The sequence below is a fragment of the Triturus cristatus genome, chromosome 2_1, assembly GCF_964204655.1.
Source record: "Triturus cristatus chromosome 2_1, aTriCri1.1, whole genome shotgun sequence".
Taxonomy (NCBI): domain Eukaryota; kingdom Metazoa; phylum Chordata; class Amphibia; order Caudata; family Salamandridae; genus Triturus; species Triturus cristatus.
This window is the reverse complement of record NC_140581.1, coordinates 240,389,881-240,678,238: the sequence shown is the minus strand read 5'-3', so window position 1 is coordinate 240,678,238 and position 288,358 is coordinate 240,389,881. Positions and strand designations below refer to the sequence as shown.

General features: G+C 45.3%; 1 protein-coding gene and 1 pseudogene across 2 annotated transcripts; one reads left to right on the top strand and one right to left on the bottom strand.

The window, feature by feature from the left end:
- Positions 1-139,192: 139,192 nt before the first annotated feature.
- On the bottom strand, positions 139,193-272,275 carry LOC146864031 (activated RNA polymerase II transcriptional coactivator p15-like). 2 transcript variants are annotated; one of them, XM_085630739.1, is made up of 5 exons: positions 272,140-272,275; positions 241,322-241,394; positions 223,346-223,468; positions 210,071-210,179; positions 139,193-142,847 (listed from the first exon to the last, which is right to left on the bottom strand). In XM_085630739.1, the coding sequence occupies exons 2-5, from the start codon at positions 241,391-241,393 to the stop codon at positions 142,768-142,770; spliced, it is 384 nt and encodes a 127-aa protein (XP_085486865.1). In that variant the 5' UTR covers position 241,394; positions 272,140-272,275; the 3' UTR covers positions 139,193-142,767. The 2 variants fall into 2 exon arrangements, with proteins under 2 accessions (XP_085486865.1, XP_085486874.1); XM_085630748.1 differs by lacking the exon at positions 272,140-272,275 and adding an exon at positions 269,161-269,283.
- On the top strand, positions 160,073-162,523 carry LOC146864032 (nucleolar RNA helicase 2 pseudogene; annotated as a pseudogene).
- Positions 272,276-288,358: the final 16,083 nt, after the last annotated feature.

The following is a 288,358-nucleotide window of genomic DNA, read 5'->3' as shown; positions in this document are numbered from 1 at the left end:
TGCCGTTCTTTGTAGCGCGTTTTAACATTTTTAAAAAATACCTGAAGTTGCACTTTGCTGTCCTTTGCACATTTATTGTTTCTCTGTTTCCCGCCTCCGTCCTCGCAGCTGCTTGCTGTTTGTGTGGAGGGTGTGGCTTACAGTAATCTGACCACTTGCAGTTCACGTCCGGTCAAAGAGGGGGCGGAGTAGTCCTTCCACCTGCCCCTCTCCATAGACCGATGTGTCAGCGGACGCGTGCAGTGGGCGCACCAAAGGCAAGCCCGCCTGCGCCCGTCCGCGCACGACTGGGCCCAGGGGTCACGGAACCTGGCCAATCGTTGTCATACTCAGCAAAAGAACTACAGTTTCTAGCCTCAGGTAATTATGCTTTAAGTAGCAATATTATATCTAAACTAAGAGAGGAAAAAATACTAAAAGGGAAATGGAGGGGATAGATATTTAACCCCAACCCCCAGTACTCCCTGTACCCCACATAAACACAACAGCCAAAAGTCAGACAAAGCTGAAGGTGACAACTCTCAAACACACGCTCCCTACAAAAACACCACCTTGAAGTCTTTTCACTTCATCAGGATGGGGACATAGACCTTCTGGCACTTACAGAAACCTGGTTAGGGGACACTTCAGTCCCTGACATTATTGCAGCCCTACCAGGAGAGTTCGATGTCCTGTGGCATAACCGTGGTGATAAAACAAGAGGAGGGGGTGTGGCCATTTTCTTTAAAAAGCAGCTAATAGTTACCAAAATAGTGGCAGAAAATATAGATTATGCAGACATACTTGGGGTGAAAATCTCCTTTCAAAACTCTTGCCTTCTTCTTATGGCAGTATATCGCCCCCTGCGGTCAACCCCATGTTTTAACTACCTCCTCTCAGAAATTATCTCCGACCTCTGCACACGGTTCCAAAGATTGCTGGTAGTTGGGGACTTCAACTATCACGGGGACAAAACACCAAAAGAGCCTTTGGCCTACCAGCTTGAGACATTGATGAACACGATGGGCCTCCAACAACTGGTTGATGGCCCCACCCACATCAAAGGTCACATCTTGGACCTTATCTGGACCTCTCAACCATGGGCTAGTCTTAAAGACATTAGCCCGTGTGCCTGGTCCGACCACTCATTAATTAATTGCTGGTTCCCGATGGACAGCCAACTGTCCAAACCTCCTCAAGAATGGAAAAAGGTGCGAAAATGGAAAAAAATTGCGCCTGCAATTTTAGTGGACACCCTACTCAGGTCCCCCCCACCCCCCGAAATTTGAAAATGGAATCCTGGATCAGGAAAGTGTAACTCTCACAGGTAGTCAGCATGCAGCTATAGACCAAGTGGCACCTGAACGAAGGGAGAGGGTCAGAGATAAGGGCAAAGGGGCACCCTGGTTAAATCAGCTGCTGAGAGAAAGGAAGCAAAAGCTCCGCCAAGCAGAGAGACGATGGCGGAAAACTAATGACGCAGCTGAGCAAGAAATCTACAAGACCCTACTCACCTCATACAAAAAAAACATCCTGACTATTAAAGCCAAGTACTATGAGACAAGAATCTCCATAGCAGCAAACAAACAGAAAGAGACCTTCAGAATTTTGAAGGAACTCAGCCAAAAGTCAGAGCGGAATTTGGCTGTTGATTCTATTGTCTGCAACACCTTCCAATCCTTCTTCTTGCAGAAGGTCAGGGACATCCTCTTGGAGATAGACAACACTCCTGTCAATCATAGCTCCCCACCCCTGGCCTAAGACCCTTCCCCATGTCAGCTGCTTACCACTTTTCCCAAATTGGACTCTGCTTCCCTAGCATTACTGATAAGTCGGATCAAATCAGGTTCCCCGCAGATCCCTGTCCCCCTAGGTTATTTCAAATGCTCTTCCTGGCTTGGAAAGACAGATCATCACCATGCTAAACCACTCTCTGGAGACCGGGTACCTGCTTACTAACCTAAAGGAGGCTAGAGTCATACCTCTAGTAAAAAGCCTAGGGCAGAAGCAGCCAACCCTAAAAACTATAGGCCTATTTCCCAGGTACCATTCCTGGTGAAAGTTTTGGAACAACATGTCCTTAAAACACTGTCATCTTTCCTGGAGGACCACCAGCTACTCCAGGGGCGCTAGGCAGGCTTTGGGGCCCATCATAGTACCGAGTTGGTAATGTTGTCAGTACTTGATGAGCTCAGAGTTTTGGCTGACAGTAAAAAACCCAGTGCCCTGATTTTATTAGATCTATCAGCAGCATTCGATACTGTCAGTCATGCACAACTACTGGCCAGACTGACTGCTCTGGGCATCCGTGGATTGGCATACCAATGGCTCGAATCCTTTCTATCAGGTCGGTCCCAAAGAATTCCGCTGGGTGAGTTGGTATCGGACAAGGGTATGCTTAGCTGTGGCATGCCTCAAGGCTCGGCCCTGTCCCCACTTCTCTTTAATATATATTTGCAGCCGCTGGTAGCAGCTTTAGCCAACTTGGATTGTAGAATCTTTAACTACGCGGATGATACCCAACTCATCTTCAGTATCGATAACTCCTCTCATGCACAGGACCTAGCACAAAACATTCTCAGATTTACAGTGAGCTGGATGACAGCAAACTCACTGAAAATCAACCCAGACAAGACAGAAGTCCTTGTTATCCCCACCAAAAGCTCTCCCTGGAACAATCATTTTTGGCCCCAAGAGCTAGGTTCCACCCCCCTACCTGTGCCGGTCGTGAAGAGCCTTGGAATAAAAGTAGATTCCGAGCTCTCCATGGCCAATCAGGTCACCTCTGTGGTTGGCACTTGCACAGGCCTGATACGGCAACTGCGGAAACTTGTCTCCCTCCTTTCCACGACCTCACTTTAGGTGATAGTGTCAGCCACTATAGTCTCGAGGCTGGACTATGGTAATGCCTTATATATTGGCCTCCCGCAGAAACTGGCTAACAGACTGCAGGTGGTGCTGAATGATGCAGCCAGGCTGATTTTCAGGCTCCCAAGAAAGTCTCAAGCCACCCTATTGCTGTGCAAGTTGAACTGGCTTCCTATTAGGCAAAGAGCAAAATTCAAGGGCCTCTGTATTGCCCATAAAGAACGCCTTGTGACCTATGTCCCCGGCCGTACACTGCAGTCCTCTGAGGCCTGCCGTCTGTCCTGTCCACAGTACAATACTGCATCAAAAGGGGGCAGAGCCTTCTCCGTCCTGGTCCCACAGCTTTGGAACCAGTTTCATTCATTCATTTAAATCTTTATTTCGACGCATTTGTGTCATAAAAGAGCAATAGAAACATTTGTTATCTTACATTCTGACATTTGCTAGCACAACAAAAAAAAAAAAAAAATAAGAAAAGCAGTAAATAAAAGGTCAAATAAGCTAACCTATTCGTGTATATCCATAGCATCCGTGTACAATATCTAGTTTCATAATCTTTGTCAAACACATTTTACCCGGGCGGAAAATTTACAAAGTTAAAAATACAATTTAACAATAAATATAATTTAAAAACTATTAAAATAGTATTAAATCAATAACCGCTAGGATATTTTTTATATAAAAAGAATTCTTAAAAATTCGTATGAAATTCATAAAAAGCAACAACCACATATACCTAGTTGGAAAATAAAGCAGCAATTACATGTTTTAATATCATGGTCTTTTTGAGAATATCGAATAATGTATCGCCTCGATTTATCTTTTTCTTTAAAAATGTAGACCCAACTTTATTCTAATAAAATTAGCAGCGAGAAGAAACCTACTAACTCCAAAAACTATCACCTGGCTGGTGTCAGTTTTTAAAATTCTGCCAGCCTCCTTGTATGATCTAGAGCCTATTTTATGGCAGAGTGGTGCTATCCACTTTTTCCTTGGTATTACATAGCTGGAGCAGAATAGAAGTATGTGTAAATCATCTTCCTTAGTACCATGAGTACATGAGATACAGAGATCACTTCCTGATTTCGCCCAGCTTTTTTCAAAGGCCTTAGTTCTAAGGGTACCATATCTAAATTTTAGGTACAAGGTTTTTGATAAAGGCGGATGGATCTCGTCTAAAAATGGTTCAAAAGATGCGACATCCTTAAACAATAGGAACTTTTCAGTTAGCGGTCCATGAATTCTTGCATATACTAATTCGTTGCTCACGTATGACCAGAAAGATGATTTAACAATTTTCTTGGAGCACGAATTCATAGCCTCAGGATCATTCCAAAAATGGGCCAATCCAATTGTACCTAACCAAATTCTTACATGCTTGAACCAATAAACTTTGTTACAATTGTCAAGATCCATGACTTCTTTCAGGCCGTTCTTGTAATTGAGTAGTTCTGGGGTCGTCCACAATCTAACCCACAGCAATAATGGTCTCAATATTGCGTGTTGATCTGTTCGTTTCAGGTTTAGATCCAAGAGAAGTGGTGTTAAAGGGGTATTTGTAGGTATTTTTATCAGCCCCCTAAGAAACTTGTTCTCAAGGTTTTCAAATGTATGTCTACATACAGGACCCCATAATTCCGCCCCATATAATACTGCTGATTGGACTTTATACTTGAAAATCTCTATCGCAGGGGTCACTGCCTTATTCAAGCATTCTTTGTGTCTCTTAAGAATTGGTAAACAGTTTTGTTTGAAGATGATCTTATTCTTTTCTAGCTGCGGTCTCCAAGCTAAGGAAGAGTCTATAGAGACACCTAAATATATAAAATTCTGGACATAATCAAGCTTCTGGCCATTTAACATTAAATTTTTCTTGAAGTTCCTATGTGGGCTCAGTGCCATGTATTTCGTTTTTTTTGTGTTAATTTCTAGGCCCTTCAAGGAACAATACGACTGGAATCTATTTAACAAATTTTGAAGGCCCCGTGGTGTTTGGGAAATGAGAATGGTGTCATCTGCAAACAAAAGGGAAGAAACCCGTTCACCCCCTAGTCTTGGAGCGTCGTTATCACTACACTCCATATAAGATGGTATATCGTTAACAAACAGGGAGAATAGGGTTGGCGCCAGTACACACCCCTGGCGTACTCCTCTTTTTATGGGGATAGCTTTTGTGAGTTCCCCAGTAGGACCCCACCTCACCTTTGCATAGTTGTCCATATGTAGTCCAATAACCAATTTTAGTAGACCTAGCGGGATCCCCTGGGATTTCAAAGATTCCCATAAAAGGTCTCGCGGTATAAGGTCAAATGCGGCCCGTAAATCTACGAATGCCACATACAAATGACCTTTACGAATAACGACGTATTTCCAATACAAACAACAGAGCCTTAGGACTTGGTCAATGGTTCCTGTTTTTACTCTGAAACCTGCCTGATATTTCGTTAAAATTTGTTCTTCTTCCAACCAGGTATTTATGCGGTTTAGTATATGCCTAGCATAAATTTTTTGGGTAATATCTAAAAGACTTATGGGACGATAGTTAGCAGGATTGCTTCTATCGCCCTTTTTAAAAATAGTAATAATTTCCGCCCCGTTCCATGTGTCCGGAATTGTCTCCCCAGCAGCAACAATGTTGCACAGATGATTAAGGTAGGGAACCCAGACATCTAGTTCATGCTTGAACAGATCACCTGGTACTTTGTCCAGCCCAGGAGCTTTCCCATATTTGACAGAGTTGATAGCTATTTTTGTTTCCACCAAATCAAAAACTATATGTGTAGATTCAACCTCTGTAAGCAACACAGCATGATCTTCCTGCACTGCATTAGCAGTCCCTTGGGCGGCGTACAGGTTCGTAAAATGGTCTATCCAGGTTGCTTCATTAAGATAAACTTCTCTCGAACCTTTCTCTCTTTGATTACCCTTAGCCACTGTTTCCCAAAATAGCTTTTGGTCCTTCATTTTAGCTGCCATCAGCAAACCGGACCATAATTCCTCATCCCATGAACGCTTTGCATTGGTCAGCACCTTATTATATAATTTCCTATTTTCTTTAATTACCATAGTATTTTTACTTTTGACCGAATCTATCAAAGCTGATTTTGCTGTTCGGCATTCTTTGTTGAACCATGGTTTACCTGTAGGCTGCAGCTTCACAGCACCCATTCTTTTTTTTGGTCTTCTAGTCATGAGTTCTAATAGTTCATTAAAGAACTCTTTATGTAATTTAAGAAATAAACCGGGTTCGCTTTCGGAGGGATTATAGATGTCAAATACATCAGTAAGGCAATTATAAATATTTGCCACTAAATCTTCTTGTCCCAGTATGTATGCCCATTTAACGGACCGACGATTATTACTTAATATAACATTATCTGGGACAGGTTGGTGTCCTCCCTCATCTACTTCCTGACCCAGTATTAAGCTCTTTGCAAAGCTGACTTCCAAGGAATGGTGATCACTATCAAATCTATCTTTGACCATCAAGTCTTTTGTATATGGCCACAAGTCCATGGAAATAATAACATAATCAATTAAACTTTGGCAATTGCGTCTCGTGAAAGTGGGTACCTTGGGACTGTCAGAAGGAAAACGCCCGTTACATGCCCTCAGTCCATGGCTTACCAGTACCCTTGTAATTTGAAAAGCTAGGGTAGAACCTGCAACTGTCGCATTACTAGATAAGGATGGTATGCCATTAGCACCATCTTCATCCTCATACAATTTATTCATTCCGGCAATGGGTTCAAAGTTGCAGTTCATATCCCCACATATTATCGTGCTTGCTTCCGGGTCCAACGTATCCAGTATTGATTCTAATTTGTCAATACATGGTGACTCCTTATATGATGGGCATGGTTGATTATATATATTAAAAAGATGGATCATCCGATTATCAATGGTAACCATTTTTAGACCGAGTATATCTAAGGAATCGGTTCTTAATTGCTGTATGGCTATATTAATGGACACACTAACCCATATTATTAGCCCTCCTGATGGACGCCCTCTTACTGATGGAACTGCTTCCAACTGATACGTTCTATATCCAACCCTATGCCTAGCTGTCGTAGCCCATGTTTCTTGTAGAACGCATATTTCAAAGGAGTTTATATAAAGGTTCCATTCGGGGTCACTTGTTTTTGAACCCACTCCTGCAACGTTCCATGAAACAATCCTGGCCATAGAAGGGCCTTGATTTGAGCTGCAGCTAGCAGCCGATGAAGATTTACCTAATCTTCTCGGTATGTCTGATCTACTGCTATTAGGATCGTTTGCCTCTTGATGCTTTGTTTGTTCCACTTTGAGTGTGGATTCAGGAGCTTCCAAGGGTTTTTTTTTAGATATAGTGTTTCCCCCCTGTATACCAGTTGATAGTAATTGAAATGAACCATTTGAATAATCAGGCGTCCTAAGGGGACTTATTAAAGCCACGGGTGAATTTACGGGTAAAACAAATGTACAGAGTGTGGATTTGTGTCCTTCCCCATGTACTTGGAGTCAATCAATGCCCTCCAGTCCACTAAACCTATTGTAACAAGAAATTAAAGGTTGAGTGTACTGTGGGCCCATCCATTCTCTGTGATACTGAGAGTTGGCATGTTGTGGCCTCCCTGCCCTACGTTGTATTAAAGTCCAGCCATCATCCCCCTCCCTTCCCCATCTTTTAGGATATGTGTTCCCGAAAGATTCACACCCAATTCCACCCCTATCTGGATTTGAGTCCCTTAACCAGCTCCATGCATTATCTTGGTGTTCCATTGGTGGATAAAAATAAGCCATGGGTCTTGCTACAATCAGTGAACCATTATTCCTTGGGACTCCCGAACAGATATGTCCTACTGACCGAGGGTCCTCAAATGATACAATCACACAGTCCCCTTGTATTTTTTTCCTATTATGGCCTACCCAGGGGACCCTCTCTACCATTAAGATATTGCTTCTTATTGTTGGTGGTAGTGGATGATTGTTATTCAGCCAATGTGACACTTTGTTTTTGAGCGCCACATAAGGTTCTAAGACTGATGAGCCTAATTCCGGAACCCCAGTTAGAATAACTACATAATCACATGCTTCAGGAGGTAAATTAATATTCCTGCGCTTTTCTGTGTGCGTGATGACGTTATTGTTTGTAGAGATACTACAAGGAGTCAACTTTTTAGCTGTTTCACATGACGTTATGGACTTTGCACTATTTTCATCTACGTCAATAATGATAGGATTGTTGATAGAGACCTTTAGGGCTGTATTCCTTTCCTTTTCTATGTCATTGTCAAGTATTTTTGGTACCTGTGCATTGATAATAGGGGCTGGAACCTGAGTTACTTTTTTGTGATTGCTAGTATATTCATCTTTTTTCTCTTTCCTCAGTTCTATAAGTTGTTTTTCTATCCCGATTAGTCTTTCTTCTATAGGAATGAGCAAGGTCTTGAATATTTTTGACAAGGTCAATATAAGGGAATCTTCGTTCCCTATGTTTATGCCTATACTTTCAGCTGATAGATTAACAGATAAAATGTCAGCTAAGGAGTTATCTAAAAAGCTGTCATCTACAATATTCATGGGTAGTGTCTTAGGGGCAACTCCTCCTTTCCCCGGTTCTTGGCCCTTGCCTTCCCTTGACCCTCTTGCATTAGATATATTATTTTCTTTGCACTTTCCTGACTTAGAAGCCTTAATAGATTTAGTAGCGGGATATTTTTTATTTAATCGTCTACTTGTTATTTTTTTGGGAATTGCTCCCTCCCTTATCCCTTTTCTTGAGATATTATTGTTTGCTGTCTGGTTTTCTGTCTGAGGGGCTAGCGAGATGCTTTCTATAATAGCCAAACCCTGTGGATCAGGAGTATTACAATCTTGAGTATCGGAGAGTGCCATTGTAATACCGTGAACCTCTGCATTAATATGCCGTGTGTTAGAATTGGTAGTAATATTCTCAAGGGTTCGCGTTGGGGTGCGAGCTGTAGCAATATGGCCCATTGATGACCTTTTTGCTTGGGCAAGATCTTGGGAGACCCTCCTTTCCATAAGGACAATACCCTGATCTATCAGTGTATTTGTACGAACTATAAAATCATCTAAGGTTCCAGTTAATTTGGAACTACCTGACATAGCTTTACTACTTCTGGTTTCACGTGACATTTTATCAATATGGTCTAGGTAGCTACGCACAAATGGATAATGACGAATTTTTTTATACTTGTTTAACTAATTACCATAGCATTTATAATAGTTAGTCAATAAAATTCCTATTACGGCAATGGATGGGGGATAATAACATCTATTGTGTATGTAAAATTAACCCACATATACATATAACACTATTGCCTAACTGTCCGAATAATAATAATAAGTATTAACAATGGTGTGCTTACAATGTCCTGAAGTTTATCCGACGAAACGACCAACGTCCCTAGCCCAGTCCAGTCTCCTCAGGCCTCTGAGGGCCTAAGAGGGCCCGCCCTTTGCCCGGGCTTAGCCCGGCGCCGCCCGCGCGCGTCCCGCGGTGCGGAGGGCAGAGTCAGTTTCGTAGCGCCTTCTGGCGCGAAAAAGCGGCACTTCCGGGATGGCAGGGATCTTGGGATATGTAGTTTTCACTACTCTCCCCCCACACGGCGGTCGCGTTTGTCCGGCGACGGCGGGAGGGAGACTCGCAATCCACAGGCTCAGCTCCTCGGGATGTAAGGGCAGGTAAAAGCACACCAAGGCACCCTCTAACTCGCTGCAACAGCCCCCCTGAACACCTCCAAAAGGAATCCACTCTCCTCCTGTTCAGAAAGCAGCTCAAAACGCTCCTGTTCAGAGAAGCTCTAAATATGGTTTAAATTCCCGTTTCACGCATTGTTCCTGACTCCGTCTAGTAGCTCTGCCCACTCTCCCCTGAGCGCTAAGAGACCTTCAGGTGATTTGGCGCTATATAAATACCAATTAACAATAACATTAACATATATTGTTGCCTCTACCCAAACTTACCAATCTTTCGGAAGGAATGTCCAATCAAGAAACTCCAGGTTCCAATATTGCATGGTGATTTGATTAGCCTATTGTGCTCGTTCAGAGTTATCACAAGTCATATACAACTTATATTTGACTGACATTGCTCCAGCCTACACTGGCCTGATGTGAAATATGGTGTGGTGTGGTTAGATAATGTATCTTGTCTACAGATAGTTATTTTGTTTTCAGGAGGCAGATAGTTTGGTAGGTTAATGTGCCTGCTGCAGAGGGATGCAATACCGTAACTAACAGTAGTGTGAATCTGAAATGACCCAATATAGCCTGCTGTGTCACATAGGGTTGTTATAACAGCCTATCTTTAAAAAATGATTTAATATCTGGATAATCCTGCCGGGGTAAAAAAAACTGAGATTCTTCTCCTTGAACCAAATATTGTGAAAACCATAATCAGGGCATCTGAGGATGAAATAACTTGTATTATAATTGACCTCTCTAGAAATGTCCTCAGAACAGCGAATAACATTTTCTGATGCTTGTTTATTGTAAATTAAAATGTGTAGTATGAGTCAGCTTTTTTTAAATGTATTGACTCCTTTGAAATTCTGCTTTATCTTTATCTAATGTATGATCATAGCAGATAAGTGGCTATAATGAGGTTTCTGTAGTTAATGTACTAAATGCATAATATTTGGGGTAGTGTTTATATTGAGAGATGTGTGAGAACACTGGGTGATAGGAATTTTATGGATCCTCACAGATTCCGGAATTTCCTTTCTCACAAATATGAGGAAAATCTGTGATTTCCAAACTCTTGTGTATGCAGGACATTCTCTGTAAGAAAAAGTATTGAGATCCACACTTCTGGGATATAAATGCCACATTACATTAACATCTTTGTTCCATGATTGTTGAAGACTTCTCCAAATCCAGGAGACCCCCAGGATGGTAGGCTTCTGGGAAAGGGGAACAGCTAAATGCACTGAGGTCAAGGAAAGGTGGCAGGTGCTGCTAATGGCCAAGTAAACCCAAGAGATATTTTTTTTTGCCATACATGATGTATTGAGAGGGGGCCTAGAAAGAGAACAAAAATTTTCAGAAGTTCAGAAGTACAAAAGGGTTAGAGAAAAGAGATTCTGTAAAAGGAAAGAAGATTAAGAGAAAGAAAGAAGAGTGCGAATAAAACGCAAGACAGAGAAGGACACACAGGAAGGGCTCTGAGCTGATGCCAGCTTATAAAGAAAAAAAAAGCACAAGAAAAACTTGACAAGCTTTGCATTACACAAAGCTTGAACAGTTTAGAAAACATACAAAGCTGCAAGTGAGCCTACAGCACAAGTTTACATCCTTCTATTACGAATCCCATCTAATGGATAGGATTTAAAGTTGGATTGTGAAAGCTTGATTGAGTGGTTTAATATGTACCTTAAACAATACACATATTCCATCATATAAAATCACATTGAGAGCACCCTGAATATCGAGACCAGAATATCGATGACACTGAATATCGAGGACAGAATATCAAATTCAAAATATCAACAGGTAAGTATAGCTTTTCTATACCCTAATCCACATATATGTACCAATGCAATATATAACTTAAAGGTATGTAGATGGGCAGTTAGGAATAGTAAATCTATACATGCCCATACCATTCAATATTCTGTCCTCAATATTTTTGTATCACAATATTCTGGGGGTTGTTATTTTAGTAGTACAGCCAGTATTTGGGGATTTTGTACTCAATGCAGATAAGACATCCTCATTGTTTTCACCAAAGCAGAAACAACCTCTCTCCCTTTGAGACCTCTTTTCACATCTGGACATCATTTTAATGTTTAGGTGTGTCTATCTCCCATATATCTATAGGAAAGCAAGACCCATACTCTCTTTGTGTAATCATGTCATAGCATTGTCCATGCAATGTATCCAGCCTTTTGTGCTTGGTAATGCCACCCATGAAAGCTTTCCCAAGCTTAGCTCCAACTAGAGCAGTCCCAAAGGTAGCAGTAGTTACCGGGATTAAGCACACAGTTGGGTCTTCCTGGATTACGACAAAGGAAAGGTCACTATAATTAACTCTCCAACACCCCATAGAAACAGCACCAATGGGCATGATGTAACACTGTGGGAGGCAGAGTCTGTATAGGTTAACTGCCCACCTTGACAGATTTTGCATTCTTAAAACATTTCTATGGCTGAATTATATTTTAATGATGCTCACACATACTTTCTGTTTTCACCTGTTCCCACTCTTCTTTGGTCAATAATATTTCAGATTCAATCGTTTTTATTGCATTTTCTTGAAACGAGGCAGAGAAAAGATAAACCAACATAACTGTTGGTGAACGCAGACACCACTTAACAAACCCTGCATATCTCCCCAAAATGCCCACTCCCTGGTATTGGGCCACCCACATAATTACTCTCAGTCTTCTGAGGGCACTGAGGGGCTAAATTCTGGGTGCAATGAAGGATCAAGGACCGGGAGCTTGCAGCATTTGTGGGCTATCTCAGGATATCTCAGCGAGGTAGTGGGCCAGCTTCTCATACCACAAGAGATGTTAAACCATATGGAGCCAAAGATCATAAGTTGGCCTAATGAATTGCCCCTATAAAGGAAGGATGGTGTGTTTAGCCACCAACAGAAGGTTAGAGATGCGCTTACTAGCTGTCGTGTGGGATAGGTAGAAACCCTCCGATGGCGTTCCAACCATAGCAAGCCAAGGAAGTTTATCAGTCTCTTGACCTTGGATCTGATAGATGGCATGAAATACTTTATCCCCGACACCCGCCAAAAAAGGGCAAGACCACATGAGATGTAGGAGCGTGCCCAAATCCCTGCCAATCCGCCAGCATGCATCATAGCAAGTGGGATCAATGACATAAAGCCAGGTGGGGGGAAGGTGCCAGTTTACACAGGATTTCCCTGCCTTGCGCGTGGCATGCACAGTTATTGGCGTGGAGTAAAATCTTGTGCCATTATTTGGGATCAAGTGAGATGCTGAGATCTTTTTCCCATTGTGTTTGAAAAGACTCTTTACATTTGGGTGTTGGGTAATTGAGGATGTTATAGATTTGGGAGACCAGGCGCTTGGTCATTGTAAAGTGTTGAAGTAATTTTTCAAAGCATCCTAGTGGCGCCAGACTTTTTGGAGGTTGCGCAACCCAATGCCCAATTTGGAAGCAATGGAAGCGTTCAGACTTAGGGATCCTATAGTCATGCTTGATATCCTCGAAGGACTTCAGAGCACCATTTGCGTAGAAATCTCAAAGCAGGAAACAGCCCGTAGTTCTTCAGATTTGAAATTCACGAGTAGACATGCCAGGAGTTAAGTTTGTATTATCTACAATGGGAATGAGTGGGGAGGGAAAGAAGTCAGACTTTTCTGTCCGCAACGAAGCCCCACACAGCAAGCGTAGCTTGTTAATGGGGGAGATGTACAATAGCTGACCTTGCACACTTTTGGAGACCTATGGTATTGACAGATAGATTCAGAAGCTAGATTTTGATCAATAACACACCACTGCTTATCTGTTTTTCCTTGCAATCGTACAATCAAGTAGTGTAATTGTGAGGCCTGATAGTAGAGAGTGAGATTTGGGGCCCAGCAGCCCACCTTCCCTGCTATGATGCATGCATAACTTTGCAGGCAGCAAGTCCTGATCAGCCACGTGCCCACACATAATTCATAGAAATCGCTTCTAGGTGGGGGATATCTTATCTCCTTGGAGGAAGGGGCATGACTTGGAATAAATACGTAATGTGAAGTATCAAGGTCATTTTGAGTGTAGATATGCAACCTATACAGGAAAGAAAACGAGTTACTTACCTGTAACTTTAGTTATCCAGTATTGGCAAAAAGAGTAGTAGATGAAGACACTGCCCTTGTGGAATGAGCCTTGGGTCTCGCAGATAAAGTATGTCCAGCTTTATTATGGCAGAATTGAATAGTAGATGCAATCCACCTTGCAATAGTGGATTTTGTAACTGCTGTTCCAGGCTTTTGACCACCATAAGAAATAAACAATTGATCCGACTTTCTGATGGACACAGAACGTGAAATATACAATTTCAGACATCTTTTAACATCCAAGGTATGCAAAGTCTTTTCAGCAGAGGAAGAAGGATTGGGAAAGAAGGAACGCAGTATAACAGGCTCATTGAGATGGAATATAGAGGGAACCTTCGGAATAAACGTTGGATTAGTTCTGAGGAGGACATAATCGTTGGTGGATTTCAAATAAGGTGTTTGATAGTGAAAGCCTGGATTTCGATGACCCTCCTAGCAGAGGTGAGTGCCACTAAAAGTGCTGTCTTCCAAGACAGGTATTTGAGATCAGCCTTGTGAACAGGCTCAAAAGAATGCTTCATGAGTTGTTGTAACACCAGATTAAGCCTCCATTCTGGAGGAGGGGCTTTGACGGGTGGAAAAGTTCTGAACAGCCCTTTTAGAAATTGTTTGATCAAGCGATTAACCAAAGGAATGCAGCTCCTGCAGAACGTCTGTAGGTCGAGATGGCTGCTAAATGCAACTTGACAGAAGTAAACATAAGACCAGACTTAGATAATGAAAGGAGATAAGGCAGAACTTTATCTGGAGAACATCGTACAGGATGTAAATCTCTGTCAGCACACCAGGCACAGAATCGTTTCCATTTCAAAGCATAAGCCTTTAAGGTAGAAGGAGCTCTTGCCCTAGCAAGAATATCTCTAAAATCTTGAGGTAGATCTATCTCCTTGAATTCTGTGAATCCAGAAACCATGCATGAAGATGCAATTGGACTGGACGAGGATGAAGTATCTGGCCCTTGCTCATTGATAACAAGGTCGGAACTGTAGGAAGGCGGTATGGTCTGCGTTTGGACAGTAGGAGAAGCTCCATAAACCAATGCTGACGCGGCCACTGCGGAGCAATGAGAATTATGCAACATGGTTCCATCTTGAGCTGGCGTAGAAGTCTTGGGATCAACGGAAAGAGGGGAAATGCGTACGCAAAGATCCCTGTCCATCTCATCAGGAAGGCGTTGCCCCACGAGCCCTTCTCCGGTTCCCAACTGGCAAAGAAGGGGCACTTCCGATTGTTCTTGGAGGCAAAGAGATCCAGATTTGATTTGCCCCACATCTGAAATATGTGTTCCACGACTGATTGATCCAACTCCCATTCGTGACAGAACTTCGAGGTCCTGCTCAGAGTGTCCGCTAAAGTGTTGTGAATCCCCGGCAAATGCTCCACTTTGATCGTGATATTGTGAGAAAGCAGCCATTCCCAAATGCTTTGAGCTTCTTGAGACAGAATGTGAGAACGGGTACCTCCTTGCTCGTTTAAGTAGTGCATGCAAGTGGTGTTGTCGGTTCTGATCAGAACTGTTGACCCTTGAAGCCTTGGGAGAAAGGACTGCAACGCCAGGAAAATGGCTTGAAGTTCTAGGAAATTGATATGCATCTTTGTCATCGCAGCGGACCACCTTCCTCGTATACAAAGATCCTGAAGGTGTGTACCCCACCCTTCTAGGGAGGCATCTATAGTGAGGATTAAGTCCGGTACGGAAGGCAGAAAAGTGAGCCCGATTGAGACATTCTTGGAGCACAGGCACCAGAAAAGCGCTTCTCACATAACTGAAATAATTTCCACTAGGTCATCGAACGACCCCGAGATCTGCAGGCACTGACTGTCTAGTTCTGTGAATCGGCCGCGTCCTTAGACGGGTGTGAGGTACTAACAGAATTGCTGATGATAGTATTCCCAGGAATGATTTGATGATTCTCACAGAAGCGAACCTTCTTTTTAGGAGTTCTGATGCAAGAGAAATGAGATGTGATTGCCTTTCTTTAGACAAGAATGCCTTGTCCCGGGTAGTATCCAGCACTGCCCCTAGAAATTGAATTCTTTAGGAAGGGCAAATAACTGAATTTTGAATGTTCAGGGACAGCCCCAGGGATTGAAATAGCTGAAGACATGAGGACGTTGTTCGAGAAGCCTGCCGAAAGGAAGGAGCCTTTTTTAGCCAATCATCCAGATAAGAGAATAATTGTATGTCTTGAAGTCTGAGGTGAGCCGCCACCGGAGCCAGGAATTTCGTGAAAACTCTCGGGGTTGAGCGCAGGCCGAAGGGGAGGACTTTGAATTGGAAATGGGCACCTGCCACAGTGAAACGAAGCAATTTCCGATGCTTGAGGTGAATGGGGATGTGGAAGTATGCATCCTGGAGATCCAAAGTTGTCACGAAATCTGCACGGTCCAGAAGCTGAAGGATTTCTTGAAGGGTGACCATGCGAAAGGATTTCTTTTGATGATATTTGTTTAGCTTTCTTAAATCCAGGCTAGGTTTCCATTCCCTTGACTTTTGCTTTATTAGAAAAAAGCGGAAATAAAACCCTTTCCCCACTTGAGAGCGAGGCACTCTCTCAATCGCTCCTTTCGAGAGCATGGTTTTTGCTTCCTTCCTGAGAAGAGCAATATGTGGAGGATGTTTCTTTAAAGGTGAATGAGGAGGGGGGGTATTGACAAATTCCAGGGTATGCCCAAATTTGAGAATATCCAAGACCCACTTGTCTGTGGTTAATCTTTTCCAATTGTTGAGATGTCGGGATACATTCAGAATTCTTTAAATAAGGTTTTGCAGATCTGCTGCAGGTGCTAATAAGTCGTCACTGTTTTCTAGCAAAGTCCCTGCCCTTAGGTTGACGTCTTCTATTCTGCTGTCTATAAGTGGCAGCTGGAGGGTTTCTGTAGGACTGCTGCTGTTGATAATGATATCTTCCCTGATTGCCTTGGTTTTGGCATCTTTGATAGCCACCACAAAAGGAATACGATCCTCTGCCCCTAGATCCCCGAAAAGGAGTCTTCCTATATTGTAAGGTGCCAAGGGCTCTGGCAGTGTCAGTATCTTTTTTGATGTAGTGCAGAGCCTCATCTATGTGTTTTCCAAATAACATATCACCATCGAATGGCATGTCCAAAAATCTTCGTTTGGACCTCAGGGTGAAAGGTGGTAGATTTCAACCATCCCTGACGTCTAAGGACTGCTGCTCCGGCAAGTTGACGAAAGCCCAAGGAGGCTAAGTCCATAGAAATATCAATAATTTCCGATGCAGCTCTTTCTCCTTCAAGAAGAATTTTCTTTGCCCCCTGCTTCTTGTCATCAGGTAGGAAATCAAGGTATGGAGAAATGACCTATTATAGATGGCGGTCATATTCCCCTAGAATCGCCAAAGAGTTTGTAGCATGAACTGAAGCACCCTCTATGGTGGTGAAACGCTTACCAATGTTATCAAGGCGCCTCCCATCCTTATCCGGCGGTGCTGTCACAGGAATGGATGGATTCCGAGCCTTATGCTGAGCCGCCTGTGAAATAACGGAATCTGGTCTAGGATGTCCGGACAGGCAAGCAGGAGCATTATCCGGTGCTTTGTACTTTTTATCGATTCTAGGGAGAATCGCAGGCACTGAAAATTGAGTTTTCATTATTTTAGTCCCTTCTTCCCAGATATGATCTATTATAGGGATAGAACGCACAGACTTCCTACTTCGGTCCTTAAAATCGTAAAGGAAACAATCTGTTTGCTTCACAGATAAAGGAAGATGAAACCTGGTTGCTGCCCTTTCCATAATTGCGTGAAAACCTCCAACATCTTCAGGAGGGGAATCTACTGCCTGAGGAACTGGTGAGGATGGCGTAGGAATCAAATATTCATCCCATTCATCCACAGTTGCGGGTGAGTTTGGTAATTCCCCATCTTCAGCCACAGTATCGCCATCATCATCTTGGACTAAATGTTGCGCAGATACAACCTCTGAGGTACATTGATAGGGGCGGAAGGACTTGCAATCTGCAAAACCGTAGACGTAGTAGGTTGTGTTGGTACAGGTGCTGTTGGTGGAAAGTGTGTATGATAATCCCTCAACATAGCAGTCAGATCCTGCATCAAGGCTATAGGCATCTGCACCATAGGTTCCTGCTGAAATGAAGCCTCTTGAGTACCCCGCAGAGACTCACAAGACTCATAGCACTCTTCCTCATCGTCATCATCCTGATACTTGATCCGGAGTTGAGAAGGGTTACGTGCTGGGCTAAAAAGTCCATCATCATCTGACTCCTCCAGATAGTGACAAGGAGGCAAGGGTGAAATATGAGAAACGTCCTGGTAATAGTTTCTTGAAGATGAGAATGACGACGATAATTTTGATGTCAAAACTGGTGTAATCTGTAAAGATGTAGGTCTTTTACGCTTCAGCTTTGACAAGATATACACAGGCGGTGAATCAGTATTAGCCAAGATAGCCATAACAGAAGCTACCGTCGACGTTGTAATAGTCAACGTCGTTGATGGAAAAACCATCGTCGAAGCCGCTGCCGTCGTCGATGGTGGACTCGTCGACGGGAGTAGTATCGTCGTCGACGGTGGACCCGTTGACTGGAGTAGTATCGTCGTCGACGGTGGACCCATCGACAAGATTGTATCGTCGTCGACATCCAAAGTGTCAACGGCATGTGTCCCCTCGATGACGAAGTAGGCGTCGACGAGATTGGTATCGTCGACGGCGATGATATAATCTTCGACGGTGCTGTCGTCGACGAAGCGATCGTCGACGACGGGATTTTCTTCGTCGACGTTGAGGAATCACTTACCATCTGAGGAGAATTCATCGTCGACAGTGCTTTTTTCGACGTCGACGGCATCCTGACAGTCTCAGAATGAGTTTTCTGCTGTTTTGAGGCAGTTTTTACTGAAATCCTATTTTTTTCTGTAGATTTCATCTCTTAAGAGAATGAATGCTTCTCTTTTTTAGAGGAATAGTGACCAGTCTCAGAGTGAGGCTTCTTCAAGGTCCTACTCTGTCGCTCAGGAGGATCGCTAGATCTATCCCTCTTTTTGGCCAGAGGGGTGGACGCCTGAGGACTCTGCCATCATCTCCTGAAACAACATCAGATGTAGCCTTCAACTTCTCCAGCCAAACCAGCAATCTTCCCTCTCTGTCCTTCAAAGTCTTGGCAGGGAAGGTTCTACAAATCCTACAGTCTTTAACCTTGTGTGCTGGGTAAAGACAATAAATACATTCCTTGTGGGGATCCTCAAAATTTTGTCTCTTCCTCCCACATGAGGAATAAGGCAAAAACAAGCTTTTCTTTGATGAATCAGACATAGCTACTCACAAAGTTCAGCCAAAGGTGAAGAAAAACTGAGCAGAGCTCAGGGAGACTCCCTGTCACACGACGTGCGGTAGAAAATCTGAGGGTTTACCTCTCTGCGGAGGGTTCTAAGAGGGTGCTGCAGCCTGATTGGCTGTGTTCCAAATTTGGTTCTTTTTACAAAAGGACTCAGATAGGCTAATTTAGTGACTTTACTGTCCATAGTAGCCTATTGTATAATGTTTTTTATTACTATTATGTATATGTTTTATTGTACCGCGAGACTCCCACTTCGTCGGCGGGGATGATTCTAAGCATGTGAATCTATGAAAGATACCCCAATACTGGATAAGGGAAGGATTCCTCTGTGCTGTAAACGAGGTTCTTGGGCAGTATTACCGAAGTTCCATGGGGGCACAATCGGTGTTCGCACCAGCTTTGTGCACCACCAGGTCACTTTGGTGTTACAGAAGGAGACCCCGACGCTTGTACGTCCCCTTCTGAAATAACGTTAGCGCTGGCACACATAAAGCGCCAGCACTATCTTCAGAGGGCGTTCCCTTATTTGCATGGGGTCGTGGCCCCATACAAATGAGGGAATTTCTTTGCCTCTGCGCATTCGCCGAATTACAGATGTGGGCGCAGTGGCCCAGCGAAATGGTGTGACAGAGTTTTTATCAGCTAACGCACGGCCTCCGACTAGGACTAGACCTTCCGATTCAGTCATATTTACCTGGAGGCCTGACACTCCTCGAAACTCCTTCAACAGAGAGGCCAGGTCCTGAAGTAATTTTCAAGGCTTGATGAGGATAAGGAGGTCATCTGCAAAAGTAAACACTTTAAAGGTTTGGTGGCAGAATGGGATACCATGCATTTGTGCGTGGTCTCTAATCTGAAGGAGGGGCACTAAGATAAGGTCAAAAAGGAGTGGGGACAGGGGACAATCTTGCCGGTTGTCCCAATGTATAGATATGGGGTCTAACACCATTAACTCTGATCCTAGCTGTGGAGGTGAGCACCCAGGCTTAACTTCTGCAAGACATGAAAGACATACATCAATCTACGTTATCAAATGCTTTTACAGCATCAAGGGATAAGAGGATTGTCCCTCTACACTTTTTCCATGCTATAGTAATCAAGTGCAAGACATGTTTGGTTTTCTCACTGGTAGCTCTGGAGAAGACATAACCATCATGGTCGAGATGGATCAAGTCAGGAAGAAGCCCATCAAATCTATCGGCTAGCAGCTTAGCTAGAAGCTCGAGATCCAAATTACGCAAGGCGATTGGGTAATAGAAAGGGAAAAGTGCCGGATCCTTGCCCGTTTTAAGGACCAATACAATAAAAGCCTTAGTCGGGCTACTGGTGGCACCCCGGAGGCAATTAAGTTTAATAAAAAGAGCTGTTAGGATGCGATATGAAGAAGTTTAAGAGCAACTTTTGTAGAATAGTGCAGTAATTCTACCCGGTCCCAGGCCGTTAGTGGGTTTAAGTGGGTTAATGACCCCCATTACCTTGGTAGCAGCAATAGGTTCATCCAGTTCTGCTGCAGACGTAGTGGAGAGGTGAGGGAGAGGGATGGAATCTAAATAGGTGCGTCTTGAGGCTCTGGGAGTGTGACATGTCGCATACAGGGACTGGTATAAGGAATGGAACGCCTGGGGTTTACCTTCAGTTGCAGTATATGTGGTGCCATTGCTGGCTTTGATGTCCTCAAGTCTCTGAGTCTGTTATGCCTGTTGCATTTGCACTATCATGGTGCTTGGTGTGTTCGAAAGGATCCCCGAGTCTGGTGAGGATGTAATTGTCCTTATCCTATTACAATGTGTGGAGTTGACCTCTCACCACAAGCACCTTCCGCTACAGTTTATTGGAGGGAGTGCATGTAAGAAAGTGGCTCTGTATATACTGTTCCCAAATAGGTACAGTGTGCACAGAGTCCACAGTCCCCAGAGGTTTGGCAGAGGCTAAAGTTAAATATAACCTTACTCTCTAAAGTGGTAGCTTGGTCGAGCAGTAAGGCAGTATCAGAGGACAGTGCAAAGCATTTGTTGTACACACTCAGTCAGCAAATGGTCTCACACAATCAAGAACTGAACTCTAGGCCAATGGTTTTGTATAAAAATATATAGTTGCTTTATTTTAGAACCAACATTAGGTATCAAAATATAATTTCTCAGAATGAGATGCTTTAGATAAATACTTTCAATATGCACTAGACTTTTGAATGCAATAGACACAGTAGTTGCAATAGGCAACACAATTTCAAACACAATATAACATTGAGCTCAACGGGAATTTCTAGTTAAATGCAATTGATTACTTTTCTTACCACAGGACTGGATCCTAGATTCAGTCCTGGGACATCTCCTGTAAACAGTTAAGTAAAAACGTTTTGGTTAGAGTTGTGATTTTTAAGGAATATTATTGTATTTTAAAAGTTGACACTTGGAAACTTTTGCACATAGAATCACCAATGTTATCCTATGGGAGGAAATTCACTTAGCAGGTAAGTGGGGTTATTGTTACTTTTTCTAACTCAGTGTTGGATCCTGGATCCAGCACTGGGACATCTCCTGTAAACAGTTGAAAGAATGTGTTTTTGTTATACAGGCGATTTTTAACGAATATTTGTAAGTTTGCAAAATCAACACTTAGAAGAATTTCTTGTGAAAACCAGGCAATGTTATCCTATGGAAGGAAAATCAAGCTATAGGTAAGTACGGTTGTAATTACTTTTCAGGGTCAGTGCTGGGCACCAAGATCCAGCACTGGGATCTCTCCTGATAACAGGTGAGTAAATTCGTTTTCGTAATTCGGCTGATTTTAGATGAATATTTTAAAGTTTCAAAATTCGACACTTAGAAGAATTTCCAAGTGAAACCAGTCAATGTTAGAAGAATTTCCAAGTGAAACCAGTCAATGTTACCCTATGGAAGAAAAGTGAGTTATCGACTTTTGGGTAAGTACTCGACTGGCAGAGTTAAGGTTCTGGGCATAGACTCAGGGGTCTCCCAGGGTCAGGTAAGTACAGTTGTTACAGCCTCAGCGGCACAGGGGCAGCCGGGTGCAGAGTGAGTTGGGCCCAATGTTATCCTATGGGAGGCAGGGGGCCTTTGGTTGGTGGCTGCTGGCTAGCAGGCCACGCGGCTGTGGGAGCTGGGCTCCTTGTCACTTGCTGAGAGCAAACGGGGAAGTAGATTAGAGTAGAAGCTGCACTGCCTGGGGCACTCGGGCGACTGGGTGCAGGGTGCTTTTGAGCCGTCGGGCGCTCAATGGATTTCAATGGAGAAGCTCAAGGACGAACAAAGGCTGCAAGCTCGGGACGAAGATTCTTCAGGTGCGACCACCACTATGAGAGGTAAGTTGGGTAGTTAGAGGATAGGTAGGTACCCAGGAGTTGGGCACAGGGGGCCGCAGGGCGTCGGGTGCAGGGGTGCCTTTTGGTGTCGGGAAATCTCACCCTCTGCTGGTCGCGATTGGAGGGGTCCCTGGTTCTGAGGCTGCAGGCATCATCAGGAGCGTCGAGGTGGGTCCTTGGGTGCTGGATTCGAGGTCACAGTCGCCGGGGGGACGTCCTCGTGGTCTTTGTTCACTCCAGCACAGGCCAGGTTTGGCGGGTGCAGAGGGTGCAGGGTTCGCGGTTCCTGGCTGATGCCAGGGGTCAGTTACTTGCTTTGAGCAGTACCACTGCTCGTGGGAGTCCCAGGTAGTTAGAGTCACAAGATAGTCAGATCCTCCGGGGTTTTTGAGGTTGCTGACCACTGGAGATGCCGGGGTTTAGCAGGAGCAGGTACGAGGGTCGGCAGGCCGGTAGGGCTGGGGCCAAATCAGTTGGTGTCTTCCTCTTGTTAGCAGCTGCACAGCAGGTCTTCTTGTTCCTTGTTCTTCTTTCTTGTTTTGGAATCTGGATCTGAGGAAGGAAGGTTCAGGGTGCCCCTAAATACTAAATTGAGGGGCGTTTACAGGTAGGTAAGGGGCAGGGACCAATGGGTCCCTTCCCTGGGGTGGGTACACCCCCTATCCTGCCACTCTCCTGTGGGAGGGGGGCAGTAGCCTAGTCCTGATTGGGCAGGGTTTCCCATCTTCAAGATGGCAAAAGCCCGGAGTTGTGCTTCACCTCGCCTCCCCCACCTGAGGGGTGGGGTTGGCAGAGGCTGGCACACCCCCTTTCCTCACTTAGCTTTTCCCGCTGATCTTCCCGCCAGAGAGGGGGTCAGAACCGGTGGGGGCCAGTTGCTGAGTACAGCAAGTGGCCTGGAGAAGCTCACAAAGGCGGCATGCCTTTGAAGCTTCCCCTGCCCATCCTGGGGGAGGAGACCTAGCACCTCGCCCAGGATGAGCATTGTTGCAGGCCCAGGAGAGCGGATGGCTCTCTACCCAGGGGTCCAGCAATATGTCTGCTGTGTGGCAGCCTAGGCAGCCCCTCAGACAAGATGTGGATTGTAGGTTAGGTTGAGGGGGCAACTCTAAGTTGCCCTCTGTCGTGCATCTTACAGTAAATCCCACACTGGCATCAGTGTGGGTTTACTGTGCCGAGAAGTTTGATACCAAACTTCTCAGTCTTCAGTGTAGCCATCATGGTGCTGTGGAGTTTGTGTTTACGACCTTCCAGCACCATATACTCTTAATGGTAGCACTGCACTTACAGTGCCCAGGAATAGACCTGGGTACTGTAGGGGCCCAGGGCTCATGCACCTGTGCCCACACCACTATCATAGCGCACCCAGCTAGAGGGGTGACTGAGGTATGTCAGGGCAGTGTGTCTTGTGGGCATGGCACACAGGGATGTGTGCCACGTCGACTCTGTGTTTTGTTCTGCACCAAGACACTCAGCCTGCAAAGGCAGTGTGTGTGTTTCAGGGTACAGGGCCTCTAAGGGTGGCACAATAAGTGCTGCTGCCCTTAGGGGCCTTCTCTGGTCACAAGGCCCTGGGTACCTAGGGTGCCATTTACCAGGGGCTGACATGTGACTAGAGATGCCAATTGGTTTTTGGCTGTTAGGCAGTTTTTAGGGAAGGAACACAGGCCCTGGGCACGTGATTGGCAGGAGCCCAGGGCACACCAAGGAAAAGTGCATCAGATATCAGGCAAAAAGTGGGGGGGTTACTGCAACAGAAACCCACTTCCTTACAGTGCATTTGTGCTGCTGTTCAAGGTTCACCAACTTCTTAGCCAGGTGGCTTCCAGTAAGCTTGTGCTTGAGTTTGAAGCCTTTAGATCCTCCCATACCACCTGTATGTTCATTTCTCTCATATCACTGAGGTTAGATATTCCGCAAGTCTTTCCTGAACTTCAGCCAGGACCACCAGTTACAGGAGGAGGGAGTCAATCAACCTCCAGGAGCTCCTGGAGCGCCTAGCTGGGGGTCCCAATGAACGGCGATATCTACAGGGCCACGATTTGAAAGAGTCTGGGGAAGTTGGTCAGCCTCCAAGACAGAGTGCTTGAATCTTGTGTCTAAAAAGAGGAAACCAATTAGGCATATGGTTGGATTGTGAGAGGGTGTTGTGTGTGTTGTGCATCTATTAGTCCTAGTTCAGCAAGCCAAAGTTGTCGCTCAGGAGATAAAGTAGGGGTCCCACCATGATGCTGCTGTGATTTATATTGTGTTGCACTAGGGCCCATATAAAAGCCTCCTCCAATTATCAAAGGGCCCTTTGCGAGGGCCATAATGGTCCATAATGAACCCTCAATAATTATTAGTGGCCGGAGTTGGTGCATAGACAGAAGATATGTAGTTTGGCTGGGTGTCCCAAAAACCATTGACTGTCACCCACCTGCTATTTTTATCCCCTTTATGATTATGTTCAGTGAAGCCTGTGAGATTGGGAATAAGAACTGCCACTCACATTTTTGGGAGCACGAATTTATGTAAATGAAGTTGACGGGCCCGATTCACAGAACAAACTTAAGACTAAATCCTAAACTTAGTACCAATCTGGTATTCACAGAATGCACCTAGTACTTCTGGTATTCACAGAATGAACTTACTACTTTTGCTATTCACAAAATGAACTTAGGACTTTTGCTATTCACAGAATCCATTTACGACCACTAAACTTACGTCCGCACTCGGGCCGGAATTTCCGCACCCGGAGCGGAATTTCCGGGCCCGGAGCGGAAAGTCCGCACGCGGGCCGGAAAGTCCGCTCCGGACGCGGAATATCCGCTCCCGGGCCGGAAACTCCGGCCTCGGGCCGGAAATCCCACTCCCGGGCCGGAACATCAGAATTGGGACCAGACTACATTAACTGTTGCCATTGATCATTTGAGCCAAGGGGAAATACCTGTTCAAGTCCCTACCATCCCCCACCATGCATCAGCTGACGCACTCCAGCCAATCCCAGCCAACAGCTCCAGTTAGCCATCATGTTGCTAGTGCCTACCATCCCCCACCATGATCCAGCTGAAGCCAATTAACACTCATTGACCAGCAGCAAAAAACATTTAAAAGCAGCACACAGTGAAGGAACAGGTTTGGCCACACACAGTTTGTATTTGCAAGCAGAGACCGGCTAAGAAAAATGGAGCTCCTGAAGAGAAAGAGGAACTATACAGCAGAGGAGACCACCATGCTTGTGGAGTTCATTGTCAGGCACCACAAACGCCTCTATGGACTCCCACCCTACTGCACCAGTGGGACCCAGAAGGCAGCCCTGTGGCAGCAATTAGCCACTGCTGTCACAGCATTGGGGGAGGAGAGGCGCACTGTCCAGGACCTTAAAAAAAAATGGCAGGATGAGCGGCTGAGGGTAAAGGAGAAATACTCCAGGATGGAATTACAACGGATCCTCCCAGCCGCACACTCTGGACCACGCATCCGCCTCACCACACAGGAGGAGGACATCCTGACAACCATACACCCCCACTTGGTCCATGGGCTGCCTGTCAGTGACGTCCGCTACGTGGTACCAGGTAAGTGGGTTGAAAAGATAAAGTGCATGAATAGAATGTCTGTGTTGCACTGTCAGTGTGAATAAGGAAGTAGTCCAAAGTGTATAAATTAATCCGTCAGTCAGAGACTCCTGTGTCACCCTCTGTATGTAGCACTACAAGTCCCACAATCCTTAGCGATGGAAATGGCAAATCCCTCCCCCACTTCTGAAAACATGGCCACTGTCCAGTTGCATTAATACACCAGCCCGCTAAGTAGCAATTGACAAATAACGAAAGAGATGCGCCAGTAACAATGCCACACCCAATCCAACTCTTGTGCAACCGCGGATGCGTCACATTTACAATGCGGTGCACTGTGGCGCTGGGATAGACAGATGGGTGTCGCAACTGATGGCATTAGGGGGATGCTCTGCTGGAGTAGTGTTGCAAGTGTGACGCAACTCCAACTATGTCCATGGACCGCCTACACCTAACGTTCAGGGCAACTCATTACAGGTGCTTCAAGCTGGTTTAAGTTTGCATGGCAACACCCTATGAAAAGTGACTACGTGAAATGCCGTCAATTACAATGCATCACTTGTACGAGGCATAACCAAATAAACACACACCCTGCCTACATCACAGCTGATGCATGTTTAATGTTGCGCAGGACCGCACACCGTGAGGCATCCCCATAGATGCATAACATTGTGAATAAGTCTAAATGTGTCACCTGTATTACCCCACCGCTGTGTCACAGAAGTGACGCAACTGCGGTGTAAATGTATTACAAGGGGCGTGGAAACATGCCACTAAATCTCTAAGAAGTAAATCACCCCGTGCAAGCTTAAAGCACAAAGCAGAAGGTGAGAGAACCATCTGGTCCAAAAGTCAAACACCTATTCTGTTGTACATTTCCCACCCTGCCACGCCACTACGACCCCAATGCACCACTGCTCCTACCTGCCCAGTCAGCAGCAGTACTGCATAACACTGTTAGCATGCAGAAGAAATGGGGAAATCACAGAAATGTTCCACAAGCACATATTCCAGATGTTTAGTTTTCTCTCTTCTCACCCATTGACACATTCAGCCAGAGCACAGACAACTGCCGCAGCAGAGGTCCCTGCATCGACTGGGAGGCATCGCCACCGTACACCCTCACCGACTGGTAAGTCAAAGTGGCCAGGAGATGGTCAAAATGCATACATTGCCAGGAGTGACCGAGGGACATGTAGTGCCCACATATGAAAGTCAACCAGAGATGTACAAATAGCTGCATTACTATTGGAGTAGTCAATGGACATCCACCTTTAGCTAATTATAATTGTGAACAGCTGAAGACAATATATTACATGTCTTGGCTCATCAAACCTTCGAAATTGCGGAACATGACATGTTTTACAGCAACAGGCCCAGACCTGGGAATCCAATCCTGTTATCGAGTGCCACAACTACTCAAAAGGGTGCCCTCACTATGCTGTAATGGTGTCTGTAGACGTAATCAATCAAAGTAATTGACTGAAATATGGCAATGATGAACAAGTGAGATCCCAGGGTCATTAGTATTGACAATGCATACACTGTCCAACTTTGAATGTTTCCAATATAGATCAAATTCCCAGTCCACACAGCTGGTCATGTACCACTTACATTGTCTGGCTTTTGTGTTGCCCATCAACAAAACACGATAGTGAACCTCACATCAGGATCCGTAGACATGTCATTGTGATATAGGTTGCATCCAGGTAGTGGGCCCATTCGAAGTTATGTGGGAGCAATCATGATATTACGTATAACACACTAATGCAACGCTGGTGCCCACAACTGCTTGTGCTCATCCTTTGTGCCAGAAATCTAGTGCATCACATGTGGCTGCCGGAATGTTAAGTAGCAAAACACACTTATCATTGTAGGTACAACGAGGTCCTCCCAGAATCAAAGACACACACTGACTTCTGCTACAAGGTTGGCTGTGACATCTGTTCAGGGCCCACACACTGTTCCCGTGCTGGGCCAAGGGAGGGGAACCCAAGAATATATCAGGCTGACTGCTCATGAAATGTGCCTTTCACGTCCGCCGTATGTTGCATGTGTATTACAACACTGTTGTTCTGCATCACAATATGCTCACATATGGCATTTGAACCCATGCAAGATCAGACCCTGGTGGCTAATGAAAGGATGACACAAAATGTATGCCAAGTGAGTGCAGAATGGACATTTAATAGTACCATGAGTCATATGAAGTGACCAAAACACAACCGGCTTGCAATTCAATGATAGGAAACACCATGATGAAAATAGCATGGCTGAGGCCAACACTGATGCCAGTAGTGTACCTTTGAGATTAATGTAGGAGCTGCTAAGGTGAATCTTCATGCAGTTACACCTGCTAAATGACTAGGCAGAAGTGCAACACGCTAATCCAGTGCAGGCAGAAGGCATCAAAGCCTCTCAGCCTATCCGCAATGTGCTTGCCTCCTCTCCTACTGTATTCACATGTATAGGTGAGTGTTTGACAAAAGAGGTTTGGATGTCTGCTGTACAAGACACCAATCGTCGTCAGCTAAGTAGTATCATGATCTGGGAAATAGAGTACGCAAAGAGAGGACACTCAAAGGATGGACATAAGACATCTGTGTTCTCTCATACAAATATGTGTGACTTCATGCGTGGGGAAGCACAAATGAGCAACATCATGTCCCTGACTATTGTAAATCTCACACATGAAACCCTTTCTGACTTGACAACAAACAACATGAGACTCTGGAAATATGTAAGTCTGAATGGCAAAGGTGATAGCAGTGTAATGGGGAGGAATCCGGGTCATTTATCCCTTCCTATCAGTAATCTTCTCATACATGTGTGTCTGTTGATGTGTCATCTGATTGATGTCACTGCTGTGTGGAGGGAACGGCTGGCAACTGCTGCATGTGAGCAGGTGCCCAAATGTAAAGTTCAGGAGCTAAACATGCTGCACATAGTTCTGGATTACCCACAAATGGTCATTGAGAATGACATGTTGGCTCAGAGCTACCATCTGTGCTTGCAAAATATAGACCTGTATGTCTTATCACAGCTGCTGACCGGATTACACCCCAGCAGCAGGCACCATCCCGGGGACTGAATGACATCCAACCCTCGCGCAGCCGTCCTTCAGGTAATTCTAGCATGAGGTGTCTGTTGATGTGTCATCTTATTGATGTCACTGCTGTGTGGAGGGAACGGCTGGCAACTACTGCATGTGAGCAGGTGCCCAAATATAAAGTTCAGGAGCTAAACATGCTGTACATAGTTCTGGATTACCCACAAATGGTCATTGAGAATGACATGTTGGCTCAGAGCTACCATCTGTTGTTGCAAAATATAGACCTGTATGTCTTATCACAGCTGCTGACCGGATTACACCCCAGCAGCGTGCACCATCCCGGGCACTGAATGACATCCTGGCTGCAACTGTTCAACCCTCGCGCAGCCGTCCCAGGTTATTCTAGCATGAGGTGTCTGTTGATGTGTCATCTGATTGATGTCACTGCTGTGTGGAGGGAACGGCTGGCAACTGCTGCATGTGAGCAGGTGCCCAAATGTAAAGTTCAGGAGCTAAACATGCTGCACATAGTTCTGGATTACCCACAAATGGTCATTGAGAATGACATGTTGGCTCAGAGCTACCATCTGTTGTTGCAAAATATAGACCTGTATGTCTTATCACAGCTGCTGACCGGATTACACCCCAGCAGCATGCACCATCCCGGGGACTGAATGACATCCAACCCTCGCGCAGCCGTCCTTCAGGTAATTCTAGCATGAGGTGTCTGTTGATGTGTCATCTTATTGATGTCACTGCTGTGTGGAGGGAACGGCTGGCAACTGCTGCATGTGAGCAGGTGCCCAAATGTAATGTGCAGGAGCTAAACATGCTGCACATAGTTCTGGATTACCCACAAATAGTCATTGTGAATGACATGTTGGCTCAGAGCTACCATCTGTGCTTGCAAAATATAGACCTGTATGTCTTATCACAGCTGCTGACCGGATTACACCCCAGCAGCATGCACCATCCCGGGGACTGAATGACATCCAACCCTCGCGCAGCCGTCCTTCAGGTAATTCTAGCATGAGGTGTGTCACTGGCTTCGACTCCAAAGCCATGACAGAGATCCTGATTCCCCTCTGCATGTAATCAGCAGTTGTTGTGTACAAAGTGAAATACTAATCAGGAGTGTCATGTGCCTGTCTGACAATTGGTGATGCAGATAATTGAGAATGTTGTCACTTCCCTCTACAGCTGCTGGTTCAGGGACAGCTAGGCCCGTGAGGAGACAGGTCCAGCAGGTGACACTAGGGGGGAACACCAAGGGACAGAGAGTTGTGGCTGGAGCTGGTGAGTTTGCCTGTATCTGTGTAACACCTCAGTGCTATGGTGTGAGCTGTCATTTGTGGTGGTACCCTACACAGGTCACATGATCCTCATCTGTTGATGCAAAGTACAGTTGATACAAACCCTTGTGTTGCACCACATGTCATACCAGGTCAATCCCTAATACGGTTGCAACCTCTGTTCCAGGGGATGCTGATGACGAGGGTGACAGGCCTATGACCAGTGCGGGCCGACGTGGAATCAGAGGGGAGAATCCCCTGATCCTCCAAGCTGTGATGTCGGCTGCAAGCACTGCTCAGGCGGAGGAGGAAGAAATTCCTGAGGACCTCTACTTGGTGGATGATGAGGACTACATGTCTGACGATGAAGATGCCAATGCGCGATATCGTGCCAGATTGGCTAAATCGGTCAGGGCATCAACTCCTCTGCCAAGCAACGTCCCTCCGCCTCCTCCCAGGCATACCATGGCCTGTCCCCAGACTCGAGCAAACCAGCCACAGCACACACGCATCACAACACAGACATCACTCCCTCACAGTCCTCACGTCCAGGAGCAACATGGTGGTTCCCCTACCCACTCTTCCCTAGACAGTGTATCCCTGCCATCCTCTCCACCATCTGGGGGTAGTACCAGCCCTGTTGTGCTGCTGGAATCCCCTGGGCACCATTCACCTGCCCACAGGCTCCCACCTCCCACCCCACCCCCTGCCGTAGGACCTGCACATCCCATCCATGGCAGACAGCTGCAGAGAGGGCCTGCACCTGGCTGTGATGACCAGTGGGAGCAGGACTTCTTCCAACAGCAGAGCGATGTGAGGCAGGACATTAGTGCCATAGGGGCTACCCTGTCCGCCATGTCGGACTCCCTGCAGGACATGGTCCACTTCCCTCAGGCGGTGGAGAGGCTGAGCCAAGTGTTGGATAGGACTTGGCAGGACATGTCCAGAAATATGCGAGACATGCTATCCATCCAGAGGGAAGAGAGTGCAAGACACCATGCCTTGGCCATGAAGATGATGGAGGGCATATTGAGAGTGAGCCAACCTTTCCCTTCACGGTCAACGCAGGGAGGGGAGCCATCATATCTGCCCACAGGACAGCACATCCCCACACCTGTACCAACTGCACACCAACACAGCAAAGGGAGACATCCACACCAGCGGCCTGAACTGGCACTCCCAACACCACCCCCTGTACAGGCACACCCACCACCTGCACAACCACCACCACCACCTGTACAGTCACTCCCGCCACCTGCACAACCACCACCACCACCTGTACAGTCACTCCCGCCACCTGCACAACCACCACCACCTGTACAGTCACTCCCGCCACCTGCACAACCACCACCACCTGTACAGTCACTCCCGCCACCTGCACAACCACCACCACCTGTACAGTCACTCCCGCCACCTGCACAACCACCACCACCACCACCTGTACAGTCACTCCCGCCACCTGCACAACCACCACCACCACCTGTACAGTCACTCCCGCCACCTGCACAACCACCACCACCACCTGTACAGGCACTCCCACCACGTGCACAACCTGCCCTTGTCCAGGCACAACCATCAAGTGTGCATACACCATCTGCCCCAGCACATGTGGATGACCCTGGACAGTCCCTAGGACAGTACCCACCTCCACGTAGGCGGCGAGCCAGACCTGAGCACTCGGAGCGGTCATCCCCCCCCAAATTGCGGATTCGCACTCACCAGTGACAGGAACCCAGGACAATGTGATCACGTGATTGTGTGTGCACCAAATAAACACCTACCAAAAATAAAAATCTGTTGTGTATCATGTCCTGTGTAACGTTGCAGGTGGCCTCGAGATGTGAGAAGGTATGTGTGTGTGTGACACAGTAACAAGTGTCACCCATCATTGCAACCAGCCATTATGTGCATAGCAGATGACTCACCAAATATGTGTCCATATTCAGAACCAGACATTCAGAATGAAGTCAAACAAGTGGAAGTTATTAGTATTCCGAATTGTATTTTAAGAAGGTACAAAAGAACAACCGTCCGTTTGGAAGGGAGAAAGGAAAACAAATGATGATCTTAATGCAGAGGGAGATGGGAACCAGAATTGGGGTGGGGCAAAAAAAATATAACACGTCAGGGAGCGTCAGGGAAAACAGTCTATTTACAAGGGGAAAATGAAATAATTGTTCACGTCAAAAGTCCAGTGTCCTTCTGGTCATCCTCTAGGACCACAATGTCCAGATCCTCAGAGTCCGATGCAGGCACACGTCTGGTGGGTGCAGGAACAGGCACCACTTGGGTTCGTGCCACACGAGGAGTACGGGGGGAAACAGTGTGGGCCAACGGACAGGGGGAGACATTGACAGTGGTATGGGAAGGGATTGGGGAGACAACGGACGAGATGGCTGCGGTCAGTGAATTGATGCTGGTGGTGAGGGTGGCCATTGTTCGGAGCATGTCCTCTCGCATCATGCGTACCTCCATACACACTTGTAGCTGGATGCGAGCGGACATGTCTGGCTGACCCTCACACATCCACATCAAGTCCACTGGCACAGCCACAGGAGGAACAACACCGGGAGGGGCCTAGGGGGAAAAGGAGGGATGTGGTGCCTGAGGTCCGGAGCCAATGATGTTGGGGAGCTGGCGGCTACGATGAGGGGGACTGGTTGCAGGGAATGCAGCTGGGTCCCCCGATGGAATGGGGAACTCTAGAGGTAGGGAGGGGCTGATGGCAGGCCCAGATTGTTTGTTGGCCTGCCCCGAGGACACCTTTTCAGGGACCACAGGTGAAGAGTCCTGAGGAGAGTAGCTCTCCAACACCTCATAGTCCGAGGTGTCGTGTTCACCCCCCCCCCCCCGATTCAATGTCTGCAGCCTCCACCCGGGATGTGGCACCAGCATCAGGGTGTTCCTTGTCAGTCCGGGTGGGCGCAATCTCCTTGCCTCTTGATGTTGAGGGTCCCTCCTCATCCTCCTCTTCCTCGCTGGTGGAAAGAGGGTGTAGCCGCCGCCGCACTGGTGGCCTCTTGCTCCGGACCTGGTCCTGCTGCCCTTCTGTTTCGCCAGCTGTGCCTGCTGAAATGTAAGCAAAATCTGAATGTTATGTTTGTGTCATGCAGGACGAGACACATTCATAGGAGCCAAGGTCAGACTTATTTTCCTCTGATCACACTCAATAGTTGTCAGTGTCTATGAGCTGACATTACGTGTATGTTCACCGTCATTTACTGGATTGAGTCTGACATGGCCATCTCACGTGGATGTGTGTGGCTTACACAACTGTATTGGCCAACCCTCAACCTGGCATTCTGGTGATCTGTGTGTCCTGCCACAGCTACATGTGCAGGTTCCAAAAGCAGTCCACCAATGGAGAACATGAAGTCCCGAATCTCAGATTATGGCCATTCATAGGGAGTCGCAGCTATTGAAGGTCTGGACAAGTGTCATCTGCTTTGTAGCATTGTATGGGACACGACAAGTGGCGAATGTGGGTCACACATGCACTGAGGCTCTGGCCTATTTCTGTAGCTAAATTGTGAGTCTAGCCTTTGGCTGTCCCCACACATGTACTGACAATCCAGTGGCACATATTGGCTTTGGTGACTGATATGGTAATGCAGTACACCGCTGAACACTGGGGGAATTTAGTGACAGCTACCTGTACATGTGAAATGTGAAACAGGCCACTGAGGCTGAGACGTCTGTCAGTGGACACCCCTTGCAAATTTAGAAGCGCTTAAGAGTGATGCAAGGATGTCAAAGTCTGTCTTGACTCCATGGCACATGATGTTTTGTCACAATTGGAACCCAAACTCTAAAAATGCAATGCAAGTCATAGCATCCAATACCCTTTGGCCTGCCATGCGCACACTGGACAGTGTCTGTACCATTGCTCATCCAATGCACACATGATTTCCTAGTGCCAATTGTAGTGGTGCGGGAAGAGCTGATTTCAGTACAAATGAACAATTATGGCTCATTTAGCCAGTTGTCATGACGAGACTCCAACTCCCAAAATGCACTCTGCCCTGTACAGTCCATATGCCACAGTGTGCCTTTTTAAGCTTGGTGACTGCTGCATGGACACGGAATCTGTGAATGGAGGCATCGGACACACAATGGTACAGCACTGTTTCACTCACATCATACTCCCAGACACATTTAGCATATGATGCACTTACCATGTCCCTGCTGCTCATGCTCCTCCAGCTGAGCATGGAGGGTCGGCCAAGCTGATCGCAGGACCCTCCTGTACAGTGGGGATAGGCGAGGACAATGCACATGGTGCTGGGAAGACTGGCCCACCAGCTCCTCAGCCTTGTGCCAGGCCCACCGTTTTAGGTCCTCCCAGCGCTTGCGGCATGCCCTCGCACTCCTGGTGTGGACTCCCACTGCACTGCAGCGCTCGGCGATGTTGGCCCACAGCCTGGCCCGGGCTGCATTGCTCAGCTGGTGTTCAGGGTCCCCATATAGCTGAGAAAATTTGGCCAGCACCCCCTCAGCCAAGATGTCCAACTCACTTTCAGTGAAAGGGGGTGCCTTCTCTTCGTAACCCTCAGCCATTATGGGGATAATAAGAAGGATGAGAGCAGCAGGATGTCAGAGGATCTGTCTGTGATAGAGGATGACTCAGAATGAACACAAAATGGCTGCCAACTATTTCCTGTGATGTATTTCCTGCCTCCCACTTCCTGTAAAACATTTCCTGAATGAAATTATGTGTTCCGGGTCATTTTCGGAGTTTACGGCCCGTGAGCGCAGTTTCCAGTTCCGGAGCGGGGGGTCCGCACACGGGCCGTACGCTCCGTAATCGGAGCGTCCGCACACGGGCCGTACGCTCCGTAATCGGAGCTTCCGCTTTTTGGCCGCAAACTCCGAAAATGACCCGGAACATATAATTCCATACAGGAAATGTTTGACAGGGAGTGGGAGGCAGCAAATACATCACAGGAAATAGTTGCCTGCCATTTTGTATTCATCCAGATCCATCCACAATCTGGAATCACATCTACTGCCATCCTGCTGTTCTGTTGTGGATAAAAAAGAAAAGACAGTGCATGTGAGAATTATTTAAATGTGACAAGAGGGTGAAGAGACCATTTCAAGACATTTCTGCAGTTTCTGTTTCAGTTTCTCATGCTTTGCATTATGGTACATGTAGTCCATATTAGGTGCTCATTTGCAGAGTTGTGTGATGTGTTCCGGAACATTGTGTTTGAGAAGTGTGGATATATCACAGACACATGGGGGCAGATTTACGGCTTCTGGCGCATCTCTGCTAATCAGCAGAGATGCGTCAGAAGAGTTGCGATGCATCTGCCCACCCGTGCGCCAACACAGATGCGCCGCATTGACAATTCGGTGCACCGTGCTGCTCGGATGTGCAGATGCATGACGCATCCCCCGTTGGAAAGGCGGCGCATTGCTGGAGTTGCGTCGCATGCACAACGCAGCTCCAGCAAGGCTCGGGGGTGCCCTATCCCTATGATGCTGCGTCAATCCTTACGCCTGCTTCAAGCAGGCGCAGGGTTTTGACGCAGCATGGCCTTAAAAGTGACTGAGTGAAATATTGTAGATTTCAGCCAGCCACTTTTATGAGGCGTTCCTGCGCCGGAAGCCCCCCCCTGCGCCAGAACGCCTACATGTGGCGCAGGCCTTTACAACGTGACGCATCTCCCAGATGCGTCATATAGTACATACCCCGCAGCATGGCGCTGGCTTTGCACCGCCGCTGCGTCATAAAAGTGACGCAACGGCAGCGTGAAAGGGCCGCAAGTCCCACATTAATCTGCCCCATGGTGTCTGATTGACCCATTGCATCACTCACGTCGTGGGCGCATCATTTGTGGGGGAGTCACATCTGTTGATGGCACAGGGCCGACAATGCTATGGTTATGGCCCATGTATCATCTTGCATCTGCGGCTATAGATTCTTTCGGGACATCCACTACACTGATTGCTGACATGGGCACATGTGCTGATGCAGGCTCAACCTTTTGACTACTGTCAAGAGCTGTGATTAACATGCAGTTAGTGTGGCTTGCAAAGTTGCCTCAGGAAGGAATTTATTGACACAGTCGTGTATATCCAAGTTTCATCATTGGCAACAGACAGCAATCCACATTTAGTCCATTCCACTACAGGTTGCTCATGTGAAAAATGTGGCAACAAGCTGCTCACGGACTTGCATGCCCTGACCTCGGTTATGTGCCATGGCCCGGTTTCCCAGATTCATAGGTAGCCGAGGTTCCAGCGGTATCTGTAAGCCATGCGTTAAGGCAATGTTGTGCAAGACACAACAGGCTAAAATGATCTTGCACACTACTTCTGGGGAGTACTGCAGCACCCCCCCTGTACGGTCGAGACATCTGAATCGCGACTTCAACAGACCAAAAGTGCGCTCTATGATGGCTCGAGTCCGTATGTGTGCCCTATTGTACCTACGCTGTGGTACAGTGTCTGCACGCCTGTAAGGGGTGAGGAGATGTGGGGTGAGTGCATACCCAGCGTCACCTGAGTAGAGGGGAAAGGGCAGTTGGTTAGATTTCCCTCTTTGACTTGCACAGGACATGATCTATACTGTATTACATGCATTGTCAGGTGGGCCCTGTATCTAGCTTTATGATTCTTATAGTACAATGGTTAATTTTGGGGGGCATTCAGACATTTCAAAAACACATATTCCTCCTTTCTAACGCTTGGTACTTACCCAGTAGCCACATGTTGCCAAATTCTTCCGCAGCCATCCGCCAGGCAAGAGGTGACATGCGGAATATGAAGCTGTCATGGGTACTGCCGGGGAACACCGCATGCACATCAATGAACCTCCCTCTGGCATCACAGACAGCTTGCACGTTGATGGAATGCCATCGGTGTCTGTTGCAGAAGATGTGTGCAATGTGGCAGGGTGGCTGAAGGGCCACATGGGTACAGTCAATTGCACCCAGCACACGTGGAAATTGTGCAATGCCAAAGAAATCTCGTGCTGCCCTTTGTCTCAGGGCCAGTGTCGGTGGCATATGTATGTGGTGGTGGGATCTTGCAGTGATGCATCGCAGTACCTGATGCAGGCACCGCGACTGGCTCGCCTGGGATATGCCCACATGGTCACTGGAGACCCTTTGGAATGAGCCAGTGGCGAAGAAATGGAGCGCTGATAGGATCTTTAGGTATGCTGGTATTGCATGTGAGCAGCAGGTCACGGAGTCAAGTTCCTGCTCCCACTCACATACCATATCCAAGATGATTTCTGGAGGGAAACGGTACCTGGCCCTTATATCTTGACTGGACATTCCAAATAAGTTGATCCTCTGTCTGAAGACCCTCTCTGCTCTGGCTCTCCTCCTCCTCCTCCTCCTCAAGTGGTTTTGCTGCATGGCAAGGGGCAGTGCAACAAACACATTCAGTGACATGTTGAAAGGGTTTGTGTGTGTCTGCTCTGCAGTTATACGTGCTGCCGAGCTAGGATTGGCTGGAGTGTGTCAGCTGATGCATGGTGGGGGATGGTAGGGACTTGGACAGGTTCACCCTTGGCTCACATGATCAATGGCCACCAAACCGGATTTTCCGGCCCGTTATCGGAACTTCCGGCCCGGAGCCGGACTTTCCGCCCGTAGCCGGACTTTCCGGCCCGTAAGCGGACTTTCCGGCCCGTAAGCGGACTTTCCGCTCCGGGCCCGGAAATTCCGCTACGGGTGCGGAAATTCCGGCCCGAGTGCGGACGTAAGTTTAGTGGTCGTAAATGGATTCTGTGAATAGCAAAAGTCCTGAGTTCATTTTGTGAATAGCAAAAGTAGTAAGTTCATTCTGTGAATACCAGAAGTACTAGGTGCATTCTGTGAATACCAGATTGGTACTAAGTTTAGGATTTAGTCTTAAGTTTGTTCTGTGAATCGGGCCCGACGTGTATGCACCCTCAAGAGATAGGTCTCCTGCAGTAGGTAGATGGCAGCACCAATTAAATGATGTTCCCCAAGATATCCAGTCACTCGGAGGGGTTGAGACCTCAAACATTATATGTCACAACCTTTATCAATGGAGGATCAGTGATCATTCAAGAGCGATAGGGTGGGAAGATTTGCTGTTCTCTCCCCAGGCCCGGACCTGACATGCAGCTGCAGTGGAGAATGGTCTCCTGTGCTGAACCTCCCACTGCCATTCCTACTCCAAAATGTGTAGAACAAGAAGATGTAAACAAAAACTTTAAAAAGAAGAATGAAACAAAACATTAAACAGTGGAGTCCACCCTCATTGTGGGCCGATATCATCCTCTACACTGGGAAGGGTCGGAGAGGGGTTATTAGGTATGTAAACGTCGGTCTAATCCCTAGTCCCCTACCCGGTCCTGAAGAGATAGAAAAAAGGTGATGCAGGACCATCCGCGCAGCAGGGCAGGCTAACATGGATTAAAAAAGGGAAAATTCACTGAGAAGATCCATCACTTAGTCATTGTCCTGGGAATAAATGAAGTAGGTGTTGCAAGAGCTGAACCTTGCTGGTTTTGATTTCTGTGAGGCTGGGCCTGTTCTGTCTTGATTGCTCAGGCACTGTGCGCCACTCAGACTCTTGGGATCTCCGTGTTCCTCGCACCCTGGGAGCCACATCCTCCGCAGTCTCTACAGGCAGACCCAGGATCTACTTTGATCGAAGTGTGTACGTCCCTTCCATAGGAAGATGATGCCAATGGGTTTTATGGGTGACAAAAAGTCTGTAAATTTTGCTCAGCTCAGACAATTTACATGCAGGTAGTGTAGAGTGGTTCTCCCTTTACTAGGATCAATATCAAAGCCAAGTTCATGGAAGAAAGGATGGTCTTATTTGTGTAAAACTTGGACAGAATGCATTTGCTTGAGGGGGCACGTGGGCACAGGTGGAAACACTGCTTGGCTCAGGCTAAATCCTGAAGGACCGTGGAGTGGGATGTGGTGTATTTGAAAAACAACATACATGTTTGTGGCACAATGTGTTTTTCATATAAGCGAACTAAAATTACTTATTCAGATGTAACTCCTTAGGAATGCATTACAGTGATGGCAACCAACTTGGTGCCACCTGTTGTGACAAAGTTTGCTTGACTCGGCAATTTACATACAAGTAGTGTAAAAGGATAATCTCTATATTAGGATCGATATGAAAATTGGTGAGCAATGTTGATTTTCATGGAAAAAAGGATGGTTACTTAGTCTCTGTGCATTTAGATCCATAGGGATTAATTGGCTGGTGGGTGGCCCAGTGGCCCACGTTTTGATGGAAACATTGCTTGGCTCAGGCTAAATCCTTATGAACTTGTATGGGGTTGTGGTGCATTTAAAAAAAATACATATTTGTGAGTCAAAGTGATTTTTCTATAAGAGACCTGCAATTACTTATTCAAACACAATTGCTTAAGCATACATTGAGGTGAGGGTACCTCGTTTGATGCCAGCTTTTGTGACAAATTTTGCCAGTTCAGGCAATCTACATAGAAGTACTATAGAGAGATTCGCCCTTTATTAGAATCACTATGAAAATTGGTGACCCAAGTTGATCTTGATGGGAGAAAGGATGGTCACTTATTCATCTATAACTCCATTGGAATGCATTGACTTGGGGGTGGCACATGGGGCACAGGTGGAAGCATTGCTTGGCTCAGGCTAAATCCTTATGGACCTTGTTAGGGGATGTGGTGTGTTTAAAAAACATCCTACATATTTGTGAGCCAATTTGTTTTTCTTTTAAGAGAACTACAATTAGTTATTCTGATGTAACTCCATAGGAATGAATTGAGGCGAGGGCAACCAGATGGTGCTCGGCTCAGACAATTTATATACAGTTAGTGTAGATGGGTGCTCTCTTTATTAGGATCAATATGAAAATTGGTGAGCCAATTTGATCTTCATAGGAGATAGGACAGTTACTTATTCGCCTATAACTCAGTAGGAATGCACAGGCTGGTAGATGGCTGAGTGGGTGCCTGCTTTGGTGGAAATGTTGCTTGACTCTGGCTAAATCCTTATGGTCTTGTGGGAGGATGTGGTGTGTTTAAAAACATCTTACAAATTTGTGAGCCAATGTGATTTTCATACACAAGAACTATGATTGCTTATTCAGATGTAACTGAATAGGATTGCATTGAGGTGAGGCCAGCAGTTTGGTGCCACCTGTTGGGACACATTTTGCTTGGCTCAGACAATTTACATCCATGTAGTGTAGAGGGGTGCTCCCCTTACTAGTACCAATATGAAAATTGGTGAGCCACGTTGATCTTCATGATAGAATGGATGGTTACGTATTCATGTATAAATGCATTGACTTGAGGGTGGCACAGGCATAGGTGGACACATTGCTTGGCTCAGGTTAAATCCTTATGGAGCTTATAGGGAGAGGTAGTATGTATGAAAAATATCATACATATTTGTGAGCCAATGTATTTTCCTATAAAAGAACTACACTTACCTATTCAGATATAACTCCATAGGAATACATTGAAGTGAGGGCAACCAGTTTGGTGCCACTTGTTGTGACAAATGTTGCTTGACTCAGGAAATGTACATATAGGTAGTGCAGAGGGGTACTTTTTTATTAGGATCAATATGAAAATTGGTGAGCAAAGTTGATCTTGATGGAAGAAAGGATGGTTACATATTCGCCTATAGATCCAAGGAATGTATTGGCTGGTGGGTGGCATAGTGGGCCCATGTTTTGTGGCAACGTACCTTGGCTCAGGCTAAATCCTCATGGACTTTGTAGGGGGATGTGGTGTGATAGAAAAAAAATACATATCTGTGATTTTTCTAGAAGAGAACTGCAATTACTTATTCAACCATACTTGCATAGGAATACATTGAGGTGAGGGCACCCCTTTTGGTGCCATCTGTTGGGACTAAATTTTCTCAGCTCAGACAATTTACACACAAGTACTATAGAGAGATGCTCCCTTTATTAAAATCAATATGAAAATTGGTGAGCCAAGATGATCTTGATGTGAGAAAGGATAGTTACTTATTCATAACTGACTAACATATTCACCACAAATTACTTTCGTTTTTCACTATACTAATTCACCATTATTCCTTTAAGGGTTCCAGTGTAGCGTGCTACTCACCGAAAAATCACTTCCACACCTCGTCAGGGTCAGTAAGCGCTAAATAAATGCAATTACAATACAATACAATATAATCTATAACTCCATAGGAATGCATTGGCTTGATGGTGGCACAGTGGGCACAGGTGGAAACATTATTTAGCTTGTAGGGGGATGTGGTGTGATTGAAAAACATCATACAGATTTGTGAGCCAATGTGTTTTCCTATTTGAGAACTACAGTTACATATTCTGATGAAATGCCCTAGGGATGCATTGAGGTGAGGGCAACCCGTTCGGTGCCACTTGTGACAAATTTTGCTTGGCTCAAGCAATTTACATGCAGGTGGAGAAAAGTCCCTAGGTTCCGTATCCATGTTACATAGGCCCAACTTCATCATGGCTCATGGAGGTGGTCATCTGCCCACTTTCAAACAATGGGAGTCGCCATCTTTCCCGATTTATGCAGAATCATTGTCATGTCTGCCTCAGATGCAGCCTTTGACCGTAAGTACTGTGAAAGCGTCAAGTCATTCGATTAATTACATAGTTGCAATACGACATTCATATGGGTCAAATCTAGTCTTCACCATGTCAAGCTTTAATAAGAACACATAAATGTGTTGATGGAAACATTCCTTGACTCAGGCTAAATCCTTATAGACCTTGTAGGAGGGAAATCAAAATACATATTTGTGAGCAATTGGGATTTTCCTATGATATAACTGTAATTACATTGAGATGAGGGGCCCCTTTTTTGTGCCATCTGTTGTTATAGATGTTGCTTGGCTAAGTCAATTTACATACAAGTACTATAGAGGGATGCTCCTTCTATTAGATTCAATATGAAAACTGGTGAGCCAACTTGATCTTCTTAGCAGAAAGGATTGTAGGAAAGTGGGTTTATGTTGCAGTGCCCCCCACTGTTTGTCTGGCTTTTGATGCAACTTTGGCTAGAGAGTACTGAGCCCCTGCTAACCAGGTTCCCAGTACCAGTCGTCTTTGACTAAAAACTATACCACAATTGGCACAACTTCTGTAACCCCTATAAGTCCCTAGTAAATGGTACCCCTGATGCCTGGGTCATGGGTACTGAAGAGGGTCCTCAGGGGCTGCAGCACTAGTTGTGCCATCCCCGGGATCCCTCACCAAGGCTATATACTCTGCCATTGCAGGCCTCATGCCTTGGTGCAAAGAAAACCAAATAGTCGACATGCACATGATCCTGTGTGCCATGCCACCCTTACACTGCATACAATAGGTAATTCCTCCCTAATGAAGCCCTAAGGCAGGATGCACTATATCCTATGTGAGGTAATATCAGCATGAGCCGATGTGACCCTACAATATTCAGTCAATTCTTGGTGCTGAAAGTAAACCGGGAAGCCATAAAGAGTACATGGGCTGGATACTCGTCAACATGATTTTCCTGGCTCAATGATGGCTTCACTGATTTCTAGGATGTTTGGTACCAATCATCTTGTCTTAATAAATCTTTTCTGATGCCAGTATTCGATTAAAAATACATTCACACAGGAGACCCTGCTAGATGGTCCTCTGAAACCTACCAAAAACTGGTGGTGTCCCTGTCTAGTTTCAGCCATCCTGCCATCACCGGATATGTTTCTGGAACTCTGGATAGAGAGCCAGTGCTCTCTGGATCCAGAGACAATGCCTGCACTGGGTAGAGGTGGTCACACCTTTCCCCCCTGCAGTATCTGCCTAGCAGAAGCGGGAACTTCAAAGGACATGCCACCTTTGAACCCTGCCCCAGCCTCTGCTGTTAGAAGCAGATGTTGACCCTCCCCACCCCCCACCAGTCCTGCTGTACTTTTGGCAGGAGGCCTGGTGGGAAAATTAGGTAAAGTAGGAGGTGGGTCTACCTTCACCCTGCACCACCCCTCAGGTGGGGCAGGCAAGTTAGACACCACTTTTCAGTATCCGCCATCTTGGGAATGGGGATTGTAGCCTATTATTAGTCAGGGATATGCCACACCCCACGTGGGATTGGCATAGAGATGGTGTTGGTAGCCTATAGGTCAGCAGCCCATTGGCTACTTCTTGACCTCCCCTCTAACGCCCCCTAAATTCAGTATTTAGGGGGATCCATGTGAACCTGATTTTAGATTCGACAGACGCAAGAAGATAACGGAAGAAGACTGCTGCAGTTCAAGAGCTGAGATCTGACACCGAAGAAAATGGCACAAACCCCCACCACTGCCAAGGACTTGACCTTTGCAACCTGCTGTCTCTCCTGAAACCTGCAAGGCCTCCAAAACACCCCAGAGCCCTCCAGTCTTCTGCAAATTGCCAAGAACATCCCTTGGAGCTTGAGGCTCTAATCCCCGGCAAAGAAACCACTGTGGTTGAGGACCGTCACACTCCGTGTTGACCTGACTCACCACTTAAGAACGAACTTTGCAGCAACAAAGGCTTGTTGGTTCACCAGTCCGGTGGAATTGACTCCCGCACGCCTCCATGAACTCGTGGGATCGTCTCAGCATAATGACCAATGCTGGAAACAGCCTTGTTTCTGAGAGCCCGTACCCTCTTGCCAGTGGCGTCGACAGCGTAAAGCAGCAGCGTTGGCACGGCCCCTTCCTCCTTGATAGTTTGCCCTGCATCTCACCTGTGGCCTGACCGCCGCCGGTGACCTCCGAAAGCAGCATCCATGAACTCCGGTATTCCCGACCCAGGTACGACCAGCCTGCCTGCTGTACTCAAGTCCTGGGCCCCCAAAGACCTTCATCCCTCCGGTAAAGACAACCCCTGGCCTTCCACGGGACCAGGGTCATCCACAACTCTGCGGAAGAGTCCTCCTTCCAGCGACCGCAAGGGTAACCAAGCCGGCGGTCCTCTGCCATCTGAACCTACACCACCTTCCAGCGCCCGCTGGGTTGACGCTGTTCGGATTCCATTGGCTTCCAGTGACCTGCTGCCGGCGACCACGACGGTAACTGTGCTGGCAGTCGACTGAACTCCATTAGAAACTATAAGCTCCACTGCTTCACCACCAACTGGAATTGTAAATATTTGATGGTATCGACCGCTGAGTCCATACTTTGAACTGCATAACATTTCCTTCAATATTTCAAGCATCTTCCAACCATTTATTAGAATATTGAGAGTGTACTAAGTATATTTCCGATTTGAAGTCTTGCTTTTCAAATATATAAATATATGTAAAGAATCTTGTTCTTTTTATACAACATTGGTCTCTGATTTATTCTTGAGTGTGTGCCTCATTTATTATCTCTGTGTGTACCACAAGCGCTTAACACTGTCCTCTGATAAGCCTCACTGCTCACCCACAATACCACAAAAAGAGAGTTAGTATTATCCCACTTGTTGCCTCAAGCTTCCTCTGGGGATTTCTCGCCTCTCTACATAGTGTACTTTATTTTAGTACACTGTACAGATAGATGGTATTTTACAAGGATGGTTACTTATTTGTCTATAACTCCATAGGAATTCATTGGCATGAGGGTGGCACAGGTGGAAACATTCTTTGGCTCAGGCTAAGTCCTATTGGAGCTTGTAGGGGGATGTGGTGTGTTTGAAAGATTTGTGACCCAATGTGAATTTCCTATAGTAAACATATGATTACTTATTCAGAGATAACTGCTTAGGTATGCACTGGTCAGAACTCATATAGTGCCACAAATTATAATTGGTTCAGACAACTTACATACAGATACTGTAAAGGTGTGGTTTATTTCTAAAGATGAATATGAATTTTGAGGGTGGCAAAGTTGCCTCATGTTGTGGTGGAAAGGTTGCTTGTGTCAAACTAAATCCTAATAAACGTAATAGTAGTATGTGTTGTGTTTGAAAAACAAGATATTCATAATATGACAAAGCAAAGTCCGATAAAATGGATTTAGCTGATGTGTTTAAGGTTGTATTTTACATAAAATGTAATCTGGTAATAAAATGATGGCCGAATAAGATGCTAACTTCCACTAGTGAATACAATTCTGGCTGAATAAGAGGCTAACTCCAGCCTGCTGATAAGATGTTGGTCGAAATAGAATCTAATCTCAGCCTCATTCCCTTTACTGAAAAAATCAAATTACGAAAAATAAATGGTTTTGTTGATATTTCCCTGTTGGATAACACTTTAAGTACGGATGTTTGTCCCTCGGTTTTTGCCTGGGTTTTCGTGGGTTCCTCCCCAATTCACCCCGGGCGCCTATATTTTTTGCTGCTCTTACGTTTTCTTGTACAAAGAGCAACTGGCAACTTTTTTTTCCCTGGCAGACCATAACCCGAATGTTGATTTGCCTTTTTTTGTGTTTACAAGGTGTGTCTCCGTTATCTTCATTCACTCATGCCTCCCCAAAATGTCAGTTAGCTAAATGGACGGAACACGAAAATAGCATACCAAAATAATGTTTGATGATTGACACAATATCGAACTTGCCCAAAATCAAATGCTCAATGTTCCCACAGCCTTTCTGGAGATGCCGTCGGAACAAGTGGCCCACAATGACACTGAAATAACTTGTCTCACATATGCTTTAGAAGCCACAGGGTACTCAAGCGTTAATATTTAACCCGAAGGATAATGGGGCGAGCAATTAAAAGGCTTACTCAGGGAGTTGCTGTGCTGTTAGTGTCTTAGAACTCAGAAACCATCTTTAACTTAGTTAGATAAACTACTTTATCCTACACACAACGGGCAAAATATACTGCACAAATCAATAGAGTTTATTATTTTGGGGGGAAATATTAATACTATGTGAACTAGACAGATCAGGCGTCACAGTATATAAAGTGGTACAGCTGCAGCCCTTTCCTTGACCCTGAGGATCAGTTCATATGTTTTATGCCACTGTTATCAATTGCTATGTCAGGCCAACCACAGATTAAAATATGTAATTGGAAGTCTACTCTAGCAAGGCCATCAGCAGGGCTGTTTACCTCATGATGCAGTGCAGGGGAACCTTTTCGCGATCGCATTGGTCTTCTGAGGCTGTTTGGTCAGTCTCTTATCCTCTACTTCTGCTGGCTTACAGATCTTTCACAGCTGAGCTGGGTGAAATCACAGATGACACACCACGGTCATACACACAAACAAAATCTTCTGCCCAGACATGAAGAATCCCACCAATATATCCGCTAAGTAAGGGAGGTGTCCACTGGCCAATGAATTGTGAGTTCATAGGGGGGCTAAAGTTGTCCCCGTGGTCAATGGGGCTGCACTGTATTCAGTTATTTTGGCCATAGAAAACCCCCAGCCATGGTTGCAGTCAAACAAGTCTTCAGCAATTTGGGGGGTGGGTGGTGCTCCATTACAGGAAGCCCTGGACCATGCAGAACTCTTTACTTGGTTAATAATTAGTTTCAGTTAAACGCACCGTTCCCATAAAACTCTCATGGCCAGGACGGAGGGCCGAGATGCTCTCAAGGTCTGATTGGATGTGGCTTCAACAGGCACTTCAGCAGCCAGGAGCACAGGGGTCACCATGGATCATTCCATGATATTATCTCCCTGTTGTAGGAAAGTGCCCCTTTTTGCATGGTTACCCCCCACTTTTTGCCTAACATCTGATGCAATCTGACTTGAGGTGCCCTGGGTCCCTGCCAATTATGTTCCCAGGGCCTGTGTTTTTTCCCAAAACTCTACATTTGTACCCACAATTGGCACATCTCTGGCCACATGTAAGCCCATTCTAAAAGGTACCATGGGTACCAAGGGCACTGTGACAAGGAAATGCTTCTAAGGGCAGCAGCAGTTATTATGCTACCCTTAGAAACCCTTTACCTTAACTCACACACTTCCATTGCAGGCTGCATGTTTTGGTGCAGAGAAAAGTGAAGAGTTGACATGGCACACATCCATGTGAGCCATGCCTGCAACCCACAGCCTGAGGCCTAGGTAAGCCACCCCTCTAGCAGGGTCCACTAGCCCTTAGGTGAGGGTGCAGTGGCATGAGCCCTGTATCCCTACAGTCTCTAAGTCCATACTTAGACTTTGTAAGTGTGGTAAAGTCATAAAGAATATATGGTCTGGGAGTTGGCCATTATGAACTCACCGCTCCATAACGACTTTTCTAAAAACTGGGAAGTTTGGTAGCAAACTTCTCAGCACATTAAACCCACACTGATGCCAGTGTGGAATTTAATGTAAAATGCACTCAGAGGGCATCTAAGAGATGCCCCCTGAAAAAAGACCAGCCCTGGTGTGGTTCCCGAATGGCTGCCCACCATTTGCCACCACCAGACAGGTTTCTTGACCCCTGGATTGAGAGCCTCCGCTCTCCGGGTCCAGAAACAAAGCTCATCCGGGGTCATGCCTCCTTCCCCAGTATGGGCTGGGTCCATGAAAGGGAAGCTTCAATGGCCTGCCACCTTCTGGAAGCTGTCTCTGCCTTTTGCTGCCCCCAGTAAATGTCTCCCACTGGTTCTGCCCCCCCACTTTGGGCGGGAGAATCTGCGGGAAAACCAGGCTAGGAAGAGAGGTGAGCCCACCTTTGCCAACCCCACCCTTCAGGTGGGGGAGGTGAGGTGAAGCCCACATCTCAGTCCCCTCCATCTTGAAGATGAGAGGCCAATTAAGGAAATGCTCATGCCCCCACCCACTGGCGGGTGGAATAATAGGGGGTGTGCCCACCCATTGGTCCCGGCCTGCACACCCCTTTAACAACTCTAAATTTACTGTTTAGGGGCAACCCTTAACCTTGCTTCCTCAGATTTGAAGAAGAAAGAAGAGTAACGGAAGAGCTGTGCTGACCCAGGAAGAAAATGACACCAACTGCATTGGCCCTAGCCTTACCGGCCTGTCCCGTCTACAACTTGCCTACAGCAAGAACCCCGGCAAGCCCTGCATTTGCCAGAGTCCGTAGGAGCTGCCTGCATTCAACTAACTGACTCTGTCTCATTTGAGCACCGGATTTGATCAAGCCAAGACTCACCCACAGAATCCAGATCCAGGCGGCTCCGCGATTCTGCACCACTCTGCACCCGATGCCCGTGGCCCGAGTTAAAGTGGCCAAACACCACGAGGAGGTCTCCCCAGTGATCCTGACCTGGGAGTTGGTGATCCCCAACCTCCCTTAAGCTTCAAGACGATGCCAGCAGCTTCAACCTGAAGGGTCCCCCTGACCGCTACCGGAGCTGGTAAAGAAACCAGACGCCAAAAGACACCCCTGCACCCGACGCCCCACAGCCTTGGGTAGCCCAACCAATGGTGTCCAGGCATCTCCAAGAACCCAACATACCTCTCCAGCAATTGGTTTCCTTCAGGAAGTCTCCCTGTGCGTACCTGCAGCAATTTGCCAAACCGAAGGTCTCCATTGGAAATCACAGGGTCCCCAATGTCTTTTTGCCACCCTGCACCCAGCTGCCCCTGTGCCACTGGTGGTGCAGCTCCTATGCTGATTGTTGGCCCCTGCAGTGGAGACCTTAACCCTAGGAGCTTTGCTCCCAAACCCCTGTGGCCTGCTCACAAGCAGCCCCTAACCGAAGGCCACCTTAGCACCATTGGCTAACCTTGGGCCCCCCCTGCACTCTGCACCCGTCCGACCCAGTGCCGCTGGTGGTGCAACTTGAGTGCCTACCTAGACCATGGGGAATCTTGTTGTTAACTTCCAAAACTCCCACTCGTAAGTCGAATAGCTCTCTGTGAAACCGATAACCATTTTCTCCCATAGGGATCAATGTTATGTGTTTTTGCCCCTAAAAATGTTCTGTGTTGAACTGATGTTTGTCTCTTCCTCTCACACCTGTCTGTACCTAGCTCTCCAATGTATATCGCTACATCTTTCCATCTCTCTCTTTACTTTTCTTTCTCTCTATAGCTATCTCTCTCTCACACTCACACACAATAAACACACTAACCTTTTCCTCTGTGCCTCACCTATCTGTTGTGTCATCTTTCCCTTTTCTGGTCTCTGCTGCTCCTGTGTCCTCTCTTAACATTTCTTTTTTCTGTCCTCGCTGCTGTAATTTCCTTCTCCCTGACATGCCCTGAGCCAGGAGACATCAAGACACCTTTTTACCGGACCCAACCAGCAACAACAAATTATGTTGCAAGTTTGCTCTTTTTATTTTAAAGGCACCGGTTAAAAAAGATTTTGTCTACGTGCAGTTCCGTTTCACTGCTGAATTTATTTCTGGCAGTCACTTGTTAGTGTTAAATGCAGGTCAAACATAATTTTACAAAAAGCACCTGAAACCTTGTTTTAACGCTTCTCTCAGTGGCTGTGTGATCTCTTATGATAGTGGTCTCAAGGACAGTGCTGGGGATTGCAAAGAACATACCAGGGGTCGCAAATGTGACTGCTAAATGACAGTCATGCATATTTTCCCTGTCCCTGTTCTGAGATGCAAAACTTAAATACAATGGATTGTGGAGGAAAAATGTGCACCCCTTCTAATCCATATTCAGACACTACCTCCTGTTTCCACCCAATATGAAACTAGAACAGACGATCCAGAGATCGCAGAAAAGCTCCAAGGGAATTGTTGGTCAGAAACGTAAAAGTGAATATGTTGCTCAATGGCAACTAGTTTACCATGAAGCCCTTTCTATTTGCAATTTTTTCAGAGAGATGATAAATTCATGATTAATGGACCATTGTGAAACTGTCCTCGCCATGTACTTGTGGGAAAGAGAGGGGAATGTTTTAATAAACATGTTGACAGCCTTCTTCATTTCATGCAGCAGCAAGGAAACTCCTTTGAAATGACTGAGTCTGTGTGAATATACAACTTTGTGACCAAACAATACGTGGATAATGATATAAAGACATGTCTACTAGATGTCCTGGAACATGGATCGAAACTATACGCAGAACTGAAGCAGGAGAAAATTGTATTGAAAGAGAAAAAGCTGTTTGACATAATCACTAAAACTAAACTTCCACACTTTAATTGCTATATTAAGAGTTTAGTCCAATCAGCCACCACAAAACAGGTTACAAAAAAACAAGTTTCGCACGTGCACAGAGAGATGGATGTAGCAAAAGCAAGAGGTGAATTTATCAAGGACATTCTGTCACATGAACTTCTTCCAACAAATGCATTATTTGATGGAGATGCTGCAACCAAACCAGTGAAGCACAAACTCACAAAAGAGCTCGACAAAAATCTTTCACCTGAAGAATTTCAATTGGAAAAGGTGTCCTCATTGAAAACTGCTGTTGCTGTGAACTATGTATCACAATCGGGAATGGCCAAGATTTTGTCCATGCAAAACTTCGGAGAGGTCATTCAGACAGTCCTACAGATATCAAAGTCAGTGTGCACCTTGCAGGAACTGCACATCGTCTTTGACAGTTATCTTGAACTCTCTGTCAAAGAATGTGAGAGAATCAGATGAACGTCTACAAGTGGAACAATTGACCTTGCCTGCATCAAACATTTTACACCTGTGTCAAGGGGAACTTGGTGCCTGCAGAGATATATTCAAAAGCTATAGGCCATATTGTTCAAGAATTCAACAGCAAATTGGAGGAAGCTGACCTTCGTGTTGTGCCACATGTTAACTCGTCTGCTCGAAATGTTTCGAATCGAGTCATTGTACTGTTAAATGACACAGATGCTATTATTGTGCCACTTAGATTTGTTGCAATGTTTTTTTGGGGTTTTTTTGTCCTCATAAATGCCACCAGTATATACTCTAGATGGGAACCCCGTGTGCCTTTCACATTGTCAAGTTGATACCACCCTGGACTCAATGTGTAACAGTCAGGGGTCACCCAGAGGTAGGCTGTTTCCTTGTCCCACTCCCCTGTCCTATGATGGAATACCTCGGACCTGGGGAGGACAGGACCGACACAAACCTCTGGCATAATCATCGGACCATTATATCGACAACCAGGCCACCATTCCGACCACACATTGTCTGTATTCTCTACTTGGCACGCCATGTCCATCTTACTGACTTCTATGATGTTTCGTAAACAATCAGTAAACCTGGGGGGGGGCGCTGACTTCCATTCTTTACAGATCTCTCTCCTTGCTATAACCATCACATAGAATATGAATTGTGAGGAATAGTTATTAACGTTGTAGCCAGGTGGTAAGCCAAAAAAAACTAACCTTGGAGAGCATGTAATAGTGGTTGTTAAAACCTTCCCCAGGAAGTCCACGATCTCCTTCCAGTATTCAAGAATCTTTGGACATTCTAAGAATATATGTATATCGTCGGCTGCCAGGAGTTTACAGCGTGGGCAACAATAACTCTCAAGTGTGACCCCGGACAGTTTAGCAGGGGTCCAGTACACCCGATAGACCGTGTACAGATGGTTTCTCCTTAGATTGGCTGGTTTTATTAGGCTCTGGGACAAAGAGAAAGAATCTGTCCAGATCTTACTAATTGCTTCGGGACTATCTGATATCAAATTACCCCAAAGACTCGCCAGCTCACAGTTTAACATTTCTGTTGCCCCCATTAAAGCCCTATACCAAAATGAAACCTCTCGTTTCCACCCTCCTCCCCTGCAGACAGACTCAAGGATCTCAAGGTTCCTCTCTCGCTGTAACATCTGTCTTGACCACCAGGCGGAGAGTTGGTAAAACTTAAATCTCGTTAAAGATCCATTTGTCAGTGACACTAAGGAATCCCAATCCATGAGACCCGAATTGCCCCAGAGATCTCCCCATCTCCTCACGCCAGCTGTTTTTAGAGGCTGGGACAGCTGGTCCTGAAGGTACTCCGGAGTGCCCGGGGAGTCCCAAACTGGGGCATTAGTATGGTAATATCGGATTCCCAGAGCTCTCCGGACATATACCCAGTTCCTAAGGGCAGCCTGCAGGATCTTCAAGCGGACTTTTTTATAAAATTTCTGGTCGCCGAATTTGAATAAAAAAAACTCCTGTCCCTGTGGTAAATCGTGGAGCAATGCCTGGAATAGGCGGACCTGTGAAGTTGAGTCCAATTTATTGGTCAATAATCTAAAATTTTTAAAATGAAAGGCATGACAATACATGCGTAGGTCAGGTAAGGCTAGACCCCCGATTTTTAACCCCCTCCTTAGCTTTTTCCAGGCTATCCTGGGAGATTTACATGCCCAGATAAAGGACCCGATCTTACCTTGAAGGCTCTTAATCTCTTTCTGTGGAAATGATAGGGGGATGGAGTTATACAGAAACGTTAATTTGGGGAGTATAGACATTTTAATGAGGTTAACTCGTCCGTAGATATTTAATGGCAGACTACCCCATCTTGTTAATGTTTTTGTAATTTCTTTTGCTACTGTCTGCCAACTAATTTTCGATATATTTTTCAGTTCATGGGTTAAATTAATTCCCAAGTACCTCATTTTATATTTTACATTTTGTATAGGCATAGTATTATTCCAACCCATTATTTCGGTCTTCACCCTACTTATTTGATATCCGAAAGCCTTCCAAATTCCTCAGCTAGATGAAACAGCCTAGGTATGGCGTCCGCGTGATTGTAGGTATATAAAAGAAGGTCGTCTGCATACAGAGCGGCCTTAAGCTCTAGGTCTGCTATTTTAAAAGGTTGAATTACATGATCAGCCCTAATACAACAAACAAAAGGCTCAATATAAATGTCAAACAAAAGGGAGGATAGGGGGCAGCCCTGTCTCGTGCCGCGAGATATTTGGAACCAATCGGACAGGCCGTTATTAACCAAGACTTTGGCTCTAGGACCCTGATATAAAGATTTCATTCCCTCTATAACCCAAACCCAGCCATAGTGGCCCACAGATATTTCCAGTTTACCTGGTCAAAGGCCTTGGCCGCGTCTATTGCAATTAAAGCTAATGGCAGCCCTCTGTCTTCAGCATAATCTATGGCTCCAATCGCCTGGAAGGTCAGCTCATTCAGCTGCCTCCCCGGGATGAACCCTCTTTGATCCGGGTGGATTATAGATTTTATAATTTTGGCAAGCCTAGTTGCCAGGATCCCAGAGTAAAGTTTCAGATCTGAATTCAAAAGAGAGATGGGCCTATAGGACTCGATTTTTTGGGGGTCCGTATTGGGTTTTGCGATAAGAGTAATCGTAGCTTCAGCCCAGGTAGGGGGGATGCTGTGGCCGTGAATCAATAAATGGTTAAAAAGTAAAGTAAGCACAGGTACCAATTGCTCTGAATAATCAGTATATACTTCGCTTGGTAACCCGTCTGGGCCCGCCGCTTTCCCCCGCTTTATTCTCTTAAGTTGAGCTATTACTTCCCCTTCCATGATCTCACTCTCTAAATACTTCCTGTCTATTTCTGAGATTTGGGGTCAATTTCTCTGACTTAACCAAGACTGAGCTTCCTCTATCTCAACACTCTCATCTCCCGTATATAGGCCTTGCATGAACCCTCTCGCTTCCTCCCTAATGTCCCCATCCTCCATAATTGATATACCTGTCTCCCTTTGTGTTAAAACTTTAATATTGTTCCTATATCTTTCCTCTCTAGCTTTCCAAGCGAGAAGGCCCCCACATTTCTCCCCATACTCAAAATTCTTCAGCTTACTGATTTCCCATTTTTTCCTAATGTTCTTATCGTCACTGACTTTAAGAGATAGTTGTAGTTCGAAAAGCTCCTTTTCCAATTCAGAAATCTTCTCTCTATCTGAGACAATGGCCACTAGTAATTCAAAGTCTTTTTCAATAATTGCTTTCAAATCATCCTGCTTTATTTTTTTTAATAATCTTTCTATTGTGAGCCATTAAAGAACTCAACACGCCTCTTAAAAAAGCCTTATACGATTCCCACACAGTCTGAATGGTGGAGGAGCCAATGTTGATATTTAGGAATTCGATTGTTTTTTCCCTCACTTCTACCTTTACTCGATCCTCTAAAAGCAGTGTCCTCTCTAGTGTCCATCTAGTAACCGGAAGTCTAGAACTTAATGAAAAAACCATTTCAACAACCGCATGATCTGATATCCCTACTGGGATATGGGAAAGAGAGGTTATGTCTGTGAGCAAATGTTAGTCTACCAGGAAGTAATCTATTCTAGAGTAGTGTTTATATTTCTTACTATAAAATGTGAACCCCCTAGTAGGACCAAATTTAGCCCTCCAAACATCCAACAAATTAAAGTCTTTCATCATAGATCCCAGGACAGAAAGTGATTTAGTAGGGGCATGGTATTTAGCCTTTGAGGTCCTATCCAAATTAAAATCCAAAATAAGATTAAAATCCCCCTCCAAGATCACGGGACCTGGGGTCACTAGTAGACCTGCTATCAATTTCAATAGAGGACCAGGATTGTCATCATTTGGGCCGTAATATACTGCACATATGTAGTGGATGCTATAAATGGAAAGGGCTGCCACAATCCATCTACCAGTTTGATCTGTTTCAGTCTTTATCAGCCTTATCCCCCTATTTGCCCTAACAATTATCGCAACCCCCCTAGTCGCCCCCTTCTGTCTGGAACACACTATCTCCTGCACCCACCCCAGTTTCTCAAAGAGTGGCTTACATTCATTCAACTCAAGGTGTGTCTCTTGTATTAACATAAGGTGGGCATCGGTGTTTCTTAAAAATTCACAGACCCTAGATTGTTTCCTCTTTTCACCCATTCCATTCACATTCCAGGAGAGGGTTTTAATACTTATTGACCTACTCATGACCATACTCTGCGTTTTCTCTCATCCTGGGCTTGTGATTTTTCCTATATATGAGGACTATTATTTTTGCTTTTTCACCCACTACCCAACACCCCACCCCTATCCCTCCCCTAAGGAACCCCCCCCGACATACCGGACGATGAAAACCGCCTTTAGGACTCCGGGAGAGCTGCCTTTGAGTCTACATACATCAGCGGGATATTTTATTATTGCTCCAACTATAAGAAAATTTAGTGAATAAGTGTAAAAGTGCTACGTGACAAATTAGGGTTTAAGTTTTTATTTTAGAGTTATTTTTTTTTATTTTTTTTTGCTTTTACTGTTCCTTTCTTTTCCCCCCTTTTCCTATTAGTTACATAGGCTCCATGTCCCACGTACCCCTATGTGTCCCAGTATGGCCTGTATTACCTCCAATATTGTATACCTTCTTTAATCCATGCCTCACCCCCCTCTAATTCCTTGTTTACCGGGTTTAATTTCCCCCTACCCTGTCACTTCTGTCTCATCAAAATTAAAAGATCGTCCACATCCGTGATCTGGGTACAGATGTACATTTTATTGTTCCACATGATCTTTAGAAGAGCTGGGAATTTCATTTGTACTTGGGCTCCAAATGATCTTAATTCTGGCATTCTGGTACCTAGCTCCCACTGCCTCTGGGCTGTTCTTCCTCCTATATCAGATCTAATGAGATATGGGATTGCTCGATAGTGAAGGTCCGATTTAGAGAGACTTCTCCCCAAGATTAATTCTTTGATATTAAAAGTCTGAAAATTCAGCAAAATTTTCCTTGGCGCCTTTCTGTCTGTGTGTAACTTGAAGGGGTCTCTATGTACCCGTTGAATTTCGGCCTCCAAGTCAATATCTGGACGGTCTTTTAAAACACCGTCTCTTAACAGATTACAGACAAACCTCTTAATGTCCTCCAGCTCCGCTCTCTCTGGTATTTTTAAAATTCTCAAGTTGTTTCTTCGAGCTTGGGTTTCCAGCCTCTCCACGTCCGAAGCCAAAGATCTATTCTGTATTTTCAGAGTTTCAATATCTTTTGAGTTCCCCTGGACAGATTTAGTTAAGGCTACCACTTCCAGTTCCAGTTCACTGGTCCGGGAGATAACATCATCTAATTTAGATTCCAATAGGTCGAACCTGTCATGAATCGCCCTTTGGTTGCCCTCCGAGATCTCAAATTTAGTCATCAGATCTCCCCTTAGGGACTGAAAGAGGGAACCCAGCCTGTCCACGTCCAAACTCTCCAATTCCCTTTGTTTCAATGTTCATAAATCAAGGATTGTCAGAGTAATGGATATGTTATGGAATGGGTGAGAAAAGACCCTTAATCCCACTTCCTAATCTGTACAAGAAACTTGATCCAGAGATGCCCAGTGCTGTTATCAAGGCACATATTCTTACGGGTGATGACACTATGAGCAAAATTGGAACAAAATTTGGAGATTTAACTGCTGAACCTGTGAAGTTTCTAAAAGGATTTGCTGAGACAAAAGAAGAATGTGACTAAAAAAACATAGAAAAATACATTGTGCGTGTGTGGAAAATGAGTTCTGACTGTCACACGTTTGACAATCTTTGATACAGTGAGTTCAAGAGATCAGTCCGGCTAAGTGACCTTCCACAGACGTCATATTCTATGTCTGGACACATTAAAAGAGCGTTCTATTTGATCAGAGGATGTGTAAATGTTTTGGATCATGCATATGTAGAGAAAGATCCGTGTGAATGTAGTTGGGAAGATACTGATGGGGTGCTAAAACCTAAGAAATTTCTAAAGCTCTACCCATAGAACTTACATGTACTTGCAAAACCTGTGCTACAAAAAGATGTCCCTGTCGATATGCTCTTCTCAAATGTTCAACATTCTGCAAATGTACCACGGGCGGCTGCTGGAACAAATAAAAGTGAACTATGAAAATGTGTATAAAACAGGAGTGATAAACATTATTTTTTTTTCATATTCAGATCATAAACATTGTTTGGTGTATACCTAAAAGGATTAAAACCATTATTATTTGTTTCATTTCTGTATATGTCGCTTCTTCCTCTATTATAGCCACCATTTTGGAAAATGGCGGCAGGGTTGCTCTGAGGAGTTAATTTGTGTCTCTATAAAACTACTTGACTCCCAAAACCTAGGTTTTGACACCAAAATAAAGTATATAGGTCTCATGGTTCCTGAAATATTACATCACCACAGCAACACATTCACAATTTTTTTTAATTTGACCTGGATCAGCAATGTCTACCCAAGCTACATTACTTCTCAGATGATCCAAAAACACAAATCAAAAATGAAAATCTCTGGACAACAATTTTTTCAAAGAGGTATATCAGGGAGCCAAGATTATGAATTCAGCAGGGTCTTTCTATTTAGCCCAAGCTAGGGGGTGCTCTGTTGATGTTGCCATGGTGTCATGTTCCTTAATTTGCCGGGTCAAGCTATGAAAGCAATATATCGAAGTGTCCAGTAGACTCTTCTGGTCACAGAGATTTACCTAACCTAGTTTGTCGAAAAACAACTGCACTACAGGACCAACAACTGAGCCATGAATATGTGGGAACCCTTATGCGTTCTTCCATTTTCCACTTCAAGGGAAGTGTCTTCAAATACTCATCTTCTTCAAGGTTAACCTTTTTGCTTTATTCGGTCAAATATAAATGCAATACTGTGATTAATCTCTATAAAATGAGTTCAAACTATTCCTTTTTTTAGAACTTATCAATATTTGTCGCCCAATACATGTATACTAATATAAGTTAGGACAAACAAGTTATAGAAATATAAATTAGTACACGTTAATAAAATAGCAGCCATAACCAATATATTCAAAACAAATCAGCTACTTTTACAATCATAAAACTGTGCATGTTTTACTGTTCATACTATTATTGGGGTAATGGGCTTTATTATTGAAATTAAAATCGATCTTAGTCACCATCAGTCCTGAATATTCTTAAATTTAATAATAATAATATTTAATCCATTCAAGTCAAATTAGTATCGGTTTGTTCAAGCCAACTTGTAAACATGCCCAAATAACTAGCTAATGGAGCAAAGGTACTATTTGTAAAACCACCACCATAAAAATCAACAACAGCTCTGACTGATCCCAATCAAAAGGTACATTCTAGGCAGTTCATCCATACCAGCACAAATGTGTAATATGAGTATTAAACCTTTTCGTTATCCCATAGTCTGCAATTGATTATAGAGTGACTAGTTCTTTTCCAATAAGTTTTAATTTTGTTGAATATTTAAATGCCTGAACCATCAAAATCCAAAATGTATTCTATCTCTAGACTTTTCTTTATGAGTAGAGGTTTTCCAGACCCTTGTAGAGTGTTAATCAAAATAAAGATAAAGCTGGTGTTTGCTAAAGATCAGCGATTAATAATCACAACAATAAAGAGCTCCCCATAATGGACGGGACAATTGTTTTATGCTACTTTTCAGCTTCTGTCGGGGGGGGAGGGGTCTTGATACGAGAAACTCCAGTGGTCCCCTGTCTATTAGAAACACAAAAGATCGACATGGAGGAAGGATTGTGTAAGTGTCAGATTTGCTTAATGGTAGCAAAGTGCTTCTACTACTCCAACTCATGTCCAGTCGCACACTTGAACACACAATCTATGATGACTGCCAAGGCTCTCCACAAACCATTCTTGATAGGAGGGGATTTGAACTTAATGACTGATACTGCAATACACAGATCCCTCCCACAGTACCTGGAGCACCTGTGCAGAAAACTGCAGATAAGTTGGGCGCATAATTTGGGTTTGTCAACTGCCAGTACTATCTTGAGCACCTTTAGTGTGAACACTTCCTAAATCTTCTAACAGTTTATCTATTTGCTCCTTAGCCTCAGGTTTCAGGATCATGCCAAACAGGCTATGATGATAGCATCAAAGAATGTCCATTCCCCTTTCTATTGTTTTCCCAAGATGACATTGATATTCAATACTATTCTGTGTTGAAAAACAAAGCAGTTACACTTTCTGGCAGTCATAAGCAAAACGCACACTATGAAGAGCCTGAAGCTCTCTGGTGCCCTATTCTGGGTGTGGGCCTTATTACAAATGAATTACATCCTAATGTACTTGTGATGAGAGGACGGAATATCCATCACATTTGTGCTGAAGTACCCATCTACCAAACTCTAACTCAGGCCCTTATCCTGACGTAATCATAGTTATTCTGGTTCCTGAATCCATAAGTAAACGCAATGCATGCTTATCTACATTTCTAACTGCTTCAGGATCAAACAATTCATTTGTGTCTTCAGAATCATTTCTTCAGAATCAAAAAGCACAAGATCCTTGGCCATTGCACTCATAGTTCCAACCTCTCCATTACTTACGTCTCATTCTTATTTTGTTTTTGACTTTCAGAACCTTTAGCAAAATGCCCTGTTATTCCACATGATTTACACTGAGCATTGTTTGAAGTAAACCCCCTGCCCTGAGATTTTGCGGAGGATAACCTCAATGGAAACATATATTCTTCTGTTTAAAGAAAATGCTCTTATTGTTAGTCTGATATTATGTTCTTACCATCCTACCATTTAGTGATAATTTTACTTCAGTTATTAACATTCTGGCCCTAATTAGGATGAGACTCTGCGTTTTTGCCATAGGGATTACGATGTCAGTTTCCGACAGGCTTTCCATGTCGGGCTTTCCCACATGGAAAGTCTGTTAGAAAGTGACATTGGGGGCCCCTAGCAGGGCACCATTCACCCTGCTTCCTCCGGTTGGGGGCAAGAGGGAACCTATGGTGGCCCCTTGTTAATCCCTGCACCGTGTGGCAGGCACCTTGAGATGCAGAGATGAACAGATTCTCCCATTTCTCTATGGGACCTTGTGTTGCGGCCAGTTTACAGCCGCAGCACAAGCTCCCATAGAGGAATTGGAGTATGCGACCACACCATGTGCGGTCGCATTGTAATGCTGCAGTCGGGACCGTCGACTGGAGGTCGGCTGCCGACTCCGCAATGACATCACATCCGCCCGACATCGTAATTAGGGCGACTGTGCTACACAAAGACTCATAGATGGATTCTACATAAACAATAATTTGTTGTACTTTTTTTAAATTAAACTATCTAATAATATCTGGTCTCTTATTGGCTGTGATGTGAGTCTTTCAAACCTGCAGTCAGATGCAAGAATGCAGAGAGAAGTTGACAACTCCTGCAGTGGGGACTATATGATATTCATGTGGCACATCACCACCAATCTGGGTTTGATATCAAATTGAGACCCAAGTCTTTTTACAGTTTCTATATACTCTTCAAATTCTTCCTTATTACTTTATTCAGTCTACAATAACTGATCTAAAAGAGCCTACCTGTGAAATCCCATGTTATGTATGAACAAAAATGTTTTTCTCTTTCTACTACACCTGATTCCTCTCTTGTATGCAAATAACGTTAACCGTTTTGAACTCAAGTTTTAATTGTATGCTTGGATTATCAGCTAGAAGTAAATGAGGTGGATTGATGATCTGCATGATGTATTTCTACCCCACAAGTCAAAATTATCTTCAAGTGGAGGCATAACTAGGCCTGGGCGAAGCACTACGCTACGCTCGCGTAGTTTGCGAAGTTCGCGCTACTTCGCGCTACGCGAACTGCACGAAGCACAGTGCGAACACGCGTAGCGTAGTGTTGCGTAGTGCTGCGGTCATTTTTTGCTTGCTCGCGGTCCTCAACGTCAAGTTGGCGACCGCGAGCAAGCAAAATGACATCCTGGCGAGAGTTTTTCCTTGTTCGCGATCGCGAGCATGGAAAATAAACCTCCCGGCGAGATTCCCAACGCGAGAAGGTCAGGTTTCTCATTGCGAGGGGTCGCGTATGCTCGCGACCGCTCGCGATGAGAAACTACCAGTTCGCGTTGAGAAAGCTGCAGCTCGAGTAAAAATCTACTCGAGCAGCAGAAAACTACAGCTCGCACTGTGCAAGATGCCATTTTCAATGATTGCACAGTGCCGGTTGCTTGTCCGCACTGTGCAATCATTGAAAACAACATCTTGCACAGTGCGAACATGTTACTTCGCAGTTCGCGAAGTGCTACGCGTAGCTCGCGTAGTGCGAACTTCACTTTGCGTAGCTTCGCGAAGTGCTACTTCGCGAACTACGCCCACCCTTAGGCATAACCAATAGTACACGCAAAATATGGGACTCATAAATAGAACTTTAATTAGGAACTTCACACACTTTGAATTGAAATCCCTGAAATATGGTGACTCTTGAGGTTCTGTAATTCTCAAGACTGACTCCATTTTATATTGTGCCACCATTTTTTGTTGCCCTCACGTAGGCCTGTGAAGGTAGCCTGGCGAACAAAGTGGCCTGGCCTTCTTAGTCTTTGTATACATTAACTAGGTTTCTTTCTGACTCTGGAATGAACTGTAAGAAACTGACCTCTTCACCTGAAACTGACCTTGCAAAGCCAATTTCCCTGATCGATCTTTGGGCATCTTTTAACTTCACATTATTATTATTTTTTTCACCTATCACACACGAGAATTCCGTCTGTTTGATATTTGCGCTCCGCTGTAACGAACGCGTCGAAGCACACCAGAGGTGCAGTCGGCACCCCTGGTGGAACCCTATGATGAAGCATGTCACCGACTAGGTCGGTGAGTGAGGGTTCTACGCATATATCTGATTGATCTTTCGGCAGCATTTCATAATTTACATATGCATGTATATGTGTATATATATCCGTATATGTATGTATATATGTGTATGTATGCATAATTTTACTACTGGTATTTTTCTGCTTTTTCTGTACACACTCTTTTGTTGTTTAAAGATGTACATCTTTGAGCAACAATTGGTTGAACTTGCTCTGATACTAAATTTCACAGATATGATATTTTCATACTGTGAACAAGACAGACAACACTTCACCAGTGCATCATGTCTATTTGGCTATAATAGTATTGAAGAAAAATAAAAGAGATATACAGGATCAAAGTGTGTCACCTGCAGTTAGTCACATTACTGCTCTTTCCCCAAGGAACAGGCAGCCCTAGATTTATGTTTCCTTGATTGGACCAAAGGATGAAATTATAGATCTGTGACTCTTGTACAAGGTGACCTAATTTCTATATTGCATTAGTTAATCATGTTCTGCTTCCTAAGTACCAGGTTTCATTTTCCCCGGGGAAGGAACTGGAACAGTAGCCGAGATTACCGTATATGGTTAGCGGCCAGCGGTAGAGTTAAAATTTGTGTAACTTTGGCCTTTTGTGTATCACCCGTACTCTTGGTGTTGTGTCACATGCCTGAATATCACCCAAGTAATTTCTTGTCCTTCCTATAGATTTTTCTTTTGCCGCTTCTCCCCTGATCCATGTCACATTGTGCCTTCTCCCCTGATCCATGTCACATTGTGCCTAGTTATTGGGAATTTTAGTTGTGTCCTAGTCCCATTTCCCTTTTCCGTATTCTTTTCACCAGTCAGCCCATTTATTATTGTTGGTGTATTATTCAGGTTCACACTTCCAGACTGCAGTGATGTACCAGGGAACCCCATATTATGTATCATTCCCTTTCGTATGACCAGATGGGTTTTTAAGGGAGGTATCTACATGTCCCTGATAATCTGTATCATGTGCTTTCTCTTTTGAAGGGTTCTAGATAAGGAATTTAGGAACACCTAGACTTAATTATTGAGGAAAATATGTGTTTACCCCATTAGACAATGCCACTATGTGTGAGGACATCCATTCAGATAGAATTCCCATGTAACTATCTACCCCTAGATGGTAGAGGATATGCTCTCACATTGAAGCCACTCCTTTGAAAATTGCAGGCCACCTGCTTGCAGTCCCCTTGTTAAATACAATGAACTGTTTTTGTACTGAATTTGAAGGAAACTAACAACTGTGTCACATTTCCTACGTCACTAGGTTCTGCGGTATCAAGTCATAATAACCTGCAGAACGCTGATTTAAGCCTAATTCCCATCAGTGACAGCTACAAGATGAGGGCCGGAGGTCTTGGCCCTACAGTCCCAGCACCCAGAAAAGTAGCAATGCTGGACAGTGATCGCCAGCGCGCCATAAATGGTATCTCCAAAGCATCGTGCTTGCTTCATCAGAAGGCGTTGAACATCAGAAAAGAAGGAGGAGCTGTTGATGGCAGGGTTGATTTGAGCCTTGAGTTTTCTACCTGTCATGTGCTGGTAGCCTCTGACAGTGTGCAGTCCCTTGAACCCCTTGGCCTGAGTTTTGGCCACACCCCCCCCCCTTTTTCTTTGCTCCAATGGAAGGGCAGTGCACCGGAGGATCTAAGATTGACAAAAGGCACTACATTATGGTGCCCATGAAAGAGCAGCCTGAGCGTCCTTTGACACTGAATATTGAGTGTTGGAGCCTGAGAATGTAGACCCGGGTCTGCACAAGATGATCTGTGCCCATGACCAATGAAGAGCACATTATTTGTAGTGTCTGCCGCAGAGGAGAGACACTGGTGCACTGCCTTGAGACATTGGACTTTCGAGTGAGCTGTGAGTGTTTGCCAGGAGGGCACTCCAACTAAGCAGTACTATTTTCATGAAGAGGCCTGAATCGAGAGGCCCAATGGGGAAGAAGACAATGGAAGCAGATTTGATGGACGATAGAAGCCTGCCAGAGAGGCTTGGAACGGACTTTGGGCACAGTTGCACAAGCGATTCCAGTGCAATTGTATAAAGTAAATGTTAATTAAGTTCTCATTTGACTGAATTGCCATGGAAGAGGAAGTGGCTCCGCCTCTAGCATCCAAAAATGGTCCACCAGAAGTGAGTCTTTGTGCTAATATGTGTGTTTGGAGACCTGTCCAGAGAGAAGTAGAGAATAATAAGATGATGTTACAGCAACACCTTGACGACCTAATGAATATCGATATAGACCTAGATTCAGAATAACATGAGTCTTAGGTTATTGCCTACGTAATGGCAAAAGGAGGGTCTGAGGTTCTGTAATTCTCGAGACTGACTCCATTTTATATTGTGCCACCATTTTGTGTTGCCTTCACGTAGGCCTGTGAAGGTAGCCTGGCGAACAAACTTAGTCTATGTATACATTAACTAGGTTTCTTTCTGACTCTGGAATGAACTGTAAGAAACTGACCTCTTCACCTGAAACTGACCTTGCAAAGCCAATTTCCCTGATCGATCTTTGGCTGAGATTGCCAATCAGTGTTCAGGACATCGTTCACTTTTAGTTTCCTTGCACATGCCTTATCTTGTTCATCATCTGTTACTGTTTCTTTTTTTATGTTTCTTCATTACATGGGTTATGCTTTCAATTATAGGTTTGTCCGGCTTTTGGAGATTGAATTTGGGACATTCCTAATGATTAACTTTTGGGTTGGGATACTGTACATGTAATCATGCCATGCCCTGCAGTGCCATCTAAATCAGATTAACCTTTGTGAACTATGTAATTATAATGTTTTGCCCATATCCCGTTAAAACCCCAAAGGCTACTCACCTGCTGACCCTTAAGATTTTCCATTTGTTTAGAAATGTAATTGGTACAACTCCCTTACATGCCTGGGGCAGGATAAAGAGTATATAAGACGTGAAGTAAGACCATTCTATGGACTACCTCATTCAGTTGCTACGGCTTCTGTGTGACGTAGTCACACTCATTTGAGTTTAATAAAAATGTTCTTTTATATTTCAGCTTCTGTGCCAAATTCTTTATTATTGGTTTGAATGGACTAAATATCAGTGAGACCTCTGAGAAGGAGTTTATATTTCTTCACTCTCATTAATGTATGGTGGGTGTTTGGACAAAATATTGAGTTGCAAATATCAGGAGACAGAAATATCGAGAAAATAAATATTGTGATGCAAAAATATCATAATGCAGCAAAAATGTTATCAAGAATATTGATTTTTTCAGTTCAAGTAATATTAAGAACACAGTTGTTAATAGTGTGCTATTAATTATTTAGTTGATTATTAATTATGTACAATTGTGTAATAGTCATATATTTTAGTTATATTTTAGGTGCAGGCTGCTGGGTTTACAGGTGTAAAGGTAAAATCAATGAATTATTAATTTATTAATTATTGAGTTGATTATTAATTATGTACATTATGTAATACTAATTTATTTTAGTTACAGATTAGTTGCAGGTTGCAAGGTTTGTATGGGTATAAGGTGGGAAGTTGAGGAATAATTATGTAATAATAATTATCAATGTATAACTAAATATTTAATGAATTAATAATTATGTACAATTGTGTAATAATTATATAATTTAGTGATATTTTAGGCATGGACTGCTAGGTTTGTAGGGTTATGGAGTGGGAAGTTAAGTAATGATTAATTAACACTTAATTATTAATTGTTAATTCATTTTGTAAAAGATTATTAATTATGTAAATTGTGTTATACTTATTTAATGTAGTTATATTTTAGTTGCGGGTTCTACATCATAGGGATAAAGAATGGCAAGTAAAGTAATAATTACATTTAAAACATTTAATTGAAAAATAAGTATAACATTGTTTATGAATTTTGTATATTGTTAAATTGTTTTTTTAAAAGAATATATATATTATGTTAAGTAATAATGTTTATATTAAGAATATTATATGTTTTATAAATTAATAGGGTTATTCAAATATATAATGTGTTTGAAGTGAAGTAGTTTACCTACAGTTGCTTAGACTGGAGTTGGAATAATAAATCTTACCCCTCTGAAGTCCAACACTTCTCCTACGATTGAACAGACTGGAGTGGGAATAGTAAAGCCTAACCCTCCGAAGTCCAATGCTTTCCCTACTGTTGCACAGACTGGACTGGGAATAGTAAATTCAACCTCTCTGAAATCCAATGCTTTCCCTACTGTTGCAGACTGGAGTGGGAATAGTAAATCTTACCCCTCTGAAGAACAACGCTTTTTCACCTGTTGCACAGACTGGAGGGGAGTAGTAAATGTGACCCCTCCAAAATCCAACGCTTTTCCTACTGTTGCACAGACTGGAGTGGGAATAGAAAATCTTACCCTCCGAAGTCTAACACTTTTACTAATATTGTGTTGTCTGGAGTTGGAATAGTAAATCTAACCACTGTGAAGTGCAACACTTTACCTACTGTTGTGCTTTTTGGAGTGGGAATGGTAAATCTAACCCCTCCGAAGTTCAACCCTTTCCCGAGTGTTGAATAGACTCGAGTGCGAATAGTAAATCTTACCCCTCCGAAGTCCAACACTTTCCCTACTGTTGCACAGACTGGAGTAGGAATAGTAAATTTTACCCCTCTGAAGTCCAACGCTTTCCCTACTGTTGCAGACTGGAGTAGGAATACTAAATCTTACCCCTCCGAAGTCCAATGCTTTACCAACTGTTGCACAGACTGGAGTGGGTATAGTAAATCTTATTTCTCCAAAGTCCAAGCTTTCCCCTTTGTCATATAGACTGGGGTGGGATTAGAAATCTTACCCCTCCAAAGCCCAATGTTTTCACTGCTATTGAGTGGAAATTGTAAATGTAACCCCCTCCAAAGTTCATCCCTTTCCCATTGGAGTGGGAATAGTAAATTTAAACTTCTCTGAAGTGCAACACTTCCTCTACTGTTGCCCTGGTTGCAGTGGGAATAGTAATTCTAATTTTAAGTAAAATTGAGGAAGGGGGTGAGCCTGAAATTTTCCAACACTCATGGTGGCATACCAAACTAAGGTCCCGAATGACTATTATTTAGCATGGGAGCTCATATGACAGCAGTGTTCATCAAAATATATTTTGTCCCGGAAACCTGAAATGAGCACAACACAAAATGTCTTTTCGTCACAAAGCATCAATCTGCACTATTATCTATGCGAAGGGGGTGTAAGATGATGGGAATAAAGCAACGACCCATAGATTTTCACACAAAGCCAGGTCTACTAAAATAGCATGATCTGGTTTTGCATGCAAGCCTAATTCCAAATAAAATAAGTCACAAAAAGGGGACAAGTGGAATATTTATCGATATCTGCAAAATTGCACCTTTTGTGCAGCATATCCATTGAACCACTGTGTATAAATTTGGACTGGAGGTTGTACCTCGAGTACAAATTTCACTCAAGAGCCAAAGCTCAATGCTTAGCATTGATCAAAAACTTGTATTTTAGCATAGCCTCTTTGTAAATATGGCACTGCACACTATTTCACGTCAGAGCTTTTTGTGTAAATTTGAGGAAATCTAGCCTCAAGAGATGATGCAATGAGCAGGAAAAGGTTGTCTTAAGGAATTGAGAAGGTTGAAGGTTGTTTACTGGTGGGGCGAGAAAGTGATATTATGAAAAGATAGGCCCAGTCAATCTTTTTATGTATCGAGTTCTCGCCGTGACTGCAGAGTCTCTTAAACTTACTATTAACTCGTTCTTCGTAAATAGCAAGAAAAAGACCAAACTCACACAAAAGCCTAAGTTTACCATTGGGAATCAGGCCCTACGTGGCTTAGATGTTATAATATACCTTGGAATGATGTGGTATCAGAATACTGTAGTCATAATTTCATGAGACAAAAATATTGGGGCTGATTCATAAAAGCATTTATTAGTATTGGAAGCAGTACTAAAGGAGTACTCTTTTACCTACGTTTACATGCCTTTGTGAATTGACCCAGAAACATCTCAAGGTACAATGGGAACTCAGTTCTTTCTATTTGCACAAATGTTATATGAATAATCCCTGAATAATCCTATTTTCAAAGTTTTGAGGCAAAGAGTATGTAAAAGAGTACTGCAGGAGCACTTCTTAACCCTTTGCGTGCGTCGTCAGATGGCCAGGAGCCCTCTGACGTCACAGTGGGCGTGTGCGGTAGACGGCTCCCGGCTGTCCTAGCACCCACCCACGGGGTAAGCGTTGGCGCTCCCCCCTTGGGTCGCCCACTAAGGTGCCCCCACCAGGGGATGGCAGGGGAAGCCCTTCCCCTGCCTTCCCCCGCCCCACCTCCACATCTTCTAACGACTTCAGTGTGCGAGCCGAGCTGACGTCATTAGAGAATTCCAAACGCGCTGGAAGCCATTTGCTTCCAGCGCATCGGTAATAGAAAAGGTAAGTTTCTCCTCGGGGAAGGGGGGTATTTAAACAAAAGAGGCATCAGGGGAAAGGAAAGGGTTTTCCTTTCCCCTGATGCCTCTTTTGAGCATTCCTGCTGCACGATCGTGCGATCATGCAGCAGGAATGGCCACTAGACACCAGGGATTTTTTATTAAAAATGTGTTTAACTGTTTGCGGGGAGCGGCCCCTTAGGCAAGGGTCGCTCCGCTTCTGGGGGCAATATGTTTTGGCTGTGTCTGCCCCCAAGGGGGCAGCTCTCGCCTTTTTTTTTTTTAAATGGCTCACTAGACCACCAGGGATTAATTTGTGGGGAGTGGTCCCTTGGGCAAGGGTTGCTCCCCCTTGGGGGCAATGTTTTTGCCTGTCAGCCCCCCTGCGGGGGGCAGATCTCGCCATTTTTTTTATTTAGTGGCCCACTAAACCACCAGGGATTAATTTGTGGGAAGTGGCCCCTTGGGCAAAGGTCGCTCCCCATTGGGGGCAATGTTTTTGGCTGTTTGCCCCCCTGTGGGGGGCAGATCTTGCTATTTTATTTTTGTAAGTGGCCCATTAGACCACCAGGGATTCATTAGTGGGGAGTGACCCCTACAAGGGTCGCTCCCCTTTGGGGGCAATGTTTTTGGCTGTCTGCCCCCCGGGGGGGCAGAACTTGCTATTTATTTTTTGTAAGTGGCCCACTAGACCACCAGGGATTCATTTGTGGGGAGTGGCCCCTTGGGCAAGGGTCACTCCTCTTTGGGGGAAATGTTTTGGGCTGTCTGCCCGCCTGGGGGGCAGATCTCGCCATTTGTTTCGTAAGTGGCCCACTAGACCACCAGGGATTCATTTGTGGGGAGAGCCCCTTAGGCAAGGGTCGCTCCCCTTTGGGGGCAATGTTTTTGGCTGTCTGCCCCCCTGGGGGGCAGATCTTGCCATTTAAAAAAATCGGCCCACTAGACCACCAGGGATTTATTTGTGGGGAGTGGCCCATTGGGCAAGGGTCGCTCCCCTTTGGAGAGCATTAATTTGGCTATTTCTGCCCCCCTGGAGGGCAGATTGGCTGATTTTTATTTATATGGCCACTAGGCCACCCGGAATATTTTTTTTATGTTGGGGAGCAGCCCCTTGGACAAGGGTCGTCCACCCCCCCTTATGGGAGGATGATTGTGGCCATTTCTGCCCTCTTTGGGTGGCAGATCAGCAGTGTGTTTTTAGGCCCATCTACGCCACTAGACACCAGGGTTTTTAAAATGGTGTTGAGGAGTGGCCTTTTTGACAAGGGTTGCTCCCCTTTTACAGGGGTGAATATTTTATTTATACTCTTAGGCCCACCTACCCCTGGTGGATTGTGTGTGGACTGGTGCATTATTTGCATATGTGATTGTAATGTTTTTCTCTCCTTTTTATTCTAGTGTAATGCTTTTGATTCTTGTTTGCGGTTTCGGCAGTGGTTGTTCTGCAGTTTTGCGTAATTGCATTTATTTGGTAAGACATTTTTTTTGTTGTGTTTACTCCAAATGAGTATTATTGTCATGCATGAATGAATTTTTTGTAAGTGGTGTCATAATTGTGGTGCTTATAGAAATCTTTTAAAAATCGAGTTGCACTTTACTTTCCTCTGACTGGGAATTTTGATGTGTGGTGGGTGGGGGGAATCGAACCCTGAGAAGGAGGAATCGGGGGGAAATCGGAACGACCCGCCGTTTTAGTCAAGGCGTGGTCTAGTTGTTCACCCTGGGGCCTTTAAAATGGGACGCTGCGCGAGCGCGCTCGAACCCGTGGTAGTGCAGACTGCTGCACCTCCTCGCTGCTGCTGAATTATTTGCTTTTTGCACATAGTTTTGAACTCTGTGACGCTGCTGTTTTAATTTTCTCTGGTGCTTTTAGAAATCTTTTAAAAATCAAGTTGCACGTTACTTTCCTCTGACTGGGAATTTTGATGGGTGGTGGGAATCGAACCCTGAGAAGGAGGAATCGGGGGGAAATAGGAACGACCCGCCATTTTAGTCAAGGCGCGGTCTAGTTGTTCACCCTGGGGCCTTTAAAACGGGACGCTGCGCAAGCGCGCAGCGGACGCGCGCAACTGGCGCGCAGCTGGCACGCCTAAGGCAAGCCCATCTGCGCCCGTCAGCATCCCAGAGGCGTCCGGCCCCAGAAACGCTGTTTCTTTCACAAAAAGGAACTTGTATCCAAGGGACAGTCGCTTATGCTACAGTAGGAAATGTCTGTTGGCAATTGGAAAGTGTGTGAGCTGCCGCCCCCACTTATCTTCTGTTGCCGACATGAAGGATCTTAAATGTAGCGTCTGTAATTGGGTAGCATCTTCCCCCCAGACGCAGGAAGATTAGCGAGCCCAGGAACTCTTGGCACACGTCCCCCTTTGCTGCAGAATTCCATGGCCAATAACGACTTAAAAGTTATGCTCCTAAACACACGCTCTATGAAACAGCACGAGTTCCAAATCTTTTACGCTCTTACTGAGCTTCAACCTGATGTTATTTTTCTGACTGAGACACTATGTCAAATAAAGAAGACCCCCTTGGGTATCTTAGATAGCATGCATCCACTCATCCACATTCATTCACAAGAGTCAGGTATTAGCACCAATAGGAGTCCAAAAATAGGTAGTGTATGTAGAATAATCAGTATATTTATTTATAATCATTAAAATCGTTAAAAAACATTAAAAACACTTGATCACAAAAAATCAATAAGGGAGGCAAAAAAACTGAAAGGGAAGTACACAAGCAGCCAAATCTTGTAATGTAAACCTATCAGGCACTTGGGGAAACAACAATCAAAAACTGACAAGATCAAGGGTACATATTTCATCAATGTGTCACGTTTTTCTTGTATGATTATATCCCAAGGTATTAATCTTTGTGCCTTAGTGGACCTAGTTCTTTATCGGTGTCCAAAAGCGTTGTGTGGATCCTTCCCATACAGTCTGTACAACAAAGCGGCGCGTTTCGGTGGTGTCTAGTAATTCCCCACCTTCTTCAGGCTAGCACAAATGCTTGTAACACAACTCCCTCAACAGATAAATTCTGGAAGATTAAAAAGATATATATAAAAAAACATGTACTTTATGTCTATATATACATACACATTTATCAAGTAGATTGTTTAACATGGTAATGACAATTCTTGATTGGATTTACATGTTTATATGTCGGGGCAACATACAACCTAACTTAAATGTAGCCGGAGCAAAAATATCATCTATTTTCTTAAATGTCCGTGTGGCCACGCATACATCGGTGAAACAAGCCGAGAATTACGTGTTCGCCTCCTAGAGCATAGATCTGCTATTAGGACTAAAAAAATGAATGCCCCTCTAGTCTCACATTTTCTAGAAATGGGACATCGTGAAAATGACCTGTCCTGGTTTATCTTAGAAAAAATCACACTCAACAAAAGAGGAGGCAACATGGATGACAAAAGAAAGGCCAGAGAACAGTGGAACATCTGCATATTTAACACGATAAGGCAGGGCCTCAACTCACGTGAGGAATGGGAAAAACTCATAAGATAAAGATGCTCCATAAATTAAATAGGGCCCACCTAATTCATGTGTCTCTCGCCAGGTTCAGCTTGATGGATTAGCCACCATAGCATTACCTTGTACAATAGTAATCTGTCCTGCTAGTACTCATATTTACATGCAGGATATCACGGACTCTCATACCATAAACATAGGTAGACAGGTTGCTTTGTTATACTTCACGGGAGTTCCTAACTCCATATGAGATATGGTTTAGGCTCTTTTGTGACAGCACCAGGCTATAATAACTCAATTCTAGGACATTGGATTTCATTATTGTCTTTCCTTTTTATGTTAACTACTTGGCGGCAATCCCAGGCAACACACTCATAGATGAGCCTGTTTGAATCCTAAATATTGAGTGTTGGAGAAGCTTTTTCCTTGCTAGACTACTTAGGACCACAAGTGATCAAAGAGATGTCGCCTGGATAAACATGGCACACTTATGTTAATACAAACCTCCAGGCTATATAGATAATCGATATTATTTCCAGTGGAATTATAGACATTATTCTACTTATTTACATGTACCGGTCAGTGGATACATGATTTATCCATGTGCAGTATGTGGTTCGCTAACTAGCGCTGATCGCTTTTTGATGGCGTCGCCATACGCCAACATGGGGAGATCCATGGCATCGTTACTTATATTTAACCTGGACCCATTCCAAGATGGCGGCCAGTTTTCAATGGATGAACTCGATCCTTTCACGAGCAGTCCTATGTTTGTTGCCACGATATAAATCTTAATTGGAACCAATTACGGCTTTAAATAACGGTTCCGCAGTGAATCCGGCACCACGGAACAATCGCATGGAGAACAGAGGCAAGTCGTGAGACTTTTTCAGTCCCGGTAAGTTTGCTTCGCTACTCTGCTCGCTTAATACTGCAGGCGTAGGACATGGTCGCACACGGATGCCTTCGAGCGGGACGGATTGTTCAGTCAATTTCTTTTCGTCCCCACCTCTCGCCTGTTTTTTGCGTTAGTCTCATTAGCAAACTGGCCTTGGTTTGTGAGCATTGGGCTTCGCCAAGTTTGTAATGATGTTAGAGCATTTAATATCCCCGTAGGATCTTATGTATAGTTGAGCCAGCATGGGCAGACTCGGTCAGCTCTGGCGGTACCCCGCATTTTTTAATGCATTAAATTAACATTGACCGCGATAGCGCGAATGAATTCAGACTTAGGTGTGTATCTAAATTCCAAACAGGAACGGAGGTGAACGCGTACACTAATGGATTGGTCGTTACATTATAAAAACATTTAAAGCGGGTTTTAATCATATATCTAGCACGGTAACCGATTGGGTACGTCCCGTTTCCCTGTAGATAACCAGCACTGCTAGAAGATAAACAATTAGATGCGGTGTTCCTCCAGACGACAGCTGGGCATTTAAGGAGCCCATAGCCTCTGTGGGCCTCACATCCTGAAAACAACATATAAGGTACTTCCCTCATTTTTATTAGAGGGGTGGTTCTATTTCTATTCTATTCTATTTTATCTTAACGTAATCAAATACAGATAATTAATTAGGGTTCTTTGCCTTTTTTCTCTTGGTCTGCCAGAAAATTCACGGCGGACGGCACGCCTTGACAATTTTATCCTGTACATAATACTGGTGCCATTTCGAAAGAATATACAAGGTATTGAATTAAATTAGGACCAGTTGGGTCCCGATAGATAAAATCGCATGAATAAATATCTCTAATGCACATTTATTATATATTTCCTTAGGGAGGAGATTACCCCCCCTTTTCTATTGAGAACTGAATGCCACAATAGACTCGGCGGCTGATAGATGTCACTAATGAAGTAGTGACAATCTTAATTCACGAGTACATCCCTTATTAGGTGGGTACTTCTCTCTAAAACTTGTGATGTTTGAGATTTGTATGAATGAATTTAGTGGAACCATGGAATTGGATGAATGTTGCAGAGTGCTAGGTATGACACCACAATGGAGGACGAGAGTTGGGTTTTGACAATCATTGGTTTCAATGACGAGGTCTCTACATTTAAGTTAGGTTGTATGTTGCCCCGACATATAAACATGTAAATCCAATCAAGAATTGTCATTACCATGTTAAACAATCTACTTGATAAATGTGTATGTATATATAGACATAAAGTACATGTTTTTTTATATATATCTTTTTAATCTTCCAGAATTTATCTGTTGAGGGAGTTGTGTTACAAGCATTTGTGCTAGCCTGAAGAAGGTGGGGAATTACTAGACACCACCGAAACGCGTCGCTTTGTTGTACGGACTGTATGGGAAGGATCCACACAACGCTTTTGGACACCGATAAAGAACTAGGTCCACTAAGGCACAAAGATTAATACCTTAGGATATAATCATACAAGAAAAACGTGACACATTGATGAAATATGTACCCTTGATCTTGTCAGTTTTTGATTGTTGTTTCCCCAAGTGCCTGATAGGTTTACATTACAAGATTTGGCTGCTTGTGTACTTCCCTTTCAGTTTTTTTGCCTCCCTTATTGATTTTTTGTGATCAAGTGTTTTTAATGTTTTTTAACGATTTTAATGATTATAAATAAATATACTGATTATTCTACATACACTACCTATTTTTGGACTCCTATTGGTGCTAATACCTGACTCTTGTGAATGAATGTGGATGAGTGGATGCATGCTATCTAAGATACCCAAGGGGGTCTTCTTTATTTGACATAGTGTCTTTGTCTGGTGTCCTGTTCCCCTTGGTGTAGTGGGACCCCTCTCTTTTGTTTTTCAACTACTTAGCACAGTCCGTGTGACTGGAGAGCCAGGGACTCCGTCCCTTTCCCATTATTCTTTTATACACTGTTGTGTAGTTTGGATCCTAATTAACTTTGATAAATGGATCCTTTTAAAACCTTTGGGTTTAGCGAGGATCAATACAATAGAATCATCAATAGTAATAAGAGTAATAAAATCACAGTGGTGACTGGGAATGGTGAAAAATGGGGTTCGCTTCTTAATTTAAAAAAGAAGTTGATAAGAACAGAAGCCCACGCAGAATTTTTAATTGAATACGTCAAATCTGGTGTAATACCGATTGGTCTCCAGATTCGCAATGAACCGGGTTTATTCATTGAGAATAAAACATTTTTAGAAACTTGGACTCAAATATCAAATCGCTGCAGTCGCGATTGGATGCTTCTCATTATCGAGACTGCCCAGGAAATTATCATAATAGAAAGAGAAGCTATTGCCAAACTAGAACAGGAATTGTCAGAAAAAACAGCGCTGGGGGATGCTAAATTAAAATTGGAGGAGATTAACAAGGATGTGGATGGGTACAGAGATTACCTTACCAACAAAAAGACCAATAAATTGAAAAAAGATATAAATAGATTTAGTCAGGAACTTGCATACCCTTTCCTCAAAGATAACTATTATGACCAGAAAATTGAACCCGGATGGGACAGAAATTACTCTAGAAGACCGAGATACACACGTAACAACAGAAAACAAATTACATTTTCAGACACCACTGGATCTAGCAGTGATGAGGAATATACACATAGGGAAGATAGCGCACGAGGACCCATGGAACAACAGGGGACTTTTTTAGAACAACGACACAGAAGAGGCAGATTCAATGGGAACCAAGCAGGGGGTCAACCAGTTCGGAACCAACCCCAACAGGAGTATATGCAAACCAGACGCCAGAGATACTGGCGGTAGATAAAATGCCTATCATCAATCTATCCAACAGAACACTAAACAAGAATGAAATCGAAATATTGAGCAAGGGGTTTAGTTTTGTCCCCACTCCAACCACTAATAGATTTCAACTGGAAAGGGATTTACGATCCTTTTTTAGAAAGATTAGGTTAAGGAGGTTTTTTGAAGGCAAACCAATGAGTGAGTCGAATAACGTGACAGGACTAAAACCTAAATCTACATTTACGCCCTCTTTAGGTTCAGTGGGACACAACATAGAAACCTTCGAGAGAGTTGTGGAGATTGAGGTCCAAAATATCCTTAAAAATGAATTTACTCAAACACACAATTTAAATAGGGCTCAACGAATAGCTATTAGTACTCTTAAAGAGGATCATTCCATCACGATCAAACCCGCGGACAAAGGGGGTGGGGTCGTGGTATTTGATACACAAGACTATGACGAAAGAATGTTAAGCCTACTGAATATTGAGGAACATTATGAAAGAATTCACCAAAAGGAGATTATCGATCTCTCCAAAAAATGCAGCGACCTTTTAAAGGTAGCTAGAGAAGAAAACTGCATATGTGAACAGGAATACAAGTTCCTACACAACACCAACCCTAAAATCCCGGCCATATACGGTCTTCCGAAGATCCACAAGGACCCCCAAGATCCCCCCATGAGACCTATTGTCAGCTGTTTGGGTTCTATTCTAGAACCCTTCAGCAAATATATTGACTTTTTTCTAAAGCCCATGGTCAGCCAATTAAAATCCTATGTCAAAGACACTACCCACATTATAGGCCTGGTTGAGAATAAATTGTTCTGTGAAGAAACTCAATGTCTTGTTACTCTCGACATTGAGGCTCTTTACACGAACATACCGCAACAATCTACTGTTCAGGTCATTGAAGAGATCCTCAATAACACAACCATTGAGGGAGTCAACAAAGAGTTCATTATTGAATGCACCAATTTAGTATTGAAAAACAACATCTTTCTATTCAAGGACCAACTATTTCGCCAGAAGAAGGGGACCAGCATGGGCGCAACCTGTGCGCCCAGTCTGGCATGTCTTTATGTGGGACATTTTGAAGACAGACACATTTACAATCAAATGGCACCATTTTATGAGAACATCAGCGAATGGCATCGTTTTATCGACGATGTATTCTTTATTTGGACTGGCCCAATTGAACAATTAGAAGAGTTCCTGAGTTGGTTGAACCTAGGGGACACAAACTTAAAGTTTACTGGACATTTTAGCAAGACCAGTGTTGATTATCTAGATATCACGATTGCTGCAAGGGGTGGCATATTGGAAGTAGAATTATACACCAAACCTATGGACAAAAACACTCTTCTTCATTACTCCAGCTACCACCCCCTATCTCAGAAGAACAATATTACGTTTAGTCAGTTTCTCAGGCTAAGGAGAAACTGTACTGAGTTGGATGATTTCTATAAACACTCACAGGTCCTTAAAAAGAAATTAGGTGATAGGGGCTACCCCAAGAAGCTGATATCCCACTCCTTTAAAAGAGCGCGTTTCTATAACAGAGAGGCTATGTTTGAACAAACCAAAAAGAAAGAAGACGAGATGACCAAAATTGTCTTTGTGAGTCAGTTTTATGGAATCAGCAATAAGATCAAAAATGTCATCAATAGACATTGGACCATTTTGAATAATGAGGAGACCGTGATACTAGAGAGACCAATCTTTGCTTACAAACGTAATACTAACTTACGCAATCAATTGGTCCATACGTATAGAGAGGCCAGTAACCAAAAACAGAGAACGATTGACAACTCCAAACCCACAGGCAATGTAAGATGTGGTAATTGCTCTGTGTGTGCAGAATGCATCGTGGCCAAAGAGATTAAGCACAATGGCAGAACGATTGTGACACACACTCTCAACAACTGCCGGAGCAAAAATATCATCTATTTTCTTAAATGTCCGTGTGGCCACGCATACATCGGTGAAACAAGCCGAGAATTACGTGTTCGCCTCCTAGAGCATAGATCTGCTATTAGGACTAAGAAAATGAATGCCCCTCTAGTCTCACATTTTCTAGAAATGGGACATCGTGAAAATGACCTGTCCTGGTTTATCTTAGAAAAAATCACACTCAACAAAAGAGGAGGCAACATGGATGACAAAAGAAAGGCCAGAGAACAGTGGTACATCTGCATATTTAACACGATAAGGCAGGGCCTCAACTCACGTGAGGAATGGGAAAAACTCATAAGATAAAGATGCTCCATAAATTAAATAGGGCCCACCTAATTCATGTGTCTCTCGCCAGGTTCAGCTTGATGGATTAGCCACCATAGCATTACCTTGTACAATAGTAATCTGTCCTGCTAGTACTCATATTTACATGCAGGATATCACGGACTCTCATACCATAAACATAGGTAGACAGGTTGCTTTGTTATACTTCACGGGAGTTCCTAACTCCATATGAGATATGGTTTAGGCTCTTTTGTGACAGCACCAGGCTATAATAACTCAATTCTAGGACATTGGATTTCATTATTGTCTTTCCTTTTTATGTTAACTACTTGGCGGCAATCCCAGGCAACACACTCATAGATGAGCCTGTTTGAATCCTAAATATTGAGTGTTGGAGAAGCTTTTTCCTTGCTAGACTACTTAGGACCACAAGTGATCAAAGAGATGTCGCCTGGATAAACATGGCACACTTATGTTAATACAAACCTCCAGGCTATATAGATAATCGATATTATTTCCAGTGGAATTATAGACATTATTCTACTTATTTACATGTACCGGTCAGTGGATACATGATTTATCCATGTGCAGTATGTGGTTCGCTAACTAGCGCTGATCGCTTTTTGATGGCGTCGCCATACGCCAACATGGGGAGATCCATGGCATCGTTACTTATATTTAACCTGGACCCATTCCAAGATGGCGGCCAGTTTTCAATGGATGAACTCGATCCTTTCACGAGCAGTCCTATGTTTGTTGCCACGATATAAATCTTAATTGGAACCAATTACGGCTTTAAATAACGGTTCCGCAGTGAATCCGGCACCACGGAACAATCGCATGGAGAACAGAGGCAAGTCGTGAGACTTTTTCAGTCCCGGTAAGTTTGCTTCGCTACTCTGCTCGCTTAATACTGCAGGCGTAGGACATGGTCGCACACGGATGCCTTCGAGCGGGACGGATTGTTCAGTCAATTTCTTTTCGTCCCCACCTCTCGCCTGTTTTTTGCGTTAGTCTCATTAGCAAACTGGCCTTGGTTTGTGAGCATTGGGCTTCGCCAAGTTTGTAATGATGTTAGAGCATTTAATATCCCCGTAGGATCTTATGTATAGTTGAGCCAGCATGGGCAGACTCGGTCAGCTCTGGCGGTACCCCGCATTTTTTAATGCATTAAATTAACATTGACCGCGATAGCGCGAATGAATTCAGACTTAGGTGTGTATCTAAATTCCAAACAGGAACGGAGGTGAACGCGTACACTAATGGATTGGTCGTTACATTATAAAAACATTTAAAGCGGGTTTTAATCATATATCTAGCACGGTAACCGATTGGGTACGTCCCGTTTCCCTGTAGATAACCAGCACTGCTAGAAGATAAACAATTAGATGCGGTGTTCCTCCAGACGACAGCTGGGCATTTAAGGAGCCCCATAGCCTCTGTGGGCCTCACATCCTGAAAACAACATATAAGGTACTTCCCTCATTTTTATTAGAGGGGTGGTTCTATTTCTATTCTATTCTATTTTATCTTAACGTAATCAAATACAGATAATTAATTAGGGTTCTTTGCCTTTTTTCTCTTGGTCTGCCAGAAAATTCACGGCGGACGGCACGCCTTGACAATTTTATCCTGTACATAATACTGGTGCCATTTCGAAAGAATATACAAGGTATTGAATTAAATTAGGACCAGTTGGGTCCCGATAGATAAAATCACATGAATAAATATCTCTAATGCACATTTATTATATATTTCCTTAGGGAGGAGATTACCCCCCCTTTTCTATTGAGAACTGAATGCCACAATAGACTCGGCGGCTGATAGATGTCACTAATGAAGTAGTGACAATCTTAATTCACGAGTACATCCCTTATTAGGTGGGTACTTCTCTCTAAAACTTGTGATGTATGAGATTTGTATGAATGAATTTAGTGGAACCATGGAATTGGATGAATGTTGCAGAGTGCTAGGTATGACACCACAATGGAGGACGAGAGTTGGGTTTTGACAATCATTGGTTTCAATGACGAGGTCTCTACATTTAAGTTAGGTTGTATGTTGCCCCGACATATAAACATGTAAATCCAATCAAGAATTGTCATTACCATGTTAAACAATCTACTTGATAAATGTGTATGTATATATAGACATAAAGTACATGTTTTTTTATATATATCTTTTTAATCTTCCAGAATTTATCTGTTGAGGGAGTTGTGTTACAAGCATTTGTGCTAGCCTGAAGAAGGTGGGGAATTACTAGACACCACCGAAACGCGTCGCTTTGTTGTACAGACTGTATGGGAAGGATCCACACAACGCTTTTGGACACCGATAAAGAACTAGGTCCACTAAGGCACAAAGATTAATACCTTGGGATATAATCATACAAGAAAAACGTGACACATTGATGAAATATGTAACCTTGATCTTGTCAGTTTTTGATTGTTGTTTCCCCAAGTGCCTGATAGGTTTACATTACAAGATTTGGCTGCTTGTGTACTTCCCTTTCAGTTTTTTTGCCTCCCTTATTGATTTTTTGTGATCAAGTGTTTTTAATGTTTTTTAACGATTTTAATGATTATAAATAAATATACTGATTATTCTACATACACTACCTATTTTTGGACTCCTATTGGTGCTAATACCTGACTCTTGTGAATGAATGTGGATGAGTGGATGCATTCTTTATTTGACATAGTGTCTTTGTCTGGTGTCCTGTTCCCCTTGGTGTAGTGGGACCCCTCTCTTTTGTTTTTCAACTACTTAGCACAGTCCGTGTGACTGGAGAGCCAGGGACTCCGTCCCTTTCCCATTATTCTTTTATACACTGTTGTGTAGTTTGGATCCTAATTAACTTTGATAAATGGATCCTTTTAAAACCTTTGGGTTTAGCGAGGATCAATACAATAGAATCATCAATAGTAATAAGAGTAATAAAATCACAGTGGTGACTGGGAATGGTGAAAAATGGGGTTTGCTTCTTAATTTAAAAAAGAAGTTGATAAGAACAGAAGCCCACGCAGAATTTTTAATTGAATACGTCAAATCTGGTGTAATACCGATTGGTCTCCAGATTCGCAATGAACCGGGTTTATTCATTGAGAATAAAAAAAATTTAGAAACTTGGACTCAAATATCAAATCGCTGCAGTCACGATTGGATGCTTCTCATTATCGAGACTGCCCAGGAAATTATCATAATAGAAAGAGAAGCTATTGCCAAACTAGAACAGGAATTGTCAGAAAAAACAGCGCTGGGGGATGCTAAATTAAAATTGGAGGAGATTAACAAGGATGTGGATGGGTACAGAGATTACCTTACCAACAAAAAGACCAATAAATTGAAAAAAGATATAAATAGATTTAGTCAGGAACTTGCATACCCTTTCCTCAAAGATAACTATTATGACCAGAAAATTGAACCCGGATGGGACAGAAATTACTCTAGAAGACCGAGATACACACGTAACAACAGAAAACAAATTACATTTTCAGACACCACTGGATCTAGCAGTGATGAGGAATATACACATAGGGAAGATAGCGCACGAGGACCCATGGAACAACAGGGGACTTTTTTAGAACAACGACACAGAAGAGGCAGATTCAATGGGAACCAAGCAGGGGGTCAACCAGTTCGGAACCAACCCCAACAGGAGTATATGCAAACCAGACGCCAGAGATACTGGCGGTAGATAAAATGCCTATCATCAATCTATCCAACAGAACACTAAACAAGAATGAAATCGAAATATTGAGCAAGGGGTTTAGTTTTGTCCCCACTCCAACCACTAATAGATTTCAACTGGAAAGGGATTTACGATCCTTTTTTAGAAAGATTAGGTTAAGGAGGTTTTTTGAAGGCAAACCAATGAGTGAGTCGAATAACGTGACAGGACTAAAACCTAAATCTACATTTACGCCCTCTTTAGGTTCAGTGGGACACAACATAGAAACCTTCGAGAGAGTTGTGGAGATTGAGGTCCAAAATATCCTTAAAAATGAATTTACTCAAACACACAATTTAAATAGGGCTCAACGAATAGCTATTAGTACTCTTAAAGAGGATCATTCCATCACGATCAAACCCGCGGACAAAGGGGGTGGGGTCGTGGTATTTGATACACAAGACTATGACGAAAGAATGTTAAGCCTACTGAATATTGAGGAACATTATGAAAGAATTCACCAAAAGGAGATTATCGATCTCTCCAAAAAATGCAGCGACCTTTTAAAGGTAGCTAGAGAAGAAAACTGCATATGTGAACAGGAATACAAGTTCCTACACAACACCAACCCTAAAATCCCGGCCATATACGGTCTTCCGAAGATCCACAAGGACCCCCAAGATCCCCCCATGAGACCTATTGTCAGCTGTTTGGGTTCTATTCTAGAACCCTTCAGCAAATATATTGACTTTTTTCTAAAGCCCATGGTCAGCCAATTAAAATCCTATGTCAAAGACACTACCCACATTATAGGCCTGGTTGAGAATAAATTGTTCTGTGAAGAAACTCAATGTCTTGTTACTCTCGACATTGAGGCTCTTTACACGAACATACCGCAACAATCTACTGTTCAGGTCATTGAAGAGATCCTCAATAACACAACCATTGAGGGAGTCAACAAAGAGTTCATTATTGAATGCACCAATTTAGTATTGAAAAACAACATCTTTCTATTCAAGGACCAACTATTTCGCCAGAAGAAGGGGACCAGCATGGGCGCAACCTGTGCGCCCAGTCTGGCATGTCTTTATGTGGGACATTTTGAAGACAGACACATTTACAATCAAATGGCACCATTTTATGAGAACATCAGCGAATGGCATCGTTTTATCGACGATGTATTCTTTATTTGGACTGGCCCAATTGAACAATTAGAAGAGTTCCTGAGTTGGTTGAACCTAGGGGACACAAACTTAAAGTTTACTGGACATTTTAGCAAGACCAGTGTTGATTATCTAGATATCACGATTGCTGCAAGGGGTGGCATATTGGAAGTAGAATTATACACCAAACCTATGGACAAAAACACTCTTCTTCATTACTCCAGCTACCACCCCCTATCTCAGAAGAACAATATTACGTTTAGTCAGTTTCTCAGGCTAAGGAGAAACTGTACTGAGTTGGATGATTTCTATAAACACTCACAGGTCCTTAAAAAGAAATTAGGTGATAGGGGCTACCCCAAGAAGCTGATATCCCACTCCTTTAAAAGAGCGCGTTTCTATAACAGAGAGGCTATGTTTGAACAAACCAAAAAGAAAGAAGACGAGATGACCAAAATTGTCTTTGTGAGTCAGTTTTATGGAATCAGCAATAAGATCAAAAATGTCATCAATAGACATTGGACCATTTTGAATAATGAGGAGACCGTGATACTAGAGAGACCAATCTTTGCTTACAAACGTAATACTAACTTACGCAATCAATTGGTCCATACGTATAGAGAGGCCAGTAACCAAAAACAGAGAACGATTGACAACTCCAAACCCACAGGCAATGTAAGATGTGGTAATTGCTCTGTGTGTGCAGAATGCATCGTGGCCAAAGAGATTAAGCACAATGGCAGAACGATTGTGACACACACTCTCAACAACTGCCGGAGCAAAAATATCATCTATTTTCTTAAATGTCCGTGTGGCCACGCATACATCGGTGAAACAAGCCGAGAATTACGTGTTCGCCTCCTAGAGCATAGATCTGCTATTAGGACTAAGAAAATGAATGCCCCTCTAGTCTCACATTTTCTAGAAATGGGACATCGTGAAAATGACCTGTCCTGGTTTATCTTAGAAAAAATCACACTCAACAAAAGAGGAGGCAACATGGATGACAAAAGAAAGGCCAGAGAACAGTGGTACATCTGCATATTTAACACGATAAGGCAGGGCCTCAACTCACGTGAGGAATGGGAAAAACTCATAAGATAAAGATGCTCCATAAATTAAATAGGGCCCACCTAATTCATGTGTCTCTCGCCAGGTTCAGCTTGATGGATTAGCCACCATAGCATTACCTTGTACAATAGTAATCTGTCCTGCTAGTACTCATATTTACATGCAGGATATCACGGACTCTCATACCATAAACATAGGTAGACAGGTTGCTTTGTTATACTTCACGGGAGTTCCTAACTCCATATGAGATATGGTTTAGGCTCTTTTGTGACAGCACCAGGCTATAATAACTCAATTCTAGGACATTGGATTTCATTATTGTCTTTCCTTTTTATGTTAACTACTTGGCGGCAATCCCAGGCAACACACTCATAGATGAGCCTGTTTGAATCCTAAATATTGAGTGTTGGAGAAGCTTTTTCCTTGCTAGACTACTTAGGACCACAAGTGATCAAAGAGATGTCGCCTGGATAAACATGGCACACTTATGTTAATACAAACCTCCAGGCTATATAGATAATCGATATTATTTCCAGTGGAATTATAGACATTATTCTACTTATTTACATGTACCGGTCAGTGGATACATGATTTATCCATGTGCAGTATGTGGTTCGCTAACTAGCGCTGATCGCTTTTTGATGGCGTCGCCATACGCCAACATGGGGAGATCCATGGCATCGTTACTTATATTTAACCTGGACCCATTCCAAGATGGCGGCCAGTTTTCAATGGATGAACTCGATCCTTTCACGAGCAGTCCTATGTTTGTTGCCACGATATAAATCTTAATTGGAACCAATTACGGCTTTAAATAACGGTTCCGCAGTGAATCCGGCACCACGGAACAATCGCATGGAGAACAGAGGCAAGTCGTGAGACTTTTTCAGTCCCGGTAAGTTTGCTTCGCTACTCTGCTCGCTTAATACTGCAGGCGTAGGACATGGTCGCACACGGATGCCTTCGAGCGGGACGGATTGTTCAGTCAATTTCTTTTCGTCCCCACCTCTCGCCTGTTTTTTGCGTTAGTCTCATTAGCAAACTGGCCTTGGTTTGTGAGCATTGGGCTTCGCCAAGTTTGTAATGATGTTAGAGCATTTAATATCCCCGTAGGATCTTATGTATAGTTGAGCCAGCATGGGCAGACTCGGTCAGCTCTGGCGGTACCCCGCATTTTTTAATGCATTAAATTAACATTGACCGCGATAGCGCGAATGAATTCAGACTTAGGTGTGTATCTAAATTCCAAACAGGAACGGAGGTGAACGCGTACACTAATGGATTGGTCGTTACATTATAAAAACATTTAAAGCGGGTTTTAATCATATATCTAGCACGGTAACCGATTGGGTACGTCCCGTTTCCCTGTAGATAACCAGCACTGCTAGAAGATAAACAATTAGATGCGGTGTTCCTCCAGACGACAGCTGGGCATTTAAGGAGCCCCATAGCCTCTGTGGGCCTCACATCCTGAAAACAACATATAAGGTACTTCCCTCATTTTTATTAGAGGGGTGGTTCTATTTCTATTCTATTCTATTTTATCTTAACGTAATCAAATACAGATAATTAATTAGGGTTCTTTGCCTTTTTTCTCTTGGTCTGCCAGAAAATTCACGGCGGACGGCACGCCTTGACAATTTTATCCTGTACATAATACTGGTGCCATTTCGAAAGAATATACAAGGTATTGAATTAAATTAGGACCAGTTGGGTCCCGATAGATAAAATCACATGAATAAATATCTCTAATGCACATTTATTATATATTTCCTTAGGGAGGAGATTACCCCCCCTTTTCTATTGAGAACTGAATGCCACAATAGACTCGGCGGCTGATAGATGTCACTAATGAAGTAGTGACAATCTTAATTCACGAGTACATCCCTTATTAGGTGGGTACTTCTCTCTAAAACTTGTGATGTATGAGATTTGTATGAATGAATTTAGTGGAACCATGGAATTGGATGAATGTTGCAGAGTGCTAGGTATGACACCACAATGGAGGACGAGAGTTGGGTTTTGACAATCATTGGTTTCAATGACGAGGTCTCTACATTTAAGTTACGTTGTATGTTGCCCCGACATATAAACATGTAAATCCAATCAAGAATTGTCATTACCATGTTAAACAATCTACTTGATAAATGTGTATGTATATATAGACATAAAGTACATGTTTTTTTATATATATCTTTTTAATCTTCCAGAATTTATCTGTTGAGGGAGTTGTGTTACAAGCATTTGTGCTAGCCTGAAGAAGGTGGGGAATTACTAGACACCACCGAAACGCGTCGCTTTGTTGTACAGACTGTATGGGAAGGATCCACACAACGCTTTTGGACACCGATAAAGAACTAGGTCCACTAAGGCACAAAGATTAATACCTTGGGATATAATCATACAAGAAAAACGTGACACATTGATGAAATATGTACCCTTGATCTTGTCAGTTTTTGATTGTTGTTTCCCCAAGTGCCTGATAGGTTTACATTACAAGATTTGGCTGCTTGTGTACTTCCCTTTCAGTTTTTTTGCCTCCCTTATTGATTTTTTGTGATCAAGTGTTTTTAATGTTTTTTAACGATTTTAATGATTATAAATAAATATACTGATTATTCTACATACACTACCTATTTTTGGACTCCTATTGGTGCTAATACCTGACTCTTGTGAATGAATGTGGATGAGTGGATGCATGCTATCTAAGATACCCAAGGGGGTCTTCTTTATTTGACATAGTGTCTTTGTCTGGTGTCCTGTTCCCCTTGGTGTAGTGGGACCCCTCTCTTTTGTTTTTCAATTTTTCTGACTGAGACATGGCTAAACGAAGGCTCCAATCCTACTATTGCGAAAGCCATTCCCACCGGCTATCTGTTACTAAGAAAGGATAGGCCGGGTGGTCGGGGTGAGGGAGTAGCCATTATTTATAAAAATGCGTTCTCTTGCACAGTTCTACCCACTCTAGAGGTGGAAGGTGCAGAGAGTCTCGGCTTCCTGCTACTGGTATCTGCCCACCAGTCAATTGCAGGCACTGTAATTTATCGGCCACCAGGGCCGGCGACCCGTTTCCTGGAGTCATTAGGCAACGTTATTGCACCTATTGTTGCAAAATATAAACAATGTCTGGTACTTGGGGATTTTAATATCCATATGGATCAATGCACTGACCCTGAGCCTTTGAAACTGTATGAATCTCTCAGTATGCTAAACCTGACCCCTTATGTTCTCTCCCCCATGCATGAAAGGGGCCACATCCTTGACCAGGTTTTTTCAATGGACAAGATTGAAATGGACCGCCCTGCCCTATTGTTTGGTCAGACCATTGCCTACTTACTTTCAGATTAAGCAAAAAATCCCCTCAGCCTCAAACGCAATGTACGCCACCCAACAGGAGTTTTAGACCTTTTAATCAGATGATTGCAGCTGCACTAGTTAGTGCAGCTAAAACTCATCCTATCTGTTCTAGTGGCAACTTAAGGAACGATGTATGTTCACTAGAAAGTTGGCTGGAATCTCGTGCGAATGAGCTTGCCCCTCCTAAGTCCCGTGCAGCTAATGGTGCCAGAGCCTTAGCCCCATGGTTCACTGAGACTCTCAGGAAAAGCAGAAGTATCTGCAACCGTCTGGAGAGAGTCTGGAGGAAGAATTTTAGCTCCGGGGATAAATTAGCGTATAAAGTGGCATTAAAAGCCCACTACGCTAAAGTCCACTTGGAAAAAAAGAACTTCCTGTCCTTAAAAATAGAGAAAGCAGGTAACAGAAGTAAGGAACTGTTCAAAATTGTTAAAGATTTCTCCTGACCGTGCGCTACAAACAGTCTTTTTACCCCCACAAATGAATAGACGATTCGTATTGCACAATATTTTTATGCAAATATTACTACCATTCAAGCTTAGGGAAGCACCCACTGCGAAGGCAGCCACTACTAGTAAGCTGCCCCTTACTTTACCCAACGCTGGTGGAATCCTATTGCACTTTCCTCCAATCACGTTGGATGACTCATTGAAGATAATGAAGTCACTAAAATCAAGCTCCCCCTCGGACCCCTGCCCTGCGAAAATATTGGCATCTGTTGCAGAGGTGATAAACCCGGCTGTCAACAGGGTTCTGAACCTCTCTCTGGCAGAAGGAGTGATGCCGGATAGCTGGAAGCATGGGAAAATCCTCCCGCTTCTAAAAAAATCTTTCGCCAACGCTTCTGTAGCCAGCAATTACAGGCCAATTTCGTTGCTGGTTTTCTTCTCCAAGGTCCTGGAGAAATACGTAAATAAGGTTGTCGCGGATTTTGTCGAGACCAATTGTATATTACATCCTAGCCAATCAGGATACCGAGCTAATTTCAGTACTGAAACAGCCCTTCTGGAAATCTCTGAATCTATTAAAACCACACTTGATAAAGGAGGGAAGGCTGTTTTAATACTGTTGGACCTCTCTGCAGCTCTCGATACCGTGCCCCATGCCCTCCTTTTGGGCAGACTCCAAGGATGTGGTATAGAGTGCACGGCTCTGCAGTGGTTCACATCTTACCTGGAAAATCGTCAGCAAACAGTCTGCTCTCCCACTTTTGCGGCCGCTATCCTGCCACTTAATGTAGATGTTCCACAGGGATCTATCTTAAGCCCCACTCTGTTTAATGTGTTTATGGCCCCCTTGGCGCCGTTGACAGAACAATACGGCACCAAAGTCATATCTTACGCCGATGACACTCAATTGTTCACGTGCGGTAAGGATGAGGCCCTGAATGGGAATGAGATAAACACCTGCCTGTCAGCAGTATTTGAGTGGTTTAAACAGAATCAACTACTGAGCAATTCTGAAAAATCAGAAATTATCTTTTTTGGTCACAATCCGGGGGATGAGTGGCGTGAATGGTGGCCACAGAATATGTCCCCTCCTGCTAACTTAGCCACAACCGTTAAGAATTTTGAGGTGAAAATGGACGCGGACATGTCCATGAAATCCCAGGTCCAGGCTGTGGCAGGCACATGCTTTGGCCTCCTGAAAATGTTGAGAAACTTCCTCCCACTACTCCCGGTTTCCCACAGGAAAACAGTAGTACAAGCACTGATTCTGTCCCGCCTTGATTATGTAAATGTTATTTATGTCGGCCTTCCTGACTATCTTCTTAGCCGTCTACAGGTGGTGCAAAATGCCGCGGCAAAAGCCATACTTATGGTGGACCTCAGGACACACATGACTCCTCACCTGAAGTCCTTGCACTGGCTTTCAGTACGAAAGAGGACACATTTCAAAGCCTTGGTGCTGACGTATAAGGCCTTTCACAATATTAGGGCCTTATATCTGAGAAACAGATGCCAGCATTATGTTCCATCCAGAAGTCTGAGGTCTTCAAATCAGCTTCTCTAGCTGATCCCAAGGTTCTCCCGCTCTCGTCTGGGCGGGCGTTCCTTCCAGGTGGTAGCTTCTCGGCTCTGGAACAACCTGCCACCAGCCTTACGTCAGGTGCAGGACCTCCTCAGCTTTAGACAGGGATTAAAAACGTGGCTTTTTTCTCAATAGGTCAGCAGCCCTGGGGCTGCCTGCACGGCTCTGTCACTGGTTTCTCTTTTCCTAGCGCCGGGACACTCCAGGGGGTAGCCGTGCGCTTTATAAGTGCCCAGTAACATTAAAATTAACATAATGGCAGCATATTTAGTTAGTGTTTTGAGCATGAAATTCTTTGCGATGTGTTTTGCATTGTCTTATGTGTCATTTTCTTTTTCTTTTTTAGTGGGATATTGTTGATCCTTACTGAGTCTGTGCTTCTGGCAAGTGAGTGGTATAGTTTTGGAGTATATAGGTCTTTGTGATAAAGACACATTTTGTTTATTGCTTATTTTACAAAGTGTTTGTTGTTGTTGACTTGTTTGACAAGTTACCTTAATTAGTAAGGATTATGGCTAGCCGTAGAATTACTGCTCATTAGGTGGTTGGAATCTTCCTCTGAGCAGGATTATGAGACTGACAGTGTGTCTGAGGAAGAGGAGGGAGTGCAAGATTCTGGCAGTGAGTTTTCTGTCCACGAGGAATCATATGATGATGAAGCTACTCTCAGTGCAGATGAAGCTACTCTCAGTGCGGATGAAGTGCCTGTTTTTGAGGAAGACACTGATGTGTCGATGGTGCAGCAAGAGACATCGGTATTGCAGCCTGGGCTGCAAGGCTTCCTACTGGAAGTACTGGACTCTGGGGTGATCCAAACATGGGCCAGCCAGTGTTGCCTGCCTTTAGTGGTGATGCAGGGTGTAGAGTGGATTGTGAAAATGTTTTGCCTATACAGTTTTTTCAGTTGTTCATGGATGATGTATTTTTGGCTGAGATTGTTGAGCAGACTAATTTTTATGCTGAACAGTTTTTGAGGGACAACAGTGCCAGACTTAGGGCCCCACTCTAGATCTACCCAGTGGACTCCCATAAACTGGATGAGATGAAGAAGTTTTTGGGTTTGATTTTTTTGATGGGCTTGATAAGGAAGCCATCCATGGCTTCATATTGGTCTACCAGCCCCTTGATGGCAACTGCCATATTTCCTGCAATTATGAGTCCTGATCCGTATTTACTTTTGCTTCGGATGCTGCATTTTGTTGATAATGATTTGGCGTTGCCATGAGATCACCCTGGCTGTGACCGTCTTTTTAAGATTTGGCCTGTTCTTGATCACTTTGTGGATCGATTTTCAGAGATCTATACTCCAGGGAAAGAAATAGCTGTTGATGAGTCTTTGGTCCTGTTCAAAAGCTGTTTGGTTTTTAGGCAGTACATTCCTAGCAAGAGGGCATGTTATGGAACTAAGATGTATATGTTGTCTGAGTGTAGGACAGGATACGTCTATAATTTCCAGGTGTACACTGGTAGGGATTCCACTATTGACCCCCTCTGGTTGTCCATCCACTTTTGGAGTTTCTGAGAAAATTGTGTGTGATCTTGCTAGAGGACTGTTTAACAGAGGCCACCATTTGTACCTTGATAACTTCTACACTGCTGTGCAATTGTTTAAGGAATTGTTTAAAGTGGACACTTTTGCTTGTGGTATAATCCGCTCTAACCGTAAAGGTTAACCAAAAGAGCTTGTTTGCAAAATGATTCAGAGGGGACAGTGCAGTGCCTTGTGTAGTGGGGAACTGCTAGCTGTTAAATTTGTGGACAGGAGGGATGTGTACATGCTAACTACCATTCATGATGAGAGTACTTCACCTGTGACTGTTTGGGGTCAGGTTGCCTATGTGCATTGTAGACTACAATAAGCACATGCGTGGTGTCGATAGAGTAGATCAGAGGTTGGAACCTTACACTGCTGTTCGTAAGGCTTACATTTGGTATAAGAAGTTGGCCATCCATCTCTTCAATTTAGCAACTTTCAATGGTTTTGTTGTGTTCAATGAGTGTTCTGCGTCAAAGATGATTTTTGTTCAGTTTCAGGAGTCTGTGATAGGCAGCCTTGTTGTTGTGGAACAGGCAAGTGTTCCTAGAGTTGGAGTGGTGGAGGATGTGGCTAGATTGAAAGAGCGCCACTTTCCTGATTGAATTTCTCCCACGCCCAAAACAAACAATCCCTGTAAGAGATGCAGAGTCTGCTTGCGAAGAGGTATGCGGAAGGAGAGTCGAATGTACTGTGCTGATTTTCCTTCTAATCCTGGGCTCTGTGTGCCCACATGTTTCTGATTGTATCACACTCAAAAGAGTTTTTGGGAGCAACCGTGAGTCTAATAGTGTACTGCCTGGTCTGTAATGTTTTATATAGTTGTTGTTCAGTTTCATGTTTGGCAATAGAATGATGTCTTTAGTTACTGGTGTTGTTTTTGTAGTTATAGTTTTGTATCTAGTTGCAATTGGTTTGTGTTTTCTTGTTAAAAAAAAGTTTAATGACGGTGTGCGTTGACTGGCGCTTGGCTGGCAGTGTGTGTGGATTGGAGCATGGATGGTGGTGTGCGCGGATTGGCGCTTGGCTGGTGGTGTGAGTGGACTGGCGCTTGGCTGGCGGTGTGCGTGGACTGGCCCTTGGCTGGCAGTGTGCGTGGACTGGCGCTTGGCTGGCAGTGGGGGTGGGATGGTGCTTGAATGGCGGTGTGCGTGGGCTGGCATTTGGCTGGCAGTGTGTGAGTAGTGACTTGCAGCTGGTCATTACACACTCTGCTAGTCAAACGCCACTGCAGACACTGTGTCAACCACCAGCCGGTGTGATTGCTGTGTCAGTCATGTGGGCGTATGAAAGTGATGGGCCCTTGAATGGCACTGTCTGTTGATGTGAATGTTGTAATGTGCTGGGCCCGCGGCTGGCAGTTTGAATGGTCTTGTATGTCATGTATGAAAGGTGTGTGAATGGCCTCTAAAGAGGTTGGAGCCTTGCCGTGGCTTTACAGCTCACGAGCTGCGAGTCATTGGTTCAGGTTTTTAACCTTTTAAATATTAACAGTGCATTTCCTTTTTGTGAAATCTCTTGTTAATAGAATTTTACACTCTAAACCTTCACTCACCCTCGTGCCAAATCCAACCAGTATGTGTGAGTACTTAAGGAATTGTTCATTTTGAAGGAATATTAGTTTTTCCTGTCTCTCTCTGCCAGGGTGTACATTGTCTCCACATTGTCTGTGGATGTGAGTTTTGTAATGTGTTGGGGCCGCAGCTGGTAGTGAGAAAGTGTGTGTCAAGTATGAAAGGTGTGTGAATGGCCTGTAAAGAGGTTGGTGCCTTGTCGTGGCTTTACAGCTCTCAAGCTGTGTCATTGGTTCAGGTTTTTAACCTTTTAAATATTAACAGTGCATTTCCTTTTTGTGAAATCTCTTAATAGAATTTTACGCTCTGAACCTTCACTCACCCTCGTGCCAAATCCAACCAGTATGTGTGAGTACTTAAGGAATTGTTTTTGTCTCTCTCTGCCAGGGTGTACATTGTCTCCACATTGTCTGTGGATGTGAGTTTTGTAATGTGCTGGGGCCGCAGCTGGTGGTGTGAAAGTGTGTGTCAAGTATGAAAGGTGTGTGAATGGCCTGTAAAGAGGTTGGTACCTTGTCGTTGCTTTACTGCTCCCGAGCTGTGAATCACTGGTTCAGGTTTTTAACCTTTTAATAATTAACAGTGCATTTCTTTTGTGTGAAATCTCTTGTTAATAAAATATACATTTTGAACCTTTCACTCACCCTCGTGCCAAATCCAACCAGTATATGTGTGTACTTGAGGAACAGGTAGATAGGCAGTCATATTTGTCTCATTTGTCTTTCTGTCTCTAGGGAAAATTTACCAACTTTAGATATTTCTGTAAATGTTTAAATAAAATGGGGAGTGCTGGGTGGTGTGCCTCTCATGGATCCCAACAAGTTTTTTTACTCACAATACCATGCAAACCTCAAAATGTGACTACAGTCACGAATTTTCCTTGCATTACTGTGTCATAATATTCTGTTGTCAGAAAATCCAGTTTTCCTACCACCCAGTATTCCCCCCAGGTCTCCCGATAAAAATAGTACCTCACTCGTGTGGGTGGGTCAAGTACCCGCGACATGCAAGGGCCCAAAACCTATTGAGGCGACATCAAAATGACCTACCGCTAAACAACCTGGTTTTGCAAGGGGGGTCCACTGGCGTTTTGGCCCCGGGCTCTGCGGCCATCTTGGGAAACTACCAAACCCACACATTTTTTAAAACCAATCACCCGGGGGAGTCCAGCGAGGTATGGCTTGCGTGGGTCCCCCAACATTTTCCTACCCAGAATCCCCTGCAAACCTTTAATTTAGCTGAAAAAAATCACTTTTTCTCAAATTTCTGTGCGGGAAAGTGCTGGAATCTGCGTGGATCTACAAAGTTCCTCCCACCCAGCGTTTCACCAGGTCTCCCGGTGTCCGATTTCCAAGAGCTTGCTGTGACTCACTCTTGTACTCCTGGCTTACTCCTGAATTACAGGATTAAAACAAGAGTAATCTCGAATACTCCTGGCTTCCCTTTGGAATTCAGGAGTAAGGCCTAGGTGCTGCAAGAATAAGTCATACATATTTGTTGCAAAATCCTTGTGAATCTCGTCCGCTAAAGGCAAGTGCCAAACAAGAAAAAGAGAACTGGTGGACAATAATCAAATCGAATCGAATCTTGCAATGCTCATGGTGTCACAGGAAGGGATGTAATATTAAATGGCATCACATCCTCATAGTATCCATGAGTTTAGTGGGGTAGCCTTCCTTCCAATCTCAGATATTATTTTGTGTATACATCCAGGGAGCATTCCTTCCAGTCACCTATATAAGAATATCTTTGTACCACTCGGGGATTGTTATTGACTTTAATCCTTCATTTTATATTTTACTATTATTAAACATAGGCCTATAAAATTGAATTAGGTTTAGTTGGTTGAGCACTCGCTACTCGGATCTGACACTGACTTGGAGGTCACCAGTTCCCGATCCCTACGTGGCCAGACTACACTAAGTACAGCCACGAGTGCTCTTTTACACAGAATAACAATAAGCACATAGATAAACGCTTCCTAAAGTGGAATATGTTAAAGTTCTAAATCCATAATTAGTTATCATTATAAGAGTTCTAGTTTTTCTCTTCGCTGTGAAAAGTATAACACTTTTGTGTCTGCAGGCAATTTTATGTTTTCAGTTCTGATTACTGTTTGCATCACTCATATTCTCAAGCATAAAATTGGAATTAGTTGGTGGCTTTCTTACAGGTTGGGCTGCCAGCGACGTGCGTCTGCACAATATCAGTTCTATTGCAAGGGATGGTGTACTGGTGCACCATTAGAACAAGCATTTTCAATGCAGTAGGTCTCGCATTTACGAGCATTTAAGCTTTTATTTATGTATTTTTAAAAGCAACACATATATAAAAGTGATTATTATTTTTAATGCCAACAGCGCAAACTCTCACAAATGCGCGACCACTTTAATGGTGGGAGCGCCCCTCCCTTTGGACTCTGGTCGCTGTATTCAGGTTACAGTGAGCAGCGTCTAAAGAAAGGGGCGCGGCCAACATTAAAGTTAAAGCGCGTATGGGCCGCTTTCACCCAAAGTTTTAAAAATTCCTTCATTTAGAAAAGTTCTGTTGCACACCCACTAAAGTGAAAGTGTCCTGAGCTGTTAATTAAATAAATAAGCGAGGCCACTAACGTGAAAGAGGCCCGTGCAGTAAATTAAATACGTGTGGCCGCTATAGTTAAAGTGGACCGTGCTGTAATTTAATTAAATACATTACTAAAGGCGTGTGGTGTGCTGCGATGTTGTGGGTGAAACAGGAATCATTAAAGAAAATAGTGCTCACTGTCTTATAAAGCAGACCGTGTAATGACACAAGTAAAAAGTCCAGAATTTATGGGAGGTTATAAATGCAGACAAGGCAGTACCAAGAAGGGACTATTAAGCCTATTTTCAAATGAAAAGCAACGATTTCGCAAGGACAGTAACAGGAGCCAATTGAAAAGATGGGCATGAAATGGCCAGAGCTTCTATGCCTAACCTCAATACAGCATGCCTCGCAGAGCAGCGCATGCGCTGCCCAAGCTTGACCTAAAAAAACACCAATCTTTATTGAAACCTTTAGAGCAGGGTAGTCCATTGAATGTAATTAATTTTTGCACGACTCATAACAATGATTTATGCAGTGGGATGCTTCGGCCCCAAGTTCATAGTTAACACGTATTATGAAAACATTTAGTGGTAAATTAAATTAACAAACTAAGGACGCGTTTTAACTACCTACGAAGCAGCAGTAAATAGTTTTAGTTAGCAAACCAAAAACAAGTCAAATTGTCATAACTAAAATGAGGAAATACAGCTATTTTTTACTTCAGCATAAATGCTAAGTGACCTAAGTTATGTGCGATACCACCATCACCCCGTTGAGGCTTTCCATTCACAGAATATTACATTTTCTGACTTGTAGTCTTGCTTTTACCATCATAAGTAAAGGGTGAAAATTGTCAGTACATCGAATGCTGCTGGTTGAAAACCTAGGACTTAGTAAAACTGTCACAGAGCTTTACATTTTTAACTGCCCCGTATTCTGCTGTGTTCAACCTATTAGGGTGACTTGTCGCGCTTAATAACAAACAATAACATAACAGAAGTGCCTGATTAGTGGTTATATTTGTCTGTATGTGTATCTATTTGCAGTGCCTGTCTGTGTACATGGAGACCTGTTGAAACGTCATCAGTTCACAAATTGTTACCTGTGTTCCAAACAAATACCTCGGACACATTTAAAAGAGAAAAAGGCTGAAAACATCTTCATTGTTTTACAAAATGTCAAGTGCCCGTAGCTTATCCTGTCCCCATGGTTTTAGGTCGAGCCTGGGTAGCGCATGCGCTGCTGCGAGGCATGAGGTACTCAGGTAGGACGTGAAGCTCCGCCCACTCTCTGCCCATCTTTCCAATTGGCTCCTGTTGCTGTTGTTTCTAAATGGTTGCTTCTGATTTGTTAACAGGCTTGTTAGTCCCTCCTTAGTAACGCCTTGTCTGCATCTGTAACGGCCCATCAGGACTGGACCTTTTACGGTGTACTTACTGATTAGCTTATATTAGACCTTCTGAGAACTCTTTGCTCACTTTATCTAAAGAGCACTGGTGGGACACCAGCTTTAGTAATGGCGGACGCTTTTTTAGGTCTCGCCTAGCTATTGCGTAGCAATCGCTATGCAAGACTCTAGTAAGGGGCTCCCAAAAGTGCTCCCAAAAGTGGATTGCATGGCGAGCACGCGCACAATCACGTGCATCGTGCCGCCATGCAATCCACTTTTGGGGAAGCGTTTCAGCCCACTGGCGCGTGCACTGGCGATGGGCGTGCGGTGAAGCGCACAATGACGAGCAGAGGCGCCATATGGCTTTCCTCTCTCGTCATGGTGCGCGCACATCGCACACCACTCGCCAGCCAGCCTGCTTTCGCTTTTGCGCCTCAGACTTGTTTATTTCACTAATACGGAGTTTGAGCCACCCATGGAAACAGGTTGCTTTTTTTGACAAGTCACTCTGCCTGCGTAATTATCCTTCCGATGATTATAGCTGAGCTAAACTTTGAACAAAATGGAAAAATAAATTATCTTCAATTTGTAAATTGTAGTCATGACATTTTGTTCTTTATTCTTCAGATTATCAAGGAAATATTACAAGAGGGTTTGCTGCCAATTTTATTCGGTGTATCTAACTTTAAAGAACCACAGCTTCTAATAGCGCTGCTCTGGCACGGGCTCTGTGCACGTGGAAACGGCCGCTGACAGTAATTGTAAGGGTAGATTTATTTATAAGACGTCAACGTGATTTTATCTCGGATCAGGAACATGTGTTCCGGCATCAGCGTTTCCCTTTTAATGGAATGTTCAGGATTGTTCCACACAATTTATTCTCCATGAGGCAGCGGCATTTCCAAACCCAATGAAACCCTGGCCTCACCTGCGCAAGGCATTCACACTACCCATATACGTGTTCATATACAGTACTCACACCCCTACTTACTTACTGCACTCAGAGTCGTCCGCACACCATAAACTCACAGTCCTGCTCACACTCTATACTCACAGTCCCCGCCAAGCGCGCGCGCCTTGCTCCGCCGGGCTTGTCTTGTTGTTTTGTGCAGGTCTACAAAATAAAAACCTGTAAGAATATGCAACTAGCAAAATGGAAGCTAAATACACATTAGAGAATAAATGAAGGTTATTTATCTCAGGAGTTTTGTGCTGTGTGAACCGGTCACATTCTGGCCACCTCATGCCATAAAAACACCAAACAGCACTAACTAGTCAGTTTCTTTGGACACAAAATCAAGAGCCTCAAAAAATCCAAGGAATTATAGTTCATCAAACGAGCGGCACAACACTAAATATCCATACTACCCAATTAGCTCACGTCTGTAAATGTATTCAGATTTTAAAATAAATTATTTTTCAATGAACAGTCGGGTCCAGAGCAGATATTGCTTCGATACTTCCTGAAAAATCCATCACATTTACAGACCTTCCGACCGCCAGGAGAAGTGGGCTCGTTAGCAGAACATCTTTTCAAAGGGCAGCCCAATATTTTCGGCATAATGAATGACATTGAGAGTGTTGGCCTGTAAAGTGATTAGTTAAACAAGCATTTGCAATGCAACAGGTCTCGCATTTACGTGAGTTTGAGCTGTTGGCATTGTAAATGACAATGCCTTTTATTTATGTTTTGGTTTTGGAACATAAATAAAACACATTGTCATTTATAATGCCAATAGCTTAAACTCGAGTAAATGCGAGACCTATTGCATTGCAAATGCTTGTTTACAGTGTGTATATAAAGCGCTCTGATACTTTCGGGTCAAGCTAGCGCTACATAAAACTTTTAAAATAAAACTAAAATAAATAAATGGTGAAAAGGAAAGTGGTGGTGAAACCTGGGGATTTGCAGTGTTTAAAGGCAGCCACTGATGCACTCAATATGTACAGCTGTGTCAAAAACTAACGCTCGCTGCGGGAGTCAGAGGGCTCAGCCAAGCGCGAAAAGCACTGAGGACACGGGAGGGTGGAGGGGCAGAGGGAGGGAGCCTGGCAGAGAGGGCGAGCAGACTGGGAGTGGGAGAGAGATGACAGTGTCCATAGGGGACGGACGAAAGTCATTAAGGATTTAGGTGAGGTCTGGAGACAAGAGAGGCCTGGAGAGAGAGAGAGGGTGGGGAGAGAACATGCTGGCAGGGGGAAGAGGCGGATATAAAGGCACTAGTAAGGAAGGGGAGGCGTCGGCAGGGGAAGCAGATGCTCAGAGAGGCATACAGGGCATAGTAGAGGCAGCGGTCACAGCAAGAGGTACAAGAGGCCCGAAAAGCAAGGTGACGTAACGTCCAGGACTGCCGACTGTGGCGCTGGAGAACCAGATTCGAGTCTGGGCGTCCTCTGCTCAACATCCTGTGATTCCAAGCAAATTACTTAATCTCCCCCTTTCTACCAAAGAATGAATGTGTCCTTGTGTAACATAACTGATGATCATGTGCAAAAACAAGAAAAGAAAGGAGGCGGAAACATCATCAGGCGGTAGAACGGAAATGCTGAATCAGAAGAAAAGTTGGAAGCAGTGTACCGAGAAAGGAAACAACCAGGTGTAGTGGATAAGGAGTAGTTTCTTTTCTGTAACTCCAGTTCTGTAGTAGGGGTTTCTCTGTTATAGTCATAATCTAGTGAATAGTCCCGCCCATGTGCGTGGACCCCGGAGCAATAAAAAATAATCTCTAAAAGGTGACAAATCATGCAGACCTGCATACACCTTTAAGAGAGAATTTAATTTAAAGACAGATAATGCAGCCTATACCCACAGGCTACACTGTCCAGTACTTCAACTAGAATTCCACCAACATCCACAAACAGCACTGCCTGTCTAGTTTTTCTCCACATAGGAAAAAACCCTGCCTCTACCAGCAAAAGCCTCTGGAATGATAGAGAGGAAGGAGTGGACAGACAAGCCCCATAGGCTGCCATTATGTGGCTTAGAACAGGATACTGTGCCTTTAAGAAAACTTTCCAGATTTCCAGAACTTTCCCCAGTATCCCAGAATGCCCAGCAGGTCCCATTTACTTTCAGTTCTTTTTGAAGGCGTAGCACGCCAGACCTGTAGCATTCTTCATATGAATAAATATCTCTCCACCGGGGAGGAGGGCGGGCGCTTATGACTATAACAGAGATACCCCTACTACAGAACTGGAGTTACAGAAAAGAAACTACTCCTTCTGTAGTAGGGGATCTCTGTGTATAGTCATAATCTAGTGAATAGAATGGCAAGCCCATCACTACACAACAGCAGCGGTGGAGAACAAACAAGACAACCCACTACTGTGCGAACAAATTTCGCAGTGAAGCCTGCCCAACCTGAGCATCTGCCCTGGCATCCGAGTCCAGACAGTAATGCGCAGCAAAGGAATGGACCGACTTCCAAGTGGCCGCCTTGCAGATTTCCGCAATCGGAACATTACGTAGCAAAGCCGTCGTGGCAGCTTTGCCCCTGGTGGAATGAGCCTTAGGTTTACCCCCTAAGGTCTTATTAGCCTTTTGATAACACAATTGTATGCAGGACACAATCCACCGAGAAATGGACTGCTTAGAGGTCGCAAGACCAGTCCTGACTGAGCCATAATTAACAAACAATTGGTCAGACCTACGAATATCCTTGGTCTTATCCAGATAAAATTTCAACACCCTCCGAACATCCAGGGAATGGAGAGACCTTTCCGCTGGCGAAGAGGGATTCTGAAAGAACGTAGGTAAAGTTATAGTCTGGTTGACATGAAAATCAGAGATAACCTTAGGAAGAAATTTAGGGTGAGTACGCATCACAACCTTAGCAGCATGAAAGACAGTATAAGGTTCTTGACAACATAAAGCCTGAAGTTCACTCACCCTGCGGGCCGATGTGATGGCCACTAGGAACGCCGCCTTCCAGGATAGGTGCTGCAACGAAGCCTTGTGGATGGGTTCAAAAGGCTCCTTCATCAGTCTGGACAGCACCACATTCAAGTCCCAGGAAGGCGAGGGAAGTCTGACGGGAGGAAACACTTTCTTCAAGCCTTCCAAAAAATCCTTGACCACAGGGATCTGGAAGAAGGAAGTCTGTGAAGGGCATTTCCTGTAAGCAGTCAAAGCAGCCAGATGAACCTTAATGGAATGGAAATTAAGGCCAGACTGCGCCAGATGTAGAAGGTATGGAAGGATGACATCTTCCTTACATGTCGTCGGATCAAAGTTCTTGGACTTACACCAGATACAGAACCTCTTCCACTTGTAAGCATAGGATGTCCTAGTAGAAGGTCGCTTAGACTCCTTCAGTATGTCCATACAATCGTCTGGTAGATTCAGATGGCCATATTGCACTATTTCAGGAGCCATGCCGCCAAACTCAAAGACGAGAGGTTGGGGTGCACCATCCGCCCCCCGAACTTCGTGAGAAGGTCCGGCCTGCACGGCAACCGCATGTGAGGAAGGAGAGACCGGTGAAGTAGGTCCGTGAACCACCACTGCCTGGGCCACTCCGGGGCGATCAGGATCATCCAGCTTGATGAGCACTGCCGGAATCAGGGGAATGGGTGGAAAAGCGTACAGAAAGCTGTTCGACCAATCGATCCATCGCGCATTCCCCAGCGTCCCCCGTTGGTAGTACCTGGATGCGAAGTCTCGGCATTTGCTGTTTTCGGCGGTGGCGAACAGATCTACGTCTGGAGTCCCCCACCTTGCGAAGACTTCTCCTAGTACTTCGTCGTTTATGACCCATTCGTGGTTTTCCTGAATCAGCCTGCTCAAGGCGTCCGCCTGAGCATTCTGCACCCCTGGCAGATGCGTGGCCGTAATCGTCAGTCCTCTGGCCAGCAGCCAGCGCCAGATCGCCTGCGCCTCCTGCGACAGAGTGCGCGATCTCAAACCCCCCTGCTTGTTGAGGTAATACATCGTAGTTGTATTGTCCGTCTGTATCAGCAGCGAGTTGGTCTGGAAGGACGGAAGGAAGGCCTTCAGTGCCAGGAAGACAGATCTGAGTTCCAGGAAATTGATGTGGTACGTCGATACCAAAGCAGACCACTTTCCTTGGATCTGCAAGTCCCCGGAATGCGCTCTCCAGCCCTGGAGAGACGCATCCGTCACGACACTCGTCACGGGAATGTCCTTGTGGAAGGGAACCCCCTTGAGGAGGTTTTCCGCCGAGCACCACCACTTCAGAGACTGAAGAGCATGCAGCGACAGACGTATCTCGTCGTCCCAAGAGCCTGTCCTCTGATCCCACTGATCCTCCAAACACTCCTGCAGTGGTCTCATGTGTAGCCGAGCGTGAGGCGTGAGGAAGATACAGGAGGCCATCGATCCCAGCAGCGAAGACACCTTCCTCACTGTCGTCGATGGAGCAGTCCTGAGGTCCTGAGCCTTCCGAAGGAGTGATAACCGTCTCTCCTCCGAAGGAGACACGCTTGCTGACCGCGTATCGATGGAGGCCCCCAGGTACTGTATGCACTGGACCGGAGTTGTGACCAATTTGGACATGTTGACGTGTAACCCCAGCTTGTGCAGTAGCTCGCACGTCCATCTGAAGTGTTCCTGCGCTTCCGCGAAGGATGATGCCTTGATCAGCCAATCGTCCAGATACGGGTAGACAAACACCTTGTTCCTCCGCAGGTGTGCCGCCACCACCGCCATGCACTTCGAGAAGGTCCTGGGCGCAGACTTTAGCCCGAATGGCAGTACTGTGTATTGATAGTGATTGGCGCCGACTTGGAATCGCAGGAACTTCCTGTGCTTCCGTGCTATGGGCACATGGAAGTACGCATCCTGTAGATCTATGGCACAGAGCCAGTCTCCCCGTTGCAGCTGAGGGTAAATCTGGTGCAACGATAGCATGCGAAACTTCTCTCTGCGAATCCATTTGTTTGCCTGTCGCAAATCCAGAATGGGCCTGAACTCGTTCTTGTCCTTCTTGCGAACGAGGAAGAACCGAGAGTACAGACCTCTTCCCCTTTGAGACAGAGGTACCTCTGCTACCGCCTTTTTTCTCAACAAGATGTCTGCCTCCGCCTGGAGCTCTCTCAGCTGGAATCGAGAGCTGACCGGCGGAATCGCTGGAGGCGGGCTGATAAACCGAAGACTGTATCCATTGCAAACAATATTCAGCACCCACTTGTCCTGAGTAATTTTTCTCCACTCTGCCGGAAAAAATTGAATGCTTCCCCCCACTGGAGTGGGTAACGGTTGAGGGGGAAGTAGCCGCTCAGGACCGAGACCCGGCCGGGCCCTTGGTCGTGGTAGTAGCCTGCAGGCCTCCTCTACCCCTCTGGCGCTTCTGGAAGGGCTTGCGGAACTGCTGCTGTTGTTGCTGCTGCTGTCCCGAACCCTGCCCACGCCCTCTGCCCGAAGACCCGAACCTCCTCTGGAACGGGCGCTTCTTCTTTTCGGCCTTCTCCAACCCGACGGCCGTCAGGGTTTCCGCCTCTGCCTTCATGCGGGCCATCTCATCGTCCGCATGCTTCCCGAACAGGGTTTCCCCCGAGAAGGGCAGGTTGCCCACTCTTTGCTGCGCCTCCGGCTTGAGGGACGTCAGGCGCAACCACGAATGACGCCGTTGGTGGACGCCATGACAATAGGCGTGGGCGGCCAATAAGGATACATCCGCCGCTGTGCTGATCGTTTGGTTCGAAACCAGCATGCCTTCGCGCACTGTCTCCAAGAAGTCCTCCTTCTTGTCCCGTGGCAGTAGGTCTGCATATTGCTGCAGGGACTCCCACAGGGCCCGGTCGTAACGGCCCAACAAAGCCCCTGCACTCGCCGCCTTCATGGTGGTGGGGGCGGTCCCACACACCTTCCTGCCCGCAGAATCCAGCCAGCGGCTTTCTTTGTCAGGCGGAACCGTGGATGACGGGGCGGTCGCATGTTGTTTTCTTGCCGCCGTCACGATCACCGAATCCGGCTTCGGGTCCACTCTCAAAAAGGAAGGATCCGACTCCGGGGCCCTATACTTTTTCATGAGCCTGGAGGGAGCGGCCTTCGTCGTCGCGGGAGTGAGGAACAGCTCCAACGCGGGTTCTACCAGTCCTGGTACAAGAGGTAGTAGGGGGCGAGACAGGTGTTTCTTATGAAGCGTCTTGAATATCACGGACGTCGTGGGTGTTGGAACCGTCACCGTGATACCCAACTTTGCAGCCCCTCTCAACAGCACCTCTTGGAACGAGACCAAGTCGTCCACCGGAGACACCCTAGTCCCCGGGGAATCGGACAGCGTCGGGGAAAGGTCTCTGTCCGAGGTGCGCGTGTGCGACCTGGACCTATACCTCCTACGGCGTCGTCTTGAGTCCGACGACGATCGTCCACGGCTCCGTGACCGTCTCCTCCTGTGAGAGCGGGAGCGCGACCTCTTCGGCTTCGGCCTGTCCGCCGGTCTAGCCGGTCCAGGCGACCGCGGGCGTCGAGGCTTCGGGGTCCCCTGCGGCGGAGTCGGGTACCTTGGAAGGGAAACCGACCGTGGGGGAACCGGTGGCGGACCCACAGGAGTGCGTGGCAGCGACTGAGGCTGGGGCGGCGGAGGCAGCGTCCGCGGCTGAGGTGGCGGTGGTGGCGGTGGCGGAGGAGGCGGCGTTGGTGGAGGTGGTGGAGGAGGAGTCGGCAGAGGCGGGAGAGGAGGCGTGTACACCACCGAGTACACCGATTCCGGTGACTCTCTCTTCCTCGACGTCGATCTTCTCCTCGACGTCGACCTTCTCCTCGACGTCGATCTTCTCCTCGATGTCGATCTTCGCCTCGACGGCGACCTGTGCCTCGACGGCGACCTGTGCCTCGACGGCGACCTGTGCCTCGACGGCGACCTGAGCCTCGACGGCGATCCTCGCCTCGACGGCGACCTTCGTCTCGACGGCGACCTTCGCCTCGACGGCGACCTCGAGCGTCTCGACGTCGATCTCCTTCTCCTCTTCATCGACGGCGATCCCTCGACGGCGAATGCCGACGCCGGGTCCGATCTCGACGACGGCCGCTGGAAGGGGCCGAAGACGGCGTCGTCGCCGACGACGCCGACGTAGTCGACGGCGGCCTATTCAGGTCCCTCGACGGCGATCGTCGACGCCGCTTCTCCCCAGAGCCCTGGGGAGACGGCGAACAGACGGTGGTCATCCTCCTCGACGTCGCCGTCGACGCCCTCGACGGGGAGTGGGAGCGCTTACTGGTCTTCCTGCCCCTGGGGAGCCCCCCAGGAGCCTCAGTATGGGCCAAATCAGCCCCTCCAGACCCACCTGGTGCCTTCAGTCTTCTCTCCTCCAGAACTTGAAGCCTGATTTTCATTCTGTCCCTCAGGGTCCTGGCTGAGAACGAGTGGCAGATGGTACAGCTTTCAGGCACGTGGGACTGGGGAAGGCAACCTATGCACACCTCGTGTGGATCAGTTTTAGCCTTCTTTCGACCACATTCCGGGCACTTGTCGAACAAGCCAGGCATGTTGACAGTACCAGCAACTAAGCACAAGAAAAAGTGACAAAAATTGCCAAAATCTCAAATAAACCCTTGAAAAGGGGAGAGCTCAATGCTCCAGGGTCCTGCTAGCAGGAGCCGGAAAAAAGAACTGAAAGTAAATGGGACCTGCTGGGCATTCTGGGATACTGGGGAAAGTTCTGGAAATCTGGAAAGTTTTCTTAAAGGCACAGTATCCTGTTCTAAGCCACATAATGGCAGCCTATGGGGCTTGTCTGTCCACTCCTTCCTCTCTATCATTCCAGAGGCTTTTGCTGGTAGAGGCAGGGTTTTTTCCTATGTGGAGAAAAACTAGACAGGCAGTGCTGTTTGTGGATGTTGGTGGAATTCTAGTTGAAGTACTGGACAGTGTAGCCTGTGGGTATAGGCTGCATTATCTGTCTTTAAATTAAATTCTCTCTTAAAGGTGTATGCAGGTCTGCATGATTTGTCACCTTTTAGAGATTATTTTTTATTGCTCCGGGGTCCACGCACATGGGCGGGACTATTCACTAGATTATGACTATACACAGAGATCCCCTACTACAGAACAAGGAAATATGGATTGATTATGCAGAGGGAAGAGTAGGTTACTGGGTGCAGTGAAGGAGAGTAGGTAACGGGGTGCAGTGAGGGATCGAGGAAATGTTGGGGTGTAGAGAAACGTATGGGTACCATTTTAAAAAGGCACGTACAGTGTATGAAGACTGAGGTGGTGAACTTGCATGTAAAAGGAGGACACACAATGTGCAGCGGAAGGGTGGGTGGAGTGTGTATGGAAAAAAGACGCCAGGATCAGGGGGCAGGGTGGGGTGCAGAGGGAGGGTCCACTCATTGTGCAGCTGTGGCAGAGTGAGACTGAGAGTTGTGCTGCGCAGGGAGTGAAGAGGAGTGGGTGTGAAGAGCGCACGATGGGGAGCAGTGCAAACGGAGGGGCGGTGTTTCAGGGAGGTAGGGGCAGGCACAATGGGCCAGTCACGCAGGCTGCCAAATGCTGCGCGCGCCTGTGTGAAAGTGATCACGATCGCGATCACACATCAAAGCGGCCGTGCAGCCGCGAAAGTGAAAGCAAACGAGTGCTTTCAGGCCTCCAAATGGTGCGCGCGCCCGGCCGACGCACATGCACTGTATTTGGAGGCCTGAAAAGCCACTGTTTGCACTGCCAAAACTCGCTTACTATAAGTCTCGCCAGAGCAGCGCTAAAGCGCTGTCTCAGGCGAGACATAAATAGTAAGAACGCTCCACTTGCCGCACCGACGGATACTTATTAGAAAAAAAGCCTATAATTCTTGAAAGTTTTAATAAATAATGCCCAGAGGTTCTATTTTAGTAAACACATGTTGAAAAAAAATTAATACAAACAACTGCTCCTGATTTGACTAGTGCTTTATTAACTGCGCACCACTGTACCAGCACTACTGGCTTTGTGAATAGTTGTAAATTGCATAAGATAAATAAGCAACAACTACAAATTCATTGTATATAATATGGAAAATGCGTCCGTTGTTATGTGTTAGGGTGTGGCGTAAGGCTAGAGGTGCCGCCTTTGGAGCAGAGAAAGTAGGTTCGAGCCTGACTTCGGCTCAACATTATAAGAGCTGCGTACACAATCATGCTCACTGAAAACAAGCACTTATTGCCAGGACACAAGTCCTAAAACGAGCGGTGTTCAGAGAAAGTAGGTTCAAGCCTGACTTCGGCTCAACATTATAAGAGCTGCGTACACAATCATGCGTACACAATCATGCTCACTGAAAACAAGCACTTATTGCCAGGACACAAGTCCTAAAACGAGCGGTGTTCAGGAACAAGCAGTAAGGGAAATGGTTGAGAATGGAGGAGGGGTGGGGCGATGAGAGGCTGGGACAGGATAGCAAGTATTTAACAGCGGGAGCGGGTTGATTGGGGGAAGGGGGAGAACCCAGCTGCTGAGCGCGTTCGGAAAGGCAGAGGGAGACTTTTGTTTGCTTTTTGACTAGTTTGTATCTTTGAGGGAGAGATAGTTTATAAAGCGCCAACAGGAGTAACTCTTTGCGTGAGGCGCATAATGTGAAATTACTGTGCACAGTACAGACATACACAATACACGAAAACACTGCCCGAATACACTTGATAGGCACGCAGACAAAGTGCATCCAGGCGCATACACACACATACAAAGAGCTGAGTACACAATCATGCTCACTGAACACAAGCACTTATTGCCAGGAAACAAGTCCTAAAACGAGCGGCACTCAGGAGCAAGCGGCAAGGGAAATGGTTGAGAATGGAGATGGGGTGGGGCGATGAGAGACTCGGACAGGACCGTAAGTATTTAACAGTGGGAGGGGGGGTGATTGGGGGACGGGGGAGAAACCAGCTGCTGAGCGCGTTCGGAAAGGCAGAGGGAGACTTTTGTTTGCTTTTTGACTAGTTTGTATCTTTGAGGGAGAGATAGTTTATAAAGCGCCAACAGGAGTAACTCTTTGCGTGAGGCGCATAATGTGAAATTACTGTGCACAGTACAGACATACACAATACACGAAAACACTGCCCGAATACACTTGATAGGCACGCAGACAAAGTGCATCCAGGCGCATACACACACATACAAAGAGCAGAGTACACAATCATGCTCACTGAACACAAGCACTTATTGCCAGGACACAAGTCCTAAAACGAGCGGCACTCAGGAGCAAGCGGCAAGGGAAATGGTTGAGAATGGAGATGGGGTGGGGCGATGAGAGACTCGGACAGGGCCGTAAGTATTTAACAGCAGGAGGGGGGTGATTGGGGGACAGGGGAAAAACCAGCTGCTGAGCGCGTTCGGAAAGGCAGAGGGAGACTTTTGTTTGCTTTTTGACTAGTTTGTATCTTTGAGGGAGAGATAGTTTATAAAGCGCCAACAGGAGTAACTCTTTGCGTGAGGCGCATAATGTGAAATTACTGTGCACAGTACAGACATACACAATACACGAAAACACTGCCCGAATACACTTGATAGGCACGCAGACAAAGTGCATCCAGGCGCATACACACACATACAAAGAGCAGAGTACACAATCATGCTCACTGAACACAAGCACTTATTGCCAGGACACAAGTCCTAAAACGAGCGGCACTCAGGAGCAAGCGGCAAGGGAAATGGTTGAGAATGGAGATGGGGTGGGGCGATGAGAGACTCGGACAGGGCCGTAAGTATTTAACAGCAGGAGGGGGGTGATTGGGGGACAGGGGAAAAACCAGCTGCTGAGCGCGTTCGGAAAAGCAATAAATTGTTTGCCAGTCTGAAAGAAAAGAGAAAACAAGACAAACGACATTAGCAGAGCGGTCCGTGCCCAGAGGAGGCGGTGTCCACAAGCAGGGGTCACCAGGGGTCACCCAGAGAAGTCCGCAGAGAGGCAGAGTCTGGATGTCTGAGGGGAACCAGAGACAAAGTAAACAAGCAAGAAGGGGGTGGCAAATGGTGTGCACTTTGATGTCCTCAGTGGCCGCGCGGCTCACTGAGGACATCAAAGCAAGTGATCAGGCAGTGCTTTTCAGGCTGCCAAATGGTGCGCGCGCCCGGCGCACATGCACTGTATTTGGAGGCCTGAAAAGCACTGTTTGCACTTCCAAAACTCGCTTACTATAAGTCTCGCCAGAGCAGCGCTAAAGCGCTGTCTCAGACGAGACCTAAAAACTAGTCCGTACACTGCATTTATTTAGAGAGAATCGTAAAAAACGCTTTTAAAACCGAGGAATGTATAAAGTTGCTGTTATAGCATGTGGTTTGAACTGAGTGCACTGACTCAAACGGAAAACTGTACAGCCCTGATCACGGCCTCCGGAAGTTCACGGGTACACACAGGACACTCACAAACCAGGACACTCACTGGACTGGGATATTGACAAATAACTGTGCCTCGGCATATACTGTGACGTTTGAACATTACATGTGGATTTCAAAGCACACTCCATTAGTCGAAATATGAAAAATCTCACGAAAGGTAACATTCATCCGTTGTTTCAGCCGAAAAGGCAGGCACGTGTAATAACCAAGTATAGTACATGGCCAGTAAATATGAACAAGCATATCACAGAACATGTAGCTTGCCTAGAAACACAAAACAAGCATTGGCATAGCCAATAGGTCTCGCTTTTGGGACCTTATAAGTATTTAGTTATGCAGCACAATATCCTTGGTGCAATAACCAACTATTGCATAGCTAAAAACTTATAAGGTCCCAAATGCGAGACCTATTGGCTATGCCAATGCTTGTTTGTATTTAATTGCAGAGCGCTATGCACTTTTACAATAGGGCCCCACGCAGCGCCCGATAATTATCTTTTTATAACTCTCCGTCCCCGTTCCACAGCCATGTACATAGTGTCTCTATGTTTTTTCTTTGAACAGCACGGCGTGCCCCTGGATTTATTTTTAATAATAATGGTGGGCATGCCCTTTCTATTTCCCCTCAGCTTCCAGCTCGTTGGCTACACGCATGCGTACTGTGACGCCGCTGTAAATTCTCGAGCTGTTTTGCAGCATACTCCCTTCTCACCTGCTTGCATATCTGCTAGATGACTGCCACTGTCTCAGATAGTGAGAAGATCAGCGAGCTGCGCATCATCAACCTTAAGTCCGAGCTCAAGCGTCGTGGGCTGGACATCATGGGAGTCAAGACCGTACTCATCTCTTGCCTTAAACAGGTGAGGCACTGTTACAGTCCTTATGCACATTTAACAAAGTGTGAGGCCACACGTTCGCCTCCAATAGCGGGACCATATGGGTTTTGTGATAGTTGCAGGCTACATGTACTTCTTTGTGGTGCGTTTTTATAGCCTTTAACCAAAGCGCCATGGTTACGCTACATTTGTCACCATATAACTGCGATCGGTGTACGTGTATCTGATACTGGTTGCAATGCAATAGGTGTGGCATTTGCAAGAGGTTAAGCTATTTGCATTGTAAAAGACAATGCCTTTTATTTATGTTTTAAAAACCAAACATAAATAAAAGGTAATTTACAATGCCAATGGCTCAAACTCGTGCAAGACCTATTGCATTACAAATGCTTGTTCTTTGTATACTGAGAGTTAGAAGTCCTGCTTTTCTAAAAGCCAAAAACTACAGGCTCTAAAATGTAACAAAAAACAGGACTGATTGAGCTCGTCAGCCTGACGCAAGACAATTTGAGACCTCTCTGATAACATATCGTGCCCAATTACTGCACGTCGACTTGTGCCCCTTGTTGGATGTATGTGCCCTCAGTGTACAATTCTATGTACTTCTAAACCGCAACATTTCATTTGGTGTCCTCCTGATGTACAACGTCCAGTGCTCGCCTCTTGTACAACGTCACCTGATCCTCTGATACACCGCATAACTAGAAGCAAACCATCCAGTGCTCCCACAAGGCACATCACACAGTGCTCAACTGAGCATTCTCCTAAGTGCTCCATCAGGCACACTATCCAGTGATGCACAGAGATACATCCTCCATGAGGCACACCACTCAGTGCCCACACGAGGACATTATCCAGTGATCCACTGCTCCACTGAGATACATCACTAATCCTTCCCTCGTGTTCATGACCATTGCTGCCCTGCTGTAGATTTGTATAGCACTATATACCCCTGGACTTGAGATAACGGGAATATGGAGGGAAACTTAGAATGAAGAGGATCTAATTGCTTTCTTGCAGGTCATACATTGTTCCATCTTCGTCTGCTGATTGTGACGCTGTGCACCCTGCTAATTGAAACTATGTATGCGTGTTGATCTGTAGGCACAGCAGCCTGGACTATTTTGTACAGTCCTCTGCATGCGTTTTGTGTGTTTGTGTCCATGCACCAATCAATACCAAACATACTGGATTTCGCAGTTTGTCAAGGTTTGTGAAGCAATAGCATTAAAAGAGCACCCAGCAAACAGCTGTGGGTACCCTATTGATCAACTTACATTTATAGGGCCCTGAATCCTTCTCCCTCTGTATTGAACTAAGAGGGACAGCATATGCGCAATGGGTCCATGGGGGTGTTGACAAATTTAGCCCGAGCAGGTGGAGTAGCCCAGTAGTCACATGTTGGCCATCATCATCTGTGGTCAAGGGCAGTGGGAAGGGTCTAAGGCTTCAAAGCCTAGGGCTGCTAGTGATTACTTCTCCTTTTGTTCATAGGACAGGTGGCATGCCAGTCGTTGGGGTTAGCATGAATTTTTCCCCTCCCTCCCTCCCATCCAAGCAATTGGTATTGGTTTTGTTTAAGATTTAGCCTTTCGGTTAGGCTTGTTTTGGTGAGACGGGGCAGAGGGTATGTAGAGGATACGATTTGGTTGTCACCGATGGGCAGGTGCTGCAGGCATGGTGGCGGTTTTTAGGTTTCGCTTAAACTGTGCTTGTGAAATCACTTGGAAAAAAATAAATCTTGAAAGGAGCTTAGAACTCCGCTCCTTACTTACTTGAATTTATTCCAACGTTGCTCTAATGTACGTGCTTCTGATTGGCCAGGCACATCATCTGCTTTTATTTCCTGCTCTGCTTTGCTTTTCATGCTGTGGCATAGAGCCTGGGCCAAGTACAGCTTACCGTCACTGGCCAGTGTCTTTCTACTGGCTACTCACTCTGCAGGTACTTTTTCTTTTCATTTACAAAAGAGCACTCCATACGAGTGCCTTTGCAGGCAGTCTCTCTCCTCCCATCTTGTTCTCGCCCTCCTCCGCAGTGTTCAAATTACGCGCAAATCACTTAATGCCCGCATTTGTTGTTGGGTGCCCGTAGCCTCAGCATCGCCGGTCGCTGTTTGCCCCTGATGAAATCCCATTACTGTGCACAGATTGCCGCCTCCTCCCAAGCTCACCTACTGCCCTGACCCTGCTTTTCCTTTTTTTTTGCAGTTTTATGTAGCACGAACACCACCCGAAGGTATTGGAGATCTTTCCATGAGCATCAGTTACTTTTCTTTCTCGGACTCCAAAGTGAGAGGATTTATATTACAATCTTGCTGGATACTGGGGGTAGGAACGTATTTTCTAGCACACAACACATATGAACTGTGTAAGTATTTCAGAATACATCAGAATTAGGAGTACAAATGAAGCAAATTTTTGTTATTTCGGAAGTGGTTGGAAACAAATACTTTAATATGAAAAATGTGAAATAAAAGTGGGCAAATGGTGCATTTTCAAGCAAATTTGAGACTATGAGGTTGAACACAGGCCCCTGCAGGGGATGCCTTCGTCCACTGAGCCACCAGACCCGGCATACACACACATCTCTCTCTCTCTCTGTCTCCGTCCCTCTCTCTATCCCTCCCTCTCTCTCCCTCCCTCCCTATACGTCTCCCTCTCTGTCTCTCTGCCTCGGTCTGTCTCAGTCTCTGCCTCTGTGTCTGTCTGCCCCTGTATGTTGCTGTCTCCCTCCCTCTGTCTCCCTCTCTGTCTATCTCTGCCTCTATCTACCTGCCCTTGTCCCTGTCTGTCCCTGTCTCCCTCCCTCTCTGTTTCCCTCCCTCCCTCTCTCTCCCTTGGTCTCCCTCCCTCGGTCTCCCTCTTGTCTGTCTCCCTCTTGTCTGTCTCTCTCTTGTCTTTCTCCCTCTTGTCTGTCTCCCTCCCTTTGTCTCCCTCTCTCTGTCTCCCTCTCCCTCCCTGTCTACCCCGGACTCCCTCCCTCTGTCTCCCACGTTTTCTCTCTCTCTCTCTCGGTCTCCCTCTCTCTGTGTCTCCCTGAGGCATAGTGAGAACAAAGCTTTCAAAGGAATGCCTCTTAATTAGCAGCAGTTATGTGCTAAGTGCCCGTTAATACCAGTGTCATCCCGCGACACACCCGCCATTTGCAGGTGACACAGTACTGTGTCGGGACACACAGTTTTGAAAGCTCTGCACTAGGTGATGTCGTTTCCACACATTTTTGTCTGAGCACTGTATGGTTTTATTATTAAAACAGTATGCCTGCTCAAATGTAATTGTCATTTCAATTGAAAATATGTTGTCTGTAATGGCTACCACACCATGCATACTCCATTCTATGCCACTCCACTCTACTCTGCACCACTCCACACCACTGCACTCTACTCTGCACCACTCCACATCACTGAACTCTGCACCACTCCACGCCACTGTACTCTATGCCACTGCACTCTACGCTCCTCTACTCTACCCTGTAACACTCTACTCTATGCCAATGAACTCTTCACCACTCTACTATACACCACTCTACTCTACACCACTTCACTCTTCGCTACTACACTCTACAATACTCCAGTCTAGGCCACACAAATCTACTTCGGAACAACGCCACTATGCAACTCTGCAGTCTACACCACTGCACTCTATGCCAATATTCTCTAAACCAATGCACTTTACTTTGTAACACTCCCCTCTATGCCCCTGCACTCCACACCAATCCACTGTACACCTCTCTAATCTATTCTGTACCACTGCACTCCGCACATCTTTACTCTATGCCATTACACACTATGCCCCTCTACGCAACTGCACCCTACCCTGCACCACCCCACTCCACACCACAATAGATTCTACACCACTCCACTCTATGCCACTACACTCTACTCTTAATCACTGCACGTCAATGCACTCTACTCAACTGCACTTTATGCCACTGCCCTCTACTCTGCATCACTGTGCTCTACGCCACTGCACTCCACTCCATGCCACTGCACTGACACTCCACTCTGCAACACTGCACTCTGCCAGTGAACTCCTCTGCACTACCTGACTATACACCACTGCACACTATGCTACTCAACTCAACTCTGCGCCACTGCCCTCTGCATCACTAAACTCTATGTCACTCCACTCTATGCCACTGTAATCTAGACCACTGCACTCTGTCCCCGCACTCTGCACCAATGCACTCTGCGACACTGCATTGTACTATGTCACTGCATTCTATGTCACTGCATTCTATGACACTGCATTGTACGCCACTGAATTCAAGGTCAGTGCACTAAATTGCACTGCATTCTATGCCACTATACTCTACACCAGTCCACTCTACTCTATGCCACTCCAGTGTGTGCCACTCTATGCGACTCCACACTATGCCACTCAAATACACAGCACTCTCTGCGACTCCATAACACTCTTTTCTACTATTCGACATTCCACTCTAGGACACTCTACACCACTAACATTTAGCTATGCTGAACTGCAGCCATGCTGGTGTACAATATGGTTAAAACACATTGGCAAAGCCAATAACTCTTGCATAGGCGAGACCTACTGGCTTTGTCAATACTGGTTTACTTTTTCACATGCAGCCATACTCATAAGTACGCTTTCTCCCTGCTGCGGAAGTACTCTGCTGTGCTCCTGGAACTGTGGGATTCGCAATAGGCGCTCCTCTAAAGGTAAGCACTGTCATGCCTGAAGCAGCGTGGAAATATAAAAGTGAATGGCTCTGAATCAATACTTGCATAAGTGTGGGAAACAAAAGCGGTGACCATTGATGGAACAGTTTAAGGGCCCTAGTATCGACGGTGGCGGTCCCAGCGCTGTGAGCTCGGCAGTCCGACCGCCATATTACAAGTTGGGAGGATTGGCTTTGAGAAGACCACCGCTGGACCGCCAGCAGACTGCCAACAACCAGGTTTGCGGTCGGGAAAAGGCCACCGCCACAGAGGAGCTGCACCGCCATGCATATTACGAGTTGTCTGTTCCACGAGCAGACCACAGCTGTCTGACCTCCAGCTTCAAGGTGGGGGTGAGGAAGGATTTGGGTGCGTACTCACCCCTTTCTTCTTATTCCAGGCAGATTCCAAAATGGATCCCTTTCTCCATGTCCCCCCTTCACAGCAGGCTTGCCACCCCGAGGATTACAACCCTGTATGCAGTAATCGGCAGGTGAGTCTTTTTCAAACCATATACCCATTGCCAGGACTGCCCACATATGGGCCGAACTCTAGTACTGGGTATATGGTAATGTCCCACATATATCATGCCTGTGTGCATCCGACACAATAGTACTCACCACCGCTGCAAGATGCCCGCTTCCATACCGCCGGCTTGTAATACGCAAGTATTTGGACCTCCAGCGCTGTGGGCTGCTGGCGTACGCAGTCCTGCGATGGTCAGACCGCCAAACTCACAATAAGACAATAAGTATTAACGGAGTTCATGTATGTTGACAGCTGAAAAACTGTTCACCCCCGACTGAATCTCCTCAGCGAAAATAGTTTCTCCTAAACCACTTTCATTCCATCAATGCAAGTTCATTTGCTTCTTTTATCTGCCAGCAGGCCCTGTGTCCCCCTCTTAGTAGGTTCCTCCAAACTCGTTTGGGGTTTCACAGGATGCTCTTTTATAGTATGCTCGACTGACCTGGGGCCAAAAAAAATTGCAAACGTTTTTTGCTTGGAAATGTTTATTAACCGCAGCAATGGTATAAGCCGCATTAGAAACACTAAAGGGCCAGGAGGGACCGTGCTCCAGCTCTGTGTGGAGCTGCCATTGGCGACAGTGAGGACCACACGCCGGGGCTATCCTGATGAAGAACTACATACCCTTTTTGCCGGGCTGCACATGGCATGACCCCCTGGGTAGATATGTGGTGCTAGCAGGAACATGGTTGGGTTGGCCCCTGAATCTCTGCTCCACATTATGTACCACCAAGACTTCATGCAGACACCTTTCCGAAGCTCAATAAATCACTGATTGATAGGACCTCAAACACCATTCATCGCAATACAACCCGATGCAGCACCTTGCAGCTCCTGATCGATGGCAATCAAGCACAGTCGATGCTTTGGCACTGATAAAGTTAGACAGTTCAATGCAATAGATAGACTTACAATGCATCCTATGGAGGAAAGCAATGTTAAACAGTTTGCAGGTAAGTACTCTACTTACTTCCCCAGGCTTCGGGGGGTTAGGACAACACAGGGCAGGGTTCAAGACCAGGTAGGTAATTCACTACCAGCGGCACCGTGGCGGCCGGGTGCAGAGGTCACTGGACCCAGTGTTATCCAATGGAGCCGGGGGTACCTTAAAGAAGCAAGGTTTGCAGATGGGTACCCGCGGTCTTAGGGCAAGTGTCCCGGGGGTTGATGTGAGCACAGAGGGGGGCCACGAAGCAGCAACAAAGCTACAACAACAACGGCACAGGGGGACACAGGGGCGGCCGGGTGCAGTGTGCAAATCAGCGTCAGGCACCCAATGCTTTCCAATGGAGGTCGTCTGTTTCAGAAAGATGCTGCAGGCTTGGACCAGGAGGCTGGATGGAGGCAATCAACAGCTGGGCAGGTAAGTTGGGTAGATGGGGGACACCTGGGCACCGTCAGCTGGGTTCCCCAGAGAAGGAGAGCGAAGGATGCAGGGGGTATCTTTTGGTGTCAGGTTTTCTCAGGCGGTTCCGGTCGAGGAGACCCTTCGAACAGAGGCTGCAGGTGCCGAAGGGGGTCGCCCTGAAGAGGTCAGTTACCGATGCAGACGAGGTCAGGATCGCCAGGGAGACATCACAGGATAGGCGAGTCACTTGAACTCGGGCCATGGGTGTCGGGTGCTGGCTGGGCAAGGGTCGCAGATTCGCCTGGATCCGGAGTCCTTGAAGTTGGTCTTTCTTTGTTGGACAATCAGTGTCCATGGAAGAAAAGAGTCTTTGTTGAAGTCAGCTCAGATCTCTGGAGAGGTGCTGGCTGCAGGACACGCCGGTTTCTTCGAGCATGGTCGCTGTTGTCTTTTCCACTGCTGCATGGCTCTCTGGTCCTTCTTTGTAGGTCATCGTAATCTAAAGAACAAGGTTCAGAAGAGCCTTTAAATACTAATTTTAAGGGTGTTACTGAGGTCGGGGGTCCGACCTAGGTGCCCCCTACCTTTGGGGAGAGGGGCACAGCCCTGTTCCTACTGGCCTAATTGTACAAGTTACTTACCTTCAGTAACGATTTATCTGGTAGAGAGAATTCTAGCTGCAGATTCCTTAACGTAGAATTATCCCCAGGCGTGAGACTGGACCCGGAAAATGTTCTTGTCCCAGCATCTCTGTGCGCCAGGGGCGGCACCCTGCGACTCCGCCTGCCGTCTCCCCCCCCCTCCCCCCCCCCCCTGGAGAGAAACCAGCTGGAGGGAAGCAAGGGCACGCAGCAACCAACCATCCCTGTATCAAAAGAAAGAAGGGGGGGGGGGGTGGAACCATAAAGCAGAACCGGACAGCCTGACCGGTAGGAAGCGAAGAGGACACCCACAGAAGACAAGCAACCCAGAGGGGGGGCGAGTGTAGAAACCGAAGCAGAGGGTCCTCGTAGAACAGGGAGGAAGTGCAGGTCGTAAAGGAATCTGCAGCTAGAATCGTCTCTACCAGATACATCGTTACCGGAGGTAAGTAACTTGTACATCTAACAGAGACTACTAGCCACAGATTCCTTAACGTAGAATAGATACCCTAGCCATACCCAGAATGGAGGAGGGCCTGCGAGAGAGCCTCCCCAGCAGGAGAGACACAGGGCCCCAGCAGGGGACATGTCACAGGAACCAGAAGGGAAGGCCAGAAGATACCACGCCCAAGTAAGGGAGGGCCGCCCAACACTCCGCAGGGGCAGACAGCGCCCGAAGGACCACAAGGAACAAAAGAAGCACCTTAAACCCCAGGGAGAAGAGGCAGAACCGGAGGCAGGGCCCACCATAAGAAGCACATACAGTGATGGGAAACAGCCGAACAGGCAGGAACCGTGCCACCGCCAATAGCGCAGGCATAAGAAGAAAGGCACAGATGCACAACGCCCCGGCAGGGGCACAAAGGAACACATGAAGGGTCAGGACGGTGGACCAGAACAAGCAGGCAGGCGCAGGCATTCACAGCCAGCAGCAGGCAACACCACGAAGCAGCGCACCAGACCAAGCCAGGCGCAAGCCGAAGACAGAGGTCGGGGGGGGGGGGGGCAGGACACACCCTAAGGGAGGGGCCGGTGCCGAAACATACACAAACCCACGACAGAAGTGGGACCAGGCAGAAGAAAAGGAGAGGACGGTGGACGGGCCCAGACCGTCAACCAGAACACAGCAGCCAAAGTAAGCCAGCTCCTCTGGAACACCAGATAGAGGACCAGGCCGAAGCGCCGGACAGAAGGGTGGAAGCGCCACAACACCATGCCGCAGACAGCAGGCCAGACTGGTCGAATAACTTAGCGAACCTGGAGAAGGACAGACCTGGGCACAATGCAAGCCGTGCCAACACCACAGCAAAGAGACCGCACCAGCGATATACCATAACGCCAAGGAGACCACGGAGCCCGAAAAGGGTGACCACACTGCCCCAGCACATGACAAGCTATGTAATAGCTACAAGTACCCCACATATGGTATGTTACGTCCCAAGAAAACATGGGAACACCTCTTAGGAAAACATTCCGCAGCAGAGGACAAACAGAAAAGCCTGCGGGTAAAACCGCAGACGGCTTGCCAAGCAGCCAATAAAGAAGACACAAAAGGTCTAAGACCAGGACCTATACAGGCTTACCAACAGCCAAAACCACAAGGCAAAAAAGGGGGGGCTGAACCAGCAGCCAACAGCACCAAAGGGCCAACCGAAGGACCCTGAAGGCACACCAACCACACAGAACACACAACCGGGACTACTCGTTACTAGGCCTCAGAAAACAACGGAAGAACACCTCCCAGAACACAGACCGACATCCAGGTTCACTGAGGAGGAGGGAGAGGGGGAGGGTGAGGAGGAGGAGGACGAAGCCCCGCAAGGACCCTCTGAATGGCAGAATCCGCAGGGGCTTGAAACAAAAGAGCGCCATCGAAGGGGAGGTCAACCAGCGGCTCCCTAACATTCTCAGGGAAGACATTATCCCTCAGCCAAGCATGGCGACGGAGTGCCACTGAAGAAGCCATGGTGCGACCAAGCACCTCAAACATTCAGAGCCGAGCGAAGAATAAACGCCGCCAGCTCCCGGCCATCCAACACATGGTGCCGCAGATCAGCGCAGGCAGCCTCCTGAGAAGCGGAAGACAGAAGGGACTCTGCCGAATCCCACAAGCAAGAAGTGGCTCTGGCCAACACACAAAGCTTGTTCAGCGCCCGCAAGGCAGCACTGGAGGAGGCGAAGATGTTGCGCCCCCGTGAATCTAACCACCGGGCCTCCCATGACGGGGGAGACAACACCGATGGCAAGGAGGGAAAGACAGTCTGCAAAAGAGGGCCCTTGGTAAAAGGGTGGAAGGAAAGGCAGACAGGATCATGCAGAGCAGGACGGTGGCGGTGCAGAAGTGGCTGGGGCACCGGGTCCCCTGTGGCAGAATTATGGAGCGAAGCTTCGACGGAAAGAAGCAGCTCCCGTCCACCAGAGCCCTGATGGAGAACCTCAAGCAAATGATCCGCGGGGAAATGGGCAGCCAGGTCGGAAGGAAATGCCAAGCTCGGAATGGGGGAAGGTTGTTCGACGAGTGGGGAACCTGAGGCACCTCTGGGGAAGACTGCGGGCGCGGGGACAGCAAAGAGCCCTCCTTGGAAGATGCAGGGGAAAAGGCCATGACGCGGTGTCCCGTCCCCGGAGAAGAAGAAACAAACAGTGGCCGAACCTCTGGAGAGGAGGGAGCGTCCAAAGACGAATCAATGACCCGACGCCGGCACGGCCCCGTGGAGTCCGCCACCGGCGTCAGCTCAACGTCGACTGGCACCGAAGGGGACGCCGAGACGACCTCTGCCATGACTCACGCAGCGGGAGAATGGAGTGGCGTCGGAGCCGGGGCGGCCAAAGAACAGCGCCGACTCGAGCTCCAACGAGGCAGCCGCCTGCGGGGAGACGAGGGGGGCCCGGGGACGCACCCCGGCCCCTAGCCATCCCCTGCGGCGCCGCCAGGGACTGCAGACGCCTGAGCCTGAGCAGCGTCAGCTCAGACTCGGACAAGACTGCCGCCTGCCCAGAGGACGGAGGTGGACTAGAGGACGAGCTTTGAGTCCCGGCAACTTCCTGCGACACCACAGGGACCCCCACTGGGGTTTGCGGCGAGGCAGAGGCGCCGTGGTCCGAAGGAGGGAACCCCGTAGGGCCGCACCCCGATGACACCACAACTCCAGAACCTGGAGCCGAACCTGTTGGCGCCGGAGCCGCCGGCGACGCTGCACAAGGCTCCGCACATGGCAAGGGATCCGCAGACGTCCCAGGAAGAGGAGGAGGAGGAGGAGCCAAAGAGGCATACAAGGCCGCCGCATAGGCCTCCATTTGGGCTGTGGTCGCCCCCACGCCGGGGAATGGCGGGTAGGGTGGCGATGCACGAGGCCGCACAACCCGCGGAGAACCCGCGCCCCCCATAGGGCAGGGACCGGGCCTTGGGGACTAACTGCGACACTTACCAACAGGTGAGCAACACCCTTGCAGCCTTGGAGAGGGACGATGTCGGAGACGGAAGCGGCAGTTCTTGAACCTTTCAGCGGGGGACGGACACGGCGACGACGCCGACCTGGACATGCGGCCGAGAGGAGTTTCATCTGGTGCTCCTGCCGGGACTTCGGCTTCATCTGCTGACAAGCCTCGCAGTCTGTGGAATCGTGGTGCTCCCCCAAACACTACATACAAATGAGGGGAGGGTCCGTCGCCGACATCTGGCACGCGCGTCTTGAAGCCCGAAGGCATTCGCACACTGTTCTCAAAGAAATGCAAAGCGTGAAAAGAAGGCCTGAAAACAGGCCAGGAACACGATCCGGATCCGCGTTGTACGCGGAAAAGAAGGAAACTGACGTCAGTGCGCCGGGGTGGGGCTTATGTGACATCGCTGACGTCACGCCCGCGGAAGACACTGGGCGGAGTCGCGTGGTGCTGCCCCCCAGCACACAGAGATGCTAGGACAAGAACATTTTCCGGGTCCAGTCTCACGCCTGGGGATAATTCTAAGTTAAGGAATCTGCGGCTAGTAGTCTCTATCAGATCTCCAATTCAAGATGGAGATTTTTTCAGAGAGGGGTTTACCTCAGCTGATGGCCACCTTTGGAGTGTTCCAGGCCAAGAGGGCCACTCCTTCGCTGCCTACTAATTTTCCGGTCTGTCCTACCGCCAAAAGTAGGGCCTCAACAAGGGGGCGGGCATCTTCACTAGTTTGAGCTGCCCAAATCAGCATATCACAAGGTGAGAGCCTTTGAGTCCAACGGCCAAGTGTTGCTGTTCCTACCTGGCTGAGGTGTGAAGCACCTCCAGCCAGAGCAGGCTTTGTTTCTGACCTCCGAAAGTTCAAAGGCTCTCACACCATGAGGTCAAAAACCTGTCTGGTGGTGGCAGGCTGGCGGGGACCAGTCAGCCAATACACTAGAAGTTCTTTGTTATTCAGTGGGCATCTTCAAGATGCCCTCGGAGGGCATTTTATAATAAATCCAACACTGGCATTAGTGTGGGTTTATTATACTGAGATGTTTGGTACCAAACTTCTCAGTTATCAGTAAAGCCAACATGAAGCTGTGGAGTTCGTGTTGACAAACTCCCAGCCCATGTACTCAAAATGGCTTCACTGCACTTACAATGTCTGTGAATGGCAAAGACACTGTAGGGGTGTCTATTGCTCATGCAGCTACGCAAAGCGGAATGGGCCCTTCTGGAAGCTTCTGGAAGCTGCTTTTTGGCCTATACATAGGAGATCCTAATGCAAAGGACTATCCACCTCCACAGAGTACTTTTCTGCACTGCCTTAATTTCCCTTGCTCCAGCAAACCCCATAAAAAGCCATTTGTTCAACTGATGGTCTTTGGCCCAATGAATGTAAAAGCACAAAGCTTTTTAGGGGGCGGGCCGATGGAGTCTCTCCTCCTCTTTTAAGGGGTGAGGCAGGCCAAAGAATGTTGGGAGTGTGACGGATCAGCAAACTTGAAAAGAAGTATACAGTCATCTGTGGAATGCTTCAATTAATCAAAGCCATTATTATTTCCTCTAGCCGCATCGCAGTCCATTGTTATTTTGCACACAATGCTACCTCAATTTGAACCCAGCCTTACACAAAACAACCTTGACCCTGCTCAAATAGAACAATCCAACTTTTGACAAGAAAGCCACCATGGTCCTCAGCATCAGTTTGCCTGGAAAAAAGGGTGTAGGACAGAAGGAACAAGAACCTGGACCTCACTCCCAATGGTCGAAAGTGACAGAGACAAGGAAGACAATCTTTAGGGTCAGAAGGCAAAATGAGCAGCTGTTCATCAGCTTGAAGGAAGTGCATATGAGAAATGTCAGGGCCAAATTATATCCCTCTGAGGCATCACAAAGAGTCTGGAAGGGAACATGCGTGTCAAACCCTTAAGAAAAACGCACCACAACAGGTGATTTAAATAAAGACAGTTGGTCTGGTAAACACTAAAAGTCAAAAGGGCCTTTAAACAACATTTAATAGAGCCCACTGCAAAATCTTGAGGGGCCAAAGGCAAAACAAATAAAATTTCGAACCATTTGGCTTGCAAAGAGTCTACCTAAAGACTTAATTCCAGGCCACAAATTTGTCTAACGGTCCGATGTAAACAGTGGAGCTGCAGGACGGGTACATGAAAATACGCATCCTGCAGGTCCAGGAATACAATCTAGTCCCCAGATTCCAAGGCTGACAGAACCTGGGCCTGTGTGAGTATTTTGAAGGTGTCCTTCCGCAAGAAGATATTCAGAGAGAGTATAGATCTAAAATAGGACAAAGGCCTCCAACATTCTTTGGCACAAGGAAATAATAAAAATAACAACCTGCACCTATTTCTAGTTTCCGGAACCCTGTCAATAGACCGTTTCGACATTAGAGCTCCCACCTCTTGCAGTAAGATGGACTGGTACTCCTTTGAGACCCGCTCTGATGCAGAAGGAGGCTATGGCAGGCTGGAAAAGAACAGAAGGGTATAGCTCTGCTGAATGATCTAGAGGACCCATCTGTCATGTGGAAGAAAGTGCTGGCTCACGCCTCCCACAGGGCGGTTGTGCTCCACTAAGGGGATACCAAAGTGGTTTAGATGGTGATGCCACAGAAGGGGGAACTTGTAAGATCTATGCCCCTGATACCAGTCACAGGCCACAAAACATTTATGATGACTGCAATTGGGGCAGGGCCCCCCGGTGATGCCTGTGTGCCAAAAATCTAGAGGAATCTAGAAAAAGATGGAGAAACTGTCTGGCAGGGCTTGAGAAGCCCAAAGAAAGCACTGTGGTCCAACTTTCCTTGAAGCATTCGAAGGAAGTCAGCTTTTTCTCCGGACTGGTGGGATCCATCAACAGGCATATCCATAAGGGATGCCTACATATCTCCTGAAGAACCTGTGGATTGCACCCACACAGGACAACAGAGCATATTAGTGCCGACTGTTCACCCGAAGCAATCAGTAGTATTCATGCTATCACGAATGACATATTTGGCCACTTTGACCATCTTGAATGGTTTGAGCCAGGGAAGCCCTAAATTCTTCTGGGACCACTGACATGATCTCGCTGGCCATATCTCTGATGCTGTGCTGTGATATCACCCTAGGCTCAGCTCTCCCATGCTGCAGCACCACTCTTCTTCCTCCCCATTTTTCTTAGCGCTTTCTCCTGATTTTCCCTCGTTTTTTACTGCTTTCTCCTTCCTTTTCCCCATTTTGAGTGTTTTCTCCTGCTTTTGCCTCATTTTTTTCTACTTTTTCATTTTTTCCCCCCATTTTTAAGTGCTATTTGCTGCTTTGCCTATTTATTTTTACTGCTTTCTCACCTCCATTTTTCTGAGTGTTTTCTCCTTTTGTATAATTTTTTTACTGCTTCCTCCCTCCTATACCCCCGCTTTTTCTCCTCATTTGCAGCTCCTGCCTGGCCCCTCCCACCGATCCTCCCAGGACCTACTGAATGAAGACCACAGCACGACCCCATTGAGCAGGCTCCAGACCCAGCTCTCCAATGCAGATGCACTGCTCTTCTTCCTCGCTGTTTTTTTCTGTTGCTTTCACCTCATTTTTTTCTTTCTCCGTCCTTTTTCTTGGTTTTTCTGTGTACTTTTGCCAGCCAACCATGTATCAGTGAAAGCCCACGAACTCGTCTATAAACGGAGTGGAACCTTGGTCGATATCAAGATTGATCAAACTCTGGGTCAGACATCAGAGTTGGCACCAGATCCACTTCTGGTGGTACCAACAGAGATACTGGAGCCGGAATGAAGGTTGCCACCGAAGTCTGTGTGGAACCCAAGAGGGGCACTAGGGCAGAGAGGTAATAGGACTGGAGGCCCCTGCTAGTCCTTGGGGCCCAAAGGTGCATCAGAGCAAGCAAGGAGAGTCCCAAAAATAAGCAGCATGGACTACTTTAATGCCTTGATAATCGGCTGCATTGTCGATGGCCCAAAAAATTCAGGGTGAATCGGGATCAAATTCAGAATCTGCTGCAGAAAAGGGATTCAGGAACAAGATTGATTGCCACCTTGACACCCACGCAACTTCTCTTTAGCTAGAAAGTGGTGGGATGGGGGTCGACTCCAGCTGTGCCTTCTTCTGTTTTCTCTTCAATTTTGTCTTTGACTTACTGGATGATTTCAACCCTGAAGAAGACTTGTCGCAGGATAGGCCTCGCGAGCAGGTCTGTGCTGTTGACGTGGAGCAGGAGCAGGACTTATGAAAGGTCTGTAACTTCCTCCTATGTTTGATGGCATAAAACTTCAAATGATCTATCCGTTTAAAAACAATACAGTAAATGTATACTATCTCAAGAGCACAAATTTAACAAACCTACCACAGCTAATCCACAAGGAAAACGAAAGCACCTAGTACCAATTCAGCCACCGATCTGTACTTGAACGGAGCCGAGATATGGTCAACATTTTTATACTGTCACTATTTCTTAATAATTGTTTTTGTTACCCGGCAGACAAACTCAATCTATCAGGGGGTTCTACACTACATTACGAAATACATAAGCATTGCTGTTAGAACACCCAACCTTCAAAAAGGTACACATCGTGGCACATTCCTTCTAGGGTAGTGCAACCAGAATTTGGAACCCTTTACCCCCAAGCCTACCCAACCAGAATTTGGAACTCTTTACCCCGAAGCCTACCCACAACCACCTAGCTTGCTACTTTCGAAATTGATCTGAAAGCCCCCTTCCTTCAACGATATTTTAGGTAAGACACTGCAACTAATCTTGCCATCGCCCAAGAAGGCTCGGGAAAGGGTGCAGCACAACCCCCTCCTCTGTTCAATTGTGTTTGACCCCAGGGGATGGGGTCCCTGGGCCTTTTAAGGTTTGGGGGTGTTATGCCCCCCTGCCTTTTATTGAAACTGGACCCAGGGGATGTGGTACTCTCTGGGCAACTAATGCTTGGGGAGGGGGCTGCGTGCCCATTCCACTTAATATATATGTTTCGGCCTCTGGGGATGATGGGGTCCCTGGGGCCGAAGGCGAACCCTACGCCTTGATAAGGCTGTGCGCGGTGTGGGGCTGGCAGCCTACTGGAGGCTTGGACAGAGGGCCTCGCGGCAGGCCAAGCTCATTGGCAAACCATCCACTGCACACGGCCAAAGGCTGTGCGCAGCATGGGGTTGGCAGCCTGCTGGGGGTTTAGCAATAGGGTATAGCAGAAGAAATCAAATCTTTCATTTTCAGTTCTGATAAAAACCAAATTGCCTGATCATGCTGTTAAACTAGGCCAAACTGAGTACATCTTCTTTAAGCCTTCATTCTGTTTTCTGTAATCTTACATGAAGTGAATGTCTGATCAGAAATAAATGTAATCGTATCAGTGGCTTTCAATCTCACTTTTAATTTACAAATCACAGAAAAGTGTTTGTTTAGCTAACAATTTCAGATCCAGCTCACATTCAAGCCCTGTGGTCAACCTGGCTGCTGAGCACGGCCAAAGGCTGTGCAGGGTTGGCTGCCTGAGGGGGTTTGCCCCAGGGCTTACCCGCAAGCTAGGTCCTGCAGCCAACCCCCCACACATTGCCAAGGCTGTGCACGCTAGGGGGCCTGGCTTTACTTATGGTACTAAAATATTACACGTTAAAATAAATTTAGAAATTCATGGGAAAAAACAAAGGTTAAAGTAACGCTACTGTTCGGTGTGAAAAAACCCATCTTTTTTTTAAAATAGAAATTCAATGTAAACCCAAAGGTTAAAGAGATGGTATATTTAGGTGAATATGCTTGAGATAACATTAACATTTTGAACTACAAAAAACGCATAAATTCACCAGTCTTAGTCAGCAGAGCTAACTATAACTTGCACCCTTGCCATGCACTGCTTAGGACCTCACATATTACATCACTCATAACATGTTCTATAACATCATTTATAATATCACTGCTAACATCATTGATGACACCACTGATGACAACATTGTCCAAGGATTTTTTGTACACATTGCTCTTCTACAGGGTATGGTACTAGAGCTATGATAGTAAGTGCAAAATAGCTCAGAATAATAAGAAGCATCACTACTACTATCATACATAAAACCCATTGGTGAAGCAAGCGTGTGTTATGTGTAACAATGACCCAATACACCATACACTTCATGGGTTGCTGAGTTCATGTGGACTATCAACCACAGATAAAAGGGTAACATGTACTGCACACAGTGTTCAATCTGTATACAACCGGTCAGGGAAAACCATGTTATTATTACAAAACCAAAGCTTTACTACAATCTTTACTTGTACCAAACCCCTAACAGTCACTGACACTACATTGGGAAATGAAGTGGATACGAGTAGAAACGTGGGTACTGTAAACAGTGTTTACTAAATGACAGTTTACTGTGTTCCACACTGTTTGCAGACAGTGAAGCTCTCATGACATACACCAATTAAAAAGTATCCACTACGAACAGTGTACATGTTATGCAAAACTTGTCCAAAGACAGGCTAGTCACTTAAAATAACCTAAGTGTCAAGGTGCTAATAAGCATACTATCTGCAGCCTTCATAAGATGGTGAAACTTTTACAGATAGCCCATCTTGTGAAATCAAACATACACAAGTACAAAGATTAGTACCTGTTGCACACAATCGTCTACGTTACGTAGAAATTCTCGGGCTGAGACGATTCTATCTAATAACTTAAGGCTGCTTAGAATACTTAGTTGTAGTATCTTTGCCCTGAGGTAAGCTTTTTCTGCAGAGCCACAGAACTTGTGAGGAACACGCTGAACACAAGTTCCTGTAAACAGGGCAACTCTTCAATACAAAGCTTTATAACATGTTCAATACCTCTACACACGTATGATGCATTGGAAGCACATGCATTTTGTAAACACAACCATTAGCTGGACACAGCATGTACAAAATTATGTAGAAAAGTCATAGTAGTTACCCACCACTATGTAAACAATAAAAGAAACTAACACACACATTGGATGCTGTCATCAGTGATGTAATACATTTTGACACAGAACATGTCATGGGTGATGGAATATTTAAGGTCATAAGCAGTGCACGTGGGGGCACAAGTTATAGTTAGCTCTGCTAACTAAAACTGGTGAATTTCTGTGTTTTTTGCTTTCAAAATGTTAATGTTGTCACGGACATTTTTACCTAACTATTAAGTCCCTATAACCTTTGCTTTTTTCAGTGAATTTTTTATATATAATCTACTGGCGGTTGCCAGTAGATACTTATAGTTAGGACCTATTTTCCATAGGAAATTCGCAACATTCTATTGGGAATATCTTTGGCGCCGGTTGACGAATCCTCGCAAAAGTTTCCAAACTTTTGGCCAGCTCCGCTCCGCTCCTACCCTGAAAGTTTCGTGGTGATCCGTCAAGCGGGGGCCGAGAAAAAAGGGGGGTCCCAAAACGCGTTTTCCTCATGCAATTTCCCATAGGATCTGTTGTCGCAGCTACAGCCCGAACCGCTGAACGGAATGACACCAAATTTGGCAAAGAGGTAGTCCTCAGTTTGGATTCGTGCCTTTTGCATATATGGTGTGAATCTGTTCAGTAGTTCCTGAGAAAATGAAGGTAAAAAAGTTAGTGATATTAATGGCCGGGGAGGATCCGCGGTCCGTACCCGCACCGTAAGCGCACCCGCCCCAAACCGAGCGTGCACCCTCCCGATCGTGCGCTGAATGCTAATTGGCTGTCGAGTGTCTCTCTACATTCGAAACCAGGAACTGTTGGCGGCCATTTTCTGCCTCGGTAGAAGCGAGGCTGAAGAAGCAAGGGGAATAAGTGTGTAAAACATATAAAGGGGGCAGAGTGGAAATACTCTGACCCTCTAGAGGTGCTTAGGGGGTCCCAGAAGGACCCCCTGGCCCCCCCCCCTTTTTTAAAAAAAAAAAAATACGGTGAAATGCGCGCACGGTGCGCGCATCCTCTCGCGTAGGGATCAACAACGGTGCGCGGATCCAAAAACATTGAAAAAAATATATAAAATAAAGTTTTGCACTTATAGCTAAAAAAGTATTTTGAAAAATATAAAAAAATATGTTTGAAAAACCCATTAAGTTCAAATAATATTTTTTAATTTTTAAAAGAATTGAAAAAATACATTTAAAAATGGTGATAAAAAAGTATTTTAACAAAAATGTAATTAATGAAATGACACACTGAATTTGAAAAATATAGATATCCAATCAAAATCATTAAACATGATATCTTCAGAGATAAGTTAAAGATAGGAATCAGCATTTAAAAAAACCTTAGAAATTCACTGAAAAAAACATAGGTTTCAGGCCTGATATAGCTAGGAATTAGCATTTAAAAAACCTTTGAAATTCACTGAAAAAACCATAGGTTTCATGCACGTTATAGTTAGGAATTGGCATTTAAAAAACCTTTGAAATTCACTGAAAAAAACAAAGGTTTCAGGGGCGTTAAAGTTAGTAATTGGCATTTAAAAAAACCTTAGAAATTCACTGAAAAAAACATAGGTTTCAGGCCTGACATAGCTAGGAATTAGCATTTAAAAAACCTTTGAAATTCACTGAAAAAACCATAGGTTTCATGCACGTTATAGTTAGGAATTGGCATTTAAAAAACCTTTGAAATTCACTGAAAAAACCATAGGTTTCAGGGGCCTTATAGTTAGATGGACATTTCCCTCGTACAAAACCCTAGAAATTCCCCTGTTATAGTTAGTTCAGCTAACTATAACTCGCGCCCCCGCAATGCACTGCTGATGACGTCACATATTACATCACTCATGACATGATCAGTGACATCACTGATGACATCTCAAATGATCATCACTGATGACATCACTGATGACGTCATCCATGTGATAAAATAGTGCATCTTCTCACACCCTAATATAACCTTTGATACACCGTCTCAAAATTTCAGACTTCCATTCTCAAAACCATAGATACTCCAATACCAATAACTACATACACACTCATTGACTCTTAGGTCTACACACACCTCCACTCACTCACCTGTAGAGTCACTCATACTTACAGTCACTCAGTACAGGACTATCATATGCATTTATATACCTATATAGACACTCAGACACCGCCAATCATCCATAGACATACTCACACACCTAGTCAGTCATGCAAATAATTAATCACTCCCATTTACTCACCTATGCAGTTATACACACACACAAGTTCACTTACTCATAAAAATAGTACCACATTCTTACGCTCTTATACAATCACTGATACAAGCTCACACTCATCCATACAGCCACTCTCACAATCACACACTCTCACATTTACCCACTTATATACTCTTACACACATATACTGCCTTTCACATATGTAGTTACTCACACATGTACCACTGAGATGTACATTCAATCACTAACACACCTATACATACACTCACCCAACCATACAGTCCATCACAGATACACTCCTAAAAACATGCACCCACTGAATCACCCACTCACACATCTAGTCACAGAGTCACACACACACACTACCCACACAAACACTCAGGCACCCATACAGATACTCAGACAACCAATCAATAACCCATATAGACACTCATATAGCTATTCAAAAAACCATGCAGCCACTTATACACCAACACACAGACACATACAGACATTCACAGTTTAGTCATTAGTCTGCAGTAAGATACATTTAATGACTCACATAGAGTCAGTTACGCATCTAGAAAATCATCCATTCACACACTTGTACACCCACTTATTTTTCAACAGGCCTTTCCCTATATATATTAAACATAATAAAACTGTTCAGAAACACATACTCAATGGATGATGTCATTTGAGATGTCATCAGTGATGTCATCAGTGATGTCACTGACCATGTCATGAGTGATGATATATGTGACGTCATCAGCAGTGCATTGCGGGGGCGTGAGTTATATTTAGCTGAACTAACTATAACAGGGAAATTTCTAGGGTTTTGTACGAGGGAAATGTCCAGCTAACTATAACGCCCCTGAAACCTTTGGTTTTTTCAGTGAATTTCAAAGGTTTTTTAAATGCCAATTCCCAACTATAACGTGCATGAAACCTATGGCTTTTTCAGTGAATATATATATATCTATATATATATAAACTTTGCGGGAGGCGCTTGGTTAATCCTGCCGCATCTCCAAAGCAAAGGGCGCGTCGTCTTGTCGGACCAACCCAGCAAGGTCCGTAATGAATTGGCAATATTCCTTAACAAGGAGTGACGACGCCGTGTCTTGTGCTGAAAAATAGATTTATTTGTCAGTGCTGGACGCGTTTCGCCTGACCGGCAGGCTTGCTCACCAACATTTTAAATAAAGTTTTTCGCCATTTTAAATGTGCCAGAACTTAAACAGAGGTCACATGGTGAACTACATACACAGTGTGCTGGAAAAAAGACTCGTAGTTTTTTATCTACTATCATTATAAATGAATTCACATTTCTTTTCTGCAATTGTATTACATCAAAAAATATCAGTCAATTGTGTAAGTACACCTCAGATGAATTTGTTCTCATAATTAATCATTGAATAAAAATGCTAAATACACTTATTTTATGCAAAACGAAGCGTATTCGTCTCTGCACATCGTGCTCTAACCATTCTAGCCCCAGTGGGCAACAAATGATACAGTTACCGTCAATCATAATATCCTACAACGGCTCAAAATATCAACTTGTTTTTATACGGCTAGTGCCTATAAATCAACACTTGGTAAATGCAAACATGATACAGTCATATTCCGACTGATAAATATATATTATTTACATGTTTTGTTACAGCTGGTATACACATTAGGCACATTTAATTTTGGTAGGTGTTATGAGGGAGTCACATACCACTAGAGTCACAAAAAGACTGTAGATAATTGTATCAATTATGGCCCACTTGGCCAATTTATCTGAGGTGTACTTACACAATTGACTGATATTTTTTGATGTATTACAATTGCAGAAAAGAGATGTGAATTCATTTATAATGATAGTAGATAAAAAACTACGAGTCTTTTTTCCAGCACACTGTGTATGTAGTTCACCATGTGACCTCTGTTTAAGTTCTGGCACATTTAAAATGGCGAAAAAACTTTATTTAAAATGTTGGTGAGCTAGCCTGCAGGTCAGGCGAAACGCGTCCAGCAGCTGACAAATAAATCTATTTTTCAGCACAAGACACGGCGTCGTCACTCCTTGTTAAGGAATATTGGCAATATATATATATATATATATATATATATATATATATATATATATAGTAACTATAACTCGTGCCCCTGCCATGCACAGTATTGTAATTTCAGATGTTGAGTGATGTAATATGTGAGGTAATGAACAAGTTACTTACCTTCGGTAACGATATATCTGTAAGAAACATTAGTTAGATTCCTTACCTTAGAATATCCCCAGGCGTCAGGCTGGATCCGGAAAGATTTTTCGTCAGCAATACCCTTGCGCGTCGCTAGGCGCCGTCTGCGGCTCCGCGTCCTTCGTCGTGATCACCAGGATGACGTCGTCGGAGTACTTAAACGCCGCCCTCACGCTGTGACGTTAGTTCTTGAACTTAGCTTTCCGCGCCAGGAACGCAGAGCCATGCAAGAAACCGACACTGGTGCCATGAATCTAGGGCACTGAAAGGGATGACCTTAACCCTAGATATCAGTTCGCAGAACGAGGAGGATGGGTGGGGCGGTAAGGAATCTAACGAATGTTTCTTACAGATATATCGTTACCGAAGGTAAGTAACTTGTTCATCTGAAAGAAACACGTTAGTTAGATTCCTTACCTTAGAATAGATACCCCAGCAATACCAACACCGGTGGTGGGTCTGCGAACCAAGATCACACCAAGAAGTCCTGAAGAACTGAACGGCCAAAGAATCCGTCTCTCTGGACTTGGCAGTACAGGCAGTAATGCTTAGCAAACGTGTGCAGCGAGGCCCACGTTGCTGCCTGACAAATGTCCTGCAGAGGGACTACCCGTCCCAGGGCAGTAGTAGCCGCTGTGGCCCAAGTGGAATGGGCCCTCAGCCCCACAGGAGGATCCTTCTTAGCCAAGGAATAACAGGCCTTAATGCACAAAACGACCCACCGAGAGATGGTCCGCTTGTGCACTGCCCGCCCCTTCTTAGCGCCCACGTAGCCAACGAAGAGTTGGTCGTCCACCCGGAACTGTTTGGTGCGGTCCAGATAGAAGGAGAGCGCACGTTTTGGGTCCAGACGGTGGAGCCTCTCTTCCTCTTTCGAGGGATGCGGAGGCGGAAAGAAGATGGGCAACGTAACAGACTGGCCAATGTGAAAGGCAGTAACCACCTTAGGGAGAAAGAAAGGACGAGTCCTTAGAACAACCTTGTGCTGATGGACAGAGAGGAAAGGAGGTTTATAAGAAAGAGCCTGGAGCTCACTCACTATTCTGGCAGAGGTGATGGCAACCAGGAAAGCAGTCTTAAGAGTCAGAAGACGAAGAGGGCAACTATGAAGTGGCTCAAAAGGAGCGCACATCAGGTAGGTTAACACCAGGTTCAAGTCCCACTGAGGCATTACGAAAGGGACAGGAGGAAACATGTGAGTAATGCCCTTAAAGAATCTAGCAACAACAGGGGACTTGAAAAGAGAAGGCTGATCAGGAAGCCGCAAAAATGCAGAAACAGCTGAAAGATATCCCTTGCGGGTGCCCAGAGCAGAGCCCTGCAGGGCAAGGGAAAGAAGAAAGAGGAGAACTTCAGAAAGAGAGGCGGAAAGGGGATCCACAGCCTTTGCTGTGCACCATGCCACAAATTTGTTCCACCTGCAGGCGTATACCGTTTTAGTGGAGGGACGCCTGGCTGCCAGAATGACATCACAGACTTCAGAAGGCAAGTCAAATGGCATCAACTGTCGCCACTCAATCTCCACGCATGGAGGTGGAGGCTGGACAGGTTCGGGTGGAGGACCGTCCCATGCTGCTGCGACAGAAGGTCCTCCTGAAGAGGCAGTCGAATCGGGGGATCGATTGACAGACTGAGTAGCTCGGGATACCAGTACCTTCGTGCCCAATCCGGAGCCACAAGGATGACTTGAGCCCCGTCACGCCTAATCTTCTTCAGCACTCTGGGCAGAAGTGGTTTAGGCGGAAAGGCGTACAACAGACCGCAACTCCACTCACGACGAAAGGCGTCTCCGAGCGAGTGCCGCCTTGGAAATTCCAACACACAGAACTGATGACATTGCGCGTTCACTTTGGTGGCGAATATATCTAACCAAGGCTCTCAGTAACTGCCAAAAGAGACCTTGCGCCACGTCCGTGTCCAGACGCCATTCGTGATCCATTATGCACCTGCGGCTGAGTTTGTCCGCCCTGGCGTTCAGAGAGCCCGCCAAGTGTTGAACCACCAGGGTGATGCCCTGATGTTCCAGCCATGTCCAGAGGCGCAGAGCTTTCTGACAAAGGGTCCATGACCCCACCCCGCCCTGTTTGTTGCAATACCACATGGCGGTGGTGTTGTCTGTGAACACCTGCACTACACTTCCCCGAACAGAGGGAAGGAATGCCTTCAGTGCAAGCCGGATCGCCCGCAGCTCCAAGAGGTTGATATGGAGCCGGGACTCTGCCAGAGACCAGAGGACTCTGATCTCCGCCTCTCCCATGTGGCCCCCCATCCCAGGAGGGACGCATCCATCACCACCACATGCTCCGGTTGGGGTAGGGCCACTGACCCAATCACGGTCCGTGAGCCACCACTGCAACTGTCTTGCGGTGCCCTCCGAGATCAGGACGTGGTCGGACAGGTTACCCCGATGTTGAGCCCACTGGAACTTCAGGTCCCACTGCAGAGCCCGCATCCGCCACCTGGCGTGATGTACCAGCAGGATGCAGGAGGCCATCAGACCCAGCAGCCGCAGCACCAACCTGACCGAAACTCGGGATAAAGGCTGAAAGATCAGAATCAGAGCCTGAATATCCTGAACCCGCTGTTCCGGAGGATAAACCCGAAACAGCGCCGAGTCCAGAACCGCTCCAATGAAAAGAAGCTTCTGGGAGGGACTCAGATGTGACTTCAGCACGTTGATGGAGAACCCCAGCAAATGCAGGAGGTCGGCGACGACTGCCTGGGGTGAGCCCGCCTTCAACAACCAGTCATCGAGATAGGGGAAGACTGGAACCCCTAATCTGCGCAGATGAGCTGCGACCACCGCCATCACTTTCGTGAACACCTGAGGGGCACTGGTGAGGCTGAAGGGGAGCACGGTAAACAAAGTGCTCGTGGCCTACCGTAAACCGCAGGTAACGCCGGTGGGCCGGCAGGATGGGGATGTGGAAATATGCATTCTGCAAGTCCAACGCTACCATCCAGGCTCCAGGGTCTACGGCAGCCAGAACCTGAGCTAAGGTGAGCATCTTTAACTTCTCCTGCCGGAGGAAGGCGATGACGCTCCTGAGGTCCAAGGTAGGGCGTAGGCCCCCTTTGCCCTTTTTGGGAACCAGAAAGTAGTCATAGTAACACTGGGCCAGGAACGCGCTCGATGGCCCCCTTGGCCAAGAGGGCCGTAACTTCCTCCTGCAGAAGTTGCAAGTGATCCCCCGGACATGCGGTGGTACTGCAGTGGCATGGCTGGAGGGGGTCGCCTCGAAGGGGAGGGAGTAGCCCCTTTGGACGATTTGCAGCACCCACCTGTCCGACGTGATGGTACGCCAGTGGAGCAGGTGATGGCGAACTCTGCCTCCCACTGGCGTGGAATGGGCCTGAAAGGTCGGACTAGGAAGGCTTTGAGGCAGATGCTGCGGGTGCAGATGTGGGCTGACCAGCTCTCTGTCCCCCTGCTCTGCCTCGGCGGTATCCACGTCCGCGACCACGTTGAGGCTGGTTCTGCAGCCTGTGGCTAGACGGACGTGCGGGGGCGCCCCTTCCTTGGCCACGAAAGGGGCGAAAAGTGGAAGTTTGCGGGCGAGGGGCCGAGAGGCCCAAGGACTTGGCTGTAGCCCTGGAGTCCTTAGAGCCATCCAGCGCACTATCCGCTTTGTCGCCAAAAAGGCGACGGCCATCGAAGGGCATGTCCATGAGGGTGCTCTGGACATCCCCGGAGAAATTCATGGATCTCAGCCAGGCGTGGCGATGAATCGCCACCGTCGTCGCAATCGCCCTACCTAGCGAGTCCGTGGTGTCAAGCCCACATCGAATCGAGTACCGTGCTGCATCCCGCCCCTCAGCAAGAGCCTGGGCTAGCTGTGTCCAGGCCTCCTCCGGACACTGGGGCAGCACGTCCGCCACCGTATCCCACGAGGAGTGGGTGTAACGGTCCAAAAGGCACGCGGTATTAATGGACTGCAACCCCAAACTGAGGGAGGAAAACTGCTTCCTCCCAAACTGTTCCAACCTTTTGGATTCCCGATTCGGAGGAGCGGACGGGAAGGCGGTCTGGGACGTAGAGGCCTGGATAACCAGGCTCCCAGGGGTGGGGTGCACCGACAGAAAGCTGGGATCGCCCGGTGCAGGGCGGTGGCGCTGGGCCACGCTCCGGTCCACAGGAGTGACTGTGGAGGGCTTGGACCAGGTGCCTTTCAGAACGTCCGTCAGTGCTTCATTGAACTGCAGTAGAGGCTCCGAAGAGCTTACTGGCGGTTGAACCACTTCAGTGAGGAGGTTAGTCCTCACGGCCACTGCAGGAGCTCCAGATGAAGGGCTTCGGCAGCCCTGCGCAGCACCACAGAATAGGTTGCACCCTCCTCCGTAGCCACGGAGGGAGGAGAGATGAAGCCAGTGTCAGGGGAGGTGTCGAGACCACTGGCATCCCCCAGCTCTTCTGCCCAGTCCTGATCAAACTGGCACTGCTGTGCCAGAGGGTCCTCAGACCCCTCCCAGTTGTCCCCATCATCTGACTCCTGGTAGACAGGTTGAAAGGACGGTGCCGGGTGGTAGATGAATTGCTCATCCATCGGCGCCGGAGACGGCGCCGCTCCGACGCCGGACCAAAACTGGGGACGACGTCGTCCGAAGACGGCGCCAGGGGCGGCACCATAGGGGTCGGCGTCATAAGGTCAACCGGTGTTGACCGGGATCCAGGCCTGGATCCCACAGGGGCCTGCGGCATCGGGACCGAAGTAGACGATGGCACCGGGGCCGAAGCCGCCGGCTCGCTAGGCCTCCCAGTCGGACCTGCGGGGTCCGAAGGCGCGCCGGCAGGCCTTGACGGCGGAGCGAGACTCCTCATGGCCACGAGGAAGTCCAGAATCTCGCCCGGAGTCGCATTAGGCCCAGGGACCGGAGGGTATGGGGCCGGATGCGACTCCTGCGGCTCTGATGGAGCCGCGCGGGTGGTGCCAACCAAACCCTCAGCCGAGTCCAGCGAGGGGAGTCAGAAGAGCGATGTCGCCTCTTCGACTTCCTTACTGTGCCTCGACTTACCTGAATGCGAGGACTTCGAACCCGACGAGCAGTGATGGCAGCGGCTCCGCGACCGGTCCCTCGACCTCCTCCTCAACCGGGACCTTGAGCGGCGCCGGAGCCAACTGTCGGATCTCGAGGAGCTTGCGGGACCGCTCCTTCGAGGTCAAGGCCCGGCAGTCGGGGCATGACTCGGCATCATGGTTGGCCCCAAGGCAGTAGAGACACTGACGGTGGTGATCCGTAACCGGTGACAGGCGGCGCACGGCTTGAAACCAGGCATCCCTACCGGCACCAGGAGTCGAGGTCGACCCGAAAGATGAACCAAAAAAGTCCAAAAAGTTTAGTCAAAAAATGACTAAAGGGTTTGCTCTTCCCGGATCTGCGCTTACTGGCGCGGAAAAAAGAAGAACTGACGTCAGCGTGCGAGGACGGCGTCCAAGTACTCCGACGACGTCATCCCGGTGATCACGACGACGGACGCGGAGCCGCAGACGACGCCTAGCGACGCACAAGGGTATTGCTGACGAAAAATCTTTTCGGATCCAGCCTGACGCCTGGGGATATTCTAAGGTAATGAATCTAACTAATGTGTTTCTTTCAGATTAGCAGTGCATAGCAAGGGCACGAGATTACTATAACTGGTGATTTTCTGGGGTTTTGTTGATTTAAAAGGACAAATTACTTACCTTCGGTAACGCCTTAACTGGTTGAAACATTATCTATCTGCAGATTCCTTAGCTTTGAACTTCCAGGCGTCAGGCTGGATCCAGAAGATTTTTGTTAGCAGTGACCGCATCATTAATATAGTAGCTACTCCGGCACGCTGACGCCAGTACTTTTCACGACTTTCCACGCCAGGAGCGCGGAGCCATGAAGTGACTGACCATGGTGTGAAAAAAAGAGCCAGGCCCCTAAAGGGGAGCTGCACTGACACTAACAGACAATCCAGCAGTGCGGGGAAGATGGGTGGGTCGGTAAGGAATCTGCTGCTAGATCATGTTTCTACCAGAGAAGGTGTTACCAAAGGTAAGAAGCTCAACTTGTCGATCTGATAGACATCTAGTCCCAAATTCCTTACCTTTGAAGAGCTACTCAAGCAATACCTCCACCACAGGTGGGACTGTGGAAAAGCTTTAAACCAGGAAGTCCTGTAAGACAGGGCGGCCAACCAGGCCCTCCTTGTGAACCTGTGAATCCAGGCAATAGTGTTTGTCGAACGTGTGCAGAAAAACCCATGTGGCTGCTTGGCAGATATCAGAAAACAGGAACACCATGCTGGGGGGCTGTGGTGGCTGCTTTCGCCCTGGTGGAAGGGGCCTAAGGCCTTCGAGAGGCTGCTTCTTTGCCAAGGCATAACATTTTGATACAGAGGATAACCCATAATGATATAGTCCTCTTTTCGACAGCATCCTCTTTCTTTGCTCCCACATACCCTATAAGATGGTGATCATCCACCCGGAACTTTGAGCGGTCAAGGTAGAATGACAAGGCTCTTTTTGGGTCCAGGCGGTGGAGACGCTCCCCTTCTTTGAAAGGGTGCAGAGGAGCAAAGGAAGTAGGCAAAGTAACGGACTGTCCCAGATGGAAGGGAGTTACAAGTGTGGGCAAAATGCCCTAGACCTTAGTACCACTTTGTCCGGGAAGACTGTCAGGTAAGGAGGCTGTGATGAACGTGCCTGTAGTTTGCTCATCCTCCTGGTAGAGGTAATTGCCACCATAAAGGCTGTTTTGATAGTGAGCAACCATAGAAGGCCATTAAGAAGCAGCTCAAAAAGGTGTGCACATCAAGAAAGTAAGGACCAAATTAAGATCCCATTGCGGCATAAGTAAGGGAGAAGAGAAAGTGGGTTAACCCCTTCAAAAACCTCGGCACCAAAAAAAAAAGTCTGTCAAAAAATGACAGGCGGTAAGCTCTCTTTGACGGATCTGCGCTGGATAGCACGGAAAGTAAAGAACTGAGGTCAGCGCGCCGGAGTGGTGGTTGTATTGATGACGCGGGCGTCACCATGATGATGAACATAATGCTGATGTCATGTGGAGTCGACCGGTGCGCAGCGGTACTGCCAAGAAAAATCTTCTGGATCCAGCCGGACGCCTGGAGTTTCAAAAATAAGAAACATGCAGCTAGATGTCTCTATCAGATCACTATGTTTTAACTGACATTTCATTTATCCATAAGGCCCCTTTAACCTTTGTTTTTTTCAGGGAATTTCTATGGGGATTTTTTAACGTAAAGTAAGCTGTTCAATGATTGTGATAAAATATTTTAAACAAAATGTTTTTTAGAAAATATTGTTTTTTTAACATTTTCGGGCAACAAAGTGCAGCTACAAAACCAACCACTAGAGGCCCCTGCACTTCAGCTGAACAGCATACAGCTCCATATCGGAGTGCTTAAAAAAATATATGGTATACTCTTCTGGGGTCATCGATTCAAAGACACAGGAGACTTGCTGCATTTTCTTTAATGTTGTTAGTGGGCCGCTGCATTCCATGAAGCCACCCCACAATATTTTTTAAAAAAAAGTTTGATGGTGCCCCTGTCCCTTCCAGGGGCACCACCAGCAAGAAAATATAAAATGTAAAAAAGCCATGGACTCCTTGCCTGAACAGTGAATAATAAATGAGCGGCTCCTGCTTCAAATCTGCCTTTTGTGGGTTAAAACAAACACCAGAAAGCCTAAACACTGGCTTCAACAGCTCTGCATTCTCTCCTTATCTTTACAAAGCACATGAGAGACCCTGGCTCACGCAAAAAACAATGGGAATTAACATGTACATGTAAGCTGATGATACTGAGCTGCTAGTACAATTAGGTGGCGATTTAACTTCAGCCACTCTTTACAGCAATGCATGGAATTGGATGGTCAGTAACATGCTTAAATTAAACGGACAAAACTGAGGTCCTAGTGGTTAATGGGAAACACACCTTTGGCTATATACCTACTGCTCCCTAAGGATCTCCCTAACCTGAATACATTTGTGAAAATTGACTAAGATTTGTCCAAGAATGATCATGTAGCCTCAGTGTATTCTACCTGCTCCTAACGCTTACAATTACTGAGAAAAATCAATACATATTCAAAATGAGGCAGTTTGCTTTGTCATCAGAGACTCAAGCTTCTCTCATGCCGATCGCCTCCACTATCAGAGAACATGTTCAATTTAAACTGGTCTGTACTGTTCATAGAGTCTGGCATGAACTGTCTCCAGCATTCAAAGAATAAACAAGTAACATGATACTGTACCACAAGAACATTGCATTCCACCACAACTAACTTATTAGTGTTGGCGCTATGTTGTCAAATAAAGCACTTCTGCAGGGTCGGGAAGGTGTTAAACCTCAAGCATGAATAAGGCAATGTGTCCCTAAGCAGCACCCAAATACAAATCAATAAAGTAGCATTTCAAGGAAATAAATCCTCAAGAGTCAGAAGTAAAATGAAAACCATAAAGGTTTATTAAAATAAGTCAAGGGCAATACAAAAGGTAAAAAGTAGATACATAATAAATCAGTATAGGGAATTAGTAATCAAATGAAGCAGTAAACAACAGGAAGTCAAGGCAAAAAATATTTTAAGTCAAAAACATAAAACAAACAGCCAATGAATCAGAAGCCTGGCTCACCTCCAGAGTTCTTAGCTAATATATAACCGAATTTACCACGGAAGTTAATAGAAATCGCAGTCAGCATAAGGTGATCAAATGTAACAAAGAGTTGATAAATCACAATACAGAATTATACGTCATCTAATGCCTCCATTCTATCACCAGCCCCCTAACTGCATAATAATGTGTCCTATTCTACTCTAATGTCATTGCATGTGGCAGTACAAACTAGTTACAAAACAATGGAAGTTACAAGGCAGGAAAAGCCTTGAATGTTGCAAGCTTCTGAAATGTCAGAATGGCAATACAAAGCATTACATGTGCACTTTTTGGTTCCATGCGGTGAACAGAAGAATGAAAACATGGCTGCTTCCAAAAATAAAAAAAAGCAGTTGAGACCTTATTTGGGCCTCGGTGTGTCCACACAGAAAAAAACTGTTCTGTTAAGTGCAATGTTGTCATTTTAATGCAGATGTGTTCATAATATCCAAAATAGCAAACATGTTTTTATTCACTCAAATTCAGATCTGACCTTAGTAATCCCAAAGTCAGGCCTTCTAGACCACTTCTCAGGTTAGGTTCTTTATTCTACTGGTCTAGAGCCACGAAACCTATGTTGAACAAGCGTTCTTTAAGTAACCTCTAAATGATATAACATAACAAGGGATAAGACACTGTGGGCCTCATTGTGATGATGGGCAGAAAGCAACCGACCAGCGGTGGGAGGCTTTCCGTCTGACATAATAGATCTCCGGTGCGACCAACATATTAGGATGACGGTGGTCGGAGTTAAATCTACAGCGATTCCGACGTGCTCAAGGAGCTAGTCGGTGCTTCAGAAAGTCATCACATTCCCATGATGACTACAGTTGCTCCGTTAGGATTACAATGTTGGTTTCCAACAGCCATTCAATGTCGGCCTTTCTGACATAGAAAGAATGTTGGAAAGCGACATTGGGGGCCCCTAACAGGGTCCAATTTCCCCTGACCCTCCGCAATGGGATGCCCCCTAAACATCCCTGCACCGTGTGGCAGGCACTGCATGGTGCCTGCCACGCGGTGCAGGGATTTTCAGAAACATCCATTTTTAATGGAAGCTTGTGCTACAGGCTTTTTCTGCCCGCCGCATAAGCTTCCATTCGAAAATGGATGTTTGCAACCGCCCTATGGGCGGTCGTACAGTAACCATGTGGTTGGAACCACTGACCTAAGGTTCCAAACCGCAACAGTGTTGTCCGCAAGTCATCGTAATTGGGCCCTTTATGTTTGCATTTTGCACTATTGCAAATAAGACAAAGTAGCTTTTCATTGGTAGCACTTTTTTTACAACATAATTCTATGTGCTATGACTTGTAGCAGATGTACGTCTCCTATAGAATTAACATACCAATTAAGCAACAAAGCATTCTACAGCATTGGAGTTTTATAATATATTGTGCAGAAGAAGAGAAAGAGGAAAATGGGGAACGTGAGGATATTCCCATCATTGGTAATGGACGACAGAGGAGAGATAAGGTACTGTGATGAGGCTTGTAGGAAAGTCGGGGCAGCGAGGAGTGTTGCAGAAGTGTGCAAGGGAAGGGGTAGAAGCAAAAAGTACATCTCAAAACTATTAAGATTATATTTTTTTTAAAGTATAATCACACATTCGAAAAAGATTTTAATCACTTTTTTTTAATTCAAAGTAACATACTAAACTCCGTGTACAAATTTGACAGCAGACATCCATGCTCCACCTACTGACCACCCTCACAGTTACAGCTCTACCTCACAGAGCCAAAAAAGAGAAAGGGCAATTTGAAATGTAAGACCATTTCGATATCAAATTATTCTAGTCACTTTGTGGACTGGTGAGAGCTTAATTAGATAGAACTCATTGAATATCTACGCAAGAGTTGATTTAGTACATAAAGTTTTATTAATGAAGTACATGTTTGATTATAAAATGATTAACTCAAGCACTATTTTCTAAAAGAAGGGAGCTTTCATCATGTTTTTGCAAGTCTATACATTACCAAGAGCTATATGTATATGATACAGTGCTGCAACTATTTTACATACCCAGATATGTTATGTTACCAGGGTATATGTAGAGCGCACAGCTATTCGGCTGAGTGTCCCAGCACATACAGTTGGGTAGGACTACAGCAGTTGCTTATGATTTGCATTTCTAGAAAATCTCAACATCACACTGAATTTCCAATACACGTGATGCGATCTCCGTGTCCTACACTCCCCTTAAAGGTCAGGCACAAAGAAACACACTAGTTGTAGTGAGGGGCATGAGATGGCAGAAGACATCAAATCTTCCATTTTCAGTTCTGATAAAACAACTTGTCTGATCATGCTGTTGAACTAGGCCAAACTCAATACATCTTCTTTAATCCTTTATTCTGTTTTCTGTAATCTTACATGAGATGAATGTCCGATCAGAAATAATGTTAATATTATCAGTGGCTGTCATGCTCACTTTTAATTTACAGATCACAGAAAAGTGTAGGGTTAGATGAAATGGTTGTCAACCAATAGTTTGCAAATTCAAATAAGAAATCAGATTAAAGTACAATTGCAGATTGAGGGTAAAACCTATGACAAGTTGTTTGTTTAACTAACAATTTCAGATCCAGCTCACAATAAATCTCCAGGGTTCTTGTACTACGCCAGGTACATTGCCGGTCCCTCTGCCCCATCCATCCTACCAATCGTCCAGTATAATAAAAAACAAAGGGGATGGGGGGGGGGGGGGGGGGGGAGGACTCCATCACTACATTGTCAAATAACAATGGACCTCATCCTTATGTGAACTAGGCTTAACCAACAAGCTGTGGAAATATTTGCACATAACTTTCTACATGGCATACATCATAGTGTGGACTATGCCTCATTTCAATCAAAATAACATTTTCCAATAGAGGCACCATATCTTTACCAAACACTCAGATAACGCACATTGTTGAAGTGTGTAGTAGGGAGATAACAGTAATATTTTTGTAGTCTACACCCACCTATGGTGTAAATGCAAGCCTGTAAACAAGCATCTTGGAATGTCAGCATACAAAATGGTGAAAATGGATGGCTTTAGTGAGGAAATGCAACTCAGGGCATCCTGCACTATCTCATACTTAATTAATGGATAAATATTTAAGATGTCTCACGTAAACATACCCGACCTCTATCCTGAAATCTTTAAAATCACTATGCATGAATCAATATCCAGTTTTCACCGGATGAGGGTAGGGAAGTAGGTGAATATTCATGATGGTTACACACAAACAAGTTTCACTCGGTGCAAACTTACTGCACAATATTAACCTTTACATGTTTTTAAAAAAAGATAGAAAACAAAAGTCAAAGTAAAAAGTCCTTTTAAAACTTCTAAAACGGAGCACGCATTGTGCATGGTTTACAGATTTTTTACAGCATCATCAATCTCGGATATCTGTTCCTTCAGCTGATTCCACTGCTCTGGGTTCAGAGAAATCCCTGTAATGCAACAAAGAAACTAGTTTAGGTTTATATAATTAAGGTTTGTTTGAACATATAACACACTTAAGCAACACTGCAGAGGAAAACAATGAACCGCGCAGTACTTTAATTTTACATTGCTCTATAAAGCTTGCCAGACATGAGGAATCAGACTACAAATTCCAAATATAGAAACGTATTACCTAGCTACAATACAGAGCACATTGAACACAATGTGGGTAAAACTTGCATCAGTTCAGTAAAATTCTCATGAATACACGAAGTATAATCCCTCGTTACACTGCACATACTGCTCTGTGGTGCTTACAGATTTCAGAAAGTAAATGTCTATATTTAGCATGATCAAGGCAATTATTTTGGTTTGGTCCGATGTTACGTTTTTGTTTTACTCTGTGCACTGGAACACTGCTGTCCAATGCCCAGTGAATGAGGTCAGACCCGTGTAATATGTAGATATTGTCTATACTCCTAATTGGCACATTCAAACTCGGACACCTTGCGCTGGAGGGGATAAATCAATCAAGCACTACTCTGGAGGCGAAGATAGGCGCGGTGGGATCCGAAGTCATGTAACTGAGTCAAGACTTGCGTAAGGCAGCTGACCGGATCACAGAAGCACAGACTAGGTTCTCCACTATTGAGAATGCGATATCTGAGATGAAAAAAAACAACTTTCACACGTATCCTCTGTTTCCAGGGGCCTAGTCGTGAGAGTGGAAGAAGTGAAAGGGCTGGCCCACCAAAATAACCTTCGTTTCGTGGGTTTCCCATAAGGCTGAAAAGGATTCTCACACGAAAGTTCCTAAACCAATGGATCCGTTCTACCATGCCCGCTGCTTCCTTATTCTCCTGTTTTGTCATTGAGAGAGCACACGGAGCTCTGGCTAAGGGACCACCCCTGGGGGCGCCCACCCGATTGCATGCATCCTCAACTACCTACATAAGGATGCTATCCTCCGTCACGTTTGTTCGCAGGACTCACTCCGGTTTCACTCCGTCACGTTTGTTCGCAGGACTCACTCCGGTTTCAATCTCACCACATCATGCTATTCCTGAATTACAACAAGCTAGTCCAAGACCAAGGTCACTCATTCCTCGAAGAAGAAGCTCCGCAGCCTCAACATTTACAATATGTTGTTGTTTGATGCTAAACTCCAAGTGATCTTTGAATCCAAAACCTTCTTCTTTGAGACTCCGAAGTCTTCCAGTGGACCGACCAGCCGTGTCGGCTTCGACCGCACCCCTACCCATTTGACAAATGGTGTTGTGTATTTTCTTGAGGCCCAATGCGTTTTCTCTCTTATGTTAGCCTAACTGCACGTAATAGCCAGCATTTGCTTTGCCACGTTACAAAAGAGAACACCACATTTATTTTTCAAATAGGCTGCACATGTTTTGTTATTTGGATCTTCTGCTAGAATTAAGATTGAACATTTCATACAAGGTTGAAAATTATTGTGCTCTGTTTTCTCGGTGGTCGGACACTAACACCTAAATATAATAGAAAAATCTAGTGTAATATTGACATCGACATTACTTTGGAGTGATTATTCATGGACATTTTTGGGGGGAAATTAGTGCATTTTCACTCCTATTCTTTGTGCCAGCAAAGGACTAGTATCTGTGCTTTTCAATCTGCATGCGGCCACACATCAGTATTACTTTCTTGGTGATAATTCATGGACATTTTGTTATTTTGATAATTCGTGCATTTCCACTACTATTCAGCACACCATAACAACAGAGCGCTAGTAGCGGAGTTTTTTTCCAATAGGCATGTCCGCTACGCTATGTTAGAGTAATGACATGACTATGCTGCCGGCCGTGGTATGGTAACTTCTGTGTGACTCACAAGTGGAAAGCATTTTTGTTACTGTTAGAAAACACATTTTGCTGTTGGCCGATTTGTGCTTCTACCAAAACTGCTGAACTTGTGAACTTCATTTATCAGAGAGATGCCGCTGTGTTGCAAAGGCCTGTTTATTTCTGAGTTAACCCCTTCTGTGCTCACGACGGCCGGGAGCCGTCATGAGTCACAGTGGGACTGTGCTCATGACGGCTCCCGGCTGTCGTGACACCCACCCACGGGGGACGCGCTAGCGCTCCCCCCGTGGGACACCGATCTCCCGGTCTGTACCGGGGAAGGGCTTCCCCTGCCTCCCCCACCACGTCAATTTTAAAAAGGCATCGGAAGAAAGGAAAGGGTTTTCCTTTCCTCCGATGTCTTTTTAAAAAGCATTCCTGCTACACGATCGCGCTGGGGAGCGATCGTGCACCAGGAATGCTTTATTTTTTTATTTGGCAAATTGTGTCGGGGAGCGGCCCCTTGGGGGTGACTTGTATGTCGTTGGGTCCGCCCCCCCTTTGGAGGGCAGATCCATTAATTATTTATATAATTTTAGGGTGTGTGTGCCCCCACTGGGCCACCAGGGATTTTTATTTATTTTATTTAAAGCCCAAATTGTGTCTGGGAGTGGCCCCTTGGGCAACTCCCAGACTTGGGTCTGCCCCTGATCCATTATTTATTTTTATAATTTAAAGGTGTGTGTGCCCCACTGGGCCACCAGGGATGTTTTTTTGTGTGTCGGGGAGCGGCCCCTTGGGCAAGAATTGCTCCCCTTAGGGGAGCAATTATGTCGCGGGTACTTAGGCCTCCCACACAAGTGAGGCACCATTTTTACCGGGAGACCTGGGGGAACGCTGGGTGGTGGGAAATTTGAGTGAGCCTGGTGATGCCACAACTTTCCCACACGAAAATGTGTGAAAAAAGTGATTTTTTCAGCTAAAATTGAGGTTTGCAGGGGATTCTGGGTAAGGAAACGTTGGGGGATCCATGCAAGCCATACCTCCCTGGAAGCCCCCGGGTGTCTAGTCTTCAGAAATATGCGAGTTTGGTAGGTTTCCCAAGGTGCCCGCAGAGCTAGGGTTCAAAAACGACAGCTAGGCAATTTGTCAAAAAAGGGTAATTTTTCACTGCGAAATTGAGGTGTGACCACGTTGCGTTTTGCGCCGTTTCCGGTCGCGGGCACTAGGCCGACCCGCACAAGTGAGTTACCATTTTTCTCGTAAGACTTTGGGGAATGGGGGGTGGGTTGAAATTTGTGGATCCACGCAGATTCCAGAACTTTCCACCACAGAAATGTGGGGAAAATGTGTTTTTTTGGACAATTTTTTAGGTTTGCAAGGGATTCTGGGTAACAGAACCTGGTGGTAGGCAGTCAAGGCACCCCATCCTGGATTCCCCTAGGTGTGTAGTTTTCAAAAATGTATAGGTTTGCTATGTTTCCTTATGTGCCGGCAGAGCTAGTTTTCAAAAATTACTGCTAGACACTTCACAAAAAAGGGTAAATTTTCATTGTGAAAATGTGGTGTGTTCCCTTTGGGTTTTAAGCCATTTCCTGTCGTGGGCACTATGCCTACCCACACAAGTGAGGTACCATTTTTATCTGTAGACTTAGGGTAATTCAGATTTGTAAAGCAACTGTTATTACATATTGATTTTTGATGCATTTCTGCCTTCCAAAAGAAAGACATTGTGTAAAAAAGAAGTCATTTTGAAAAATGACCGATAATTCTCATGCTAGTATGAGTATTCCCAAATTCGAAAATGTGCATATATGTACTTTTTCTACACTCTATAATTTGTTCCCATTGCAGAAATACATAGGTGTCTTTCATACCGATTTTTCCATGTATACATTTTCCCACAATAATTGCTATACTCCCGGAACATAATAAAAAACCATTGCACATTGCTGCTCAGATTTTTACTCTGGGTTCGTCGGGTTCTTGGTGAACCTACAAGTCCTATATAGCCCCACAACCAGGAAGGTCCAGCGGATGTAACGATATATTGCTTTCAAACAGCTGTCATAATTATAAGAAGTTACAGGTAAAAACGTTGACACAAAAGGCGGTTTTTTTCAACTAATTTTCAATTTTTCCTTTATTTAACTGTTAGTTTCTATAAAGAAACCTTGATGGATCTACACAAATGACCCCTTGCTGAATTCAGAATTGTATCTACTTTTCTAAAATGTATAGCTTTCCAGGATCCATTATTGCTTTCACACCCATTTCTACCATTAACTGGAAGGAGGTTGAAAGCACAAAAAATAGCAAAAAAAGGCTATGTCCCAGAAAAATGCCAAAACTGTTGGTTTTCTGACAAAAGTCTGTCATTCCCTAAAAGCTGGGAAAACGGTGATTTCAGCCCCTCAAACCCTTTTTTGATACCATTTGCAGAGAAAAACCCAGACGCTTTCATATGCAGCCCATTTTTCCCATTCCCCCCCCCCCCAAAAATAAATAAATTGCTGTATTTTGGCTAATTTCTGGGACCCCAACAGGGGAATCCACAAACCCTGGGTACCTTTAGAATCCCCATAATGTTGGAAGAAAAGGACGCAAATTTGGAGTGGATACCTTATGTGGTCAAAAGTTACAGGGGCGTAAGCGCGCACTACCTCAAATAGCCAAAAAAAGGCTTAGCACAGGGGGGGAAAAGGCCTAGCAGCGAAGGGGTTAAACTTAAAATCCGAAAGATATTGTAACACTTTGCTATCTCAGTGGAATAACTGAACTGCATTAATCAAATATTCAACCGCTTCCTAACCGCCATTGTTTCCTCGTGTGCCTGTTTACCTGTATCCTGGAAACGCGAACGCTCCACTCTTCGCGTTCGTAAATGTAATCCATCGGAGATTCTATGTCCGTCCACGGAGACTCAGATTATGCTCCTCTTTACTTTACTGGCAAACAGCAGCCAATGAACAACTTTAAACTGAGCATACCCTGGAAGTACAACCCCCTACATAGTATGCACCAATCATTATCAGTCCATAGTGTATATATGGTCCATCATGCAGAAACCACTTCCTCTTTCTTTGCTGCAGCAGCAACGAGTTAAGTGTTTTGCATGTTTCATTCTTTATGTATTTCATGCGCGCTTGAAAAAGTTACATTTGCTTTGTTGCCTTGTCCGCGCGCTGTCAGACACTGTTCTGTTATTTTATTGGAGCGCATCGGCGTTTGGTGTGACAGTTTTCAGCGCAGTGGAGCGGGAGCGAGGCAGACGCGCGATGCGCGCTTGTGGGGCGGCCAGGCCTCTTTTGATTGCCACAACGCTCGCGCATGCGCAAGAAGCCGGATCGGAGATTTCAGTCCCGATCGGCTTCTCACGCATCAGCGAGCGCGGCTGCTCAACCCTCAGCCTCTTGAATGCCCGACGGGGCGCATAAACGTTGCAAAGGCTCTGCCTTAGAGGAAGTTAAGGGTAGCTCCCTCCACAGCAAAAATAAGAACTTTTGGGCAGTTTTTGGTTTTGTTAGGTAGACTTAGGGCCAGTGAGGCATACTTTCACTTTCAGGGACAGCGTAGTCAGGGCTTTAACTAGCAAATTTATATTTCATCTTCCTGCCAGTGATCACCCTCGGGTTCTTCCCCCCCCCCTATATCTCCTCCACACCTCCTATTATTCGATGGCATACTACGCCGAGGAGGCTGACCAGTGGGCTGATTATTATAACTATGGTGACTATGAAGCGGTGCCCCAAGAGCACCAGTTGGCGGAGCAGTTGGTAGAAGCCCTGGATACCCACGTCCAGGGCTCTGTGAACAGGGCGTTAATTAAGGCTCTACAGCCGTATGGTGAACCCCTGAAGAATTATGGAATGCCCAGATGCAGGCAGCTTTAGGCACAACATCTAGACACCCCTCTGGGGGAGCATTGCGCAGGTGGCGTCCGTCCTTGATCATGGTTCCTACGGCGAACCCTTTCTGTCCAAAAACTCCACCCTGTTGACAGGGGACACAGAGGAGTCATCTCTACCTGCCCCAGACACCTCTGACACTGACAAGGACACGATAGCACCGCATAAACCGGCAAAAAAGAAGAGCAAAACTCATCATGTTTCCACACCTCCTCCTATAAAAAATCTCCTGTTTGATCCCTAAAACATTATCCACCCACGTTCCAGACTGGGTACCTTGTGTGGAAGTAGCACATTATGTCCAGGAGAACCTTCGCCAAGGGTTTGAGAACACAGTGAGTGCCACTTTACGTTCAGAATGTCCTAGACCAGCCTTGACGGGTAAGGTGGCTGACACCCCGGAATTGGACCCTAACATGGCCTCTTTTCTAAAGAAATTTTCTAAGGACCCAAAGAAGGGTCTGGATAGAGCCTGGAGAGGGTGCCAGGATACACTATTAGATATCTCTGGCCCAATTACTAAGATCCTGGATGCGGCGGTGCACGCTAAAGATACTAAAACGCCGCTAGATGTGACGGAAATTTTGGAATGGGCTCAGAGGGCCCTGTGTTTTTTGGGCAATGCCAATTGCGCAATCTCAACAGAGCGCAGGCGGTCATTTTTAATGCGCATAGACCCCCAATTGGCAGACATGGCATCCACGGAAGCTGGCACTCTGGCCAATGGTCCTTTGTTTGGCGACAAGTTTGTGAGGGAACTAGGCAAGTACGCCGCCACTTTCTCTGCTTTGGATAAAGCCCAGGCCAATATTAAGAAAGTTTTCAATGCTGACCTTTTTACCAGGGCCGGTCACTACATAGGTCGAGTGCCCGGTCGTGGACTCAATCCGGCCTCCAGAGGTTCCGAGCAGAGAGGCAGAGGAGGTGCCCAAAGGTCCAACTTTTACCCCACCAGAAATCGTGGAGGTCGTGGCAGATTCCAGAAAGGAGGCTACTGAGGACAGGGTAGCGGCAGAGATTCCTCCTATTCAGGTAATTCTGCCTCAGTGTGGAGATGTCAAGGTGGAGGGTCGGATTGCTTTGTTTAAACACAAATGGAGAACCCTAATGTACGACCCTTGGGTACTGCAGACAGTACTCGGTTTTCAGATAGACTTTTATGCCACACCTCAACAAATACACAGGCCGCAACCACTACATTTTTCCCGAACAGAGAGATCTTTTATAGACAGCGAAGTGGCAGCTTTGATGCAGAAAGGGGCAATTGTAAAAACTACGCCCCACCCTCATGGGTTCACCAGCACAGTGTTTCTTGTTCTGAAGAAAGATCAGGGTTTCCGTCTGGTATTGAATCTCAAAGAGTTCAATTCTTGGGTAGTGTATCGCCACTTCAAGATGGAGGGCATACACTTACTCCGGAACTTGCTCTTGGAAGGGGATTGGATGGTAAGGCTGGACCTCAAAGACGCTTACTTAGCGGTCCCTATTTTCCCTCCCCACAGGCATTTTTTTCAATTCCAGTGGGGAAACAACTGGTACGAATTCTCCGCTCTGCCATTCGGACTATCGTCCGCCCCGTGGTGTTTCGCCAAACTCCTAAAGCCAGTGATTCAATTCTTAAGAGAGGAAGGGGTCAGGCTTATAGTCTACTTAGACGATATCCTGATAATGGCTCAGAGTGTGAACACAGTTCTTCAACATCTAGCATTGACGACACAACTCGTACAGGAGTTGGGGTTTGTCATCAATTCCGACAAATCGGTCGTAACTCCTGCTCAGTCGATGGAGTTTTTGGGGTTCCAAGTGAACTCGGTGACGGCACAGCTTTTACTTCCACTGAAGAAGAGGGTTGCCATCAAGAAGGAGTTGAGGAGAGCGCTGTCCTCTCAGACCATTTCATTACGGACATTAGCCAGGTTAGTGGGCCTGTTAGCCTCGTCGATCCAGGCCATTTTCCCAGGTCCCCTTCATTACAGGGCACTCCAACGATTAAAGATCTTACACTTACGCAAGGGCCTGAGTTACACAGAACAGATTCTGTTGAGTCACGAGGCCAGGACAGAAATTTCTTGGTGGTTGGAGCACATGGATGCGTGGAATGACAAGGCCATTTTTGCGTCAGTCCCATAAGTGGTGATAGAATCGGAAGCCAGCAGATGGGTCTGGGGAGCCCGGTGTGGTTTGGTGGAGACGGGGGCAGATGGTCCCCGGAAGAGCTGCGTCTCCATATATATTGTCTGGGACTGCTGGCGGGTTCTTTTGCGATCAGGACTCCCCGCAGAAAGCCAGCTGTTGCATTCTCTTGAGAATGGACAAGGTCTCAGCAGTACGGTATATCAATCGACTAGGGGGCACCAGGTCACGACTACTAGTGGAAATAGCCAAGAATTTTTGACATTGCTGTCTTCTCCACCACATTTCAGTGACGGCGGAATACATTCTGGGCAGCTCCAATGTGGTGGCGGATTGGAATTCTCTTTTTCTTCGAGATTCCAGCGACTGGTGTCTTCACCCCAGTATTTTCCGACAACTCAACATCAAGTGGGGTCCTTGTGTGATAGACCTCTTCGCATCCAGGCTCAGTACTCAACTGCCTCTGTTTTACAGTTGGAGACCATATCCTCTGGCGAGCAACTCGGACGCATTCCTTCAGTCATGGACGACGGACATGCTGTATGCATTTCCTCCGTTCGCCATGATTCCGAGAGTGTTAGCGCAGATCCGCAGACAGGGAGCGGAGGTCATGTTGATATCCCCATGTTGGAGAGCACAAGCAAGGTTCCCAGCGGCGCTGGCTCTCTTGTGCGTCTCCAATATGTCTGCTGTCGTTTCCTGAAATCTTGGCAGATCCTCTGGGTCATCCGCATCCTCTGGTTCTTCAAGACCAGTTACCGCTCATGGCGTGTGAACTTTCCGGAGACGTTGGCAAGTGCTGGGAGTGTCGTAGTACACGTTGTTTTTCTTATCCCAATCATGGGTCCCAGCTACGCACAAGCAATATGAATCAGCTTGGCGTAAGTGGGTTAGTTGGTGTACTGAACGGCAAGGGGATCCCAAGGCATCCAGAATCCATATGATCGTTAACTTCCTGTCTGAGATGGCAAGTACAGGGTTACCCTGTAGGACGGTGAACAATTTTAGATCTGCTATCTCAGCGGGTCATCCCCATGTGGATGGAAAGCCAGTGGGGGAACATCCTTTGGTCTGTAAAGTGGTGAGAGGTATGAGGTTGGTAAACCCTTCAAAACCAAGATATTCACAGCTGTGAGATGTGGATGTAGTGCTTTGTTTTCTTAGGTCTTGGCCAGCTAATGAGGGTCTATCCCGTAAGCAATTATAAGCTAAATTGACCTTATTGTTATGTTTGATTTTATGTAGACGTGTGTCTGATGTACGGGCTCTGGATTTAGCGGGGAGAGTATTCACTCCTTCGGGGTTTCGTTCACAATTTCGAGACAAACTTAAACCAATTCTAGGTGCATTTCCTACCCCGCTTTTCGGCATCATAGTAAATTGTGTGTTGTTCAAGGTTTAAAATGTTATGAGGATTGTACACGTGGAGTTTAGAAATGATGTCGCAGGACAGTTGTTGATACCTTTACAGAGACCTAACCGACCAGTCACTGCCGCAACTTTAGTCAGGTGGGTCACTTGGTTATTGAACTTGGCAGGCATGGATACTGTAGCTTTTGGTGCTCATTCAGTGAGAGGAGCTATGGCTTCCAAGGCTTTTGCTACAGGCACTCGTCTGGAAGACATTATGGCTGCGGCGGATTGGTCTTCTGATACTACTTTTAAAACGTTTTATCATAAGCCGATTGTTGATGTTGCTATTAATGTGGAGGGACAACTTTAAACTAGCATAATCTGAGCCTCCGTGGACTGACATAGAATAAAAATTAATTCTAGCTAACGCGACAAGAATTTTCGATTCTATTAAGGCTATGATTATCCCACCCTCGAAACTGTGTTTTCACTATGATGTTGGACTTTGTTCATATTGCTGTTGATGAAATTTTGTGTAATGTAATTTTCTTGGGTTTCTTCCCGCCCATTCTGTTGAAGCATACATTCTCTGAATGGTATATTATGACATATATTCTCGTTTCAGGAGAACAGAACAAACCGGCATAAAGGGCTCAGATGACTTTGGCTCTGCATCTGGAGTGACAGTTCCATGGCCATTGTTGGGACTCACGTCGATGGAGGAATCGGTGATGTCCAGTGTTCGACAGTCAAGTTTGTGGACTGTGTTACAAGTTGTTTGCAAAGAAAGAGGAAGTAGTTTCTGCATGATGGACCATATATACACTATGGACTGATAATGATTGGTGCATACTATGGAGGGGGTTGTACTTCCGGGGTATGCTCAGTTTAAAGTTGTTCATTGGCTGCTGTTTGACAGTAAAGTAAAGAGAAGCATAATCATTGCATTTGTGTCCTTAATAGAATCGAAAACTCTTGTTGCGTTAGCTAGAATTTTTTTTATTCTTCTTCTAGGATTTCGATTTGTCATCTCGTTACGTTATGCGAAACGCAGCGTGGGAGACTTCTTCAATTTCATCTTTTCACTATGCTTCATAAAAACGGCATTATTACACCATGACAACATCTGAAACATTATGTTTCACAATGCGGTTCATCGATCTTTGAGCAGGTGTTCACGATGCAGACAAGAGACTCTCACTGTGAAGTTTTCGCCTGAAGAGAAGAATTCCTTACGTCGATCGAATTCAAGTAACATTTTTGGTTGTTTCTGACACCACAGTGCCATCTAGTGGTTTTGCTACAGTAACGCTTTGACTTAACATTTTTCTTTCAGCTCTGCATTATTGTGTACTCTTATGCAACATCTCTTTGATTGTTCACTTTGGAGTAGGTGAATGTTGTACATTTTACATCTATTTATTTCATTTACATATGTTTCATTATTTCTCTTTTTACAAATAAGCAACGTGTTTTTAACATTCATTCTCTTTCAGGATTAATTTTAACAAACCTTTTAGATGACGTCTTTCCTATTGGTCACCCTGTTATTCATTAATATTGTGGATTTACATCATTCAAGAACTCAGAACTGTAGTCATATTGCTGTGTTTAAAATAAGCTTTACACACTTTATTCTATTGACTTGTTAGACACAACTTTCAGAACATATTTTTCTTCACAGTGTTCTTAGCTATATTCTCACGTTGGTGTTTAGAAGATATACTATCATGCAAAATGTGGCAACTCCTCCATTCTATCTTTCCACACCTGGCGTTCAAATGGCAGAAGTGGAAGAAAGTTTTTGAGAGGTACGCCAAAGTTTGTGGCACTAATCTTAGTGCTGTGAGGAGGACCACTCTTCTCCTTCATTGCCTCGGCTCTGAGGGACAAGAGGTGTTTGACCACTTGCCAGATGTAAATGATCAAACCCTGAATGAATACGAGGTTTGCATTTTGAAACTTGATAAGCACTATTTACCTAAGGTCAGTACCATTCTAGAACGATATCACTTTGGTAGAAGGACACAAAATAAAGGGGAGTCCGTCGAAAACTATGTCACTGCTCTTAGGAAGTTAGCATCTTCATGTAAATTTGGAGCTCCTCTTGAAGAAAGATTCAGGGACCAATTCATGTTGGGGTGCAATGTTGAAAAGGTTAGAAGTGATCTATGGCAAAAGGATGAACTCACTCTTGAGGAGGTTATATCTATTGCCAAACAGATAGAACATTCTTTAAAATGTGTGGATATAATTACTAAACGTGAGAACAAAGATAACACTATTCATTCTGTTAAAATCAATTCAAAAGAAAAAGATTTTAAGAAAGATACTTTAGCAAAGGCACAGAAGAAAAATGTGAGAGATGTAAGACTTAAGTGTTATAGATGTGGGAGTGAGAATCACTTGGCTAATGATAAAAAATGTCCTGGACTTAAGGCGACATGTTCAAGCTGTAAAAAGGTAGGACATTTCAACTCTGTTTGCAAAGTCAAGAAAAACAAGGGAAAGGTCCTTGGTATTGCATATAACAGCAATAGTGATAGTGATGATGAGTCGGACTGTTACTGTGGACAAATTGTTTCTCAGGTCTCTGATAATCGCAAGAAAGGTCCCTTGGATGATATATCTGTTGAAGGTGAGTTAACTAGTGTTTTGTTTGATTCGGGAGCAAAAATCACAATATCAAAACAATTTTTTTATAAATAAACTTGCAAAGGATGTAAAACTGCTTAAAGCGGACATAAGACCTAGCGCCTATGGGGGAGAACCCATAAAACTATTGGGTAATTTTTCCGGGTTGATAGAGTACAGAGGCAGATATGTTTCAGGAAAAATATGTTTCAGGAAAAATATATGTTTCACATAAAGGTGACAGCATTCTCAGTTGGTTTCACCAGAAAGATCTTGGAGTGATGTTAGATCCTAACAGTGATCCTCCCATTATCTTGAGAGAAGGTATTCAAATTAATGATGTATTGGCTCAGAATTGTGATGGTGATTTTGCAAATCTTCTCAAGGGGGGAGTTTCATAATGCTTTTAAGGATGAGTTGGGCTGCTTACATGGTTATACTCACAACATAAGGTTAATTCCTGGGGCAATACCTGTAGCTGGCAATGTCCGCAGTGTGCCACTATCAGTGAGGGATGATATGAAAGGGGAACTTGAGAAACTAAAAAAGAATGGCATAATTAAGGAAGTAGAAGGCACTAGGTGGTTGGCGCCAGTGGTAGCCGCTCGAAAATCAAATGGAAGTCTTCGTCTATGCATCGATTTGAGAGAATTAAACAGGTCATCACAGATAAGTATCCGCTACCAAAAATATCGGATATGTTAATGCTTTTACAGGGAGCTAATGTTTTTTCTACCGTAGACTTAAAATCTGCCTATCATCAGTTAAAACTGGAAGATAAGTCCAAAGATCTAACTGCTTTCATCACGCCCATTGGCACCAACAGGTTCATTAGACTACCTTTTGGACTGGTGTCCGCAGCATCTGTATTTCAGAGAGCGTTAGAAAGGGTATTGAAAGGAGTTGTGGGTGTGAAAATATCTCAAGACGATGTGCTTGTTTATGGGAAGAATGAAGAAGAGCATGATGCGATACTCAGGGAAGTTTTTAAGAAATTTCAGGAGTTAACGGTGAGAATAGACAAATGCAAATTCAAATTCAAAAGGTCATCCATAGATTACCTTGGACACACCATTTCTGGTCAAGGTGTACAACCCAAGGCTGAACTTGTAAATACCATTTATAATCTAGCTTCCCCTTCCAATAAGGAAGAATTAATGACATTTCTTGGGATGTCAGAATATTATAGCAAATTTTTGAAGAATTTTGCTGGGATGTCCGGAAATTATTATGCAAAGGTGTGGACTTCATCTGGTCAGATGGTTGTGAAAAAGAATTCATTACGGTCAAGAGTATGCTCATGGAAACTCCCAGGTTAAAGAGTTTTGATCCCTCTGAAAGAGCTGTCCTCATTACTGATGCCAGCATGAAAGGTTTGGGGGCTGTGTTGCAACAGAAGGATGGGGACACGGAGAATGTAATCTTGTTCCTATCACAAAGTCTCAGAGGTGCAGAACTACGATATTCATTCATTGAAAGAGAGGCCTTAGCTGTGCACTGGGCCATAAAGAAACTCAAGAATCTGCTATGGGGTTTGAAATTTGAAGTACGGACTGATCACAAGCCATTATGTCAAGTTTTTAACAAAAAAGCGATTGATGCTATTTCAGGAAGAATCTCTAAATGGGTTGTAGCTCTTCAGGGATACACTTTAAAAGTTGAGTATTTACCAGGTGCCAAGAACAGTGTTGCAGACACATTGTCAAGGATGGTGGTACAAAGTGATGATAGTGCCAATACTGAAGAGGATCACCTTAATGAATGGGTTTGTACGATTGAGGCAGGTGGAATGAAGGAAAGCAGATGGCGAGAAGAGTGTGCTATTGATAAAGAATTTCTTGAGTTAACCTCATTGAATGGATGGAAAAAGAAAGTGGAAAGAATTGATTGGTGAAGGCAAATTATCTGAGAGTGAAGGCCTTATTTTTAGGGGGGACTAGATTAGTTCCACCAACTGCACTTTGTGAAGAACTTCTTGAGATGGCACACAAAGGTCATCCAGGCATGTCTTATACAAAAGAGAGATGAAGACTTACATATTGGTGGCCAGTAATGGACTTGCATGTGGAACGACTTGTGAGGGATTGCATACCTTGTTGTATGAGTGAGAAATGTCAGAAGCCTGGGGTCCAACCCATGGTTATTAGGGAACGGCCTAAGAAACCATGGGAAGAGTTGGCGTTTGACATTTTGGGACCTATTTGCGGTAGTGGTTGCGATAGCTATGTCTTTGTGTTGATTGATTTACATTCCAGATGGCCAGAAGTAAGAATCATAGTGTGCATCAATACAATGCATGTGATAGAGTTTCTCAGGGAGGTTTTTGGGAGGGAAGGCCTTCCTGGGGTCATATTAACTGATAATGGAACGCAATTGGTCTCCAATGAAATGGAGGAGTTCTTGTTGAAGTGTTCCATCAAACATAAGAGGTGTGCCCTATACCATCCCGAGAGCAGTGGCATGGTGGAACGCTTCAACCGTGTTTTAAAAGAGACCATTGATTTAGCCAAACAAAACAGTTTAGATTGGAAAAAGGAAATTATCAGGAAAATTGAAATTTACAGGGTTTCTCCCCATGCCATTACTGATCGCACCCCTTTTGAATTATTTTAAGGAAGAAGTGCCAACACATTGGTTGCTCCTTTCTGGATCAATGACACTGAATCTAAAAGAGGTGTGAAGGTCTCTGATAGTGATTGGTGGCTCAAAGAAAGTGTAAAAATAAAGGCACGTAAAATAGGGTATGATCAAAGAAAAGCAGTGGAGGTTACTTCTGTGAAAGTGGGTGACATGGTCATGATCAGAGCTCCGGTTGGTAGGAAAACTTCCAATCCGTTTCAAAAACCTCATAGGGTTATCAATGTATTGACGAATGCTATCAAGACTGAGGATTCGCGCATTTGGAACCTAAACAGAGTGGTTGTTATTAGGAATAGAAAATAAAATGTTAATGTAGATGATTTTTCCTCATTTGCTTCTCGATCGAGTTCTACAGTGGATAGCAAAATTGATTGTGATTCAAGAAGCAAGAGGATCTCCAGATTACCATTGAAGTTTGATGACTATCAGATGTAACCGGTTTCATTTTGTGCGGTCTCTTCATAATGTTTCGTAGCTTTGTTTTGTTTTAGTCTTGTATATAGGGGGTTGGGGGGTGTAATATTGTGAATTTACTCAGTTCATATAAGTACTTATCACTGCAGTCACCTTGCTTATGTTTAAAGGTGCACCATGGTGATAGAACCTGGTGTGGTGATGCTTCTGTAGTTTTCTGTCAATTGCACCTGACATTGGCTGCTGGATGGATGGGATCACTTTACTGGAATAAACTTAACTTCAATTTTAATACCTGGAGGCTCTTCATCTTCATTTTTAACTTGAATTTTACATCCAGACGCTGTTTTGTACATGCAATTTTCATCATAAAAGCTTGTCCTTTTGCAAAGAGACAGGACAAATTCTCACAGAGCAAAGGTCCAGAGACAAGAGAGAGCTCCGCTGCCGGAGATGTACAACAACTACCTTTGTATGCCAGGTATGGGGTCACCCATTAATACCAGACATCTATAATATAACACTGTTTCTATAGTGAGGGTAGGCTTGGGCAGATCTGTCTTTCAATATGACAGGGCTTTTCATTGTGTACAGTCTGTTGATTATGATAATCACATTTTTGACCTGCATATGTCTTTTTTTTGCAGCGCAGTTATTACAAAATAGAGCACGATTGTTTCAATAAATATTGTAAGCTTTTTTCGTGTCTCTTTTCTGTTTATTGTGGATATGTATGAATGAAAGGTGATAGCCCGCCACTACCACCGCGATCGCTGAATGTTGTGTTCTGGGGTGCCAATTTACTGGTTTCTCTGGAAAGGTTAGGAGAGCAAATAAGGCACTGTGAGCTGGTCTGGATTTGAGTCTATAGGTGCTGATGTGGTATGGTGACTCAATTCCTACATACTGATGTTCTGTGGTCCTAGGCATAGTTCTGTTTCTAAGCAGAATTCCTGCAACAACGGCATCCCTCCGGGGTTTGACTGATGGGCCCTCCACGACGCACGAGAAACAGAGGAAGGCACAGGAACCGCTCACTTTCCTCATGGCGCAGGAATCCAAGCATCTCAGCAGAGACCACGGACCCCCACAGACAGACCTGGATTAATATGCGTCGTCAATGGACAGTTTGTTGGGGAACCCCTGACCCTGCTGAATGATTACGCACTGTCCCCACTCACCAGCTCCTTCCCTGAGGACTCTTGCGGTGGGACCCTTGGTGGTGAGAGGAGATTGGAAAGCCGTGATACAGCAGGACATGGATAGGTATCGGGGGCGGGGTTAGGGGGGAGAAGATGGCCTCACAAGTTGCCACACCCTAATACAACCATTCTCAAAGGTGTTGGGCCTAGCTGATGTGTGGCGGGGGTTCCACTGAGAGGACAGGGGCTATACATTCTACTCAGAGGTACACAATACCTTCTCCCGCTTGGATTATTTCCTTCTCTCGAAAACTGACCTTGATAGAGCTCTGGGTGCACAAATCATGCCTCAAGGGCTGTTGGATCATTCCCCAGTAACTCTCACCTTGGGTACGGCCCACTCAATGCACTCATTCCACTGGAGCTTGTCTACATGGTGCCTTCAGGATGTGGCCCTCACCTCCCCGATAACTCACAACCGCCACTCAGTACAGTCCCTAGGTATTTTGTGGGAGGCCCGAAGCCGACATTGAGAGGTAAGATTATTAGTTACCTGACTGCATAGAAATGTAAACAACAGGAGATGGCCTAGGAACTGGAGACACAAATCCAGGTTAGGAAGACGCTACACCCATGTCCCAGACCCCAGGCTCTTCAAACAAACTTCATGGTGAATACCAACTGGGTCTCTCTTGCTCGATGAGGTCAAGACAGTGTAGCTGGCCTCCTAGTCTCAGCTCTATCAATGGGGGGACAAAGCTAGTAAACTACTCCACCATCTCTGCTCCTATATAAGACATCATTCCCATATCCTTTATTTGTTGGATGCTGCGGGCTCCAGGGTCTTTTGGGATGAAGCTATGGCAAACTTATTTGCACATTTCCACGCAGACCTATACGGTCCGTGCGACCATCTGCCTGACACGCAAATCAATCAGTTTGTGTTAGACCTGCCCCTCAGGACCCTCTGGTTGACTGACAGTATAACACTTGAAGAAGAACTGACCTCTGAAGAGCCAACTATTGACCTGGGTGAGCTCCAATCAGGTAAGACGCCGGGCCCAAACGGTTTCCAGTATGAGTTCTTTAAATTATTTGCAAGCAAGCTCTGTGAAACCCTGATGGTAGATCTCAAAAGAAGTGGCTAACAAAGGAAGATTTCCACCTGAAATCCACAGGGTGCCTTTCACACTAATCCCGGGACAGGCGTGTCTGCTACTGGATTTGGGAGGTTTAAAGTTGTCAAAATGCCCAGCAGGACCTTCCGGGACGACGAGAGCTCGGTGGCGGAAGCCGTGACAGCCATGGTATATTCAGAGGAGTCAAAGAAGCGGAAAAAACACAAGAAGGAAAACAAAGAGAAAAAGTCAAAGGAACATAAAAAGTCAAAGAAGTTAAAACATCTTAAAGAAAATAACTCTGACGACCTTAAAGCTCCTAAATCCAAGAAGATGAAAAAAGAAAATAGCAGCTGCCAGTTGGAAGATCAAAGTCCCCAAGGAACAGATGTAAGCATTGGAGTCTATGAGTCCAAATCCTTTTCAGATTCTGGTGAAGAAAGCAGAGAGTATAACAGTGGTATTGAGCAGAAGAAGAAAAAAAAAAAAAAAAAGACGGCAAGTCAAAGGAACTTGTAGATGAGAACTTGAATGTTGGAAATGCCATAAAGCAAAGGAAGGAGAGTACTGGACACTTGAAATGTGAACGTTCTAAGCAAAGTTCAGTCATCAATGGATCCCCGCCACTATTAGATTCAGCAGATAAACTCTCATGCACAGAATATAAAAGTGATAGCGAACTGGAGCTAACAGCAGAGCAGGAGGAAGGTGCATTCTCTAATTTCAGTATCTCTGAAGATACCATCAGTCTTCTTAAAGCAAGAGGAGTAAAACATTTGTTTACTGTGCAAGTAAAGACATTCCATTCGGTGTATAGTGGTAAAGATGTTGTCGCTCAAGCTCGAACTGGGACAGGGAAAACTTTCTCTTTTGCTATTCCATTGATTCAAAAACTTCAAGGAGTTGGCCAAGATCGGAAAAGAGGCAGAGCCCCCAAGGTGCTTGTTCTTACTCCAACAAGGGAGCTAGCCATTCAGGTGTCCAGAGACTTTAAAGACATTACTAAAAAACTCACAGTTGATTGTTTCTATGGTGGCACAGCATATCGTGCACAATTTGATAGCATTCTAAATGGCATTGACATATTGGTTGGTACACCGGGCCGCATCAAAGACCAGTTACAGAACCACAACCTTAATCTTTCACAACTAAAGCATGTTGTTCTTGATGAAGTTGATCAGATGTTGGACATGGGCTTCGCTGAACAAGTTGAAGAGATTTTAAGTGTGGCGTACAAAAAAGAATCTGAAGATAATCCTCAAACATTGCTTTTCTCTGCTACTTGTCCACAATGGGTTTATGAGGTCGCTCGTAAATACATGAAATCAAAATATGAACAAGTTGACCTTGTTGGAAAGAGGACTCAAAGGGCTGCAACTACTGTAGAGCATTTGGCCGTTGCCTGCCATTGGTCTCAGAGAGCCGCAGTCATAGGTGATGTCATTCAGGTCTACAGTGGAAGTCATGGGCGTACCATAGTATTTTGTGAAACAAAAAAGGAAGTCGGCGAACTGACTATGAATTCTTCCATTAAACAGGATACTCAGTGTTTACATTGTGACATTCCACAGAAGCAAAGAGAAGTGACTTTGAAAGGATTTCGAAACGGCTTGTTTTAAGTTTTGGTTGCAACAAATGTAGCTGCTCGTGGATTAGACATTCCTGAGGTCGACCTTGTAATTCAGTGTTCTCCGCCAAATATGTTGATTCTTATATTCATCGTTCTGGACGCACAGGCCGTGCTGGGCGCACTGGGGTTTGCATCTGTTTCTATCAGCGTAAAGAAGAATCGCAGTTAAGATATGTAGAGCAGAAAGCAGGTTTGACATTTAAACGAGTAGGTGTACCTTCTGCGGCTGATATAATAAAAGCTTCAAGCAAAGATGCTATCAGATTCTTGGATTCTGTGCCCCCTTCCGCCATTGAGCACTTCAAAATATCTGCAGCGCAACTGATAGAGGAGAAGGGAGCAGTGGAGGCTTTGGCAGCGGCATTAGCTCACATTTCTGGAGCCGCTGCCATAGAACAGCGGTCTTTGCTTAACTCAGACGCGGGCTTTGTAACCATGATATTGCAGTGCTCAACTGAGATGCACAACATGAGCTATGCCTGGCGAGAACTGAAGGAGCAATTAGGCAATGAAATTGACAATCAAGTGAACCGAATGTGTTTCTTGAAGGGGAAACTGGGTGTGTGTTTTGACATCCCCACAGCTGATCTAAAAACGATTCAGGAGCGCTGGAAAGACACGAGGCGATGGCAGTTGACTGTTGCAATCGATTTACCAGAATTAGAAGAACGGGAAAGAAGTTTCTCCGATTTCAGAGGTCGAAGGCAAGGCGGTGGCTTTCACAGGAATAACACATTCAGAAATCAAAACAGGGGCCACAAAAGAAGCTTTGATAGTGCATTTCATTAGCAGTCTGTTCCTTTGAATGAACACGACTATTCATTTTTATGGACAGAAAATCTGTTACATTTCTATGGTTTTACCACTTGCTGCATCCCATGATTATTACCATTTTCTGGTATTGTCTGATCTCTTTATAAACAAGGAGGCCAAGACCCTGGCCAAGGCTCTAGCCAACCACTTGCTTATGGTTATCCCCAGGGCTCGAGTCAGGGTTCCACGCGGGTGGACGTCATCCCCCCACTTATTTTACCGGAAGCTTGATAATTGGAGCAAATGGAGCCACAAATTCATTAATTGGCCTCTCTGGGGCGAGATCGGAGCTCATTGAGAACGCTGCTCACGCGCTGGCTTCTCTGATGCAATCGCATCTAAGGGGTGAGCGAGGGGAGGCAATGAGTCTGATGGTGCAAGCCACCTTTCGTGATGTCACTTCCTGTCGTGACATCGGCGTCCCCCCACTTCTTTTTTTAGGACTTGTGCCCTGGTTATCCCCTCCCAGGTCCACTGTGACGAGGTGGGCTTTATGCCCTGGACAGCTACGAGACATAACATCCATAGGGTATATAATGCAGTTGCCCTGGCAGACCACCTAGAGGGTCCATGGGCAATACTGCAGATATCGAAAAGGCATTTCACTCGTAGATTGGAGATACTTATTCTCACTCCTTCACCGGCTACGCTTTGGACCTAAATTTCAGAAATATGTCAAACTCCTCTATACATGTCTTACAGCCCATGTATAAGTGGGTACTGCCCTCTTCGGCCCCTTCCCCATTTGACGGGGCACACACCAGGGGTGTCCATTTTCCCAGCTGCTCTTTGTGCTTGCCATAGAACCGCTGGACGATGGATGGAGGTCCTGAAGATTGAGTTGCGCACTACTCTAACGACGCTGTCATTTTCTTGAGCTAGCTAGAGAGTCTGACACCCGTGTGCTCCAAATCTTTAGAATCTTCTGTGAGACTTCGGGTCCCTAAGGCAAAAGGACCTAGTCTATCATCTTACCGGTCGCTACCACGTTCAGAACTTAGAATGGGGTTCCAAGTAGCCACATGCAGCTTCAAATATTTGGGAGTACACATCTCCCCAGACTCTTCCCGAGCCTGGGAGTTGAATATCAGGCCACTTCTTGATGTACTGATGGCAGACGTTAATACCACCCCTACATAGCCTTCACTAAATGTTTCAAGTCCAGATAACGACGGGGGGATTGCCTTGCTTGACACAGAGTTCTATAATCGGGAATACATCTACTAATTGTCATGAATGGTGGCATGGCACCCAAGACAACCCCGGGAAGTGGGAGCTCCAAGGCATCCCAATCCAACACTTATTGTACGGAGGATGAGAGCAGTTTCCACTACCCCCAGCAATGCGGGTGGTGCTATGAAGCTGAGAGGGGGCGCTGACGAAGACGGAATGGAAACAGCCCCTTACGGCACATACCCTCACTATGGGTTGGTGCTTCACTCCCAGAGGTGCTGGCTCTAGAGGGCTTCTCCACTTGGAATACTATAGGTATTTCGACTCTGGGGGATGTCATGGAGGATGTCCCACTAAAATCATATGCCATCCTCCAGAGCAAATTTCATTGACATCACAGTCAATTTTATGCTACCTCCAGCTGCGCCATGCCTTGACCACCGCACATTAGCAGGCTGGAGACACTCCCTGAATATAACCTTCTTCAAAGCCAAACTACTCCTCAGGGGAATTAGTTACGCAAAAATCACGCGGGTTTATCGGTCCCTGGTTCACCACATGAATGCTTAATTTGCCACACTGCGCGAGGCCTTGCAGAGGGATATTGGGGTTTGGCGGAAGAGGATTAGGCAGAGGCTAGGGAGTACCCGCAAGGCACAGCCACTACATCTCAGCTGCAGCTCATACTGCTGAAGTACCTTCACCCCACATTTGTCACGAGCTCTGGGTAATGTGCAGGGTGCCTCCCCCTCCTGTCTTCACTGCACAGAGTCAGAGGGTACCTTCCTGCATAAGTGTGGAGCTGTGCAGACATAGAAACATACTCAACTCGAATTCTGGACTGTTTGGGCAGGGTGTTGGGATGCTCCATTCCACAAGATACCAGGCTGATCTTTCTCCATATATCGAGCGATTAGGAGGATGACAGATATACGACCACCTTCCGCTAGCTCAGCCAGACTGTAGTGAAACGAGATAAAGCTCGCCACTGAAAGGATTCCACATGGCCCCCGATCGCAGAATGGAAACAGGGCTTGGACTGGTGCTTTGACAGGTAAGAAACTACACGAAGCCCAGAGGTGCCCCCAAAAGAATGTAAAAATTTGGCAGCGCTTGGTGAACTTTAGAGGCGCTCCCATTGAGGAGATAAGGCTCGTAGATCTAGCAATGATTTGAACTTATGGTGGTCCGAATCACTGCCCGGGCCACTGGCATTACTTTGAGACTCACCGCCTACATGATTCAGGAACCCTTTGTGCTATTGGTGGGTGAGTGAAGTTTGGGCGGTGAACACTGAGCCTTGTTACGGTTACATGTTTACCACGTTGTGGTATTATAATGTTTTTCTTTCCTTCAAACGAAAAACACAACAAAATATGTTTAACATTAGAATTGTTTCATGTACTATTTTCTTTTTTTTTTTAAAACACGTCCTTTCAACGAGAATGCCCTAAATGCTATTTTCACTGTAGCATGGGCAGAACAGTTTTTGCGTGATAACAGAGGAAAGGATGCTTATTTCGCTGGCCAAACCTCTAGGGTGAGAAAGCAAAAGACACACAATTGATGGACGGAATGCAGAACAAATCAAAACATTCACCCCCAGTCAAGAGATCTGGGTTAAATCCATCATTCTTTTGCTCACCATGCCACCCCAGTTTAGACCTGGCCATATGCAATCAGTCTTGACCCTGTGCCTCATGGGAACAGTCCAGCCCGAACTGCCAAGCTAGGTCCTCCCTGGACCGGAAAAGAGCATGTGCGACCCTTGACCTTGGTTGAGGCCGGTCGCTCCCCACGCCGTGCAGCTCCACCTGATGGCGCCCGCCCCTGTCGCTGCTGAGAGTCTGTGCTCCAGGGTTCGAGACCTCCTTGGGCTGCTGCTTGCCGCTTGGTATTTCTGGACAGTGGTGCTGTCGTGTTTACACTTGTATTTTCATTTGTATTTCATTGTATTGTATTTTTTGTTACTTTGCCTGTTTTGCCCTTGCTCTGTGACTGCCCATTCCACCGCTCTCGCCATCCCCCTCCCGCCACTGCCCCCTGCGTTCCCACCCCCTTTTCTCACTTCCCTTCGCCTGTCCCGCCGTTGCGTCCCCTGCGGCCCGCCCCCGGCTCCCATTGGCTGTTTCCCACCCTCCTCCCAGCTGATCCTCCCTCCCACCTCCCTACTTATGGAGACCGCAGCGCGGCCGCACGCAGCGGGCGCGCCAGAAGCAAGCCATTCTGCGCCCGTCTGCGCCTGCACCGCGTCCTGCGCCGGAACCCCTGGACCCCGCGAACGCCACAACACCAGACTCCGCTACAACGCCAGCACCCTCCACACACACAACACCGGACGAAACCACACCTGCTTCCAGGCCGCCCCGAAACGGACCCTTCTCCTGCCGCACCTGCAGCCTCAGCTGCGACAGAGCCACCAAACCTCCTAAGACTGAACCCAACCACCTTCGCTGCATACTCCTCAACACCCGATCCGCACGCAAACACGCCGTCGAACTCTGGAATCTGCTCGACTCCTCCGCCCCAGACGTGGCCTTCCTGACCGAGACCTGGTGGAACGACTCCTCGGCACCCGACATCGCCATAGCCATCCCGGACGGCTACAAAATCACCCGTAGGGATCGCGCCAACGGAATCGGAGGAGGCATAGCCATCGTCCACAAATCCACCCTCAAGGTCACCACCCACGCAGATGACACCCTCTACTCCGCCAAACACCTGCACTTCCGGATCCACACCGACCCCAACACCACCCTCAGAGGAACACTCATCTACAGACCCCCCGGACCCCGAACTCAGTTCGACGACTCCATCGCCGACCTCGCCAGCACCCACACACTCGCCTCCACGGACTACATCCTCCTCGGGGACCTGAACTTACACGTCGAGAACAACAACGATGCCAACTCCACAACCCTGATCGACAACCTCGCCGGCCTCAGACAGCTCATCACCGCACCCACCCACACCGCCGGCCACACGCTGGACCCCGTCTTCTCCACAGGCACCCACGTCACCTTCAGCCACACCGCCGAGCTCCACTGGACCGACCACCACTGCGTCCATTTCACCTTCAACAAACCAACCACGCACCACCACACCCAACCGATACCTCGCCGCTGCTGGAGCAAAGTCACCGAAGACCAGCTGATCACCACCCTCGCCCAGGACCCACTCACCGCACTAACCCAGACACCGCAGCCCGCAATCTCAGACAGTGGATCGACAAATGCACCGACACCCTCGCCCCGCTCAAGAAACCCTCCAACAGCCACACCAACAGGAGTGCCACCTGGTTCACTAACGAGCTCCAGACCTCCAAACGCGTATGCCGGAAACTAGGGAAGATATGGCGCCACGAACGCACACCGGACAACCACACAGCCCACAAGGAAGCCACCCGCAGACATCACCACCTCATCAGGTTAGCCAAGAGATCCTCCTTCAAAACCCACCTGGATAACAACGCACACGACAGCAAAGAACTCTTCAGCATCGTAAAGGAACTCTCCAACCCCAGCGCCAACGTCAACGACATCCCACCCTCACAAGAACTGTGCAACTCACTAGCCGTCTTCTTCCACCGCAAGATCGCTAACATCCACGACAGCTTCAACACCACGACCGCCCCACCTACGCCAGATCCCACCTCCTCTGAGAGCACCTCCTACACCACCTGCACCAACCACCTGACCTCCTGGTCCAACGTTAACGACGACGAGACACGCAAGGTCATGAACTCCATCCACTCAGGATCTCCGTTAGACCCGTGCCCACACCACGTATTCAACAAAGGAGACGCAGCCATCGCACCCCAACTACGGAAGTTCATCAACATCTCCCTCGAAACAGCTATATTCCCAGAAAGTTGGAAGCACGCCGAAATCAACGCTCTCCTCAAAAAACCCAAGGCAGACCCCAAGGACCTCAAGAACTTCCTTCCCCATCTCCCAGCTCCCTTTCCCGGCGAAGGTCATCGAGAAAATCGTCAACATGCAGCTGACTCGCCACCTAGAGGACAACAACATCCTGGACCCATCCCAATCCGGATTCAGGCGAAACCACAGCACCGAGACTGCACTCATCGCCGTCCCAGATTACATCAGGCACCATCTAGAAACCGGCGAGACAACAGCCCTCATCCTCCTGGACTTGTCAGCCGCCTTCGACACGGTCTGTCACCACACTCTAAAGACACGCCTCCTAGAAGCCGGAATCCAAGAAAAGGCCCTTGACTGGACCACGTCCTTCCTCTCCGGCAGAACCCAGAGCGTCCGCCTCCCACCCTTCCGATCTGAAGCCGACATCATCTGCAGCGTCCCTCAGGGCTCATCCCTCGCTGAGCCCGACGCTGTTCAACATCTACATGGCCCCCCTCGCACAAGTGGCTCGCCATCACGACCTCAACATCATCTCCTACGCTGACGACACCCAGCTCATCCTCTCACTCACAAAGAACCCACACACCGCCAAAACCAACCTCCACGAGGGTATGAAGGCCGTCGCCGACTGGATGAGGAAAAGCCGTCTGAAGCTGAACTCGGACAAGACGGAGGTCCTCATCCTCGGACCCACACCCTCAGCCTGGGACGACTCCTGGTGGCCGACCACACTGGGAGCAGCACCGACACCCACCGACCATGCACGCAACCTAGGATTCATCGACTCCTCCCTATCCATGTCCAAGCAGGTCAACGCCGTCTCCTTCTCCTGCTACAACACCCTCCGCTTGCTTCGCAGGATCTACAAGTGGATCCCGACCGAAACAAAAAGGATGGTGACGCAGGCCCTCGTCAGCAGCAGGCTGGACTACGCAGCCACGTCACCCCCCCGAGAGACCTACACTGGCTCCCCGTAGACAAGAGGATCACGTTCAAGCTCCTCACCCACGCACACCAAGCACTCCACAACGGCGGACCCGCCTACCTGAACAGCAGACTCAGCTTCTACTCCCCCACCCGCCAGCCCGGCTCCGCCAACCTCACCCTCGCCTCTGTCCCCCGCATACAACAAACAACCTCTGGTGGCAGATCCTTCTCCTACCTCGCCGCCAAGACCTGAAACACCCTCCCCACCCACCTACGGCAGACCAAAGACCTCCTCACTTTCAGAAGACTCCTCAAGACCTGGCTCTTCGAGCAGTAGCGGCAACCCCCCCCCCCCCCCCCCCCCTCCCCAGTGCCTTGAGACCCTCTCAGGTATGTAGCGCGCTTTACAAATTCCCTGATTGATTGGGCACAGGGCCTCTGTACAAGGGAAGTAAGTTTCTACCAGGTTTCATGTAGGTAGACAGGGTCACTCTGGGATTGTTTGCAATAGAGCACACAGGAACTGCTGCAAAAGTGGGCATGGTTACCCCTGGGAACTTTTCCCTACTGGTTAAGGAGAGGCCAGGAGGTACCCTACCCACAGGCCAGTGCAAGGCATAAATGTGAACAGAAGACAAACACCTGCTGTTGAGACCTGTAAGGATGACCCAAAGGGCTGGACCTGCTCCTACTTGTACCCAGAGCAAAGAACTGGACACCAAGGGTCAGTTGGCTACAGGGACACAAGTGGTTCCTTAACCCCTTCGCTACCAGGCCTTTTCCCCCTCCTGTGCCACGCCCTTTTTTGGCTATTTGGGGTAGTGCCCCTGTAACTTTTTGACCACATAAGGTATCCACGCCAAATTTGCGTCCTTTTCTTCCAACATCATGGGGATTCTGAAGGTACTCAGGGTTTGTGGATTCCCCTGGAGGAGTCACAGAAAGGAGCCAAAATACAGCAAAATGTAGGTTTTTTGGGGGAAAATGGGAAAAACGGGCTGCAAATGAAAGCATCTGGTTTTTCCCCTGCAAATGTTATTAAAAAAGGGTTTGTGGGGCTGAAATCACCATTTTCCCAGCTTTTAGGGGATACCAGACTTTTGTCAGAAACCCAACATTTTTTACACAGTTTTAGCATTTTTCTGGGACATAGCCTAATTTTGCTATTTTCCAGTTAATGGTAGAAATGGGTACAAAAGCAATAATGGATCCTGGAAAGCTATACATTTTAGAGAAGTATACAAAATTCTGAATTCAGAAAGGGGTAATTTGTGTAGATCCATCAATGTTTCTTTATAGAAACTAACAGTTAAATATAGGATAAATTGAAAATTTGTTTAAAAAAAGCGCCTTTTGTGTCAACGTTTTCACCTGTAACTTCTAATTTTGACAGCTCTTTGAAAGCAATATACCGTTACATCCGCTGGACATTACTGGTTGTGGGGATATATAGGACTTGTAGGTTCACCAAGAACCCGACGAACCCAGAGCCAAAAACTGAGCAGCAACTTGCAATGTTTTTTTATTATGTACCGGGTATATAGTAATTATTCTGTAAAAATGTGTACATGGAAAAATCGGTATGAAAGACACCTATGTATTTCTGAAATGGGAACAAAATATAGAGTTTAGAAACAGTAGATATTTGCACATTTCCGAAATTGGGATACTCATATTAGCATGAGAATTATCGGTCATTTTTTAGAATGACTTCTTTTTTACACAATGTCTTTCATTTGGAAGGCAGAAATGCATCGAAAGTCAATGGGTAATAACAGTTCCTTTACAAATCTGAATTACCGTAAGTCTCCCGATAAAAATGGCACCTCACTTGTAGGGGTAGGCATAGTGCCCACGACAGGAAATGGCTCAAAACCCAACGTGAACACACCACATTTTCACAATGCAAAATTACCCTTTTTTTAGCAAAGTGCCTAGCTGTAGTTTTTTAACCATAGCTCTGCCGGCACCTAGGGAAACCTAGCAAACCTATACATTTGTGAAAACTAGACACCCAGGGGAATCCAGGATGGGGTGACTTGACTGCCTCCCACCAGGTTCTGTTACCCAGAATCCCTTGCAAACCTAAAAAATTGCCAAAAACAAACACCTTTTCCCCACATTTCTCTGGTGGAAAGTTCTGCAATCTGCGTGGATCCACAATATTCCACCCACCCCGCGTTCCCCAAAGTCTTCCGAGAAAAATGGTACCCCACTTGTGTGGGTCGGCCTAGTGCCCGCGACAGGAAACGGCGCAAAACGCAACGTGGATACACCTCAATTTCGCTGTGAAAAATGACCCTTTTTTGGCAAAGTGCCTAGATGTAGTTTTTTAACCATAGCTCTGCCGGCACCTAGGGAAACCTAGCAAACCTATACATTTTTGAAAACTAGACACCCAGGGGAATCCTAGGATGGGGTGACTTGACTGCCTCCCACCAGGTTCTGCTACCCAGAATCACTTGCAAACCTAAAAAATTGCCAAAAAAAACACATTTTCCCCACATTTCTGTGGTGGAAAGTTCTGGAATCTGCGTGGATCCACAAATTTCCACCTACCCCGTGTTCCCCAAAGTCTTCCGATAAAAATGGTACCTCACTTGTGTGGGTCGGCCTAGTCCCCGCGACAGGAAACGGCGCAAAACGCATCGTGGACACACCTCAATTTCGCAGAGAAAAATGAACCTTTTTTGGCAAAGTGCCTAGCTGTAGTTTTTGAACCCTAGCCCTGCCGGCACCTAGAGAAACCTACCAAGCCCACACATTCCTGAAAACTAGACACCCGGGGGATTCCAGGGAGGTATGGCTTGCGTGGATCCCCCAACGTTTCCTTACCCAGAATGCCCTGCAAACCTCAAATTTAGCTAAAAAAACCACATTTTTCACATATTTTTGTGTGGGAAAGTTGTGGCATCACCGGGCTGACACAAATTTCCTACCACCCAGCGTTCCCCCGGGTCTCCCGATAAAAACTGTGCCTCACTCGTGTGGGAGGCCCAAGTACCCGCGACAGGCAAGGGCCCACAACGTAGTGAGGCGACATGAAAATTGCCTACCTCAAAACGACCTGGTTCTGCAAGGGGAGTTACCTGGGTTTTTGGCCCGGTGCTCGGCGGCCGCCTAGGGGAACCTACCAAACCCACACATTTCTGAAAACTAGACACCCAGGGGATTCCAGGGAGGTATTCTGGGTAAGAAAACATAAGGGGATCCACAAAAGTAATAAGCCAATAGACTACCCTGGGTGTCGCGTTTTCAGAAATGTATGAGTTTGAAAGGTTTTCATTGGTGTCAGCCCAGCACCGGGCCTAAATGCCAAAGAGACCCACATTGCCAAAATGAGCACATTTTCTAGTTAAAATCTTGATAGCTCCAAGTTGTGTTTTGGGTCCTTTCTGGTTACGAATGATAGGTCTAGTCACACAAGTGGGGTACTATTTGTATCGTGAGGGAAAAGAGAATAGTACAGCATGTGTTATCAGTTGAATATCTCTCCATTTTTGGCTTTCAAGCTTAATTCAAAGTACAAGAAAGAACCGTGTTTTGCAAAATTCCCCTGAATCACAGGAAAGTATGGGTAACTCTGAATTTAAAGTTGTACAAATAATCACTATTCCTAAGCCCAGCATTGTGGACACATTAAATAAATGCAGAGGGTAATGTGGCGGACGCCTTTCTATGTTATCAATGTCCTGTATATTACTTTGATTTGTGAAAATCTTTAATAAACAGGATTCTTATTAAAAAAAAAAAAAAATGCGCAGGTTTCCTTCATATCCCCTCATTAGAATACACCCCATGAATTGATGCATGATCAATACTAGTACGTAATTGGGTATTTAGTAGAGAGTGGTGGCAGTCCCACTCACATAATAAACACAATCCTTGTTAAATTAACCTGTGTTTAACCTTCTGGTAGCTTGGTAGAAAAGCATTCAGGATTAACTTGAAGGAAGTGTATGCCCCCCCCTTTTTTTGTGTCACGCACTCATGGTCCTGACGAAAGCCTCTTGAACATTTCTGAAGGCTGAAACTAGTAGACCTACACCCTTTTTTTAAACAAATGAGATATAGAGGTTTCATTTAAAAACTTCCAGTATATCCCGATTACATTTTTTACTCATGTCCTAGGACCCTTTAATTAAAACTTCCAGAAGGGAATTTCCTAGAGACATTTTTAGCACATAATTTCACCGCACATAGCACTGTACACTTTTCACAAAAAAAAACCACTCCGCTGTAGTTCAGGCGTTGAAGCACAGCTGGATTACACTCGGTAATCCAGCTGGACCCCGATGATGAAGCATGCCACCTACTAGGTAGGTGGGTGAGGGGTTTCCTTAACCCCTTGCATGCCCGCCCCTTTCCCCGCCCAGTGCCGCGCTTTTTATTAGCGGGCGGAGTTCATGACGAGCTGGACTCTTCATGGGCACAGCGCCACCGCAGCCCATGACGAGTCCAGCTCGTCATGGGCACTGAAGGGGTTAAACAACAAACCGTTGTTTACGCTCCTCCTGCGTAGGTACAGGTCACGAACTACGATCCTCATACCTACCAAGGACTTGTCCAATTTGTTTATTCAGTGACTACCCAGGGAACGGGACAAGTAGCCTTTCTATTTTTCCTTACTTTGAAGTAAAGTATTTATGCTGCACACAAACAGTAATAAAGTAAAAACTCAACAAAAGAAAAATCCAAACCCAATTTAGAAAATAGTACAGTTTAATAAATAAAACCCTTCCAATTAGTATAACCGCAGGTAAGAATTTATAAAGATTTTAGTGAAATCTGGCGCTAAAAACAATAAAGGGCCACATGAAAACAATGTAATTGCGATTTCCTAATTGCAATTCTTACTGATGCGCAGGTTAAGAAATCGCAATTCGTAGTATAAGAAAACGTAAATGTTTTCAATAGTAATTACTAATGGGTCACAAATCGACCTACCTCATGAATATTGATGAGATATGTCACAATTTGCAAACCATTACGAATGATAGCCATCACAGATGGTGGCATGCTTGCGTGAACAGACTACCGTGTCTGTGATTGCTTTTTAATTAAGTAAAATCAATGCAGCGAGTTTAAAAAAAAAAAGAAAACAAAGCGTTTAAAAATAAAAAAAATGTGACTTTGAACTGTGTGACCACTGCCTGCTCTTATATATTGTTATAACATTCCCAAAAGAAAAGGAGTCCCGTGGGGACCCCTTCCAATTTGTGAATAACCACTAATTTTTTAGTAGATGGTAAAAAACAAGCATTTGCAATGCAATTGGTCTCGCAGTTACGAGAGTTTCAACTATTAGCATTGTAAATAACAATGCCTTTTATTTATGTTTCTAAAACAAAAACAAAAATCAAAGGCATTATTATTTGCAATGACAATAGCTCAAACTCGGGTAAATGCGAGACCTATTGCATTGCAAATGCTTGCTGTGGATGTAAGCGGCAAGAACTGCTAGCAGTTAGTGCGCGCAAAGTGACCTTGTGAGATGTAGACGCCACAGTCATTAATGTGAATGGTCTTAATGACATATCCTTGAGGTTATGACGAGTGACAATAACTAACGTTATCACTGAAAATATCTTTGTGTCTTCGTTATTGGTTGCTGGAAATCAACATGTACTTCGTATGAGTAATTCTCTCTGCTGTGCGTATATATATATATATATATATATATATATATATATATATATCTTATGAGGTCCCAAGGGTTTCTTGGACGAGCAGTGCTGCGTTCCGGCAAACACAGGAACTCTTCAAAAGAGTTCATTTCGGACTGCGGACGCCCGCTTAGTTTAATAGGAGCTCATTATTATTTCAAGACATCCACATATTAAGCCACTGTTTGGACCGAGTTTTTCATCAAAGAAACTGAGGCTTCTGTGCTTCAGAAAGCGAGGCATGCACCCCTGCCCCGTTCCCGTGATCCCGACCTCACACACCATAAATCTGACCCTCGTGTTAGACGGTAGTTCATTCAGCCTCCATCCTCGGGGCAAAGCATCCAGCCTCGTAACCCGTTCCACGAGACAGCACTGAGTGAAATGTAATTTCCTTGTTAAAAGTTTCTGTCCTCCTACTAGTAGGCTGGATATGTGCCACCACCCTTCATGCGCCTGGCAAGCAACTCTCCGGAAACAAAGCCAGCAAAACATATGAGTAGGCATGTTTTGGCAGACCAGATATTTCTGTGTGAGGCGGGGGGTACCGTGTAACTTTCGGCTTGGTCACGTGCTGGGCGAGGCATGCAGTTTTTGTATTGCAACTCTGGCTCCGCCTGGGTCCAGTTTCGGTGGTGTACACATTGCAGGGAGAGGAGCAGCAGTTGTGCTGACACATGGAAAACATGTGTCAGTGCAACTCTGATCTATGAACAGCATGTGTCAGTGCAAAGTAGTAAGCGAATTAGTGTGTGATAGAAAGGTGTGCTGAACCCCGGTTTCAATGGTGCTTGAAGCTAGGGCCGTCAATGCGCTAGTAACATTCATTTACATTTTCTCTGGCATATATGACACCACAAAAAGCTTGCATGTATACTTTGGCGTATAAAGCCGCTGATATACCGGTGAGGATTTACCTTTGTTCTCTATACTTCAGGACTCGCCGAAGTGAATGCTACTGGTTATGCAAATGGCTCCGACACTGCTGACGCCGTGCAGGGTCTCCGGGAGCTTCAGAGGTTATCTGAAGCCGACGGTGGGGGAGAGGGAGGGAAAGTGAAAGCACGCCATGCGCGCGTTGTGCTGAAAGGACGCAGGGAGGGAAAGTGAAAGCTCGCCATGCGCACGTTGTGCTGAAAGACCGAGAGACGCCGTACGCGTGCACATGTCCTGTCGGAAAGCGCGCCATGCGCGCATTGTGCTGAAAGTCCGCGAGACGCCATATGCGTGCACGTCTCCAGTCCCCCTTCGGAAGCAAAACCCACAACAATAGATCTCGCCAAGGCGAGCATCGCATGCGCTGCGTCGCTAGGCGAGACCTAATGAATGTTTTGCAATAAGACATTCATAAATATCACTGCAATTCGGTATTTGGAAGGGACGCCCTAAACACGCCCCTTACAAATATAGAATTGCTAAACCAAATTGCGATTCGGTAACAGGCTAACAAATTGTAATTTGGTATGTCTACATATGCAAAAGCATTTTTGCTGTTGGAAACATTTCTAACCGCAAACATGGCCTAAAGTGTCAACCATGTATATCTGGCTGCACAAGACCAGGTCAAAGACAAAAGTTAAGTCCGGCCAAGATGGAGAGCGGGTCGGATGCAAGGGGTGGATTGGGCACGGTCTCTGCTTACCTCAGACTTCAGCAAAGTTTTTGAGAAGGTAAGAATCCAGTGGGACAAGGCAAAATGGCTGTATCTGAAAACGAGTCATCAACGATGGGGAGCCACTGGACGAGGTCTCGGTGAAGCAGTCGATGAGTTAAGGTAACACTATGAATAGGAGAAATCAGGTCATCATCGTTGGTGGGGTGCTACTCGTTGTCGAGACCGGTGAGGAGGTCTACCTTCAGATTTAGACATTGTTCTGGAGCTCAGATTCATCCAGCAGGACAAGGCTGCTAGCTTTAGAAGAACAGGGCTCCACGAGGCTGGATACCGTCATTAAGAGGTCCCACTGAAGAGGATTTTCTGCTGCAGAGAAAAGATTAGCGGCAGCTGTGGAAAATTCAATCCCACCAGCAATGTACTTTTGTCGGATCGGCTTGCAGGTAGGTGCCTGACGTCTGTCAGTTCCCAGAGCAATGTTTGAAGGAAAAAAAATGTAAGTCCCAGGTTTCGGTAGGAGGAGGTCACTTTAGAACCACACCAAGGGGTTAGGATCTGGAGGGCACCACTTAGGGTCCAGGACTCATTCCAGAAGGGACCAGCAGCAGCAGGCAGGCAGCTTCAGGACCTTGTTGTGTCCCTGTAGATCACACAGGAGGCCAGCCAGCTATCACTTTGAGTCACTCTGGTGGTCCTGGGTTCAAGGAGCAGGTCATGTCTTTCTTTCTACTGCAGCATGGCAGTCCTTCCAGATTCAGTGCTGACCTTCAAGCAAAAGGGCAGCAGTGCAGTCCTCCTTCCGCGTCTGCCACAGGTCCAGAACTGACCTTATTTGGGGTCTGAGACTGCCACCTTTTATCCCTAGTGCCAGCCTTTGTGTGAGGGGGAACCCCTGGCCTTCTCCCCTGTACTTCCTGGCTTTAGCTCCCAAATGGCTGGGGGGACAAAAGGCTAGTGTCAGGTCCTTTGTGTAATTCAGGACTGGGCACAACTTCTCCCCCAGCCATCTTGCCAGGATGGCCTGTCCGGTCACACCTAAACCCCTTTTGTCCCTACATCTGGAAGGAATGCACATCCCAGAGCAGGAGAACCATTCACAGTAATGTGGCCCAGGACACGGACAGTAGAATGTGTGACTTTACTACGCATACATTCACCACGCATGGCTTTACAACACGGTTCTTACAACGACCGCGTTGTTACCACGCGTGCCATTACATCGCAAGTTGTAACGACCGCGTTGTAAGGCCATGCACTGTGGAAACAGCATTGTAAACGCTGTTTCCCCTGGCAGTAAGGCAAAATCTAATTTCTTTTGCCAGGTCGAAATAGTAGTTTAAAACTGCACTACAGGCAGCGGTGGCAGGCCTGGGACATGCTTGTAAGTGGGACTTTAGTGGATGGCACAATGAGCGCTGCAAGTACACAAGGGCTTAGAAGTAAATTAAATGTGGTAATTAGGTGTAGGCCAATTCAACCATGTTTTTTGGGAATGAGCACAAGCCCTTTCGCACTGTTAGTAGTGGTGAAGTAACAAGTCCTAAGGCCAACAAAATGAATTCAGCAAAACAGGAGCAGTGAAGGCAATTTGGGGTGTCCAGTCTAACAGTACAAAATAATTTATTTTTTTTAAACATTATATGCTGCAGCTCAGTTATTGACTCTGGGTATTGCATGTTTCTGGACAAGCAACAAGCACTGAATTGCTGCGACAAAAACGGTCCGACAGCTGTAATGGTATATTGCTTTTGTTAATCGGCTATCACAGCAAAAAAAAAAAAAAAATACAGGTGAAAAGGTCATCTATACATATTTTTTCTACCAATTTTCAATTTTTTTTTTCATGCAATGATTCTCTGGGAAACCTATGAACAATCAGCACAAACGAGTACTTCCTAAATGTTGCCTACCTTTCAGAAATATATAGTTTTCCAGGGATACCCATGGGTTTCACACTATTTCTACCACAAACTGTAAGTAGGTAGAAACCACAAACAGTCTTTTTTTTGTTTTGTTTTTTAACCAATCTGCATGTGCCTAATAGCTGGGAAGAAAACGGTCTTAGCACAGCAAACCTTTTGATGATGGCATTTTATTAAAAGAAATATTACAAAACAGAAAACCATACAATTTTTCGCCTCACATTTTCCCATCATTTTTCAAAACAAAACCCAAAGTTTTGCTAATGTTTGCAATTTTCTCGGTTTCCTCCAGAACTCACAACCCCTAGATAGCTTTAGAATCCCCCAACAAGTGGGGAAAGGGACACAAATTAGGCCTCAGGCTCTTTTGTGTAAAAACGTAAGGGTGGAGTGCTCTAAACATAAATTAACAGGCTCAACATTAAGGATAAGGGTAAAGGCCACATTAGTTAAGGTGTTAAGCATGTGTACCAGAGTAGATTGTAATGTAGTTGAATGAACAGCTTGTACACAGTGTGTTCCCCTGCATGCACAATTCACGTTAGGCACACAATCATATGTTCAGACATTTATGTTTTAAAATTTAGGATTCTTTGTATATTTGTTGGATATTACCATCTTTTGCATTGTGTACCTTCAGATTTTTACCTTGACTGTTTGTGCTGATTGTAGAACTCTGGCCTCTTCACCCGTACTAACCAGCGGGAAAGTGCCTGGCCTCCCGCTTTAAACATAATCAAGCAGCATATCCCTAATTGGCATATTTCACTTACCTCCAAGTCCCTTCTATATGATAAAAAGGGTTCCCAGGGTCAGTAACTTAAATGTCACAAGTGAACTGCAGCACCCATTGTGCCATCTACCACATTGATAATGTAACCATGACTGCAGGTCCATCACCTCTATCTAGCTTGGCTGTGCATGTTTTAAAACTGAAAATTTGACCTGTCAAAAAACCCTTCTTAACAGGCCTTAGCCTTCCTTCGAAATGTTAGTCACCTCTAATATCGCCTTACTTCCCATAAGTGGGGGTGGGGTGTTACATGGTATATAAAAGTAGGACAGGTAAAGGCTTAATGTTAAACTTGTCCTTACAGTGAATAGATCCCAAAAGCTAATTTCACTGTAGCAGGGTTCGCTGTTACATAGGAAGGCATTGTGATACAATATTAAATGTAATAATGTTATCTTTGGCTAGGAACCGACTACAAAATTATTGGACTTACTGAAATACTCATTACAAGCCAAATTCATTGCTAAAGTCAGATTTGTAATAAATATTTTGGAATAGGTACTTTTAGAAAGTTTCCTTTTCCCTGCCTAAAGCCTATAGAGTCCCATTGGCATGAGCTTCACCTATCACCTGGAAGTTGAATAGCTCTTGATGAGGTGTGAACTTGATCACAGAGCTGAGACAAATGCCTTGGGCATGGAGAGGTGATCTCTTTCTGGCAGGATGACCATCTGGGCTGTGCCCAGGAACTTGAATAACTTCAAAGAGGACTGCCCTGTCATAAACAAATGTTAGGTGACACCTGAGCAGGGCCTTCTGTGCCCTTCCTCCAGTCAGCCAAGCACCAATCTCAGTGGGAGTGGAGCGGACACCAGAAATGTTTTAGTGACCACAAATGAGAGGTTGCTCATTTGCCTGGTCACACCGAAGGGTGGCCACAGGAGCTCTGCACAGGGGAAAAACTTTTCTTCTATTTTGGTTGTAGGTAGTGAGTAGCACTGTGGGATGGTCTGCAGTAGGGCACACAGGAAATACTTCAAAGTGGTAAGAGTCATATGTGGTAACTTTTAACCCATTGGTTAGGAAGTGACCAGAGTTTCCCCACCCACAGGCTGGTGCCATGCATAAAATTAGCATTTCCAGTTGCCTACTCGGACACTTTCTGGACCTGTGGAAGAACATAAGAGGACCGGTCTATCTGTCTGTAACTAGAGAAGAGCCTAAAAGATTGGACATGCTCTCTCTCTCTTGCACCAAGGACAGAAGTGGACTCCAAGGGCCATAAGGCTGACCTCCTGTTCAAACTCAAGGACACAACAAGCTACAAGAGGACTTTTTCTGCAACTGCCCAGCTGACCACTTCCAACTGGACCTGCCTTGGACCCTGCTGCTGGCCTCCGCTACTTTACACATTGCTCCTAAGTTAAGACTGTCTCCTCTGTACCATAGCTGCCAGGGGGTTGAGCTGAAGTTAATTTAGCAACTTAAAGGGTTCACCTTAGCATGGGTTGTGGTTATTATTTGAGGAGTGTACTCATGCCCATCAGCTATTACCCAAATGTCTTATAATATTGTATGGAATACACAAGCCATAGTTATAGGACATTATAATGAGAACTATTCTCAGGGTGGTCTTGTATCCCAGACTTGCATATAGAGAGACAAGCTAATGTTTCAGTTGCATAATATGTACGTCAGTGTTCAACTTTGTTATATTATAATAATAAACACTATGGTTTGTATATTTTTTTCTTCAAATGTTCTTATACATCCCTACATGGGGAGTGTTTCATTGGCATTATCCTATATACCCTGTCTGCATTCTCAGCCTTAGAAAAGTGATCAATGTAGAGAACGTTCTCTGTGCAAAAAGGCAATACACACTACAGTTAAAGCCACATTCCTAATTAAGATGGAAGCGTCTGAAAGTCATTACACATCATCAATAAAATCATTTGCTGATAATGTTGTTGTTTCATGGTCTATGGTATCCATTGTATTATGCTTCCTGATTTAAGTAAAAGAATTGCCGTGGTGTATCATTCAACAGTAATGACTAAGTCAGATTTAAGCCATTGGGTCATGATTACGCAGTGCAGACTTCAAATAACTGCCCGGCATCCATTTATGCATTACATATTTTACTTAGCATTCACAACCTCTGCTGTAGTTATAAGTAATACGTTTATTTATGCCCGTCTGCTTTCATTGTTTGTCGTTGATGTGCACCAGATATCATCACCACCTAACAGAGTGGTAATGTACTGTGTTGGTTTAGATGCATTTGACATGAAAGTTTACATTTTTATATGATCAACACCTATTTTTACCTCATGGTATATTGCTAGTGCAATTTCTTATTTTTGAGACAATCCACTATTTGCAAATGCATACCAGATTAGAGAGTTGCAATTTGGTAATCATGATTTAGATTTGCATTTTGTGACTACCAAAACTATTTAGTTTGCTATGCATTTTTTGCGATTAACTCATTTTAGGAACTTTGTACAATATAATATGCTGTTTTGCAATTTGTAAACTAGTTTACAACTTTGTGAATCGTGAAACGTATAGATTTGTGCTAACGTTATGAGGCATAGACTGTTAAGAGCTTAGTTTAGCATTAATCCTGTATGGAGGTATTTTAAATAAAAATAACTTTTATTCAGCAAAAGAGTTCTTTATTTATTTGATGTCATTCTGATATATACGTATCCTGGCTGGGTTTGCACAGTTTTGCAACAAGAGAGGCTTGGAGTTCAACTTAGCCAAGACCAAATTTATGGTCTTTAATCCCCCGACGAGCACGCGCCCAAACCCCACTCTCAATGGTACCCTCCTTGAAAAAGTGAGGATATTCGATTAACTGGGTATCAAACTGACCGAGCAATTTGGGTGGGGCCCCCAGATGGCCAAAGCTAGACTTAGGCCAACTCAAACAGTGGGCGGGATTATGAAATTGTTTAGAACATCTGTACATAAGCCAGCAGCTCCTGTGGTGGAGATATTTAAGGCCCAAGCAAGGAGGGCTACACTATATGGGGCAGAGCTTTGGGGGCACTGTTCTACCTCCGATCTCGTCAAGCTGGAAAATAATTTCATGAGACAGCTTATAGGCCTTCCATGCAGCACACCATTAGTTCCCATCCGTTTGGATTTGGGCATGAGGCCAATTGATGAAGAGATTGCCCTTAGGCCTCTGACCTTTTGGCACCGGGTATGGGTAACCCTAGAGTTGTCCTCCTACAGAGCCGAGCTAAAAGGAGCTTCTGCCAAGATTAAATCCTAGTAAATTACCGTGGCTGACCCACATTAGGAACTTTTCCGCTAGGCTTAGTAGGCCAGAGCTATGGTCATCCCCAGAGTTTTCCTGTGCCTTGACATCTAGGTCGGACCTCGTAAAACAATATAGGCAATCCAACCTATCGTCCCTACAAGAAAGTGCCAAAGAGGGCAGGCTGACAATGGAGTTCTTACAAATCAAAGAGGTATATAAAAAATAACTCTTTTTGGATGTAATCTACCCCCCATTGGCTAGGAAATTGTACTTACAGTTTAGATTGGGGAATTTACCACTGGCAGTGCACACCATCCTATGGGCCCCTGAGAACTTGAGTGTGTGTCCTGTATGTAAATCAACGGCTGAGACTGAAACACATGTACTGTTTTTCTGCCCTGCATATGTTTTGCCCGCAAACGTTGGATTATCCAATTATGCACAAACCTAGGGTTTGTCCGCTGTCAAGAGGCCCACAGAGTGCTAAAATATGATACTGATCCTCCAATTTTATTTGCCGTATCGCGTTTTTTAACCCCTTCGATGCTCATGACGGAGCGGTTCCGTCATGAGCATCGGTTGGGCTGTGCTTATGACGGAACCGCTCCGTCATGAGCACAGCCCCTGGGGGAAGCGCTGGCGCTCCCCCCCTGGGGCATCGATCGTGCCCCCACAGAGGGGGATGGCAGCGGAAGAGTTTCCGCTGCCACCCCCGAGCCACCCCACGCTTCCCCATGAGGTCAGCGCGCACAGCGCGCGCCGACGTCATCAGGGAGCGCTGGGACGCCTGGAAGCCATTTGCTTCCAGGCGTCCCAACAAGGAGCAGGTGAGTTTTGTGCTCCGGTGGGGCCGCGGGGGGAATTTTCTTTGTGATTGAGGCATCGGGGAGAGGAAAGAGTATTTCCTCTCCCCTGATGTCTCAATACAGTGCATTCCTGCAGCACGATCGCGCACAGCGTCGCGATCGTGCTGCAGGAATGCCACCACTAGGCACCAGGGATGCTTTTAGTTGAAAGGGAAGCGACCCCTTGGGCAAGGGTCGCTTCCTGGGCCTCCATTACAGTGAAAAGACTTTTCTGCCCCCTCTGGGGGCAGATCGGTTTCGTTTTTTTCGGTTTCGTTTTTTTGCCGCATCTGCTCCCGGGGGGGGGGCAGAAAAGCCCACTAGACACCAGGGATGTGTGTGTTTGTTGTAGGAAGCGACCCCTTGGGCAAGGGTCGCTTCCTGGGCCCCCATTTTTTTAGTCAGACTTTTCCCAGGGGGGGCAGAAAAGCAAACTAGACACCAGGGATGTGTTTGTTGTTATAGGAAGCGACCCCTTGGGCAAGGGTCGCTTCCTGGGCCCCCATTACAGTGAAAAGACTTTTCTGCCCCCTCTGGGGGCAGATCGGTTTTATTTTGTTGCCGTATCCGCTCCCAGGGGGGGGCAGAAAAGCCCACTAGACACCAGGGATGTGTTTTTTTGAGTAAAGGAAGTGGCCCCTTGGGCAAGGGTCGCTTCCTGGGGGCCCAAATATTTTTCAAGACTTTTCTGCAGATCGGTTTCGTTTTTTTGCCGCATCTGCTCCCGGGGGGGGCAGAAAAGCCCACTAGACACCAGGGATGTGTGTGTTTGTTGTAGGAAGCGACCCCTTGGGCAAGGGTCGCTTCCTGGGCCCCCATTACAGTGAAAAGACTTTTCTGCCCCCTCTGGGGGCAGATCGGTTTTATTTTGTTGCCGTATCCGCTCCCAGGGGGGGGCAGAAAAGCCCACTAGACACCAGGGATGTGTTTTTTTGAGTAAAGGAAGTGGCCCCTTGGGCAAGGGTCGCTTCCTGGGGGCCCAAATATTTTTCAAGACTTTTCTGCAGATCGGTCTTTTGTGTAGCCGTTTCTGGTCCCGGGGGGGGGCAGAAAAGCCCACTAGACACCAGGGAATTAGTGTAAATAAAAATGGAAGTGACCCTTGGGCAAGGGTCGCTTCCAGGGTGCAATTTTTATAATATGTATTTGGCCCACCCGCCCTGGGACAGAGTAGCCTTTTTTTTTCCTGCTGTTTTCTGCCCCACCTGGCACACAACCCGATTGACCATTTGGGTAGTAACATAGCATGTTATAATGTTTATTGTTATATTTTTTGTGAATTGCAATTGCAATGTTTTTTTTTTTTTACTGTTTTGTTCTAGGTGAAGGCTTTTGCTCTTTCCAGTTTGCCGTTTCGTTACTGGTGGTTCTGCTGTTTGTGTAGTTTGGTAAGAGACTTTTCTTTGTGCAATGTAAATGTGTTTCATTTCTCTGCATGATTTTTTTTGCAAATGGTGTAATAATAGCAGTATGTTTGGTTTTTGAGTGTCAAAAACTGTTTGCATTTGTGCTCGATGTGTATTTTGTTGTCTTGTGAGTAATTATTTTTTTTTTTTTCCTTCTTTCTAGTCGGATATCGTTGGTTTTTGCTGTGTCACTGCAGAGTAGGTTCTGGTGAGTGTAGCTGTCTCTTGTAATTGAATTCTATAGCTTTTGAGTACATTGATCTTTGTGATAAAAGGTACACATTTCTTTACTTACTTGGTTTGCACATTGTTGGTTGTTGTTGACTTGTTTGTGCAGTCTTCTATCTTAGTAAGTATAATGGCTAGACGCAGGATTACTGCTCAGCAGGTTGTTGGTTTGCTGTTTGAGTCTTCCTCTGACCATGGTCCAGAGACTGACTCTGCATCTGAGGGAGAGGAGGCAGGGGACAAATCTGGCAGTGAGTTTTCTTTCCATATGGAGTCATCGGATGATGAAGATACTCTTAGTGCGGATGAAGTGCCTGTGTTAGAGGAGGAGACTGATGTGCCGATAGTGCGGCAAGAGGCATCTGGGATGCAGCCTGGGGCTGCAAGGCTTCCCGTTGATGTAGTGCGGTAAGAGGCTTCTGGGCTGCAGCCTGCGGCTGCAAGGCTTCCCGTTGGTGTAGTGCGGCAAGAGGCATCTGGGCTGCAGGCTGGGGCTGCAAGGCTTCCCTTTGAAAGTGATGACCTCTGGGTTGCCCCTGGCATGGTGCAGCCGGCATTGCCAGAGTTTACTGGTGTTCCAGGGTGTAGAGTGAATACTGAAAACTTTTTGCCAATACATTTTTTTCAGTTGTTTATGGACGATGTGTTTTTGGCAGAGATTGTTGAGCAGACTAATTTGTATGCCGAACAGTTTTTGAGGGACAACAGTGCCAGTCTTAAGCCACACTCTAGAGCTACCCGGTGGACTCCCACAAATTTTGAAGAGATGAAAAAGTTCTTGGGTTTAACTTTTTTGAAGGGCTTGCTAAGGAAGCCATCAATGTCTTCATATTGGTCTAGCAGTCCCTTGATGGCAACGTCTATTTTTCCGGCAGTCATGAGTCGTGACAGGTATTTGCTTCTGCTTCGGATGATGCATTTTGTTGATAATGGTTTAGCGTTGCCACGAGATCATCCCGATTGTGACCGTCTTTTTAAGATTAGGCCTGTCTTTGATCACTTTGTTGATCGATTTCCTGAGATCTATGCTCCTGGGAAACAAATTGCAGTGGATGAGTCTTTGGTGTTGTTCAAGGGCCGCTTGGTTTTTAGGCAATACATTGCTAGTAAGAGGGCACGCTATGGAATAAAGCTGTATATGCTGTGTGACAGTAGGACTGGATGTCTCTTACTTCAGGGTGTACACCGGTAAGGAATCCAGGATTAACCCCCCTGGTTGTCCGTCCACTTTTGGAGTGACTGAGAAAATTGTTTGGGAACTTGTTAGAGGATTTTTTAACAAAGGCCACCATTTATATGTAGATAACTTCTACACTGGTGTGTGGTTGTTCAGGGAATTGGCCAAAGTGGACACTGTTGCTTGTGGCACAATCCGCTCTAACCGTAAAGGTTTCCCAAAAGAACTTGTTTGTCAAAAGCTTGTGCGTGGACAGTGCAGTGCGTTGCGTTGCGAGGAGCTTCGTGCTGTAAAGTTTTCAGACAGGAGAGATGTCTACATGCTGACTACCATCCATGATGAAAGCACTGCACCTGTGACTGTTTGGGGTCAGGTCGCTGAAGCGCGCAAACCTGTGTGCATTTTAGACTATAATAGGCACATGGGTGGTGTTGACAGAGTAGATCAGAGGTTGGAACCTTACACTGCTCTTCGTAAGGCTTACATTTGGTACAAGAAGTTGGCTATCCATCTTTTCCACTTGGCAATGTTTCATTCTTTTGTTGTGTTCCAGGATTCTTGCCCTGAGTCAAAGATGACTTTTGTTAATTTTCAGCAGTCTGTAATAGGCAGCCTTGTTGTAGTGGAACAGGCAAGTGTTCCTAGAGTTGGAGTGGTGGAGGATGTTGCTACATTGAAAGATCGCCACTTTCCTGATCACATTCCTCCCACACCCTCAAAAGATTTTCCCAGTAGGAGATGTAGAGTCTGTTGGCGAAGAGGTACGCAGAAGGAGAGTCGTATGTACTGCCCCGACTGTCCTTCTCAACCTGGACTGTGTGTCCCTGCTTGCTTTAGAGCGTACCACACGCAAAAGAAATTTTGGGAGCATTCATGAGTGGTAAAGTGAACTGCCTGGTCTGTATTCTTTGGAAAATTTGATTCTCTTTCAAGGTTGGTGTTAGTGCAATGTATTTAGTTGCTGATTTTGTGTTTGAAGATTTGTATCCATTTGTGATTTGTTTGTGTTTTTTTTCCCTAAAACAATTCTAAATGTGATGGCGGTGTGTGTAGGCTGGCGCTTGGCTGTTGGTGTGTGTGGACTGGCACTTGGTTGGTGGTGTGCGTGGACTGGCGGTGTGCATGGACTGGCGGTGTGTGTGGACTGGTGCTTGGCTGGTAGTGTGCGTGGACTGGAGCTTGGCTGGCGGTGTGCGTGGAATGGTGTTTGGCTGGCGGTGTGCGTGGACTGGTACTTGGCTGGCGGTGTGCGTGGACTGGCGGTGTGCGTGGACTGGTGCTTGGCTGGTGGTGAGCGTGGACTGGAGCTTGGCTGGCGGTGTGCGTGGACTGGTGCTTGGCTGGTGGTGTGCGTGGAATGGTGCTTGGCTGGCGGTGTGCGTGGAATGGTGCTTGGCTGGCGGTGTGCGTGGACTGGTACTTGGCTGGCGGTGTGCGTGGACTGGAGCTTGGCTGGCGGTGTGCGTGGATAGGCGATTGGCTGCCGGTGTGCCTGGACTGGCGATTGGCTGGCGGTGTGCCTGGACTGGTGCTTGGCTAGCGGTGTGCGTGGACTAGTGTTTGGCTAGCAGTGTGCGTGGACTGGCGCTCTGCTAGCGGTGTGTGTGGACTGGCGCTCGGCTGGCTGTGTGTGAGTAGTGACTTGCTGCTGGTCACTATACACACTGCTAGCTGAGTGCCACTCCACACAATCCATTAGCTTGTGTAGTTGCTGTGTCAGGAATGTTGGCGTGTGAAAGTGATGGGCCCTTGAATGGCGCTGTGTGCTGGTGTGAGTTTTGTTATGTGATGGGCCCGCGGCTGGCGGTGTGAATGGTTTTGTATGTCTCACACGTATGAAAGGTGTATGAATGGCCTGTAAAGAGGTTGGTGCCTTGTCGTGGCTTTACAGCTCACGAGCTGTGAGTCAATGGTTCAGTTTCTCGCCCTTTCAATTATTAACAGTGTTTTTCATTTTTGTGAAATCACTTGCTAATACAATTGTATATACTGAACCATCACTCACCCTCGTGCCAAATCCAACCAGTACGTGTGTGTGTGCTTGAGGATTAGATGGCTGTGCAGTAATATTTGTCTTTCTGAAGCAGGGTGTACCTTGTCCCTTTTTGTGAATTTTGTAATGTGTTTTGCTTTTGTGCCTGGTGGTGCGAATGGTCTTGTTTGTATCATGTATGAAAGGTGTGTGAATGGCCTGTAAAGTGGTTGGTGCCTTGACGTGGCTTTACAGCTCACGAGCTGCGAGTCATTGGTTTGGTTTTTTGTGAATTTAATTATTGACAGTGCATTTCATTTTTGTGAAATCTCTTGTTAATAAAATTTAATACACTGAACCATGACTCGCCCTCGTGCCAAATCCAACCAGTATGTGTGTGTTTGAGGAAAAGATGGTTGTGCAGGAATCTTTGTCTTTAGTTTCTCTGCCAAGGTGTACTTTCCATGTAAGAATAACCCACCAACTGTAGATATTGTTTAAAACCCTTGGGAGTTCATGGTGATGTCTCTCTTGTGAAATAATTTTTTTTTTCCCCAATGTCCTGCAAACCTCAATATGTCTGCCACATTTTCATTGCAATATTGTTCCAAAATTCTCACGCTGTAGAAACAAACCAATAATTATGTCTAAACTATCTGGTTTTGCAAGGGGGTCACTTTGGTTTTTGGCCCGGTGCTCGGCGGCCATCTAGGGAAACCTACCAAACCCACACATTTCTGAAAACTAGACACCCGGTAGCTTCCAGGGAGGTATGGCTTGCATGGATCCCCCAACGTTTCCTTACCCAGAATCCCCTCCAAACCTCAATTTTTGCTGAAAAAAATCACTTTTTTCACACATTTTGGTGTGGGAAAGTTGTGGCATCTCCAGGCTCACACAAATTTACCACCACCCAGCGTTCCCCCAGGTCTCCCGGTAAAAATGGTGCCTCGCTTGTGTGGGAGGCCCAAGTACCCGCGGCAGGCAAGGGCCCAAAACATGGTGAGGTGACATCAAAATGGCCTATCGCAAAACCGCCTGGTTTTGCAAGGGGGGGTCACTTTGGTTTTTGGCCCGGTGCTCGGCGGCCATCTAGGGAAACCTACCAAACCCACACATTTCTGAAAACTAGACACCCGGCGGCTTCCAGGGAGGTATGGCTTGCGTGGATCCCCAACGTTTCCTTACCCAGAATCCCCTGCAAACCTCAATTTTTGCTGGAAAAAAAAATCACTTTTTCCCCACATTTTGGGGTGGGAAAGTTGTGGCATCACCGGGCTCACACAAATTTACCACCACCCAGCGTTCCCCCAGGTCTCCCGGTAAAAATGGTGCCTCACTTGTGTGGGAGTCCCAAGAACCCGCGGCAGGCAAGGGCCCAAAACGTAGTGAGGCGACATCAAAATGGCCTATCGCAAAACCACCTGGTTTTGCAAGGGGGTCACTTGGGTTTTTGACCCGGTGCTCGGCAGCCATCTAGGGAAACCTACCAAACCCACGCGTTTCTGAAAACTAGACACCCGGCGGCTTCCAGGGAGGTATGGCTTGCGTGGATCCCCCAACGTTTCCTTAACCAGAATCCCCTGCAAACCTCAATTTTTGCTGAAAAAAAATCACTTTTTTCACACATTTTGGTGTGGGAAAGTTGTGGCATCTCCGGGCTCACACAAATTTACCACCACCCAGCGTTCCCCCAGGTCTCCCGGTACAAATGGTGCCTCACTTGTGTGGGAGGCCCAAGTACCCGCGGCAGGCAAGGGCCCAAAACATTTTTTTGATAGGCAATGTGGATTTCGCCTCACTACGTTTTGGGTCCCTGCCTGCCGCGGGTACTTGGGCCTCCCACACAAATGAGGCACCATTTTTACCGGGAGACCTGGGGGAACGCTGGGTGGTGGTAAATTTGTGTGAGCCCGGTAATGCCACAACTTTCTCACACCAAAATGTGTGAAAAAAGTGATTTTTTCAGCAAAACTTTAGGTTTGCAGGGGATTCTGGGTAAGGAAACGTTGGGGATCCACGCAAGCCATACCTCCCTGGAAGCCGCCGGGTGTCTAGTTTTCAGAAATGTGTGGGTTTGGTAGGTTTCCCTAGATGGCCGCCGAGCACCGGGCCAAAAACCAAAGTGACCCCCCTTGCAAAACCAGGTGGTTTTGCGATAGGCCATTTTGATGTCGCCTCACTACGTTTTGGGCACTTGCCTGCCGCAGATACTTGGGCCTCCCACACAAGTGAGGCAACATTTTTACCGGGAGACCTGGGGGAACGCTGGGTGGTGGTAAATTTTTGTGAGCCCGGTGATGCCACAACTTTCCCACACCAAAATGTGTGAAAAAAGTGATTTTTTCAGCAAAAATTGAGGTTTGCAGGGGATTCTGGGTAAGGAAACGTTGGGGGATCCACGCAAGCCATACCTCCCTGGAAGCCGCCGGGTGTCTAGTTTTCAGAAATGTATGGGTTTGGTAGGTTTCCCTATGTGCCGACAGAGTTAGGGTTAAAAAACTACAGCTAGTCACTTTGCCAAAAAAGGGTCATTTTTCACTGCAAAATTGAGGTGGGACCACGTTGCGTTTTGCGCCGTTTCCTGTCGCAGGCACTAGGCCGACCCGCACAAGTGAGGTACCATTTTTCTCGTAGGACTTTGGGCAACGCGGGGTGGGTGGAAATTTGTGGATCCACGCAGATTCCAGAACTTTCCATCACAGAAATGTGGGGAAAATGTGTTTTTTTGTCAATTTTTTACGTTTGCAAGGGATTCTGGGTAACAGACCATGGTGGGAGGCAGTCAAGTCACCCCATCCTGGATTCCCCTGGGTGTCTAGTTTTCAAAAATATATAGGTTTGCTAGGTTTCCCTAGGTGCCGGCAGAGCTAGGGTTCAAAAACTACAGCTAGACGCTTCACAAAAAATGTGTAAATTTTCAGTGTGAAAATGTGGTGTGTTCACCTTAGGTTTTGAGCCACTTCCTGTCGTGGGCACTATGCCTACCCACACAAGTGAGGTACCATTTTTATCGGGAGACTTAGGGTAGTTCAGATTTGTAAAGCAACTGTTAATATCTATTGATTTTTGATGCATTTCTCCCTTCCAAATGAAGGACATTGTGTAAACAAAAAGTCATTTTGAAAAATGACCAATAATTGTCATGCAAGTATGAGTATTCCCAATTTCGAAAATGTGCAAATATGCACTGTTTCTAAACTCTATAATTTGTTCCCATTTCAGAAATACATAGGTGTCTTTCACACCAATTTTTCCATGTATACATTTTCACACAATAATTGCTAAATACCCGGAACAAAAAAAAAAAACATTACAAAATGCTGCTCAGTTTTTTACTCTGGGTTTGTTGGGCTCTTGGTGAACCTACAAGTCCCATATATCCCCACAACCAGGAAGGTCCAGCGGATGTAACGGTACATTGCTTTCAAAGAGGTGTCATAATTAGAAGAAGTTACAGGTGAAAACGTTGACACAAAAGGCTGCTTTTTTTCAACACATTTTTAATTTTTCCTATATTTAACTGTTAGTTTCTATAAAGAAACCTTAATGGATCTACACAAATGACCCCTTGCTGAATTCAGAATTGTGTCTACTTTTCAAAAATGTATAGCTTTCCAGGATCCATTATTGCTTTTCTACCCATTTCTACCATTATCTGAAAGGAGGTTGAAAGCACAAAAAATAGCAAAAATAGGGTATGTCCCAGTAAAATGTCAAAACTGTGTAAAAAATGTTGGATTTCTGACAAAAATCTATCTTTCCCTAAAAGCTGGAGAAATGGTGATTTCAGCCCCACAAACCCTTTTTTGATATCATTTACAGAGAAAAACCCAGACGCTTTCATTTGCAGCCACTTTTCCCCGTTTTTCACAAAAAAAACAAAATTTTGCTGTATTTTGACTAATTTCTGGGAACCCTCTAGGAGAATCCACAAACCCTGGGTACCTTTAGAATCATCATGATGTTGGAAGAAAAGGACGCAAATTTGGCGTGGATACCTAATGTGGTCAAAAAGGTACAGGGGCCTAAGCGCGCACTACCCCAAATAGCCCAAAAAAGGCTTAGCACAGGAGGGGAAAAGGCCTAGCAGCGAAGGGGTTAAATGCTATGTGGCACATTAGGAGAGGGCTTTTAAAGCAATCATAGGGAAGGATCTAATGGCCAAAATCATTACAAGCTATATTTTGTGTGTCTTCAAAATAACGTTTAACAACTTTTGTCAAATTTGGTAAATGCGTTTTAATGACTGCTTTTATGAAATTTAAATCCCTGTGTAGTTGTCAGTCTTTTTATACAAATGCATGGGATGTAAATATTGACTAGCCTGTGCAAATATTTGTGGTTTTGTATCTTTTAATGTACTTTTATGGCACGAGTGGCCGAAATAAAGTTCTTTGACTGACTGACTGATATATATTATATGTAGGTGCATTTATCTTCATTGATTATAACATCTTGCTATCTGGGCCTCTGAAATCTCAAACTTGTACCACTAGACTATTTCTGTTTTTCCTGAGAATCACTGAACTGATCACGAGCCATTTGATATTAGTCAATGGCTTGGAATCTTCTGTCACTGGTGGGCTCTTCCACAACTCATTAACAATCACCAAATTAAATTTTTCACAATCTTGTGAACTACCTTTTCCTTCACCACTATGCAACTACTCAAAAAAGATCTTACTATTCGGAAACAGCATCTTATTTTTGCAAATATACGTGTCGACTGTCCTAGTTTTGTTGCTATTAGTCTTTGGTTTATAACAGTCCACCTTTGCAAAAAAGCGATCATTGAAACATTTAGATTGTACTTCAGTTCGAACCAGCTTAATAGGTACCTAATGAATACCAAAAGGGTTCTAGATGCCTTCGCTTAGCTGCATACTAAACCTACATTCTCTTCCACGAGAATCTGGATTAAAATCATAAGCACTAAATGGCCCTACCCACGTGCGGGATCCCACAGCACTTTACTGAAAACATATATAAAAAATGTACATTTGTACATCTGTCCAAGTCTTATGAGTGAGACGTGTGGTTGTTAAAGTTTAGAAATGGCCAACTTTCATTTATTTTTCATTTAAAAAAGGTCCCCAATTAAATTAAATAGTGCCTGCATTTACAAAATTAACTAGAAAATATTTTTCACAAAGTTTGTTTTAAAATTAAGAAAGAAAGGGAAAGAAGGGCAAGGTTTACAGATATGCAGCACAATACATGAAAGCAAAAAATGACAGTGCTTTATTAGGGCCTCAAGCTTCTTTTTGCGTCCCAGCTTGTCCCACAGGTGGCAGTTAGGTCAGGTTATGTTTTACGGAATCAAAAGAATCCTGGGTGTATGAAAGAAATGCTGGACTTTGATATGGACCCCTAGAAGAGAACAAGGATTACATGTAAATACATTTTCAGTCTCTTCTAGGGATTCTTCATCAATAGTCAAAATCAATGAATACAGTAGCAAGCCCATCCATTTGAACTTGTGGACAAGAAAGAAAAATAGCATTCATCCTTTGAACATCAACTATGTTATGTTATTCAATATTTGTATAGCGCATGATCGCCGCGGCACCCTCCCCACTGGCTTCATTTTTATTCCGTGCCCCACAGACGCGCTGGCACACTTGACTCCATTAATGCCACTACAGACGCATAGTACAATATTTGGAAGCGGCAGGCGGCCTCTAGCCTATATTCTCCACTTGCTCCAGTTGAACTGTGTTTTTGGTTGCCAGTGCTCACTGAGCCAGAGGTGCTTCGCCACTTTCGACACTTGATAAGTTCTGCAAAGGCGACCTTTTTGAGGATGGAGCGGGATGGGGTTGGGAAGACTGTTTCGGACAGAAGGAAGTCACCCCTCTGGTGACGTTCCATTATTATAGGGTTAGACACGTCCTCTGCGATATGTTGGGGGATGAACTGACTGAACCACCAGAAGTTGCTTCTTTCTCCCTCCTTTTCAGGCGGAGTCTTCCCGGAAGGTAATCTCCAGTATTTACACTCTAGCACAGGAATATAGGAAGAACCACTTCACTAAAGCCAGGCTCGACTGGCAAACCGATCTAGACATCGTCTTAGATGATGACACTTGGCGTTATTGTTGTGAGGCTACACGTCGCATCTCCCTGAACGGATAACACCATCTTATACATTTCTAATTTATAAACAGAGTATATTATACCCCGATCCGCCTACATAAATATGGCCTCCGAGACTCGGCAAAATGTGAGAGATGTGGTATGGATAAGAACTTTTTTTTCTCTTCTTTTTTCTTTTGTATTTTTTTTTTTTAACAATTTTGTATTTTTGGGGGGGGGGGTTTCAAAAAATTAAAAAAAAGAACGAATAAAACAGGAAACATTTGGAATTACTTATTCCAAAAACAAAAAAGCAACAAAATTAACAACGATGGTTGCGTAGCACAAACTGCATCCATCGACTGCTCACCGAAGCATATAAGTTTCTTACACTTCACGCAGTGTTACTCGAGAAAGGCGAATTCTGGCCTAATGTCCATTGCAGGTGTTCCCGAGGACGCTCCAGATGTACGTGCCACAGCAGGTGAGGGGTTCAAAGCAGCTCGCCTCATTTCCTCCCGAGCAAGATTGTGAGGATGTGTGGTCCGGAGATGCTTGTACATAGAAGCAGTGCCACAAGAGTATTTTTTTTCACTGTCTCTTGACAGGACTCGGTGACAAATTTTGCACGTCACCTTTCTCGCATTTACTTTCTTCTCTCCAGGTGGAAAAGTGAAGAATTTCCACACGACAGATTCCGGCCTCTGTGGACGTGGTGCCTCCTGCAAGAATTCTTCTTCAGAAGATACTTCCTCCTGCTGCTGCTGCTGCTGTCCAGATGCCATTTTGTTTGATATTTTTTGAAAAACACCAAAAAAAAACAAGCAAAAAGGGTTCTTGTAGGAAAAGAGATGTCTCTCTAAAGATGCTCCAACAAGAATGATTAAAATGGGTAAGTGACAGTGGGAAATGTTATGAACAAATGAAATCTTTTTTTTTTTGAGGTCACATGGATCCACGCACTCTGCGCTCACGAAGCACGCACCCGACGCAACTTCGCAAAAAAATATTTTTAAACATAATATAAGTTTATTAGAAGTACAAATATATTATTTTTATGAATATCTTAGATAGTCTCTTGCTCTAATATGTATATTAAACACACATACATATCATTTTAGAACATAAAAAAATTTCGCGGGAGTCGCGCCCCCCAGCACGTATATGACGTTACGCGGGACCCGCCACCGCGGAAGCATCGCGTACCATAATGCGCATGTGTCGCGAATGCGCGGGAGCAGGAGTCGCGGACTGGTCACATACCAATCGCGCACATCGCGTAATATTAAATGTATATGATGTAACTGAAAAACACGCAGCCGTCGCTCACCGTACGCGGATCCTTCACGACGTTTCTAAAATGGCGGCTAGAATCCGCACACCCACCGTGATGTGTATGCTTTGGGTGCGCGACTCCGAAAAAAAATTGGGAAAAAAATTAAAAAAGAAAATAATATAAATATATTAAAATAAAAAAATAAAACAAAAAAATTCAAACAATATTCCAGTTTTGTTATTTATTTTTTGCAATTTTCAGAAAAATATATAATGTTATTTAATGAATAAAATATTGATAAATAAACAGTTAAAAAAACAGTAGAAAATCAGACAAATAAATAGGTATAACTACTATTACACTTAAAATATCATTTAATGTTTCTTCCTCCTCGGGGGGGGGGGGGGGATTATGTTGGTGGGGGATATCCTCCTCACGGTTGTTGTTCTACGGCATCATGACACTTTTGACCTGCCCTCTTGTCCGCTTTCCCGATGTCTCTCTCCTTGGGGAGGTCCCGCGCCTGCGTCCCCCTTAGCTTTAATGTTGGGGCCTCGCTCTACGGGCGCCCCCCTTCCGCGTGCCCTGCGTGCCACTGGCTGGGGCTATGGCTGACACTCCCATTCCTAGGGCCGCCATGCGTATCTTGTCTTGGAATGTCAACGGCCTTCTGGACCGTTTTAAACGCATGGCGGTCCTCAAGTATGCGCAGCGCATGGGAGTCAAGGTGCTTCTCTTGCAGGAGACCCATCTTCTTGGTAATAACTGTCCCTTTCTCGCCCGTTACGGGTACGATAGGGTGTGGCACTCAGGTTTTGCTAGGGGCTCCCGGGGGGTGGCTATCCTGCTCAGACGGACTTTTCCCTTTGTTCTAGCCCAGGTGCATCTCGACTCCCAAGGTATGGCTGTTGCTGTGTGTGGCACTCTCGAGGGACGACCACTCACCCTGCTATCCCTTTATGCGGCGCTGTCCCTGTTGCAAGCCGCCCTCTCATACACCGCAGACTTACTTCCCACACTCCCGGCGGGCGCACTCGTCTTGGGGGGGGACTTTAACGCTGTCTACACGCCTAGTATTGATGCGACGGGCCCGATCTCCCTCGCCAGAGCCGCTCGCGCTAAGCAGCTGTCGAGTTGGGCCGAGGCCCAGGGCCTATGCAACGTGTGGAGGGTTTGGCACCCACAGGCTCGCCAGTACACCCACACCTCGGCGGCGCACCATTCACATGCCCTGATTGACTTGGTCTTCGTCCCGTCTACCGAATGCGTGGGGGTTCAGGATGCCCGCATTCTTTCTAGGGGCCTCTCGGACCACTCGCCGCTGCTTCTGGCCCTTGGCCCGCCTTCCTTTTCCGCCCGCCCGGTGTGGCGCCTGAACGCCTGGTTCCTTCAGGACAAAGACTTTCGGAAGTCGGTGGGAAAGGAGATCTCTAGCTACTATCACCACAACGTAGGTTCTGTTTCTTCCTCGGCCGTCCTTTGGGAAGCCGGTAAGGCGACTATTAGGGGGGCTGCCAGGGGGCTCGTGCAGCAACAGCGCCGGAAACACCTCCAGCAGCTCACGGCGTGTGAAGCACAGGCCTTGGAGCTTGAGCAAGACCAGGAGGCGTTGACGGATGCCACGCGAGCGCGGCGGTTGGCCTTTCTGCGGGACGAGATACGCATGCACTCCATGGAGGCGGCGAAAACTCTCTGGCGCTCCTCCGTGGCTCGGGTGTACGGTTGGGGAGATAAGAACGGTACGCTTCTCCACCGGCTGGCTACGTACCCCCGGGCCAACCGGATTATTCCTGCCATTGTGGGCCCTACCGGCGAGACTCACACAGTCTCCGTAGCAGTGGTACAGTCCTTTGCCGATTACTACTCCACACTGTAACGGGCTCGGGCGCCGGGGATCTCCCTTGCGGAGCTGTTGGGGGCGAGTGGAGTGGACCTGAAGTGCTTGGGACGGGAGGCTGGTGAGACCCTTGACTCGCCTTTCACGCTGCAAGAAATCGACGAAGCAATCAGCCACCTGGCTCCCGGGAAGACCCCGGGTCCGGACGGCTTCCCACAGGAATATTATGCCCACTACCGTGAAACCCTCGCTCCGCAGCTTCTGGACCTCTATGCAGAGGTGATGGAGAGGGGTTCGTTCCCACCGGAGACGGACACGGCTACGATAGTCGTTCTCCCCAAGACACAGCCCCCATCACAGTCCTGCTCGGACTATCGGCCGATATCTCTCATCAATACTGAGATTAAGATATAAGCTAACATCCTGGCGCAACGGATGCGCCCGCATCTTACCTCACTGGTCCACCCGGACCAATGCGGATTTATGCCGAACCGATGGACTCGGCACTGCCTGCGGCACCTGCATCTCGTCATGGCTCACCGGGGGCACCTCTCTCCTTACCTGGCCCTGTTGCTGGTCGACTTTGAGAAGGCCTTTGACTCGGTGGGGTGGGGTTATCTCGAAGAGGTCCTGGAGAGGATGGGGTTCGGTCCCTAGTTTCGCGCCATGGTCCGGGTCTTGTGCGCGGCTCCTGGGGCCCGAGTGTTTGTGAATGGGGCTCTATCCCGCCCGTTTCCCATTGGGTGGGGGACGCGGCAGGGTTGCCCGCTCTCGCCCCTCCTCTTTGCCCTGGCAATGGAACCCCTGGCCGTTCTGGTCCGGTCGGACCCTTCTCTTCGTGGGTGGGACTGGCCGGGGATGGCCCCTGATAAGATAGCTCTGTATGCAGACAATGTCCTTCTTTATCTCTCAGATCCAGCTGTCTCCGGTCCTCTTGTTCGTCGGATTCTTCGCCGGTTCGGTCAGGCGTCGGGTCTCCTTCACAACCCCAGAAAATCGGTTCTTGTTCCGCTGCACCCGTCTAGAGATTGCTTTGACTGGCAGTCTGACATTCCCCTCCGGAGACTCTCCTTTAAATATTTGGGGATCTGGGTCACCCTTCTTCGGAGCTCTGCTGGGCCCTCAATGTGGCCCCCGTGGTCAATAAAGCCAGATCTGACCTGGTGAGGTGGCAGTCGCTCCCATTGAACCCACTGGGGAGGATTGCACTCTACAAGATGATGATCCTCCCCAAGTTCCTTTACATGCTGCAAAACCCGCCCTGCTCCTTCTCCCGCCCTTGGTTCCGGGGGTTGGATAAGATGGCGACCAAGTTTCTCTGGGGGGGTGGTAGATCCCGCCTGGCCCTGGACCGTTGTCGGATCCCGTCATATGACGGAGGTCTGAGCATGACTAACCTTTACTTGTATTATCTTGCAACTCAGCTCCTGGTGGCCCATGATTGGTTCTCGGGCGGGTGGGATGACCCGGCCTACAGGCTGGAGGTGCAGCTTATGGGGTTCCCCTCCATTCAAAATATGCTCTACGAGGCGGTGGTTCCTCGGTCACTCCCGGACGTTGTACGGGCCCCTTTCTTGGCATGGCGTGCTGCCTTACGGCATACCCGTTGGTCGGGGAAACTGACTCAAGTTACACCGCTCTGGCACGGCACTTGGTTGCGAGAGGTAGCGGGGTTGGGAGGGTTTCGAGCGTGGGATCTCCTTGGGATCTCTCGTTTGGGTGACGTGTGGCGGGGAAGCCACATGTGTTCCTTCCAGGAGCTCCAGGATCGGTTCTCCATGCGCCCCTCGCAATTCTATAAATATCTCCAGCTGCGCCACGCGATCCAGTCTCATGTCCCTCTAGATTCAAGGATCCCTGACCATAGCCCACCCGAAGCTCAGGTGATGTTGGGGTATCTTGGGAAGGGGGGAATCTCCCGCATCTATCGGACCCTGGTCAATAACACCCCGGTGGATTGGGACGAAATGAGGCAGCGATGGGAGGCCTGGGTGGGACCATTGGATGAAGCTGACTGGAGGAACGCCCTTATGGCACCCAGGACGATTACCTCATCAGCCAGGTTGCGGCTCATCCAGCGTTATTACCTGCATACTGCCTACCTGACCCCGGTACACCTCTACCGTGTGGGCCTCTCTCCGGATGCCTCATGTGCACGTTGTGGGGCAGACCCGGCGGACTTTTTCCACATGGTATGGACATGTCCGCGCCTGGGGAACTACTGGGGCGAGATTGAGCTTGAGTTAACTGAGACCCTGGGGTGGGAGGTCCCCCATGATCCCAAATTGGCTTTGTTGGGGATAACGGACGGATTGGATGGATCCCGCAATGAGAAATCTTTCCTAACCACTGCACTGGTAGTGGCTAAAAGGGATATCGCTGCCGCCTGGAAGCAGACCGACCCACCCAAATGCGCTGCATGGAGAAGGGGGGTGGACTGGTGCGCGACGCAGGAGCGAATGATGTATACGGCTCGGGGTTGCCCCAAAAAGTTCAGCAGAATATGGGGGAAGTGGCTAGGGGGACTAATCTAGGGGAGTCGGTGCGGGTGGGGGGTGTGAGGGGTCCGGGGAGGAGGCGGGGGGGTCTTGCTGTTGATTGTCACTGATTTCGGGATATGTCACTTTGATGCTAGTTCAATTGGACTGTTGTATGTGTATTTAAGTGTGTTTTTTCACAAAATGAAAATTTGCTTATCAAAAAATAGTATTTAATAAACCTTTGAAATTCACTGAAAAAACCATAGGTTTTAGAGACTTTATAGTTAGAAATCAGCATTTAAAAAAGCTTAGAAATTCACAGAAAAAACCATAGGTTTCTGGGGTGTTAGTTAGCTGGACATTTCACTCGTACAAAACCATAGAAATTCCTCTGTTATAGTTAGTTCTGCTAACTATAACTCGCGTGCCCACAATGCACTGCTGATGATGTCACATATTACATCATTCATGACATGGTCAGTGACATCACTGATGACATAATCCACGTGACAATCTGATACACCTCATCATACACTAGTATAACCTTTCATCACTCACTGTAACATACAGAGTACCATATTTGAAACCACTGACACACTAATACCAGTTACTACGTACCCACTCACTGATTCCTAAGTCTACACACACAACTAACCATTCAACAACAGAATCACTTATACATGCAGTCACTAATTAATAGAACACTATCAAATGCACTTATACACATATATAGACATTGACACAGCAATCATCTTAGTCGGTTATGCAGTCATCCTACTCACTCATGGAAAAAAATAATCACACTTACATTTACTCACTTACACAATTATACACACAACACCTCATTTATTCAAACACATAGGGCCATATGTAGGTAGCTAAATACCGGTCGGTAATGGCCGAAATTCGGTAAATATCCCGTTACCGACCGGTATTTAGGCAATTGAGATGTAGGAGTCCAAAAAGAAGGATTCGGTAAATATGAATCGGTAAATACCGATTCATATTTACTGAATCCCAATATACCGATTCATAATTACCGAATTCATATTTACCGATTCGGTAAATATGAAATGGTAAAACGATACCCGAGATGTAGGTAAATTCGGTATTTACGAATTCCATGAAATTCGGTATTTAGGAGTCGGTAATTAACACAGATTGAAATCAGGTGGTAAACAGCCACAGTGCATATAAGCAATCCCAAAATGCAACAGCGTGAACACCATGGCCGCTCTGTATGGGATTGCAAGGCGCCTACGTCTACAGGCAGCAGGTCTGAGGATTTGGAGACGGGAGTAACGCATTTACAGACAGCGCATCACACTCTTCCAACAGACTGAGGGTGAGATACATGAAAGGTACAGGCTACACCCCCAAACCATCATGGACCTGATAAGGGACCTGCACCCACTCCTGGACCAGCCAACAAGGGCGCATGCCATACCACCACATGTGCAGGTGCTCTGTAGCCTACATCTACTAGCATCTGGCAGTTACCAGGGGGTGATAGCTGCGGTAAGCTGGGTATCCCAGAGATGCCTGTCCCGTTTCTTCAGGAAGTTCCTGGATGCCATGATGCAGAGAATGCAACACTACATTAGCTTCCCAAACACACAGGCTGAACTGCAGAAAACAAAGACAGACTTTTACCAGATGGCACACTTCCCGCATGTCATAGGCTGTATTGATGGCACACACATTCCAATCTGCCCACCAGCAGCCACTGAGCACATCTACAGGAACAGAAAGTCCACCCACTCCATAAATGTGCAGGTAATCTGCGATGCAGGCAACATAATCACTGATATCGTAGCTAAGTTCCCTGGGAGCACCCACGACGCCTTCATCTTCCAGAACAGTGGGATCTACACACGACTGGTTGCCGGAGAATTTGGAGAAGGATACCTGCTAGGTAAATCACTGTGACACTCCCTAATACTTATCGCAAATGAATGTGTATTGAGGCATGTGACTAAAGCTACTCTCTTACTCACCTAGGCGATAGTGCATATGCCGTGCGGTCATTCATCCTCACTCCCTACCTACACCCATCAACCCTGAGTGAAAGACGATATAATGTGGCACACAGATCAACACGCAACGTGGTGGAGCGCACGTTTGGACTATTGAAAAGCAGGTTCCGCTGCCTCCACAAAAGCGGAGGCGCACGCCAGTACACACCCTTTATCTGCTGCAAGATCATTGCCACTTGTGCAATGCTGCACAACCTTGCCACGAAGACAGGTACAGAGGTGGAAATAACAGATTTTGAGGACAATGACGATGAGTCTGCACAGCCAGAGCCCAACGCAGCAGGAGTGGCAACAGCAACAGATGGGAGAGAGAGACAGGCAGAGATCACATGCAACTATTTCTAAGTAAGTAAGGGGACACAGCCAGTAGTTGTATGCCATGACGTAGTTTTAATCATGCGGCACTACGCCACAACACAATGCCAAAAATGGCCCTATCAAACATGTGAAAACAAGAGTTTGAAGTCAAGGGTTACTTCACCCAACTGTGTCCTGCAATTGTGTGCAGCATCAGTGTCAGCGCCCACGCACTACAGTGCGGGATGCCAGGGATTGAGTCTCCTCACTGGCTGTGGTACCAGTGGCAGCCCCATGCCGTCTGTTGCTCCTCCGCGTGTATGTGACAGGGGGGTAATGCTGCTCCTACTGGTGGTGTCTTCGCTGTCCCCAGCATCCACAGCACCAGTTGTGGCCGACTGGCTTGTTAGCAGCACCTCAAGTGCACTGGTCACCCTCACCATCCCCCTTGACACATCATTGCTGCAGTGCGCAAGCCCCTCCTGCATTGCCACGGAGCGCCTGCAGAGCAGCGAAGTGGCAGTTGCCAGGCGGTTCACTGCCCTTGTGTGGTGATCTTTCTTTTGCCTCTCCTTGTGCAGTGCAGCTCTGTCCTCATCCATCTTCGTGCACCGCAGCATGACGGACTGGGACATGTCCCGCATGCCCGCAGCCATCTCCCTCATGCCCTCAGCCATTGCGCTTATGCCCCTGTCCATATTGCCCATTGTGTGATTGAGGCCCTTCATTTGGCGCTGGCCTGACAAGATTGCCTTTCCTTGTAGGCGCTGTACCTTGACCATGGTGGCCTCCAGCCCTAAGAACACCCCATTGCTCTCACCCTGTGGAGGTGGACTGCACACCCGAGCCCTGCGGCGACGTCTGGCACCTGTGTGTGCTCCCTCAGAGGCGGAGTGCACACCGGCATGGCAACCATCCAGTGGCACAGTGGATGTTTCCGCAGCCCTCGAGTCTTCTGATGAGGACTCTGAGACATGTAATATTGCAACAGCACGCCTTCTAGACCTGAACAATGCAGGTGGTGTCGATGCGGGTGAGGCCAGCTGGAGTGGCGATGCTGGATGTGGTGGCGAGGCTGGCTGTGGTGGCGTGGCTGGCTGTGGTGGTGTGGCTGGCTGTGGTGCTGTTGTCTGGCCAGAACTTGTGGTGGTCTTCTCTGAGCTGTCCTTCCGGGGGGCCCTCTCTCCCTTCTCCTGTGCAGTCCTGCGCGAAGTATCGCCTGTGGACAAAAATTCAACATCAGCTCAGTGTACCTGCAGCCCTGCATTGCTATCATCATAATAAATTTCTGTAACACTCTCTCATTGTCCTATGCCTGCTTATCGCTAATGTGTGTAACATGCCTAGTTGTTCTGCGCAATTTTTGTCATGTTTGGGGTTTCACAGACTACATCTCCCATAATGCATTGCTGGTATGCACTAACACCTGTACCGGAGTAGGATTCTCATTGCCCAATTGGGGATTTCGGATAGGGGTAGGGGGGGCACAATGCTGTGCATGCGTCTTACCTTGTTTTGTGGCGGCTCTGGCAGAGCTGTCTGCATCCCCAATCCCCACGACACTTTCAGGCTCAATTGTTGACTCCACAAGCTCCTCAAGTTCTGTCAGGGCAGGTGCCCTGTTCCTTCCTCCTCCTGTCCGGCTGGCCTCTTTCTTCAGTTCCGCCATCTTCCTCTTTGTGATGATACGGATGTCGTACCATCGCTTCTTGAGGACATCAATGTCCCGGGGGGTCACTCCCATGGAATTCACCTGCGCCTGGATTCCCAGACAGATCTTCCTTTTCTCCGATTCAGCCACTTGCAGTGACTGTTTTCCGAACAGCTTATGGTGCTGCTTTACCACCTCCTCCACAAGTACCTGCAGTTCCTTTTGGCTGAATTTAAGTTTTCTCTTCCTTTCCCCTCCATATCTCTCTGTGTCCTGGCTGGCCATTGTGTCAGTTTCTTGTGCTGAATCAGGCACTGGCTCTGTTCCTCTCCTCTGCACTCCCAGCCTCTCCAGAGTCTGCTGATTGTGTGCACCTGCCTGGGTGTGGCCACTTCCTGGTTGGGTGGGGTTAGGTTTGCACAGGATTGGCTGATTCCTCAAATGATGTGTATTTGATTTTGCGATTCGGTAAATACCGATTCGGTAAATACCGATTCGAAACTCCGGTCGGTATTGTGGATTCGGTATTCATTTACCGATTCGGTAATTTTTACCGAACTATTTGGTACATAGCAAATACTGATTTCTAAATACCGATTCGGTAAAATTCGGTATTTAGGAATCGGTATTTCTGGCCTACCTACATATGGCCCATAGTAACTCATAGTTAATATGTTAAACAAGCATTTGCAATGCAATAGGTCTCGCATTTGCTAGAGTTAGAGCTATTGGCATTGTAAATGGCAATGGCTTTTATGTATGTGTTTTGGTTTGGAGTGGATTGGATGTATGTGGATTGTAGTGGAATTATGTGTGTTGAATTGGAATTGTTAGTTGTGGAATTTAGGGTGAATTGTGTGGTATGCAGTGTATTTGTGTGAAAATTGTGTGTCATAGTGTGCAGTGGAATTATGTGGATAGTAATTATGTGGTTGTGACTTGTGAGTGTACTGGAATTATGCGGAGTGGGATTGTGTCACGAAGTGTAATTATGTGATATGGTTGGGTTGTGGAGTGGTATGTACTGTAGTTTAATTATGTGGTGTGCTGTTGAATTTTGTGGCTTGATGTGGAATTCTGTGGTGTGGATTGGATTTATGTGGTGTCTTACGTATTTGTAATTAATGGTGGCCCTGCCTGCCTATTTTCAGTAGAACACATGCTACATTATATCACCGCCTTTTGCTGGTGTGGAAAAACTCACCTTAGTGAAAAATTATTTGTTGTATGTGCTATAGCAAGATAATTCAAAAAGAAAGAAGGGAAAATGCATTTTTTAGAGAGCGAGGTATTTTGGGAAAAAGAAACGGGTTCCGAAACCGTAATTGGCACACTTATCTTCTAAACACCATGAAGATATGTGGCGCAGGCAAAAGCTATAAAGAAGTGCCACGATGCTTAGAAAGATTTCTAGTGCACGTTTAATTTTACTGGTGCAGTCTCAATGTCCCAAAACGCTGACAAAAAGACAGCCCAAAGGAGGACACATGTATAAATAATTTACAGACTGTGTAAAAAAAAATGTCCTGAAAACAATATACAATAACTTACGTTTTGAAGTCATCCAAGGGGGGCTGGTGAAGGTGGACTTGTGTCACAGCCGGGATCCACAAGTCAGCATGAGAGGATACTTAATCACCGACTTAGTAGGTCAAACCAGTCCGAACGGGAAGGAAAAGAATGCAGCTTAAAAACTGAGCAATGAAAAACGCTTCCAACCTAAAATAGGGAGCTCGTGTTTCATAATATAATGATGGAATGTAGCAGGTAGCTTAGAAAGTGTGAAGGAGCGACTCACTTAAGGCGCTATATTGGAAATGGCAAAAGCTAAATACATCAGTATACGGTGAAATAATTTTAAAAATATATACTTTTTGTTGCTCCAGCTGTACAAGGAAGCTCAGGTGCTTCTTGATTACATGTAAGAAAGTAACAATCTGCATAACTAAAGAGATTTCAAACAAAAAAATGTTTGTACTGCAATTTAGCACCTATTACAAGGCGACAGGGGAACAAGGAATGGGATGTATTAAATAGGTAGCTTAGAAAGTGAATTCTCAAAAATATATAGGATGGCGAAGGGTCAAAATATATTATTTTTTTAAAGAACTCTGATAGTGGCAGCGGTGAGCCAAAAGCGTGATATGAAATCCTGAAGTGCATGGCGATTAACCTTGGATGGGACACGTTCACAGGTGTGAGGGGGCTGCCTTAATCGCCCATTGTACAAGACCGCAGGATGTCTCGTGTTGAGGAGTCTGCAGCAGCTCGCAGTGTTTTTTTTTTACTTTGTGCTCAGCCTCGTGGGCAGCCAGCCCCTTGGCGGCTTGCAGGCTTGTCGATGAGCTCTGCTCTTCATCATGTCTGTTGCTGCTGCTGCTGCCTGCCTGCCTGCCTGCGAGGTTACTGCCAGCAGCTACAAGCAAATGCATTCAAACATATACACACATACATACATACATACATACAGGCGGGTGCGCAAACACACAAGGTAACATGCACGCAATCACACACCAGAAGCTCAAACATATGCAGAAAACACACACACACACACACAGACGTGTCACACACACAGGACAAAAGCCAGTGATAAAATAACAAAGCCTCGTTAACACGTGAATAGTCTTTTAACGACCTGTGAAGTACTCGGGTGCAGCTGGTAGCTTAAAAACTGTCTGTGTGTGCGCCCTGGAAGCTGTCTCAGCTCGGGCTGACACACACGACGGGGCGGGGGGGGGGGAAGAGGGGTGTGGGGGGAGTGCTGAAGCCCGTTGAGCCCAATGGGCATTGCATGCCTGAGGGGTAGGATTACATGGAAAGGGGAGATTTAAGAACAGAGGTTGAAAGAAGTTAAGAGTGACGAATAGAACAACGGCAACCCTTACATGGAATTTCGAATCAAGGGGAGTTGTTAATACACCCCAAGGCTGGCATTGTGAGCAAACTAAACACACACTCGGCCACTCACGTAGGAAACACGTTGCCTTTTATTGCTGAGGCAGGAGCCACACCAGAGGCGCCAGCAGTACAAAGTGCAACACGCTGGGCACAAAGCCTCTCGTAGTGTGGCTCCGCCTCCAAGAGGTTTTAGGCAAACACCCCCTGTAAGTTTTTAAAGTGCAGTGTTCAGTAAACAACCACCCGTGAACATGCATGAGGAAAGGAACGGCCTCTGTTTACCTGGCTCCGTTTCTTCTGTCTTTCTCCGCTCTGCCATGTTTTTAATGTTTGTCTGGAGAATGACGTGGAGCTGACAACAGAGGAGGGCGGCCGAAAGTTTTGTGAATGGTCTGCTGCAACAGTAAAGGCGCTTCACCTAGGTCTGAAAAGCACCGCTGATAGAAAATATATAAAGGCGCTTCGGCATGCTGTATGGGGAGGCGGGAGGGGTCTGAAAGCGCCGCTGGTATGAAATAAATAAAGGCGCTTCGGCATGCTGTATGGGGAGGCGGGAGGGGTCTGAAAGCGCAGTTGGTATGAAATACATAAAGGCGCTTTGGCATGCTGTGTGGAGGAGGCGGGAGGGGTCTGAAAACGCCGCTGATATGAAATAAATAAAGGCACTTCGGCATGCTGTGTGGAGGCTGCGGGAGGGGTCAAAAGCGCCGCTGATATGAAATAAATAAAGGCGCTTCGGCATGCTGTGTGGAGGAGGCGGGAGGGGTCTGAAAGCACAGTTGGTATGAAATAAATAAAGGTGCTATGGCATGCTGTGTGGAGGAGGCGGGAGGGGTCTGAAAACGCCGCTGATATGAAATAAATAAAGGCGCTTCGGCATGCTGTGTGGAGGCTGCGGGAGGGGTCAAAAGCGCCGCTGATATGAAATAAATAAAGGCGCTTCGGCATGCTGTGTGGAGGAGGCGGGAGGGGTCTGAAAGCGCCGCTGATATGAAATAAATAAAGGCGCTTCGGCAAGCTTTGTGGAGGAGGCGGGAGGGGTCTGAACGCGTCGCTGCAACAATCGTATAAAAGAGTTCTCCACAGCAACACATTAAACATACAAGCGGACCGAAACAGTAGTTAGGCGCTGCTGCTTCCGGACTAAACGGAAGTCAGTCTCACATCAACAGCCACTAAAAAGCCAGATGACAACAGCTATGCCAACGTTAAACTAATGGCAAGCAGCAACAGAAATACCTGGCAGTGGGCGGAGTTTCAGCCAACATACGAATTACTTGATGCCTCGGAGAGGCAGCGCATGCGCTGCCCTTTGCGAGACCTAAAAATCACCATTACAAGTATACACTCATTCATATAGTTACTCTCACAATCACTGACTCTTATATATACTTATTTATATATACCAACTCTCACATACAATGCCTTTTATTTTTTTACTTTGTTGAAGATGTACAACTAAAACATATATTCGCTCAGCAACACACAAATAAATACACTCAGTCACCCAAACAACTGTTTCCACATGCACTCTTAAACCTACACACCTAGTCAATCAACCATTCACACATCTATGCATAGTTACACACACCCCATCCAACCACACACAAACTCAGTGCCCCATACAAATACTCCCCCAACTAATCAATAACTAATATACACAATCTTGTAGTTAGTGACCAACTGATGCAGCATGTTATACAACAACAGAGACAGTGATGCATACATTCACATAGTTTAGTTACTAATCCGTGTATTAAGTGAGACACTTAAATTTCAAACTAAACCACATTCACTGGATGATGTCATCAGTGATGTGATTTGAGATGTCATCAGTGATGTCATGAATGATGTAATATGTGACATCATCAGCAGTGCATTGCGGGCGCGCGAGTTATAGTTAGCAGAACTAACTATAACGGAAGAATTTCTATGGTTTTGTACGAGTGAAATGTCCAGCTAACTATAACACCACTGAAACCTATGGTTTTTTTCTGTGAATTATATATATATCTCGCACGTCTCGTCCCCGAGGGGCCTCCTCGGTGCTAGAGGTAGCTTAGAGTTAGGAGCTGCTAATTAAAACATCCTGGTTTTAAGCGGTTTCTTGAAGCCAGCAAAGTCCGTGCAGTCCCTAATGGTCAAGGGGAGTTTGTTCCAGTGGAACGGAGCCAGGTAGGAAAAAGGCACGTCCTCTGTATTTTGCGAATTACGGATGCGTAGAGGGCAGAGAAGGAGCGGATTGTTTTGATCTCAGGTTCCTGTCAGGGCAGTAAGGTCTCAATTTGTCTTGTAAGTATTTGGGTCTTTTACCGGCCCAGGCCTTGTGTGTCAAGGAGAGAAGTTTGAAGATTGTTCTCTCTCTTTTTATAGGGTGCCAGTGGAAGGCTCTAAGCAAAGTAGCAGATCGAGTGCTCAATGGCTGTTTATTAATCAGTCTGGCTGCAGTGTTTGAACAACCTGCAGCTTGGCATGGAGAGATGCGCTGGATGCAACAACTTACAAATTACCATAGTCAAGGGGACTAATAATCAGGGCCTGGACGAAGGTCTTGCGAGAGTCCAGTGACAGCCACTTGAAGATTCTTTTGAGGAGGCGCATTATCCCGAAACATGTACCACATGTTGAAGTCACATGGTCCTTCATTGAGAGCTTGTTGTCAAAGAGGATGTCCAAGCTCCTCACCATGCTTCTAGGAGCAGGGGCCGGGCCGAGCCGAGCTCCATCGGCCAACAGTACTCATCCCAATGGAGATGAGCTTTTCCAAGAAGTAGTATTTCAGTCTGGTCTCCGTTCAGTTGTAGACAGTTTGAGGACATCCAGGTGGCGAGGTCCCTCATACAGGATATGAAATGCTGTTTAACATCCTCATAATCCTGTATGAGAGAGATGACCAACTGGGTTTTATTAGCATAAGAGAATATCTCAAAACCATAGGATTGGACTAGCCAAGCAAGGGGGAGACATAAATATTGAAGAGAATTGGGCTCAAGGCAGAGCCCTGAGGGACTCCCTTGTTCAGACATACTGTGGTGGACTGGAAAGATCTATCTTTTAAGAAGTGAGTCAGCCAGTGTAAGGCATGCCATGTATGCCTATCTCCTGCAAGTGTTGAATTAGAATAGGGTGTGATACGGTGTCAAATGCCACTGACAGGTCTAGCAGGACCAGCATAGCTTTGGTTCGCCAGTGACCAAAGCAAGACTGAGAGAGTCTGTCACTACCACAAGAGTGGTCCCTGTGCTGTGTTGAGGGCGGAATACTGATTGTGAGGCATCCAACAAGGAGTGAGTCTCCAGGTAAAATCTCAGCTGTTTGTTTACATGAGAATCCAGCAGTTTGGCCATTAATGGGAGAAGAGATATGGGACAGTAATTGACTGGGTCAGAGGGATCAAGGGGAGTTTTTTTCAGAATGGGTGTAACAAATGCAGCCTTCCATTCCCGAGGGACAGAGGCTAAAGACCAGGATAGATTACACAGAGATGCGACTGAAGGTACCAGTGAGGAAGCAAGCATGGTAAAAATATGGGGAGGGGTGGGGGACTTTAGTCCGCCAGAGAGCCAGATTTAATTTTAGGTAAAGATCTGACAAATGGATGTGTGTGATAGGTTCAAATGTCTCCAGTGAGGCCTGAGTTTTGCTGTGGCAGAAGTTAGCCCATTCGTTGGCGAATGAAGTAGGCGTGTTATTATGAAAGTTGCGGCGGTAGATGTTATCTATCTTGCTCACAAAATGGGAGGCTAGATTGTCACAGAGGGTCTGGGTGGCCAATAAATTTGCAGTACATGCATGAGGATTGCTATGCTTTTTAACTACCTTAAAAAGATCTTTGGCAGAATTATCTGCTCATGCAATTCTGTTGATGGTATGTGCTCTGCGTGTATTTTGAATCATGGTGTGGTAGGATCCTAGCAATTGCTAATAATGTTGTTTGTCTAGGGCATCTTTAGTGTACCACCTTTTATGTTTCAATCTCTTGTACTTTGTTTTGGCGGTTCTCAAGTCAACAGTATACCAAAGGGCGTTTGGTCGCCTTGGTCTATTGATGGGAGGATGAATTGGAGCCACTGGAACCATGGAGTTTGAATACAAAGAATAGTGTTTGTTAAGGTTATGTATGGTTAGGTAGCAGCTGAGCTGGCAGACTTTCCCTTGGTCAATAAAATTCACTTTGTAATGTATCAAGTAAAACAAAACAAACAAAAAAAAAAAAAAAATCAAACCAAACTATTAAAAGTGCAAAAAATTGTACCTTTTCTTCCAGGTTTCATTTCTCCTTCTTGATCCATCCAGTACTCGCGGATATCAATTAGTACTTTCCCTTTAAAATCTCGAACGCTGACATACCTCATTTTTCCAATCTAAAGAGGACAAAGACATTCGGTAATGTACTCAATTTGTAAGACATGTAATATAGATCTAACCACTCAAGATGAACAAAACATAGAAGATGTCACTCAAACTCGAGTAAATTTACCAAGAACAAAATATTGGCGATACATCATACTTGTCTTTAACTGAAAGAGGACGATCTAGTGTCTTTCATCGGTTAAACACAAAATGCATTTTCCAAGTACAGTTCTTTTTATCAGTGAAAAAAAAATTAACAGCTTTTAAATCTCCCATTCTAAGTCGAAAACTGCCGCACTAGATAAGGTTACTTTAAATATCGCGCAAAAAATGAAACTATACAATTGAACATATCTACATCTATTGAATGAAAGAGAAAAGAAATTAACCATGAACAAAACCTTTGAAATCTGAGACTGCTTTAAATTTGTAAGCTGTGTATTACCCATTAATTAGTTGGTCGAAACAGTAAAGGAAAACCATCTCATTTAGTTCTATGGGGTTTAAGTCATCAACCGTAAGAGGCATTAGGATGATTTAACAGATAGCCACTAAAACTTAGACTGCTAACTGTAGAAAACAGCTTCAATTGTGCTTTCCTTGACACTGTATACAAACTTAAATACATTTGACTTTGTTGCAAAAGCTCTAATTGTCACTTGAGAGGTGACATGGTCTCATGAGTATCTAGAATAGAATCATGCTGTTGCAGACAAGTAACTTTTCCCTTATCAACTTATTATAGCATCACGTTGTGCACCGATTACATAGCTCTGTTCCCCACACTATAGCAATGCCACATGCAAACAGATCTATAATAAAAATACAAGAGCTCACCGCACATCGTGTGTAATCTATTTGCTGATGTTTTAATACCAGGGAGAATCCTAGGCTTTTCTAGAATTCAACTGGCATGTAGAATTAGTGACTAGGAATAAACATTGGGTTAGTGTTGACGACAGAGCTGGTTTATGAGGTTTCACTGTCAGAGTCTGAACTATACTCACCTATTTTGGGAGATCACAGAAATGAATGAAGTGACTGCCAATGCCAAGTGCTAGGGGATCATTTGCAAAATGTTTCAGGAGGTGGTGGCATCAATCTAGTGAGTACTGTCCTTAGGTGCCATGTGGGTAGCAGGGTATGGTGAGGCGTGTGTTAACCAGTTTCAACACCTTCAAAAGTCCATGACTCCAAGTAAGCTGTCAATGCTGCCAAACAAACTCCAATAGACAGGTGACTAATGCACATAAAACAGATGAACAAAATATTCAAAAATACATTGGATTGTGGTCACGAAAAAAAAGGAGCCTTTGCTTGAAGGAGTCTTTCAGTGTGGTTATAATCAAGTCGTTTCTTTCTCAAAGCAGACAGCATTAAAATGTCTCAAAAGCTTTTTTAAAGCCCTTTTAAGTTCTTGATGTGTCTACATCTTTTCAGCATAGGCAGCTAATAGTAAGGTCGGTATAACCACTGGAACACTATTTGGAAGTCTTTAAACAGATCAAACGCTTAGTTTGATTCGCATCATCTTCTGAAACAATGGTAGGGCCCTTGGCAAACTTTGTCTTCTGGAACCAAATGTAAGCATTGTATTGAATAGCCTTGCCATGATGAGCAGGTTTAGAATGCAGAATGAAACACAGTCATAGTATTTTGGGACAGAAATGCTCTGCATTGTGTGCAGAAAGATTTCCCTGCCCCGAGTGTTTGACTGTGTGAATCTGTTATCCTGGTTTTTGATTTTTGCCTTACCCGCATGCCCCTTGACAAGAGTGAGGCTCTGGGCTTGTTCTGTAATCTGGAGGAGTGCAACAAGTGTGGACTACTGCATAGCACATGGAGCAATGGTGGCAGTGTATCGCGCTTTGTGAATCCATATTTGGGGGCAGACTTTGCACTGGAGTGGAGTGGAGTGTAGTGGAGGATTTCTGCCCCCTCATATAAAGGTTCCGCTTCTATGAGCTAATTCAGATCCTAGCGCTAATACCTCATCTGTATATGGTGCAGGTTTGTCTGCATAGCCTGCATGGTGTGTGTGAGTGAACCAGATTTCTGGAGGCCTATGAGATCCATTTTGGAACCCCAAGCCTACACTTGTGCACAAGACAGGGGTGAGGTTATTTTCCAGACATGAAAGAAAGGGTATTGCTTAAATTCCTGAAGCAGGAAGTAGGAGACCTAGATAATCAACTTGGGAATGAAAAGACAAGGTTTCTTTAGAAATTCTTTTAGGCCTTTTGCAGGGAGCAGATGCGGATTACTCTTTAAGCAGCTCTACCATTTGGTAGATGTTCAAGGTGAAAGATGGGACTGCAGTCTCTGTTGTTCAAGGTCAAATGGTCCCCTTGGGTAAGGCCAGCCTTTTGTCTTTTGCCCGACCACTTTTCAATTCGGCTTATGAAAGCCAGGTGCAGGATGCTCACACCTTTAGTGCCTCTGCTGAAAGTAGTATTGGCTTGATATGCCATGCTGTGAGTAGCATCACTACACAAAAGCTGTGTCAGGAGACAGCAGCCTCAAAACCAAAGAGGTTCTCAAAGTGCAGACAGTGTATCTACAACTCCTGTCTACTCTGACTGTATAAAAGTGGGACACCTGTTGTACCAGTTCCAAGTTCACTATGACCAAGGAAGGGAGAGCTCCGATGAGTCCAAAGAAGTCTGCTGTGCAGCCAGAGATGGTGTCTGCCCAACAGCGAGCTCCTAGAGTTAAAGGGACATCACCTACTTCTACCCCTTGCTGCAGGAGCTATTATCCGTTCTGGAGTGCTTAGAAGCTAGCCAGCCTGCCTACTGGAGGGAAGGAGGCGGTCATCTTAGAGGGGTGGCATGACCTGTGCCACTATGGCTGAACTGGCACAGTGGCTGAGGTCACACTGCGTTCTTCAACAGAGGTGTGAAGATTGTAGCAAGTCCTGAGTAGCGGCACCTGAATAGTGACTCTCTGGTGTGTCCCCAGCCACTGAACTTGCAAGTGTCACAGCATGACCCAGAGCTGCTGTGAAACCAAGACTGCAGCATGCCTGAAGCCGTGGTCAAACAGCGGAACTAAGAGGCATGTGCAAAAAGTCCAACTCTGCCCGACTATGCAGCACCAATCCGGACACAAACAGCCCATGTGGGGCTGCAATGAGCACCTGCCGGACTAATCATAAAGAGGATCCAGATTTTCCCTACAAAGCACTCTCTGACCAAAGCGGCATCGCCCAATGCACCCATAGAGGATGCGAAGGAAAACTGCAGGTTCGTTCTTAGTACAGAAGCTGGTGAGCGAGCAAGCTCCAGAGAAGTCAAGCGGCCTATGAAGAAGCACCAGCCTCCATCACAGACTGAGAAAGACTTGAGGGAGGGAACCAAGAAAGAACTGTACAGGACTGTGTCTTAACACTAGAGTATGGTGGTACTCTGCACATCAACTTAATCACGCTAAGTACCCGCCCTGTGATGGGAACCATCTGGACCATGAGGGGGGAGAACCGGTGTCTGTAGCCGGAGAAAGCGCTAACTCACTAAGCACCAGGACACTAAATTGCACTGTGTGCATAACTTTATGTTCAGTATTGAGTTTTAGACTGAAAAGGGCTTTCAAGAACAGGGTTGGAAAATCAGTTATTATAAGGATGCATGTTTGATGAATGCTGAGCTTGAGCACCTCCCACACTACCTCCCTGAAAAGCCTGCGACTGCTCGCCATCGCTGCCACCAAGAGTCAAGTGCTGAAGGAGTTGTACTTGGGCCAGTCTGCAGAGCGATAATAGAACGGACCCTGGAAAATCAGTGGCAAACAACCTCGACCCCAATGTTTATGACCCAGTAGCCCCTGTTTGACCTGCAGCCACCAAAACGGGGTCTGGCATGGTCCCAATCCTATCATAAAGAAACTCTGGGCCAGAATTAACAAGGGCTTGTGTTGCCCTTGCGTGGCAAAGGTGACACAAGGGCAACACAAGCCCCCAAGTGAGATTTACTATGCCACGCAGAGCCACCTTACATGGCTCTGTGCAGCACAGTAAATCTGGAGTAATGCATGGCAGCATATCACTACCTTGCATTACTCTGCCCGGAGAAGGCATTTCAAGGGTAGAGAATGAGTGTTCCGACACATCGACTCAAGGTTGCTGGCACAATCCCAGATCTACTAACACCAGTAAACCTGGGAATGTATCAAAATGATCCATCTTCCCAGGGAAAGCGCAAAGAGACGAAATCTGTTTATTTCTCCTCATTTTTTCCTCTTTCTGCAGGTGCGGCTTTCTGCAGCTCACGCAGAAAGAGGAAACAACCATAGAAGATTATCCCTTCCTGCACAAAAACAATCCTGGCTGTAACACAGGCACCCTTATATCATGGCACATGTGCCTGCATTGGCACTGTGCAGCCACAAGTGCGCCAGCAAAAAAGAAGAACAGGAGTCCACCGATTCTTAGTAGATATAGCATATTTCTGCCCTCTCCATTTGACGCAGCACACCAAGTTGTCTTGCTCCGAAGGCCTGGGCGTAGTTCGCGGAGTTTTGCTGTGGGGAACTCCACGAAGTTACAAACTCTGCGAAGTTCCGCGAGTGGCGAAGTGCAGTGCGAACTGCAGTTTGTGTTGGTATTCCGGCCGCTCGGGTAGAAATTCTACACGAGTGGCAGCTCGCGAACTTATTGTTCGCAATCGCGAGCAGGGAAAAAACTTCCCTGCACATCGCGAAGCAGAGTTTTCTGAACTCTGCGAGCTCCGGAGAGTGCGGAAAACTCCGCAACCTCCGCGAAGTTCCCTGCCCAGGCCTAGTTCCGTTGCACAAAATATTTGTAAATCTGCCCTCAAAAATTAGTAAATCTGCCCCTTCATATTTTTTTCTCTATTGTTTATGGTCTTAGGAGACACAAATTAAACGGCTTGTGTAGAACTGACCCATGTATTCCGATGGTTACATTTCAAGCAAAACTTAAACAGCAATTTGTTCACTATCGACCCGAAAAGACAGATAGAATCCATAAGTTACATAAATTTGAGTTATTACGATGATGATGATGAAACAATTTTATAAAACGCACACATGCTCCAAGGAGTGTCCCGGCACTAGTCCACGAGCAAGCCAGATTACATGGTGAATAAACGCGTTTTTAATCCCTTCCTGAGAATGGGTTCTGACGTTTCTCGTTTGAGATGTATCAGGAAAGTTCCATGCAGAAGTTCCTAACATGGAAAAGGAGCGCCCTCAAATCCACTCTCGGCACTCTGGCTAGAGCCAGATGAGAAGACCATAGGCTCCACGTTGGATTGTAGAAAAGAATACCGGAAGCCAGATATCCCGGACCAATATTGTGCAGAGCCCAAAACATCATTACCAAGGCTTTAAACAGAATTCTCTTCCTCACTAGGAGCCAGTGCAGAGAGGAAAGATGACTCAAGATCCTTGCTTTCTTAGGTAAATTCAGTAAGAGGTGCACTGCTGCGTTTTGCACCATTTGTAATCTATGGATGGCATATTCTAGCAGGCCGAGATAAAGGGCATTAGCGTAATCGAGGCGAGACGTTATGAGAGCCTGGATAACTGTTTTCCTGGCAGTAAAGGAGAGAAGAAACAGAATTTTTTTTTCAAGGCCCTTAATATGCCAAAACACATACCAGTCACTGCACCTAATCTAGCGTTGGAAAGATAGGCACCTGTCAAACTTAACTCCCAGAGTCCCGGCTGTGTTTGTATGGGACACAGGAGAAATTAAATCATCTTGCCAACAGCAGACCAATCGGAGGGCGCAGAGGTGCCAAAAAAGGGAATCTCGGTCTTGTCAGTACTGCACACCAGCTGATTCTGATGTAGCTAGGCAAACAATATTGTACGGTAAGATTCAATAGTCAAGACCCAGAACCTTTCCCTCCAAAAAGGAGAAGAGAATCTGTGTGTGATCTGGATATGACACAATCCTAGGACCAAATGACTCAACAACTAAAGCAAGTGGTTAAGGTACACAACGTAGGGCTAAGGGCCGAGCGCTGCGTAACCCCGACAGAGATAGGCCTCTTGCCAGAGGCAAACGGGGGCAGCCAAACCTCCTGTTCTCTATTATCTAGAAAGGAGGATATCCAACTGAGAGCATGATTCTTCACTCCGATTCTAGCGAGACAGTCTAGGAGGAGAGAATGAGTGACTGTATCGAAGGCTAAGTTTCGAAGTCCATACCATTAATTGATGAAACTCCAGTGAGCACCAATGTACTTGCTCTACCCCTCACAGCACCTGTATTACCAAAATCAATGAGAGACACCATGCGTTTTGAATCAAAATTGTCATGAGTCTTCCTAACAAGATATACTTCCATGCCAAAACTTGAGATGATGGAAGACTTCCAACCCCATCTATGAAACAGACATCACGGAAATGATTATCAGGTCTAAACCTTCCTCACACATAGCTGACCCTATTCCCGCTCAACTGGTTAAAAAGCTCAACCTCAGCCTAGCCCCTCTCTGGGCCAAGATTATAAATAGCTCCCCAAGTACTGGAATCATGCCAGACTGTCTAAAAATCACCCAAGTCATGTCATGCCATTATTTTTTAAAAAACGGGCTCGGACCCAAACAACCCCAACAACTTAAGGCCGGTCTCCAATCTCCCTCCCCTATCCAAAATCCTGGAAAGAGGAGTTCTCCTCCAACTTAACCAACACATTGACAGCTAAAACCTTCTAGATACTCACCAATCAGGCTTCAGAAAAGGTTGCAGCACAGAGACAGTGATCCTGAATGTCATAGATGATGTCTACAAATCACTTGATGTAGACCGTGGCTGCCTACTCATACTCCTTGAACTATCGGCAGCCTTTGATACGGTTGACCACACTCTGCTCATAAATGTACTCAGAGAGAGAATTGGTGCAGATGAGGTGGTCTTACAATGGTTTACCTCCTTCAGAGCCGCTCCCAAATAATAAAAATTAACAACTTCACGTCTGACCGCCCCATAACCAGAGGAGTCCCACAAGGATCAGTTCTAGCCACATCAATATTTAACATCTACATGGAGCCCCTCACCTCCATACTCAAAAAAGCCAACATCCCCTTCCACCTCTGTGCAGATGATACCCAGATCTAACTAGAATCATCCTCAATTGGAGACATTCAAAAATTAAACAACACTCTACGAGAAGTCCAACACTGGCTATCCCACAACTACCTAAAGCTCAACCAAGACAAAACAGAAATCCTTTTCATATCCAACAAGGAGCAGACCCCCCTAGTCACAGAATGGCTCCTAATTGCAATCTTACCCTGGCAGACTCGGCAAAATCCCTAGGAATCACTCTGGACCCAAGCCTAAACATGGACAAACATATCAAGAACTCAACGAAGAGCGCATTCCTGAACCTAAAACTACTCAAACAAAATAAAACCCTTCATTCCCCACAACGACCTTAAACTGGCCACACAATCCTTGGTTCTGTCCAGATTGGAGAACGGGAACACAACACTCACGGGCACTGCAAAATCTCACTTAGCTCCCCTCCGAGCAACTATAAATGCAGCTGCGAGGATGATCACTGGAGTAAAGAAATACGACCACATTTCTCCCTCTCTAAGAGAACTAGAATGGCTCCCAATCGAAATGCGTGCCAACTTAAAGACTGCTTTCCTCACACATAAAGCTCTTCACACCGGTAAACCGGCATACCTTGCTCCCAAACTCAAGAAGGGCAGGGCAAACGAGGAACCTCAGGAGCACCAACACCCTTCTTCTTCTTATTCCACCAAAAACTCGCAAACAAAAAACTCTGTCTTGCTCCTTCTCGGGAAATGACCCCAAAATTTGAAACTCCTTACCAGTCCACATCAGGACTAATCCCTCCTTCGCAAACTTCAAAAGCCAGCTCAAAGACCTCTTCCTCAACCGTTCTCATCTGAATGGAGAGATGCCTCACAATGTGACAGACCTCTACCACCAAAGGAATCCTGTCCAGAGCAGAACATAGACACTTCAACAAGAGAGTTCTCCAGCGCCTGTGTTTTGACTCGCTCCCTAGAAAGCCTGAACAAGAATCGACACAAGACAATGCTGTTTATTGTAATACTGTATAACTATAACTGATTGCATCACGAAATATGTTGTAAAGCGCTCTGATACCGTCGGGTCTGGCTAGCAATATATATAAAACTCTGAAATAAATTATAAATAATTAAATAACACACAGACAAGTGAACCTAGAGGAGGTTCACAATGTTCTGCTTGCCTCCTCTGTGGATTAATTAACATAATCCTCAGTTCGCCAAAAAAAGAAGTGAACCCAATTAAACCAGAGCTTTTCTAAGTCTAGCACACCCTCTGGCAGGACATCAATTTGCTGCACTCAAAAAAACTTTTCAATAATTATATTGTAAGCCAGAAGCTTTAAAGAAAGTAATTGGTGTCTTGTTCCTGCAGCAAGAAAAGGTAATAATTAGAGGTGTCATTATCTGTAAAAGGAAGAAGTAGAAGGACTGTGACTTGTACATCCTAGAGTTACTGTACCTGTCTCTTCAATACTGCAAATCGCTGGTGTCACACTCTGAAACAAAAATAGATAACTATCACAATGTGTGAGAAAGTGCTATCTTTCTTGCCTGGTATGCCCCCACTTTTTGCTGAATTGCTGAATGTACTTTGACTGAGTGTGCCCTGGGCTCCTGCCAATCAGGTGCCCAGGGCCTATGTTCCTTCCCTAAAACAAACCAAACCCAAATTGGCAAACCTTGGCCACATGTCAGCCCCTGGTAAATGGTACCCTAAGTACCCAGGGCTTTGTGACCCAGGAAGGCCTCTAAGAGCTGCAGCACTCCTTGTGCCACTCTTAGAGGCCCTGTACCCTTACACACACACACACACTGCCTTTGCAGGCTGAGTGTTTGGGTGCAAGACAAAAACAAAGTCGACATGGCACACATCCCTGTGTGCCATGCCCATCACATACACTGCCATGGCATACATCAGTCACCCCTCTAGCTGGGTGCCTTATGCCAATGGTGTGGGCACAGGAGCAAGAGCCCTGTGCCCAGGTCCATCCCTGAGCCCTGTAAGTGCAGTGCTGCCATTTAAAGAGTACATGGTGTTGGGAGCTCGTCAAACACGAGCTCCACAGCACCATAATGGCAACACTAAAGACTGGGAAGTTTGGTATCAAACTTCTCAGCACATTAAACCCACACTGATGCCAGTGTGGGATTTAATGTACCCAGCACCCCAGAGGGCATCTTAGAGGTGCCCACTCGCACCTAACCTACAAATCCACGTCTGCTCTGAGGCTGCCTAGGCTGCCACCCAGCAGACATGTTGCTGGACCCCTGGGTAGGAGAGCTCCTGCTCTCCTGGTCCTGCAACAATGCACATCCTGGGCGAGGTGCTAAATCTCCTCCCCAAGGATGGGCAGGGGGGAGCTTCAAAGGCATGCCGCCTCTGTGAGTTTCCCCAGGCCCCTGCAACCCCCCACTCTGGCGGGAAGCATTGGCCGGAAACCCCAAATAAGGACAGGGGATGTGCCAACCCTCAGGTGGGGGAGGCGATGTGAAGCACATCTCCGGGCTCTCGCCATCTTGAAGATGGGGAGCCCTACCCTATCAGGACTAGGCTACTGCCCCCCTCCCACAGGAGAGAGGCAGGATAGGGGGTGTACCCACCCCAGGACGGGGACCCATTGGTCCCTGCCCTTCACCTACCTGTAACGCCCCTAAATCTAGTATTTAGGGGCACCCTGAACCTTCCTTCCCCAGATTCCAGATTCGAAACTACAAGAAGAGCAAGAAGAACAAAGACCTGCCCTGCAGCTGCTAAGAAGAGGAAGACACCAACTGCTTTTGCCCCAGCCCTACCGGCCTGTCGACCTTCGAACCTGCTCCAGCGTGGCATCTCTCGTGGCCAGCAACCTCACCAACCCCGGAGGACCTGGCTACCTTTTGGCTCTAAGCCCCTGGGACTCCCATGAGTAGAGGCTCTACTCAAAACCTATCTCTAACCCCTGGCAGCAGCCCGGAACCGCGAACCCAGCACACTCTGCACCAGCCGAGCCTGGCCAGTGCCGGAGTGAACAAAGACCCTGAGGACGACCCCACGGCGACTGTGACCCCGAGTCCGGCACCCAAGGACCTCCCTCGACATTTCTGAAGAAGCCTGCAGCCTCAGAACCAGGTGCCCCCCCAACCACGATGAACTGAGGGTAAGATTTCCCGACACCTAAAGGCATCCCTGCACGCGGCGCCCCACGGCCCCCTGTGTCTAATCCCGGGGTACCTACCTATCCTCCAACTACCCAACTTACCTCTCGAAGTGGTGGTGGCACCTGAAGAGTCCTCGTCCCCGAGCTTGCAGTCTTTTTCCTAACCGGAGATTTCCCATTGACATCCATTGAGCGCCCGAAGCCTCAAAAGCACTCTGCACCCAGCCGCCCGAGTGGCCCTGGCAGTGAAAACTCTACTCCTTCCTACTTCCCCACTTGCCCTGAGTCTAGGATCCCGTCCTGGAATTCCAAAAGTAATCTAAAAAGTAATCTGTTGCAAATAACTTGAATTCATCATTGAGCTCAATGTATTGTTGTGTTTAAAAATAGAGTTGCCTACTGCAACCTCTTGTAACGGTTTACTAAAATCTATTGCATATTGCAAAAGTATTTATATGAAACATCTACTGTTGAGAAAGTATATTTTAACTCCAAGTGTTGGTTCTAAAATAAAACAAGCATATATTTTTTTATATATAAACCATTGGCCTAGAGTTCAGTTATTGAGTATGTGAAACCATTTGCTGACTGAGTGTGTACAACAAATGCTTTACACTGTCCTCTGGTACTGCCTTACTGCTCGACCAAGCTACCACTTCAGAGAGTAAGGTTATACCTAACTTTAACCTCTGTCAAACACTGGGGGACTGTGGACTCTGTACACCCTGTACCTATTAAGGAACAGTATATACAGAGCCACTTTCTCACACAATTTTAATAACACATTGGCGCCAAATATATGCAGAAATCTATAATTCTTCAGGTAATAACTCCCAGGCTATTTTAGAAAGATTTGAATTGATCACATATACTCAAGTACTGAAACTCTTAGCTATAACAAAATCCGTCTCTCCAGTAGACCGTTGCCCCCCCCCCCCCCATATCACAGCCATTGGTGCTGCTCTTGCACCAATGGTTGCATCTCTATGCAACCTATCTTTGTCGTCAGCCACGGTGCCCAAGTATTGGAAAGCCGCCTTTGTTACACCTATTTTAAAAAACTATCGGCCAATCCGATGGACGTGGAAAACTACCTCCCTATTTCTCTCCTCCCCCCGAGTAGCAAGTTGTTGGAATCTCATGTCAATATACAACTTTCCATTTATTTAGAGACACATCATTTGCTGGACGCCTCTCAATCGGGCTTTCGCCCCACTCATGTTACAGAATCGACCCTTTTAGCAGTAGTTGACTTGTACAGACTTGTCTTGGATGCAGGTACACCTGTGATGCAGGTTCTTCTCGACCTGTCAGCGGCATTCAATATCCAGATTCAGCGTCTGCTTGAGATGGGAATTCATGGCAAGGCATTGAATTGGCTAACTGACTTTAAGGACAGGATTAAAAAAAATTACGTTTGGTCCTTTCCAATTCAAGATTGTCTCTTGGAAGGGGAATGCCTCAGGGCCCAGCCCTGAGCCCCACATTATTTACTGTCTACATCTCCCCCTTCGCTCAGCTGGTTGAGTCCTTTGGCTTTCAAATATCATATGCGAACGACACACAACTGGTCATTGCCCTTGGACCAGACATAGAGAATGTCAAAATAAGTTTTACTACATGCATGAGAAACATTACTACATGGATGTCCCTAAACTGCCTTCAGTTGAACAGGGATAAAAACAGATTTTATTGTTTGGAAAGGCACAGTCCCTTGAGACAACTGATTGGTGGCCCCTCAAGCTCGGCCCTGCCCCCTTTCCTAAAATTACAGCAAGAAATCTAGATATTCTGATAGAAAACAAACTATTGATGAAACAGAAGGTGATAGCTACCCGTGGCACGTGCTTTGGGGTAATGCGCCTCCTTAAGAAGGTATTCCAGTGGGTTCCGGTGTCCTACCGGAAGACCCTAGTCCAGGCACCCATAATCAGTCACCTGGACTATGGAGATGCACTAACCGCAGCATCCAAAGAATCCCTTCTATTGAAATTACAGGTGGTGCAAAAAACTGTTGCCCAACTGGTTAATAAACAGCCACCGGGCACACAAGGCCCTTCAATGGCTGCCAGTAAAAAAAAGAGCAAGTTTAAACTGCTCTGTCTGACCTTTAAAGCCAGGTCAGGCAAAGGACTGAGATATCTGCAGGATAAACTAGTCCCCTATATTTCCCAAACAAACCTCAGATCAAGTAACTAGCTTCTCCTCCAACCCACAACGTATTTGAACTCTAAAATATGGTGGGCAATCATTTTCATATCTTGCTCCCCATAATTGGAATAAGCTCCCCTCCTTCATATCAAATGGGCATGCACTGAGTTTTCAGGCTTTAAAAGACATCTTAAGACCTGGCTCTTTTAATGGTAGACTGCTAATTGATCTGCTATCCAAGCTCCGAGATGCCCCTTTGAGGTCGAGTCGTTGCGCTTTATCAAGTTATCGTAAATAACATAGTCTCGACAACCCTGAACAACTAAATGGTGGACGCACCCTGAAGATGTGCCTTGTTAACATCCCGATAGAAGCCTGGACATAGAAAGGAGCATGACACAAACTATCCATAAATGTCAAACTCTTAGAAGTTTCCAAACGCCTCTAGTTCAACCATTAAGGAAGCTTGGAGAATCCAACATCATAAGTCAGGAAACAACAATAAAGGTACTTTTCTACTATTACACCATTAACATAAACAGAAGTATCCAAACAAATCATCTAATAAGAAAAAAAAATTAAAGTTTGAGCCACTTCAATGCTCACTAACTAGTGTACTACCAATGATGCGAGATTCTAAACTGCATCTAGAAAACAACTGCAGAGTAAATCATAATGAACACAATGTTATTTGCAGACTATCCTCAAAGCCATACATTCAAACCTGCACTGGTGATATTGCAGGGGAAAAGGTGGTCTCTGTATACTCCATGCACAGCGTATGATGTACACATAAAACACAATGCCTAATCACCTACTTTTACACCTAATGTTTAGCCATAACCAACTTGCCTGGAACATATTATCATCTGCTTTGTTGCTCTGCTTGGAAGCAGCTGATGATCCTTTAGAACTTTCCCCAGTCTTCTGTTTCTTTGCAGGCTTCTCTGGGGGTGCTTGCTTTTTTCGTTTTGCCTAAAAAGACAGAAAAGTGTTGTTGCCAAGTCCCAAAACGTATAGCAAATAAAAAACGAACTAGGTAAAACACTGGTAAACTTTTACAAATGCATTTTGAATTTAGTCTGTACTACTACCAAGAAGCCACCCCTGGCTTGTATTCACCTAACATTTTTTAAATATTATTTAAAGTTTTTTACAATATGAATATAACAATAACAGTAGTTGCCACAGCATTTCCCTCACCAAGAACAAACACAAAGAATCCAGGGTGTCTGCTGTATAATCTCAGGTTGTTAGAATTATTACACTCCATCCACATCATTCTGGCTTCACTTGAAATATCATTCCTGTTAATGAATGGAGGAAAGAACACCTCAATGCTCAACAGCACTCCCATACCACATCGATTCTTCCACCTCCAACGGTAATTCCTCATCTCCCAGCAGCTCAGTCCAGACCCAAGTCCTCCCCTAAATTTGCCATACATTCTGGCGTTATTAATATGCAGATCCTCAGCTAACGTCCTTCCCCTTAAGCCCTTACCCACTACACCATTCTGCCACTCTATGTACCTATCCAGCCAACTGCTATACGCCAACACCAGTGCTAGAAATGTATACTGCATTATCTTTGGCTTCGTTGGGGTCTGCAAAATTTCCCAATAGCCATTTATTTTGGGTAAGACACAAGGGGCCCCTGGTTCTCTTTTCAGTCTCACGACCACCTCTTCTCAAAAGAGTGCATTCGGGCCACAGGTCTATTTCCAAAACAAAAACAACACCCCCTCCCCACCTCACCTGAGGCATGTAACTGACCTGCCATGGTAAATTCTGCGCAAATGTGACTGGAGCTTGGTAAATGCAATAGAAATTGAAGTGCGAGGAAATTGAAGGCTATCAAATTAAATATTGCATCACACACGAACCCTATTCATCAAGGCACACATTTCTTCCCACTGTTTTTCACCAGGTTTCCTCCCCCCACCCGTGTCTGCTTCCCTGGCCGGCTTAGCCCTAAACAGAGGCCCTGCTCTATGCGCTTTTATAGCCTTGTTCATTAACGTTACCATATGATGGCTAATGCCCAATTGCAAGATAGTCTCTAAGGTAAGGTTCCAGTGGGAGAGAGAGAGCATTAGGAAAATCTATCCAGATTTCTCTTGCGGTCCCTGATCACTTGGGGTACTTCAAAAACTGTCCAGGGCCTACCCGGAAGGGGTCTCGCACCTCTTGAAATGTAATGAAGGCCTCCCCAGATACATTTCTCAGGACAAATTACAGCGCCCTGTCGCCACTGAGCCACTGTCATAGCCAAGTCTATCTGTTTAAATGGATATAGGACTCACAAATCAGGCACACTCATTAAAGTGGGACGTTTCAGGACCCGTTTGACAACTATCTCCCATATCCTACCCGTCTGGCAAAAAGAGAAAATCTCCAGGGATATTACTCCCACACATGAAAAATTCTAGGAGTAAGGTATTCCCATTTGTTCCGCCAAACAATCGTTTGTCCCAGTCATCCTCTGTAGTGAACCACCTAGAAGCATGCTGAATGCGTACCACATAGTAGTATAGTTCCAAATCTGGAAAGCAGAGTTCACCGTCCTTTTAATTCAAATTTAATACGTCAAGAGCAACCTTGCTCATCTTCTCAGCTCAAACCAAAGAAACCAGCTAAATATTCCGTGTTTTAAATGCGTGGGGTGGCAATGGACAAAGAGTTTTGCATGTTGTAATGACAACGCGGCAGATACTCCATCTTTGAAATTGTAACTCTCCTCACAACAGAGAGGGGTACTGTTATTAATGCTTGTAACCCCTTTAGGAACTTCCTCATGATGAATCAATATTGATTTTCAGTATTTATTGATTATGTGTGCCACCATGATCCCCAGGTATCTAAACTTGTTAACCCTGCACAACTCCAGCTCAGGTAGCCCTGCTAGAGCAGAGTTTTCAGTTTGAAAATAACTGGGTTTTGAAGCTCTGGTATGTCTATTTGTTATATTAATTTACTAATTAATAATTATTAATTATTTGTCTTGTGTAAGTGTTTATACTTACTAATCAACTCGTTTGTTTTAACAAGAGAGAATTACACGTGGGAATGCATAAGTGTGCTATTTAACAATAATGTGCATGTTTTCATGTTTAAACGTTGCTGAGTGCTGTTTATTTTTAAGCACGAAACGCTTTTCGAATTAATGCTTTTCTATGTTGCAAGAGCTAGATAATTGCATACACATAAGGGTATTAGTGGGGTTAACACTGTTCAATCACTATGCTGTGGTAACGTTGTTTATGTCTCTTTTAATTAAGATCTATTGTGGCCTATTGTGGCCTAAACAAAGATGGCCGATACGTAAAGCCTGGCCTCGAGTAGAATTTGTGACGAGAGAGAGCCTTGCTGAATATGGTCCTGAAGTCAGCTGACCACAGTCCTTGCTTTGCCTGATTGAAATTTTCCGTGAGGACAGCAGCAGTTTTGGGCGATCTCCAAATGAAATGAAGCGTCCTTGGCAGCTTTGGGAAACAAAGGAGCTTTAAAGAAAGACTCTGAACTGTGATCTCATTGCCGAGGAGACGTGGAAGTTATAAGATACAAATGTATTTTTTGGTTCCTGTTCCGTTATGTTTATTTTGTGATTTTTCCTGAGCGAAGATTTTTAAATGTAGCGATGCTACATCCTTTCCTTCTCGCTTTGCTCAGAGGTTTGACGGAAGAAGTTAATTACAAATTATGTTTTTCTTTGTTCGACTTGCTATAAGAATTGTTAGCCTAGAGAGGGCTTTGCCACTTGCCATTTGCCTTTTGCCGCGTTCCGAATCTGCGTTGGTGAGGATCGTTGCTGAGAGGACTTCGTCTTGAGAGACTTTACCGAGAGACTTGTCCTGACCCGTTCTGACATTTAGCTAGAATAGGTAACTATGAGAAAAATGATTTATTCTGATTGATTTCCTTTGACTAATTTTAGATAAAGCAATATAACTTTGAATATGGTGTTGGTTATTATTTCTCGTCAATTATTGAGTATCCTATTTTGATTATTATTGTATGGATTGTTTAGATTATGTTTAAGGGCAGTCTCAATAACCAGATCTTATCGACCCAGATATAGATGCAGGGTGTTTAGGAGTTTTTCTTTCCACAGGTTATTGTTGGTAGAGTATTTGAGTGTATGTTAGTGTAATGGGCCCTAGTGTATGAAGAATGTATGTGCGTGTAACTGTGAGATTACTCTATCTGTGGAAGTAGGGATATTATATACATCCTGATCTCTATCAATTTCCTGGTAGCAGAGTAGGATGGTTATTGATGATTGTCTTGATCTGATTAGATTACATATTGATTATTGATTATTGATGTTGGTATATGTACTAATACTATATGTTGGAGTTGTCATGTTGAGTTATATGTAGTGCTTCTGGAATTTGGAAGCTGGTAGCAGTTCCGTAGTAGGGCAGAGGGAAGTATATGCTGCTCTCGGGAAAGACGGGATTGTTGGTCCTGTATGTATGCAGGAAAATTCACATTGTCTGGGTTCGGAATCAGTGACATTATTGTATGTTACTATTAGAATATATTTCTGGTATATAAGGAGTGTGTATGGTAGTGAAGGTTATCTGTGAAACTCTGGTCTTAAGTCCCAGGGATCCGTAAGGTTTACCGTTAAAGCTTATCGCGGGAGGAGTAATAGGTATTCTCTGAGCTTGTTTGAGGAACTGGGCAGGGTAAACTGCTTGGTTAACGTGTGTTATAATTCTGTAGTGGAGCAGATTGTTTGCTGTTCTCGGGAAGCAGGATTCTGTGTGTATGTACTATATTTTCTTGTATGAATGTGAGTGAATGCATATACATTTAGTTGATTGTAAGACTCTTTGGATAAGTCCTAGAGGAAACAGTTAATGAATGTATGTTAGAAGGGCAGAGTAGAGGGAAGTGCTACTGTGTCAACGAGAGGTTCTTGTGAAATAGATTTCTTTTACTATTCTGTGGTTAGCGAAGCAGACAATGGAGATGTTTATATGTCGTAACTAATAGATTTTGTAGAAATTTTGACACAAAGTCTACTGAAAAGATTTTGTAAAGGAGGGGTAGACGAGTGACAGGAGACAAGTGACTGCAGCGACTGTTGACGTCAGGAAGACCGCGCTCTGATTGGATAATAGATCAGAATAGTGTTCGCGCTGGGATTGGTGCGTTGGTGTGAGCCGCGCAAGGATTGGAAGAGCTATTCTAGTGACGTAGACGCTCCAGGATTGGTGCGTTAGTGTGAGTCGCGCTATTATTGGTTGAAAATCTGTATTGTATATTTATAATACGGAAAAGAGTAGAGAGCTTTGGTAAAAACTAAAATGTATTACCAAGAAGAGAAAAAGAAGAAAACATTCTTTGGAAAAATTAAAAAGTGGTTTAACAAGGATAAAGATGTTAAGACGAGAGAGGGTGAATTGTTACCTCCACCGAAAACACCTGCACCCTACATGGCTGCAAGATATGGGTATCATACCTGTATATGGTTGGAGAATTGGGTTAGGTATACTAAAGAGGATGGTGTTCTAGCATTTCCAGAACATGGTTCATTTAATTTGGCCGTGTTGAGAAATTTACGGGAAAAGATGTTATGTCTTGACCCGAAACCAAGACCTACACAGTTTGAGGCTTTAGTGGAATGGGAAGAGGAAGTACATGAGCGAGAAAAACAGAGATCTGGTGGACAGTACAGGTACATGTTTGGGAGGAGACATGATCGTGAGACTCATCATGATCGAATGAAAAGGTGGCGAGATGCTAGTATGTCAGAGGGATTATATCCAATGAGAACAGTTGAAGAAGGAGCAGAGAGGGTTCCTGAGTCAGAAATGAGAAGATATGGAGTTAATGAATATGAGGATGAAGTCTTGAATGACATGATTTACGAAAGACCACCTCCATATAGACCAGAACCAGAAGAGAGTACACCAGTTGTTTCTCCAATAAGAGATACAGTTTGTATCATTGAGACAGAAAATGTGACACCCGAATCAAGAAATGGTAATTCTTTCAGGGAGAAAGTAAATCGAAGTGGTGACGAAAATGCAAGAGAATTAGCTAGAACTACAACAGAGCTGACTGAAAAGATTAGGGAGTTAACGAAAAATCTAGAAGCTGTTACGGTGCCTGTAACAATAGGTCCGGTTATGCCTGTGTTTGACAAGCAGAGAATAGGTGAAAATGGTTTAGTGATTTCATATGTTGGGAATAATTTGATAAGTTCAGTTGGTCCTTCAGGAGATTCAGGAAAAAGGACAGAAAATAGTGACCTGAGACAGTCCAGACATGATACATGTAGTGAAATATTAGATGCTAGTGAAGCTAGTTGTTCAGGGATGCCAATTTTAGAACCGCAAAAGAGAGTGGTTCCAGTGAGGAAAACTACTGCAATAACAGCTGAAGATTTGAATGATTGGATGAAAGTTCTTCAGAAAAAGGATAAAGATTCGCAAGCAATTGATGTGGCTAGGTTACGGGTAGAATTAGAAGAGCTTGTTACAGGGACAGTTCCAACAGAAATTCTTAAAAGTCATCATGATGGTGAACTAATGTTTATGTGTAAAAATATTACCTGGAGAGCGAGAAATACACATGACAGGTTAAGAGCAATAGCGAATGAGCAGGGAGTTGACATTGATAAGGTTAAAGCTTTGCAAAAAACCTACAGGATGGATTTTTCAGAAAAGGACATTGAAAATTTGAATGCAACTGGTAGAACAGGACAGATTAAAGAAATGGTTGCATTATTGCGAAGATGGGGAGATGTAGAAAAATGGAAGGATAGGTGGTATAAGAAAAGAGAGGAATCTGAAGATAGAACAACTTATTCAGCTTTTCCAGTGAGAGAAAAAGAGAAATCAGTGGATAATTATCCTATGAGAGAAATACCTGGAGGAGGATATGTACATGTTCCATGGACCAGACAGGATATTTTATCATTTACGAATGATTTCCCTCGATTGAGAGAAAAGCCCGTCGAGTGGTATAGGCAGGTAGATAGGTTTGTGAAATTGTCAAAAGTGCTGTGGATTGACCTGAATAGTCTGTTTGATATAATTGTTCCAGCAGATTTGTGGACTGAGTGTAAAATAGTTGTGAGTTGGCCTACTGAGGAATATCCAAGAGATCCAAGAACAGGAGCACCAGATCCAGAGGTAATGAGAAAGTATGATCAGGTGATGGTATACCTGAAGAGTAAAGTACCTGCAAAAGAGACAGATTGGGTAAAAATAGATAGAATACAACAGGAAGCAAAAGAATCAGTTCATGCTTTTTACGAGAGGCTGATACTGGCGTTTAAACAATTCAGTGGAGATGAACACCTGGGTGACAAAGATTTGAGTCATTTTGTATACAGATTTGTATATGGCCTGAGACCTGAAATTGGTGAGAGAATTCGTGAGCATACAGTGGATTGGCAGAGTAAGAAAATAGATGAAATTCTGAGACATGCTAAATACTTCAGTGATGAAATTGAAGCAAAACAAAGAAAGCTGAAAGAGAAAGCAATGTGGGCACAAGTGAAAGTTGCAGAAAGACAGGAAGCACAGTTGATGGAACAGGCGAATAATCCAGGAAATAATGCAGGGAATAGACCTAGATATGCAGGGAAAGGAAAGGGGAATCTTGAGGAAACGAAAAAAAAGTTTCCTTGTCACAACTGTGGCCAATTGGGACATTGGAGGAATGATTGTACGAATCCACCATTAGTGAATAATGAGGGTAAAACCTTAAATCAACAGGTGCAGAACGAGGGGAATAATCAACAGCAGCAACAGCAGAAAGTTGTGAGACAGCAGAGTCAAGAGCCAAAACCGCCCTTGCCGCAGAATAGAGGAGCACAAAAGTATAATCAGGATTCGGGATTCTACAATGATGAGCAGGTAAACAAACCAAGGCGTTCTAATCAGGTACAACAGTACTTGTTAAAGAATGAAGGGAGTGAATCTGAGGGTGATTATTGACGGTGCCGAAGAGAGGAGGAAGAGTGCATACTTGGTGCAACTCTAGAAATAGACCAGGCAGGACCATTTGTGGATGGGAAAATAAATGAAGAAGGTGTTACTTTTTTAGTAGACACAGGTGCGACAAGATCAACTGTCAGGTCAACAGATATTAGAAATCTTCCTCTCTCGGAGGAAGCAATCCAAGTAGTTGGTGTAGCCAATACACAAATCAGAACACGTCTTACGGAACCAGTAAGAGTACAGATAGGGAAATTTTCAGACATGCACAGATTTATTGTCTGTGACACGAGTCCAGTGAACCTGTTAGGTAGGGATCTGTTATGCAAGATGAATTGCACAATTTTCTGTACACCGGATGGAATAGCTTTTGAAACACCAGATGAGGATGTTTTGTACAGAGTGACTCTAGACAACAGGGAAAGTGAGTTAATTGGTGCATTTGCTGTGTTTGATCCAGAGGATTTGCCTCGAGAGCTGAGGGACACAGTGAAAAGGACAGTTTGGGATTTTACTGGAGAGGATGTGGGATTGATGAATAATGTAGATCCAGTGAAAATTGCAGTGAAAGAGGGAATTACATATCCTAACATTCCTCAGTACAAAATGACACCAGAAATAATTGAGGGAATAACTCCTATAATTGAGAAAATGATTCAGCAGGGAGTCCTGAGAGAACTACTGAGTAGTCCGTGTAATTCACCGATAATGGGGCTAAAGAAGCCTAATGGGAAATTTAGGATCGTACAGGATCTGAGGAAAGTTAATCAAATTGTGGTGGCATGTTGTCCTATTGTGCCAAATCCATCAGTGATCCTGTATCAGATTCCACATGATGCTGAGTGGTATACAGTGATTGATTTGTGTCATGCGTTATTTTCAATTCCATTGCATCATGACAGCCAGCCGATTTTTGCATTTAGGTTTGGCCAGCGTATTTTAGCATGGTGTCGAATCCCACAGGGGTATACAGAGAGTCCTTCGATATTTAATCAGTTGTTGAAAAAATCGTTGGAGAGTTTGATCATGCCTGAAAGTTCAGTACTAGTGCAATATATTGATGACCTACTTGTGGCATCAAAGACACGAGAAGCTTGTGAAGTAGATACCATAGCTTTACTGAATCATTTGGCAGATGGAGGGTTAAAGGTATCTCCAGCCAAATTGCAATTTTGCAAGAAAGAGGTGCATTATCTTGGACATAATATTGAAAAAGGTCTGAGAAAAGTGACTGATGACAGAATAAGAATCATCAGGGAAATAAAAGCTCCAAAGACCCAGAGAGAAGTGAGGATGTTTCTGGGGATGGTGGGTTATTGTCGTCAGTGGATAATTAATTTTTCGCTGATAGCAAAGCCACTGATTAAACTGACAAAAAGTGAGATGACAGACCCATTGGAACTAGATGGGGAACAAATGGCAGCATTTGAAGAGCTTAAAAATAAAATGTGTGAGGCTCCAGCTTTGGGTATGCCTGATTACGAAAAGGAGTTTGAATTGTACTGCAGTGAGAGAAATGGATGTGCACTTTCAGTGTTAATTCAGAAACATGGATTACTGAGAAGGCCTATTGCGTACTTCTCATCGACACTTGACCCTGTAGCTGTGGGTTTACCAGGTTGTCTAAAATCTGTGGCTGCAACATGCAGGAGTCTGGAACAGAGTGAGGGAATCATAATGGGATATCCTGTAAGGGTATTCGTACCTCACAATGTGGCAATTCTTTTGACAAGAAGCAGAACTCAGTATATGTCACATAGTCGGTTGACTAAATATGAGAAAGTGATTCTAGGAGCATCAAATGTGACTCTTGAGAGATGTGTAAATGTGAATCCAGCGACACTTTTGCCGGATATTGAAAATGTGGGTGTGAAAACAGAAGATGATCATGATTGTTTGGATGTGCTTGAGTACTGTACAAAACCGAGACCAGACATAAGGGATCTTCCCTTACATGAAAGTGATCATGTGTTGTTTTTTGGATGGTTCATGCCTGAGAAATGATGATGGTGTGCTATGTGCAGCATATGCGGTGTGCAAAGTTTCAGAGGTTATGGAAGCATCACCATTGAAAGGAGTGAAATCTGCACAGGTTGCTGAATTGGTGGCATTGACAAGAGCTTGTGAAATTGGGAAAGATTTGAGGACGACTGTGATGACTGATAGTCAGTATGGATTTGGAGTGGTGCATGATTTTGGCCAGCTTTGGCTACAAAGAGGTTTCTTGACATCGAGTGGAACTCCAATAAAGAATGCTGAAGCAATTGGGAAATTACTTGAGGCGATACAGCTGCCTAAGGAGTTAGCAGTTGTAAAGTGTGCTGCCCATGGACAAGGGGAGGATTTTATCACGGTTGGAAACCGGTATGCAAATGACATTGCTCAATACTGTGCAAAATCGAATCAGTCAATTAATAGGGAACGAGAGGGGGAAATGTCTTTTTGCTCTGTGATGTTTACTAATGCCTTAGAGACATGGGATGAAGTGAAGCAGTTGCAGGATGAGGCAGGAGAGGAAGAGAAAAAAGATTGGATTAAGGCAGGATGTGCCCCAAGAGAAAAAGACCATGTTTGGGTCTATAGGGATGGCAGACCAGTAATGCCCAACTCCATTTTGTCGTCAATGGCAAGGATGTATCATGGCCAGGGACATTTGGGAAGGGATGCGATGATAAGGTCGTTCAAGCAGACCTGGTACAATGCAAAGTTCAGGACAATTGCAGAGAGCATCTGTCAAAGGTGTTTGATTTGTCAGCAATTTAACACTGGGAAAAAGACAGTGGTGAGTCTGGGAACAATAGGCAGAGAAGGAGGTCCTTTTACAAGAATGCAGATTGATTTCATTGAAATGCCCCAAGTGAACAGACTGAGATATGTACTAGTTGTAGTCTGTTTGTTTTCAAGATGGGTTGAGGCCTATCCGACTAGGAGAAATGATGGAGTGACAGTGGCAAAATTACTGTTAAGGGAGTTGATTCCTAGGTACGGGTTTCCAGTGACGATTGAGTCTGATAGAGGTGGACACTTCTATAATGAACTCATGAGTTTGATTTGTGAAGCATTAAGCATACAGCAGAAGCTACATTGTGCATACAGACCAGAGGCTTCTGGTGTGGTTGAGCAGATAAACGGCACAATCAAGAACAGGATTGGTAAAATGTGCTTAGCCACTGGCATGAAATGGCCGGACGTCTTGCCTCTAGTACTAATGACTATTAGATCTACTCCAGATAGAACTACTGGTTTAAGTCCGCACGAGATAATCATGGGACGTGCAATGCGCCATGCATTTGTACCTGTCAATAAGTTGATGACAATAACTGATGACATGATTTTGGATTACTGTAAAGGCCTGGCTGACGCAGTTCATTCTGTGTTTCACCAGGTTGGAGAAGAAGCTACCACACTTGAGAAGAAGCAAGCTCATGATCTGAGTCCAGGAGACTGGGTGAGGATTAAGGTGCACAGAAGAAGAAATTGCTTAGTTCCAAGGTGGGGAAGACCGAGACAAGTCATTCTAACAACGACAACTGCAGTGAAGTGTGCTGGTGTGAAAAACTGGGTGCATGCGAGTCATACTCAGAGTTCCAAACCCAAAAGAGGGAACTGGTAAAGAGTATTTTGAAGAATCAGATTCCAGTGATGATGAAGACCCAGAACCAGTGAGAAAAGAAGCAGAAAAAACTCCAAGAGAACCATTGGGAGTCTCAGAAAGGAGATCAGATTCTGTAAGAGAGCCTGAAATTTCAAAAAGCAGTGAAGAAAAAAGAAAAGAAAAGAGCAATTCCACAGAGATTACTCCTGAATCAGAAGAGGAGGAGACTGAAGAACCACTTGAGATTATACTTGAAGAAGCAGGGTCAGAAGAAGATAGAGAGGGACAGATTGCGGAAGACCCCCGAGGAGGTGTAGGGAACTCTTCTAATAAGCTAGGTGAAGGGACAAGTAGACAGCAAGAAGATTGCGTGTCGGACACCCGAGGAGGGACAGGAGTAGGGAAGTCTCAAATAGTGGTGAAAGAAACTGTGGAGGAAAAGAAAACTGCTAGAAAACGAAAACAGAAGGCACTTGAAACAGAATTGGATGAGAGTGAGAATGAACAAACAGAGGGTCGAGTTCTGAGAAAGAGAACTTGGATTGGAGAAAGAAACAATAAAGAAATTAGGCCGAAGAAGGTGATAAAAGGAAATCGTTGGCCTAACAACAGAGTAAAGAGATTGAGATACAGAGTAATAAGAACAAATTCATCAAATGCTGAACAAGTGAATGAAGTATCGAGTCAAAATGAAGTAAAAAGAAAGGAGCAAGAAGAATCAGGAGAACCTGAGGAAATAAAAAGAATAAGAAGACCCAACCAAAAATACAGATCACCGGAATGGTCTTATGTGGCACTGTCTGAAGAAGGAGAAGAAGAAACAGTGACTCGAGGTAATCCGGAGGGGATCTTGAGAAAAGTGGTTGAGGAAAAAGAAGGAATCTTAAAAGTTATTCTGACTGACATTGGAGAAGAGTCAGATGCACAGGATGTTATTGATGATTTGATACAATTTGATGTTGCTGAAGAAGAAGGAGTGAAAACTGATGAATATCCAAATTGAGTGAACTGAAAAATCACTTGGAGGAAAAGTGAAAAGAGAAAGTCTGAAATTCAGTTGTCTGAAGTAATCCAAAGCATAATAGTAGTGGAGTAGTAGAGGCTAAGTCAAAAGACAAGGTCAAAGTAATAAAATGGCTAACATAGAGGATAATCAAAGTAGATGTGCCTTCTTTAAAAGATGGTGTAGAATGTGCTGCTGCTGTACTGGATTATTAATGCTACTATGGGGAGTTTTAGTTTTATTAGTTACTTTTAAAGTTACATTTGAGATGCATACAGAAAATATGACAGATATAGAGAAGAATTCGCAAAAATTAGTTTTGAATAGAATTAGTAATACTTACATACACAAAGATAGGTCAATAAATAATTTTTCTAGTAATGTTTTTTCGAAGTTGTTGTACGAATATGTGAAAACAATGGAAGTAAGGGATTGCTACGTTTGTATGCATCCGTTTCAGAGGGTGTTACTTATCATCATTTGCCAGCTACATATGGTATTTCATGTAGTATATTAAGTAGTGTTTTTTATTTGTTAGGGAAAGTAGATTATAAGATGTCTAACAGAGATAGTATTTTTGGGCATTTGCCAATGAACAAAGAGCTGAATCCAGCTAAAGAAGCTAACACTTTTGGTGAAATTTTTATTGAAGAAAAAGGATTAACATTAGATTACATTTTTAAGAATAATTTAACTTGCAGTCTGAAAGAAGAGGAGAAAGCTTTCCTGGATATGGTAGAGGAAAGGAGATTGAACATGCATAAGAAAGCAGGGAAATATGAAGTGAGTGAAACAATTTGGGACATTGAAATGGGAAAAGAATTGAGAAATGGGGCTAGTCCAACTTTAGCTCTAGATGTACCACAAAAGGGTAAACTATGCATTACAAGAAGGAAATCCCAATATGATACATATTTTGTTGGGACTAGTGAGTGCCATGATACATACTTCATTGCAACAGGTTGGGGTTTCAGAGGTGGAGAAGATACAGTTTTCCCAGGAGTGTATTATGTTTGTGGGAACAAGGCTTATTACAAGTTGCCTGACCATTGGTATGGCACGTGTTATGTGGGTTTGGTCTTTCCAAAGATTTTTCATATAGATAAAATAACAGATGTAGAACATATTAATTTACTAATGCGTTTCAAGAGAGAAACCTGGTCTGAAATTGTGGGTGATATTTTTGGGGTTTTAATTCCAGCAGTGGGAATTTCTTTAAATGCTTATGGAATTCGGAAACTGTCAACAGTGGTGGATCGCTTATCGACAAATACCGCTGGGGGGTTTCTTTTAGTGAATACGGAATTAAGTGCCGTACGTGCCATGTCAATGCAAAATCGACTTGCCCTTGATATTTTATTGGCCAAGGAGGGTGGAGTTTGTGGATTACGGAAAGTTCAACATTGTTACACTTACATTCCAGATGAAAGCAAAGACCTGAAGGTCTATATCAAAAATATTACTGATTTGCATGAAGAATTAGTACCACTTGAAGCTGAGAGTTTATGGACTAAAATAGCTAATAAAGTGATAGCTGTTAAAGATTTTATTGCAAAAATAGTTAGTACTATTATAGGTAGAATATTGTTTCCTTTAACTTGCATAATTATTGCTTTATTGATACTGAGATTAGTGTGTGTGTGTTGTAAAAACAGGGGAGGGAAGAAATTGGATAAAGAGAAGAAAAACAAAAGGTTGAAAAGAGAACCACAAGAAATTGAATTAGAAGAATTGAGGGAGAGTGTTTATTTGGAAACAAAGAGGGATGATGAAAGAGTGACTGGTGTGTAGTGTTGTGTAATGAGAAAAAGACATTTCCGATTTCTCTTAAAATGGGACTAAATTTTCACTAATTTTTTTTTGGGGGGTTTATTTGGTGATAAAATCACCAAAGGGGGGATTGCTAGAGCAGAGTTTTCAGTTTGAAAATAACTGGGTTTTGAAGCTCTGGTATGTCTATTTGTTATATTAATTTACTAATTATTAATTATTAATTATTTGTCTTGTGTAAGTGTTTATACTTACTAATCAACTCGTTTGTTTTAACAAGAGAGAATTACACGTGGGAATGCATAAGTGTGCTATTTAACAATAATGTGCATGTTTTCATGTTTAAACGTTGCTGAGTGCTGTTTATTCTTAAGCACGAAACGCTTTTCGAATTAATGCTTTTCTATGTTGCAAGAGCTAGATAATTGCATACACATAAGGGTATTAGTGGGGTTAACACTGTTCAATCACTATGCTGTGGTAACGTTGTTTTTGTCTCTTTTAATTAAGATGGTCTATTGTGGCCTATTGTGGCCTAAACAAAGATGGCCGATACGTAAAGCCTGGCCTCGAGTAGAATTTGTGACGAGAGAGAGCCTTGCTGAATATGGTCCTGAAGTCAGCTGACCACAGTCCTTGCTTTGCCTGATTGAAATTTTCCGTGAGGACAGCAGCAGTTTTGGGCGATCTCCAAATGAAATGAAGCGTCCTTGGCAGCTTTGGGAAACAAAGGAGCTTTAAAGAAAGACTCTGAACTGTGATCTCATTGCCGAGGAGACGTGGAAGTTATAAGATACAAATGTATTTTTTGGTTCCTGTTCCGTTATGTTTATTTTGTGATTTTTCCTGAGCGGAGATTTTTAAATGTAGCGATGCTACATCCTTTCCTTCTCGCTTTGCTCAGAGGTTTGACGGAAGAAGTTAATTACAAATTATGTTTTTCTTTGTTCGACTTGCTATAAGAATTGTTAGCCTAGAAAGGGCTTTGCCACTTGCCATTTGCCTTTTGCCGCGTTCCGAATCTGCGTTGGTGAGGATCGTTGCTGAGAGGACTTCGTCTTGAGAGACTTTACCGAGAGACTTGTCCTGACCCGTTCTGACATTTAGCTAGAATAGGTAACTATGAGAAAAATGATTTATTCTGATTGATTTCCTTTGACTAATTTTAGATAAAGCAATATAACTTTGAATATGGTGTTGGTTATTATTTCTCGTCAATTATTGAGTATCCTATTTTGATTATTATTGTATGGATTGTTTAGATTATGTTTAAGGGCAGTCTCAATAACCAGATCTTATCGACCCCGATATAGATGCAGGGTGTTTAGGAGTTTTTCTTTCCACAGGTTATTGTTGGTAGAGTATTTGAGTGTATGTTAGTGTAATGGGCCCTAGTGTATGAAGAATGTATGTGCTTGTAACTGTGAGATTACTCTATCTGTGGAAGTAGGGATATTATATACATCCTGATCTCTATCAGCCCCTCCCCTCGACAACTGGACAATTATCTCTGCCTAACAAAAATGAATGTGTCCATTTGTAACGAAACTGGTGCTCCTGTAAAGCGCTCTGATACCTGATTAGTTCGCCCTATATAAAACTCAAAAAATAAAATAAAAACAAAAAAAATCTTAACATGAAAAATATAATCCTATGTTTGTTCATGCGAAGACCTGCTACGTTGTGCCACTACATCTCTAGGTGGCCGCATGTAGAACAAGGCATCATCGGCATACATGATTCACCTATCATTCGGATTCCTCCAACATGCAGAACTCTTGAGAAACGAAATATAAGTACTTATATTCTAGATCTAACCCATAAATTTCATAAAAGGAGGTGGATTTGTCATGCAACTTGATAGATATACATGGTATGACCATTTGCAGAGGTTCTGTGGCAAAAGGTAGGACCAGTGTGCATTGTACCAATCCTGAATCTCAATGCTCGAGAAATAAGAGCCAGTGGCAAGTGTAAGGATGAAAGCCTCCAACCTTTTTTTTTTATCCTTTTCTCCAGTGTTTTTCTTTTTTTTTTGGCAATTTGCTGGGATCCTCATCCCTAGGGCCCGACAAACTGCAGAACTTGTGATCCTCAGGGGCACCTTTGTTGCTTTCCGGATTATGGAGAAACACTCTCCGTCTCTCCTCACTCTCTGTAGCCATGTGGGGGTGTGTGTAAGGAGGACAGTTTGCAATCCCCATTAGTGTCCCTTTCATTAAGATTGCCATCCATTGATCATATACATCTATTTGAAACCGTAAACGCAAGATGGGCAATAGCTTCCATCGCAGAGAAAACACAAGCACTCTACTACTACTCACTTAGTCCTTTGCTAACTCCAGGACCTCTTGGAGGAGAACACACAAAGTTTCCTGCAGTTCCCTGCTAGAGCAGGCTGCTGAAGAGGCTGTATGGCCAGTTGCCTATAGGCACAATGATCAGTGCAATTCATCTGGAGAGAGATAAAGTGTGCCCTTCCCAGAAGCGCCACCCCAGCTTAGTTGGATTTCGAACTAGAAACCTACACTAGCACTGATTTGCAGAAAAAGCTGAACTAATGCCAGGGACTGGCCATATATGCTGAAGCTCCACTTGAGCTTGAAGAAGGCAACAGATCTCGAACAGACTTGCATGGACCTTGGTGTGGTGTTTCCAAACGTGGAGTCAAGTACTGTCCATTTCCTCTTGGGTTTGAACATGCCTGACACTCTGCACCAGCCCTGCTACTACTGACTGACTTCTGGAAGCTTCCATCAAGCCTAAAGAGTCCAGACATAGGACCTTCAGGCCAACATAAGCCTATCGCTAGAATCCAACATCTCTTAATACGGGCGAGGAGAATATTGACTCAGCCTCGTGATCACACTACCTCCTTGCACAACCTTTTGTCATTTTACCTTGTCTTTTTGTGAAGGGGTCCAGTACCTAGACAGCCTATTTGCAGGCCAGACTAAGGAGACCCCAAGTAGGACCACAATGATCCTACTGTAGGTCCTTTGCCTGTGATTCACACATCGTTTGTATCACAGCATAAGACAGCAGTCTGCCTTCGAGTCTGATCACTACCACATGGTATACTGCCCCCGACCATGAGTCACTAGGACTCCCAGGTTGCAAAATATGCACTTTTTCAGCAACAGGCAACTTTTAACTCTAAACTGCAATATAAACTAATCTCCTTAGTCGCTTTTTCCTCTTTTAAACCAAAAGACAATTCGTTTGCACTTTGCTAAGGTACTATTTCATCAACTTATACTTTGCTGCTGCGTTTTTATTTTTGTTGAGCCAAATTTTAGTTTTTGCACTCACGAATAGCAAATATTTTCAAACCAATTACGAGGTTACCAGGTTTTGGCAGGAGGTTTGTAATACTAGAATTTTACAAAACGGTGTTTTCAGCGAGTAGTAATCCCAGAAGGTACAAATTTACAAAAACTGTGAAAGCCATTCATTTTACAATAACGCCACCATATTACATTTGCACTTAGATATCTTGAACAGAGGGTAATGTATAAATATAATAATTCCTTTGTTGTGTATCTGACTGTGCGTTTTGCTGTACACAATACTATATTTGTGGAAATCTTATTAAAGATCTTAACGTTTCATGTCTTGCCAAAAACGCAGAATTCTGGCTGAACATTAACATCTTTATTGCAACTGTGAGAGCTCCACTCAGCCTCACACCACCTTTCAGCTTCACCCTGACTGCATGTTCACTTCTCTTCTACAATGAAAATCAAGTAGGCTTTGTAGGCAACTGTTCTTTCATAGATTCTTTAGATCCACAACCTGTCCTGGTTTGTGGAGTACGGTACATCTCACTTTTGATGTTGCTTCGTTGTCCTAGAGATCTCACGAATCAGGGAAACAAAGTATGAAGACTAGATGCAATATTCTGCCGTGGGTTGGTGAATCCACAGTTTACTAAAGTATTCACCTACAAGAATAAGGCAAATTACAAGTCCATCTGGGAGCTCACACAGAACTACGCTGGAATTTTGGTTTCCAGAGCTCTTCACTACAACGCAGTGTTCATATTATAGGATGTGGCTTACAGTTTTTGTCTGTGACTTATTCAGTTCAAATGATTCAAATGCAAGGATAGATAGCATATACTACCCCTTAATTTTCAATACAGAAAACTAAAAATGCAACAGTACAAGAACATTTTGGAAAATTTAAATTGGTCCCAAGCACAGAACAAGGCACTCAATGCTGGCAAAAATAGTAAAGCAACTGCCACATCTCTTCGAGACAGATCCAGGGTACAACTCATACAGTGATAAAAAAAAGAACCAAGGTGAAACTACAGCCAATGACTTAATGCCTACTAGGGTGAAAGAAGCTCATACATGTGCATGCCAAAACACATCTATGGGAATAAGGCAACTACTTGGCTACATCTTCAGCAAGGTTTTACAATAATCACATATGGTGGGCAAATGGGGATGTAGAATCCATTGAGAAGTTCATAGCGCTGCGTGCAATAGTCACCTTTTTATCAGCCTCACTGCCCGAGTCACTTTCAACTGAGCTTGAAGTGTCGAGTTCCTTTGATTTAGGCATGCTGAGGGAAGACAAAATAATAGAATAGGTTGTAAAAACTTCAAGCAATCGTATAAATCATACAAAACAACAGCATTCATCATACATTTACTTTTGTGAACGAATTTGCAATTTTAAGTTCAACAAAGGTATTGTGCCTAAAAAGTAGGCCAGTGCCCTCTAAGACCGAAAGGCATTTGCCCTGATTTAACCTGCACAACAGAACGCAAAGACAGTGCTTCCGCCCGCCACTAAGATCTACATTGCTCTGAAGCACAGCGAACAACTGGGAGCATTGGGCTTTGGTTTAACCAGTGCTCCTAGTTCCAAGGAGCCAGGCATTGAGTAACCACGTAAGTATATTAACTGCAACCTTATGAAAGGTAGGTAGCAAACGACACAAGTGGAACTCCCACAGCTGACCAACCATGTACATTCTAGCTCATAATTCTATTTTAGTTTATAGCCACAATTGTATGCATCCTAATTACATCACATTCCGCACTTACAACACTTAATGATGGTAACAATTTACACTTTAGCACACACTCGTAGACAACACACACCTATGGTTAAATCCTCTCTAACCACTAACTGATAATTTATCATCAATCCAAATCCTACAACTACATTGTACTTAATTCCAACTTCAGCCACTCTACACAATCAAGCCACTTAACCTTAGTTTCCCATAAGCCTTAGATTCAGCATTGGCACCGTATTTCACTTTTTGTGCAACTCTTAAGCAAGATAACTTCTCAACCTAACTCCCATCCTCCTCATCTGACGTCCCATCACCTGCCAATCTTTCATGTGCATCGATAGTTGGGTCTATACAAATGCTAATACCAAATTAACATAAAATGGCATAACTTGAAAACATGTTTATGCGTAGTGGTTTTCCTTACATTAACGTAAAAGGGCTATGACCAGTTAAGGTTTAATACAGTATTGTATTGTGAGACAGACCCTTTGCAATCTTACAAGTATAAATTCAGAATAGAGTTTCTGTCCAGTGATCAAATAGGGCATATGAAATGGCACTTTAAATCAAGTATGCAGAGAGGCCAGAATACTAAGATACAACAAATTGTATTGTAAATGTTAGGTCTTGGATTAATTTCACACTGTGAGTTCTCGAATATGTTTAGCACTAATAATGTATAATCTATTTTGGGAAGCGAACAACAGTCTTACCTTAAATGCTTCGTTATATCTCTCATTTTATCACATTTAGCTAATCTCGCTAGTGTACTGCTCCTGCTCTCCAAGAAAGATGGGCCCACAACGTAGTGTTAAGCGGGGATTTAAAGAGGGCAAGGAAGCTGGTCTCCCAGTTTGGGATGGGTGATCAAGGGCAGCTGCACCCAGTTCAGCATATGACCCAGCATAGAGTGCAGTGGTTCCCCAGCCACTTGCTAGGGGTGGGGTGTCCCTCAGGGGAGAAAGGCCAATGGTCTGCAGCAGAGACTACATCCTCCGTATCAGCGCAACCGGACAGGGCCAAGGAGACGGCCATCAAAGGTAATGTTGCGACAGCCGCTGCTTTGCCAAGTATGGATCTGGGTGAGACCAGAGTGGGATTAGTTGGGGGCGGGGGAGTTCATATCCCCACAGACGCAAAGCCTGACTGCACCTATTCAGAATGGACCTCAAGACCTGGCTCTTTGGATGACCACGGAGCTGCTCGAAACCCCCCAGCGCCTTGAGACCTCATAGAAAAGATATGGAATGGTGCGTTTGTGGAGATATATAATCACATTATTGAGACTCCAATGAGGATGGATGCTAAACGTTGTAAGGAGTGTTCGCATTCCAAAGGTTGCTCTCATTCCCCGTGCAAGCAGAAGGTAGGGGAAACAGAATTCGGTAAAATGTTTCACTATCTTTCATTCAGTCATGGTAGAGAAGTTCCCTGAACTGGGGCATCAGCTCTCTTGTGACCAAAACAAAACTGTCTGTGCGCATGATGAATTTAGGAGCAATCACGGAAAGATTATGACGGGTCATTTAGTAGGAAGAAAGTAACCTGCAAAACACTGTATTGGGAGCAGACTCACGTAGATTCTTGGTTATGCCATGTGATGGGTAGGAAGCCAGAGTCCAACGTACCTCAGTCTTTTCGGGCAGGGCCGGGCCAAGGGACGGGGTAAAACAAGGGAGCTTGCTGGGACTATAACAGAAAAACGTGCACAAGACCACCTGGGACCTATACATTCACACACAATTATTCCTTTTGTGGCATGCCAGCACAACAAGAGTTCAAGTGCTTCAAAAAAACATAGAAAAGGGTCAGAGGAAGCAGCCATTCCCTGTCCGTTTTCCAGAAGGCCCAATCTCCGGTTAACATTCAGGATTTGACCCATTGGCTTAACTGTTACAGTAACCCGAGGGCAGAATAGGCACTTTGGATGGCTTCACTTATGGTTTCATGATTCCTCCTGAGGTGGGAGTGGGTGGGGGGGGCAGCCTAGAGGGGGTCTGCTAAATAACATTACTTTTAGGGCAAAGCATGTCCCAGGGGTACTCAATAATGGTGCTGATGTTTTGTCTCGACTAAAGTTGCAGGAGTTCAATCCAGTTACCATCCAGAGAAAGCAGTATTCCCATTCCCGGATCGTCTTTGGAGGTTTGGTGCCCCATTCTAACAGACTTTGAGGCAGCCAGCTTAGCTACTACGTCGAGGATAGACTAGGAGGGGGCATTCCTGTGATATCCGCATTTTTCAAGCCATGGTGTCATCTGCAAAAAGAACAGATGATGGACGGAATGCTGAACAAATGAAACAAACATTCACCCCCAGTCACAGATCTGTTTTAAATCCACTTTTTGGTTTTTGTCCACCAGGCCATTCCAGTTTAGACCCAGCTATATGCAAATCAGTCTTGACACTGCTCTCCATGGAAACAGTCCAGCCCTGAACTGCCACGCCAGACAATCCCTCGGCCAGAAACAAGCAACATGGGACCGGTTACGGGGTATCACCCCTCATCAGCCATGCTAACTTGAATCTGGTGGCGTAGAGAGCATGGGACCCACGTCTGGGCATACCCTTCCCACTTAGGCAGACAAATTCAAAAAGAACAGATAATGGACGGAATTCTGTACAAATCAAACACTCACCCCCAGTCACAGATCTGGGTTAAATCCATTGTTCGTTGGTTTTTTTTTTGCACTCCACATAATTATAGTTTAGAATCAGCCATATGCAAATCAGTCTAGACCATGCTCCCCAAGGAAACAGTCCAGCCCAAACTGCCAGGCCAGGTCCTCCCTGGACCAGAAACAAGCATCCTGGGACCGATTTTGGGGCATCATCCCTCATCAGTCGGGCTTACTTAAATGCAAAGGCGTAGCGAGCATGGGACTTCCACTGGGAATACCCTTCCTACTTAGGGTGACATTTTGGAGCAACCTTTCTGAGTAGCATTCCTGGCAAAGCTAAAAGACGGAGGGACAAACAGTGGCTTACGCAAACAGGTATTTTCTGTGTAAAGTTGGGTGGGCACAAGGACTGGTCCTATGCATTTCCCATCAAAAAAGCCTTAATGGGCTGGCAGAGGATGGAGGGAAAGCGGAAAGCCAACTGGCCTGCAGAGACTGGTTGCCCTGGGTTCAAATTTGCCAGAGGTCTGCCATTCACAGCTGTTTAAGGTAGCATGTTTGCCTAGCCTTTTATGGGGCTGTCCGAATAGGGAAATTGGTGGCCCAGTCTAAGAACATTTAAGGGGCCTTTTAGCTGGAAAGGTTGAGTTGGTCTGGGGGATCGTTGGCAGTGATTTTGAGATTTTCGAAAACTGACCAGTTGAGCAGGGGGGAGCATATAGTTAGGCATAGGGCCCCGGGCTTCCACTGTTGACTTGTGCAGTCTCTAGTAGATAACCTGGAGCTGCGTCCATAGGGTCCAGCCACAGTACTGTTCCTCCATGCCGATGAGTCCACTGTCTCCAGACATCAGCTCTATAAGAGAATCACCATAGCGGCAACTCGGAGCAACCCATCTCTTGTAAGCTCGCAATCTTTCCGCATAGGGACGGCCCCTTATGTGGCAGGTCGGGTCTGGACAGCCAGCAGGTGCAAAGGATTTGGAGATGGCGTTCAGTTGCATTTGCTATGACTTCTAATAATGCTTCTCTGCCTTCCTCTGTGCAGTTGCTATGCCCACGAAAGAAGTGCTGACACAAGTTTGGAAGAAGCTGCATGGCATCTCTTTTTGCCTATAGCCAGTAACAGAAGTATACACTACAACCTAATATGAGAATTGCAAAATAGGTGGTCATCCTAGCTCGGGTTGGGACCTTTCATTAACATGGAGCTGAAGATGTGGTCTTTTCACTCTGTACAGTCCCCCTCTTGGTGGGGGCAGCAGTGCTGTTTCTAGCCTCATAGCTTACACCACCCACAACAACCCCCTGAGCGAGGATAATGTGAATGTGCCATGGTGGTGCCTGGAAGCGAATTCCTTGGCCTCAGTGTACATGCCACTTCCTGTTCCTGGAAGCAGACATTAATGGGACACAATGCCATCACTCACTCTGCCTGATAATCCAACTACCTAATGGCAGGCCTTAGGCTGACCCAAAATGTGAATGACCCTAGTAACAAAGCCAGATACTCGTAACATAGCCAGTGACTGTACACCATTGACTATGCTATTTATGCTGATGTAACACGTAAAGGACACTCCAATCAACTAATGGGGGAAAAGCCTGGCCCAAAGCCTCATCTCTGTGTATGTATCATTGTGAATTCTTTTTGTTATTGATTACATCAATTTTGGACGGAGGGACAGCAAAGTCTGTCTCTAGCCCAGACCTAAAATTTGGATAAACGAAGAGTTTCAATGTAGCTTTTGCTTGAAAAAAGTGCAAAACTGGCGGTAGACAGGGTTAGAAAGGTGTAAACTGCAGTCGAACAGTTGAGGGATGATCTGGAGAAACTGTTGAAAATGGGTTAATTCAGAGGTCTTCAAACGTTTTTCCTCTGAGGCCCCCAAAGCAAAATGTTTTGAATTCGGCCACCCTCCAAACTTTATTGCAAGGATTGGGTAGGGAAGGGGCAGGGCAGGATGAGGGGACGGGGTTTATGAGATCAATTCATGGATACTTTTTCTAGAGCTCATAATCCACAATAAATGTGAGACTTTTAATTGGACAAATTCAGTACAAAAAAAACAGATAGTTATAAGGAGCAAAAAACTGTGCTCCCCATAATTTGTCTGTTGTGAGGCCCTCGCACTTCGGGCCCCAATGGCGCTGCAATTACTGCACTCAGGATAGCTGCGGCTCTGAGTAGCAGTCTATATCCTCTGCCTCTTTGACCCCCTTCTCCACCATGCCTGGGCATCCCTCCAATATTGAAGCAGGCTCTCTGTCCCCTTTTTTTCTGCAGTTTTATCTAGGACGGGCTAGGTCCGAGGGCACTAGAAGTTTATATGCGAACCAGCTACATTACACATGGTCAGATTCATTTTTTAGGCATGGGGAGATTAAGTAATTTGCCCAGAATCACAGAATGTTGAGCTGATACCGGGATTTGAACCCGGTTCCAAAGTCGGCAGTTCTTGCTGTTAGGCCACATCTCATCCCTTTTAGAAAATAAATTAGCTCTGGGTTGTCCCCAACTTTTGCAGTAAAGGTGCTCTCAGCTTTATTGCTACCAACGAAAATTAGCCCCATACCCTTTTTTTAGGTCTCGCCTGAGCCAGCGCTTTAGCGCTGCTCTCGCGAGAGCTTTAGTAAACGGGGGGGATTTGGAAGTGCAAACTAGTGTTTTCAGGTCTCCAAATACAGTGCATGTGCGCCGGGCGCGCGCACCATTTGGCAGCCTACGTGATCATTTCGCGGACGCTTTGATGTTCTCAGTGAGCCGCGCGGCCACTGAGAACATCAAAGCGGCCGCGAAAGTGCACACCATTTGCCAGCCTGCGTGCCTCTCTCCCCTTAGAGGGCGCGACGTGCCCTACCCCCTCCCTTATCCCACTTCCTGCTTGTTTCTCTTTCTCGCTCTGGTGTATTTCGCCCTTTTCCACGCGCTGTCTCGTCATCCTATTTTTATTCTCTTGCTTCCCTCTTCCTCATAGTCTCTCACACATATCATTCCATCTCCTCTCGGTCTCCCATCTTCATGTTCCACCCTCTATCACACCCATCGCGCACTGCCCCCCTGCTCCTGCTCTTTGCGTTCTGTCACCCCTCTCCTCCTAGCTCCCCTCTCCTCCTAGCTCCCCTCTCCCCGCTCTCCCCTTGCGCACACCCCTCCTTCCGCGTCTCTGCACATCTCCCCGTCTCATGCTTAACTTCCTGTGTCACTCCTGTCCTGTCGCGCAGACAGCGATGAGCTGCTGATATCCCTGGCCCTATCTCTCTCTCTCTCCAGCAACCGCAGCCCTATTGGAGCCTCACCCCCTCCATTGCAGGGTGATGCTGGCAGTATTATTGTCCTCACAACGAATGCCTCCTGTGTGTCCTGCTGCAGTCTCGCTGTCTAGTTTTTAAACACTGCTTACGAGATGCTCTGTTGCAATCTCACCATCACCCCTCTGCCTAGCTGTTTACAAACTGCCCCCCCCCCCCCGTCTTTTAAATGTCTCTTTTGGAAGGTGTTTTTAAAGTTGCTCTGCAACCTTCCTCACTAACGCCCTCTTCTTTGATTTCTCCCCTCAGACCTTCCTATAAACGCTTCTCCCGCCCATCTGCTCCTTTCCAGGCGCATCTCTTCTTCGTCTCCCCCCCTCAATCCCTGACGGAAACTCCTCACGCAACTCTCTGAACCTCGCTTAGTGCACTGCTGCTTCTTTCTCTCCTCCACATCACCCCCGTGCCCCCCCGGACTCCTGCCTCCCCATCTTCACCTTTATTTCTATAATCCTTATTCGCCTTTCGTCTCCCCCTCGCCCCCTCACACCCCACACTGTCCGGTCAGCCAGCAGCTCTTTGTTCTCTCCCTCTCCCTTCTTCACGGCCCTCCCCAGAGCTCTCACGATCATGTATTCACTCACACCTACCCCTGTACCTACGCACCTGTTCTCCTCAACTGTTTCTTTCCCTCACTCTGGATTCCTCAATCTCCCCATTGCACCCCCAGACACCCCTCCGTTCACCGAATTTGCTTGCTCTCCCCCTTCCCCCCCACGCTGTTTCCCATTCCCTGGAATCGTACTGCTCTATAAACTGTTCTTTAGCAATATTTTTATTAAGCATTCTGGCTCTGAGCTGTTGGCGCAATTCAAATAAAAGCAGGCAGTAATTATGCAAGTGTGGGGCAAGGGGCGAACGCAAGAAGGCGACGCTAGGGTTTTTTTTATTGCTCATGGGTTTTGTCTCTTCAAGTGGGCAGTCGCCTTTTTTCCAGCTTTCTTTGCAGGCCGTGTCCTTTAACACATGTGCTGTTACTAGCAGGGGGCTAGTTTTCATGTATTTTCTACTTATTTCCCCTTTCATATATATATTGTTATCTGCCTTTCGCACTTCCTCTGTCATCCTTTCTCTGCTCCTCTGTTTATCTCTTTACACTCTTCCTCTCACCATTTCCCCTTGCTGCTCTTTTTTTATCTTTGTATCTAGTCCTCTGCGGTTTCTCTTTCTAGCCATCAGCCAGGCACTCAGCCTCTATTTCTTTTTATCCCTCCTGTGGTCACTCTGTTTCTGTCACTGACACACACACTGACACACACACACACACACACTGACACACACACACACACACACTGACACACACACACACAACTTATAAGAACCCAAAGGCGAGACCTATTGGCTTTGCCAAGGCTTGTCTTTTCTTCTTAAGAGAAAGGTAGTCATAATTGTGATCCACCGCATCCCTCACACTCCTGGACCCCAGCGCTACTACACCTGCTTCACTAATGATTGCTACTGCTTTTCGAAGTGGGCTGTTTCCACTGCCCTTTGTTAAAAACGTGGGCTTCGTTCTTGCACCATCCCACTCTGATGTCCAACCTAAGGGGTTTCCTCTACTTAAATGTTCCCCTACCGTGGGCCCTTGCTCTGAGGCTCAATGAAAGACTGGCACACCAAGTTTGCACTGGCCCGTCATGCAAGCAATGTGAGATAGTAAAACAGCCATATTTGGGATTCATTCAGGGCCATTCAAATTATGCAATTTTGCTGCCACTGTGTTTATTTTGCATACTTATGAATTTGCCGTATTTGCCACATAATCCTTCACCTCCTGCATAATCTGTAGATTTTAACAAAAAAGTTACTAAAAACACTGCAACACATGTTGCCGCACACTAAAAGGCCCTTCGCAAAGGTTGACTTGTCACCTTTCTGTGACTTATTGCTATATTTGTGTTGAACCAGTATTATTGAGGTGAAACCTATGCTCAGACAGTGTTAACAAATGTAAAAATTACAAAATAATGAGGTAATACTATCACATACTGTATTTGTCCTTCCTTGCCTCATAATTTAATCAACTATGCTAGTATAGACTGATTACTTATTACTAAAATATACAGATATAAACAGGGCCAATAGAATTATGCGATTGTGCGGTCGCACTGCTTTTCACAAAATGATAGATTTGCCGCATTTGCCACGAGTCATTGGCTGCTGCATAAATTGCAGATTTTAACAACAACAAAAAAATGTGTTTCTAGTTCAACTGGTTCAAAAGTTACTAAAATCGCAGTGTCACGTGTTGCAATTCAGTAGAAGGCCCTTTGCAAAGCTTGACTGGTCACCTTTCTGTTGTTTATTGCTATATTTGGGATTTGAACTGGCGTGAATGCGGTGCAACCAATGCCCAGACAGTGTTAAAAACTGTAAAAATGACACAATAATGAAGTAACATTATGACAAAATGTGCCACATTACGCCGCATAATTTACTCGCCCATGGCCCATAATTTGGCCCTCACCTGTCACATAATTCCAGTAGCTCTGGTTATAAATAATGATTTACATATGCTCAGCACTTTTTCCACAGGCTGGACCTCACAGTACTATCATATCACAAATCATTATTCCCAACTGTGCCAACCAGGATTCAATTCTGTGACTCTCTGGTCACACACAAACATCTGCAGTGATTGCATATGGGAGAGGACACGTCAAGTCCCTCCCGCCAAGTCAATATCCCCAAGTCCATTTCCCACAGCTCCTCCCGCCTCAAATGAGAGAGTCTGAGACCCAATTTTGTTTGGTTAGAGACTGTTACCATCTCAGGACATATTTTATTTATACTCCTTACATAAAATTCAGTAATCAGTTAAACACAGCACAATCCAAAAATGTTACATGAGTTTACAGCCATGTGATTTAACATTCAGCTATACATCTTGTCACCTAACCCCTCTAACAAATAGTTTTCTGTTAAGTCATGGTTGACTCATTCCCAATCACCCCTGCCCGTCCCAGGGTTTTAGCTTGTGTGGAAAATTCATTCCCTGAGCCTCTCTTAAATGAGGTTCCTGTGAGCTAGCCAAATTTAAGTCAAATGCGGAAGGCCTGCTTGCCCCAGAGCCTTGCATCTCGGGCACCCCCACACCCATCAGAGAGCCAGCCTGTGCAAACAGGCCGTGCCTTGGTCCCCTGGCACAGACTGCACTCACCAACCCCCAGAGGGATAAGGTCTCAAAAGCACCACCACGCAGGTGTCGAGCTAGGCTGGGGCAGTGGAAGCGACCTTCTGAACTCCTCCACTGGCAGCTTCTCTACCGAATGCTGCAAGCACACCCCTTTGAGGTCCCAGTGACAAAGTACGCATGAGTGTATTTCTTGGTGACCTGAAAATTCCTGCCAACCATGAACTCACCCCACTACAGGCCAGTATGTTTCACCGACCGTCTGGATCCCCCCCACCACCTAAGAGACAAATTGACACGAGAAATCGAACAGGTTACCCACGAACATGGCATTGCCTTCAGGAGACAAATGCTCTCCATCTGGAAGAAAAAACATCTCTCCCTCTGAAGCAGCCATGGGGGATCCAGTTCAACATAAACGATCTCACCAACTTTGAGAACCATCTGTTCAGGCGCTTGGTGGACTCATCAGTGATGTCATAAATTATATCATAGAACATGTCATGAGTGATGTAAGATAGGATGTCATAAGCAACGCATGGGGGGGCGCAAGGTATAGTTAGCTCTGCTAACTATATCTGGTGCGTTTCAGAGTTTTTTAGTTCAAAACGTTAATGTTGTCAGAGACAATTCCTCTAACTAGAACGTTACTTTAACCTTATGTATATAGAACACACACCTACAAGGTTACCAAAAAATCGGGACAGGCCAAACAAACATAGAAGTAAGCCCAAAGGCTTTAGTCCTACTTTTATGTCTGGGCTGTCCCGGTTTTGTACTCAAAATCTGGTCACCCTAGCTTTAAGTTATACCCACACGTTATGACGGCGTCAATTCTTGCCTCTCTCTGCTCTAGCTCCGATGCCGTCACATAGCACATCCAGCCCAGTAGCTTTAACAAGCATTGAAAATGCAATAGGTCTCGCCTTTGATTAAGTTAAAGCCATTTGCTTTGCTAATGGTATTGTACAGCAAAGCAAATGGCTTTACCTTGATAAAAGGCGAGACCTATTGCATTTTCAAAAAACTGAGAATGGACAAGTGTTAATTCTTACAGCAGGAGGTGGAATATTTAGGCTACACTATTTGTGCCCAAGGTATAAGGCCAAAGGATAACTTAGTGAAAGCCATCAGAATGGCGTCAAGACCACGAGATGAGGACAAACTGAGGTCCTTTATGGGTCTTGCGGTGTATGGCACTAAATTAGTGAAAACATCTGCTGACTAGACAAAACATATGAGGTCATTGTTGAGAAAGGGCAAATCGTCTGTATGGCTGGGTGAGCAAGAACAGGCATTTGAAACAGTTAAGAAAGACATAGTGAAGGCAATATTTCTAACAATTTGATATTTTAAAAAAAACTGGGTAACAGGAGATGCAAGTGCTCTTAGTGTGGGAGTAGTCCTTCCCAGATGCATGGAAAATACAGTGGCTTTTGATCCCGGTCATTGACAGATGTAGAAAGGAAGTACTCTGTCATCGAGACGGAGGACTTAGCCGCTGTTGGCCCATGCAGTACTTTAGGACATATGTACAGGAGATAAATGTGACCCTAAGAACTGACCACAACCTTTTATAGAAGGTGAGGTGCCAGTACCTTGACGCAAGAGGGACTCTAGGATGGCATCGGGCACCAAACGCGCGTGACCCTTAAGCAATCCATAGATAGGGTATCTCTAACTGATGGAGCGCTGACTCAGGTTAGAGCCTTAGGCCTCACGTATATGCATGGAATGCATACATAGCTATGCAGGGATACGAACTTAGCCCTGAAGAGGGTCTCAGACCCGGTCGGTCTCTTGGTGTGGGCTGAAACATGTTACCACTGGAAAATTAGGGCAAGTTGAGAATTTAAAGCTCAATTAAAACTCTGGGACATATTTTAATAATACCCCTGGTACCCTACAAATATGGAATCCTTTTGGGTATACCGGGAGGTATTTTTAATATTCCCTCTTTTATCTGGATCCCTGCATTATCCCCAAAAATATTATCCAAGTACTCCCATTCTTTTAGTTGAGTCCACCCTGGTGGTACCACCCTAACCAGGGTGTGGATAGGCACCAATGATGAAGCATGTCACGATTAAGTGAGTGAGGAGTTTATTCCAATATCTTTGGATTCCTAGGTAGGACTGTGAAGTGTTGGCCCAACTGGACACCGTCCTTTTCCCCTTCTTTCGCCCAGTTGCCAGTGTTTGAATTAATAGTACACAATTGACAACATGTGATATGAAATTGTTTTTATCACGAAATTGAGTGATTCATACTAGAACATCTTTATACAACTAGCAAATCAATGGAATTGTGGAGAAGGCAAACAGATTGGTCAAGAGTATAACTGAATTGGGCGTAAAGGGCAAGCTGAATGTTGAGAAAGCAGCTTTGGAGGCTATACTGGCACATTGCGCATGTGTCACCAGTGTGACAGGTCAAATGCATTTTATATTGATGGAAGGGACAAACCAAATTGGTTCCATGTTGGAATAGGCAAGCTGTAGAAAAATAAGACATCAGAGAAGGCAGAGTGGTTGAAAGAGACTGTTGGCTAGACAGTGATGATTAAAGTGAAGCAGGGAATATTGGGTGTAGGTCTCTCAAAATTAAGGAGGACCTTACCAAGTACGTATAGTGAAGGGTAATTATGTAATACTGTCATATGGACAAAGATGGAACAGAAAAGGGTTGGGTATAATACAGTTCTTCTGTTACAGTTTTGTCAGGCATAGTTGCATTCCCTTCAGGCTGTAGTATGACTGTCTACAGTTCAGGCACGCCAAGGTTATGTTCTTTTTAAAAAAAAAATCTTAGTCACATATAAACATGTCTCATTTGCTTTGCCTTGCTTTTTTCCCTTCATTTTCTTTTGCTATATTTGCTTGAGTAATTATACCGTAATCTGCATACTCAATGAACATATATGTAAAACCCTGTCAGAGTGCCTTTTCAACTATAAAACACCTCATAAAAATAAATTGTATCATTCTAATCACAATGCAGAAGGATTACCACAAGTATTATCAATAGAAGTATACAAACACTATGTGATTGCCAGATCTCATATGATCTTATTTATGTAGTATAATTGCTCAAAAACCCAAACATTTTCTTAGGTAAAAGTATAGCAGTGCATGCAAATATTCAAGCAAGCATTTATCACTAGGAAAGCATTGCTTTTACTGTGAACGCCTTCTCTCCAAGATGTTTGCCGCATTTAGCAAAACGTTACTGCCACATAGTCAGAGACACTGGAATTATGTGATTCTGCAGCTGTACATTTGTTTTGAATAGCTATAGATTTGCCGCATTTACCACATAATCCACCGTCTGCTACATAATTTGAAAATTAAGATAAAAAAATGTGTTTCTAGCTCATAAGGATCAAAAGTTATTAAAAATGTTGCAATAAGTTCCGAAGCAGTGGAAGGCCCTTTGCAAAGGTTAACTGGTCACCTTTCAGTTGCTTATTTCTGTACCTGGTTGTTAAACTGGTACTAATGATGTGAAATATTTGCCCAGAGTATTACATTGGCTAAATATTATAAAATAATGAATACTACCAATAAAAAGCAGAATTATTCCGCATAATTTGCCTTTTCTTGCCACATAATTTAGTCAGCCCTGCCGCATAATTCCAGTGGCTATACACAACATTAAATAACATTTGTGCACTGGAATGTAGGAGGCGGAATGAATTAATTAAAGTCTGCAGTGTGAGGATACAATTTGCACAATTACAACACAGATAGAAATGCTCCTGGGCAGGACAAAACAAACGAATATTGAGGAAAGCCAACAAATCAAGAGAAACCAAGCAAGTTAGATAAAGCCATCCATTCATTGCAAGGGTCTGACCTAAAGTCTTCTACAAGTACATGATGTGCACTGGAAACAATAGGTCTGCCTACAGAAATGAAACGGAGAATCGTAAAAAAATGAAAAAGTGTGGACTTATTGAATGTTAGAATTAATCTCAGATACATTTATTTCACCCTTCGCCATTCTACTCTATTTTTTTCAACTATCTGCACACCAATCTTAGTTTGACTACAATGGCAGCAATGCAGCTCGAAAAGATGTGAATATCTCCCTGGGCGGTTATTGCTCTTCAAGTACTAGGCGGTAGAGAAAGCATCCAAAAATAAAAAGCAACAGATTAGTTAAGATGAGTCCGTCGGGGAATGGGTGGTATTTAGCAAGAATACCTTGAATGTGCCTACAGGGTATGGGCTCCGATAATGTAGTCTACAGCTCAACTGCCAGGGCGAAGACTTACAATGTGAGTGACTGACAGGTGGGGTGGGGTAGAACGTTCAAGATGAGTGGGAGGGTAAGACCCCGGGGCAGTGACAATGGAGACATCACACCTACATACTGTACAGATCACGCGCTAGTCCAGTTCGAGGCAAACACAGAAGATATATGTCCAAAAAGGACAAAGAATATAGCACAGCTCCCCCTCTTCTAACAATATAACATGCACGATGAATAAAGTAATAGAACGAAGAAATGAAAAAAAAAATGTGTGCAATAATTTAGCTTGAATTTAACTAAGTTGCTAGAGAACAAGCGCGGCCAGTCATGGGACATGAAGGGCTCTTAATAGGGCGGACAGAAGATGTGCACGCGTGGACTGCCTTTACTGGCGGTGAATAAAAAAGTCCCCAGTGTATCACGCCGCCAGTAAAGCAGCCAATCCCCGCGTGCACATCTTCTGTCTCGTTTGTCTCCCCACGTGCACGCTGGAATCGTATCGATTCCAAAAGGCCTCTGCATGGCAGAGCAACGCATGCGCTGCTTTCGCCAGGCTGAGACCTAAAAATGTGCACATACATTTCTATTCTTTCACTTTAAATGGCAGTCCTCGAGTCCTCCGATAGATATAACCTAGTTGTGGACTCGTTCGCCTCATTCATCCAGAAGAACCTCATATAACTGAAATCGATACTTTAAAATTATGTTTGCCAGACTTGAGAGAATTTAGCATGAAAAGTATAATAACACGTGTAGCATGAGAGGCTGACTTATCTTCAAACGTCAGAAAAACCTCTCTTCTTTTAACAGACCCCAAGCCCAGCATTGCAGCTCTCCTAACGGCTATCCTCGAGGCAATGCTCAAGCCTCACCAAATGCCTTTTTAATCGGCACCATGAAAAAGAGATTTCATTTACTAGTGTGTCGGTGCCCGGCCTAAACTGTTAATTCCATAGTGTCTCTTACACCAAACTGAATTCTTAATAACTGGTGAAAAAACATATTTTCTTTTTTTATGACATTTATCAAATTTTATCGCCATGGAAAGTAGATAAAAGAAGTGTAGCCATGAACAGGGTTTTCCGACAATTTCTTAAGTAAAGAAAAAGATCCAAACTTGATTGTGCAAAATTAAGAAATAATCCTGTTTCAAAGCAGATTCATGAAGGTAAAGGAATACATTTATTGATCCGGTCATAACTAGTAGACAACTTTGCAAGCAGATAATGAATGAATTTCTAAATGTTCCCTATCCTACAGGTTTCTAAATTTTTTAATACCACATGCCATAATGGGACAATGTTTTAGGTATGCATGCACATTGCCTTCTAGAAATCAATCAACCAATCTAACTTTATTCGGTCTAAAAAACAATAAGCCATAAAAGTACATAGAAATATTGCACATAGCTATAATCACACATACTTATTAAAAAATAATTCTACATTAAAAACAGTTATAAAATTAGTGCATAAAATACTTTTAGGGTTCAACAACACATCAAATAATACGTTAAATAACCAAGCTTTAAATAAGCAAAAAGGTGCAAGTCGAAGTCAGGTTTCACTGCTCCATTACAGTATTATAGGCAGTAGTTGCAGTTAAAAGAGCATGAGGAAGAGATAGAGCGAGAACAAAAACCTCAAGTAGGGTCCGTCATGTGCTGCTACCATCCCCCAGGAGTTAAACACAACATCTCTGCCCACTCTACATACTGAATCATAATGAGCGTAAAATCCTGACAGACTAGCCCATCATGGTGTGTCTAACCCTAAGTGTTGCTTACAAAAAGGCACAGACGGTGAAATATTTTCGGGTGAAGACAGGGATTGTAAATGGAGGAAAGCTGGTCTACAGCGATGGAGGCCTAGCCTCCGTGACAAGGGTCTCAAAAAGTGCTTTCGTGCTAGGCTGTGCAATTTACAGAAGAACATTGTTAGAAGGTGGTTCTGACACTATGGGCCGCCCGGATTTTTCGCTTTTTGAGCACCTAATTGTTGAGCTTTTACTGTGGGGGAGCCTCATAAGTTGGGACTCACTCACAGTGAACTCAGGATGTAAGGGACAGCATGGGGATCTTACTGGTGTTCCCCTGGCTTGCCCAGGCCACTGTTCAGCAGCTGGAGTAAGGGACACCGGGCTGGTTACATGCGGACACAAATGTTTACATGTGTGTGCACACGTGTACGGGCTGCGCAGGGGAGATTCCTAGCCTGCGCAGTCCAGGAGCAGCTACAAAGTGAATGGTGTGGCAGGACTTGTGCAGTATTGGGTGGCGACATGGAATAGGATGTATACACTGGAAATAAACATGCCAGGGAAAGTCAGTGTGTCTTACTGTTTTTTTCACTTCATTATTCCCCTATGGGAATGTGGAGCCAGGGGCTAGAAAAACTTCCATTAGGCCTACAGATTCCAGACACGCACTTAAGTCCAATGTAGCAAATGTGAAAAGAAGTATTCTGCAGAGTCCAAAGTCATATTTGTACTGCTTTTGGGTCATCCAGAACTGTCATATTTCTCTGAGCCAGCCATGATCAGACCCAGGCTGAGGGCTGAGCTCAGCTGGATGGATTGATAACCTTTCTTCCACAAGCTAGGGCATCCTCTCCACAAAGAGAAGATGGGTGGGGCTACAGGCTCATCCATTAGCAGCTGTCACTGGGTGCCAGGCACCAGGCTGCACCAAGGAGGGAAGGCAGCGTGGGGGATGAGGCTTCAGAGACATGTGGCCAGAGACACTGGACAACGCCATTTTGAACAAACTCAGAGGCTGGACAAGAAGGAGGGAGCAGGGGCAGGGACGTGATGTGTTGCTGTTTGATAGGACCAACAGAGACTTATTGCCAGCCCCCTACTCAATTTTTAAAAAGTGCTTGCACAGGAAGAGAAGCTCTCTCTGGGGTGTGGTCTGCTGAGGCTGAAGGTGCTGGAGCCTGGCGCAATGGGCAGTTGGAAGGAGAGACCCCCTGACTGCCCCCATGACCCTAACAGCACCAGAAGAAGAGCCCAGGACCGGTGCGCAGGAGCAGTGGCCTCTGCGCAGGGAGAAGAGAGGCCACGGAGGAGAGCCAGGCGGAAGGCACGAAGAAATCTGCCGTTTTGGTGCCTGGTGGCCCCCAGAGGAGGGGGTCACCCTCATGTGAGAAAAGGGGTGCAGGGGGGCTGCAGGAGCACCGCAGCCTCCCCCAGCATAAAGAAGAACAGTCCACCCATAAGTTTCACGGGGCATCTGAAAGAATAACCCCTCAAGGGCTGAGCCAGCCTTTAACACCTTCTAGGCTGAAACTTATGTTCTACGGCTGAGGGTGTATTATGAAGTGCATCATGGAGTGAAGGGCTGAGTTGGGGGATGTCTGGAGAAGGGCATCCCCTGGAGGTGAAGTGGTGTAATTGCACCGAAATGCATTTACTATTGGTTATTTCTTTTTAGGTGGACTGAAAGTCACATGTGTAAAGTGAAGTACCTGTGTAAAGTGATGTTAAGCTAAATGGAGTTATGTTGCTGGACCTTCCTGCTAGGGGGTCTGGCTGTATTTACGTAATCCCATGCTTTTACCTGTGATTCCTTTTAAAGTGAAGAGGCACACTCCAGGAGAAGTGTAGTTGCCAGGAGTACTTCTTTTGAAGGGACTGTAAGTCACATGTGTAAGGAGATGTCATAAGCCAAGTGGGGCTATGTTGCCAGACAGTCCTGCTAGGGTGTCTGGCTGTATATGCGCAATCCTGTGATTTCATCTGTGATGCCTTTAGGGGCTGTTATTGCAATGCATTCAAACGATCAACCAAGGTGATGAGTACTGTCATTCTAAAGTGTGCGTAAACATGGATTCTTGCTGCTGCGCTTAGGTGAAGTCCCCAGACTGCTAGCCCTTAAGATATAGAGGTGCATACTTTATTGTCAGTAGGAGATGCTCAGTCAGGGTCATGTGTCACCAAGGCAGGTTTACCCCTTTTTAATGCTTGTTGAGGTAATGGGGTGGGTCGCCACTGGGATGGTGCCAGTGCGCAGGGCCCTCGCTCCAGGTTATGTTCAACTATCTGCATTGGGGGCAAATTGATGTGCATACATGGGAGTGGTGGTACTAGACCCCACCCCCCCCCTTTGCGGGAGGGGTGGAGATGTTATGCAATGTCACAAAGTAATTCCAACAGCTTATGTATATTTGTAAATTGGTGCATAGTATTGAGAAGTGTGTGTGTTTAATAAATGTACTCTTACTTTTATAAAGCAAAGTACAGACTGGACAATCAATTATTGAGTGTTATTTTTGTGCACCTGCAAATGGCGATTACTAGCCCACACCACCTCCCTTGAGTAAGCCTCAGACTGCTTTGCAACGCTACCCTCTGAGAGTCAGGCGCTACAATTGGGTGTTTGGTTCCCAGTGAAGGACAAATGTTGTCATGTTATTTGTGCAGGCCTCACAGATGCTGCCTCGTTTTCCAACTAACATAAAGTGCATTAGTGATTGTGCAAAATAATTATTACAGATGCAAGAGGAGACTATGTCCCCCTCTGGGTCTAAGAAATGTTTGAAAAGTAAAGACCAATAAATTGTCCCTGCGCTGAAGCAGAACAGAAGTGACCACTCCCATTTTGACAGGTCGAGTGACAGATACAAATGGGGTGTCATCTGTGTATAAAAGACTATAGTAATGCAACACTGAGGGTTTGGATAACTCGTGTTTCAGCCTGATGTTTACACAGTACTCCTTAAATAATGTTTTAACCTCCATCTTGGCATTTTTGGGGTTACAACTGGGTTCGGTAAACCAACAGGATATACCGAGGAATCCAAGAGTATCCCATATATAACTCAGCCAGGGTATTGAACGTGCCTTATCAAACGTGAGGCAATCAGATATAATGTCCTTACAGAGTTTAGCAGCTCGGTTCAACCAAATATTAACCCATAATAAAAGCGGTGCTAGATGAATGTAATCCTCGATAAACCCTGGGTAATGAGACTGGGAGTGGACGGCGGTGTACCTAGCAACCATTGCAAAAAGCGGTTTTCCTCTGCCTGAAGAGAACAGCATTTACTGAAACCCAAACTCCGGCTCCGCAAGTGGCTACACTGATGCATTGCGAGTTGTAAACTTTCAGCGGTGTAAACATTCCCCCTAATTTGCAGTCTAATAAGGTTGCAGACTGTACCCACGGTTTTATTTAATTTAGCACAGACCTGAGCAAGATGGGGAGTCCATGACTCTGTTGAACTGAAATGTAATCCTAGATAACAAAAGTTCTCAACAGTCGTCAAAACGTGCCCATTAATACTAATTTTATTTAGCCTTAATTTGCCCGGGCCACAGGACATGATATGCGACTTCAAATAATTAGTATTTGGATTCAGGTTGTGCATAAAGGAAGCAAAACAGTCCACCTGGTGTCTCAGTGCTTTTGGAGTGAGGGCTAACAATACCGCGTCATTAGCATACAGTAAAGCGGGGACTGGGGAGCCTGCAATTCTGGGTATATCTGTGTGGGAAGTAGATAAATGGGCTGTTAATCGATTGATATATAAAATAAATAATAAAGGTGCCAATATACAACCCTGCCTCACTCCACTCTTCAGTGGGAATTCAGAAGAAAGCTCCCCAAGGGAATTTAAACGAACCCGAGCTGAAAGGTCTGAGTGCAGGCAGTACAAGAAATTTACCAGAGGGGGGTCTACGCCTTGATCCAGCAACATTAACCAGAGTTTGGTTCTGTTCACTGAGTCAAAGGAGGTGGATAAGTCCATGAAAGCTAAGTAGATGGGGAAACACTTGGCCTTAGTGTATTTACAGATGGTCAGAACCAGATTCAGACATTGTTCGTTGGTTCCTAGTTTTGGCCTGAATCTGAATTTGTATGTCCTTGTCAGCTGCCCATTTGACAAAACGGTCATAAATGACTCTACCAATGATTTTAATAGTGCTGTTTATGAGTGAGATGGGTCGATAACACTTGGGCGACATACGGTCACCCTTTTTGAATACGGGTACTATTGTTGCGGTAAACCATGACGGGGGAATAGTTGTAGATAGGGAAGTGTTAAATGTATTCGTGATAAGGGGATCCCAAATTTAAGGTATGGATTTCAACAAATCCATCTGTGCCTCATCTGGACCTGGGGTTTTCCCACCCTTGCTGTGGTGGATGGCTGATTCAACTTCCTGCAAAGTTAATAAAAGTGGGGCAAGAGTTCTGCAATACGTTGAAGAGAGTAGCAGACATAATTGCAGCGTCCTCAATGTGATAGATAGAGGTGATGTGGGTAACCCAGTCCATGCCTGAGCTGTTATTTTGGAGAGGGGGGCTGATGGAGGAATTTCTGGACCGAATTAACTTTACTAAGTCCCACAAGGATTTACTGTCCTTTCCCCAGGACGTGTGTTCCAAAAGTTCCCAATCTTGATCACATATTTCTCCTTACTTTTTGCAAGTGCAGTTTTATACTCAGTGCGTGCCAGGGAGATTTCGGTCTTATTCTTGGGGTGGGCATTTAGGGCTTTCCTCAGCTTCCTATTTGCCGATGGAACAGACCTAGTCGACCCATCTTGGGTCCGTGTTTGAAATACGAATTGGCTTGAGCATAGAGCCCCTGATTGTAAGTATTAGCCTATTATAGTGTGAAGCCATAGATTCCCGTACGTTCTCCGCTAGGCAGTAGAGGAATTTATTTAAGTGTGACTTAAGTAAGGCAGCAAGTGCCTCTTTTTGCTTTTTAATGCGCCAAACTTGTTGTAAGCCATTCGATGAGTGATGCATAATGGAGGCTAGATTACTGTTGCGGGTGAGGCCCTTAAGCTGCAAAAACAGAGGTGCTCAAAGCGTTATGATCGCCCCAATCTGTGGGCAAGATCTCTCTTTAGGTGAATCAAGATAAAAAGAAAAAATCAGGTCTGACAAACATAGTCTATAAGGGAAGCTCCCCCACCTTCTAAATGACGTCAATATGTTGCATGCTCCCCCTAGGATTTCGAGTAAGTCGGACATATCGTGGGTAGTAAGATATTTAAAAGGCTCTGCACCCCTTGCATCTTGCATAATGTAGTGCCCATTCGTGTCCGAGTCTTGCGACCTGAGACCCCCATTAATCTTAGTGTTAAAGTGACCGCAGAGAAGAAGGAGAACTTGAGAGGCACGGTTGTCTACCTTAGATTGTAGTAGGGGTATAAAATTAAATAGACTGTTATAGAGTGTACAACTAGCATTACTAAAACCATTATTATAAAAATGTATGAAGTAAAAAGCCATGTTAGTCAGCGTTCCGGATCTGCGGATGATCTGAGGGGCGAAATTGAAGTCGCAATTGCAGCTCTTGACAGAAGGCGGGCACCCAGAGGAAGGTCGCTGTCAGCGAGACCTGCGACAGCAGACGGCGTGTGGCGGGGGTCGAGAGAGCCACCGTAGCCAAGCTCCATGCCGAGCTGAATCCCTGACTCCAAGAAGCAGTGGTGAGTGTGCTGAGCCCTACCCCCCCATACTAAGGACCCCCCGGGGGCAATGAGCACGCTTCTCTGCTGAGCTCCTGGCCGAAGGCAGGGAGGTCCGGTGGCAACGGAGAACACCATTCCAGGGGCAGGGAGGGGGTCGACGGGAGTATTCTCGCCCCTGATCAACAGTCACAAGCAAATTTAGACAGGGACAATAACGGAGGAGGGGGCAGTGGCATATCGCCCATTTTTCTCCGCCGGTTGCAGCGAGAACAGCCCAGGGAGAGAGAAAAGCCTGGTGCCTGACCCTAAAATGGTGCCCGGGGAAGAATCGGAGGAAACTCTCTCCCGCCAGCAGTACACACAATAACACCACTAATTAATTCCTGGCACCCTTTTATTCAGGAAAAGCACGCCACATGACAGGCCCCATGGTCCCCTGGGTTAATCACCCTGTCTAATGCTGATCAGCAAAGGCTCAGTCAACAGGAGAAACGGTGAAGAGACCAGGACTTGAGACAGAGGTCTGACAGACCACGGTGACAGGTCCCGTACAAAAGTAGTCGGAGGGGAGGCGGCGTACCGCTTGTGATACCACGAATAGCTCAACGGAGAGGTATGGAAACCAACTGAACTTTTACAAGGAAATCCCTTGCCAGCGATGCACGGTAATCACCTTGGGGAACGCTTTAGCAGTGGAAGAATAACGCAGGCGTCGCGGAGGACCCATCTATGCTGCCCAAAAAACAACAAGGTAACAGAGTCTCGGCCTATTTCACCCCCACAACCACGAAGGACCCTCAATCAACTAGCGAAGGGGCACTCAATATGGAGCTCTCTAAAGATCTTCTGGCCTCCCTAAGAGAATTCAAGCAGGAATTACAGAAGGAAATTAAGCCGATATTGCTCAGTCCCTGGACTCGCTGAGGGTGGATCTCAATGCCAGACTCTCTAGTTTATAGCAGGAAGTTGACTCAGTGGGCACCAGAGTGCTGGATCTTGAAGCAAAAAAATTCAAATCTGGAGAGCTACAGGGAACAGTCCACCTCGATAACACAAGACCTCCAAATGCAGGTAAAGGCGCTGCTTCTGAAAACTGAAGATCTAGAAAACAGAGTGAGAAGGGAGAACATTAGAATTCGGAATCTGGAGGAAGGCGCAGAGGGGCCTGACCTCGAGGCGTTTGTGATAGGCCTTTTCTCTGAAACTCTGGGTACGACCAAGCTGAAGGTCAAAGTTGAAAGAGTGCACAGAGTGGGGAGACCCAATCCAGACAGAAAACGTCAACCAAGAGACGTCCTGGCGAAGCTCCACTCCTTCCAAACTAAAGAGGCCATACTGCTAGCTGCCAGAAAACTTGATGTGGTGAAGTTACAAGGATTCTCCTGTGACTTATACCAGGATATAGCACCAGCAAAACTTCAGCGGCGTCAACAACTGAGGCCTGTTACGGAGAAGCTCAGACAGGACATCACTGAGGGCAAAGAGGCATTCACTCTGCTGGGTCTCACATCCCCAGAGTCTGAAACAGGCACAGACACCCACGCCCAGCGGAATTGTGCTCACAGCGGAGCTGAGAAAGGCAATCAATGTCAAACTCATCGGGCCCCCAGACCACAGAAGAAACAAAGCCTCCATGAGACGACCTGATAGAATTCATATCACAAGAATTCCAACAAAAACAGATGCAAGTTCTGCTAGAGCCCCCCCCCCCCTTAATGAAACGGCCAAGCAAAGCCATTCCGCCAATCTTAACTTATATGAAACCATCGACCCCTCATTCATATCGGGTCTTGCTGGTGATGACCTGCGAAGTCCTCATGACCGTTGCCCCAGCGGTCATCAACGAAACAAGTCATCAGGCTCTGTTATAGAGAAGTAGAGGCTATCCTCTCTTGGAGCTACAATGAATGAACTTCGACATCGGACTATGGTCCAATTCGCCCCACATGTACGCCAGACACCAAGAAGGTGATCTGACTTGGGGACAGGTTGTCCCAATGTTTACTGTTTTGGGATTTTATCTTTTCTTCTTTCTTCCCGATTTGTTTTTTTTCTTTTCCTATTACACCGGGATCAGGGTGAACGGGGTATCACATGGGGAACAGAGTCGGGTAAAACATTCTGGACGAGAGCAGACAAACTAGCTAGCGGGGACAAGCAGTCAATGAGAGGCACACAGGAGAGGCTCACTAGACCCAAAAGATCGCTATGGTAATCTCCACACTATCTTGGAACGTTAGAGGTATGAAAGCCCCATCCAAACAACAGAAGATCTGGAAATACCTCACAGACACTCATTATGACATAGTCGCTCTGCAAGAGACGCATCTCAAATGATCAGAAGATAACAGACTAAAACACAAAGCATTCCCATTGATATATAAATCCTCCTCTACTACAAAACACAACGGGGTGGCCCTTCTCTTCCATGCTTCCTTAAGGTTCCAACTAGTGGAATACAAATCTGACAAGACGGGAGGGTAGTTCTGGTAAAGGGGTGCATTCGGATAAGGCTTTGTACAATTGTGTTGATATACGTCCCTAACACCAACCAGGCAGCCTTCATCCGTAACACACTTTCTTTACTGGGAGGCTTTGCTGAGGGGGAAATAATCTTGAGGTGAGATTTCAATCTCACCTGGCATTTAGGCTCTGATAGCACACACTCCCAGAGAGTTCACATGGGGAGCTTCCCGAAAAACCTGAAACAGATCATCCAAGACTTGGGACTCAGGGACAGTTGGAGGCAGGCACATCCGGAAGGCAAAGACTATACTTTCTTTTCACACGTCCACCGCTCCTACTCAAGACTCGACTACATCTTCCTGAGCCAATCCCTGAATCAGCAGGTTAAAGAGTCCACAATATACCCTATCATCATCTCAGACCATGCACCGGTGGGGATACTCCTAGAATGGTCATGCCCTAAACCCAACTTTAAGAGGCGGTCCTTACCAAGTGCTTTAGTACGCAATAAAACATTACGATACGCACTACACACACATCAGAGATTTTTTTTAATTCAATGACCCTCAAGACACGTTAATGGCGAATAATTGGGACACCCTCAAAGCCGTGGTTAGGGGACACTGTTTGACGCTAATGGCAACCCTCAACAAGGAAAGAACGAAGGAGGAGGAACTGAAAGGAGGAACTGGCCTTGGAGGAGGAACTGAAAGCAGCAGAACAAGTGCATGAGGCCGCCCCCACACTAAACCTTCAAAGAAAGGTCACGGCCATTAAGGGGAAACTTCAGGCAATATACTCAAACAGGGTAGAGCTAACACTTCTCCGGCTTAAGCAATCCTCTTACGCGCAGGGTAACAAAGTGGGGGCGCACTTTGCAAGACAATTACGGATGAAGAAAGAAAAAGAGTACATAGGGAACATACAGGACCCCTCAGGCACACAGATACAGGATGGGGCAGGGAAAGCACAAATATTCAGAGACTTTTATAACGCACTATGCACGGCAGATCGACCCAACCCACAGGAACAAATAGACTAGCTGCACAAGATAGAGCTCACACAGGTCACAGCGGCCCAGAATGAACACTTGGGCGAACCCATTACGGAGGAGGAGGTATAGAAGGCTATCGGTGAACTGAAACTGTACAAATCGCCAGGTCCTGATGGCCTGACGACACAGTTTTATAAAATGTTTAGCACAGACCTAACCCCACAACTGACAGCCTTCTTTGATTATATAGAGATCACCTAACAAGTCACACCTACCATGTGCGAAGCACTTATTTCCGTGATCCCCAAACCTGGGAAGGACCCGCAACAATGTTGATCTTATCGCCCCATAGCACTCCTCAATTTGGACACCTAATTATATTCAAAAATTCTGCCCACCAGACTAGAAAACCTGATGCCTAGCTTGATACATCCGGATCAGTCTGGGTTCATTAAGGGCAGGCAGACGCACAACAATGTGCGTAGTGTGATCCACTTAATAGAAAAGAAATGTTAAAAAACTGATCCCGGCAGTCCTTCTTGGCTTAGACGCTGAGAAGGCATTTGACCGGGTGGACTGGTCCTTCCTCTTTCGGATGCTCCAGATTTTGCAAGACTTTTATAAACATGATAAAGGCCAACTTCGCGGCCCCTAGTGCCAGAACACTGGTTAACGGGATAGCTTCTGACCCTTTTACCCTGGGGAGGGGAACGCATCAGGGGTGTCCACTCTCCCCACTCCTCTTGCGCTTAGCATTGAACCACTAGCTACTAAAATCAGAGAGAATCAGGGGATCTGAGGAGTTCCCTTCGGCTCCCATGATCATAAAATGTATTTATTCGCTGACGACATTCCATTGACCCTTTCGGACCCACGACGATCCTCGACACTACTCAGGGAAGAACTGGGACGCTTTGAAGGCGTAGCAGGACTCCGAATCAACCAGCCTAAATCTTTTATTCCCAAACTTGACGTTAACAGATGCAACAATGGGAGATTTGGTAGCCTCGACCCCTTTCCAGTGGACCAAAAAAGAACCAACATATCTGGGGATAAAACTGATCCCCAAAATCTCAGTGCTTTTTAGTGCAAATTATCCTCCACTCTTATGCCAACTCCAGGCGGATATTAAGCGGTGGGCGCCCCTGTATCTCTCTTGGCTGTGCAGAATACACGCCGTCACGATGGTAGTCCTACCGAAATTGCATCACTTATTCCAAAGCCTCCCCATCAAGCTGGAGAAAAGCTTTTTACAGGGAGTCCAGACCCTATTAAAGAAATTTATTTGGCAGAATAAGTGGCGGAGGCTCCCATTCAATCTCCTACAGAGGCCCTCGGATGGGGGCGGGCTGGCGCTACCCGACCTGGAATTATATTACAAAGCAGCACAACTTAGGGTTATATAATGGTCTCAACGCGAGTCCGACAAACACTGGTTGCATATGGACCATGCCATTACGGGCAGGGTAATATGGGATCTCCTCTGGGAGCCAAAACCTGATCGACTGGCCAACGCCTATATAATACCAGAATGACCCTTAAACCCTGGGATGTTGTACTGAGGCAAACGAAATGGACGACGTTTCCTTCCCCGTTTACCCCCATACACTACAATCCAGCCTTCTCCCCTGCACTACAACCGGGCCCCTTTGATGCGTGGAGGGAAGGAGGATGCCTCATGCTAGCACACATTTTTCACAACTGGGATATACTGACCTTCAAAAATTGCCACAGGGCATTTCAGCTACCGAATTCATAGCACTACCACTATCTGCAGCTGAAGCATTGGGCCATGCAGACGGAGATTAGAGAGGGGGCGACGAGGGAGCATAGGGCTTTGGAGAGATTTGTGAAAGGTGCAAGCTCAGTATAAGGGGCTATCTCTTTCCTTTATTCACTATTACTACATACACTTCCTTCTAAACACCCGCGTCACCTCGAATTTGGGAACGCACACTAAACCAGGAGATTATAGACTCACAGTGGAAGGCTCGGTGGAAGGACAAAGCGTCACAACCATTCACTAAGCCAACGAGAAGCCCACTACAAGATACTTTTTGACTGGTATCCATACCCTACAAAACTAAAAAAGATATTTCCCAACACATGTGATCTTTGCTGGAGGGTGTGTGGCATCCTGGGTGACTTTCGCCACATTTGGTGGGACTGCCCAACAATTCGGCCCTTTTGGTCTGAAATTTTGGCGCAAATTGAGGAGATAGTAGGATATCCTATTCCAGACTTTATGCTTCTCGGCCTCTGGGACACCAGTTTGAAATATCAGATAACAACAGACCAGGCCATAATGTGGCTCTGTCTAGGAACGGCAAAAACAGCCATAGCCGCCACCTGGAAAAGGAAAGACACTCCTGCCATCACGCAGTGGCATGCGCGTCTATGGCAGGCACTCACCATGGAACGACTGAGCGACATATATATATAGAGACGAATTTAAACATTTCGAATATGCCTGGGGCCCTCTAGTCAGTTAGCTCTCTCATGGTCTTCCAGTGACTACATGCTCCACGAGGGTTAGAGCACTACACTTGTTCCAGATCTAACCGGATCTACTCTCAATACCAGAACTCTCCCCGCAGATATAACCCCAATCAAGTCCAACCCTCCGGATTGCCCAGATATCCAGGTACACCAATTGCTTTGGTTCCCCCCTACCTTCTGGTCCACTCTTCTTTTGTTTTTTCTTCTCCTCACAGTTCTGTTTTGATTGAGCACCCTCTTACCTTCTTCCAATAGTTGGGAGCAGTGTGACAATAAACTCACAGGAGGGGGAGGGTTACTAGGGTGATGGAGGTTTGTTGTTTAATTTTAGGACGTATTACCCATTGTTTTTTTTTTTAGTTTTCTTGAACGTCATGTAAGCTTTAAGGTAACACCTGCGCAATTATCCAACGATGATATGACTCTGATAACCCGAAAGACTCTGAACAAAGAAATAGAGTACTTAGTGATGCATACGAGTATAAGATGTACTGATGTTACCAAGTGTAATGTTTACTGTCATTGAAAATGTAATAAAAACAAATTTGAGAAAAAAAAAGGAAGAGGAACTAGATTTAATCTATGAAACCTCTACCTGAAGGCTGAGGCTGACCCAGGTAGCTAATCCACCGTCCGCACGCCTGTTAGTGGAGGGAGTAGCAAGACTTGAATGACAGGCGTAGCCCTCAGAATGTGGAGTAACAGTGAGCCAGGTCTCCTGCAAAAGAATTAGGTCAAACTTGTAAATGAATGCCCTCCAGACTTCGTTATTAATCTTCCCTTTGAGCCCTGCCACGTTCCAGCTAAGGACAGAAGAGTTCTGTTGTGCGTATACAAAGTGTGAGTTGTGACTACCATGGTCCTTGAAGGGAGGGGGGTTACAGTGGTTGTCACTGTAGAATTTTCATTCAAAGATGTAGTACAAGGAGTAGCAGTTGTTAAAACTACTTTAGGGCCTGTGAGTCAGTCCAAATCAGAGTGTGTGTCAAATCTATTAGATGCGGGTAAAGGGCACGGGACAGGAGAAACGCTCTGTGAAGCCTGAGCTACTGGCAAAACATTAGAGAGTGGTTGACTAACTGTAACTGTCTGTGCTAAGTTATCTAGGTGTGTGTTGACATCCCTGTGACAATGAGATGTAGTTACATCATGTGCACAACAGATTGAAGCTGAATTGAGTGGGCACTGCCTATGATCAGAGGGGGGTCTGTAGAAAAAACCTAACAGGACCAAGGAGATGGAGGTAATGGCCAGATTGCTGGGTCTAGAAATAAATAACCGGTAATGAGACAGATCTGGAAGACTGGAATTTATCACAATACAATTTCCATGCAAGTCCGGACGATTTGGCCCAAACCATCCGCATCTCCTTACGAGCAAGATATCATTAGCATGTCGAAATGGCATGCCTCTATATTGTGCCAGCCAGTCTAAGGTTTTGTTGAAGAGCTGCTAACAAGATTCACGTTTGTCGAACACAATGGGGATACCCCTCTCAAGACGACCACGTAAGGGAATACAACAGGGGGGAGATTGATTACTGGTAGTTGCAACTGCGACTGGGAGTGGAACGAAGCCACTCTTCCCTCTAGCTCCCTTGTGTTGTTAATAAAGTGGAGAGTGGAAGTTGGTAATTGGACTGCTTTCTGACCGGTGAAGAGATTTTTATTACTCGAGTGATCAGCCTGGATTAGCAGATTTCTGGGAGTAGACAGGACCTGTGTTGCTAGAATACATTTTTCATAAGGAACATCAGGATTCCAATTCAAGATACAGTGTCTGTTGGAAGTACTAATTGAAGTTCGTTTGGCGGAGCCTGAGAGGTTGATACCAAATGCGACCAGGTTGAACTCAATAGTAGCCAGATGTGAAACCAGAGAAGAAAGTACAGTGTTAATCGTTGAACACATTTTTTCTGAGAAAGTCTTTTAGGTGGCTACCAGAAGGTCGTTAAAGCAATTAATGAGATAAGACTTGTCGACCTGTTAAAGTTGGACTGAGGTTGAACCTGGAGCCTCTGGGGCTTTTGTACTTAGTATCAGGAAAGGTGCTGGCTCGGGCACCGGCTCAGAAACTAATACTTGGAAGGTCTCGGAAGGGGATAAAAGAGGGCTAGACACCTGTTTATGCGCCTTGCCGCGTTTAGCTGTCTTTGGTATTGTTGAAGGCAAGGACTTATTGTTTTTACTTTTGGAAAAAATTGAAGGAGTAGCAGTTGGAGGGGTCAGTGCACGATTCATTGTGGATCCTTGCGTGGAGAGATAATCAGCACTGCTTTGAGGTAAAACTATAGGTGTGTCCAAAGGAGGGCAAGGAGACAGGCCAGGTGGACCCCCATTAAGGCCATCCGACTTGATGGAAAGACTCCGTTTAGTTCTGGCAATTTCATAACTAACGGCTTGTTCAAGCATCCAGTCAATTGAAGTAGGCTTTGAGGTAGGCTTTACAAGAGGAGATAAGATGGAACAGCAAAGCCGACTCAGGGGCTCCGCGACTGCTTAGAAAATTAAATAATATTAACAGAGTAATAATGTGTATACAAATGAAGAATCAAAATGTAAAATTAAATGTTTTAAAATGTTCCATAAATGTGAAGTAAGTTGAAATTGGAGGATAAAAATTGGGTTAGCATCTTCAGATTAATTTGTGTGAGCTGTGTAAGTGCATCTTATAGAATATAGTATTGATGCTAGGCGGCTACAATTGAATTTAGAAAAGCTCCAACTTTTCCCACTAAAATGTTTATTTTGTAATATTTTTTGTGAATTAAATAAAAGATTTGATATTTTGTGTATTGATTTCATGAATGCTTCATTCTGTATTTGTGTGCATTGGTTTGTAAAGGCTTAGCCTGGGTTCCAGGAATGACCGAGTGGGGATCTCCCAATTCCACTAACTATTCAGAGGGGGTCCTCAGAAATCAAAAAATTTAGAACCTCTAATTTAGACTACGTTTATATATATAAAGTTAACTCCTCTATCAAGTGAGGTGTCAGCTATGGGTTACTATAATACTGTTTTGATGTATCCTTCCGACCTCAATGCACTACTTGCATGAAGCTGCATGAGTGACTTCTTTATGAGTATAGCTCTTGCTTCCTGCTCATGCTGGCTCCCTTACGTATCTCGCTCTAACATGCTAAATGTGCGTCAGTACACCTGACCTATTGGTTTTGCCAAAGCTTGTTTGTTACAAGAGGCGGGGCTAGCTCTAGTCTGTCAACAGCAGGAGAATTTCGAGATTATTTGACATTTTCCCTTGACAGCTAACATACAAAAATCACATACAGAACACACCATTAGGGTTTTTACAAGCTTTTATAAAGAAGCACGCCCTGTGTGCATCTTATGCAGCTATCGATTAAGAGCAATAAAACAAATGTATTTTGAGCACATAAAGCAAGCATGTTCCCCTACAACAAAAACGCCACACTACTCGTGGATTTGAACAAACTACGAATCTGACTACGTTATACTTTCGCAAATTATGCTACGAGTTTTAAAAAACGGATTTCGTATGTTAGGAGAGAGTCCTACGATGCCAACTATGGCTTTGAAGTGTAAGTCTACTTACATTGCAAGCTACACCGAACGTCCGTGAAATCAGAATAATGTCGGGTCTCTCCGTCGTTTATCATTTAACGGATGACATTTGTCAGTAATTGCAGTACTTCCAGGTTATATAAAAGCCAATCCAATGTCTGCACATATCTAGGACGTGACTGGCAATAAGAGGAGTCAAAATGTGTAAAATGACATTGAATTGGACAATTGGCGGCACTTTATCCAATCCTGATTCATAGTACTACATTCGGAACTGCTCATTGGCTGTGGGGTACGCAGTTGCAGCTGCTGAATATTTTAAATACCTAAGTCAAACACCGATCCCGACCACGACCTCTTCTATTTGGCGGGCGCCCGCAGTTTGGGACAGGAGGTGCTGGGATGTTAAATAGAGGTCTTACTTCGGGGCTCACCCTATTGCTGCTATCCACGATTTCGGACGAGAGGAAGAAGACGGCGCAGGGGAAGCGCGGGATCTTCGGGCATGGCCTATTTCGAGTCAGACCCCGTTTCTCAGGATCCCCTACCGGACGGCAGAATACCAGCCACCTCAATCCAAATACCTCCCAGGTCCAGACTATGCGGAATTAGGTCATCCAAAATAGTCCAGTTTTTTGGGGGTTTGCCTTCTAGAACACGTAGTCCTCATTTTTTTGTATTAGACAACGTTGTTTCAGCTTTACAGGTGTAAGCTATTCAATACAAGACTCAAAACTCGTGGCTCGTACCAGCTCTCTCACACAGCTCTGTGCTGCTTGCCCGTAGCATAACTGCCAGGGCTTTATATTGCTCTGCGTGACATTTTCATAATTTCAGGGTAATTATGACCACTATGAGTAACGCTTACTCCTGAGCAAAAATCAACCAATGAAGACGAGGGTTATAGATATCAGAAATCATACTCGTTGGGCAACAAGAAACTCTAAGATCCTCTTAAAACAGCTGCAAAGCACCAGAAGTGGAAGGGCACTAATTGATATAACACACCGAGAGTCTGTCTAGGGCACAGCTTTCCAAACTTTTTATGTTGGTGACACACTTTTTTGGAGATGCATCCTTTTGGGACACAGTAAGGCAGTCGAGCGAGCTTAGCAAGCGAGCCTGAACCATTTAAGGAGGGTTCGGGGGGCTTCTCCCCCGGAAGAAATTTTGGAAATAAAAGTGGGCAAATGGTGCATTTGAGACCATGAGGCTGAACACAGGCCCCTGCAGCGGATGCCTTCGTCCACTGAGCCACCTGACCCGGCATACACACCTCTCCCCCTCTCTTTCCCTTCTCCCCCTCAGTCTCCCTCTCTGTCTGTCTCCCTCACTCTCTAACTGTCTCCCTCCCTGTCTCTGTCTCCCTCTCTCTCTCTCTCCCTCCCTCTGTCTCCTCTCTCTCTCCCTCCCTCTGTCTCTCTCCCTCCCTCTCTCTCCTCTGTCTCTCTCTCTCTCCCTCTGTCTCCCTCCCTCTCTCTCCCTCTAGCTGTCTTGCTCCCTTTGTCACCCTCTGTCTGTCTCCCTCCCTGTCTCCCTCCCTCCCTGTCTCCCTCTCTCTCTGTCTCCCTCCCTCTCCTTCCCTCTGTCTCCGCCTGACTCTCTCCCTCTGTCTCTCTCTCTCTCTGCCTCTGTCTGTCCCTGTCCTTGTCTCTGTATGTCGCTGTCTCCCTATCTGTCTGCCCCTGTCTCTGTCTCTATATGTCTGCCCCTGTCTCTGTCTCCCTCCCTGTCTCCCTCTCGGTCTCCCTTCCTCTCTCTTTCTCCCTCTCTCTGTGTCTGTTGCCCTCTGTCTCCCTCCCTCCCTGTCTCCCTTCCTCTCTCTCCCTCTCTCTGTCTCCCTCTCTCTGTGTCCTGTCTCCCTCCCTCTGTCTGTCTCCCTCCTCCCTCTGTCGCCCTCCCTCTGTCTGTCTCCCTCCCCCCTCTGTCGCCCTCCCTCTCTCTCCTTCCCTCTGTCGCCCTCCTCCCTCTGTCGCCCTCCCTCTGTCTACCCCAGACTCCCTTCCTCTGTCTCCCTCCGTCTCCCTCTCTGTCGGTCTCCCTCTGTCTGTCTCCCTCTCTGTCTCCCTCCTTCTCTCCCTCTCTCTCCCTCCCTCTCTCTCTTTCTCCCTCTCTCTCTTTCTCCCTCCCTCTGTCACCTCACCCCAGCTTCCCAGGCACACACACAGCCGCACCTGAGTACTTCGCAGGTCTTTCAAAGACCATTTACTGGGAGACATTATGCAATAGATGAGGCATAGTGAGAACAAAACTTTCAAAGGAATGCCTCTTAATTAGCAGCAGTTATGTGCTAAGTGCCCGTTAATACCAGTGTCATCCCGCGACACACCCACCATTTGCAGGCGACACAGTACTGTGTCGGGACACAGTTTGGAAAGCCCTGGTCTAGGGTCTCTACGTGGGTCTGACTGCTCCGAGACCAATAAGCCTGTCATGACTAGTAATTATCATAATTTATCAGCAGGCTGAGGCAGGTGAGATTCAGGATGTAAGACAGGCCCATAGAACTGAAATCTCTGCTGCCCCAGCCTGCTAATAAATTATGATAATTACTATTCACAACAGGACGTCAGAGCGCGGCTGCAGAAACGGGCAAGCCTCTGAAGATAGAGGCTGCACATTCAGAATAAAGTACTCCTGAGCTTGGATTTTTCACCATCTCTATGAGTTCAGTGAGTAGCATTGGTGGCAGCACCAGACTGCTCTAAAAATGGTTACAGTGTCAACTAGGGTGACCAACTGGCATGGTGGCAAATTCAGGATGATAAGTGTAAAAATTCAGGACAAAGGATCAAAATTCAGGACAAATCTTTGGGACAAAAGGTATGTTTTACACACACATCAGAGTAAGTTGCGCAATAATATAAAAGTAAGTAATTAGACAACCACTTAAGTACAAGTCAAAATAAGTTTATATTAGGTTGAGACAATCGTGCACCTCACGGTTTTTCGGTATGCGCACTGCTTTGAGCAACTGTGCAGGTCTTTTTGAGGTAGTTCATATGATAATAATCTATTTATATGGTTACTGCACTGGGTTGTCCAGTCTGATATTTTGTTTACAACTCCTGGTCGTGAGCAGACATGTATGGTGAGAGAAGAGCTCAGGAAGATCTGCTCGGATAGACTTTGTTACCAGCATCTCATATCTTGAGTGCCATTGTGAGATGTAAAGCAGCAAGCATAGGTGAACTAAAGGGAGGATTACTGTGATGAACCCACTATAGGGAATGCATTATGGGTGTTTCAGCAAGTGGAACTTAAAATATGGAGTCTAACTTTGCTTATGGGTGCTTTGCAGAGAGTTGCACTAGCTAACGGAAGTCCCAAAGGTGCTTTTCCCCTGCAGCTTTCTTAAAGAAGGCACTGTCAATACAATATTACATAGTTTATTTTTGACGCCTTGCCTATTGCTACAAACAAAATGTACATCTCAAGCACAGCTCATGGCACTATGAGGCTCTCCCTAAAACCTTACACCTAAACAAAGTATGCAAACATTCACAATTACTAGTGTAACATTCAAGTAGCAGTTGGGTGTCACTCAAAATGTCATTTGCATGACGTATAGATCCCACATATAAGCACACAGCAAATACAGAATAGTAACACATAGGCAAGGGAGTAGCCAGAAAGTGTAAATACCTCCCACTTTGAACTAAAGCTCATATGGCACCAAGAAAGGAAAAGTAAGTCATTACAACCCTCCCCAGAAGAGCTCTCTTGTCCAAGGATCTAGCCATTCATCCCTCCATCAAACCCCTGATAGCCACCATTTCAAATGTACTTTCTGTCATCTATTAATTCTTTCATCCACCATTCAGTCTTTCGCCATTCATTCTGTCCTTACATCTGTGTTCCCATCCATATCCAAACCTTTTCAACCATTTGCAAGCCGATCAATTGTCTATCCTCCCATCCATCATTTCACTCATTCATCCAGCCACCATCCATCCATCCATCCTTTCACTCAATCCATCCTTTCACTCATCCATCCACTCTTCCACCCATCCATTCACTCATCCATCCAACCATTTACCCTTTCACCCAAGCCATCCTTTCACTCATCATCCACTCTTCCACCCATCTATCCATTCACTCTTCCATCCAACCACTTACTCTTTCACCCATCTAGCCACCCTTTCACTTATCCATCCATCCACCATTTCACTCAATCCATCCTTTCACTTATCAATCACCCATCCACCCAATCCATCCTTTCACTCTTCCATCCATTCACTCATTCATCAAACCATTTACCCTTTCACCCAATCCATCCTTTCACTAATCCATCCACTGGTCCACCCATCCATCCATTCATTCACCCTTTCACTTATCAATTCATCAATCCGTCCATCATTTCTCTTATCCATCCACCCATTCATTCATTCGATCATCATCCACCCTTTCACACCTCAATCTATCCTTTTACTGATCCATCTTTCATAATTGGTGGTGTGAAGGGTGGGAACTCCCAGGACAGCGCACACTACTGTTCTTTCACATCCCCTACTGCTCATCTTTACTGGCACTATCAAATCTTTTCACTGCTGCCTGCAGTCAGTCTGGTATTTTTCTAAATGGCCCTTGTATTTTTATTGGAGCTGTTTGTGTTTATTTTTGTATACAGACAGGCATGCACAAACATTTCTCTATCTCTCTCTTTCATTACAGACAATAAAACAGATTGATTTACATTTCTTTAACAGTTTCATGGCGAAATAAAGCGTTGTCCATTCCTTTCACACTAAAATGAAATGGCACTGGAGAGTAACAAGACCTCACAATTTATCGAACATAAGCAGGTACATTTGTTAGAAGATACGCGTCTTCTTATGAGAGAAGGGCCAGATTATGCTTTCATCTGCCGGGATCCCCTACTTGCATTTTGTCCAGGACCGAAACCTGCAAGGGTACCCCCCCACCTTCACTGTGGGCCCCAACTCCAAGAGGAGACTTCTTTTAACCCCACAGTGCTCTTCTGCTTCTCCTACGTGTGTCATATCTAACCTTCAACTTTGAACTTTACTTTTGGCTCGGCGCCTCAGTGATATTGAGCTAAGGCGCTTTAGAGATTCAGGGTGGGATGTATGCTTTAGCAGCTCAAACTGTCCATTGTCATTCTGTATGTGACAATCGGCCACATACAGAATGGCAATGGGCGGGAGGGGCTGTGAGGAGGAGAGCGAGATGCCCCATCAGAATTACGGACAAAAGGCGTCCGTAAAAGGGATCCTCACAGACAATGGACGTGAGGTCCAAATTACGGACAGTCCGTGAAATTTACGGACGGTTGGTCACCCTAGTGTCAACAGTTTGCACTCACGCCGCATTGGGGGCCTATAAGCTGTCCACCTTAAAGTTCTGGTTACAGGAAGGCACAAGGTTTATTAGAGGCGGAGGGGATGGTAACGTGTAGGGAGGCTAAGAGGCACAGGTGGCTAAACAGGTATGGGGGACACAGGATGGGGTTCTCGCCAAAGAGCATCCAGCTGTTGTCCAACAGGCAGTCCATTATCCGGCAAAACTGTTGCAGCGGTCAGGCAGGAAGGTCTAGTAGCAGCTGGGGTGTGGGTCTTGGAACCGCCCACGACAGCCAGGAGCTGTCTTACTCTCTGCTCTGGGCAAAGGGCCTCCCAGTCCCCTATACTCCTCGCCTTTGGTCTCACTCACCGGGTCCTTGGGGCTGTGGTGTGTGAGGCGCACGGTAACCAGCACTCTTCCACTCGCTTCTCCGTCTTCGTTAATCCATGCCTGGTAAACTTTGTTTGCTTCTCTGTCTGCAGTTGCGGAGCGGTCAAGCTTGCGCTCACATTATAGATAAAATAATGTAATTGAATCTAAGATTATTGAGGCTCACCTGACCTCGATGGACCAGAGTCTTCCCGGGGTCTTGAGCAGGGCACAAGTTCTAAAAAAAAAAAGAAGGGGGGGGGGTACTAACCTAGTTACAGTGACATCACGGCATGCAATATCACGGCACATGACATCACACATGGCATCACAGGAATTGACATCATAGAAAGTGTCATCACAAGCGACGACTTTACAGGAAGTGGCATCACAAGAAGTGATATCAGATCTAAAGCCCTCACATATATGTTTAGCAGGTCTATCATGTGTACGTTTGAGCGCATTGCGAGGATAATAGCACAGTGAGCTATGGAAGATGATATGTGATCTCTACACCTTGCAATCCCCCAGTTTTATGTCACACATCCTATACATTCAATAAACTTATTTATTGTACATGTAATATGCACGTGTTGATGTAAAGTGCTCTGACACCCTGCGTTGGGATGAGTATACAAGAAAAAATAGTGGTTCTTAAATTATTTCAATGCCTCCTCAGGGGAAGAAAGCTCTATATAAATGCAATTTGCTTTGTGTAAATACTGGGAAAGACCAACACATCTGACATTCTTACAGCACATGCATCTCTCCTAAACAGGGACTGAACAAAGTGAAAAGCTGCCTCTCTTAAGTAAGTGTGAAGTGCTAACAAGATGTGAGCCATTGTTTCTCATCCTCTTCATTTCCATCAGGTGTGAGGGTCCTGACTGCTCCCAGCCAAGAGATTTGAACAAAAGGAGGCCCGATGACCCCTCAGATTCGGCCTTTGATAAGGGCCCAGAAGGAGTCTAAAATAAGAAAGCCCCATCTCCGCCTGCACGTTGTTGCTTGTTGCAGACAACTTGCAAGCGCTGCGGAAAGTGTTCCGGTGTTTGGAAATTACACCGTGACAAGTTCAGCACATTATTCATTGGGCCCAAATTCTTGGAGGGTGGATGGTGTTCACCCTGTGAGCAAAGTAGGTGGACGCCGTCCACTCGCGTGTACCCCCGACTCGTGCCCTGGCCTGGTCACCGTGAATGTGTGCCTGCTCACAGTGAATGGTGAGTGCCTGCTCACAGTGAATGGTGTGTGCCTTGGCACAGTGAATGATCTGTGCCTGGTCAAAGTGAATGGTGTGTGCGTGCTCACAGTGAATGATCTGTGCCTGCTCACAGTGAATGGTGTGTGCCTGGTCACAGTCAATGACCTGCGCCTGCTCATAGTGAATGGTGAGTGCCTGGTCACAGTGAATGGTGTGTGCCTGGTCACAGTGAATGATCTGTGCCCGGTAACAGTGAATGGCGTGTGCCTGCTCATAGTAAATGTGTGCCTGCTCACAGTGAATGGTGAGTGCCTGCTCACAGTGAATGGTGAGTGCCTGGTCACAGTGAATGATCTGTGCCTGGTCACAGTGATTGATCTGTGCCTGGTCACAGTGATTGATCTGTGCCTGGTCACAGTGAATGCTGTGCCTGGTCACAGTGAATGGTGAGTGCCTGCTCACAGTGAATGATCTGTGCTTGGTCACAGTGAATGTGTGCCTGCTCACAGTGAATGGTGTGTGCCTGGTCACAGTGAATGATCTGTGCCTGGTCACAGTGAATGATCTGTGCCTGCTCACAGTGAATGATGTGTGCATGTCCGCGGTGCATGGTGTGTGCCTGCTCACAGTGAATGTGTGCCTGCTCTGGGTAAATGCTGTTTGCTGGCTTCAGGTGAATGGTGTTCCTTTGCATGGTGAATGTGCTGTGCCTGCCTCTCACCCTAAGCACATGCCTGCACACAATCTTAATAGACGGCGCTGGAACAAAATCCCGCTCGATAGCAGGAACTCAGAGCTAGACAAATTCCCTCCGCTTCCTTCCACCGAACTGTGTACTGTTTTTACTAACGTCAAAACTTGGCTTACAAATGCAGCTAATACTCCTACCACATTAAAGACTTACCCCATATATCGGTGTACTCCCCAAACTGGCTGGTATACACCGTAACTCACACAGCTTAACCTCTTCGCTGCGGCGCAAATTCCGCCGCCGCGCTCCCGCAGTGCTGACATTCCGATCGCGGGCATGGTCATGACGTCTCCCGGCTGTCGTCCGCACACGCCCATCGTGACTCATGACGGCCGGGAGACGTCATGAGCACGGAAGAGGTTAAACCCCATTGCAAACAGCTTGAGCGTTGCTCGCATAACATTCATGACCCGCTGGCTGCGTAAATAGGGCACTGGCGTTGCTCACACAACATTGATGATCAGCTCCCTGGCAGAGTACGGGAGCCCGAAAAACAAACATTTACAATGCAATGGTCTCGGCATTGTTAAAGTTAAAGCTATTGGGATTGCTCATGACATTATTTTTGTTTATGTTTTTGTTTTTAAAACATTTAAAGAAACTGCATTGTTATTTACAGTGTCAATAGCTTAATCACTCTCAAATGCGAGACCTATTGCATTTGCACCCACACACAGAGCCACACACCCAAAGCCACCCACACACACAGAGCCACCCACACAGAGCCACTCACATAGAGCAACCCACACACAAATAGAGCCACCCATAGAGCCACCCACACACACACAGTTACCCACACACACACAGACCACCACGCATAGAGCCACCTACAAAAAAAGCCACTCACACACACAGAGCCACACACACAGAGCCACCCACACACACACAGAGCCACCCCCACACACACAGAGCCACCCCCAAACAGAGCCACCCCCCCACACACACAGAGTCACACACACAGTAACCTCAAAATTTGACTCATTTACTTTTTGCTGGATCAACTGACAAACCCCTCAACAGGCTCTATCAAGATTAAGAGAAACCTTCCCTCATCAAGGAGCCCAGGGAACTGGGTTTGAGTCTCGGTAATGACACTGAACAGCATTCTGATACCTGATTGGATTCGGGTCAAGTTCGCGTTATATAAAATAAAACTCTACAATATAGGTAATCCAGACAATACTTTTCAAATCTATACATGCATCTTGCTTTTCTTAGGGTGATAGTTTTATCAGACACAATATGTTTATTTTTTTTATGGTAACGCTCTAGTACCGTGCAGCTCGTTAAACTATTACAAAATGAGTCAAAAATGTCCAATCTAATAAATGGATTTCTATTGATGATGGATGATTAGATGAATAAACTGGGTATAACCTCGGCTAACTGAAAGAGAAAATCAAATTACTTCCAAGTCTATAAAACCGAGTTCCCAGTCATAACTAACATTTCCGCTGTATTTGCTGGGCCATATATAAACGTATGCAACATCACTCCAAAATATGCTAATTCAGTATGACAATACCTTACTCCTGCAGGCTCGGTCTTTATGTTGTGTCCTGCAGCCTCGAAAAACGGAGCAGTTCGCTGTGATCTCGCAAGTGAAAGCAGCTCCTGGCGTTGAATACAGACCTTAAGAAACCTAGAAATGCCTGTTATGCACATTTCTTATGAGCTGGCATTGCCCCAGAGACTCGTGTTTTCCAATAGCGTTTCCATCTCATGAAAATCCTTCAGAAGTGCTTCAAATTTGCGAACATGTGATGGTTAAAAATATATATTTCGAGTCTCGGCTGAGACGTTTAAACTTAATCTCCCCGTGTCAAAATAAATGTGTCCGAATCCGAAAAAGACGGGGCTTGTTTGGAGAGACAAAGCTCTTCACCAATGGCTGACCAGCATTTAAGAGGCCAGCCAATGGAGAAGAGGGGCGGGTTCAAGCCCCACTTCTCAAAGTCATTAAATCTCGCGAGTGAGACTGCGCAAGCGCAGCCTTCGCTAGCCGAGACCTAATAAAGGACATAGCAGCAGGGGGTGGGACTGCCGAGCTGCACCCACGCCAATCCTGTGACGACTGCTATGGCCACTGATTGGTCGCAGGTCACAACGTCCACTGGTAGGCGCCCGGCAAGGTTACAAGGCGATGGGGGCAGGGTCAAAGGGCAAAGCATAATTTTGATAGGTAGCGCATTCGCGCGCTACACAAGAATCTGGGGAGAAAGGGTGTGAAGGAAGCCGGATGTGTGCCGAGAGCAGCTGCGAGCCCTGTACTGGGAGCAAGGATAACCTTACCACCAGGAATAAAGTCCCGTAGCCGGGAGTGTTGAAACTACGCGGTAGCCAGGCAAGCCAGCCCTATCGTTGGGAGCGGTGTTGCGAGCAAGTGACGCCCTCATAGAAACCCAGCTTTTGAGCAGGGGGGTTGGAGTCCACCCGGTAAAATAAGTGGGGGGATGCCGTCCACCCACGTGGTACCCCGACTCGTGCCCTGGTCTTGAGAGACTGTGAGCCTCACGCCTGCGACGAGTCTCCAGCAGCCTGGTCCGGTCTCAGCAGGGCATCATGATGAGAGGCACAAGCGGCGGGCTTCAAAATGTAACTTACAAACATAACTTCCGTCCGCGCGTACCGCCCACTAAATTACTTAATGTTTGTCTCAGGCGGCAAATTAACAATGTTGTGAACGCCGTTGCGGTGCTGCAGCCAGTAAGAGCACAGATGAGCCAACCTGGCTGGCACAGCCAGAACCACCTTCTGGCTTATAAGATGTTATAATTCAACACCGGAGCAGAGTAGTGCAGTGCAGTCTGTAGCACACTGATCTGCCAGAGCAGCACGTCCGTGCTTTGCTCAATGAGCGCTAATAGTGGCACTTCCTTCGCCGTTTATCTGCAACCTCAGGAGGCGCTATAAATGCCTGACTGCGCATTTTGGTGTGGTGATGTTGATCGCCAAACCAAAATACGTCAGTCTAACGCCTAATGCGTGGTACTTGGCAGGGCTGCTGTAGTCCGCTACCCTCTGCTGCCTGCCTACCTGCTGCCCTCTGTGCCTCCTCTGCTTGTTTCTTGCTCTGTTTTACCTTTTTTCTGTCCTCTATTTTACCGTTTCTGCTCGTTTTTCTGCCCTCTGTTTCTGTGTTTCCTTTTCTGCTCGTTTTTCTGCCCTCTTTTGCCTTTTCTGCAAATTTTCTGCCCTCTGGCCATTTTGCTAGTTTTTCTGCCCTCTGTTTTGCCTTTTCTGCTTGCTCGTTTTGCTGCCCTCTGTGTTGCCTTTTTCCGCTTATCTCTTCCTTCTTCCCACCTTTTCCTCAGGAACTGGCTTATTTTGACAGAGACCTCGCACCCCAGCACTCCGATACTCCCAGGGGTGACAGTGCAGCACTCTACAAATGCTGGTTGATTGAATATACTAACAAAAAACTTTAAAATTTCAGTGGACCCAATCCATTTGTGCAGTTCTTCTCGTGATGCACAGTAAAATCTACAAAAATAATAAATATTAATTCAGTATATTCAACTTGCCTCGTATGTCAAAAGAGTGATATATCATTAAAATCTTATGTTTTCTGGCCAACAATGTTAAACGAGTAGGCACAAGCTAAATTCATTTACCTTTTAAGGTAGATGTACCGATCATAAGGGAGCATGCAAAATTAAAGTCTGAGGTGAGGTGAAATGTTGCTCCTGGCGGGAACTTACACTGGTAAAAGAATAGGTCTAAAAATTAGACTGGGAATGAAATGATATCAAGTCTAAAGGACTATGGTTCGCCAAAATTTACTCCGTTTGTAAGCGTACAATTTCAGAGCTCTGAATACTACAACCCTGCAATGTATAAAACTGCCTTTTGAGCTAAGAAGAGGTTATGGCAGTACAATACAACATTTTCTAACTGTTTTGTCAAAAGATTTCAATTCTATTAATGACACAGAGGTGTGGATTATGCTTCTCATTCTTTACTGTTTATTTCACAGCAGCCAATCACCACTATACATAAAAAACTACATTTCCCATGGCCCTTGTATAAGCCATTGTCCAACACACCAATCAGCATCTGCATTCTCTATGAAAAGTGCCTCTTTCTTTGCGATCAAAAGCTGAAAAAACCAATGACCTACTTGAACTGTTCATCAACTGTAACTGTTTCCACCGTTCTAAGAAAGGATTTTCCAAACCATCACCTTCTGGTGCAATGGTACACCACATTTTTATCATCAGGCGGGACCTATTCTGAAGAATCAAAAATGTCATAGCTAGCATGAAGGACAATTTCAATTCTATTAAGGACACAGTGGTGAAGATTATGCTTTCAACTGTCTTTACTTCTCACAGCAGCCACAAAAAAAGAACTACATATCCCAAGAGAATAGTGTGAACCATAACACATGAGCTTTAACTAATCGTAACAATCATGACTGTGTTTCTAACCAATCATAATGTCCACAACAGTATATAATAGCACTTAATCTTCCACAAGTCCTCTTTCTTTTTGTAAAGTGCGGCTGCAGAAAGCCATCATCTGGGTGTAGAAGAATTTCCCTGCTTCTCTTCACTAGCTGAAAGAACAGAGGATAATTAACCATACGTTCATATGCAGTATGTATGAGAATAAAAAAACGTGTGATAAATTGCAACAATTCAGAACTAAGAATAGACAAGCCTATAAGACTGTTAATCAAGAACAATTTGTAATAAAAAAATATTTATGCTATCGTTGACCATGAACTGAGAGGTGGGATAATCTTCGCCTCCGCGTCCTTAATAAAATTGAAATTTTCCTTCTCGCTAGCTAGGAAATTTTTCATTCTATGGCAAGATTCGGAGGCTCAATTATGCTTCTACACCGCTTACTGACCACCACCAAGCCTAACTGGGAGACATGCTTGAAATAGAACCTTTTAAACATGGAGTCAGACGGCCAATCTGCTGTGCGTAAGATATCTTCCAATCAAACACCTAATGTGTATGCCTTTAAGGACATTGCACTCTTGGTCATAATAGCCCCAAACAGGAAAGTATTGCTGCCTGCCTCCTTCATCACCCGTTTAACCCATCTATCCATAGTGGGTAGGAAACTGCTTCATGAGGTTTCGTAATTGCAATCAATAGTTGTTTCACTCCCTTGTGTTGTAACTCCCCGACACTCTCATAACTCCTACAAGCACTGCACTACAAATACAACTTGGGTGAATCCGGGAACACGGTGCACAACACTGACGGTGTATTAGTTTTTGAGCGGTTGAAAATAGAAAATATAACTCCTTCCGTAGTAAAAGACCTACCTGTTACATCCAAGGCCTGGATGTCAAAAATCCTTTTTCAGTACATATGGCACAACAATCTGGTCAATTTGGCACAGAGTTGCTTCCAAGACAGATCAGCATTGTCTAGCCATCTCATAAACAAATGTAGCACCTTGTTAACATCCCAGGTCTGGGTGCACGTAGGCGTTGGAGGATTAGCCAGTCTGACGCCTTTCATTAACTTGCATATTAAGGAATGAGACCCGCAATAGGAAGATGTCCAGATGAAATCGCTGACCTGAAGGAGTTGACGGTGAAGTATGCCCCACCTACCTCTGCCAATTTAGCAAAAAATTTTAAGATATGTACAGTGTCGGACCCCACGGGATCCAAGTGTTACACACCAACTGTTCCAGGCAGTTCATGCCAATATATATAGTTTATGGGTCGCTGATGCTCAAGCCTGTGTAATGAAAGTGGAAGTTGTTTTCGAAAGAGCCGGCAAGCTCCAAGGGAGGTAGGTATATTTCAGGCCCTCGCTCCAATCCTGAAGAAAATCATCTACTCCGGAGGCTTCTGGATCTAATCACCATCTGAGAAACTTGCACATTCAATCTCGAAGCAAACAGATCCCTGATTGGCAAGCCTGATTTCTCACAAAATGTAATGGAATACTTGGGGATGAAGTTTCCACTCGCTGAGGTCTGCCAGGAATCTCGAGTTCCATTCCACCATTGTGTTGGTCATGCCCGTAAGGTTAAGTGTGCATACCGAAATCTCCCTGTCCAGGTAGTAAGGGCAGAAGTCCTTGGCTATCTCTGCTAGAGTTCTAGATCTTGGGCCTCCCAGCTTGTTCACAATCTGAACCGCTGAGATATTGTCTATTCTCAACGAAACAGTGCACCTCACTGAATCCTTCACCAAGTTGCAAATTGCGAAGGAGCTCACAATTAAGCACAGTAATACATGACCATAAACGTTTCATTTAGGGGAGATAATCCTCGCCTTCCCTTTTGGAGATGGATGCGCTTCAACTATTGAAGTGGGCTGTAGTGTAATACTCCAGGAAATATGGCTTGGATTGAGGAAGATAAAAGCCTTACTATCCTTGCCAACTGGCTAAGTGAGATGCGGCTGGATGAAATTAAAGTTCTGAGTTCCTTCTGAATCGCTCAGATTTTGGTCGTGGGTATTTCCAGAGTCACCACTGACACATCAATGGTAAACGCAAGGGAGTCCATTCTGTGCTTAAATATCAAGTCTGATTTGAAATTTTTGATCACAAACCCCAAGTCCTCCAATCAATGGACTGCCATCTGGGCTTGATGTAAGAGGTTGTCTCTGTCTTGGGCCATGATTATCATGTTATCTAATTAAATTATCAACTGTGATCGCAGCTACATAACCGCTGGTCTGAGGAGCTTCAAGAAGCACCAAGGGGCAGATGACAGACGAAGGGAAGAACCTTGAACACACAAATTTGAGATCTTCAAAGAAATTGAAGAAACCTGTGGTTGGGTTGAAAAATGGGTATTGCCAAATAAGCTTTCTTCAATTCCAGTCTGAGCAACCAGTTGCCCTGTGTGAGGAGATTCCTCAGAAGATGGATGCCCTTCATCTTGAAGTGATGATATACTAATCAATTGTTGAATGCTCGCAGCTTGTTCAAAGGTCACACCACTTTACCTTTCTTCTTTACAATGAAAATGTTGCTAAAAATTCCTTGGGATGGAGGAAGGATCGTTCTATGGCCACTTTGGTTTCTAGATTTTGAATATCTTAATCTCTGAGAGTGGAAACCTCCTCTGAAAAGGAAAGAGGCAGTGGTTGGAAGGACTGTCTCAGGCTACCCCAAACCTCTATGTGGAAGCCTTGTACTGTCTGAAGTACCCATGTATCTGATGAAATCTCCTCCCACTTGTGTAGACATTGTGTTGTTCTGCCCCCCAGTCTTACAAGGGACCGAAACATGGTTCTCACCTGAGGATATATTGGTTTCTCTACTACTTTTTCTGGAGGCACGGCCCCGGTTGATTCTGGTCTTAGGGAGGGAGAAGGAGGAATTATATCCTCGTTGGTCATTCCGTTTTGAACATCAGGACCCTTGATTCTCTCGGGAACCCTGGTGTAAAAAACGGCCATCCTTTTCTGACCCCTCCAAAAGCGCTACAGTTCAATACCTTTTTGAGTGAGAACAAAAGAAAGCAAAGCTAGCGGTATCCCTCTGGGACAGCACCGGATTCAGGATTATCCCATCCTATCTAGTGGTGATATTCTCATACACCATGAGTGTGCACACTTGATTAGCACCCGCTAACACAGTGCAATTCCAAGTTCTGGAATGAAAATGAAAACAACAGCACAAGTCGCACCACTCTAAATGTCCAAAATTAGTTCAAATCCGTGAGGTTTCTTTTCAAAGCAATCTTCTTTATTTCAATTGTCATATACAATTTAAAACATCCAAAAACAGCCAAAGCAGCCGACGCGTTTCGTCCACCTCGGGACTTCTTCAGGGCTGCAACAAATTTAATAAAAAATACACACAATAAATAACACACATGAGCAACAGGCACAGATTATTAAAATGATACAGTAAACAAACATCAAAGGGACCAAATTTTAAAATGGCCCACAATATCATCAACATTGAGATGTACATTTATTTATAGATGTCAACTACCATCGAATCATTGGGGTAGTTAATGGTTCCTAGTTAAACTTCACATCAATAACAACATAACAACAACATCACAACATCCCAATGATTATTTATAAACACAAATAATTTGGTTCACATATGATAATTTGATCAAAATAGACCTGTGGCAATAAACAATTGAGGATATAACATTTTCTTGGCATAATTGAAGTATCATCACCTAAATATTTGGTTTCATTGGAAATATCCTCACTATGCTCATAAAGAATGATTTGGGGGCCTTACTTATGGTTAAATCTGACAGTTAGATAGCCCTCATCATGTCATCAATGGAGACAATTATTTAAATTGGGTACAGGGAAAAGGGGAGACAACAAAGGTATGTGCAAAGGTTAAGGAAGTAGGATATATACCCACCAAAAGAGTAGTTGTGTTAATCTTAGTGTTTTTAATGTCTTTCTCTGTTTCAATTGTCATGTAGCTGGGAACATCATTATGTGTCACTAGGAAGAAGCCAAAGAGCAGGTCAAGTTATAAACCAGCTGAACACGTTGACAACATATCACCAAGTTCTTAAATGATGGAATGCGTACTCACTTCAAAGGGGTGTGTGTCTTGAGTTCAAATTACAAGGAAAAAATTATTATTCGCTAAGTAGCTAGGTCAAGTCTTGTCCTTCCAGCATGGATCCCATTTATATTCGGTCCAACGATGT

Bases quoted from the DNA above. Each gene is read 5' to 3' on its own strand.
- LOC146864031 (XM_085630739.1), bottom strand. From the start codon at position 241,393: ATGCCTAAATCAAAGGAACTCGACACTTCAAGCTCAGTTGAAAGTGAC. The intron at 223,469-241,321 runs GTGACTATTGCA...CTGTCTTTTTAG, and splicing joins GCAGTGAGGCTGATAAAAAG to GCAAAACGAAAAAAGCAAGC. The intron at 210,180-223,345 runs GCAAGTTGGTTA...TGTCCTCTTTAG, and splicing joins CAGATGATAATATGTTCCAG to ATTGGAAAAATGAGGTATGT.